This window comes from Hyaena hyaena, unplaced genomic scaffold (genome assembly GCF_003009895.1).
Source record: "Hyaena hyaena isolate Hyena2069 unplaced genomic scaffold, ASM300989v1 scaffold_477, whole genome shotgun sequence".
NCBI lineage: Eukaryota > Metazoa > Chordata > Mammalia > Carnivora > Hyaenidae > Hyaena > Hyaena hyaena.
The window spans coordinates 992,529-1,280,886 of NW_024081112.1; the positions used below are offsets into that span (position 1 = coordinate 992,529).

Here is a 288,358-nt window from a genome sequence, read left to right on the forward strand (position 1 = left end):
GTGCCACTTTCCTACTCACCATTTCCAGTGACCCTCCATTGCCTGTAAGGAGGAGACCCAAAGTCCTTGCCTTGCTCCAATCTGCTGGCAATGTCATATTCTTTTCAATGATAAACTTCTCGGATCCTTGATTTTTGTCCTTTGCATTTATTTCGTACATTTCCCCAATAAGCTAATTATTATCTGTGTCATGCAGTTGACAATTAACCCTGTGTATATTGTTCGTGGAATGTTGCATCTTAGGTAGGCAAGGGAAAAGCATGGACTTCCATATGCATCAATTATGTTTTGAGCATGAATGATGTGTCAGGCATGAGATGCTGGGAGGTAGGAATTGAAAAGGTAACAGGCAATTTTAGAAGAAAGTGTTGTTCCTTATTAGAAGAGAAGTAGAAAGGTAATTCAAGTGGTATTAATTTCTTATGGCTGCTGTGACAAATTACCACAAATACGGTGGCTTCATATGACAGAAGCTTTTTTTCCCCACAGTTCTGGAAGCCAAGCCCCAAATCACTATTCACCTTGAGCTAAAGTCAAGGTGTTGCCAAAGCCATGCTCGTATGGATACTCTAGGACAGACCTCATCCTTGTCTCTTCCAGCTTCTCATAGCTGCCAGCATTCATTGGCTAGTAGCCACATCATTCCAATCTTTGCCTGTGTCATCACCTTGCCATTTTGTCTTCTGTGCATGTCAAAGCTCATTCTGCTCTCTCTCTCTCTTCTAAGAACATTTGTAATCACATTTAGGGCTCACTCTGATCATCTAGTATAATCTCTCCATCTCAGGACCCTTAATTTAATCGCACATGCCAAGCACAGACTTCTTTTTTCTACGTGAGACAATATTTACAGGTTCCAGAAATTAGGAAGTGAGTATCTTTAGGGAACTGTTATTTAGTTTATTGTACAAGCGTGAGATTATAAGAGCTTTTAATTAAGTATAATTACTTAGTACTAAATAATAAGTTATCAGAATTTTAAAAATTTGGTCTGAATTTTCTCATAGTAGCTGTATCATTTAGAAATTGTATTTAGCTGCTTGTAACAGAGCATCACCCACTGACTACCTCTTTCAAAAAGAGATGACTTAAACAAGATAAAAGTTTATTTTTCTTTTATGTAAGACCATTCAGAATTAGGCAGCTGTAAGAAATTTGCAAAGACACAGTATGTTTCCCTCTTTATGCTCTGTCACACATGGATTCCATTCTTAGGGTCACCTCAAGTTTCAAGGTGGCTGCTGAAGTTCCAGGCATTACTTCCAGATGCTGGGCATCAGAAAGGCATAAAATTCTTTTTTTGTTTTGTTTAAATGAGTAAGCTTTATTTAATTAATTAATTAATTTATTTATTTATTTATTTTTACAAATAATTTATTGTCAAGTTGGTTTCCATATAACACCCAGTGCTCATCCTTACAAGTGCCTTCCTCCATGCCCATCTCCCCCTTCCCCCCCACACCCATCAGTCCTCAGTTTGTTCTCAGCATTCAAGAGTCTCTCATGGTTTGCCTCCCTCCCTCTCCCCCACTATTTCCCCCCTTCTTCTCCCCCATGGTCCTCCATTAAGTTCCTCCTAATCCTCCTCTATGTGCAAACATATGGTAGCTGTCCTTCTCTGCCTGACTTATTTCACCCAGCATAACACCCTCTACTTCCATCCATGTTGCTACAAATGGCCAGATTTCATTCTTTCTCATTGCCATGCAGTATTCCATCATATAGATAAACCACATCTTGATCCATTCGTCCGTTGATGGACACTTAGGCTCTTTCCATGTTTTGGCTATTGTTGAGAGTGCTGCTATGAACATTGGGGTACATGTGCTCAGAAAGGCATAAAATTCTGCTTACATCTTAATGTCTAAAACATACTAGATGCACTGAGATGCAAATTTGGAACATATAGTTTTCCTTCTGAGCATATTAGATACTTTTTTTTCCTAAGGGAGAAGGAGAGATGGATATTGGAAATTAATTAGCAATATTTTCACAGTAATAAACATTCTTAAAAACAAACATTTTTGAGCAACTTTTCTTTTTTCTTTTCTTTTTTGGTATATATTTAAAGCTTATAATGTAATGATATGATATACATATACATTGTGAAATGATTACCAATATCAAGATAATTAACATATACATTGTTTCACATAATTAACTCTCCCTCTTCTTCCTTCCTGCCTTGCCTGCTTGCTTGCTTTTCTTTCTTTCTTTCTTTCTTTCTTTCTTTCTTTCTTTCTTTCTTTCTTTCTTTCTTTCTTTCTTTCTTTCTTTCTTTCTTTCTTTCTTTTCCTGTGGTGAAATCCCATAAGATCTACTCTCAGCAAATTTTAAGTATACTATACCATATTATTAACTATAATCACCATGCTGTACATTGGATTTTCCAAACTTATTCATCTTACAACTAGAAGTTTGTGTCCTTTGACCTACATCTCCCACTTTTCCTTCACCACAGCCCTTGGCAACCATCACCCTGTTTCTATGAAATCACCTTTTCTTTTCTTTTTAAAAAATATTCCATATATAAGTGATACCATACAGTATTTGTCTTTCTCTGGTTTATTTCACTCTACATAATGTCCTCCAAGTTTATCCATGTTGTCTCAAATGGCAAGAACTCAATCTTTTTTATGGCTGAATAGTGTTCCATTATATATACATACATATACACCACATTTTCTTTATTCATTCATCTAGTGATGGGCACTTAGGTTATATCCATATTATGGCTACTGTAAATAATGTTGCAGTGAACATGGGAGTTCATATGTCTCTTCAACATAGTGCTTCTATTTCCTTTGGGTATGTTTTCAAGAACAGGATTGCTGAATCATATGGTAACTCTATTTATTAATTTTTTGAGGAACCCCCACAGCGTTTTCCATAATGGGAATTTACATTTCCAGCAACGGTGTACAAGGATTACCTTTTCTCTGCCTCCTTGGCAACATATGTTATGTCTTGTCTTTTTGATAATAGGTTTCTAGCAATGTGAGATGATATCTTATTGACATTTCAATTTTCATTTCCCTGATGATTAGTGATGTTAACTATCTTTTTCATGTACCTTTGGACATTTATATGTCTTTTTTGGAAAATAGCTATTCAGATCCTTTGACCATTTTTAATTGGATTATTTGTGGGTTTTTTTTGCTCTTGAGTTGTAGGAGTTTCTTATCTATATTGAATATTTACCCCAGATATACGGTTTGTAAATAAATATTTTTCCCATTCCATAGGCTGCCTTTTTAAAATATTGATTTATTTTTAAATTTATGTCCAAGTTAGCATATAGTGCAACAATGATTTCAGGAGTAGATTCCTTAACGCCCCTTCCCCATTTAGCCCACCCCCCTCCCACAACCCCTCCAGCAACCCTCTGTTTGTTCTCCATATTTAAGAGTCTCTTGTGTTTTGTCCCCCTCCCTGTTTTTATATCATTTTTGCTTCCCTTCCCTTAAGTTCATCTATTTTATATCTTAAAATCCTCATATGAGTGAAATCATAAGATATTTGTCTTTCTCTGACTGACTAATTTCGCTTAGCTAAATACCCTCTAGTTCCATCCACGTAGTTGCAAATGGCAAGATTTCATTCTTTTTGATTGCTGACTAATACTTCATTGTATATAAATACCACATCTTTATCCATTTATCTGTTGATGGACATTTGGGCTCTTTTCATACTTTAGCTATTGTCGATAGCACTGCCATAAACATTAGGGTGCATGTGCCCCTTTGAAACAGTATAGCTGTACCCCTTGGATAAATACCTAGTAGCGCAATTGCTGGGTTATAGGGTCATTCTATTTTTAATTTTTTGAGGAACCTCCATACTACTTTCCAGACGGGCTGCACCAGTTTGCATTCCCATCAGCAGTGCAAAAGAGGTTCTCTTTCTCTGAATCCTCACCAATATCTTTCATTGCTTGAGTTGTTAATACTAGCCATTCTGACAGGTGTGAGGTGGTATCTCATTGTGGTTTTGCTTTGTATCTACCTGATGATGAGTGATGAGCATTTTTTCCATTTGTCTGTTAGCCATCCTGATGTCTTCTTTGGAGAAGTGTCTATTCCTGTCTTTTGCCCATTTCTTCACTGGATTATTTGTTTTTGGGGTGTTGAGTTTAATAAGTTCTTTATAGATTTTGGATACTAACCCTTTAACTGATATGTCGTTTGCAAATATCTTCTCCCACTCCGTCGGTTGCCTTTAGTTTTGCTGATTGTTTCCTTCGCTGTGCAGAAGATTTTATTTTGATGAGGTCCCAATACTTCATGTTTGCTTTGTTTCCCTTGCCTCCAGAGATGTGTTGAGTAAGAGGTTTTGCCTGCTTTCTCTAGGATTTTGATGGCTTCCTGTCTTATGCTTAGGTCTTTCATCCATTTTGAGTTTATTTTTGTGTATGGTGTAAGACAGTGTTGCAGGATCATTTTTCTGCATGTCATTGTTCAGTCTTCCCAGCACCATTTGCTGAAGAGACTGTCCTTATTCTTTGCTTTGTCAAAGATTAGTTGGGCATACGTTTGTGGGTCCATTTCTGGGTTCTCTATTCTGTTCCATTGATCTGAGTATCTGTTTTTGTGCCAGGACTGTACTGTCTTGATGATTAAAGCTTTGTGATACAACTTGAAGTCCAGGATTGTGATGTCTCCAGCTTTGGTTTTCTTTTTCAAGATTGCTTTGGCTATTTCTGGTTCCCTACGAAGTTTAGGATTGTTTGTTCTAGCTCTGTAAAGAATGCTGGTGTTATTTTGATAGGGGCTGCAAACAACTTTTCTATGTAGAAGCAAGGTTTAGGCCTGGGGATACAAAGATGTATTACAATGATCTCTGGCCGCATGCAACTTACAATTTAGTTAGGGCAACAGAGTGCATAAATAAAGGATTAATATATATATGTATATATGTGTATGGGGTGCCTGGTGGCTCAGTCAGTTGAGCATGATTCCTGACTACAGCTCAGGTCATGATCTCAGTGTCATGGGATCAAGCCTTGCATCAGGCTCTGTTCTGAGCATAGAGCCTCCTTAAGATTCTCTCTCTCTCTCTCTCTCTCTCTCTCTCTCTCCATCTACCCCTCTCCCCTGATCCCTTGCTTGTGCACTCTCTTTCTAAAAACAAAAAAACTAGAAAAAATAAAATAAAAACGTGTACATGTATATAATATATATACACACTTTAGTAGCTAATGAGTGATATAGGCAGTAAGTGTATGTGATAGACTTTCTGGAAAATGTGGGGCAAGTAGGATTTAGATAAATCTAGTGAATGAAGGAGAAAATATTCCAACTGGGGTATATCATGACCAAAAATTAAAAGCATGAATGTTCATGAAGTGATCAATGAATATTGGGTAAACTGATATAGTTAGAGATGTGTATGGAGGAAAGTAGTTCCCCAAAGTAACCTGCTGTCATTCCCATAGAGAGGAAGGAAGGAGTCAGATTTGTGGATAATGATAGAAATAATAAGAATGGTTAACATGTTCAAGAAGTTGACTAAGTGCTTTATAAATATTTCAAATCCTTGTAACAAATTCTGCAAGGTATGGATAGTAGTAACTGTGTACATATGAATGCATGTATGTAAGTATATATGCATGTATGTATGAATGTATTGGTGATTAACATATCTTCTTTGCAGAATGGCCCCTTTTCCATGACAAATATCTGGATCTTGAGTAGAGACACATATGGATGGAATGAAATTATTGTCCCATTGACAGGTGGCAGCATCTGGAAAGAAGGTCTGTAAGTGGCCACTACTATGACCTTGGACCTTTGTTTTGTGGTAGTTCAGCCTATCCTTCAGTGTTGGATACTGCTAAGGTAGGTCATAGCCGGTTTCTATAACTACAACAGAAGAACTCCAACTTTATCAGTCTCTGGGAGTGTGTTGCAAGCGGCAGATTCTGAACTGAGGGGGTATTGGAATTGTTTTCCAGTTACAAAGTGGATAGAAGGCAGTTAGATTTCCATTCAGATTTCCAGACAGAAACTAACAGCCCATAAATACTCAGTGGTGAAATAGATCAACCAAATTAGCATTTGTGTTTTCTGTGATTGTATGTCCAAAACCACGAAGGTCTGGGGGAAGGTGAGTGCCCTAGACTTCAGGGAGAGAGAAATGTCAGGGCTCTGTTTTAGAAGACATAGGACAATTTTGATGCAAGGGATGGACATGCTCAAATATTTACAGTCTTTAAGGGATAGGATGAATCTCAAAGTATTTCTGTGACCATGATAAAATGATTACTTCCTGCTTGCAGTTGCAGAATGAGAGCCCTGAAATCAAATCCAACTTCTGAAAGTGCTGTCTCAGTTTTATTTTCATTTATTTTATGTTCAAGTTGTGACACAGAAGAGAAAAGAGTAGGGTCCCCATAACTGAAGTAGAAAATCTAGGAGTATGTAGGAGAGATGGAGAATTCCCGATTCTGAAATCCTTCTGAATTCCTCCTCTACCACTTTCCTTTTCTAAGGAAGCCATATTCCCTTTCAGAAGCTCATTAGTTGGGGATGAGCACTGGGTGTTATGTGGAAACTAATTTGACAATAAACTATTTGTAAAAAAAAAAAAGAAGAAGAAGAAGCTCATTAGCATTATTCCCATTACCCACCCTTGCAGTGTTTTCTACTGAAAACTGTTTTCATTGGTAACCCAACGTGGTCCCTGAGAGTAAACTGCAGAATCAGAGTGGAAGGAATTCAGCAGCTATAGTCAAAGGAGTCATGGGGATCAGCAAATTCTATAAAATGGGACAATGCTGGTGGGATTGAATTTTGAGGATATTTGATCAAGGAGGGCAAAACATGAATTTGGATCAGGCTAATTTGATCAATATGGATTTACTCGGCAGACATTCTGTATAAAGTGTATCGGCATAGGCATGATCCCAATACAAACTTGGGTTGCCCAAATATGCTGGCTCATGCTAAATGATGACAAAGGGTTAGAAGTCCCTTGGCATCGCATAGAATAAGGGACTGGAGACACAGAAATGCTGAATCTGATATATCAAATATGTCTTCAGTGGGGCTCAGAATCTTTCAAAAACAATTTACTAATCATTGCAATGGGTCTGAGTGCTGCTGACAGGAGGTTCCCCTGAAGTGGGCTTTCTGATCTCCGCAGGGCTGAGAGAAGTCTTAGATGGATGCCCTGGGTGGTAGTAATTCACTGCCAGGAACAAAGCTGGCATGATTGCGGTATTGGGCAGCAGTCCAAACATGATTAACAGATCTCAGGGAATGGCTAATTCACAGATAACCCTGGCTATGGTTTATAGTGGGGCTCCCAGGAGAGCAAGCAGTGGACATTCCACTAAGACATATCCTACCCTACTCAAATCCAAGTTTAACAAGCATAGACCTGAATCAAACCGCCATGCTAGATAGCCGCCACAGTCACAGACAGGAGTTAGTTGATACCATAGAGCTTCTTGATTACAGAGGAGGCTGGGTTCCTCAAGAAAGATGCTACAGTATTACCAAATATGGACGCTGTGCACCTTCCTTCTGGCCTTCCCTGTAACCTCTCCCCAAATAACTGTGTCCTGGAGATTGAGAAATATCCAAACTTTTTAGAGACTATTGGAAACTGGCTCTGACGGAAACGATAGCCTGTTGGAATGCCACTCTTATCTGCCAGAGCACAGGCTTATTGGGAATAGATGATGTGTGAGCTCATGTTTCTTTTTAAAAATATCATTTTATTTATCTTTATTTTATTATTTTTAATGTTTAAATATTTTTGAGAGAGAGAGAGAGCCACATGAGCTAGGGAAGGGAAGAGAAAGAAGGAGATAGAGGATCTGAAACAGGCTCTACACTGTCCGCACAGAGCCTGATGTGAGGCGTAAATTCAAGAACTGTGAGATCATGACCTGAGCTGAAGTCTGATGCCCAACTGACTGAGCCACCTAGATGCCCCTATTTATTTTTAAATGTTTATTCATTTTGAGAGAGAGGGAGAGAGAGAGAGCGAGAGCGAGAGCGAGCATGTGAGAGGGGAGAGGGGCAGAGAGAGAATCCCAATCAGGCTTCACACTATTGGTGCAGGGCCTGATGTGGGGATCAATCCCACAAACTGTGAGATCATGACCTGAGCTGATCATCAAGAGTTGGATGCTTAACTGAATGAGCCACCCAGGTGCCCCTGATGTGTGAGCTTCTGACTCCTGTTTGCCTCATGGTAGGCCCAGGGGACCCAAGCTCCTCCCGTGGATACTACTCCCATTCTGGAAAGTATTATTGGAATACATGACCCTAGTGAATTGTAGGGTCTGCATAATGGCTCCCTTCCCTGTGGAGTAATCATTACTAGAGTAGGAAAGACCAAGATGGGGCCACTAGTGTTTTTTCTCCCTAACAACAGTGTCAACATGGAATAAAACTGCTCTTCCAGTGGAACTATATCAAAGACCAAGAAGACACAGAGTTGGTGACTGCTGTCATATTCCCATTCTTTCCCTCATCATTTCCTATTATTTTTCCCATTAGAATGGAGAATGATGGTGAACTGTTGTAAAGTTAACAGGAGAAATATAGGAGCTTGCCATCATGAAATTCCAGAGGGGAGTTTAACAATATAGAAAAATGAAGGTTAAGTTCTTCGTCTTGAGCTCCCTATCACTAACAATGAGGCAAAATGTTTGATGAGTTTCTTTGGATTTTGGAGCCAATAGGTATTATATTTAGGTTGCTTTGCCCATTTACTAGGAAGCCTGAAAAGTAACCTGTGACCCCATGGTGTGTGTGTGTGTGTGTGTGTGTATGTGTGTGTGTGTGTGTTTGTTTTACTGTGTTTACAACAGGCTTTTCTACATGGAAACGGCAGTGGGCATGAGTAGGGGTGGTGTATACTGGCCTGAAAGGCAATATGCCTACCTATCTCTATGAGTAACTTATGAGTCAGGCTTCTGGAAGAACTGTAGTGAGTATTACACATCACAGAACCCTAAGAGGTGAACAGGGATCTCAGATTTCCCCTTATATTGAATAATAGCTGATCTCATCTTGACGTTAAGAATTGTTCAAGGAGTTTGGGGCGACTGGGTGGCTTGGTCGGTTAAGCGTCCGACTTTCGCTTAGGTCATGATCTCGTGGTTCATGGGTTCGAGCCCCGCGTCGGGCTCTGTGCTGACTGCCAGCTCAGAGCCTGGAGCCTGTTTCAGTCTGTGACTCCCTCTCTCTCTGACCCTCCCCTGCTCACGCTGCCTCTCTCTCTCTATCCTAGAAATAAATAAAATATTTAAAAAATATATTTAAAAAGAATTGTTCAAGGAGTTTGCTCATTCCAGTGTGAACCTACCTTTTAGTTATGCAAATTGTCCATAAGAAACCTGCTTAGTTTTATGTGGGTGGTGAAAGGGACAAACAGGTAAGAAAGAGGGCAGGTGGAAAACTAACGGATATAATCAGCGGTAGTATAAAAAGTTAACATTTCCCCTTATTTAAAAAAATGGATAGTTAATGTAAAACATTTAAATAACACAGAAAAGCACAATTTTTTTTTCACTTAGAGATAACTACCATTAACATATGGCCTATTCCAACATAATCTCTATTCTATGCTATGACTATATATGTTTGTATGTATTTAAACAGAATAATAGTGTATATGTTCATTTAGAACCTGTTCATGAATTTTGCATTACAGTGAACATTTTTCCATGTCAATGAATATTCTTATAACACATGACTTTTGATGGTTATATAGAATTTTCTTTTTTTAAATGTTTATTTATTTATTTATTTATTTATTAATGTTTTATTTATTTCTAGGAGAGAGAGAGAGAGAGACAGCATGAGCAGGGGAGGGTCAGAGAGAGAGGGAGTCACAGACCGAAACAGGCTCCAGGCTCTGAGCTGGCAGCCAGCACAGAGCCCGAAGCGGGCCTCGAACCCACGAACCGCGAGATCATGACCTAAGCGAAAGTCGGACGCTTAACAGACTAAGCCACCCAGGTGCCCCTAAATGTTTATTTATTTTTGATGGAGGGGAGGGGCAGAGATAGATGGAGACAGAGGATCCTAAGCAGGCTCTGTGCTGACAGGAGACAGCCCTATGCATGGGCTCAAACTCACGAATCACAAGAATCATGACCAGAACCAAAGCAGGATGCTTAACTGGCTGAGCTACCCAGGCGCCCCTATAGAATTTTCTTAAATGAAAAAAGTATTACATTTCTTAAGCAGTGACCTATTGTTTTTACACTTAATAGCCAGTGCTTCTTGTGGAGGCTAACTGCCACGATATTTTATAGATATGCCCCACAACAAGCTATCACCGTATATAGTTTTACTAGATCACTGCACATTATTGGAGGACATCTGAGGTCAAGAGCTATTCCATTAATTGAAATACTTAAGATATCTTTTTTCTCTGTAGATTTCTCCACTTCCCCCTTTTTGGCATTAGTCACAGTAACATTCATGGCATGTTTTAATGTAACCTATATGTTTCTGGGAACAGCATTTGTGAAACAATGTATTTTACATAAAAGACACAAAGCTGACTACAAAACATATCTATTACAATGTCACAGATGTGAGTCATTCACTTGGTAGATACTTATTGAGTGCCTAAAATAAACAGAGCAGTACCTTTCTGGGCGGGCAATATTCCACTGAGTTTCCTCAATGTGCAAGGATCCTAAGAAATAGAACTTCTTTCAAAGAGTGTATAATCTCTACAGATGGAAAAAATATGGAATGAAGACTAATTTAATAACAGTACAGAAGAAGTTTCATGGCAGTACGCAATGCTAGGCACGGGCAGGCAGTAGGGGCTGTCTGTATTTAAGGCAATCCCTGAGGGTTGGAGCAGTCAGAAAAGGCTTGGAAGGTTTGAGAAGATACAAACGAGAGCAGAGAGCTTTCAACCAAGGCTAGGAGACAAGTACATTTATCCCTGGGGACAATATAATGGAGCTCAACAGAAGAAGGTGTGGGAGTTAAGTCTGAGATAGTGCCAAAGAACAAGGTTCTTGAATACAAGGCCATGGGAAGCAGACTCACTGCCAAATGTCACACAAAGAGGCTTTTGAGCAGTAGAATGACATGGTGGACTGAATACTTACTTGATGGGACACAAGTTAGTTCTTAATCTTAGGTCCTTTGACATCTTTTCAGCAAGACTGTGAACTTATGTTGGAAGTGAACATTGTTTACCCATCACTTTATTCCTGCTCTTTAATCAAGATCTACATGCAGAAACTGGTCCATTAGTAAAACAGTCTGGTTGAACTTTGGGTAGGGGCAGTGTTGGAGGAAACGAGGTTTATATGAGGCGCCATTATTGCTAGTTGAAAACGCTTCTCAGTAAAACTCTGGTTATAAATTCATAATGTAGAATTTGCAAAATTAAGTTAAACAGTTCTGTAATTGATCCATGTTTTTTTCCTGAAATGGCATGATTAAGACATTGTCTTAATTCAGTGAAGTTTCTCTTTTTGTCTTGATACATTTTTATACTATAAAAAAGTAACATCTTTTGAAGACATTTTGAAAACAGAAACAAAATCGTATAACCAAATTGTAAACATAACTCTTTAAATTTTACATATCTTTCCAGTCTTGTCAAAATGTATGTTGGTTTTTACCCAGTTGCAATAACATTTTATGTAATGTAAGTATGTGAGGCTAATATACTACAAACGTGTTAACTGATTATTGAACTTAGAGTGTTTGTATAATTGAGTTTTAATTATTCTTTGTTTCTTTGTTTCTTTCTTTGTTTCTTTCTTTCTTTCCCTCCCTCCCTCCCTCTGTCCCTTCCTCCCTCTCTCTCTTTCTTTCTTTTTTTCTTTCTAATGCTTATTATTTTTGAGAGAGAGAGAGAGACACAGAGAGAGAGAGAGAGAGACACAGAGTGCAAGCGGGGGAGGGGCAGAGAGAGACAGGGACACAGAACCTGAAGCAGGTTCCAGGCTGTGAGCTGTCAGCACAGAGCCCGACATGGGGCTCGAATCCACGAACTGTGAGATCATGACCTGAGCCAAAGCTGGATGCTCCACCAAGTAAGCCACCCAGACGCCCCTAATTATTTTTAAAGTAATACTTGCACATAATAAAAATATAAAAAGTAGAGAAAGGTAAAGACTGGCATAGATTCTCTCTAATCATTGGCTTTGTGTTCCTCCTCATAGAGCCTGACCATTACTAGTTTCTTATGTAGTCTCCTAGAGACATCTTAAGGCCAAATACACACACACACAGTATGTGTGTGTGTATATATATATACACACACAAAATGTAGTCTCTGGATATATGTAAATAGAATATTTACCACAAGTGCAACTGCAAGGAAGGCCTGTGGTATTCAGGATGCACCAGAGTGACTTGCATGCAGTCTTTGCTTTTGCACACCTATTTGCACTTTGCTTTTTTTCTCTGGTAATGTGATTTGGAGATTGCTCCACATCAGCACACACCAAGTGCTTCCTTCATTTCAAGGTGCTGTGTTTTAACCGCTTCCCGCACATGGGTCTTTAGGCTGTTCGCATTTTTTTTTCTTTACAATGAACAATGCTCTAACAAATATCCTTACACAGTATGAAGTTATTTGTAGCATAAACGTCTAGATGAGGAATTGCTGGGGAAGCAGTATATGCATATAAAATTATGGTCGATAATATTACTGTTATTGTTTACTCCCATCAACAATGTATATGAGGCCTGTTTCCCAAACCTAGGCCAACTCAATATATCTTAATCAGCCTGAAGGGTGAAAAATGGTGGGGAAAAAAGTGAAAAAATTAAAAAAAAATGTAGGTCTTGAATGCTTTTGAATAAAGTTTTTCTCTGTAATAGACAAGCAAGCATCATCCATGAACCTGGATGTGAGGCGTGCTTGAGCCTTGCCTGACGGCATGAAAATTTAGAATAGCAGGGCAAGAGAGGGCTCATCTACCTGTTTCACGTCAAATTCCAGGTACCTTTCCTGTCTCCCAGCTGAACCTGCACATCTGCAGAATCAGGCAGAGTAACAGAAATAATGGGAGGGAGAAAAAAACCCGGATATTATTTAAAGACAATTTTATTTGGGAGAAGCTTATAGAAATCAGCATTTTAATTCACTATTTCTTGCTATTTCTGCTTTCCATTAATTGGCAGGAATTCCTGGGTACACCGTCCTTTACACTGGGTGTAGTTAGGGAAACTCAGCGGAACTGAACCTGTTTTAAAAATTTTTTTGGAGACCACGAGAGTATGCTGTGGGGCAAGCTAGTTCGCAAATGAGTCACCCCCACTTCATTATTTATTTTGAGGAACTGGACCTGCAAGACAGGAATGTGTGTGTCCGAATAAGATTCTCCAATCAGGCTACTCAATGTTTAACGCAGAAACCTCGAACAAATCACGAAAAATACGTTTCAAAGAGAAAAATATAAAGCCTCCCCGCGCCCCGAAAAAATCTTGATCCTCCTCTCCGTGCGTAGAAAAAAAAAATCTGTATTATTGCAAAAAATATATGTCTATCCTCACTGGGTCCTATTCTGTTCTCTTTCAGTAAGCTTTAGACGTTGGAAAAGTGAAGAACAAGGTTTAGTGAGGTTAACACCTAAGTGCAAAGCTCAAATTTCGATTTGGGCCCGGCGCTGTGCAATCCGGATTTGCACACCGAGTCCCACCCCCAGCAGGCAGGGGAAGTCCCCGCTATTATCTTCAGCTGTTTTTAAAGCAAGCGGTTGTTAAACCCCCAAATGCTGCTCTTTGTGTTAGCTGCTTCGGAGTTGCCCGTTCGCAACCTACGCATCTAGGGTAGAAAACACCTTGAGGAAGCCGTACCGCGGCCCGGCGGCGGGGGGAAGGGGAGGGGGAGGGGGTCCCCCCGCCAGCTTCCGGCTCCCGCGCCGGCGCCCCAGGGGCTCGTCCCCCACCCCGCCGCCCCCCGCCGCCTAGCGGGATCGGGGCGCAGGGCCCCTCTCCAGCGCCCCCTCCCCGGCGCGCTGCGGCTGGCGCTCCCCAGCGCCCCGCCTGACGCTGCAGCTGGGCCGGCGATTCGCCATTGGATTAAAAATAGCAGCGTCCCCCACCCTCCCCCCGCGCCAGCCCGCCCGCCCCAGGCCCCGGGTGCCCGTTCCCGCCCCGCGGCCCGCTCCGCCCGCCAGCCCCGGCTCGGCTCCGGTCGCCCGCGCAGCCCGCCGCCGCCGCCGCCGCCGCCGCCGCCGCCGGCGGACCCAGCGCTCCGGCCCGCCTCGGCTCGGCTCGGCTCGGGTGCGCGCCGCGGCCATGCAGCGCCGGGGCGCCCTGTTCGGCATGCCGGGCGGCAGCGGCAGCAGGAAGATGGCTGCGGGAGACATCGGCGAGCTGCTGGTGCCCCACATGCCCACGATCCGCGTGCCCAGGTCGGGGGACAGGGTGTACAAGAACGAATGCGCCTTCTCGTACGACTCCCCCGTAAGTGCGGCTCGGCGGCGCTCGCGGCGCCTCGGGGGAGGGTCGCGGTGCCAGCGGCCTGTGGCGGCCGCGAGCCGCGGAACCGGGCGGCACGTGAAGCCGGGGGAGAAGATGCGCAGTGGCAGCCGCGGGACCTCCTCCCGCGGCTGCGGAGTTGGCTCGGGGGCACTGCAGTTCGGCACACACTTAGTGAGCGCCTGCTGCGTGCCGGGCGCCTCTTTCCCCGAGGCTGCTGCGGCTGAGCACTGGGTCGCCGAGGCGTTTAGCTCCGCCAGCCCTTCTAGGCTGACAGGGCCCCACTTCCCAGCCGCCTGGCCACAGCCCCGCCACCGTTTGAAAGATAGATCCAATCGAAGAGTTCCCTGATCTCAACTGCACGTTGCGGAGGATTTGCGTCCTCCCCGGGGCAAGAGCGGAGGGCTGGCGGGTGGACCGCATCGATCCCCCCCCCCTCCCCGCCCCCCCCCCCCCCCCCCGCCCCCCCCCCCCCCCCGCCCCGGACACGCACAGCCCTTCTCTTTCTGAGACCGTTTGCTCTGCCCAGGGATTCCCACTCCTGGACGATTTTGATTTCCTCGCAGAGCTTTTCTTTCTGCACTTTGCATTGCTCCCCACTCCTTTCCTTCCCGTTAGACTGTCACAAGAAACCTTCGGATGCCTCCAATTCGGGTGCAGAAATAGGGGGTCTACTGGATTATTACGGTTCCTTTAAGCCTTTCCCCTTCCTCCTCTAACTGAGTCGCTTGGGCTGAGATGCATTAGTATAAATTATTAAAAGTTTAGTGGCGGATCGTGACCTGAGACTGGAGGGGGAGGTTACGACAGATCACCGCCTTCCACCCAGGGCGGTTGGTGGTGTTTTTTCACCAGGCGGTATGTATATGTGTGACAAGAAAAAGGAGGGTGAATGTCCCTTTCAAGAGTCAGATGGGCTTCAAAGTGACTCAGCTGTCTGGCGTTTATCATGTCTTTTTGAGGACCAGGTTATTTTTATCCACCCACTTTGGATCTCATGTGTCACCCAGCAGATCTCAATGCAACCGGGAGGTGCATTGGATTAGAGGGATTGAGGCAGGTTTCAAACAATAGTCCAACACATTTTATCCACATTATGTAGAGTCTCGTTGGAGGGGAAAAACAAATGAGAGGCCAGTTTTCCAAAGTTTCCTTTATTATGGGGTGGGTTGATATTGGCTGATGTCAAAGCATTTTTGTTGGTTATACATTGGGGTCCCAGAATTAATATCCTCTCTCTGTGGTATTTAATTTTTCTTTTATGCTAATTCCGGATCATTTGGGGGATAAAAAATTCACTTTTTGTTCATTACTTATTTATTTTCTTTCAAAAAGGCTTAAGTGGAATGAAATGGTTGTATATAATACTTAACGTATTGTGATCCCACTACTTAAAGTAACACCACTTTACTGACAGTATCATTAAATCCTCTTCACCAAGTATTTTAAAATGCCATTTTCAGATTTTGTGTCTAGTGATGGGCAGGTTCCTAAGGGTGGAAAGGGATGATGGTCTTCCCTAACTTAAGCAACTGACAACTTGTGAAGTCCAGGAAGAAGAAAGTGGCCTAGTCTTTCAGGATAGCACAACATGTAAAGTGAATAACGCTACTTTTACTGTATTTGATCCGGGTTGCTCTTCAAGTTCTTAAAACTTTGGTATTAAAAATCTTTACCATACTATATACATAGCATGTGGCAGGTTTGAAAAAAAGCTGATTATTTTAATTCAGTTCCACAAATAGTTATTGGGAGCTAACTGCCAAACACTATTCTAGAGGCATCATGTCCAGTGTAAAATGATGATTTCATTCATGTCACAGTAGTTCCTTGGGGAGACTGGCTTATTTACAAGGCTGATGAATCACTATATTTCATTATCTATGGAGGGTAGAGAAAGAAGGTTTTATAACAAGTTATGTTAAAACACTGTGTATGATAACGCAAGATCTTTCTCCATGGTACTGCTTCATCGTGAATCAAATAAGCGTTCTTGAGCACCTACTACGTGCCAACTCATACATGCTCGAGCGTAAGAACCATACAGAGTTAAATCCATTGGTGCCAAACATACCACAACAGGCTTTAATCTACAAGTGCCATGGGACTGTGGTAGGGGAAAGGCCAAAACCATGTGAGTGGAAAAAATTATCATCCTGGCACTGGATATTTTTGAAAATAGCCGTAGGTAAAGATGGATAGAAATAAAAAAGACCAACATCCAGGCAAGGTAAACCACACAGGCAGACACATAAAGTGTGAATATGTTCTTATTTCCTTGTAATGTATTGGGAAGAAAAAGATTGATTTAATAAGTAGGGAGGTCAGAACCAAGTAAGTAGAGAGTAGATGATGAGAGCCTTGAATATCTCTAACAGGATCTTGATTTTATATGGTCAGTTATGGAAAAGTATAAATTATGTGATTTAAAGTGGAGTTAGTGGGGGTGCCTGGGTGGCTCGGTCGGTTAAGCCTCCGACTTCAGCTCAGGTCATGATGTCACGGTTCAAGCCCCACGTCGGGCTCTGTGCTGACAGCTAGCTTGGAGCCTGGAGCCTACTTCAGATTCTGTGTCTCCCTCTCTCTCTGACCCTCCCCTGCTCGTGCTGTCTCTCTCTCACTCAGAAATAAATAAAATATTTAAAAAAAATAAAGTGGAGTTAGGGGAAGACTACATTGACCATTTTTTATTATGTATCTACTATGTCTCAGGCCTGGTGTGAACCACTTTGCTGTTCCTCACCTGTGTGGGTATGAGGATTGAGTTGGACTGTACGGTAACTCATTTCAGTGTTCCTCCCTCTTCTTCCTGCCTTCTAGGACTTTGCACATGGCAGATACCCAGTAACACTTCTGGAATGAGTGAGAATTTGTTTTTTTCACCTACCAGTTCTCCTAATTTCAGGCCCATCTTCTCACCTTAGCCTATAGGTTCACCTCTCTGTGACTTGGTTCATCTTGCAAGATATATAATGGGACCTTCCTGGAGAGGAAGGCCTTTGGGTTTTTATCCCCAGCTGCTGGCCCAGCATCTGGTATATGTATATACCAGGAACTCAACTAATGCCTAGGAAATGTATGAATTACATGTGGGTACAGGTTCTGAAAATGCTGAGGATACAACATATTAGAAACACTGTGAAAGGAATCATGTAGGATTATCATGTAGAACGTGGTGACTTTATTGACTATGGGACAGATGTGAGAGAGAACCAGACTGAACCCCAGCTCTATCTCCCAGCTGTAACTGGGACTGACACCATTTGTAAAATGGGGGTGATAATAGAACCTACCTCATGGAGTTGTTTTGTGGATTAAATAAATTAATATGTGAAGAATGCTTGGCCACTTAGTAATCACTATGGGAAGAAAAGAAAGAGATAAAGAGAGTCAGTCATGGGTTGTAAGCCCAAGTGTTTGATTGTCTGTAAGGTTACACTGAAAGGTTGGTGTGGTTAAGTGAACACATTGGTTCACACTTCTCTCACAAGCCTTCATGGACCACCATATAAACTCAGCCTATCTCCTTGTTTGTCGAACCCCTCATGCATCTGAATATACTGTGTCCTTCCTCCCCTCAGCTTCTAGGTTGCCAGCTCTGGGGAGGCAAGGCTCTGGGTCTCCAGTGGTTAAGACTCATATTTCCTTTTCTAGAACCACCTACCTGTCTTGATCATCTTTGGGAATCTTTCTCAGCCTTCCCTTTCTACCTGAGACTTCATCCCTTCCTCTGAAGCCCACTTTACTTAGAGTCTGTGTCATACAACAGAGCACTTAGTTACGGTCTGTCTTCCATAGTTTGTCATCACTTCATTCTCTTTTCACTCAACTGGAAGTTTTAAAATATCTGCTAGATGTGAAGCCTTCTGCCAAGCTTTAGGAACAGGAATGAGGAGCGCCACTCTTGTGCTTATGCTCCCTTCCCACCTGCCTGGATGTGGAGAGCTTATCGTTTGCCTTGTCTTAGCGAGGGTCAGCTGAAAGACTGAGACAAGAGCTTAGCATGGGCAGTTTATTTTGGAAAGATATCCCAGGGAACATAAGAGGAAGAACGTCCAAGGGAATAGTAACACAGGGAAAGAAGGAAAGCCAATCTAAGAGTGAGTTATGGAGCCGGCTGCCACAGTGGACCACCGGTGCTCAGTCCAGCCAGGGACTTCCTGGGGAACTGTTGAATGTGCCTCAATGTCCTCCACCTGGGACAATGGGAGTGTTTGTTTATCCACTGGCTCTGATGGTCTGTTGATCAAAGGTGCTGTGGGAGTCAAGTGCCCTCACTCTTCCAGGTTTGTATTTGTGCCAGAGGGGCCCAGCAGGCTTCCCGCCACCAGCAGCTGCTGAGAAGGGAGACATCTCAGGCCGCACCTGCTATGACAAGCAGCTGCACACCGAAAAGGTGGCCCGAGGGGATGTGAGAGTCCCTCATTCCTCTCCTTTCCTTCCAGCATCAGCATTATTTTGTCAAAGGGAGCTTGCTTCCCACTCTCTGAAGCTCTGAGGTCCCTTGGTGATGTCGAGATGTCACTGCTGGTTCTCTACATTCCTGAGAGTCTTTGTAAAACTCTGGGGAACAGGGGCCTCTTGGTAGGGGCTGGTTTACATGTCTGTTGGGAAAGGCTTTGAGATCCTTTACTTGTAGGGACGGTTCGTGTTGGGGGCTTGCTGCTACAGTGGCATGCGTGCTGCCTTCCAGGCAATGAGACTTGTCATCACGGTGGTTACTTGTAGGGGAAGAATAATTTAATTTGGGATCTGTGTGGAAAAATCCTCTTCCTGACGGATCAACAGATATAAGAGAGTAAAGCATTTACTATTTTTTCCCCTTTGAAGATATAAACTAATTCTAATCAGTTTTACATGTAAAAGTTCCTTTCCAAAAGCAGCTAATGAAAAGTTTTTTTTTTTTAAGTTTATTTATTTTTGAGAGAGAGAATCCCTAGCAGGCTCTGCACCAGCAGCGCTTAGTCCGAAGTGGGGCTTGAACTCACGAACCATGAGAACATGACCTGAACTGAACCCAAGAGTCAGACGCTTAACCTACTGAGCCACCCAGGCACCTCTAAACATTGTTTTATGGCAATGATTCTCAAGATTTTTGCCCCCTGCATACTCAGATATTTTCAAGGACCTCAAAGCGATTTTGTGTGGTTTGTGTTGATATTTAGCATATTAGAGATTAAGACTGAGAAAAATTTAAAACAACTTCCATTCTGTTAGTTATTAGATTGATGATGTCATCAAGTGTCGTATAGTCTCTGAAAAATGCCCCTGTACACTCAAGAGAAAGTAGGAGTGAAAAAAGGCAGATAGGTTCATGTCATGAAAATAGTTTTCACCTTGCACATCACCAAGGGTCTCAGGGGCATGACAGGTCATACTTTGAAAACCCAAGATCTCGAGTTTAGGTAAGAAAAGTACACCTGGCTGCTTTGGTGACACAATCTCACCTGCGTTGTGGCTTTTATGGGTTCTCATTTTCATATAATGGGGATTGAATAATTGATTGTTAATCTTAGCTCAACTATAGAAGTCATATGTGTCATGTACATTTTTTAAAAACTCATGTACCTTTTTTTGAAGCAAATTAAAATGTAGAGAATCTGACTCCTTTGGAAAAAAGTTGCAGCTACTTTGCTGGGAATTGTTGGCCTTTTTGGAGTTGAGAATTCCTTATTCGGTTGACTGTGAGCGTCACTGTAGTGTGATCTGGCTGGGCTGTTTCTCTGAGAACCTAAAATTTTAGCACCCTGAATTTTTTCCTTTGGCCACTGGTTGGGGGATTTTTGTCTTCTTTTGCTGGGAAAGGGAAGGTCTGTCCACCAGTATGTGGGGAGCAGGGAGAGTGGAGGAGAGCACCAGGGTGGTGTCAGCATATGGTTGTTGGATGCTGGCTGGATATGGTCTTCCGGTTCTCACCCCAGTCCCTGTGTTGTTAAGCCCTCTCCCCTGTTGTAGGGGCTGGGAACCTGGACACCACAGTTGCCAGATTCCTTTGACAGGAGGATTCTGATTCCGATTCTGCCAGTGAGAGTCTCAGAAGAAGCCGCTACAATGGCACATGCCAGATGTGGGATTTTCATCAGCTTCAGAGTATCTTTCTGGGACTCAGAGCCACCTCGGCTATGGGGGAGCTGGGATCATCTTTGCAATTTCTTATGATGCTTGTGCATCTTGATTTCCTGAACATGAGTGGTGGTTTCTTTGACCTTGACTCTCACAGCTCCAGCCATGATTATTATGTAAACCTCTAATTCCCTGTATTAAACCCCTTGCTGCCTGAAATACCTAGAATAGTTGGTATTTTCAGTCCACATCTGGACTGATACACATACATTACACATACATCTCTAAGTCTCTGTGTATTCAGAACGCAACTCCTACTCCTGACTGATCTCCTTGTCCCGCAGACTTGAGTGCTGTGTTTTTACCTGCTTTAGAGAAGAAATCTCCAGGGGTTTCCAGTGTGGGAGGCACCACTGGAAGTGGAGGAGGGGTTTGGGATTCTGACTGCTTACCTGGATGGATTTCCAAACCTTCCTTCTCTCTTACTTTTTTTTTAAATTTATTTTTCAGACAGCGCAAGCAGGGGAGGGGCAGAGAGAGGGGGACAGAGGATCTGAAGCAGGCTCCTGGGAGCCTGATGTGGGACATAAATGAAGTTGGATGCTCAACTGACAGAGGCACCCAGATGCCTCCAAACCTTCCTTCTTATTTTAGCCCTTATTTCACCCCAGCTTCCAGAGTTACCTGGGGCTGCCAGTTGTGGAGCCTCTTGGAAATTCAGGGGTAAGATGGGATCTTGGTTTTCTCTGTTGCAGGCCTATGATTCAGCTTTGTCAGCTTGTCTTAGTCTTCTAGTGCTTCTCCATATGCAATCCTGTTTCTATGGCTTATGTTTTTAAGAACATAATATTTTGGGAGGCGCCTAGGTGACTCAGTTGATTGAGTGAGTGTCTGACTTTGGCTCAGGCATTGATCTTACAGTGCGGGGGTTTGGGCCCCACATCGGGCTCAGCACTGAGAAAGCGCAGCCTGCTTGGGAGTCTCTCTCTCTGTCTCTCTCTGCCCCTCTCTGACTTGTGCTCTGTCTCTTTCAAAAATAAATACAGTTTAAAGAAAAGAGTATTTTTACAGTTATTTTCTTTGGGTTTGAGAAAGCAGTGAATTGATGTATTTGTGTCATTTGTCCCATGTACGTTAGAATCCCACTTTTCCAAACGAGTAATGAAGTCATTTCCCATGTCTTTTGGGCTGCCATTATCTTTCAAGTTGTATCATTTTTGGAGTTCAGTAATGTAAGAGACGATGCTGCTCCTGTCAGAGAACCTTTTGGGAAAGTTTGTGTCCTCAGTTGAATTGAGTCTGGACATCTGTGCAACTCTGAGCTCTCTTTCCACTCCCTTGCACGTTCTTCTGTGCACTGGAGCTCCGGTAAAGGTGCGACGCTTCATTTAGGGCCACAGGCTGGGAGATGTACAACATTATCAACTCTCCCTCTTTCTCTCTCCTTCTTTAAAGAGACTGTAATAGCATAGCATTTACCATCTTCACTATTTTTAAGTGTGCTGTTCAGTGGGCATTACGTAAGTAGGTTCACACTGTTGCAAAAGAATCACTACCGTCCACTTCTGGAGCTTTTCAACTTGCAAAACTGAAACTCTATCCCCGTTAAACAGTAACTCCCCATCCTCCCAGCCTCTGGCACCCCCCATTTTATTTTCCGTCTCTGTGAATTTGCCCGAGGTCCCTTGTATAAGCGAGATCACACAGTAGTTATCCTTTTGGACTGGCTTATTTCACTTACCATAGTGTTTTCAGGGTGTGTCCATGTTGTAGCCTATGTCAGACTTGCGTTACCTTTTAGAGCTACGTAATATTCTAATGTGTGTGTGTACCGCATCTTGTTTATCCGTTTACGCGCCGATGGACACTTGGGTTGTTCCCACTTTTTGCCTATTGTGAATAATGCTGCTGTGGACATGGGTGTGCTCCCTGTCTTTTATATCACATCCCATTAGAGACCAGGCTCTGGTATAGCCTCCTCTCTCCTTATCCACGGCCCAGGCTCAAGCCTGCATCTTCTCTTGCCTGGACCCTTGCACAAGAAGCTTCTTCACTGATTTCCTTGCCTCCCTTCCAGTCTGTCACGGTGCACTCAGTTTTTCTAAAACATGGGTCCTACCATGTCATTTCCCTGCCTAGATGTTTTAGAAGCATCTTTCAGACTTTGCTAACGCAGTTTACCAAGTTGATCCAACTTTCCCTGCCAGTGTTGTTACTTAGCACCCGCCCTCCACTTACAGCCCCTTGGACCCTAGGGACTTTGTCTTCTTCACACGCTCCATGATTTCAGCCCTCCATGTGTTGGCTCATGCTCTTCTTTGGGCCTGGAATGCCTTCTCCCAGCCTCTCCCCCTCCCCCTCCCGCCCCGCCCCGGGATAACCCCACTGATCTTAAAAACCAGCTCGGATGTTCTCTGTGAGGCCTTCACTACTACCCCCCTTCCTGCCCCCCTGCCGTGTTAGACACTTATTTTCCTGTGGTTTCAAAGCACTCTGTACATCTCTGTCATGGTTGGGATACTGCTTGTTGAGGACATGGAACAGTCTTAGAGAATTAAAGGGAAAAGAGAAGACAGAAGACTAGGCCGTTTGTGGACCTGTGCTAGTCAGGCTGCGGCTGTCCTTTTTTTTTTTTTCTGTTTTTTAAGACTCATGAGCATATCTTTTGGAATAAAAAATGTTATTAAAGGGGCGCCTGGGTGGCTAAGTCGGTTAAGCGTCAGACTTTCACTTAGGTCATGATCTCGCGGTTCGTGGGTTCGAGCCCCACGTAGGGCTCTGTGCTGACTGCCAGCTCAGAGCCTGGAGCCTGTTTCAGAGTCTGTAACTCCCTCTTTCTCTGACCCTCCCCTGCTCACGCTGTCTCTCTCTCTCTCCTAGAAATAAATAAAATACTAAAAAAATGTTATTAAAATTAACCAATACCATATACTTATCCTGTCATATTATAACCTAAAAAGTTGTAAGCTTGACCCTTGACAAGCTAGGGAAAATTGTCTTGGGTACTTGCTGAGTGTTTTGTGTGTTGGGATTCTAGGTGCCACAGGGATGTTGATGGCAGTGTTCACACATGGTGCCCCTCAGGGAGGGGACATCTGTGGATGTAGCCCAGGCCTCTGTGCTGCTGCTCATGTTCAGTATTGTGGACTGACTGCCCACATGGGACAGGACTCCCCTTGTCCTCATGCACAGGGAAGATGGGAACAAGAGCATCTATTCTTTGGGCTAGAACAGCAGGTCAATGCAGTAATGACAAGAATTGAATGAATGTGAACATGCCTGCAGACTAGAGATGTTGCTTGAGGTGCACAGTGGTATGTGCTTCCTCTGATGAGATTAAAAAGAATGTTTTCAGGGCGCCTGGGTGACTCAGTCGGTTAAGTGTCCGACTTTTGATTTCAGCTTAGGTCACGATTTCACGGTTCATGAGTTCGAGCCCCGAGTTGGGCCCTGCACTGACAGTGCAGAGCCTGCTTGGAATTCTCTGTCTCTGCCTCTCCTGCTTGTGTTCCCGGGTGTGCATGCTCTCCTCTTTCTCTCTCTCTCTCAAAATAAATAAATTAATTAAATAAAAGTTTTGTGTTAACTACCAAGTATTAATACTTACTTAGAACCTACTATGCACCCAGCACTGCCCTAAGACAGTTTTTTTTTTAAATGTTTTATTTATTTTTTTGAGAGAAAGAGACAGACAGCGTGAGCAGGGGAGGGTCAGAGAGAGAGGGAGACACAGGATCAGAAGCAGGCCCCAGTCTCTGAGCTAGCTGTCAGCACAGAGCCCGACACAGGGCTTGAACCCACGAACCATGAGGTCATGACCTGAGCTGACGTCGGACGCTCAACTGACTGAGCCACCCAGGCGCCCTGCCCTAGGAGTGTTTGAGTGTTTAGGAGGGAAACAGGACCATAGTAAAGATGAGTAAGACATGGATGTTTCTAGCATAGTGGAGTATGAGTGCCAATTTTGCGTGTCTGTTAGGAGTCAAACACGGTACTGGGTACTTTTGTATACATCCCATTTAATTACAGAATTAATTTGAAATTATACAATTATAAATGATATAGTATACTTGTAAATTATAATTAGTATTGTTACCCCATTTTACAGAAGAGGAAACAGTCACAGAGGTTAGGTAGCTTGTTCAGGGACTCGTTCAAAGGCTGGTATATAACAGTGAAGGGACTTAAGCCCCGATGTGTCAGGACTGTACACCCTGCCCCACTAAATAGGGAATTTAAGTTTTAACTAATTTTGCACTTGTATGGAGATTTCAGACACGAAAATGAATAATCAGTAAAATCTGGCAAAGTTACTGGTCTGGACACCTGGATGGGATCTGAAAAAGTGACATTTTGTGGGAGGAGGGGACAGAGGCCCGGAGCTAGGACCAAGAAAGAGGGGGAGACTGGAAAGCAGGGCTGAATCCTCTGTGGGTTGTAATGGTGGGTGTTGATAAAGTTGGGCCGGATGGGCTGGCCAGTCAGGAGCTAGGGAGCAGCATGAGGACAGTGGTTATTTGCTGTGGCTGTCCTGGAAGTGGAGTGAGGCTGGGAGGTGGGGAGAACTTGAATGGGAATCGAGCTAGGGCTCCTGTAATTTTGGGGGTGGGTGCTTTCATTGGGGTGATGACAGTGGGGCTACAGATGGCAGGGTGGCGGGAATAAACTCAGAGATTTTGATCAGCGTCACTTAGTGACCGAACATGCGGTGGGTGAAGGCCTGGAACGTGTTGGAGGTGACTTCAGGGCCTGGAGCCTGCCAGGAATGTATCAAGGGCTTATGTGAGGAAGGTGAGATGGTAAATCAGGTGAGGGAGTACTTGGTAGAGAAACTCAGGAGTCTGGGGTAGTAGTTCCTCCAGGACTTAGAAATTTGGACCGATAATTGCATTGCACAAGCAGTCATAGATGGAATACATGCAGACTTTACTGTTTTATGAAACAAAATCACTCTAGAGTAAATCTGCCCCATATTGTCTCCATGGGCAGCTGGCCCAGAGGCTAATGGCTCTTGTGAGTTGCAATTATGGAAACTTTCACCTAATCAAACCAAGCGATGCTTTTCTGGTCTGGGTTAACTTTTTGGGTGTGGCTATAAAGACATGACCAGGACACAGATCTCTGTCCCCAGCAGCTTTTAGAAATAGGCCTGGGGGTGCCTGAGTGGCTCAGTCAGTTTAAGGTCCAACTTCGGCTCAGGTCATGGCCTCACGGTTCAAGCGATGGAGCCCCGCATGGGGCTCTGCGCTGACAGTGCTGAGCCTGCTTGGGATTCTCTCTCTCTCTCCCCCTTCTCCACTCTCTCTCTCTCTCAAAAATAAATAAATGGTCTGTTAGTGGGATTCGTGGATTGACTGGCCAGGAGGAAAGAGGATTGGGCAGGGGTCAAGGGTGAAAGTAATTCACCTATTGTATCCTTTAGGTAGAGCTGTTGAATTGCCCGTTTGGATGTGCCATTTGGGCAGGTCCTGCCATTGAATCTCCAGCCTGAAGCTTTGGAGGAAGCCCCAGCTGGTGTGCACCATATTTCTAGGCCTGCAGCGGCCAAGCAGGATCACTGACAGATCCAGCCTAGTGGCTGGACATCAGTTGATGAGGGTAGGTGGGCCGTGGGGGCTGCCCAAGCCTGCAGCTGCTTCACCAATGTCTTGGAGCCCAACACCTTTGGTCTTGCCACTGTGTGGTCAGGGGGCTGTCAGGCTGGAGCAGCCAGCTTCCGGGGACCCTGGCTATTCTTCCGAGTTTGGGAAGTGGAGGTGGCAGGCCTGCCGAAGCCTCTCTCCTCCCCGCCAGGACAGCCTGGCCGAACACCTGGCACAAGCCACCTCCTCGTGTGCTCTCCTTTGCCTGCCCTGTCTGCTTTTCCTGGAATGAAACAGTTTTGGTAAAAAAAGAAGAAACTGCTCTTTTCTCCAAGCGCCCGCGATGGCGAGTGCTTACTGACAGCTGCCCACCTAGCTCCTGCCACCGCAACAGCAGCTGCTTCTCAGTTGTACCAGGCATTGCGTGGAGGGCCGGACTGGCCTGGCTTCCAGCCCCTCCCCCCCGCCCTGTTACTACTGAGAAGCAGTGTGACTTCAGCAGGTGCCTCAATTTCACTGAATTTTGCTGAGCCTTTGTTTTTTTTCCCTCTGTAGTACCTACCTCGCAGGGTGGTTATAACCATGGCTGCCCATGTAAGCTACTTAATGCTTTCCACCTCTTGATTGGGATTTGATGGGAGGGATCCTTCTGAGAAGAAGGTGAGATGGGATTTATAGGGTCTTGGGGTAAGGAGAGACATCCTGTATTTGGGGGTAATTCTGCCTGAGGCTCTGCCCTACAGCAGAAGCCTTGGACGTGAATGTGTGCTGGCTTCCTTGGGGGGAACTCTATTCAGGGCTGTTATACTCAAATCCAGCTCATAGTGATGAACTTTTATGGGTTCGCCTGGAAACCTAATCCTCACGTTTAATAGAGTTTGTCAGGGGAAATGCATCCTGAAGAACTGTCTCTTTTTAAAAATGAGAAGAAATGAATATAAAAGGTCTTTTACCTTCGACAAGGTGGTTTCACATTTTCTCTTTTTATGTGTCAGCTGGAAACTACTTAGGGGGATCATGGCTTCGGTTTAGCACTGCTTCAGATGCTCACCTCCATGTCTTCACTCTGACGATTTTTATTTCGCACACTTGTCCTGTGAGCATCATAGTAGCTGCTCCCCAGGCCTTGCCCAAACCCTTCCGCAGCTGTTTGGGTGACAGCATCCTCATTGCTCCAAATACCTAGAGCAAGGATTTGGTTTTATGCTGAGGAAAAAGGTTAGTCCATGACGCTTCCGTGGGACAGTAAATTTATGGTGTGTCAGAACGTAGCTGTTTGGACTCTGCCTTTAGCTGTCTGGGTTATTGTGTGGCTCCGAGGTGTCCGTGGAAGCCCTCTGCAGAAAGGAAAACATCAAAGTGGGAGCAAACTGGAAGAATCATTACTGCATCAACATTTCTAGCTCTCTTAACACTTTATGGCCACGAGTGTGATTTCTCGATGTTCAGCAGAGAGACCTACACTCTCTTGGGATTATATGCTTTTGGTTTTTTCTACTGAGTTTATTTGGATAATTAAAAATTTTTTTAAATGTTTTGCTTTTATTTTTTAGAGAGAGAAAGAGAGAGACAGAGTGCAGGCAGGGGAGGGGCACAGAGAGAGGGAGACACAGAATCCGAACCAGGTTCCAGGCTCTGAGCTGTCAGCACAGAGCCTGATGTGAGGCTCGAACTCACGAACCGTGAGATCATGACCTGAGCTGCAGTCGGATGCTTAACTGGCTGAGCCACCCGGGTGCCCTGCTGGTGAACTATTTTTTAAAATTTATTATTTATTTATTTTTTAATGTTTTTATTCACTTCTGAGAGAGAGAGATAGCATGAGCAGGGGAGGGTCAGAGAGAGGGAGACACAGAGTCCGAAGACAGGCTCCGGGCTCTGAGCTAGCTGTCAGCACAGAGCCTGACGTGGGGCTCGAACCCACGAACCACGAGATCATGACCTGAGCCAAAGTCAGATGCTCAACCGACTGAGCCACCCAGGTGCCCTGGTGAACTATTTTTTGATAGTGCTTTTTTCCCCATCACATTTCCCCTTTCTGTGGATTGCATGCTTGCTGTCCTTGATCTGGAACCTCGTTTTACTTTCTCCTTCTCCTCCTTCACTTCTTTAATATTTTGATATTTGTTTATTTTTGAGAGAGAGAGAGAGAAGGAGAGAGAAAGAGACAATGGACAGCAAGGGAGGTGCAGAGGGAGAGGGAGACAACACAATTTGAAGCAGGCTTCGGGCCCTGAGCTGGCAGCACAGAGCCTGATGTGGGGCTCAAACTCACGACCACGAGATCATGACCTGAGCCAAAGTTGGACGCTTAACCAACTGAGCTACCCGAGTGCTTCTCGTTTTACATTCTTGTTGCACATTTGTTTCCCATCTAGCTGTACTTAGTACTTAGTTTTTCATTTACAAACTCTTGTCTGTTTTGCTCTAAAAGCCAGAATGTACTGGGGATCTGTGCTCTGGTCATTGGAATATTTATACCTACCATTCAGATATGGAAGTACCTGGGGGGGGGGGGGACAGAATTAATAGGTGGTTGCTTGATGAAAGCAAGAGTTGAGCAGAGAGAGGTGGGTAATCTTATGAGTCTAATGAGTTAAAACAGGAGTTGTCCTTGATTCTGCTCTTTCCCACAAACCCTTACAATCTAATCCATCTTCTTTGCTTATGGGCTCTATCCTAAAATTATAGCCTGCATCTGCCAAAGTTTCCCCATCGTTCTGCTGAGTCCCTTTTCCTGAGCTCCTGCCACCTCCCCCAGGCTAAGCCACCATCTTGCCTTTCTTAGACAAGGGCTGTCTAAAAGAACTTTCTGTGATGATGATGATGATGATGATGATGGAGACACAGAATCTGAAGCGGGCTCCAGGCTCCAAGCTGTCAGTAGAGAGTCTGATGTGGGGCTCGAACTCACGAACTTCGGATCATGACCTGAACCGAAGGCAAATGCTTAACCAACTGAGCCACCCAGGTGCCCTGAATCAATTTTTTTTTTGGGAGATTGAGAGAGAGCATGTGCAGGGGAGGGGCAGGGGGAGAGGAGGGAGAGAATCTCAAGCAGAGTGTGGAGCCTGACATGGGGCTCGATCTCACAAACTGTGAGATCATGACCTGAGCTTAAATCAAGAGTCAGACACTTAACCAATGAACCACCCAGGCGCCCGAAAAAAAAAAAAAAGGAATCAATTTTTTGAAGAAAAATGAGAAAATGCCAAAAGCAATATGAGGAAAGCAATCCCATGTTATCTCTTCCTGCTGAACTAACATCACATGCCCTGCAATGCATGCATGTTGTGTATATTGTAACGTCACACAGGTTTGTTACCTACTTCTTTCACTCAGAAATACCATGTACAGCATTTCCTATCAGGAATTACTCATTACAAATCAATTTTAAATGACTGAGGAGTGTTACGTTTCATGAATGTACCATATACTTGGGCATTCAGGTTATTTCCTTTTACTGTTAGAAACGACTTGTCAGTTAATTTCTTTTTCTTTGCTTTTAAAAAAATCAGTGTTCTAGAAAATACTAGGTTCTTGTCCTTTTCATCTGCCTTTCACATGCGTGTGTGAGTCACAGTCTTCCCGAGTGTTAGTATGTAATTTGTCCTGGATGCGGATTTGTTGTGACTCCATCTACCTACATCATGTTTCTCTTTGCGGCAATGACCGCTTGTTTTCCACACTGTTCAGTGGTTATAAAAACAAGTGTTACGCAGCGACTCTGTTTCCTGAGTGCACTGCTCACACAGGCTCACGCTCCCTTCCTGTCTTCCAGCGGAGGCTGATCTCCAAGTCTCCAAGAACACACCATGGTAAACAAAGTTCTCTGAACACCTACTGATTGACAATGTGGTGTATTTTTATTTAAAATGAATGTCCACTTGCTATTCTGAAAACATGTAACCTTGACCTTTATATTCACCTCAGTTTTAATATTCTTTTAAACAGCAGCAGTATAAAAAAAGGTGACTTTGTCCTTAATGTTACTTGTGAATAATATGTAGGATAATACAATGTAAAGTAATAAATGAACAGCTATGTGTATGTCATATTTATATTGACATGCTTTGAAGCATGGGATTAAGCAATGTATGGGCTTCTAATGTTGCTCCTCTCTCTTGGTTTGATTGTGAGGTGGGAGAATTGTCAGGGGATCATTATAGAGCTTCAGAAAAGCCCTGAGTGGTATATCTTGACTTCCTTGTAAATTCAGGTTTCTAAATCAAATCTTACACGTTGGTCACATTTCTGTTTAGTGCATCACAAAAATGCTAATTGGATTCTTATTTAGTAAAAATCATGCAGAGAAGCACATATTGGTCATTCTGGGCTAGGTGGCTTCTGGAAGCAGGAGCCAGATAGGGTCCAGGGTGGGATAGTGTGTGGACGTGGCGGTCACAGTCCTGAAGAGCCAGTGAGGCTGGCTTGGTTACAGAAAATAGGAGAGCTGGGGTATTGGGGTTCAAGTGTCCAAGCTGCTAAGAGCTTGACTTTAACTGAACAAACCTGAAAAGCTGGTGTTCCTGCAGATGCCTGAGGCTGTTTTTCTATGCATGACTATTAGTTTTCTTTTGGTGATCCTCATTGTTTAGTGACTTGAGATGGGGCCTGTGCTCTGAAGTGTTTTAAATCCAGGTTGGAAGGGCACTGAGGCTCAGTCTGAGAGAGAGAGACTAAACTATGTAGCTGAATGAAGAGTAACTACACAAACTTTGCCACGCATTCCATATGTTTGTTCAGTTCTGCTCTGCACCAGAAAGTACTGTTGTTGGAGTTTAGTAATGAATGTGACATGATTTCCCTGCCCTTAAGGAGTGAACATGTGATTTAGTATCTGAACGTAGTGGCCTCAAATGAAGGAGACATGGGTTTTTCACAGCTGTAGATTTCAGTGAGTGAGATGCTAACAGTCCTGCAATAAAAGTGGATTTGAGAGTAAGGACTGGCAGCACTGGGTGAGGTGTCAGGAAATGTGGTCATGGGCACAGGCTGGCAGGTGGATGAGTGGATAGGCGTGGAATCTGAGGAGCTTATACGGTCATGAAGGCATCGTTGTGTGTAGCTAGTTTTGATGTGGGCTGCTCTGAAGGCTTGGGGTTTCCAAAGGTCCTTGAAGTCATGCTTTCTTCACCATGAGACATTCTTGGAACTACCCAGTTCTAAGTATGGGGTGTGAACATGGCAGCCACTAGCTCTAGACCAATGCTACTCAAGTGAGGTCAGCCGACTGATGCCAAGAGATAAGTACAAACATTGAGAGTAAGGATTTAGAAATTTCTATAGCACCTTGACCATTGTAGCCACATCCAACTGTGTGAGCAGTGGGGTAGTTTGTCTGAACAGCATATCGACCCATTCGGGTTTTGTGGGACTTAACACTTGGGAGTAAGTTCATATCTGGCTGGAGCCAGGGACTAGTCACATGCAGTAGGATCACATATCTTTCCTTAATGAACAGAAACAAAATGAAACACAACAGAAAACAACCTAGTCCTTCATGACAGTTGTTGGACAAACACCTCTTTAGATCAAGCACAAAGGTAACATGAAGTAAGGCTGTGAGCCCCAAGGTCAAGAACTTAAATATAAGACATTGATCACATTCCAGTTTCCTTTTGGGTCTTGGTCAGTGAACAGACTTCCCTTCTCTTCTCTTTCCTCCCTGTCATCAGCATGTATTTTTTCATGAACATTATTTTTCTGTGCATATTATATACAGTTCTACACTTATGTTCTATGAACATTACATATAATTCATAATATGTCATTTTAAATAACATAGCATTTTGTTGTGTTTATATGCCACATATTTTAGTTCCTATGTTCAGAAGCTCTTTTTCCTATTTTAAATAGTGTATCTATGAATATTTTGTGCAAATTAGTTTTCTTTTTCTTTGGGTTTCCTGAAGTCTGTACCCAAAGGAGAAGTACTATGTTAAAGGGTCACAGTTGGATTGCTGTCAAGAAAAATGAAACTGATTTAGACTGTGAGACTCCATATACAGGTTTTCTCTGTGGCTTTAGGCTTCGTAATTTTTAAACCTTTTGCTAGTTTAGTAGGCATATGCTTGCCCTGAGATTGTTTTAACATACTTGTTACTTCAGAAGGTAGTGACAATGTGATGATTTGATTTGAATGTTTTCTCACAGTTAAAACTAAACAATCTTAAAAGAAGAAATTACCTGAATGTTGACATTTTAATCAATTTTTACATAGCTTGGATATAAACTTATCTTCATAATACTTTACATCTTTCCTCATTCTGTGATGATTGGTTTTCTATTTGTTTTATTATATTTTGTTGTGTAAAACTTGTTCTTTAGTGTTTACATTTTTATACTTAGTGACACCATCTTTCTATCCTATATCTTCTCAGCCAGAAATTATTTTTCCCTTCATAAGTAGGATAAAATATCCTGTTCTGATCTTGCCTAGTTTTTTAAAATGCTTATCTCTTGGAGCTCTCTGAACCTTATTACATACAGTGTTTGGTGTAAGATGTGGATCTTATTTTGTATTTTATTGTATACTGATACCTAACTGCCCCAATAACTTTTATTAGTGATTTCCCCTTATTTTTATGTTTCTTGTGGTTTGACAGATATTGAGCAGTTACCATAGAATGAATGTATTTTTGGAATCTCTCTTCATATGCTATCATTTATTTAAAAAATTAGTGCAACATATCTGAAAGTCATTTGTAATCTGTTTTAATAAAGCAGTCTAACACCATAACTTGAGGAAAGTATTATTTGGTATTCTGCCCTCTTATTCTTTGAATTGTATTTCAGTGTCCCTTGGTAGTTTTCTAACCTGCATGATTTCTTTCTTTACACATTAAAAAAAATTTTTTTTCTAAAGGTATATTGCATCAAATCTTAAGACAAAGGGCACTAGACATTAAGAGAGAGGCCCACCCAGGTTTTACAGTCTAGTGCAGTTCCTTTTCTTCTTGCGTGTACTCTGCTAACATTATTACAAAAACCAAGATGTGATCATGGTGTCTGCAGTTTTGACACAGTGCTTAAACGAAAGAAGGTCCTGCCCGATTTCATGGCTGCACTTTTGGCCACAGGAAGGCAAGTGCTTTCTGGTATTTTCTGGGACAGTAATCTTAGTGGGGGGTGTGGCTGGTTAATGAGAGCATGAGTTTGAGGATTTGAAAACTAAGACTCCGTTAGCTCAGCTCTGATCCGAGGCTATAAAACTGTTCTCTGTGCTTTGGGAGAGAGAGACTTGTCAGCATTCACTTGCCATCGTTAATGAAGGAAGCTGTTCAGAGCACATGGCATAGAGTACTTTGCATGTGGAAGAAAGTGTCTTATAGGACCACTGTTTAGACATTAATAAGGCAGGAGAGAAGAAGACATAAACCGTTAGACTGAGGTGTGTGTTTGTTTTTTAAAAGGTGAGGTGGCTTTTAAGGGAATTTGTGTCTCACTGTGTCCTGAAGGTTTAGTTCTGCTGGCAAATCCTGTGGGCAGCGCCTCCATCTCCGAGCCCCGAGTGGAGGGGCATATACTGCTGCAGAGGCCAGCGTGTGTCACATGGAGGAGACCCATGGATGTCCGTAATAGAATCCTTTCCTGTGTGGGGCCATTTGCCTGTGAGTGCTGAACCGTTTTCCTCTCTGATTATCGACTTTGTGACAATATCAAGTGACTCCAGAAACTGAGAATGAATGTTTGGGCTATATTAAATTTTTATCAAATTTCCTAAGAAGTCAAGAAGTCTTGGCAATGAAATTAGCAAAGACCTTGTGATTATTTTAGAGATTACTTTATAAACTCTTGCATTATATAGCTATCGTATATTTTTCTCCAGAAAAATGCAGCACTTGAATGTTTTTCTTCTTTTGCTTGCTGGTTTCTTAGTTCTCCTGCTTGTTGCTTAACATGTTTTTCTGATACATTAATATTTGTTGCCCCCAACCTGTGTGGCTGACAGACTCACTGTTTCCTTCTTTGTTTCCCCCAATTATAAAATGATTGAGCTAGTAGGAGATATATGTAGCAGACAGCTCTGTAGCTCATAGTAAGTAATTGCTATGAATGCTTTATTGTACAGAATGCATCTCATCCTCTTTGAACTTGATGAAACCCTGTAAGGTGGGAATTATTGCTGCAGCCTTGCTTATAAAGGAGAATCCTGAAGCTCAGAGACTGAATGACAACCGGCCTTAGGCCACAGAGCTAATTAGTGGTAGTTCAGAATTCTCGTTACAAATCTCATATTTTCCCTGGTATATCTCCTAGTTTGAATTCTTTTTGATTGGGTTCCATTTTATTGGAAGAGAATGGAGGTGTTATTATTTTTTTAAATTACAATACGTGGTGCTCAATTTAATGGGCTTAATGAATAACTGGCCATTATAATGATACAAGTTTTTTTAAGGGTTGCGACTATGAAAAAAACACCTATTTTTATTTTTTAAAATTTAAAAAAATGTTTATTTGTGAGATAGACAGAGCAGGAGTGGGGAAGGGGCAGCGAAAGAGGGAGACACGGAATCTGAAGCAGGCTCCAGGCTCTGAGCTGTCAGCACAGAGCCCGACGTGGGGGGCTCGAACCCACAAACCGTGAGATCATGACCTGAGCTGAAGTCAGATGCTTAACCAACTGAGCCACCCAGGTGCCCCATAAAACACCTAGTTTTTAAAAAAATTTTTTGAAAGTATTTAATCTGATGATCAAGTGAATGTAACTTTTCTAGTTTTATTCAAATGATCTCTTTCAAAGGGAAAACATTATCCGGAAGCACAAGCTAAATAATTCTGAGTGTTCTGGATGCTATTTTGTAGTCAAATTTTAAAAATTTCATTTGCAAGTGTTTGTTGCCAGAGTGTAAAATTGAAATTGATTTTTGCCTATAAATCTGCATTCTATGACCTGGCTAAATTCACTTATTAGTTTTACTAGTTAGCAGTTTGTAGGTTTTTAAGGATTTTCCATGTAGACTATGATGTCATCAGCAAATTGAGACCAATTTACTTCTTTCTTTGTGATCTTTAGGCTTTTTTCCTTTTCTTGCCTTATGCGATGTATTTGCTACAATAATAGGCACATGTTTGAACTGATGCTGTTATAATATCCTCATTGTGATAAGACTCCTTTATGTCTGGCTTACAAGCTGGAGATACAGTGTTGGGGAATTTTATTAGAAATAAGAAAAATAACCGTGAGTTACTGGAACTTAAAAATTATTTTTCATATATTTGTAATGAACATCAATGCCTGTTTTGATGTTGAATTTGTGCTCTACTAAAATGTAAGGAATTTTGATAAGTGCTTACTATCAGTTCTGACAGATTTTTAAAAAAATTGTTTTTTAAAATTACTTGGCAAGATTAGATCAATAAGAGCTTAATAAGAATCCACTTTCATTGAGGAAAAGATGGTTAATTTTATAAGCAAAATTTATAGAGAAGCATGTTTAGCAAAGTGAGAGAAAAAGGAGAGATAAAATTGGCATGGAAAGTCAGGTATCTACAATATGAACAATATCCTTGACTGTTCATTGTGGCGGTGTGTCTATAATTAAATAATATTTGAAATGTGGCATAGAAGGATACAAAGAGATATAGAGGCAACTTAACTGACACTTCCATGCTGTGTGAACTTGGGCAAGTGACTGATCCTTAATTAAAAACATTTAAAAAATATTTAGATATTAAAAAAAAATTTTAATGTTTATTTTTGAGAGAGAGACAGAGCATTAGCAGGGGAGGGGCAGAGAGAGAGAGGGAGACACAGCATCTGAAACAGGCTCCAGGCTCTGAGCTGTCAGCACAGAGCCTGATGTGGGACTTGAACTCACAAACCATGAGATCATGACCTCAGGCAAAGTCGGATGCTTAACCGACTGAGCCACCCAGATGCCCCTTAATTCTTTTTTTAAACTGTAAAATGGAAATAATAATAAGCAGCTTGCAGTATTGTTAGGATTAGAAATAATACATGAAAAGCACCTGGCACTTATCAGCTCTGCAAAAATATGTAGCTAGGATTATTACAGCGCTCCATTCTTTATTATCTACTCATTGAGTTATTGATTTATTACATTACCCTAATTTATTAATGAGTACCATCAGATATGTCACTGAAGGAAGAGAAGAATATTTTTGAATCAAAGAACCCTGTCTTGCTAAAAGAATATAAAACTTTATGTTCCTGGAGACTTGCACTTATCAGGGAGGGAGAATGATGAGAAAGGATTGCAGTGGTGGTAGTTGGATCACTGGCTAAGCTCCTTCCTTCCCTTATTGTTTCATACCCCAGTTTGGACAGTCAGACAAGCATGTCTGGGCCTTCTGAGGCTCTTGCTCAACTGGGGGATTGTGAGCAGCTGTCCCAAGCACCTGGAATCCAGGGTTGGGGCAGACGCTGCTGCTGTGGGTGGCTGTGGAGCCTCGGAGGGTCATTTCAGGTGACTGCGATGGCCAGGTGGCCTTTTGCTGGGCTTTGTCTTCATCATTTGCCCTCCTTCCCTTCCCTTTTTCTTGCCTAAATGACTTGGCGAGTTATCCTTGGCTAATGTTGTGACCTGTCTCTTTCTTCTAGAATTCTGAAGGTGGACTCTATGTATGCATGAATACATTTTTGGCCTTTGGAAGGGAACACGTTGAAAGGCATTTTCGAAAAACTGGACAGAGTGTGTACATGCACCTGAAAAGACATGTGCGAGAGGTGAGCTGCACGTTTGGAGAACTGGCCCTGTGATGTTGTCGTAGTGTGGTTTATCACGTGGAGAGCTTATTGTGCCCACATGACTTCTGATTCCTTTTGAGGATGGGAAACAAAAATGGGACCCTTTGCAGAAATTCATAGATTTCCCCAAACCCTACCTTACCCAGTTTAATTTTCTCTTCCTCTAAATTTCTGATTGGTGTTAACAAGACATGGGTCAACTGAGTGAAAAACAAAATTAAGCAAAAAACCACAGACAAGTACACAAAATAATCCCAGAAATGCAAAAATCACAAATAAAAAATATTTGGATATTTTTGCTTCAGATTTTTTTTTTTTTTTTTTTTTTTTTGAGCGAGAGAAAGAGCTTTCCTGAAAGTTCAAGTCCCTTTTGTTTCCCTCGCTGGTAGTAACCATGGCTGCAAATTTGTTCTCATTCCTGTATATCTACGTATGGATAGTCATGAACAATATGTAGAATGACTTTGTGTTTTAAAGATGTAGATACATACTCTCGTACTGTTACTTATAATTCTTTATAGAGCTTTACTTTTTCACATTGCTTTCAGATCTATTCATGCTGCAATGAATCTGAATGTACTTAATTCATTTTATTATTTATTATTTCCTCTTATGAGTACCTTGTCATTTATTATTCTCTTGTTCTACTGATTAACATTTAGATTGTTTCCATTTTTTTGCTCCTACAAATAATGCAACAATTAATATTTTTATACACTTATCCTGGGGGTACATGTGTCATATTTATTTTGGAAATAAGTATATCTCAAAGTGGTAATGCTGCTTGTGGATGTACTTATTTTCATTTTTGCTAGGTATTGCCAAATCTTTCCCCGGAGTGGTTGCAACCAATTTCTTCTCCTGTCTGCATTGATTAGCAGTTCCTGTTTTCCCACACCCTCATCAACATTTGGTCAGACTTGATTTTTGCCAATCTAATGGCTACAAAGTGGCCAAATTTCTTATGGCCTATGGCTCATCTTTTTGCTTCATTTATGAATTCTTTTACACAGAAGTTTTGAATTCAATGTTAGGTTTATTAACCTTTTTTCTTATGAATTGTGCCATGTGTATCTTATCTACAAAATTATTTCCCAACTCAATGTCATAATGATATTTCTTTTAATACTTTTTTTTGAAGTGCATGTGTGTTGCATGAGTATATGTGTGTTTTAGCATTTTCGGATTTTAATCCATCTGTAGTTTATTGTATTTGTGTGAAGTATGGGAATCTGTTTTTTATTTTCCATACGGAAAATCAGTTGTCCTGCTATTATAAGCGTAGGGCAATCTTTCTAAATGATTTATAGTATCATCTTTTTGTATATTTTATTTTATTTTTTTCATTTTAAACTATTTTATTTATTTATTTTTTAATTATAATTTATTGTCAAATTGGCTAACATACAGTGTATACAGTGTGCTCTTGGTTTTTGGGGTATATTTCCGTGGCTCATTGCTTACATAAAACACCCAGTGCTCATCCCTACAAGTGCCCTCCTCAATGCCCATCACCCATTTCCCCCTCTCCACCACCCCCACATCCACCTTCAGTTTGTTCTCTGTATTTAAGAGTCTCTTATGGTTTGCCTCCCTCCCTCTCTGTTCGTAACTATTTTTCCCCCTTCCCTTTCCCCATGGTCTTCTGTTAAGTTTCTCAAGTTCCACTTCTGAATGAAAACATATGATATCTGTCCTTTCTTTTTGTGTATTTTAACTTGCCATTCATAGTTGGGTCTGCTTTGGGGTTCCTGGTTCTTTTCTGTTGATCTTATTTTTCTGAATCTGTATTGGTGTGGCCAGCCTTGATATCTGGTAGTGCAGGCACTTTTTCCAGAACTTTCTTGGGCTTAGAAATTTATTTTTCTATATAGATTTTAGAATCAGTTCATCTAGTTTAAAACATCCTGTTGAGATTTTGATCAGGATCACATTGAATTTGTAGATTATAATCTATAGCATTGGTTAAGCTTCACGAGGAGAGGCTTTTGTCTGTTTTCTTCAGTTCTGTGTCCTCAGCACTTAGCAGCCCCAACACATAGTAGATACTTCATAAATATTTATTGAATGAGTATTCAAAAAGACATAACTCTCTATTTATTCAGTTCTCTTTGTCTCCTTCAATCATATTTTGTATTTTAGTAAAAGAGCTTGTGTTTTGTAAGATTTTCTTAAATACTCTGTAATTTTTGTAACTATTTTTACTTCTTAATATATTTTAATTGGTTATTGATGATGTTTGGGGATGTTATTAATTTTCAAACATTGATTTAAAATTTTTTAAAATTTATTTCTAAGAGAGAGAGAGAGAGAGAGAGACAGCATGAGCAGGGGAGGGTCAGAGAGAGAGGGAGACACAGAATCTGAAACAGGCTGACTGAGCGGGCAGTCAGCACAGAGCCAGACGCGGGGCTCGAACCCATGGACTGCGAGATCATGACCTGAGCTGAAGTTGGATGCATAACCGACTGAGCCACCCAGGTGCCCCTCAAATGTTGATTTTTATACTTAGTGACACTATTCAGCTTTCAATTCAGTCCTAATAGCTTGTAGACTGTTGGAATTTCTAAAGAGTCAATGCTGATTTGAAGTTCATCTAATCATTCATGCTAGGCTACCTAATATGTTCTCTGTTTAAGTTCCAGACAAAGGAGAGATCCCAAAATTGGACAGTGGGCAGAGTAGGAGGAAGAGGAGGAAGAAAGGCCAGGAGGTCAGATAAGCCATCAACTCAATGATTAGTTTCAAAATAATCTAATGTTGGCCTGATATTACATGATTTACATTCACTGCTCCTGTTATGTGGGACATAGCAATTCTTATGAGGTCTGCTTTGTCCCGGACAGATGTCTTAGTATAAAACGATGAAATTTTAGGAAACTGAGGCGGGATGGGGAATGAAACTGAGGCCCAGAAACTTGAAATAATTTGCTCACTAAGCTTGTGGCAGAATTGCAGAATTCTGGTAATTTCACTTGGGTAGTTCTGCCTCTGAAGTCTTCAATTAAATATTTCACTCTCTGACCACAACCCTTTCTCAGTTTAGTCAGTCACTCATTTATTCTGATTTCATTCTGTTGTTCTCCCTCCTTGAGGTTTCCAGGCCCATGACGTGTCCAGGCGGCCACTCCTTCTGTTTGTTGAGACTGCTTCTCATGACATGAAACATTATCTTACCACCAATGCCCTCAAAGATTCTCTGCCCCTTGTCTTACCTAACTGTCGCCGGAGCTCCAGCCAGTCATGCAATCAGCATCATCATGGCTTCTGTGTGCATGCTGTGAACAATTCTGTATGACCGTGATCTGGGGCCATGTCAGACTCTTGGTCTTTCCCCTTCTGCTGGGTCTCCTCACTGCTCAACAAATTTGGCCTGTACCTTCTCCCACTCTAGACTCTGGATGCAGTCCTCAAGGTGCTATGACGTCCTCTCTCATCATCCTTAGAAAACAATTTGACTGGTACTTTACCGAGAAAACAGGGACCTTGGACAGGAACTTCCTGAACTCCTGCCTTGCTTCCTGGGAACTCATTGCATCTGGTTCCTCCATCCCAGCAAAAAGCTATGTCCTCTTTGTCCTCACAGCTGTTTCCTCCTCCTCGGAAACTCACTCCTTCCTTAACTCCCTTTCTTCAATGTCTCCCTCTTCTGGCTTTTTCCTCCCACCTTAAAACAACAACAACAACAACAACAACAACAACAACAAAAACCACACATCACTCTTAGGTAAAAGCTAAAGGAGTTTGTGACCACTAAACCAGCCCTGTAAGAAATGTTAAAGAGGACTCTTTGAGTGGGAAAGAAATACCAAGAGCAATAAACACTGGAAAGGAACAGAGAAAATCTCCAGGAACACCAACTTCACAGGTAATAACAATGGCACTAAATTAACATCTAACTGTAGTCACTCTGAATGTAAATGGACTAAATGTTCCAATCAAAAGACATAGGATGTCAGAATGGATAAAAAAATGAGACCCATCTACATGCTGCCTGCAAGAGACTCATTTTAGATCTAAAGACACCTGCAGATTGAAAGTGAGGGGATGGAGAACCATTTATCATGCTAATGGACCTCAAGAGAAAGCCAGATTAGTCATAGTTATATCAGACAAACTAGATTTTAAATCAAAGACTGTAACAAGAGATGAAGAAGGGCACTATATCATAATAAAAAGGTCTCTCCAATAAGATCTAACAATTGAAAATGTTTATGCCTCCAATGTGAAAGAACCCAGATATATAAATCAATTAATAACAAACATAAGGAAACTCAGTGATAACAGTATAAGAGTAGGCAACTTTAATACCCCACATGCAGCAATGGACAGATCATCTAACCAGAAAATCAACAAGGAAACAATGGCTTTGAATGACATTTGGACCAGATGGATTAACAGATACATTCAAAACATTTCATCGTAACTCAGCAGAATACATATTTTTTTTTTGAGTGCACATGAAACATTATCCAGAATAGATCACATGCTAGGTCACACATCAGCCCTCAACAAGTACAAAAAGATCAAGATTATACTATGCATATTTTCAGACCACAACACTAGGACACTTGAAGTCAATCACAAGAAAAAAATTAGAAAGACTACAAATAATTGGAGGTTAAAGAACATCCTACTAAAGAATGAATGAGTTGATCAGCATATTAAAGAAGAAATAAAAAAATACATGGAAGCAAATGCAAATGGAAACACAACCCTCTAAAACCTTTGGGATGCAGCAAAAGCAGTAATAAGAAGGAATTCTATAGCAATACAGGCCTGCCTCAAGTAACCAGAAAAGTCTCAGTATACAACCTGACCTTACATCTAAAGGAGCTAGGAAAGGAATAGCAAATAAAACCTAAACCCAGCAGAAGAAGGGAAATAATAAAGATTAGAGCAGAAATAAATGATGTGAAAACAAACAAACAGAAAATCCAGTAGAACAGATCAATGAAACTAAGAGCTGGTTTCTTGAAATAATTAATAAAATTGATAAACGTGTAGCCAGACTTTTAAAAAAGAAAAGAGAAAGGACCCAAATAAATCATGAATGAAAGAGGAGAGATTGCAATCAACACCATAGAAATATAAACATAAGAGAATGTAATGCAAAATTGTATGCCAAAAAATTGTGCAATCTGGAAGAAATGGATAAATTCTTAGAAACGTTTTAAACCACCTGAAGTAGGAAATTTGAACAGACTGATAACCAGCAAATAAATGGAATCAGTAATCAAAAATCTCCCAACAAATAAAAGTCCAGGCCAGGTGGTTTCCCAGGGGAATTCTATCAAACATTTAAAAAAGAGTTGACAACTATTCTTCTTAAACTGTTCCCAAAAATTAGAAATGGAAGGAACACTTCCAAACTCATTCTGTGAGACCAGCATTACTTTGATTCCAAAATGAGACAAAGATCCCATTAAAAAGAATTGCAGGCCAATATCCCTGATGAACATGGATGTAAAAATTCTTAACAAGGTACTAGCAAATTGAATTCAACAGTTCATTAAAAGAATTATTCACCATGATCAAGTAGAATTTATTCCTGGGCTGCAGGGGTGGTTCAATATTTACAAATCAATCAACGTGATACACCACATTAATAAGAGAAAGGATAAGAACCACATGATCCTCACAATAGATGCAGAAAAAGCATTTGACAAAATACACCATCCATTCTTGATAAAAACCCTTAACAAAGTAGGGATAGAGGAAACATACCTCAACATCATAAAGGCCATATATGAAAGACGCACAGCTAATATCATCCTCAGTGGGGAAAAGCTGAAAGCTTTCCTCTATGGTCGGGAACAACACTCTCATTATTGTTATTTAACATAGTACTGAAAGTTCTAGCCTCAGGAATCAGACAACAAAAAGAAAAAAAAGACATCCAAATCAGCAAGGAAGAAGTGAAACTTTCACTATTAGCAGACAACATGACACCCTATGTAGAAAACCTGAAAGACCACCAAAAAATTGCTAGAACTGATACACGAATTCAACAAAGTCACAGGATACAAAATCAGTGTACAGAAATATGTTGAGTTTCTATATACCAACAGTGAAGCAGCAGAAAGAGGAATTAAGGAATCAATTTCATTTATAATTGCACCAAAAACCATAAAATACCTAGGAATAGACCTAACCAAGGAGGTAAAAGATCTGTATGCAGAAAATTATACAGCACTTATGAAAGAAACTAAAGATGACACAAAGAAATTGAAAAACATTCCATGCTCATGAATTGTAAGAACAAATATTGTTAAAATGTCTATACTACTCAAAGCAATCTATGCATTTAATGCAACCCCTATCAGAGTACTACCAGCATTTGTCACAGAGCTAGAACAAACAATCCTAAAATGTGTATGGAATCACAAAATACCTGAATAGCCAAAGCAATTTTGAAAAAGGAAAGCAGAGTTAGAGGCATCACAATTCTGGACTTTAAGCTACATTTCAAAGCTGTAGTGATCAAGACAGTATGGTACAGGTGCAAAACCAGACACATAGGTCAATGGAACAGCATAGAAAACCCAGAAATAGACTCAACTATATGGTCAACTAATCTTTGATAAAATAGGAAAGAATAAGACAGTCTCTTCAACAAATGGTGTGGGAAAAACTGGACAGCAACATGCAGAAGAATGAAACAGTACCACTTAACAGCATTCACAAAAACAGATTCAAAATGGATGAAAGACCTACATGTGAGATAGGAAATCATCAAAATCCTAGAGGAGAACACAGGCAGTAACCTCTTTGACGTTAGCCACAGCAACTTCTTACTTGACATGTCTGGAGGCAAGGGAACAAAAGCAAACGTGAACTATTGGGACCTCATCAGTATAAAATGCTTCTGCACAGCAAAGGAAGTCAACAAAACCAAAAGGCAATCTGTGGAACTGGAGAAGATATTTGCAAATAACATCTCTGATAAAAGGTTAATATCCAAAATCTATGAAGAACTTGTCAAACTCAACACCCAACCCCCCCGCCCCCAAATAATCCAGTTAAGAAATGGGCAGAAGACACAAATAGACATTTTTCCAAAGAAGACATCCAAGTGGCCAACAGACAAATGAAAAGATGCTCAACATCACTCATCATCAGGGAAATACAGATCAAAACCATGATGAGATACCGCCTCATACCTGTTGGAATGGCTAACATTAACAACACAAGAAACTGCACATGGTGGCCAGCATGTGAAGAAAGGGGAACCCTCTTACACTGTTGGTGGGAATGCAAATTGGTGTGGCCACTCTGGAAAACAGTGTGGAGTTTCCTCAAGGAATTAAAAATAGAACTACTCTGCCATCTAGCAATTGTGCTGCTAAGTCTTTATCCAAAGGGTACAAAAATGCTGGTTTGAAGATACACATGCACCCCAATGTTTATAGCAGCATTATCAATGAAGCCAAACTATGAAAAGAGCTCAAATATCCAAAGACTGCTGAATGAATAAAGAAGATGTGGTGTGCACATATGTATACATTCCATAAATATGTATATATTCCATAAATATATATGGAATATTAGTCATCAAAAAGAATGAAATCTTGGGACACTTGGGTTGGCTCAGTCATTTAAGCCTCTGATTTCAGCTCAGGTCATGATCTCATGCTTTGTGAGTTTGAGCCCCCCATAAGGTTCTGTGCTGGCAGTGCAGAGACTGCTTCAGATTCTCTTTATCCCTGTCTCTCTACGCCTCACTTGCTCACATGCACAGCCTCTCTCTCTCTCAGAAATAAATAAACATTAAGAAAAGAATGAAATCTTGTCATTTGCAAGGACGTGGATAGAGCTAGAGAGTATTATGCCAAGTGAAACAAGTCAGTCAGAGAAAGGCAAATACCATATGATTTGACTTATTTATAGAATTTAAGAAATAAACAGGTGAAAAAAAAGAGGGAGGGAGGCAAACCATAAGTGACTCTTAATTATAGAGAACAGACTTATGGTTATCAGAGGGGAGATGGGTGGAGCATTGGGGAAATAGATGATGGATATTAAAGAGGGCCCTTGTGATGAGCACAGGGTGTTGTATGTAAGTGGTGAATCACTAAATTCTACTCCTGAAGCCAGTATTATACTCTATGTTAAGTAACTAGAATTTATATAAAAACTTGAAACAAACAAACAAAAAGAACACACCACAAACTATACTTTGTGTCCTCATTTGGTCATCCCATTCTTTAAAGTGTCCCTAAAACCTTTCCTGTTCTCATCATCTCTACTATGCCTCCCTGGAAGTTCAGCCTTGTCATCCGGTTGATCTTCCTGCTAATCCACTAAACTGCTAGGGCTGCAGTGATCGCTCATTTATCACGTGGTGGATATATTTCAGCCCTGATTTTACTTGGCCTTACAAGTATTTGAACTTGTTTTCCTCTTGGAACTTCTCTCCTGCTTTCTTTGGCCCCATTCTTTCCTGGCTTCCTGCTGTTTTTTAGGCAGCCGTTTCTGACTTTCTTTCACTAGCAGCTCTTCATTCATTAACTCTAATATCCAAACTTCCTAGGGTGCCTTTGGACTGTCTTTCTCTGAAGACTGCTCTTCCTCATTAGTGTTGTCCATTTCCTTGTTTAATCACTGTCTCTGAACTCATGACTTACTAATCAGTAGCTTTCCAGAGCCAGAGGTTGACCATCTGACTCTGAGTTGGTTTTTCCTCCTTGAACACTTCATAGGTACTTCAGGCTCAGTGTGTCCACACTCCATGAATAGTCCTTTTTCTCAGAGTGTCCTTTGTCTTGAATTCTAGAGACCTAGACATTTTGGATTCTGCTTTCATTCCATGGCTGGTTGGTGACCAAGTCTAGTAATCTGGGCCTCCCAAATGGCTCTGAAGTCCATCCTGTCTTCTCCATCCCTGCTGTTTTTGTCTGAGGGCTCATTATCCCCTAAAAGGACTAATGCGTTAGCTTCCTGACTAATCTCCTTTCCTTCAAACTTGCTGCCTTCCATCCCACTCCATCTGCATGCTACACCAAGAGTGATCTTTTCAAATGCATGTATTGGTAGCACTCTGAAGCTTAAATCTCTGCTATCTCCCTTTGTTGCAAGATGAAGTCCAAAATTCTTTTGTATTTGATTACAAGGCCTTCCATGATCTGGTCCCTATATGCTTTCTGACTCTTACTTTTATTATATCAGCTTTGTGCTCTAGACATATCTAACCACTTCTCCTTCCTGGAATACATTATGATTTCGTTGTACATGCTGTTTTTCCTCTCTGGGATGCCTCATTCCTCTTATACCTGTTGTATCCTTGTGGTTGGCATATCCATCTGTCTATCTATCATCCATCCATCCATCCATCCATCCATCCATCCATCCATCATCATCCACTCATACATTCATCGATCTCTCACCCATCCATCCATCCATCCATCCACCCATTCACCCATTTATACCTTCATCCATCTATCATTCTTCCATCCATCCAGTTACCAATCCATCCATTCATCTACCTGTCCACCCCCCATCCAGCCATCCAGCCAGCCATCTATCATCCATTCATCTGTTCATCCATCATCCATCTATCCATCATCCATCCATTTATCCATTGAATAAATATTTGCTGAGCAGCTGCTAAATGCCAGATCTGCTGCTCTTCTTACCTGACCAACCCTCCCTACAGCCTCCACACCAGAAGAATTGTCATTTGCTCCTTATAATCCTCCCTTTTTCACACTTCTCTTAATACTCACCAGAATCTATAGTGCTGTTTGTATATATGCTCTCCTTTTTTTTTAAATTAAAAAAAATTTTAATAAGGAGGGCACTTTGGGGATGAGCACTGAGTGTTATGTAGAAACTAATTTGACAATAAACTATTTGTAAAAAAAAAAAAATTTTAATAGTTTTTAAAATCTTTTTTTATTTTTTTATTTATTTCTGAGAGAGAGAGAGAGAGAGAGAGAGAGGCAGCATGAGCAGGGGAGGGTCAGAGAAAGAGGGAGATACAGAATCTGAAGCAGGCTCCAGGCGCTGAACTGTCAGCACAGAGCCCGACATGGGGCTCGACCCCACGAACTGTGAGATCATGACCTGAGCTGAAGTCAGATGTTTAACCAACTGAGCCACCCCATAATACTTTTTTAAAATTTATTTTTGAAACAGAGAGAGACAGAGCATGAGCTGGAGAGGGTCAGAGAGAGAGGGAGACACAGAATCTGAAACAGGCTCCAGGCCCTGAGCTGTCTGCACAGAACCCGATGCAGGGCTCGAACCCTCAAACTGCGAGATCATGACCTGAGCTGAAGTAGGATGCTTAACCGACTGAGCCACCCAGGCGCCCCTGTATATATGTTCTCCTACTGTGCCGGTGGGCGCATCAAGGGATGGAGCATGTCTTCATTCACTTTGCAGCTTCAGTGCCAGCCTAAAGCCTGAGCCCTGGGCACAGTCATGTTTGCTGACTGAGGAGTTCCTTTTTTTTCAGACTCTGTTAATTTCTAGTGGAGACTGAGGCAGGCCCAGAGATGATGGTTTTGGGAAGGAAGACTTAGTTTTGTTTTTGTTTTTCTTATAAGGAAGTGGATCTAATCCAAGTCTAAGGTGTGACTCTCACAAGGAGAGCCTCATATTCTAGCAGGTCTTCATGTAGTCCTTCTTCTTTTCTCCCTGTCTCATCCTGCCGGAGTGGAGGAGACAGGTTGGAAAAGTTAAAAGCATGCCAGAAACTTCTGTAGAGAGATTGCAAGTGACTGCTCAATGTGCCTTTGGTACAAGTTGTATTTCATCCCTTTTTTGATGTAGGCACGTGGGGGTGTGGGGAGAGCAACAGGGGCTCCGAGACCCTGGAGGAGAGGGGTTCTAAGAGAGGTGACGTGAATTTGGCATGAGTAGTTGGAGGGACAGGTTTTTGAGCCAACGTGTTCTACCATATTCACATGCTTAAGATGTGAACCATAAACTTATGGTAGTAGCTGTAAAACTTAATGTGAGAATCACAAAGATGAGTCAGCCTTCAATGCCAAATGATAAAATGTGGCAAAGGAGCCTGAAGACTGATAAGGGAACAAACTAAAGCAGCAGCAAGGCCTTGATGCTGCTGTAACATGTAGCCACTTGAAAAGATGCCAGGCTTTGACCGTTGCACCATGGTGTGCTGGAAATGTACTCTTTTCTAATAACTGAGACAACAAACTGTGGAAATGTGGTTCTGGCCATTTGAATAAAAAATTTATAATCCTGTTAGTAAAATTTTTGTAAAAGTAAAACCCTTTTGTCAGAAGGATAATGAATGGCTTCTTTTGCTTAACCCCTTGATGGGCATTTATTTCACTGCTGTCAGGTACTTCCACCAGAGGTAGAAAATACACAAAGCTTAACATGGCAACTAACCATTAGTTGGTGCCCCAATATTTTTAGGGAGGTTAGATTGAGATTTAATAGACCAGAATGTCAGAGGCTCTTTCAACAGTAATTTTGGTGCATGCCCAGGACAAAGCACAGGGACCCAGTGGGTAGCAGGGGAGCAAGAGCCTTCCCTCCGGGATCCACCACCATCTCTCCAGAGTCGCTCCATGGTTGGGCGTGGACTCCAGCCTCTTGGGATCATGTGCTGATTCAAAGTTGAAATGTCTAGTTCACCTTGATCCCCGGTTCCACATCCCTTTCCAGAAGTGGTCTTGATAATTTGATGAAAATAATCATGTGGAACAATAGCTTTGCCCTTCACCTACCTCCACTGACTTGGGTCAAGTTCTGGTTTGTCCTGGAATCTCTGGTCAGATTGAGTTATTTCCTCTTGGACTTTCGTTAACAACTGAGAACCTGTTCCCTCCTCATTCCCTCCCCCCATTGTGTCTTCTGCACACTGCATTTTAACAATCTCTTGTTTTCTTTTCAGAAGGTAAGAGGGGCATCTGGTGGAGCTTTACCAAAAAGGAGGAATTCCAAGATTTTTTTAGGTAATGTAAATAGTTATCAGTAGTGTGCCAAATTTTCTGTGTGTGTATGTATGTGCATGTGCATGTCTGGTTTGGAATACTAGGTTATTTATTGTTCTACAGTTTAAGGATAAGATGTACCAATTTAACTCGGGATGGTCTGCCTCCACTTTGTGTTTACATAGTGGCGAAGGATGCTTCTAATACTCTTAGTTGGGGTTAGTGGTTTGAAGCAATTATACTTACAGTGACTGTAGAGTAATTGTGATTCTGCCTCTGCTCTCTTTTTTCACTGTTCTGAGAGTAGAGACATTTTTTCTTTTTTTAATATTAGTCTAACTATAGACTTTGTATTCAGATTTCACCATTTTTTCCCATTAATGTCCTTTCTTTATTTTTCTCTTTTTTTTGGGGGGGGAGGGGATCCCATGTTGTATTTAATTGTCATCCTTCCTTAATCCTGTCTCATCTTTGATAGTTCCCCAGTCTTTTTTTTTTTTTTTTGTCTTTAATAACTCTGACAATTTTGAAGGGTACTGGCCAGTTACTTTTGTAGAATGTTCCTCAATTTGGGTTTGTCCATTTCGTCATAAGTCTAAAGTGTTGAGTTTTTGGCACGAGCACCACAGAGGTGATGTGCCTGCCTCAGTGCATGATACTGGGAGGCATGTGACACTGAGATGTCTTCATATGGATGCTGTTAACATTGATCCCTTGTTAAGGTTGTGTCTGCTGCGTGTCTCCACTGTGAAGATTCAGTGTAATTAATAAATAGCTTGGGAGTAATACTTTGAGGCTATGCTAATATCTTGTTTCTCTTCAAAGTTGTGCACACTAATTTTATCATCTGTCAGGGGATCTTGCCTGCCACAGTGGCTACTGTGGTGTGTGCCTAGCAGTGGTTTTCTTTTCCCTCATTTCGAAGAGACAGTTTTATTCATGTAAATGAGCATTGCTTTCTATATCCTATAATCATGATCATTTTTCATGTTAAGCTTCTGATATGCTTTTGCCAGGAGAAAAACTGGTTTGATCATTTTTGACCAAGCAAGTTTCTATCCCTCAATGCATAGGATTATTGTTTGAAAGAAATTTAAACATTGTTTGCATGTTATGATTTAATTTTGGCAAAAAAAGATATACACACACATATGCATGTATGTACGTATGTGTGTACATGTATGTATGCATGTGGGTATATGCATGTGTGCGCATATACATACATGTATACATATATAACTGAGAGTCCAGAAGAATCTGGCAAAATATATTCCAGATTGTTAATATTAGCTCTTTTCCAGTGGTGGGATTCAGGTGATTTTTATTTTCTTTTTTTTGCTTATCTGTATTTAAAGTTTTGCTGTAACAAACATGTGCTACCGTTATAATGAAGAGACACATTAATTGTTTGGGAAGGAAATCCGTTGGAGACAGTCATGGAACCAAGTGCCCTCCCAGCCTGGAGAAGGAGCCCACACTGGGCTTGTGTTTGAGGTCTTCTGTCCTGATGTTCAATAGTGGTTTTCCTTATGAGGCTTATCTGCTGGTGGCTTTTCCAGCCTGGCCAATCTTTCCCACCTCTCTGTGGTCTTTGGACCACAACCCAAATCAACCAACTAAACCCAGACCAGCTCAGAGTGGGCCCAAAGTTGAAATGATTGGATGCATTCTGATGCTTTGATTATTAGCTACAGGCTTCCTTCTACAAGTAGAGATAATGTGACTTCTGAATTAAATGACATCAGCATGGCATTCTTGGAGGTGGAAATAATTAAACATTTTTAATTACTGTTTTGTTTTTATTATTTTCTTTGGTTGATGAAGACATTAGCTGACCTCTTTTGTGTCTTTTGCCTGAAAGACCTTCCAGTTTGATTTCCCTAGTGATCATTTTGGTGGTAGAGGATATGGTAAAGTAGCTACTTGAAATTAAAAAATTTTTTAATGTTTTATTTATTTTGAGAGAGAGAGCGAGCTGTTAGCACAGAGCTTGATGTGGGGCTCGAACTTGGGAACAATGAGATCATGATCTAGGCTGAAGTTGGATGCTTAACCACCTGAGCCACCAGGTGTCCCTTAGCTATTTTAAGAATTAAGCCAAAAGTAAGCACTGAGATTTTGTGTTTCATACTGTGTCGACCTCTTCCCTTGCTTCCTGGGAATGCTAACCTACCATTTCATTTCAGCGGGTCCATTTCTACGGGTTGCTGTCTGTGTTTACTCAACATTCCATATCTTAGGAAACCACAGAAGGTACCTAAAACTCATAGTCCAGAAAAATATTCTATTTGGACTGTACAGGTTTAAAAAATTTTTTAATTTGAATTTCATTGTTACTTTGGGGCTTGCCCAAGGCCCTGTTTCTCTCTATTGTTTTTTACTCAGATGCTTCACAAATGAAATTAGTTACTTCATCCCAGTAAGAATTTGGTTTTGCAAGCCCACCTTTATGGCTCCCTTGATATGATGCTCCGTGTCCCCCAATACCAGTGACTTCTCTCTTGTCACACTGATCACAGCTGTTTTCAGGTTGATGTGGCCTGTGCATTAATTTCAGTGAAGGACCACATTAGGCTTCAATCTGGTATATGGAATAGAAAACTTAAAATATTGGTGACTTTATTTTTTTTTTTTAATGTTTTATTTATTTCTAGGAGAGAGAGAGAGACAGCGTGAGCAGGGGAGGGTCAGAGAGAGAGGGAGTCACAGACTGAAACAGGCTCCAGGCTCTGAGCTGGCTGTCAGCACAGAGCCCGACGCGGGGCTCGAACCCACGAACCACGAGATCATGACCTAAGCGAAAGTCGGACGCTTAACCGACTAAGCCACCCAGGCGCCCCATAATATTAGTGACTTTAAATAAAGTAGATGTTTATTCTTCTCTCACGTAGAGGATGTTGGGAAGCAGCAAGTCCAGGCTGATATGATGTCCTCAGGTTCATGAGGATCTAGACTCTTCCCATATTTCTGCTTCCCCCCCCACATCCTGGCCTGTGATTCTAATGTTATGGTCTCTCCATGGTCCAGAATAGCTGCTGGAACTCCAGCCATTACCTCCCCATCCCAGAAAGCATAGGTGAAGAGGGAAAGGACAAAAACAAAAACAAAAACAAAAACAAAAACAAAAACAAAAGTATATTCCCAGTGGAGTCAGCTTACTTTTGTCAGCCTTCTAACAGATCCCTAAGCAACACTTCAGTTTACACCTCTCTGGTCAGAACTTGGTCATGTGGCCATACCATGTGCTGTATAGGAGACTGGAAAGTACATAAAATTTATTAGCTGGCTTCATTGAGTAAAGTCTGTTACAAAGGAAGCAGGGTAGAGTGGCAGCTGGGAGGCAGCTTGTGGCCTGTGCCATAGACTCCTTACCTAAGAGGGATGTTGGGGTTGTCTCTTCTTGGAGAGGAAGAGATCTCAGAACTCTCTTATACAGTCTCTTTGTTTCTGTGACTGGAAAGCACATTTTCATTGCTATTGAAATGTCATCATGGTGTCCCTCTTCCCTTCATAAAATAGATGCAGCTGACTTACGCGTTCTCAGAGCTTCTTTTCCTCCAGTCACTTCATGACTTGGTGATCGATTCCTTTTCCACTGATTCAACAGTGACACTGTAATCATTCACTTATGACTTCAGATTTTATAAGGGAAACTGAGGCCATTAGCTGGTGCTGAATGGCTTATCCATGTCTCCTGAGCACCATCTTGCCCTTCAACATTCAAGTCAGTCTTCCTGATTACTTTGATGTCCATTCAGGTGAAGTCACAGTTAAGGATCCTTGCCACAGCTCTAGCTTTTGCTGATGTGTTTTTTTATTTTTTATAATCAACAGTGACAATTGTTGTTAATTTTCGAACCACTTAAATTTTTTACTTTTTATATTTAGGATTTAAAAAACATTTTTAGAACAATGTTTTTTGGACATCACTTAAAATTGAAAAGTTATGAGGGGCTCTATAATGAAACGTAAGTTATTCTTGCTTCTCTGTCTCTTAGCTCCTTGGTTACTCTCCCCAGAGACAAACAGTATTTCTGTTCATACATTTCTGTATATCTTGTATATTCCTCAATGGTGTAGACATATACCATGCTTTTAGACTTTTTTCCCTGTAGGCAGTTGGGAACCATTAACACTTAGTTTCCAAACTGTGCTCCAAGGCACCCTAGGGTGCTACAGTGAACTCACAGGTGTACTACAGGGTATTTTTAACTCTTCAAGGAAATAACAGTGGTACTTGAACATTGCATGAACTACACACATTACTTGTGTGTAGTTTTACTATTGGAGTATCCTCCTTCACTAAAGTATAGTCCTTTCAGTGACTTCACCTCTTTGGGAAGCTGATTTTTTTGGTGGTTTCTATGGTAAAAGGCAAGTGCCATATGAAAATAAATGTGGAACAGAAAATGAGGGAGGCGGTGTTAACATCTGACTCAAGGAGAAGTTGTGCAGTGCCCAACAGGTGCACACATAAGGGATTGTGGTTATTTAAGAGTGAAACAAAACGTTTCTTTCTTTCAATTTATGTATATTATCTTTCCAAATGGTTACTAAATCGTTAGAACATAAATATTTATTAAGTTGTTTGGACCTAACTACCGAGTAAACAGAGCCATTAGGCATTTCTTTTAGCTTAGGGCCTCAGTGCAAAAATTGTTGGGATGTTTAACGTTGCTGTGTATTGAGAAAGCGGGTAGCTCTGTGTAAATGTTTTTAAGCTAGAGAGGGATGCTATGAGATTGTCTTTCAAAAGATAACTTACAACACTATGGGATATTGTGAATTTTTGGACTAAGCTGATACTGTTTTATGAGATGAACGGAAAGAAGAGAAGAATATAAGGGAGTCCAGGATCCTCAAAGAAATACCCCAGGACTCATGATGTGGTTCTGGCCTCATCTTACATATTTTTTTTACAATCAAGCTACAAATGAGTATAGATGTAGAAATAGCTGCTAATGCATTTAGTGCATGTCTTTAGTATGTCACAAATAGTGTTAAATATTCACAATTTTATTGACTTCCCCTCCTTCCCACCACTTTCACATATAGGAGTAAATGAGTCAAGTTCTTCTGTGTCTGAAGTCTGGGACATTAAAGAACCATCTCCAAATCTCAGAGAGCTTAAATTTCCCCTTTTTTGGTTTAGCCCTAGCATTCATACTTGATGAGAAGTAGGTTGAAAACAAAGCATTTGTGGAAAGTTCTAGAAGTGGGCCTGTTCAGAAAACTCAACTGTACCTATAATGGCCAGAAGGCTCTAGTAAACTCCATTTTGCCATTTCCTTCCAAAGTAGGTCCCAGAACAGGATCTGTGTTCAAGGAGATTTCCTCCATCGTGCAGATTTCACAGCACTAGAGCATCCAAACTGCTCACCTGTAGGTACACACTAGTCAATCTGGTCAGGCTGGGAGAACTCTGAGCTGGGCGTCAGAGCCCTGATCTGATGCAGGGATCTTTTCCACGGTGCTACTTCGCAGTTTAGGAAAGTTACTTCTCGGAACTGGGTGTGTTCCAGCCACTTCTCCCAGGGATCTGAGAGGAACATTCAAGTAGAATTGGTAAAATATATTAAAAAAAATTTTTTTTAGAGGCACCTGAGTGGCTCAGTCAGTTAAACATCTGACTCTTGATTTCAGCCTTAAGTCATGATCTCGGGGTTTGTGAGATGGAGCCCTGTGTTGGGCTCTGGGCTGAGCGTGGAGCTCGCTTGGGATTTTCTCTCTTCTTCTCTCTCTGCCCCTTCTTGCTCATGAGCTCACGCGCACTCTCAAAATATAAACAAAATAAAGATGTTGGTTTGTTTGTTTGTTTGTTTATTTTTTAGATTTAGGAAAAAACCATTCAGGTGTTGCCAGTTAATAGCCATAGTGGAAAGTAGCTACTGGGAGAGGGGGGTCCTAGTTCTACTGGTCCTTAGGGTATAATTTCTCTGTAGGTTCCTCAACTAGCTGTTTTTGGGGTGGTAAGACTCTCATTAGAGAAATTTGGAAATTGTAGATTTATACTTAGGACTGTGGGGTCATATATTTTAGGAGAAACCTTAGATTTGTCCCTTAAAATCAGAGTGTAAGTTACTTCTGCCGACTTTCGCCTCATTTGGATAAAAATGTTTGGGAAAGATCATGGCCCCCCCTTCCATCCCATTGAATTAAAAATAAAAATAGGGGCCCCTGGGTGGCTCAGTCAGTTAAGTGTCTGACTTCAGCTCAGGACATGATCTCATGGTCTGTAAGTTCAAGCCCGCATCGGGCTCTGTGCTAACAGCTCAGAGCCTGGAGCCTGCTTCAGATTCTGTGTCTCCCTTTCTCTCTGCCCTGCCCATGCTCACACTCTGTCTGTCTCTCTCTCTCTCTCTCAAAAAATAAATAAAGGTTTTTAAAAATCAACAAAAAAAGCAATTATAAACTAAGTATAAAGAAGCTCAACACAGGGTTACTCGGGTGGCTCAGTTGGTTAAGTGTCGGACTTGATCTCAGCTCAGGTCTTGCTCTCTCAGGGTTCTGAGTTTAGGCTCTGCACTGGGTGTGAAGCCTACTTAAAAAAGGGGAAAAAAAGAACCCCAGTAAAGTTCTGCTTTTTTGCACAACAGCAGTTTTGCTTATTATTAAACACGTATCAGTTACTAATTTAAAAACCCACAACTACCCTTCTGATGCTCTTGCTTAGCTGCAGTCTGTAGCATTTTGGGGTCTTTAACTTCCTTCAGTCTCCTTTCACATTTACTGAGTGTGTGCTGTGTGCTGGATACTGTGTAGGGGTTCAGGATATGTAAAGGGAATATGACTGGTTTCCTGCTCTGACAGCATACAGTCTGGAAGCAAGGATCCCCATGTGATATCATGGCCTTTCTGAAACTTATTTCAGGATTGCTTTGGACTGGGATAATGAAGATGGGGGCTGCTATCCGTGGAGCCCCTGATACCTGCCAGATCCTATACTACATGCCTTAAAACCTTATCTTGTTTAATCTTCTCAACAATCTTGTGGGGTAGATAACATTCGTAGCTTACTCCTGAGGAAAAGGAATTTGGAAAGAGCTTGCCCAGGGTTCCATAGTTAGTAAATGACAGAGGAGGATTTTTTTAGACTTAGTTTATCATTGTGTTTGGCCAGGTAAGATTTGACTTAGCATTAAGTGAATGTGTTTTCCGTGGACAAGAGGTGCTGAGATAATATGTTATATGAGATGACTCTGTATACAAAATCAAAAAGGTTGTACTTCGGTTCCTTAAAATTGTCATAAAAGATATAATAAAGATTTAAGAATAGAAAAAAGCCCACCCACTCACTGTTTTCATTTTGTTCAAGTTTCCTTCTGTTGCTTGTCTATAGGCATAACTTTTACAAAGCTGTCTTTATAGTGAAGATGAATTTTGTATTAAAAAATTTTTTTAGCATTTATTCATTTTTGAGAGACAGAAAGACAGAGTGTGAGCAGGAGAGGGGCAGAGAGAGAGGGAAACACAGAATCTGAAGCAGACCCCAGGCTCTGAGCTGTCAACACAGAGCCTTATGTGGGGCTTGAACCTGTGAACCGTGAGATCATGACTTGAACCAAAGTCCGGCACTTAACTGACTGAGCCACCCAGGTGCCCTGAATTTTGTATTTTTAACATTGATATAGGGTAAATATTTCTGTGTTTCTACATTGTCTAACTTAATATCATTTAAATAATATTCTCTTGGATTCAACACCATTCTCATTGAACATTTAGGCTCTAATTTTAAAAATTATAGATATTGAGGCATCCGAATTTTTATACATGTAGAATGTCTTTGTGTGAATCAGTTCCTTTAAATAAATGCCTTTAGTGAGTTTTAAAAACAATTTGAAAATCTGTTTGCTTTTATTAAATGATTCATGAATTGGGCAGCATTCCATTTAGCAAATAACACCTTTAATGACTTGTTAAACTCTTAGAATCACCTTTGCCATTGTCAAACTGACCTCTTACAGCTATCTAATAATGTTGGTGATTTATTTTGATATTTCTGATTCTTAGTATTTGGAACCTTTTATTAAAAATTGTTAAGACTGTGTCTTGCTGTACCTCATTTTCCACTTAACACTGCCCTCCTTTTGAGAATTCGGGAGCAGCGCCATACACAAAAAGACATTAGGTTTGTGGTTGGAGACAAACAACAAGGTAATAACAGAACCTAGATCCTTCGGTTCTCAGGCGGCTACTTCGTCTGGGAAAAGAACTTTTTCCTGTCTACACACCCCTGTTTGTGTACCTGTTTATGTGTGGTGGGAGTGGAATATGGCTCAATAGCTTTTTGTCACCATAGTTCCAAACAGCCAAATATACAAACATGATCTGGGATCCTGGCATCCCTGTGAATGTAAGGCTGAAATGTCCATGTAAATATTGTGACAAGACATTTCCTTGAGCCTTCACCTAACCTTTACCAGAGATTAGCCAAGCAGATAGGTGATGACTTGGTAAATTACAGGCTAGAGGAGCTCAGTTTTCTTACTGATAATTCGCACAGCCTGAGGACAACAGGACTACTTATATTATGGAGTTCCCTTCCGCCGCCCCCCCCCCCACCACTTTACTATATGCAATATCTTAGTAACCCCTAGTGGGGGAAGGGGAGAGAGATCGGGACAGGGAGAGGGAGGTTGAGATTTTATTTTTAAATAATGGCCATCATTTATTGGATACCTGTTATGTGCCAGATCTCTTGTCTGCAATTTCTTATATATCCCTCCTATAAATTGTGGGAGGTAAGAGCTATTAACTACATTCTACACGGGAGGAAACTAAGGTTAGAGAGTTTGTGAGTTGCTCAAAGTTACATTAAATTTTGGAGCTAGAATTGAACCTTGGGTTATCACTTCTGAAACCCTGTGCTATCTTCCATCTTTCAGTGTTGTGAAAAACATTCCAATCCATTCTTATTCAGTCAGGGGCAGGTACCCTGCAAATCATAACTAACAATTTATTCCTTTAAAAATCCTTAAAGATTGAATATCTATCACATGTATCTATTTTAATTGGAAAGCTGTATGATAGGACTCAGTCTATACATCTGTCACTTATTAATAAGTATTCATAACTTAGGAAAGATGGTAGGCCTACATTTACTCCTGGTTTGGGACAGATGGATGGTTGTCAGAGGAGGGAATCATAAATGTAATGGCCTTTGTTTGTCATTGCTGTGGATTGCTGGCTTTCCCAGTGAGTGCTGGCTTGGTGTAGGATGTTCTCTCTTCACTTCTTGTTCTCTGTTTTTGTTTTCTCCTCAGATCTAGATACTGATGACGATTTAAATAGCGACGATTACGAATATGAAGACGAAGCCAAACTTGTTATATTCCCAGACCACTATGAAATAGCACTACCAAATATTGAGGAATTACCAGCCCTGGTCAGTGAGTGTGCACTGCTGCTAGCTAGATGCGCGTGACTCTCTGTGTCAGGTGTGTGTGCGTGTGCAGTGTGTGTGCACTTGGGGGGTGGGGAAGGTGGGTTGAGTGAGAGGAGTATGAGGAGGAACACGAGCGAATCACTTCTTTCTGTGAAAGGGTCTTGCAGAGGGAGGTCTCAGTAGTGTTGGGGCACATACCATCTCCTGTATTATTCCTGGTGTTGTGTGGGCCTTGGGCGGGCCTCTGTCAGGTGAGCTGGCTCCCCACCCCCTCTGTGAGCTGGTCCCCTGTCCCTCCATCAAGGTGGGCTGGCCTACATCAGGTGAGCTGGCTCCCCACCCCCTCTGTGAGCTGGCCCCCTGTCCCCCCACCAAGGTGGGCTGGCCTCCTGGGTGAGCTGGCTTCTTGCCGCTTATAGTTCGCAGTCTGTTGCTTAGATTTTCACACTGTGCCCCTGAGATATGCAGGGACTGCTGGAGAGGGGTGTCTTCTCATCAGAGGAATGGCTATATTTTTCCATCTTCGGCATTTTAGCCCTCTGTGAGATTTTGTTTGGGGAGAAATAAGGACTCCTCTGCCAAAACAACAGTAACACTATGCAGATAACCAAACATTTACAAATCACGAGTCTGCGGGAGCTCTGTGGTAATGTGAGACTCCCTGAAAGTTTTGTTCCGTGTGAGGAGTAAGTAAAACCTAATGCTAGGTTTTAACATTATATTTGATGCTGAATTTCCTTTCTCTTGCCTTCCCTTGTTTTTTCTGTGGAGTCACTTCCATCTTCCTGAGTAGTTTACAGCTGGGGTGGCAGTGGTGGTGTGAGGAAGCCGGGTTCTGGTTTAGTTTGAGGCTGTGAAGGGATGTGGAGCGCCTACCAGGACCCAGCTGTGTTTTCAGTTCTTTCCTTCTTTCCTGTGTAGTCCCTCACCCCACCCTTCTCTGCTTTGTTCTCTTCCCTTTCCTTTCCTCTTTTTCCTCTTTTCCATACCCTTTTCCATTCCTCTTTTCCGTGCATACCCTGACTTCTCAGAGCCTGGCCACCAGTAGCAGTTGGGTCAGGGTCAGTTGAGTTTAGACATGCTAGTGTTCCCCCCCACGCTCCAGAACAAAAGCCAGGTATTTACGTCCTGGAGTCTTCAGGACACTGTGTGACTGTGTCTACAGCCACCTGCTCCCTTGCGTCTGCCAGGAGGGGGAGGGTGTTTGTGCTTGGGGTTCCCGTGTCATTACGGACCAGGTTTCTACCATTCAACCTCTTTTGCCCCTGACCTACTTTCTCCCTAAATACAAGAACATAGAAATGAAAATGTTGTGTATTTAGCTATTGTAGTTCTTTCCTTTAATTATCATATGTGACCTATCCTTTTCAGTGCTAAGTGCACAGTGTTTAGCAGTGCACAGAGAATTAAATTACCTCTCCTTTCTCAAGTTGCCTGTGTTGACTCATGTGGCTGTTACCAAGGATAAAATATATGAGTGGGCAAAATGGTCTTACCTCGTCCCATTACCTGAAATTATATACTAACGGTTGTATCTCCATGATACTGAGAGTACTTACTGCCTGCCCTTGTTTAATATAACTCTTCTGTCTGCTGTCAGAAAAGAAATAAAAGAAGCACATTGTGAATAAATGTCATGAGAAATGATTTTTCTCTCACTCACTTATGAAGGAAAAGTCTGTGTGAAAAAAGTTGATAAAAGAGCCTTTAAGTGTTTTTAAATTATTCCTAGATTCACAATATAATTTGAAGTCTGAATACTTTTAGCTAAAATTGAAGTCTCATAGAAATATGAATCCAGCAATATATGTTATAATTTTTAATAGAGAGTCTTTTAGGATTAAGAAATACTTAAAATGAGTTTTTAAAAAGGAGGGAGCATTATTTGGAAGTTGGTGTGGAGAGATTGAAGGAAACACCAGGATTTATCTGATGGTAAATAATAGGATTTATTTATATGATAGGATTTATTTATTTAACAGGTGCTAGTTCCTGTATTTCCTTCTTATGCTTCTGTTGCATATTTGGTGTTTGATATTCTCTTTGTAAGCTTTTAAATGACAAAAATGATAGAGCTCAAAATCACCCAACCAGATGACTCTTCCTTCCTTTGAGCTTCTCAGCACAGAAAAAAATTGTGTTTCAGATAGGAACTACATGGATGGTCCCAGACAGTTAAACCACCCTTCAATGATGCGGAGTTCACAGAGACATAGCATTTGAAGCTCAGTAGGGATCTTACAGCCTGAAATCCAATGCCTCATGTTAGATATCAGGAACTCAAGCAGTGGTGTGCTTGTAAATATTTAGCAACCAGCTCCCTGGGGGAAAGCCCTGCTTTGTAGTGTTTGATGATTTCCATGGTGTAAATATTCCCATTATGGCTGATTTTCAGCCTCTGAAATGAAATGCAGTGTTGAAGAGAGAACATGCAGTAGCAAACCATTATATAGAATTTCCACCAGTGACGTAATGTAAGTAATGTCAGGTGCACACAGAAGATCCTAAGATAGAGTAGAACAGGAAGTGAAGAGTTTTGAATATTCGTTAACTTTTAAAAATGGATTTGACTTAATTGTAAGTTTTTATAATTTTATTTTTAATAATGACTGTGTTTAACAACCATCTTGCAGAATTTCTTAAAATTTAACAATTTTGTAAGCCAGTTTGAGTCAGTTTCAAAACACTATTGAATTTGAGGCTTATGGAACCCTGGGATGGAGCCAGGACTAGTACCATGTTCTTTCTCTTCACTCTGGACAACAAATCCAGGGAACCAGGGAAAGATAATTCATAGTGTAATTATAGGATAATAGATTTTGATCTTCAGCTGTGATCCATACAAAGGGCCACTAAGTGATTTCAGATGAAATTCTGAAAACACTAGATCAGCGTTTTAGAGTGGCCCAGTTCAAGGAAATTATGTTGAGCGTCACCAAGAAGTGTATTCATAGAAAAGAGAGAATATCAGGGTACCTGGGTGGCTCAGTTGGTTGAGTGTCTGACTTAAGCTCAGGTCATGATCTCGCAGTTCGTGGGTTTGAGCCCCACTTGAGGCTCTGTGCTGATGAGCTCAGAGCCTGTTCAGACTCTGTGTCTCCCTGTCTCTCTTTCTCCCTCCCTGGCTCATGCTCTGTCTCTCTCTCAAAAATAAATTAACATTAAAAAAATTAAAAAAAAGAGAGAGAATATTATAGTCAAACCTTGGTCAACATTAGTGTGCACTGCAAACCAGAACACTTTTAAAAGATCTAATGGGGCGGAGAAGATTCAGAGGAGAACAGGGAAGGGACTGAGGCAGTCAGTGAAGCAACAAAGCAATTGTAATAACAGATCAGACTAAAAAGATTTGGATGTTTAGTCAGAAGTGCTAAGGGAGCACAGAAGTGTTATGTTAAGGCAGCCCAAACCCCTAGAATTAGGAAGGTGTTATTGGTGACCTCAGTCCTGTTTTCTAGAGGCATTCCTGGAAGGAAGTGGGAGATAAATTTTGATAATTGAAAGGCTAATTGTATGTATAAAAGTGCTTGTTGTGAGAGCTGAATGGGAATGTCTCTTTAAAATTTTTTTAAATGTTTCTTTACTTTTGAGAGAGAAAGAGAGTAACAGAGCGTGAGCGAGGGAGCGGCAGAGAGAGGAGAGACACAGAATCCAAAATAGGTTCTAAGCTACAAGCTGTCAGCACAGAGCCCAATGCTGGGCTTGAACTCAGGAGCCATGAGATCATGACCTGAGCCGAAGTCAGGTGCTTAACCAATAGAGCCACCCAGGTGCCCCAGGAATATCTCTTTAATAGGTTTAGATATATTTAAAGCCTGATGTGTAATGGAGTATAAGCTTTTTTTTTAAAAAGTGTTTATTTACTTACTTTGAGAGAGAGACACAGAGAGAGAGAGTGCACATATGAGCTGGGGAGTGGCAGAGAGAGAGAGAGAGAGAGAGAGAGAGAGAGAATCCCAAGCAGGCTCCATGCTGTCAGTACTGAGTCCCACGTGAGGCTCAATCTCACCAACCATGAGATCATGACCTGAGTGGAAATCAAGAGTTGGACACTTAACCAACAGAGCTACCCAGGCGCCCAGAGTATGAGTTTTTTGAAGGCAGAGACCTCTTCCTTATTCCTGACTGTGCTGCGTTCAGTGTCATCACTTGGTAGTACCTTGCGGAGTTTTAAGCCGCAGAAGGATAGGATTTGATGTTCACAGCAGACCACTCTGGCTGCTGTGCAGAGGAGGGGCAGGTGTGGGAGAAAGGAAACTTAGGGAGGCTGCTGTGTAGCAGCATCTGGGTGAGCTGTTTTAGTAGCTTAGACAGGATGAGTGTGGTTGAAGTTGAGAAGACGAAGGTTCCAAACAGATATTGGATGTAGGAGTGATAGGAATTGCTCATGGGTTGGAAGGGGGTGGGATGGGTGGCAGCTGAGGGAACTTCCTTTCTTGCCTCTTACTGAGTTCTAGGGCTACCCAGGAGAACATACTCTGCATGAAGTTCAGCTAATTGTGTGGAATCTTAGTGATGTAGAATACAAACCTAAACTGAAAAAAAATTTTAAAACCATTCAGTGACTTTTATTATATTCAGAGTTGGGCATCCATCGCCACTATCTTGTTGTAGAATAGTTTTATTATCCCCAGCCATCTCTCCTCAACCTGCCATCCCTCCCAGCCTCTGGCAATCACTAATGTACCTTCTGTGTCTATGGAACTACCTGTTCTGGACATTTCATAAAAATAGAATAATACAGTGTACATAGTTCTTTGTGGCTGGCCTTTTTTTTTAACCCGACATATATCTTCGAGATTCATTTGTGTTGTAGGGTGTATCAGGGCTTCACTCTTTTTATTGTTGAATAACATTCCATTGTGTAGACATACGATATTTTATTTATCCATTTATCACTAATAGGCATTTGGGTTGCTTTTTGGATGTTATAAATAAAATGCTTCTGTGACGTGTATATAAGTCTTTGTATGGGCACATAGTTTCACTGATCTAGAATATATACCTAGGAGTTGAATTGCTAGGTTATCTGTGTAACCATCTGATGCCTAGGTATATTTAACCATTTGAGGAACTGCCGAACTGTTTGCCAGAGTGGCTGCACCACTTTATATCCCACTAGAATATGTTTTTAAAGACCGTTAGAGATAGTTTTTATAGCATTAGGTAAATGGCAACTGTGGTCATAGGCACACGTCCAGGATCAAAACAGTTTGGGAGAAAGCAGAGAATCTGCATCCCCTTCCCCTGTGGTCAGTTGGTACCAAGCTAGACATCACAGATTTGCTCATGATGTCGACTGATCTGGCACAGAGACACCTAGGCATGTCCCCGTCCAGGGTCACATTTGCACCAGATTAAGAAATGGAGCCATGCTGCTTGCATTCCATTCAAATGCCCTTGACCACATGCCATTGTGTGATGAGTTGAGGATATTGGATATCTGGGTGTATATTTGTTAGGAGGAAAACACACTGCCTGGGTAAATCCTAAGCATTCCTGTAGCTAATGTCACTCTTGTAAATTGTTCACCATATACTTTTCACTCGGCTTGCTAGGAAATTGTTAAATCTGACTCCTGTGCTTGGGTTTACAAACAGGGTTTGGTTTCTTGCTATCTTGTGTCATTACCAATAATATTGCACACTCCAGGTTAGGGATTAAACCTAGCTAGATTCATGGGAAAAGTGCTGGAATCAGCTAGCTAGGACCTTGCTTTTATGGTAACTGCTGTCTGAATTTTCTTGAATTAGCCTGTATTTATTAGTAAAGTTTTAAATTTGTTTTCTACAAGTTGCTCTTTTCTCCAACTGTTTTTACATATGACACCTGGGTTTGTCTTACAGGTAACAATTGCTTGTGATGCAGTTCTCAGCTCAAAATCTCCATATAGAAAGCAGGACCCAGACACATGGGAAAATGAATTGCCAGTATCCAAATATGCCAATAACCTTACCCAGTTGGACAATGGAGTAAGGATTCCTCCAAGGTGAGCATCAACTAGTGAAATGAACTTTACCCCTTAAAACTGGCCCAAGGAATATTTATTTTCTACCTTTTCTCTGAATTAGCATTTATACATATATTTACCAGATACCTTTGATTAAAAATAAGCTCAAAATCCTTTCTAAAAGCATCTTTACCTTTGTAGATGCTGCACATGTTGAGCCCATACCCCTGAGGCCATCCCCACCCCTAGGTTTCCAGTGGCAGGCACCTGCAACTCTTTGCTTGAGGGCTTTCTCTGGGTGCCTGAGGCTAGGTAGGCTGGCCACGGGTCAGTTAGAAATGCTACAGAGTTGGGGCGCCTGGGTGGCTCAGATGGTTAAGCGTCCAACATCACCTTAGGTCCCGATCTTGCGGTTTGTGAGTTTGAGCCCCGTGTTGGGCTCTGTGCTGACAGCTTGGAGCCTGGAGCCTGCTTTGGATTCTGTAACTCCCTCTCTCTCTGCCCCTTCCCTGCTCATGCTCATGCTCTGTCTCTCTCAAAAATAAACATTTTTAAAAAATTAAAAAATTAAAAAGAAATGCCACAGAGTTAATGCTCCCTCCTGTCCTCCCGGAACAGCCCTCAACCAGTGGCTGTGGCATGGATGGATAAATACCCTGGACGCTTTCCCCTTGAGAGGGGTGTCTCCTGGAGTTCCCCAGTTGGACTGAGCCCCAGTTGCCCATGATGGCCTTCTGTTTGTTGACATGCCTGGACTGGCTCCCTGACCTTTCCACTCTTACATTCCTACAGTGTTTCTTGGGATTGCCTCCTCAACAAGCTATTTAAGTTCGTATCTTTGTTTCAGAGTCTCTAGGGGAGCCCAACTTATAACAGTCTTTGGTTGTCTCCTTTTTGGCTGGAGTGTTCTTTGGACTCCATTAGCATTTCCTGTAAGGTCTGTTGTGTTTACAGAGGCAGGTACTCGAGACAAAGAGTGGATAGATTAGGAGGGTGTCTAGTCTTGTTGAATCCTGCCTACACTGCATTCCCATATTATGTGGTCTTAAGGGAAGGCAGGCTACTTCTGGGCCTCAGTTTCTCCCTTTGATAAGGGGGCTGGTAATACTGATTTGGAAGGGTGTTTATTAGAGTCTGATCAGACTTCTAGAAGGTGCCTGACACATACCCAACATTTAACGTTCAGTGAAGTTGACATTCTTTCTACTTAATACAGATTTGCTGTGTAGTAGCATTTTGTTTAAACTAGTTTTACTAAGTGTGTTAATGCTTTAGAACTTTACATGTCTGGGGCACCTGGGTGGCTTAGTTGGTTAAGCGTCCAACTTTCGCTTAGGTCATGATCTCGCAGTTTGTGGGTTCGAGCCCCGCGTTGGGCTCTGTGCTGACTGCCAGCTCAGAGCCTGGAGCCTGTTTCAGTCTGTGACTCCCTCTCTCTCTGACCCTCCCCTGCTCATGCTGTCTCTCTCTCTCTCCTAGAAATAAATAAAACATTAAAACAACAAAAAAAAGAACTTTACATGTTTATGTACATGGGATCCTTAGTGTCTTGGACTTATTTGAGCTCCAGTGTCCCTCATGTAGGAATTTCAAGGAAATGACTTCCCCTCCTAACCTCAGGTTCACTGCTTTTCAATGACTTTTTCAGTGGTTGGAAGTGTGCCAGGTGTGACCTGCGGGAAAACCTCTGGTTGAACCTGACTGATGGCTCTGTGCTGTGTGGGAAGTGGTTCTTTGACAGCTCTGGGGGCAATGGCCACGCCCTGGAGCATTACAGAGACATGGGCTACCCTCTGGCTGTGAAACTGGGAACCATCACTCCTGATGGGGCAGGTGAGTGTGCCTTTACTGACCTGGGGAACTTGCAGTGGCTCCCGCTTCATTTAACCAGTGCCTTCTTTCCTAGGGTGGAAAGTGGAGGCTCTGGACACAGCTCAGGTTTGAATCTTGATTCTGCTCACTTGCTGTGAGGCCTTGGGCAAGTTTTCAAATCCTTCTCAGCTTCAAGTTCCTCATCTTGAGGATACTCAGTGTATCTCTCTCATAGGTTTGTTAATAATATGTATAAAGCATTTAGCCCAGTGCATAGAGGAAGACTCCAATAAAAGTTAGTTGCTACTGTTCACTCTTATTATTATCTTCTGTATATCTCTTGGTTAAGAGGACAGGGGAGAAACCAGGACCTGTGAAGTGAACAAGGCTAATTAAATCCATAGTAGAGGGAAGCCCTAGAATTCATGAGGGGTTAGTATCATTTCAGGAACAAATGGATTCATAATGGAGAAGAGGGGTTTTAAAGGCTGTTCCGGGACATCAGCTGGCAGCAAAGGATTAGAATTGGTTCCTACTTGTACGGTCAGCTTCGGAGTTGGCTCTCTTTATGCTCTTACCCTGTATGCTCTCAAATGTTAGTTTTTGGCCACATTTGTGTAGTTAATTTCATCTACCATTTTGTGATGGAAAAGGGAAATCATGTCAGGAGCAATAACGAGAAACTTAAATACTGAGCAATGACCATATGAATCCATCATCTAGTCACTGAAAACGTTTACTAAGCATAGATCTGGACCAACACCTAGGTCAGTCTTCTTCATCTTTCTTCTTTATTTTAAGGTAAGGTAAGGTAAGGTGATTTTTTTAAAAGAGAATTACAAAGACATTTGTCTTTTCTTCTGTTCTCTTTCTAGGACTGAATTAGCCTGCTTCAAAGTTAATTGGCCAGGATGTTTTCACTAAATACAGCATACTTCTTGTCTAACGTGCCTTTTCCATCAAACAGGTTTTGTTTTTCATTTGTTTTATAACTGAGGGCTGACAGTTTGGTCATGTCAAGATTCTTTTGATTCACATTTTGGATAATTTTCCTGCTTCTAAAGTTAGTGGACTGATTTTAAACTCATTAGAGATAAGTGGCTGCAAAAGTCCCAGATCCTGGTGCCAACCCCCTCCCCTTCCCCCCGCCAAATAGATAGACCTCTCCACAAGCCAGGTTGACCCTAAGAGTTCTAGGATCTGAAGGGGAAATTCAGGACATGTAGTTGGGTTGAGGGTTACAGCAAGTTGCTTATATGTCTTCCCTTTGTTGAATGACTGCTGTATAAGGCAAACATCATTGTCCTTTTAGGGGGCTACACAGGGAAGGGCTTGTAATATAGGAGTTCTAATGGGTACAGTTGCGAAGGGAGAATAATTTGGATGTGTCTTCTTCCAGTGTTGTTTTTTGTAGTGCTTTGATAAGACCAGTTATTAGAAGTCCAGTTCTCAGAACAACCTAAGACTACAACTATTTGTATACATGGCTAAGTTCTCAAATTTCAGTCTTTGAGGTCAGAGCTATGTTTTACTCGTCTTTGGGCTCCCATACGAAATCTTACACATGGTAGGCCCAAATACTTTTGTTAAATAAGCCAGCTGTTGTGTAAGGAATTAAATAATTAGAATCTATTTAAATTTATGCTAATAATAAAGGCAAGGGGTAATTCTGTTCTCTGTGCATCTTTAATTTTCCAGAAGCCTTTTTTCTAGCATGACACTTATTTTCAAACTATGATTTAGAGTACATCTGAGGTTTTTTTCCTTTCAGCTTGAGGAAGGAATGTTTTATATTTGCCCCTTGATTAGACAAGGAACAGATATTTAGTGTAACTTATTTAGAAAACAGAAAAGCTTAGAGAATTAAATAAAAATCTCTAGTAATACCATTTGGCAAATCACTTCTAATAATTTAGGTATTTCCTTTCAGTTTTTTTTCTTGTTTTAAGGCCTTGGTCAAATCTTTTTTTTCTTAAATAATTTATTAACATTTTTAAAAAGTTTATTTTGAGAGAAAGCATGAATGCACAAGTGGGGGAGAGGCAGAGAGAGAGGGAGAGAGAGAGAATCCAAAGCAGGCTCAGCACTGTCAGTGCAGAGCCCGATGTGGGGCTTAATCCTATAACTGTGAGATCATGACTGGAGCCGAGATCAAGAGGTAGAAGCTTAACCGATTCAGCCACGCAGGTGCCCCAAGGCCTTGATCAGTTCTTATACAATATTCAACACCACCTCCCTGCCCCTGGCCCACATTTTTACAAAAATGGAATCATACTATATAAAATTTTATTCCTTATTTTCCTTTATTTAACATTAAATATATATATATTCCATGTCATTAAATATTCTTAAGTATCGACATGATAGTTCCATAAATCATTTCACTATTCTCCTATGCATTGCTATAATTTTTTTTACTATTCTGATGAGTGTCCTTACATATATGGAAATCTTTGGATGTTTTTCTAATGATATATTAAGGATAAATTCTTATGAACAAAGGATTGATACCTTGAAATTTTCAGTAGCTGAATTTCTTTTAAGCAGTCATAGTAATTTACATTTCCATCAGCAGTGTAAGAGAATACCCATTTTAGCAAATCTTTGACAACTTTGAGTATTCACAATTTGTTTTAAATGTTTATTTATTTTTGAGAGAGAGAGAGAGAGAGAGAAAGAGAGCAAGCAGAGGAGGGGCAGAGAGAGGGGGGACAGAGGATCCCAAGTAGGATCTGTGCTGACAGCAAAGAGCCTGTGGTGGGGCTTGAACTCACAAACCGTGAGATTATGACCTGAGCTGAAATCAGTCGCTTAACCAACTGAGCCACTGAGTATTCACATTTTTAAAAACCTTTGCTAATCTGGTATCTTGTTTTCTTTTGCATTACTAGTGAGGCTAAACATTTTTCATAGTATTTTTGGCCATTTGTAGTTCTATTTGTAAATTTCTTTGGTTGATTTTCTAGTAGGTGTATGTGTAGGTGTTCCTTCTTGGTTTCAAAAAAACTCTTTAGCTACTAAGAATATTAATTCATTATCTGCCATAGTTAAGTGCTTTTTTTTAAAATGTTTATTTGAGAGAGGGATTGAGAGAGTGTGCACCTGCATACCCAAGCCCAGGAGGGGCTGAGAGAGAGGGAAAGAAAATCCCAAGCAGGTTCTGTGCTGTCAGCACAGAGCCCTACTTGGGGCTCGGTTTCACCAACTGGGAGATTATGACATGAGCCCAAATCGAGTTACACACTTAACTAACTGAGCCACCCAGGCACCCTGTTTTTTAATTTTTTTGTTTTTAGAGGAGGGAGAACCTTCAGGGTTTTTTCTTATCATGTAATTGAGAACACATGAATAAATACTCCTGTTTCCATCATAGAAGGCATAAAACAACCAGCAATGCAGAGCATATAGCCTGTGATGAGGGTTTTGAATTGATTTATCTGTAGTAATGTTCACTTTTTGAAGAAAGATCAGGATTTGATTTCTTCTTGTCTTGTGCAGAGTTGCACAGTGATTATTTTCAGTCTAATTATCATGTTAGTTTATGGGATGTATCAATTTTATTTTAGTTTAAGTCTGTTTAATTCCTAGCCATAACTCGATTATTTTAAAGTCAAATAAGTTAATGAAAACGTGTCTGAAGTTTGCCTTAATGTCTGATGATGAGCCTGGTGGACCCTGAAGTCTAGGAGGGTGGGGTGCCCTCTGTCTAGGGGTAGCTGGCCACCTACTGGTGAAGGTACCACTGCTCATTTCCATATTTCCTGGGCTCACTAAGGTTAATTCAACTCACAAGAGAGAAAGTGTTTATTTTTTAGTTTATAGTGAGAACCACAACTGCCTGTAAGTGGGATGTTTATGTTGGCTTGACCAGTACATTCCTTCCCTGTGGGGAGCTGACTTATATTTAGAATATTGCTTAGTGGACATGGAATCCAAGCAGGTTGAGGACTCAACTATTTAATGGTAATGTGATCTGATCATCTGGTTTCCTTCTCCCCAATAAGGATATACCTGTTCAGTGAGAAACTCCTACTCACCTTGAGGTCACAACTTAGAATTAGTTCTTCCAAGAAGCCTTGACCGTGAAAGCTAGGCTATTGTGGTAGCATGGGTAATAAAAATGGGCCCCATATTAAATTCCATTCTGGGTCTCCATGGGTACAGTGACAAACCAAAAAACAGATCACTGTACAAACAAACAAACAGATAAAAAGTTTTCCTCTGTGGGAGGAGACATTGATTTGGCAAAGCAAGGATGAGGTTCTTGGTGGGAAGGGACTGAGGAGGGACAGAGGTGGCAGGGGGTGTTTTGTTTTGTTCTTCAGTCATGAAACTAGTTTCCCTGAGAAGAAGCTATAATGCCGTGGAGGCTGTAGGAGAAACTTCTGGAGATGCCCAGAGCAGCTGTGAAATCTCCTGTCCCGCCAACCCCACCACCAGCTCAGTACATCTCAGCGTGGTCTTTCCTGAGTCCATTTCACATTTTTTTCCTATGACTCCATGTCATGTATAAATTTCTTCATGATTGGGTATGGGGTTTTCTTTCGGGTCAATGACAATGTTTCAGAACTAGATAGAGGTTGTGGTTGTACAATATTGTAAATGTACTAAAATGTTCACATTAAAATGGTGAATTTTGTTAATGTGAACTGTGCTTCAATTAAAAATATACCAAGAAAAAAATAAATTCTTCATGATTGCCGAAAGGGTCACAGTTCCTTTTTATATTTCTTATATGTTACTCACTGAACTGTTTTTGTCATTGGGTTAAAAAATAACTGTTTTGTCTGACCAAATCATGTCACATCTTTGGAGTAGTTAATGACTGGAGGTAGGAAACATTAATTTCTCATGCCATCATGAGCCTAAGAAGAACTATGGAGTGCTGTGTGATGTTCACTTATTTCAAAATCCCAGGCCAATGCCAACAGTTCAGTTCTGGCCATTTTATCGTTTTCTAACAAATTTCAAATAATTAGAGTCTTAAACTCTTAAGTCTTCAAAACTGTTTCACTAGTTAATAATAACAACCAAAGTTAAAGTGCGTAGGGAATGTCATTTTCACCTCCCAGCTAGTATTTATTTGAGTGGTATTTTCCTTGTCACTTGCCATAGGTTAAAAAATGTTATTTATGTATTTGTTTCAATTATTAAAGATTTTTGTTGGTGTTTTTAGTATTTAAACTTTTGGAGAAGTTTCTCTTTTCCTTTTTTTTTTTTGAGGGAGGTGACTTTCTTGATTAGGCTGGAGATTTTGTCCTTTGTTTTTGCTTTTGAGAACACAGAGTTATACTAAAGAAATAATATAAGTGAAGACTGGCTACCTACAAGTTAAAATGAGTCCCTAGAGAAAGAGGGATAGCAGAGAAAGCTATACAACATTTAATCTATTAGTAATAGAAAGACAGACTTCTTTGGTGGCCATGAGTCTCCACATGGGTCAGAAGGTCACCATAGTGTGTGTGTGTGTGTGTGTGTGTGTGTATTTATTCTCCCTGTGATGTTCCAAAGAGGAGGAGACTCTTTGGACAGTCTATCTTTTCCTGTCCCAGAGAATGCTAGAGAATGCTATCTTTTTTTTTTTTTAATGTTTATTTATTTTTGAGATAGAGATCGAGCCTGTGTATGGGAGGGGCAGAGAGAGAGGGAGACACAGAATCTGAAGAAGGCTCCAGGTTCTGAGCTGTCAGTACAGAGCTCAGTGTGGGGCTCGAACCCATGAACTGTGAGATCATGACCTGATCCGAAATCAAACACTTCACAGACTGAGCCACCCAGATGCCCTAAGAAATTGTGGTTTTTGATTCTCCATTACTGTTAAGGGCTTGCAGTTGTGCTTCACCAAGTCTCTGTGTCTCCTGAGAGATTCAAGGAAGTAGTCTGGTGCAGAGGAAAAAGGACTGGGTGAGGGGGGTTAGGATAGCTGGGTTCTGGGCTGCCAGTGGGGTTTCAGGCCAATGATTTAACCCTGTGAGGCTCATTTCCTCACCTGCAAAATGGGCCTGAAGATATCTGTTCCCTCTCCCACATTGCACTGTGTGTCAGGACACTGAAGACAGTAGTTTGGATAGCTTTTGGAGGGATATGCCAAGAAGGCCAAGATGCTAATTCCTCAGGCCCTGGGGCCCAGGCGCCAGGCCTCGGGTGACTGGAACCTCCTGAGTTACCCTGCTGTGCACGTGCATCCTCATTTTCTGTGTGTGCTACGAGGTGGACACATTTGGGAAGTACTGAACAGTCTTCACTAAGTCCCTCACCAGCATGTGGGGTGTGGACGCTACCATTGGAGAGAAGGGATGAAGGGGAAGGCGGGAGGTGGAAGTTGGTGAGCTGGTAACGTCTGAGATTATAGAGGATTCCACAGGCAGAATTTTGTTTTGTCTTCGACTTAAAACCTCACCCGGGCCACTCAGCTGCTCCCGAGGGCCTGTGTGTTCCGTCTGTTCCCTCCCAGGCTCCCCCTGCTGTGGCAATCAATTGTGAGGCATTTACATCTGTCTCATTTCAATTATTTTAACTTTAGATGCCTTTTAAATTTTTTGTTTCAGGAATCCTTTTATAAGTTTATTATTTTTTATTAAATTTTTAAATGTTTATTTTTGAGAGAGAGACAAAGCATAAGTGGGGGAGGGGCAGAGAGAGAGAGAGGGAGACACAGAATCTGAAGCAGGCTCCAGGCTCTGAACTATCAGCACAGAGCCCGACACGGGGCTCGAACTCACTAACTGTGAGATCATGACCTGAGCCGAAGTCAGACTTAACTGACTGAGCCACCCAGGCGCCCCAGAAATCCTATGTTTTAAAAAATTACTTTCTGAAATGTCAAAAGACTTGATATATGAGTATAATTACAAAACATACCTCTTTATTATGTTTGTTGTTAATCACGTGTCTTTTCTTCACTTGAATGTAAACTCAGGAGAGGTTTCTGTTGGCTTTATTCATTGATGTGTCCCAAGCCTGGTGCATAGTGGGAGCTCAATAAATGTATGCTGAATACCGAACAACTGGGTTAAAGATCTCATTCCTTGTTTTCTCCTCACCCTCTAGATGTTTATTCTTTTCAAGAAGAGGAACCTGTTTTGGATCCTCATTTGGCCAAGCACTTAGCGCATTTTGGAATTGATATGCTTCATATGCATGGGGTAAGAAGGTCGACTTTGTCTCTTTTCCCTCCTTGTGGAGAGGGAGCCGTTTAGTTTATTTAATATGTAATTCCTGTAACAGGAATCTTACTTCTATAGGTTTTTGGTTTTAATGTTTGCATTTACTTCTTGAATTTAATTCATTAGCATTTTCTTTTTGTTACCAGCTTAAAATTTTTTTTAGTGTTATAATAAAATTGGCACCTCGTCAAGTACCGTTTGTTTTAGTTGGAGTTTACTTGCAAAATTTCTGTCTCCTTTGATGGAGAGTTGCATGAATCACTCCTTGTTCACTGGAGCGAGAAGGTACGGGAAGATGACCTTTAAAATGATCTGTGACCGACATCACTTTAATTAATTTCAGGAAGGGAAGCAGAGCTTGGGGGTGGAAAGAATAAGCAAACATATTGTTGATGGGAAAAGCTTTGCTTCATTTAATATTGTGTTTCCAAGCCGATATCATGCCTATGTAATGTTTGTCCCTATGGGGAGCTGTTTGAGCATGCGCACTCTGTTGTGGCCCCTCCCTCCCAGCTTGCCTCCCTGTCCTCGGGCTCTCCTGCCCTGTCTCCTCATCCTCACTCATGTCACCCTCTAATTTATGTTCTGTTCTCTTCCTTAAACCTCCCTCCTATTTCAAGGCACTCCCAAGGCCCATGATTTTCCTTCACTTTCCTCTCCAGCTGCCTTGCCTTTTTGTTTGCAGTATTGTGTTGTTTCTTCCCTTGAAACCACTACACTTGCTTCTTTCTTTCAGTTCCTATTTGTCTTTCTCCCTCCTCTTACCCCCTTTCCTCAGTCTCTTTCTCTTTCATTAAATTTTTTTTAAGTTTATTTATTTTTGAGAGAGAGAACATAAGCATGAATGGGGCAGGGACAGAGAGGGGGAGAGAGAGAATCCTAAGCAGGCTGTGCACTGTCAGCACAGAGCCTGATGTGGGGCTTGAACTCACAAACCGCGAGATTATGACCTGAGCTGAAATCACGAGTCAGACGTTTAACTGAGCCACTCAGGTGCCCCTCTGTTTCACTTTTTAATCCTTTAAATATGTGTTTCTTTTATACTGAGGGAAGACATACACAACACAAAATTTAACATTTTAACTGTTTTTAAGCATGCGGTTCTGTGGCATCGAGCACATTGACATTTTTGTGCAGCCATCACTACTTCAGTCTCTTTGATTAGGTTATTTTTCTGCTTAGCTGGGGGAATAAAGGGACAGAAACATCCACTGCTGTTAGAAATAATTGTTGGGACATGATCTTGGGGTGATAATTACAAGTAAGTTTGGTTTCCTTCATTGACTTTGCCCCAGACAGAGAACGGGCTTCGGGACAATGACATCAAGCCACGTGTCAGCGAGTGGGAAGTGATCCAGGAGACGGGGACGAAGCTGAAGCCCATGTATGGCCCTGGGTACACGGGTCTCAAGAACCTGGGCAACAGCTGCTATCTCAGTTCTGTCATGCAGGCCATCTTCAGCATCCCAGAATTCCAGAGAGCGTAAGTGTCCCCCTGCAGACCCGCACGCACATTCCACGTCCAGTCTGCTCAGCATGTGCCCGGGATCCCCTCTATCTCAGCTGCAGGACATTTCACCACATCCTCGTGGTGTGACTTCTTGCACTGAAGCTGGGTGAGAACACTTGTCAAGTGTGATGGGAATCAGGTGAGATTAGGAGAGCTTTGTAACTGAGAAACTCACAGGGGTTTGTCATATTAATAATGGCTTCCATTTTTAGACCATCAATCACCCTCTATGCCAAGAAAATATTAATCATCAATCTTCATGCAAGCCTGCCACATTCCTTCCTATAGATGCGCTAGGAGAGATTCAGTGATCGGTTTGGTCAGTGTTGCCCTCCTGGTGAGTGGAGTTTCTTAGCGGATTTAAGCTTTTCGTTTTTTGCTACTCAAAGTGTGGTTCACAGACTGGCACTGGTCCTTGGACTGCTGAATAGGGATCTGTGATAACTATGGAAATTGAGGGAGCCTTTAGAAATTTTTGTAGCAGTTTGACATTGTCATGCTTTATAAGTGGTGTTTCATTTTTTCTTTTATTGTATTTTTTAAGGAGTCACCTGTATGAGTTGAAATAAACAAAACAGCTGGCCCTTCACCATAGATAATTGGGAGGCACTGATGTGGGGCGCTTCCTGCGTGTGTACAGGGCTGCCTTCTTCCTCCTGCACGGAGGGGGAGAGCAGCTATGTCTGTGGCCCTTTTCTTCTCTAGGCTGGGCTTGGATGGGGAGCTGCATAGACTGGGACTGTGGCTGGTGCACTCGTGGGCAGCCACTGCCTACAATTTAGAAAGTTATCTCTCGGGCACCTGGGTGGCTCAGCTCATTAAGCATCTGACTTCAGCTCAGGTCATGATCTCATAGTTCGTGAGTTTGAGCCCCACAATGGGCTCTCAGCGTGCAGACCCTATTTTGGATCTTCTAGCACCCTCCCTCTCTCTGCCCCTCACCCCCCAAAGGAACAGCACAAAGGAACTCTACCCATGTAGAGTTGAATTGCTAATCGCTTTAACGATGGTTAATAAAAAATGTATCAAATATCCTTTTCTTTTCTCTCTTGGTATTTGAAGACTCATTCCTCTTGCTGTTTTCCGGCTTTGGAAATTTATATTTAGTTTGCGTGTCTAGTTTTCATTTTCTCATCCAGCCAGTGAGGAGTGGTTCTTCTCTGCGCAACAGTGTGCTGGGTGCGGGGGTTCAGTGGTAAACAAAAGGACATGGTGCCTGGCCTCACTTGGGGGAGCAGACAGGGAATAAATAAATGATCAGAAGAGCAGCTGCATGGTTATAAACATAGTAAGTTCCATGGAGGAAAAGGGGAACAGGTGATCAGGGAGGATCTCTTTGAAGAAAGGGCACGCAGAGGGCACACACCTTGACTGATACATAGGAGGAGTGGGGTGGAGGGTTTGGGCAGAGGAGGAGCAAGTCTGAAGCTCTGAGATGGAAAAACCTTTTCAAAGTTATGGATCACACCTCGTATTATTTTCATACATTTTTGCCATTGTCTCCTACTTGTATTGTTATTTGGTTGGGGGACAGTGTAATTTCATCTTCTGTGTCTCCATGGTCCAGGATTTTTTAAAAAAATATTGAAGGACACACTTTATGGTAGGTGTTGTATAATGACTATTTCTTTTAAACTAGAGTGGAGGAAACTTGTGCTCTTTGGTTACAAAACCCAACATTTTCAGTGCTTTATAGTCTACAGTTTTTGAATATGCTTTCTGCCCTCGAAAGTTTGATGAACAGTTTTATCTTTCTGAGTTTTTTTCTCTAATGAAGACAGTGTACCTCATGTCTGGGTTTGGATTTAAGATTCAAATCTCTCACCTCAGTGTCGTTTCAAGGGTTTTAGCATTTGATACTTACCGAATATTTAATATTCTATTTTCTAAACATTTACTGTAGATATTTGAACATGAGCACCCTACTGTTCGTACTTGTCCTCAGTCTGCTCATTCTTTTACCAAGTGTTACTTGATTGAAATACTTGCTCTTCAGAATCCCTTCTCCTCAGTGGGACTAGCTCAGTGGAGTTAGATTCAGGGGCAGTGACTCCATTTTGTAAGTAGAAGGAGTGACTAGCAGAGAGATTAAATGACTTATGTACAGCTACAGTGTAATTCGGAAATGTCAGCCTGACTCCTTGATACCCTTTCTGCCACCAGAACCCAGTTTAATTTCAGAATCCTTCTGATGAGGATCAAACCTAAGTAACCTAGTGTAGTGTACAAATCGAATGAGAGCCAAGGTGGATTATCAGATAGCAAAACTACATTTTTTCCTTTGAGAACTGTTAGATTGCAAACTGAAGGTATAATACCAATTTTAAAAAGCGTCCAGCATTACTTCTATGTTTTAACTTCATTTTGTTGTAATGAAGAATATTCCTCGTCGATTAGAAAATTAATATAAATTACTAGCAAAATGGACTTTTCTGACATCAAAGATTTACCACCTTTAATTTGTTATTATTCTCCACCAATCTTGCCTGAAAGCATAAGCCTTTTAACTAGTGTTCATCTTCCTTGTGAGATTTTTTTTTTTGTCTTCCAAAAAGGAAGACAGCTTTCAAGATATGATAATGATTGGTTTGTAGGAGAGCTGATGAGTTCATCATGTTGTGTATTAACAATTCCTCAGTGCCGTCTCTGGCTATGAACAGTTTTGTTCCAAAGTTCGGTTCATCTCTTATTTGGCTCTTGGTCGATTGAAAATTTCTAGATGGAATTATTGCCTTAGTGACACATCTAAAAACTATCTGAATGGGACTGCCTCAGAAAAGTGGGCTCTGTTAATTTTGGCATAAGTACATAATCTGGGGTTTGTAGACAGTAGGTGCCTACAACTGTCCAGTAGTTGAGGGATCCGATTAGAGGTCATTGCTGATTATTATTTGTCATGGTTCTCTGCTAGGGCTTTGTTGCAGTAATGCCTTTTCTGTTGGTTTATAGATAGTCAATTATGGAAACTGGTTATATGGTTACACAATATGAATGTATTTAACATTTTTTAAATGTTTTATTTATTTCTGAGAGAGAGAGACAGACAGACAGTGTGATCAGGGGAGGGTCAGAGAGAAAGGGAGATACAGAATCTGAAATAGGCTCCAGGCTCTGAGCTAGCTTGAACCCACAAACCGTGAGATCATGACCTGAGCTGAAGTTGGACACTTAACTGACTGAGTCACCCAGGCGCCCCAACATTTTTTTTTTAATTAATTTTTTTTTATTTGAGAGACAGAGTGTGAGCGAGGGAGAGGGGCAGGGAAAGGGAGAGAGAGAATCCTAAGGAGGTTCCATGCTGGGTGTGGAGCCTGATGCAGGGCTGGATCCCACAACCCTGGGATCACGACCTGAGCTAAAACCAAGAGTCAGATGCTCAACCAACTGAGCCACCCGGGCACCCCCCACAAATATTTTTTGAGTGCCTTTTACATGTCAGATGCTATTCTAGTGCTGGAGATGCAGTGATTCAGATCATGTATCTGCCTTCATGGAGATTATACTCTCGTATATAATCTCTAGAGAGAAAATAAACAAGGAGATAAATAAATTACAGAATTGCAAATACTGATGCATTCCAAGAAGTAAGTCAGCCAGGGTCAGGTGATGGGGAATTAGGAGGGGAGGGGAGGAGGGAGGTGCCTTTTAAACAGACTTGAGATGGAGCAAGGGTCTGTGGAGAGAACATTCCGGGAAAGAGACAGCAGATGGCACGACCTTGAAGCAGGTGTGAGCTTGGCATGTCCTGGCAAAGAAGGGCACGTGGCTGGTGTGTTGTGGGCTAAGGGAGAGGGGAGGGATGGGAATGAGGTCAGAGAAGTGGGCAGAGCAGAGCGCATGAGGTGCCAGTGGAAGGGATCTGCTTAGTGCCTTCTTTCTTGAGCTTTCACACTCAGAGAGTTAAAGCTTGAAAATGGAAAGATGAGCAGTACAGAACACAGGGAATGAAATAGGAAATGAACTTGAGAAGTGAAAGGAATGATTATACATTGAGATTAGAGGTGGGTAGTGGACACTGGCACTGCTCTGTCAAGGTAAACTGGTTAGAAGGAGGGGTTGGGGACTGCTCAAGGGAACATGGACAGGGCAGGTACTTCCGGCAAACTGGTTCAGAGCACAGGTTTGGAGCCAGGTTGCCTGGGTGCACTCTGGGCTTCATTACTCCTTCCTTGGGTGACTTTGGAAGCATCCTGATTTCTCCTCTCTCCAATGGGTAACAATAACTATCCCTTCCTCATATGATTTGAATGAAGACCCAACCAGGTTATATAGAGAGCCCTTAAGAAACAGTAGTTGTTATTCCTATTATCATCATTATTCATTTGGTATGATTGCAGTAATTCCTAGCCTTACCATTTGCTTTTGAGATGGCAGTTGTGATGGCATAAGCCGGTGGTTTTTGACTCTGGTTACATGTTAGAATCATTCGGGGGACTTTGAAAAGATTGCAAATCCCAGGCCTCAGTCTCAGGGAATGACATCAGAACATCTGAGGGTGACCTTGGCTTTGGTATTTTTTTGAGAAACTTTTTAGGTGATTCTAACTTCCACCCAGGGTGGAGACCCACTGATACAAGCACAAACATTCAGGAAAAGTTTTCTTTGGGTGGATGAGTTAACTCTGAGAAGGACAAGAAGGTCTTAGCATGGCAGCGTATTTTATTTCTGTTCATTCACTTCCTAGGTTTTGACTCTCCTTTCTCATTTTCTAGGTATGTGGGCAACCTTCCAAGAATATTTGACTATTCTCCTTTAGATCCAACACAGGATTTCAACACACAAATGTAAGTGCTGATTAAAAAGTATCTAAAATCTTTTTAGAAAAATTTTCTGTAAGTGTTCATAATGGTTATTGCTGGGTTGAAGAATTAAAGGCAACTCTCTTTTCTTTTTTATTTTCTGTATTTTTAAAAGTGTTCTAAAATGAGCATGTGTTACCTTTAGAAGAAGAAAGATATTAATAGTTATTTATAAAGTATTGAGTCTAGTTTAAAAATGGCATTACTATCAAGAAGAATCAAATAAGTTATTTTTATAAAGTTCTTAATATTATTTATTTTGAGAGAGTGTGAGCGGGGGAGGGGGAGCAGAAAGAGAGGGAGAGAGAGAGAATCCCAAGGAGGCTGTGTGCTGTCAGCGTGGAGCTGGACACAGGACTGGAACCCACGAACTGTGAGATCATGACCTGAGCCAAAATCAAGTCGGAAGCTCAACTGACTGAGCCACCCAGGTGGCCTTAAATAAGTTATTTTTGAGTAACCAAGATAAAATGTTCCAGCTAAAAACATTCATAGATAATGTTAATATCTCTATGGGGAAGCAACAATGACCTTTTTTGTTTTCCTTTGTCCCTCCTGTCCAGGACGAAGTTAGGACATGGCCTTCTCTCAGGCCAGTATTCAAAGCCTCCAGTGAAATCTGAACTCATTGAACAGGTGATGAAGGAAGAACACAAGGTATGTGTCCCAGCATTTGTCACGTTGATATGCAGGTAGGAGGGGACTTGACCAGCTAGAACGTGGATTTCCTATATTTGGGCAAATGGTGGCTGTGAATTCGGGAAGCTGTCAGAATAGCTGTTTCATTTTGGAGTCTGGGGTGTCTGTGGGCTCTTGAAAGTTGTGGTAAGAAATAGCTAGGGTTGGTGTTTCTAGTGACAGTTGCTTTATGGATTCTATGTGAGTGCTATCATCAGCAGTTTTCAGAACAGTGTTCTTCATAATATAGAGCTGAGATAGAAGCAATAAACTTTAAAAAAAATTTTTTTTTTATAAATAGTTTATTGTCAAATTAGTTTCCACATAACACTCAGTGCTCATCCCCACAAGTGCCCTCTTTCATGCCCACCCCCCCTCCCCCCCACATCCATCAGTCCTCAGTTTTTCTCAGCATTCAAGAGTCTCTCATGGTTTGCCTTTCTCCCTTATCCCCACCATTTCCTCCCTTCTTCTCCCCCTTGTTCCTCCGTCGAGTTCCTCCTAATCCTCCTATACGTGCAAACATATGATATTTGTCCTTCTCTGCCTGACTTATTTCGCTCAGCATAACACCCTCAAGGTCCATCCATGTTGCTACACATGGCCAGATTTCATTGTTTCTCATTGCCATGTAGTATTCCATGGTATAGATAAACCACATCTTCTTGATCCATTCATCTGTTGATGGACACTTAGGCTCTTTCCATGTTTTGGCTATTGTGGAGAGTGCTGCTATGAACATTGAGGTAGGAAGCAATAAACTTTATACAAATATACAAACATTTTCTCCTTGGGTAACATAATCTTGGCCCTTATAATGGCCCTTATAATGAGGCTTTCTCCTAAGCCTCAACTTTGTTTGCTAGGATTTCTCGAGAAGCTGGTTGTTCAAAAGCAACACACACATTCCTATTTCACCTCCATCTCTACCCTGCCCCCCACCTCCAGAGTTGGGGGTTCTGAATTTCTGGGGAGGGCTGGGTGGTCCTCATTTTTGGTAAGCTCCTAGCAGATTTGTAAACACACTCAGATAGGAGAAACTCAGTTGGCCATTCAGTCACTGTTTATTGATAGAATAAATGAAAGATGCACTCCGTCTCCTAATAGGGAGACTTGCATTTCCAGGTGCCTGCAGAATGGGCCACTGGCCCCTCCCTGGCTGGTTCTGTTGCACAACGCCAGAGGGCACTGCTTGCAACCTGGTCTTTTTGAGAGATGCCCTTGAAATTCTGCAGTGCACAGCTTACACAGCTGCGTTTGGCAGCCCGGCTCATGGTGCTGCATATGGTCTGAATGAAGGGCATGCCCCTTTTCCCCTACCACCTGCTCTGCCCTCAGAGTGCTCTGTCTGGATTTAGTGGGCAAATCTGTTTTCTCCAGTGTTGACCTCTGTGTTCCCACCTTAAGTCAGTCATCCTTAACCAGACTGACAGCAGGAATTGAAAGTGAATCAACTCTTGTTCATCACAGAATTGGCTAGTTGGGGAAGTGGAGAAATTAGAAGGGAGATTATGAAGGGAGCGTTTAGAGCTGGTGTTTGGGGAGAAGGAAGGGGTGAACAGGATGGAGAGGGAAATAGATACTCCAAATGGCTAGGCTGGGAGATCAGAGTGGTGTGGGGGCAGGGAGATGCATTGCTAGTCACCATGGCGAGATAGCAAGTCTTTCATCCATCCAAGACTGGAAGGCCTTCATCTGGAATACAGCTGAAGGGATGGTTTGGATGTGGGGCTGGGGTCTGGGGGTCATTTAGGCTTCTTTCACCTCTGAGCTCCCCTAAAGCTTTGAGGATATGATGGTGAAAACATCTGGGCCCAGCATTTTGTTTTCATCACATTTTATCCTGGGTTTTCATCCATGCTATGTCACTTCGTGGGACACTTTTGGGTCAGAGCCCATCTTCCTTGGTGGAGGATAAGGAGAGTGGATTGGGACTCGGGGACCCCGGCTTCCTTCCCTGGCTCTGCAAGGAGGCGTGAGACCATGGGCTAGTCACGTAAGCTTCCAGTCCCAGCGGCCAAATGGCAGAATTGGTGTGGGTGGTGGTTGTGACTGTTGCAGGTGTGAAGGTTCTGTCTCCAGTGTAAATAAAATCTGTGTGTATTATGTGCCTGGTGTTGTGCTTTTGGAGTCTCCTCATTTGAGAAAATATAGAATGAAAAATCATCAAGGTAGTGATGTTTGCAAGTAAGGTTTGGTTTGGTAAATATTACAGTATCCTTTTACTTTAGAAAAAAAGTAGTTCTTCTATGAGTAAGGCATTTTTTATTCATTCTGTGAACAGTGACTGCTTGGGGCCCTTGCCCCTTCCTCACTGTTGGGTTTAGTGACTGTGGTGCAGTAGCTCTGTGATCTCCAGGGTCTGAAGCCTGCAGGTGGGAACCCCTGCTTTGTCTGGCCCAACATGGGTCACCCAGCATTTGGGCCCTGTTTGGCTTGTGGGTGTGTTTCCTTGGCCCACACATAAACACCCGAATCTCCAGCTTCTCTTGAACATTCAGACCCTGTGGCACTTCCAGGCCCATGAGAGCAGATGGCTGGAGCTGAGTAGCAGCCCTCCCTTCAAACAGGACGCACAGTCCCCAGCTGGCTCAGTCCCTTTGTGATTCGTGACTTGGCCGGTATGCTGTTGCATTTAAGTGTGTGACCTTTAATCTAGATGATTTGTGAAATCCGTTCCTGCTCCAAGGTACCGTGAGCTAGTGATCTTAGAGAAAGGGTCTGGATGTGACCAAAAGTACAGTGTGCACCTTGGGAGTGGTGGGGAAGACCCGTCTAACCGGGTGGGATACACGTGAGTCTTTGGCTCAGGTATCAACAGGGTCTCTTGAACCTTCAAAATGAGCTTGAATTGACCATACAATTTGTGGCCCTGGAGGAGGAGTCAGTTTTAAGCTGTTATTTGAATAGACAAGTAATTCATAGTAAAATCTCCATTCCCCCCTCACAGTGGAGGGAATTGTTTTCTGAGGTATCAGGATTTTCACTGGAAGTTGGTTTCAAAGAAACCAGTTTGTGAGACTCTTTCTTCTCTCAGGGGTCAGGAGCCCTTTGGTGAGGTGGCCTTGTCCCAGGCCTGTGGCATTTGTGATTTGTAATGTGCCTGAAATGCCCAAAGAGAAGAAAGAAGGTGTGCTGAAGCAGAGAAAGGGATAGATTACAAGAGGAATGTGCTGTGGAAGGGAGAGAGCATGAGAAAGAAGTCAGAGCCACCGTGTGGTGGGAGTGCCTTTTTACAGGGCCGCCAACAGCAGCAGCAGTACTAATTGCTAAGACTGCATAGTGCTTATGAAAGGCCAGGCTCTTCTGTATGTTCGCCAATGCACAGAAACCTTGCATAGAGGTTACACAGCCAGTGAGTGGCAGAGCTGGGATTTACACCAGGCAGGCTGGCCCCTGAGTCTGTGTTTGACCCCTGCACTATCCTGCTTCCCCAACAGTTGTTCTGGCATTTACTTCAGGCTTCCCAGTGCTTCAACGTGTAGATGGTGTAGGTGGACAACAACAGGGGTCTTTAAAGTTTGCAGAATTACCAGGTGGCCCAGGAACATGTGTTTCTCAATGCCTCTGTCTTACATCTTGGGTCCTTTCTAGGCTACATGCTTCTTGGTATTAAATTGGTCTTCTGAAGACCAAGGTGAAATCTAGTTTTTATGTACGCATACTTAATGCACATTTTCATCTATAAAAAGATTTGCGGTATTTGTTTTGGGCACTGCCGTTTCTACATGAATTTGTTGAATTGATTGTTAAATTGCATCTGCTGTAGATAAAACCTCCTCACTTTTATAAAAGGACACTTTTTTCTTCTTCAAAAAATATATTCCTGACCTTATGTATTCTGAGGCCATGCTTTCACACATTTTAATGCTGAATAGCTCTGTAATTTATTTCTCCCTCCGAAGATACCATATTTTAAACAATTCTGTATTTCAAACAAATTGCATTTCTTACATGACAATTCATTTGATTTCTCCTCTAAAAAAATCCTTGACGCATGATTACCAGTCTTAGTTTTTGGTCAACATGAGATTACCAGGGTTCTACTTTGAGGTGATGTAATTTTACCCCCAAGCATAAGAACTTTATTTTCGCTAACCTCCATTTTCCTTGGTGGGGTACATGTAACATTTCTAACTCACTTTTTGAAATATCAAAAATAGCTTGGGGAATGCCCTCTGTTCCTTTTGCTTTAGAGATTTGGGGTTTGGATCTGGGTTACGAACTACTAGTCCAACGTTTATGGTTTAAGATGAGAAGTTTAAAGAACAGATTCTATACCCTTGTGTACTGGGGACAGGCTGAGATGCATCTACCTTTCTTTTTATTCCTGTGGTTTTACAATGTAAACATCCATACGGGTGTTGCTCTAATGTGATACAGAGCCCCACTCTTGCTGTGTGTTTATTAATTAAAGCATTAGGCTCGGAGGAATGTGAGTGGAGAGTATCTGGCTGCTTTCTTGGTGCAGAGTTAAACTGAAAGCCCTGTAAAAGCATGTGGGAAAGACTCTGAACACTGTAGTCCTCTCGCTAATTTTAGCTGATCTGTTTTGCAATTGCTGGTGGGGAAAGTAAGTACAGTATCCTATAAATATGACAGGTTCCTTAGGTGGTTGCTATTTTGGAGACTCCGGGGCTCCCTCTTAATAAAATTAGTTGTTGAGACTAGCGATTGCTTCAGGTGTTTAAGAGCTGGCTCACGGTGAGAGTGTGTGCTTCCTGAGGGCATGTCTGACTCTTGGTCAGGTCTGGTCACTCCCTCTCATCTCCTGTGGTGACAGACCCATAGGGGACACTGGGATGATGTCACTGATTCACTGCCAACCAGGAGACGTGGTTTCTTTGACTTAGTTCTTTGGTTCTTATTTTGGCTTTTTGGTTTCTTTCAGTAACTGCCTTATCCAGAGCCTGGTGTTAAATTTTTTTTTTTTAATTTGCAAATATGAACATAAGTAGTATTGTGTAGCTTTAGCAATCACCATTCTGCCAGTCTGGTTTCAGCAATCCCCCCTGAGCTGAACTTTTCCTCCCTGTTCTCTTCCTCTTTCCTCCTCTTCCTCTCCCTTCTTTTCCCCGCAGGATTTTAACACAAAATACAAGCATCCTCCTCTTCACCAGTACATGTTCCGTGTGCAACTGTGACTAGAATGCCTTCTTCCCACCCACCCCAACCCCCACACACATAAAAATCATGTTAAAAGTTGTTTAAAGTGTTAGAAGCACACCAACAAAATTCACAGCCATTTTCAGTATCATCTAATACGCAGTCCATGTCCGGATTTTCCCCTGCAGTATCAAAGATGACTTTTACAAGTTCCCTCCCTTTCTTTCTGCAAGCTATTGATTTATGGAAGGAGCTGAATCATCTGCCCAGGACTGCTTTAAAGATTGTTGCCTTGTTCAGATTGTGTCCCTGATAAGCCGGAAGCTAGATCTGGAGGACTTTTGACTCTGCTAGATGTGAAGAGAACATACTAATAGTCGAGTATGGGAATTAGTGTGACTTCCCTCTGAAATCAGATAGAAAAGGTATGGGGCATGGGCACAGGTAGACAGGCCAGCTGATGATCAAGACATTAACTGTGGAGTTCAGCTAGTTTGAACTAAGATGCTCAAACCCGGTGAAAGCTGGGAGCTGGTCTGCAGTGTGACATGGAGAGGGAGAGATAGCATCTCTCTGGTTAGGAAGCTTCTTCAAATAACTTTGCAGTGGACAACAAGCTATAGCTTGACAGAGGACTGAACAAAGGATTAAGAAAGGTCAGTTGAGGGGGGGAGGGGGGATGGGCATGGAGGAGGGCACTTGTGGGGATGAGCACTGAGTGTTATGTGGAAACTAATTTGACAATAAACTATTTGTAAAAAAAAAAAAAGAAAGGTCAGTTGAGAGAAAACAAAGAAATGAAATGGGCACAGAAAGAGAAGAGGTGTGGGGGTGGGAAATGGATGAGGCTGGGCCACGGCCCAGCGCGGGGCTGAGGTGCTGGGGTTTCCACACGGTCCCTGTTGGAACTTCTCCTGCCAGTCGTACGACCACACAGTGAGTGGCACAGAGCAGCATCCAGCCTTTCTGAATTTACTGACCTGTTGAACTTTCCAAGGCAGCTGCTTTGATGGGGACTGGCAGCCACATCGGGTCGAAGCGCAGCTCGCAGGAAGAAATGCCATCAGCAGCAGGCAGTGAGTGCGTGCGTACCTGAATGCCTAAAGGCAAATGCACAATGTGAAAAGATCTATTCCGTGAGGTGCCTCTTCACTGCTAAGAGTGGAGGAATAGTTGCTGGACTGGCCTGTAATGTTGGCTCTGGAGGCATGCAGGCTTGAAGAGGGCTCACTCAGAGCCCGAGGCGTACTGTTTTCCCTTTTCAGCGACTCATAAGGTGGACTCAGGGCCATCAGAGGTGAGAACTAGTATTATTACTAGCAGTATTAAGACATGGGATAGGGGCGCCTGGGTGGCTCAGTCTGTTAAGTTCCCGACTCTTGATCTTGGCTCAGGTCATGGTCTCATGGTTTCTGAGTTCGAGCGCCACATCAGGCTCTGTGCTGATGTCATGCAGAGGCTGCTTTGGATTCTGTCTCTCCTTCTCTCTGCCCCTCCTCTGCTTGTGTGCTCTCTACAAAACAAACAAACAAACAAACAAACAAACAAACAAAAAAACCACATGGGATAAGGAGAGAGACAGATAGACAGGCATAGGGAGACAGACCGTGAGAAAGTGAGATAGCAAGAGACTGACTTTTGTAGCTGTGTGATTCTGGGCCAGTTACTTAATACTTCTTTGCCTCAGTTTCCTCATCTGTCAAGTGGAGAAAATCATCGTCGTCATTATCATCACCTCATCAGGTTAGTTAAATTCAGCAAGATACACATATAAAGTACTCAGAACTATGCCTGGCATCTAGTAAGCATTCATCCAAGTACCTAGAACAATGGCTGACATGTTATACCACTCAGTAAATTTTTGTTAATTGAATGAATGATTGTTAGCCATGATGCAAAGTGAAGGCATTATGTTTGCGTTGCCTGATACCATATGGCAGATAGGCATCAGCAGTGTGAGTGAAGAGAGTTACAGTTGTTACATCGTCCTCGGGAGGTCTTTATACAGGTAGTAAAATGAATTATCAGGTGTAAATTGGTCTTCATCTAGCACTGGAAGCACATCTGAAGCCACGCCTGTGTGTAAGCTGGTCATTTATGTAGTTTCCAGGTCCTCAGATGCCCAAATGCTGCCACTGTGGGGAATTCCCCCTTTAAGAGCTGCTGTCACTGTTGTGAGTCTTCTGCAGTGTCCCTCAGCATGTTTTACAGATATGTGTGCTATCTCTCATTTACCTGTGGTCTCCCTGCTCTAGGAGGGCGGAATCCTCACTAGTGTTCTATGTGATGTTGGTGATTAGTAAATACTGGATGACAGGGTCAGGTCACACATGTATTCAACAAGATATGAAAAATCACCTGAGTTTTATTAGAAACATTGCTTTTAGAACATATGTATTGGGAAGATTTTGCATGTAGAGCTGCCACAGGGCTGCAGGGAGATGGATATGAGAGTTTTTCCATCCCTTGTTGTGTCCGATTGTGCGATCGTGCACACCTAACATGGTCTCTGGATCCTAGGCATTGACCTGGATGTCCAGGAGATCTCAAAGAAGTGTGAGATGTTGTGAGATTTGGGCTCCACCTGCCAAGGCCTGCAGTGAGGTCGAGGAGGTGGGCCAGAGCAGACCGAGAGTTCCAGGAAGTGGGAGGCACTCTGTGCTGTGTGCTCAGTGATGGCCTGCCCGGGAGCATGTTCCCTGAACTCCCAAGGGGAACGTGACCTGGAAGCTGAGCAAGTGGAGGTTTTGAGAAGTAGGTGTGCAGCAGCCACACAGTTTGCACAGTGTGTGAACTACTTCCTTTGCTTGATTGGCAAGCTGAGGGTTGTCTCACTGAAACCTACTGAGTGAGGTCTCAGCTCTATCATGAGCCCACCTCTGGCCTCAATGGTGATATGGACTCATCCTGCTCTGCTTCTTCAGAGCATCTCAGGCAGATTGCCTATATTTCCAGCGATTTCTTGCAGATCACCAGGATTAAAATGTCCAGTTCACATCAAAGGCAGTTGAAAGCTTCTCTCCCCTACCAGGCTCGGGAGTCATGGAAACCAGCAGTGCACAAGAGCTAGCTAGTACCAGCATCCTCTCTCTGGTAGCTTTTTGTCCTTGCTCCCTGTGGCCCTGGCCCCTCTAGAGTCAAGCAAGGATCATGGATGGAGATACTAGACAAGAGGCAGAGCCTCTCACTGAGCTAATGCATTTGGCTCCCTCTTGGCTGCCATATATATTCTGCCATGGTTAGCCTTTTTGTAGGTGCACATGAGTGGTTCCTTAGAGATGTCCCCCCTCCCTGCTTGTCCCCTCAGGGACCTCCAGAGGGATCTTTCCCTGATTTTCTGCTCAACTGACTTCTGTAACCCCTACCTTGGCTCCTGCCTCAAGTCTTCTCTGCCAGCCGACTTTCCATCATCTTACGCAGTGTCCTTTCTGAAGGAACCTGGCTACTATTTGTCTGGTCCCCAGAGAAGTTCACGTATCCTTATCTATCAGAGTTGTCCCTGCTACCCACTCTTCTGCACTCTGTCATCCTGGCAGCTGCTGTTAGCTTCCTCCAGCTTCTCCAGGCGAGAGGCAAGCCCCTGGAAACAACTCCTGCTCTGATCCAGAACCACTCAAGGGCCCACTCCTGAGCCTGAGCACCCCTGCAGTGGCCACTGGGGGCATGCTGTGCCATCTCCTTTTCTTGCAAATGCAGGTGTACCTCAGAGAGAATGTGGGTTTGGTTTCAGACCACCACAATAAAGGGAATATTGCAATCAAGGGAGCCAAATGAATTTTTTGGTCTCCTAGTGCATATAAAAGTTATGTTTACATGACACTGTGGCCTGTGTTTTTAAATTGTAATTTTTAATGTTCATTTATTTTTGAGAGAGAGAAAGAGAGACAGAGCACAAATAGGGGAGAATCAGAGAGAGAGGGAGACACAGAACCTGAAGCAAGCTCCAGGCTCTGAGCTGTCAGCACAGAGCCTCACGCAGGGCTTGAACTTGTGAATCGGGAGATGGTGACCTGAACTGAAGTCAGATGCTCAACCAACTGAGCCACCCGGGTGCCCCGACACTGTGGCCTGTTAAGTGTGCAGTAGCATTAAGTCTAAGACAAAACAAAACAATGTGCATACCTTAATTAAAAATATTATAGTGCCAAAAATGCCCATCATCATCTGACCTTTCAGTGAGTTATAAGTACTGATCACAGGTCACAATAACAAATATAACAATAATGAAAAAGTTTGAAATATTTTGAGAATTAACCAAAATTTGAAACACAGACACGAAATGAATGAATACTATTGGATAAATGGTGCCCATAGACTTGCTTGATGTGCGGCTGCCACATACCTTCAATTTGTAAAAAACACAGTATCATCCAGTCACAATAAAGCAAAGCGCGATAAAATGAGGGCTGCTGCTCCCCTGTGTCTGTGGGGGCTTCTCTCAGACTGTCTCACGGGGAGGGAAGGGAGTGCTGTAGAGCTCTGCTCCCCTTTGGCCTCCTTCAGAGGACCCCCATTCCTGCGTCTCTCGCCTGCCCTGAAGTGGGTGTAATGGCCCGTGGTGGAGCAAGTCCTGTGAGGATGGGCCAAGGAATGCCTTTCTTTAGAAAGAGGAGGTGTTTATCCTGTGTTTGGTTAGTGTGGTGCCTGCTGCACACTGTGCATCCAGTGGATGATGGCCGTCATCACTGTGTAGCTTCTGTGGGCTCTAGTCATCTCGTCTGCAAATCGGGGCTTATAGTCATCCCTACCCTTCTGGCCGCTCGGTGCTGTTAATGTATGAGAAATTATTGTGAGTTGGTTTAATTTTTACATCTCAGCCTCAACAGAATGGGATCTCTCCACGCATGTTTAAGGCCTTCATGAGCAAGAGCCACCCGGAATTCTCCTCTAATAGACAGCAGGATGCCCAGGAGTTCTTCTTGCACCTGGTGAATCTAGTAGAGGTGAGTAAGGCAGTCTTCCAGACTTGAAGGTCGTAAGAAGTGTGCCCAGTCCCCGGGTGCAGCCCACTGTGGCATGGCCAGGATGCCACTCCCATCCCCTCCCCCGAATCTCTCACGGTCCAAGCTGATGCCGCATCGGTGTGAGGCTTGCTCTGCCCAGCCCATCTGGCATAGAGTTGCTTCTCAGTCCCTGTTTTCTAGCACTTCTGGGTCTTCCTGTTCTCCCTTACTTTGTACTTCTAGGAGTGTTTGTCAATGGTTTCATTCACAGGTTTTCTGGTCTCCATGACAGAGCTCCTTAAGAAGCCAGTGTGGTATTTGGTGTCCTTGTACCACCACCCGGAGATGGGCACACTTTGCTCACAGCAGAGTCAAAGTATATTAAATCCTGTGGTTTTTCAAAGCTACTGAGAATTTGGGATTAAAGACTTTTTTCTCCTCTTAAAAACTACTTGTTTCCCTGATTACAAACATGTTCTTGTGGAAAACATAAAAAGGCAGAAAGAAAATAAAAATCACCTGTGAAAACAGCCCCTATAAACAACCAGGACTAACATTTTGGTGTCTGACCCACCAGTCACTTTCTGGGTGCATTTTTATTAAGACTTCACACCCACTGGGATGTGAGCTCACGACCCTGGGATCAAGACCTGAGCTGAGATCAAGAGTCGGATGCTTAATCAGCTGAGCCACCCAGGTGCCTCCCTGGGTGCACTTATTAATTCTCTCCATGCTGTTTTTATAAGCATTGTTTTCTTAAAAATTTTTTTAAATGTTTATTTATTTTTGAGAGAGACAGAGACAGGGCATCAACAGGGGAGGGGCAGAGAGAGAGAGGGAGACAGAATCTGAAGCAGGCTCTGAGCTGTCAGCACAGAGCCCCACGCAGGCTCAGACTCAAAAACTGTGAGATCATGACCTGAGCGGAAGTCAGATGCTGAACTGATTGAGCCACCCAGGCGCCCCTATAAGCATTGTTTTCCACTTAACCTGTTGTGAACATTTTGCCACATCGTTACATAGTTGGATGTAGCATAATTTCTTTTGTATTTGTATATAATTTACACAAAGGCATTTCCACGATCATATCGTATGCGCTTTAATTTTTCCAGGGCAATCCTTTATTCCCCCCTCCACTCTGGTCTTTAGTATGGCTCCCTCAGCCCCTTTCTTCTGATTCCATCTAGGTCAGTCCCTCTTTCATAACTGTTCATGGCTGCATAATTCAGCCATGATTTATTATTTGTTAATTTAGATGATGAATTACAGTTTATTTAACCAGTCCCCCATTTTTGGATGTTGGAGAAATGCCAGTGTTTTGTTATGAATGTCCTCTAGGTGAACTGTCTTGCTCAGAGGGAGTGCTTAGTAATGCCAGATCTTTACACCAGATTGATACTCAGTTTTATGCCAGTTTTTATTTATGGCTCAGTAGTCCTAAATTTACTAACCGGATATAATCTAATCTTCAGAGGAATCGCATTGGCTCAGAAAACCCAAGTGATGTTTTTCGGTTTTTGGTGGAAGAACGTATTCAGTGCTGTCAGACCCGGAAAGTCCGCTACACGGAGAGAGTGGATTACCTGATGCAGTTACCTGTGGCCATGGAGGCAGCAACCAACAAGGGTAATGGTTCCAAAGAGGGAGACTAGCAGTGTGCTTTCTTTTATGTGAAAACCCTCGAATTGGAGAGGAAGAATATGGTTTAGTCACTGCCAAGTTGCGTCAGGAGTAGACCCAGCTCAGATGGTGTCTGGTTTGCATGTCTCTTTTCCTCGTTTCCTCAGTCCCCATGTGATTTCTTGTGAGCAGAGTCTGATGCATCACAGGTTTTTGTTGGAGGGATTATGGATAGAACCTATTTTAGTGCCGATAAATTTGACCAACTGGTTGACTTGGAGTCAGCTTAATTTGGTGTAACATTATTTGTAATTACAAATGTGGAAAATTCTTTTAACATTAGCATACATGAATTGTGCTATTAGTTCTGAGGGAAATGATCAGAACTGCATTCTCTTTATTTATTTATTTATTTTGAGAGAGAGAGAGAGGGAGAGAGAGAGAGGGAGAAGTGGGCTCACCCAAAGTAGGGCTTGAGCTCACCCTATGTGGGACTCAAACTCATGAACCATGAGATTATGACCTGAGTTGAAGTCAGATGCTTAACCTACTGAGCCACTCAGGCGCTCCAGAACTACATTTTTTGATGTGAGACATTCTGCCAGAGATCTCTTGAAATAATTCAGCTTTGGCCTCTGAGTATTGAAGATGCCTCCTGTGGAAGGAGAAGTGGGGAGGGGCCCTTATAGGAGCGAGGCCCATTAGAAGGGTCTCTGGCCTTCAGAAGCAGGAAGAAGCTGGAGGAACCGTGGCCAGGCTGGGGTCTCAGAAGTTTCCTTCAGTCTGTCTATCTGGTTCTTTCCAGGCAGAATAGAGGAATGGTATTTCTTAGAATTAACATTTAAAAGCAGAAAAAGGCAAAATATCTACTATGTTACTTACATCCTATGAACTGGTCATTTCTGTGAAGGTCAACAACTCACTGGGTGGCCTTTTTTCCTTTTTTTGGGGGGGGTCAGTTTGTTGTGCTAATGAGGAGTATGATGATTTTAAGATGAAATGATTTCCATTTTCTATAAGCTCCTGCAACTTTGGACCAATTTGTAGACTCTTATCCATTACGTGAGGTAGGAATGGGGGCCGGGGGTCTGTGGTTTGTTTCTTTTTTAGAATAAGTCTTGATTGCTTTCTCTTGTTGGCCTTGGGGATATTCGCTCAGTTCTGTGATCCTCTGTAACTCACTGTGTATGATTTATGAGTAATAACTATTCTTTTTCATAAAGGAGATTTATAATTTAGTCTCTGGAAATTGATTGCTGGGAACACCTAATGCTGACATCCTAGATATAAGTACATCATAAACTGATTGTGGACTGGGCAATGAATTTTAAACCCATGCTCAGATGTGCTTAAGAAAACACACAGGTGCCTAAGGGTGCTTAAAAACTGATAATTCAGGAGTGATTTTTTTTTCATTAATGAAAGGAATTCCCAAAAAGGCCCTTTCAAAATTATATAAAATTTTGACTTTTAGGCAGTTTTCAAGAGCAGATCTGCTGACTCTTGGGAAGTTAATGATGTGCTGTTTTCTTTTTCCCTTGGGATTTTGATCATTTGAACAGGAATAGTGTAAAAGGCCTTCTAGGTTGGTGGCTCTGCTATCTGAGATGGTGGGTAACCTAAACCTGAAGTTGTCTGGGCAGTATTGGTTAGAATCACGGGCTGTGTGCAGTAGAGAATGGTGGTCCCTATAGTTCATCTTGCTCCTTGGTCCACACCCTCCATGACCTCTAATCAGAATGAAGAGATGACTCTTAGGTCTCTTTCAGTGTGAAATTCTCTGGTGTGAAGACTTTGTGATTGGAAGGTGGCATTTGGGTAATCCCAGCCTTGACCTCTGGACAAATGAAAGACCAGGTTCCTGCATCACTTACGTGATACGTTAGGGCAGAACCCCCGATCTGGGCTGGAGTTCACAGATCCCTCCTGTCAGTCTCAAAGAGGAGCAGGCAAAAAATTATGAATGGCTCATGTAGCCTATCAGTGCCATTTTAAAGATGGCTCGAGAATAGCCTTTCAGCAGGCTTTTCTGGATCTATGAAGGACAAGTAAGCAGTCTTGCCCCAGCCCAGAAGTCTTCAGGAAGATTGGCCAAAGGGGGTGTTTTTCACTTCAAGAAGATAAGTACAAGGTCATTTGTGTGCTCTTTTACTCAGATGAACTGATTGCCTATGAATTAACGAGAAGGGAAGCAGAAGCAAACAGAAGACCCCTTCCCGAGTTGGTTCGAGCTAAGATACCATTCAGTGCCTGCCTTCAGGCCTTTTCTGAACCAGAAAATGTAGATGACTTCTGGAGCAGCGCCCTACAAGCAAAGTCTGCGGGTGTGAAGTAAGTGTGTATGTGTGTGCACCTGTGTGTGTGTTCTTGTATGGTGGTAGTGGGGTGAGGGGCGGACCCTTGAGAGGTGGGGACTGGAGAGGGGAGAGGTACAGGGTACAGTATGAGTCTGTGGTGCTTGCTTGCATGTAGTGAGATGGGATTATGATTCATACAACCCTAATTATAGAGCTCACTTGTGTGAGACCTGTCCAATAAAACAGGCTCATAATTTATATTATGTGCTAGGGAGGGAATGCCTTTTTTTTTTTTTAAGGAAGTTTGTGGCTTATCCTCTATTAGGAATTTCTTTTTTCCAAGAGGATGTAGCCAAGAACCCCGAGAACCCCCTACGCCAACCCCGTGGCAAGAATGATATTAATGAAGAAATTATGGAAGTACTCATGACAGTCTTCAATATTTAAGCTCCACTATGATATATTTTAATTAATTAAAAATTTGGCTTAGAACTTGGTGACCAGGGCTCTCAGTGTATTTCAAAGTGGACATAGGACTCCTGCTCATTGTTCAAATGAGTTGCTCAGGACATAGAAGATGTTCAGTTCCCTCATTGTCAGGTACATAAGTTTTTTTTTTATTTCTGCACTTGACACCTTGATTGATTTTATACAGTCAAGTGTATAAAGTACTCATGGTCACATAAAATGAGGGGAGGTCTGGAAGTTTGGTTCTGTCAAGTTTACTCCTTCTAGATATTCTTTTTTTCAAGTTTATTTTATTTTATTTTTTAAATATTTTTATTTATTTCTAGGAGAGAGAGAGAGAGAGACAGCATGAGCAGGGGAGGGTCAGAGAGAGAGGGAGTCACAGACTGAAACAGGCTCCAGGCTCTGAGCCGGCAGTCAGCACAGAGCCCGACGCGGGGCTCGAACCCACGAACCACGAGATCATGACCTAAGTGAAAGTCGGATACTTAACCGACTAAGCCACGCAGGCGCCCCAAGTTTATTTTATTTTTAAGAGAAAGAGACAGATCTCAAGTGGGGGAGGGACAGAGAGAGAGGGAGAAACAGATCTGAAGCAGGCTCCAGTTTCTGAGTAGTTAGCAACAGAGCCCGATGTGGGGCTCAAACCCCATGAGCTGTGAGATCATGACCTCATGAGCCAAAGTCGGATGCTTACCTGATTGAGCCACCCAGGCACCCCCACTCCTTTTAGATATGCTTTGGCCATCTGTCCTCCTGACAAAACTTGAGCTCTGTCTAGTTGATGTAAAGGGGAGAGTGAAGGCTGAAGCGCTACTGCTGGATGTTTTATCACCTCAAGTAGCAGCAAACCTAAATCATTTATTCTCTGGAACAGCCAACCCTGGGATTCCTCTTTGTTTCAGATGATTGACTTCATATGTTAAAAATGGAAAAGCACAATAATTTATTTCAAAAAGTTAAGCAAAGCCATATTTTCTTAAAATATTTTTTAAATGTTGTTCATATCCAAATGAGCTTAATAATAGTCCATTCAATTATCAGCTATTCATTGTGAAGTAAGTTTTTATCCTAGTATTGCTCACCTCCAGGGTTTCTGTGTGGGGTGTGTGTGTGTGTGTGTGTGTGTGTGTGTGTGTCCTTGCAGAGAAGCATTGATGAGTTGGTCTGTTAAATGTGTGAAATTTACTTCATTGCAACTTGTAGACATCATTGGGCAGTTAGACATCTATACGTTATCTTAGTGGTATATCCAATTTCTTTAATTATTTTCCCCTCAGCTTTATTGAGACATATATTGATACATATTCAGATATAGTAACATTGTATACGTTTAAGGTATACAACATAATGATTTTATTTTATTTTTTGCTTTAATTATTGACATTAGGTGGAAGATTTCTCCAACAGTGATCCTTTTCTCTTTGTGCTTTAATTCTGTTTGTGTATGGAATATAGAAGTGATCATGGGACCTGGCCACCTAGAAAGTCCCCAGATCAGATGTAAGCTGCAGAGTTGTTCTTCATATACCTGTCTGCTTGGCTACCCTTTTCTTTTCTTCAGAAAAGTAGCCTTGAGTCTTAGAAGTGGAAGGCGTGTCATATTCTCTGGGCCTGTAGAAGAAGCCTTCTCATCACTTTGAAAGGCCCATTGTTAAAATGGAGTTGGGAGGCTTTAGCTTTCCAGAGACAGGCTCTCACCCCAGGGTGAGTGATCAGGAGATCTAGATCCTTCTCCTGTGTCCATTTCCTAGTTTATGTCCTATCCCAGGGCACAGTCACCATCCAATGTCCATCTTCCATCTGTAATGGAGGAATGATGCTTCCTTTCTGGTTTCTTCTCAAATGCTACAAAATATTTAGTTGTAGGCAGTGCTAACATAACTCTCTAGAGGAGGGGTTTCTGCTTTCTCTAATCCTTAACAGTAATATTAAACATGTTTTTCCCTTTTCTCTGTCTTTTACATACATACATGCTCTTGTTGTATTATGTGTAAGAAAAAAATTAATACTGGATGTGTCCAGTTAATAGTTGAAAACTGGTCTTTGTGGAAAAAGGGAAGACAATGTTTTAGGTTAATAAAGCAGCTACCGTTTTTTGCCCATTTATTATTCCAGGTCATGTGTTAAGCACTTACCATCAATTATCATTTAATCCTCTTGGTACTACTGTGAAGTAGGCGCTATTATTCTCCCCATTTTATGGATGAGGAGATAAAAGGAGAATTGGCCAGTAAGTGGCAGACCTGGAATTCATTCAGATCTATTGAGTTCAAAGTTTAAACTCTTAATCCGTCTGTTATATAGTATCCCATATCCCTTATCGTTATTGCTTATGCTTATATCCTTGTAACCCTTATATATAGCCTTGAATATTCCTTATTATGCCTTATCATGTTTCAAGTATTAGTTTTGGGGGAACGAGTTGGGTAGATTCCTAAAAGATTTTTTTTCCTTTTTCTTATTTCCAGCAATATAAACACGATTTCCCTTCTTATATTAATTTAAGGCCTTGAATTTTTCCTGTGTTAGACCTCAGAAAGGCCAGGAAGTTAGACCTGAAAGGCCAGGAAGAGGCAAAAAATGTCCTTTTTGTAGATCTTCGGTCAGGATAGGCCAGAATGAAGAGGCTTCCTTCAAATAGTCCTGAATGGAGAGTCCCTGGGAAGAATATTAGTGTTTGAACATTTCATTCACCTAGCAAGTATTATTGTTCACCTGGAATATTCTAGGCATTGAGTTGAACAAGACCTAGTTCCTGCCTTTAAGCATCTCACAGGTTAAGGGTCAATAGGGAGAGATTTTGTATGGACTTTTATCATTTATGAAGAGGAAAGCACAGTGTGGGGTTCCAGAGCACAAGCTTTGGATAGACAGGAAGTGTTTGAATCCACGTGAACTTGGCCAAGTGACCCCACCTCCCTAAGCTTGTGTTTCCTTATCTGTAAACCAGGATAATAATAATACTTTCTTCTTGGGGCTGAGGTGAAGGTTAAGGTGAGATAAACTATATAGAGTGCTTTGTATAGTGCCTCACATGCTATAATTGTTATTACCATTGTTTTTATCTTTCCTTTCTTTTTTTTTCTTGCCTCGAGTTATACAGTTTGTGGTTGATTGTTATATTTTTAACATATTTGATGGAAAGGATAGAACTGTATTTTTTTTAGTTGCTAGGTTTTCAATACAGTGGACAATCTTAATTTCATGGAGAGGGATAGCTTATATTTTTCCTATTAAGCTTTCATGGTGTTTTTGCCTCGATTATTATTAGCAAAAAATTTGTTTAAATGATGATAATAGGTTGTCAGTAGACCATACAACAGTGTTGTTGGGCACAATTCTAAGCACTTTGTGTCCTAAATGATTTAGTCTCCATAGCAGTTTTTTGAGCTAAATTTGCCGTGTGTCTACCTAGATCTTTTTGAATGATTTACAGTCTAATGGTCTTTATTGATTACACCTTTGCTAGATTTAACTAATAAATTTGATGTCCCAAACCTGCAATTATTGATTGCAAATTACTGATTTAAAAATAATTTTTTTAAATGTTTATTTTTGAGAGAGAGAGATACAGAGTGTGAGCAGGGGAGGGGGAGACACAGAATGTGAAGCAGGCTCCAGTCTCTGAGCGGTCAGCACAGAGCCCCACGTGAGGCTCCATCTCACAAACCATGAGATCATGACCTGAGCCAAAGTTGGACGCTCAACCGACTGAGCCACCCAGGCACCCCTCAAATTACTGATTTTGGGATCATTTTCAACAAATGTATTGAACAGTTACTATCTGCGTGATTAGCTGAGACCCTATAGAGGCTACAAAGATGAATATATAGCACGTTTACCTAACAGGGCAAATCTAACGTGGGCTCATCTAATCTGATTTCTGGTACTCTTAGGTTGGTAGTTACCCACAGCAAAGGGATGTGTATTACCACCCCTCCCCCACCACACCCCAGCCCCCATTCCCTGCACTGCCCATGGTATCACCAGCTAATTTACTCACCCAGATACTGACCCCAGAGCAATTCTAAGAGTCCTGGGGCATCGCAACCACATTTTGGAAATAACTGATTTGCTGATGACTTTTGACTGATCTCACTTTACATGTTTTCCAGCTTTTAAGTTGATGTGGTAAGAGGAGGAGGTTAAAAGGTGACATTTTTACATTAGTTGAAAATACTGGAGCTGGAGTTCATTGGATTTTGGTGAAATTAGGACTTGGCTATATTCAAGTAAGAATGATGTTTATTACTGCTTCTCAGAAGGTAGGGAAACCTAATTAGAGATATTATAATTTCTGGAGAATGAACCAGGATCACAATAGAGAAGTTCTTTAAGATGGTTAAGCTCCTGTTTTTTAAATAACTCCCTTACATTATTGCCTGTGCCCTTCTATCATCCTCGTGATGGAGAATTTGAGATACAGAGAGGTTAAGTGACTTGCCTGGGGCAAAACACAGGTCGGTGACAGACCAAGTCAGTGTTCAGTGCGTCATGGATTCTAGCTCTTTCATTACAAAATAATCATGCTAATTCCCTGGGTATACGTAATGTATGTTCTAGTGTGCCAAGGGCTTTCACATCATTTTATGAACATTGCATAGCCCTGGCAAGTAGAGATTATTCATAAATCTGTTCTGTAGATGTGAAAATGGAGCCTTAGGGAGGGTCAGTGATTTGTCCACATTGGAATGAATTAGGTAGCATATCCTAGACCCAAATCTGTGTCTTTTTGACCCCCCCCTTTTTTTTTTAGTGCTTTGTCCTTGTACTATGGCTTTTCTTCAACACTAGGGGGCAGCATTGCATTTGTATTTGCCTTCTGAATGCTGGGCCTGTGCATTCCAGGTAGAAGGCAATGACTTGGATATTAAAAGTAAGGTTTGTGGGGATGGTGTTCAAGAATCTTATTTTAAGACATACTTATAGTATCTGTCTACAGCTTATTTTCTTTTTTCTTTTTCTTTTTTTTTTTTAAATGTTTTATTTATTTATTTCTAGGAGAGAGAGAGACAGCATGAACAGGGGAGGGTCAGAGAGAGAGGGAGTGACAGACTCTGAAACAGGCTCCAGGCTCTGAGCTGGCAGTCAGCACAGAGCCCGACGCGGGGCTCGAACCCACGAACCGCGAGATCATGACCTGAGCGAAAGTCGGACGCTTAACCGACTAAGCCACCCGGGCGCCCCAGCTTATTTTCTTTTTTACATAACCTACTATATTGACATTGACACTCATATAGAAATGGCTGTTATAAATAAGATGATAATTGTGGAGAGAATTAGCTGGAACTGGGGCTCGAATTTGGTATAGTAGGTGAATAGTCTGCATGAAATTGTCAAACCAAAGTCCAGACAATTCCTGAAATTTTTAAGGGAAACTCAAGATATTGACCATATGCATTAATTTAAAATTTTAAGGTCAAATTTAGATATTTTAGATTCTTATCTCATTATGTATATATATATTTATGTACATACACATATATATGTGTGTATATCTTTTGGATCCATATGACTATGGATTTTAGATACAGTAGTATCTTAATGAGGCTTTGGCATTTCCAGTAGTCAACCTCAACCAAGGTTCCAATAAACCCTCCTTATGCCAACTTTGTGCTGTAAGATAGTGATTCTCTGTGGAAGCAGAGGTTGGGGTATGTCAGGATTGCTTGTGGAGCTTTTCTTTTTTTTAAAATATAATTTATTGTCCTGTTTTTCTTTTTAAATTTTTTAAAAATTTCATTTTTTTTGAAAGAGACAGAACCCCTCTGGAAAACAGTGTGGAGGTTCCTCAAAAAATTAACAATAGAACTCCCCTAGGACCCAACAATAGCACTGCTAGGAATTTACCCAAGGGATACAGGAGTGCTGATGCATAGGGGTACATGGACCCCAGTGTTCATAGCAGCACTTTCTTTTTTTTTTTTTAAATAGTTTATTGTCAAGTTGGATTCCATATAACACCCAGTGCTCATCCCAGCAAGTGCCCTTCTGCATGCCTATCACCCCCCTTCCCCTCCCTCCCACCCCATCTGCCCTCAGTTTGATCTTGGCATTCAAGAGTTTCTCATGGTTTGACTCCCTCCCTCTTCCCCACTATTTTTCCCCTTCTTCTCACCCATGGTCCTCCATTAAGTTCCTCCTACTCCTCCTATACGTGCAAACATATATTTGTCCTTCTCTGCCTGACTTATTTCGTTCAGCATAACACCCTCAAGGTCCATCCATGTTGCTACACATGGCCAGATTTCATTCTTTCTCATTGCCATGTAGTATACCATCGTATAGATAAACCACATCTTCTTGATCCATTGGTCAGTTGATGAACACTTAGGCTCTTTCCATGTTTTGGCTATTGTTGAAAGTGCTGCTATGAACATTGGGGTCCATGTGCCCCTATGCATCAGCACTCCTGTATCCCTTGGGTAAATTCCTAGCAGTGCTATTGCTGGGTCATAGGGGAGTTCTATTGTTAATTTTTTGAGGAACCTCCACACTGTTTTCCAGAGGGGCTGCACCAGTTTACATTCCCACCAACAGTGTAGGAGGGTGCCCATTTCTCGACATACTTGCCAGCATCTGGAGTCCTCTGATTTGCTCATTTTGGCCACTCTGACTGGCATGAGGTGGTATCTCAGTGTGGTTTTGATGTGTATTTCCCTGATGAGGAGGGATGCTGAGCATCGTTTCATGTGTCTGTTGGCCATCTGGATGTCCTCTTTGGAGAAGTATTCATTCATATCTTCTGCCCATTTCTTCACTGGATTGTTTGTTTTTCAGGTGTGGAGTTTGGTGAGTTCCTTATAGATTTTGGATATTAACCCTTTATCTGATATGTCATTTCCAACTATGTTTTCACATTCCGTTGGTTGCCTATTAGTTTTATGGATTATTTTCTTTGCCGTGCAGAAGCATAGCAGCACTTTCAACAATAGCCAAATCATGGAAAGAGCCCAAGTGTTCATCAACTGACCAATGGATCAAGAAGATATAGTTTATCTATACAATGGAATACTACATGGCAATGAGAAAGAATGAAATCTGGCCATGTGTAGCAACGTGGATAGAACTTGAGGGTGTTATGCTGAGAGAAATAAGTCAGGCAGAGAAGCACAGATACTATATGTTTGCATGTATAGGAGGATTAGGAGGAACTTAATGGAGGACCGTGGGTGAGAAGAAGGGGACAAATAGTGGGGGAGAGGGAGGGAAGCAAACCATGAGAGACTCTTGAATGTTGAGAACAAACTGAGGGCTGATGGGGGTGGGGCGGAGGGGTAGGGGGGTGATAGGCATGGAGGAGGGCACTTGTGGGGATGAGCACTGAGTATTATATGGAATCCAACTTGACAATAAACTATGAAAGAAAAAAGAAGCATCAGTAAAGAATAAATAAATCCAGGAAACACTGAAAATATATACTATGAAACTAAGAAAAAAAAAAGTTTCATTTTTTATTTTAAGAGACAGAGTGTGAGTTGGGGAGGGGCAGAGAGAGAGGGAGACAGAATCTGAAGCAGACTCCAGGCTTCTAGCTGTCAGCACAGAGCCTGACATGGGGCTTGAACCCAAGAACTGTGAGATCATGACCTGAGCCGAAGTCAGATGCTTAACCAGCTGAGCCACCCAGGTGCCCCAACTTGCAGAGCTTTTCAAACTCCACATACAAACACATAGTGCATGCATACCTGCACATTCCTGCAGATAATACACACACACACACACACACACACAGTGGGTCCTTGAACAACATGGGTTTGAACTGTGTGGGTCCAGTGGGTTTTTTACAGCACAATGCTATATTTCTCTAGCTTATTTATATGGTAAGAATACAGTATATAATACACATAACATAGAAATATGTTTAATTGACTCTGTTATTAGTAAGGCTTCTGGTCAACAGTAGACTATTAGTAAAGTTTTTTTGAAGTCAGAAGTTATATGTGGATTTTGACTGCATGGGGGCGTTCAGCACCCCTAACCTCTGCATTATTCAAGGGTGCTAAACTCTACTAAATTCTAGCAAGGGTTTTAGAAAAAAATGTCTATGGTTGAAAAGTACTTTTCAGCAATACAAAATGACACAGCAAAGTAAAAGTATAATTTTGCACCATGTCCAAATCACTCTCTAGGGACAACATTCTCCTCCATTAAACATTTTCTCCTTGGGAAAAGGCCAGGGCAAAGACTGGTTGCGGTGCGTGTGTGTCTGTGTCTGTTTGCGTGTCCCTCCTCCTCAGCACAGTCACTGAAACTGCCAGATGTGCCTCAGACAAAACTTTGATGCTTCATGAACTAAAATCATGATTCTTATTGCCTTGTGTCATTGATCTAATCCCCTTGTGTTTCCCAGAACATCTCGCTTTGCCTCATTCCCTGAATACTTGGTAGTGCAGATAAAGAAGTTCACTTTTGGTCTTGACTGGGTTCCCAAAAAATTTGGTAGGTATCTTTTGCATGCTTTTGCTTAAAACATCAATTAGCCATTAAAAAAATGGCGTGTGAAAGGGCCCATGTGGTTGGCTGTCAGAAATAGTTCCATTTCATTCTTTTTCCATCATCCTCACCTTTCTCTTTTGAGTCACAGTATATGATATGCACTCATAATAAAAATTATTGCATGCTACCCACCTCTCTAATGATGCATTCTGGAAAGACTGGATTCTAAGAGTGAAAATGGGATCTCCATATTATCAAATAAACAATGCTTTCCAAACTTGAACGTGCATACAAATTATCTGGGATCTTGGCAAAATGCAGGTGCTAATTCAGCAGGTCTGGGGTGGGACCTGGGATTCTTTATTTCTAACAAGCTCCCAGGTGATATGATGCTGCTGGTGCTGCTGGTCCAGAGACCACAGTTGGAGACGCAGGTAACTGAAGATACATGCTCTTCTTATTATTTCTCCTCTGCCTCCAAAGTAGGCAGGTGTGGCTGATGACAGTCACTTAAATCATACAAATTTTTATTAATAACAAAATGAGTATAGTCAGTTGCATTAAATAGTCAAAAAAGGGATTTGATTTTGCCTTACTTGGGCTTTTTCTTGCTAATTTCAAAAGCCTTTGTTAGAGGTTAGTTTTCCAGACAATGTACAAGAACATTTTCTCCATCATCATGATCCAACATCAGGGTATTACTAGGCGGTCCTCAGTGCCATGGAAGGATGGACAGTTTTACTCTTTGTCATTTCTCGAGCAGGTAGCTCAGACTGTTTGCCAGTCTTAAAGGTTTTATGATTTTGAGCGCTTAAAAAATACCTCATATCTTATACTGGTTAATTAAGCACTCGTCTGCTCATCTGAAGGGGGTAGGTAAAAAGAATGTAAAATCAGCAGGACTGATTTCCTAGGAGCTTTAGCACTCCGTTGACACGGCTCGTGCTTGCCACATGACATTATGCAGGGCTGTGACTGATTCTGCGGCAGATCTTCGATTTTCCTGGTGGAATAATTTTCTGGGCAGGATGTTTATCACTCAGCCTTTCCTCTGTGGACCTGAGAAGTACCTGAGACAGAAAACTGCTTTCTTCTAAAGGCTTTCAATTGCTTTGGAAACAGCTTTCATATTTTTCTTTGTCCTGGGAATTTCTGTAAAGGATAAAAAATTCAGATCAGATTTCATAGACTTGCAGAATTTGAAGGAGCCTCAAAGATCTAATGAATCTCAGTTTTTCTGTTGAGGAACAATTGTATTGACTTTGTTCGTCAGACATTATGTTTGTTTTTGCTGTCCCCTGAGATTGAAAAAAAATTTTTTTTACCTAAACCTTTTCTTTGGGTTGCTGTTTTAAAATAGGATTTATGTATGTATCTGACATCATAACTGAGGATAGTATTTTCAGGTTCTGTGTGCTAGCCTGAGAGACCCAACCCATGCCAACACTGGGGCCCATTTTTCATTATTATCACATCTGAATATAACACTAAATCTCAGCAGGCTGTTAGACTGATAAATTTTGTATTTGAGTAAGTCAGCACAATCACAACTGACCTGAGCAGTTAAAAAAAGTACCCCAAGCCTAATACACTTGAGATTCAACTTATTTCTTTATTTTTTTATTTTTTTTTTAATGTTTTATTTATTTTTAGGAGAGAGAGAGAGACAGCGCGAGTAGGGGAGGGTCAGAGAGAGAGGGAGTCCCAGACTGAAACAGGCTCCAGGCTCTGAGCTGGCAGTCAGCACAGAGCCCGACGCGGGGCTCGAACCCACGAACTGCGAGATCATGACCTAAGTGAAAGTCGGACACTTAACCGACTAAGCCACCCAGGCGCCCCTAAAACTTCACTCTTTATTATCTTGGTTAGAATGATCGCAGTGCCTGTCATAATCTGAGAAAAGGCATAATCTAGGGGCTGCAAACTCAAATGCCTAATAAGCACAGGGGATACTGTAAATGAAAGAAGTACATTGGATATAAGAAATGTGTAGCCTAGCTGTCTTGGTCTTTCTTGGGTATTTCCAGTTTGGATAAAGACATGGCTTAGAAAAACATTTCTTTACCAGAAGAGTCAGAATAGCACAAATCTGATGCTCAGGGTGAATAGGGAGCAGTGGGGTCTGTGAGAGGCTCTAGGGCACATTAGCCCCAGGCAGTTATTACCATTTGAGAATATGCTACAGCTTTCTGTTTTTCAAAATAAGCTGGAAATGTGGATATTTAAATGAGATCTTCTGATTTAAGAATTGGAATTTGTTGCCAACAGTGTAAAAACATTAAATAGACGGTGTCTGGACCACAAATGGCCTTTGGGCTCCCGGTTTGCAACCTCTGGCTTGTCCAGTGTGAAATGTTCTATACCTTCCCCCTCCTTCTCCATTAAATCTAACTAGTCTCAGTGAGTTTACTGGTCCAGTGATCTATTCCAGGGAACTGAAAAGCATCCCTTAGCTCTGTTTAGACACATTCACATAAGAGTTAGAGATGCTGGTTTTAGGGGGTGATTGTGGGTTTTTGGAGAGTTGGGGAATGTAATCTCTCTAATTTTGCAGATGTTTCCATTGATATGCCCGACCTACTTGACATCAACCATCTCAGAGCCAGGGGGTTACAGCCAGGAGAGGAGGAACTTCCGGACATCAGCCCTCCTATCGTCATTCCTGATGACTCAAAAGGTACCATCTTCTGCAGGAGGATGTTCTCTCGCTGTCTCCCTGCCTCACCCTGCAAGGAAGTCTCTTCGTTTCCACCACTCTTTTGTCCCTTGGCCACCTTCCTGTGTTGTAACCCAGCACAGACCTACAGTAGTGAGGCCTGGCTGCTACTGTAAACTTAAAGTAGACACGGGAGGAGGCACAGGCCCATCATGAGTAATTGAAATGGACCTGCAGAAATCACTGGCAACAGAGGGCAGCAAATCTCCAACCAGTTTTTAGGTTATTTTGCCTCTGGCTTCCCCTGCCTCTTCTTCCCTCAAATGGGCCTGTAGGGAAGAGAAGGAGTGTGTTTTCAGTAGGCTTTTAGTTTTGAGAAGCCGTGTCCTCGTGGGAGTACCTTTGGACACCAGAAGGGGAAATTCAATTGTGTGTGTTAGTTTAAAAACCTTGACCACATTTTACCTCCCCAGCTTTGTCACTGCTTCATTCGAGGGAGCAGTTGGCTCTGTGAAGGCTAGATTTTTATTTAGAATACTTAACTTTAAAAAAAATGTTTTGTAAATGTGTATTTATTATTGAGAGAGAGAGTGAGAGAGAGAGAGAGAGTGAGCACGTAAGCAGGGAAGGGGCAGAGAGAGAGAGAGGGAGACACAGAATCTGAAATAGGCCCTGGGCCCTGAGCTGTCAGCACAGAGCCTGACATGGGGCTCAAACTCACAAACCATGAGATCATGACCTGAGCCAAAGCTGGACACCAACTGACTGAGCCACCCAGGCACCCCTACAATACTTAACTTTTTAAGGGAAAAGGACATACAGAAAATAATTGTTTCACCTTTGTGAATCCAAGGACAGTGGCAAAAATTCTTAGTTTCACTGTTCGCTCGGTTGCTGATGAAATCAGTTTCATTTGCTCACCTATTTATTTACTCTTCACTTTTTAATCAGTTAATTAGGTGAATTAATAGTATTAGAGCACTCTGGGCCCCTCTACCAAAGGTTTTTCATTAGCTGAGCATTGAATATTATTGGTGACGAAGTTCAGGGTCAGGTGAATCCAGGAGGAGCAAGATCATATTCAAGATAGGCATCTCTGTTCCATCATTCTCTAATGCTACGTGAATTGCTGAACTGTAGAGTATGGAGAGTAGAGAAGGGACCTCTGTGTGGCACACTCTGGGTTATGTGGCACAGGTGGTCCATTCAAAGGGCCAGAGAGCAAAGATCAGTATGAGCATCAGAGAAGCACAAGATGGTTTAGTTCATTAGCTCTGCTCCTGCTTTCTCTGATGTTCCTAACAGAATCCTTAGTTTGTAATTATAGAGAGTTCTTAGAAATACAGGGAGATAAAGTATTTAGTTCATTAAGGTGCTAACCAAAGCATCATGTTTTATCTGATTGAAATGCCTGAAACCTGTTCATTTTCACTCCTTACTGTAATGATGTCCTGTTGTACAGGCTTGGCGGTGTGTGTTGGGGGGACCTGAGGGATTGAAAACAGTATGGGATCCCTAGGGGCTAGGGGTTAGAGTGCTCTGCGTGAACTCTTTCTTTCTCTAAAACTCTTTGCCATGCTTTGGTCTCATTTCTTCCCTCTCCTTTAATTTCCAGATCGCCTGATGAACCAACTGATAGACCGTATGTATCTTTCAAAATTTTTCTCAGTTGTCCCACAGTTGTTATGGGTCTGACGTTCATCTGTGGGAATTTGACAAAGGGGCATTATTCTCTACGTGTGTATGTGTGCAGCTTCTCCTGGGCGGGAATGATTCTTCATATGCAAGTTGAGTTACGAGCAAATGTAAAACAGTGATGGGTGATTCAAGGGCTCTGTAGCTCAGAATAGTAATCATCAGCATTAAAGCATGCCAGCCCTGGATTGGAAATCTGGCCCTGCCATTTATGACTGTGCAACCTTGAAAAATTTACTCAACTTCTCTGAGCCTCAGTCTTCTCAGGTGTGAAGGTGGGCTAATGATGCCATTTCTTCCCCCTCTGGCCGTGGGTAGGGCTCTAGAGCAGTGATGGCACTGTGGTCAGCCATTGTTTCCACTCCTCCTGCTGGATGGGACATGGCTGCATTAACTAATACTCTCAAGGTTATTAGTGTCATTGGATTGTGTTAATTTTGTAGACTTTTAGTTCCTTAATCCTGTGGGAGTTGATATTCTTGGTTTTCTGAAAAGAGCATAAAAACTATAATGAATAGAGATTAATTGGGAGGAAGAGGGAGTGTTTAACACTAAATACTCTGAATCTTTTTGTCTACAAAGCCCTTCTGGAGACAAACTATTGTTAACTTAGAAGTTTATGTATTTTGCAAATGATTGATCATGTGGCTTAGACCTCCACATTTCCTTTCCTTGCTCAATCACAATTTACTCTTTGATAAAAGAAGCTGTTAAGGTCAGCGAGGGTCTTGGGAAAGCCATTATCTCTGTGAGTAATTTAATGATAACAATAACAATGGCTGTTAATACTTTTGAATGGTTACCATGAATTATATTGCATTTATTACTTCATAAATTCTTTCAGTGATAAATAGTTTTGCTATTCATACAAGATCCAGGTTCTTATTTGATTTTCACAGTAAGAAGGGCAGGGCAGGTAACCTTTTACAGAGTATAAAATTAAGATCCAGGAAACTTCAGAGACCAAAGAGCTGGGACCAGAAACGGATGTAGGAATCAAATGTGCTTTTCATGCCACTTGACCTTTTCTGGAATGTGAAAGGTTTGCTGGTTGCTCCAGATCCTCCAGAGAGCTGGCCTCGCAAGGCTTTTTGCCCCAGGGAAGGTGATGGGTGGTTGGAACTGACTGTGCCAGAAGAGTCTGTCTCTGATTGGAAGCACTCAGCCATTTTCCAGTGTTAATGGTTTGGCCATTGATTTCCTCCTAGATCAGAGCCTGCTGTCTTATCAGCAATTACCTGTACTCAACAGGAGAAATAGAATGATCCTGGATTATTTAACATTTGTATCCTTCCTTTCTCAGATTTTTACAAAGAATAACTTTGATTATTTTCTTATTATGAGAGTAAAAAGATATTTACAAATTATGGATTAGCAGTAAGAGCCGTCTATGGTTTCATTGCCTATCTATAACCACTGTTAACTCTTGGCACACATCCTTCCCCTGTCCTTGACCTATGCCTGGTTCACTTTATTTTTCACAAACATGGAATCAAAAATGGAATTATACATTTTGATTCTAATTGTTATTATAGACATACATACACCATTTATTGAACTACGCTTCTTACACTGCCTTGTAGGGAACATTTGTTTTACAAGATGTTGAAAGGTGTTCTGGAGAGCTTCCTAGTTTCTTTACTGTAGGAGTCTTTAGTACAGCACTTTTTTTTTTATTTAAAATTTTTTTAATGTTTTATTTATTTCTGAGAGAGAGAGAGAGACAGCATGAGCAAGGGAGGGTCAGAGAGAGAGGGAGGCAGAACCTGAAACAGGCTCCAGGCTCTGAGCTAGCGGTTAGCACAGAGCCTGATGCGGGACTCGAACCCACAAACCGTGAGATCATGACCTGAGCCGAAGTCGGAAGCTTAACCGACTAAGCCATCCAGGTGCCCCTAGTACAGGACTTTTGAGTCTTCACTATGCTAATGCACCTCATGAATTTCTAGGGGGAGAATAGAAAATGTAGATTTTAAAACTTATTTGGCCATGGAAACCCCTTGTTTTGTGATTCAATAATGACCTCTCTCGGAATACCAGGCTACCATACAACACAACTTAGGGCCACTATTATCCTAAGTCATTGCTTTCTTATAATTTGGTCTTGATAGGATGTTCTTTGTATCTTCCTTGTAAGATAAACTCATTTGATAAGTGCATTTTGGATATAATTTTTATAGAAAAGATATCTCTCCTCAGTTCTACTACTACTACTACATTCTACTAATTACTGTCTTTGGCAGAATTTTCAGTTGAGACCTCATGACATGGAAAACATAAGAGCTATATTTTGTGCTCCTCTTCTGTGCTAGTTGTTGGATAATTTTAGAAGACTATGTAGGTGTATATGTGTGCACTTATGCACACATGTATGTGTGTACATATAACACACATATGTATATACTTGTACAAAAGTATTTACAAAAAACTTATAGGCCTATATACACGTATACATTATACATGCATGTATTATGTGTGTACGCAGATACACATACATATATGTATAGATACACATGCCTATAGGTTTGAATGCATATTTTTGTACATTATACATATACAGGCAGTGCTTCTGTGTATACACATGTAAATACACACACACATACATATACATATGCACACACATCTCCACCAACATCTTTATATTATTGTGAAAAGAAAAAAAACCAAAATGCTCTGTGTCCAAGCCCAAGTTAGGTTCGTAAAGCTATCTCTTTCAATATCTTAAATGTGTGCCATTACAGAACATATTCTCTTCTCTACTTAACGTTTGGGCTCTCCATTTCCCAGAGCTGATTATTTCCTTTGATTGCTGATATACCTAAAGGCCTGGTATAATTTCCTTTGGGATTTAAGGAATAGGCTTTTAGGCCTGTAGATAATTCTTTTCTCTTCAGATTTCAGTGATGGAAGAGCTGCTATAGGAAAGGTCTTGAGAATGATCTGAGAGGCTGAAATGGTTCTGGAAATATACTGAATCTCCCCTTATGAAATTAGGGAATTGTTTTTCTGTGCTTGGGTTGTCCAGGTAAAATTAACATGGTTCCTATTTAGGTCAGATATAAACTCAGCTCAAATAGCTGAATATTTAGATGAATTAAAATGAAACATAATTAAACCACCAAACAGAATAGCACTTTGTTTGGATAGCAGGTGGATGGTGGGGGAGGAGAAGCTAAGACAAGAAGAGAGTTTACATTTTTATACCAGAATATTCTGATGTGCCCCATAGCCTCGGACATTGATGAATCATCAGTGATGCAGCTGGCTGAGATGGGTTTCCCTCTAGAAGCGTGTCGGAAGGCTGTGTACTTTACTGGAAATATGGGAGCCGAAGTGGCCTTCAACTGGATCATTGTTCACATGGAAGAGCCAGGTGAGTGGTCGGAAAAGGGAATAACTTTGGAGTCTGATGGGAAGCCATGGACATGCTAACATGTCCTCTGAATATGTCCCACAAAGTGACTTTTTGTTCATGATTTAGTTTCTTAGCTCACTTTTTTCTGCCCCTCATAATTTAACTTTTTAGGTCACTTTTTTTTTTCCTGCTTCAGTGAGGTGGCACTTGCCTCTCTCTCTCTCTTTTTTTTTAAATAATAGCTTTATTGTTATGATTGTTTCTATTATAGCCATTCCAGTGGACGTGAAAGTGGTAGCTCATTCTGGTTTTGATGTGCATTTCCCTAATAACTAATGATGTAGAGCATCTTTTCATATCCTTGTGGGTAATTTAAATCTCTTTGGAGAAATGTCTATCCAATCTTTTGCCCATTTTATTTTTTGAGAGAGGGAGCACTTATGCAAGCGTGTGTGTGTGCAAGGGGGGAGGGGCAGAGGGAGACAGAGACTCTCAAGTGGGCTCCATGACATGAGGTTTGATCTTGATTGTGACCTGAGCCAAAAATCAAGAGTCTGACACTCAGCCAACTGAGCCACCCAGGAGGCCCATCTTTTGCCCATTTTTAATGAAGTTATTTGTCTTTTTATTGTTGAGTAGTAAGAGTTCTTTTCATATTCTGAATACAAGTACCTTATCAGATACATGATTTGTAAGTATATTCTCTCATTCTGTGAGTGTTTTCACTTTATTGATGGTATTTTTTGAAGCACAAAAGTTTGCAGTTTTGCTGAGGTCTAATTTATCTGTGGTTTTTCTTTGTCACTTGTGTTCTTGGTGTCAGAGCTAAGAACCCATTGCCTAACCCAAGATCTCTAACATTGAGGTCAGGGAGCCATTTTGAGTTAATCTTTGAATATGGCATGAGGTAGGGATCCAGCTTCATTCCCTTGCATGTGGATATGCAGTTGTTCCAGAACCATCTGTTGAGAAGCCTGCCCTTTCCCCATTGAGTGGTCATGATACCCTTATCAAAACTCAACTGACCATAAATCTACAGGTTGGTTTCTGGGCTCTCTGAATTTTATTCAGCTGATCTGTATGTTTAGCCTTAATGCTAGTACCAACTGTCCTGATTATTACAACTTCGTAGGTATTTTTCCTTCATAGCTCTGAAGTGTTGTTTATTTCAAGACCAATAAAAGGAAAAGGCCTGAGAATGATTATTTTCCCCAGATTTTGCCGAACCACTGACCATGCCTGGTTATGGAGGAGCGGCTTCCGCTGGGGCCTCTGTTTTTGGTGCTACTGGATTGGATAACCAACCTCCAGAGGAAATTGTAGCTATCATTACCTCCATGGGATTCCATCGGAATCAGGCTATTCAGGCACTACGAGCCACGGTAAGCATGAGAGATGGTGTGAGAATACCCTCCGCTTATTGGAGATCATGTGTATTTCTGCCAGTAGCCGTTGGGACTTTCCAACATCCTTTGATGGAAATCATGTTCATCTCACTCTGTACCCCACCATGGCCCACAGAGATGTATTTGAATATATTACACATACAGCTAAAATAAATGATTGGGGGAAATTATATGGACAGTTTAAGAATAGGGAGTAAAAAAATAGAGAGGTAGTGCAGCTGGGGCAAGATGACCAAACCTAAAGAAACTCTGTATCATCTTAGTATTTATTATTATCAGGGGTCCGAGATTTGACTTGGAGCTTCCTTGTGGCCTTAGAGCAGAGAGGGATGCATTAGATTCCTCATTCAATAAGGCACTTCTTTAAGAGAAATTTTGCTTTTCTGATACCAAGACTTTGGAGAAGTGTCTCTCAGAAGTCCTCACAGAGAAGACTGAATGGCTTCTGGAATTCTCCATTTCTGTTTCTCTCTGAGGAGAGAGAAGATGCTTCTGGTATGCATGAACTTCTGATGTTATCAGGAGAGAAGAGACCATGCAACTCAAGGGTACATAGAAGTCTTCCTCTTACAGTACAGATATCTGTTTAATACTGAGGGAAAGTACTTTTTTTAAACCCATTCTTCCTTGCCACACCATATCCATTTTTGACTGGATGTCTGCTACTAATTCCTTCTTAACCTATCCTGACTAGTTGCCTGCTGGGGTCCATTGTTGAGGTCATATAACAGCTCTCAACTGATACATGGGGTGTGGCTAGAGCAATCTGTTTCCCTTTAAAATGCTTAAAATATCTCAACCAGAGTTAGTTTTCATTTGGGGTACTTGCTTTGCACCCACTTATTTTACTTGCCTGACTGTTTCATTAGAGATTCTGATGATGTCAAAACAAATCCTGTAACCTGCCATTGATAACACAAATAGAGGAAAATGTTTTTATGGTCAGTTGGTTTGAGCTTAATGAAGTTAAGTGTAAAACAATTTAACCTAACCAACCAGTACTTTCATCATTAATCAAGGCATTAGTCTTGTCTCTACTGCCATTTCAACAATTCTGCTGACATTTAGGGAGAAGATGCGCTAACATGGTACTCACATTGGCATCCCCTCTACCTGGCATGGCTCTCTGCGGAAAACACAGTTGGCAGGGAATGTGGTGCATGCAGTTGGTGTGGCCTGAGAAAGGGCTGTACTTGGTACATGTATTGGTATTCTGTACCCCGTCAGTAGCATCAACCTGTGGAAACACTGAGCTAATAAGACTGATACAGATTTTGGGATGCTGATCTGCTGCTCAGAACTGTTTTCCGGTGAATCCAATTACAGACCTCAGCTGGGAGACTCAGAGAATGCCAGCTAAATGTGCATTTCATATGCAGGGTCAGAGCTTCTCACTCAGAGGCACTTAGGACTAATGAATTCAGGCCTCCTGTCTTGTCTGCTTGACATGCTGGCTCAAGTGGGCAGGATGTAATGAGGCCCTGGGACTGCATACATTGTAAAAATGTTTTATTTTATCAGAATAACAACCTGGAAAGAGCCCTGGATTGGATCTTTAGTCACCCCGAGTTTGAGGAGGACAGTGACTTTGTGATCGAGATGGAGAATAACGCCAATGCAAACATTATTTCTGAGGCCAAGCCTGAAGGACCTAGAGTCAAGGATGGATCTGGAAGTAAGTTCTTGCCTTAGGGATTATCTGATCAATCATGACCATCCATTTGGCTCATGGTCTCCCCACCCCCCAACTCATATTAAAACCTTTGCCATCATCCAAAAATTAGCACAGATCCCATCTTCTCGTAAATGGTGCATTTTGCCATTTTTGCATGGCCGGGGTGATCCGAACTAGTCTTGGACAAACTCAAGAGTCATATTGCCTAGAAGTGTGTGTGCTTAAGCTTAGTGCTCACTGTCAGTTTGTCACTCCTCTGAGACAAGTTTTTATCATGGACCATGGATGTTTTTGTCCAAACGAGAGCATTTATTTTCCTGGTAGTATTTTTTTGAATAATTGAAAAGCAGTTTTATACCCTTGACCCTGTCATTGCCCATACCAACTGCTCATAATTTTCTGAAGAGCCCTCAAGAGGAAGAGGCCAGTATTCTACCTTTTTAAAGTTTATTTATTTATTTGTTTTAGTAATCTCTACACCCAGTGTGGGGCTCGAATTCATGACTCCGAGATCAAGAGTTGCATAGTATTCAACCTTTTAATAGCAAACACATATGTGTCACTAGGTGCCAGGCACTGGTTCTAAGAACTTGGTATATAAACCTTTACATGTGAGAAAACAGAGGCACAGAGAGATTAGGTACCTTGCCCAAGGCACACAGCTCCTAAGAGATGGGGCCAGAATTCAAACCCAGAATCTCATGTTCTGCCCCAGTATGATGCCCTGCTTCTTGAGCTGTCATTGCCTCCAGAATAGTGTCCCGTCTTACTAGCCTGGTATTCCCCCTCCTCCAGTCAGATGCCAGTGCACCTCATCGCTCAGCGTTATTTCTTCTGCACCCCCACCCCAACCATGTATAGTTCAGCTGCCTGCTACTATAGCCACACCCCCAGCCTACTCAGGACATCAACCGTCTTCTCCCTACTTCTAGGCCTTTGCTCAGGTTAATCCTTAATTGTGAAATGCCCTCTTCTCCTATCACTACCCACTAAAATTCTTACCATTATTCAGAACTTGGCCACAGACTCCATTCCATGGGACCGCTTTCCCAGGATCCTTATAATTAGCGCTTCCTTAGCTTATGCTAGTAATAATTACACCGATACTAATGATACTTCCATTTGTGCCACGTTTAATCTGCACAGTAATCCTACGCAGTAGATATCATTATTATCTCCATTTGATAGATGAAGAAACTGAGGTAGAAGAGAAGGTTAAGTTTGTCAAGGTCACATAGCTAGCTTGTGATGGGGATAGAATCAGAATTCCAATCTGCCCCAGAGCCCGTGCCTGAAATCCCTATAACATAGTGTTTATTCTTTCCTTATTAGAAGTATCAAATTCATCTTGCAACATATAATTATTTATGCAAATATTTGCACCTCCTGTTTGGGGGCTTGTGGAGGGGAGAGGCTGTTTTACTTTTTAAAGCTCATGGTGACCAGCACATAGAAAGTACCAAGTGAAAAATAATTGGATTTAATTAATTTTGCATTAGCAGCATTTGCTCCCGTAATCATAAAGCTGTAGCTCTCATTAATGGTCCACACATTAGTGGTCTTACCAGACCTGTACTGTACACATTGATCTAACTCTAGAGACAGATGGTGGGAGGGAAACTTTCTTCTTTTATATAAGATAAGAATTTTTTCACTGAAACTGTTGTAATCCTGACTGGATAAGAAAAGGATGAGGTAGAGTTCCCCCAACTTCCATATTCTTCTAAGAGTCTTGCATTAACTCTTTGGAAATCGGTAACTTGCCTAAAATATTAAAAGCTGTAATGGATGTTACTCAATAATTCATGAGCAGAGTGTTGTTACATGTTACATATGTATTGGTCCACTGCTTCCTTGATTTTCTGTAATGGGCTTTTCTTTGCGGATGGTGAGTCCTCCTCACGGAAAGAATAAACCACAAGATGGGGTCGTTGTAAAGCTGCCAAGATATTTGGCTGCAGAAAGAGGGAGAGTTTGATCATTATGTTTTCCTGTTTTCTGATGGAGCATGGAAGGACCAGCCACTCTCTTGAAGATGGTGATAAATGGTCCAGAACAGCCACGTCACCTTCCTGGGCTTACTGACTTAGAGTGATGTGCAGGTACTCCTGGTGCTCCTGGGTTTTGAGTTGCATCCTTGAATGGGATGTCACGATGATGCTTTCACGGATCCTTAAATCAAAGGCACTCCTGGCCAGACTCTCTGGTCTTATTCTTCACTGCCCCCAAATTTAGGGCTCCTGTGGGTGAGGGCAGGGAAGGAGATAGTCATGCACTATGAGAAATCAGGTATAGGATGTACTGACTCTAAAAGCAGTAGGAGGTGAAAATTTTAATTATGAAAAACCAAAAAAGGCATAACCCACCCTAACTCACCCAATGCATTTTGTATCTGATTTTTAAGAAAAACAGATGTTTTTAAAGTAGCCTTTCCAGCAACATGCCTTGCCCATGGGAGGTGATCAGAAAAATGAATGATTGAATGAAGAATGAATGAATGTTGGAAGATCATGTTTTTGCTGCCTCCACTAAGTGCTGGATGGAGGAATTGGTAGTGCACCATTTTGTGTTAATCACATAAATCACAGGAAAGGAAAAAGATGATTTCTTTTTTTTTAATGTTTATTTGTTTTTGAGAGAGAGACAGAATGTGAGCTGGAGAGGAGCAGAGAAGGAGGGAGACATAGAACCTGAAGCAGGCTCCAGGTTCTGAGCTGTCAGCATAGAGCTTGACACAGGGCTTGAACTCACGGACTATGGGATCATGACCTGAGCTGAAGTCAGATGCTTAACTGACTGAGCCACCCCAGGCACCACAAAGATGATTTCTTATATTTTGCTGTATTAGCACCCCTGAAAAATATCAGTCACTTCTTTTTTTTAAATTATTAACATTTATATTATTTATTTTTCTTATAATTGAAAAGGGTATTTAATAATTTTAGCAACCTGAGAAAGTACAGATATAAGGAAAGAAGAAAATAAAAATGACCTATAATCCTACTTCCCAGTCATAACCACTATAAATATTTTGTGTGTGTTCTTTAGGCCCTTCTATGCAAATATATAAAAATGAATAGAAATATGTATATTTATGAAAATAGAACATTCATGGGACATCTGGGTGACTCATTCGGTTAAGCATCTGACTCTTGATTTCAGCTCAGGTCATGATACCACAGTTTGTGGGATTGAGCCCCGTGTTGGTGGCGGGGGTGGGAATGGTGTCAATGCAAAGCCTGCTTGGGATTCTCATTCTCTCTCTCTCTGTCCCTCCCCAACTTGTGTGCTCTGTCTCTTAAAATAAATAAAATAAAAAAAAAGAGAGAGAGGACATTTATTCTATACATGCTTTTTATAACCTGCTTTCCTCCTAGCTGAGGGTGTACATATATGTAAGTCTAGACCATTGAACGTATACTAATAATATCCCAGTGTACAGTAGTATAATTTATACACCTGATTTTAGGCCAACTAATTATTATTTAAATAAAAGGTGATTATAGAAAGAGTTTCAAATAATAAGGTTATTTTTACATCTAGGAGATGACAGCAATTATTTTTTATTTATTTTTTTGCCTTTTTATTTATTTTTTCTTTCATAATTTATTGTCAAGTTGGTTTCCATATAACACCCAGTGCTCATCCCAACAAGTGCCCTTCTCCATGTCCATCACCCCCCTACCCCTCTCCCCCACCCCCATCAGCCCTCAGCTTGTTCTCAGCAGTCAAGAGTATCTCATGGTTTGCCTCCCTCCCTCTCCCCAACTATTTTCCCCTTCTTCTCCCTCATGGTCCTCCGTTAAGTTTCTCCTAATCCACCTGTAAGTGAAAACATGGTATCTGTCTTTCTCTGTCTGATTTACTTTGCTCAGCATAACACCCTCGTGTTCCATCCACGTTGCTACACAAGGCCAGATTTCATTGTTTCTCATTGCCATGTAGTATTCCATGGCATAGATGAACCACATATTCTTGATCCATTCGTCTGTTGATGGACACTTAGGCTCTTTCCATGTTTTGGCTATTGTGGAGAGTGCTGCTATGAACATTGGGGTCCATGTGCCCCTATGCCTCAGCACTCCTGTATCCCTTGGGTAAATTCCTAGCAGTGATATTGACAGCAATTATTATTAATTTTAATAGTTTATTCTCAATGACAGCAATTATTTTTAAATAATAAATTTGTTAAAGGATGAAGTCTGTTTACAGAAGTACAACAAATACCTTCTTCAGTCACTATCCAGGTAGTAAACATTTGTTTCACATTTCAGTTTTTTTCTCTTCTACCCTCTATTCCTTTTTTCTCTATTAAAAATGATTTGATTATTTCCTTAGGGTAAATTTCCAGAAGTGAAATTTTTGAGTCAAAACTGCCTATTTTCGAGGTTTTAATGCAGATGATTACATTGCTGCCTCTCCTGCTCCCCCGTCCCTCCCACCAGTGCTATCAGGCTAAGTACTGCCCTTATTTTTCATATTTTATCGGCTGGTTGTTTTTCTTCTTGTGTTAATAATCACTTCCTCATTTCCTTTGGTCCATTTTCCCATTTTTTTATTGAGGTTTTCATCTTGTTTTTTTATTGATTTGTATGAGTTTCATATACTGCATATGAGCTTGGGAATACCTGGTAGCTCGACTATATTGAGTTTTTCTGGCCAGAAGCATGCTATTCTTTTTTTTTTTTTTTTTAAATTCATCTCTCCCTTTGCCTGCCTCTGCAAAGCTATATGGTTTTCTTCATAAACTTCCTGTATATTTTTGGTTTAGTTTATTCTCAGAATTACGTTTTCTGTGTTACTTATGGATATAATTTTTTGTATATCTTTTAATATAATTTTTTTCTCATTATGTTTTCTAAATTGTTACTGCTGGATTTTGGAAAGTTCCTGATCTTGTAATTGGCCATTCTGTAGGGATTTGGTTAGAATTACCTTAAATTCATAGGTTCACCTCAGTTGATGTGTATTCTGTGTGGTTAGGTTGTTTATATTCCGAAAACATTGCTCTGGACCTCATTTTGGGTTGGTGAATTGGTGTAGACATTTGACTTGGCGGTAATGAAGACAATTTAATGGTTTAGGCAATTGTTATTTAGGAGCAAAATGGACAGCCAAAACAGACAGGAAAACCAACAAACTGTGTTTTCAGGGTTCTGCTATAAACAGAAGGGAACTGAATCAAACTTATCTAAGCAAAAAGGGAAGTATTATATAATAAAATCTGGATGGCCCCAGGGAGACCTGACTCGAGGCCTGCTCTTGACTCTGGGACTGAACCCCCTTTTTTTAAAAAAACAATTTTGTTTTAGAGCACAGAGAGAATGTGCTAGTGTGAGCAGGAGAGAGGGGTGGGGGGAGGGTGGAGAGAGAGAGAAAGAGAATCTTAAGCAGGCTTCACACTCTGCGAGGAACCCAACATGGAGCTCGATCCCACAACCATGGGATCATGACTTACGCTGAAATCACAAGTCCAGATGCTTAACCGACTGAGCCACCCTGGCTTCCCTGGGACTGAAACCCTTTTATCTGTTTGTTCCCTTTGGCTCCACTTCCTCTGGGTTGGTGCCACTCTCAGACAGGCTTTCCCTAATGGCCCTGAGGTGGCTGCCGGTCCCTCCTACAATGTATGTCTCCAGGTTAAAATCCAGCAGAGTACCATCCTGGAGTTCTTAGCAAAGGTCCTGAGCATCTGAGTCTTGTGCTGCACAGCCCTCCCCTGATCACTGGCCCCACTCATGGAGCCTGAGGATGGAGACCTTCCTTCCTAGCTTGTGAGGAAAATCAGCATTGCCTGTGAACTGGTTAGAAATGCATCCTGTGAGGCCCCACTCTAGACCTATCAGATTAGGACCTTGGAGGTGGGTCCAGCAATCTAGGGGTCAGCAGGCCCTCCAGGTGGTTCTAATTCAGTGTAAATTTGAGAACCACCACCCTACAAGCCAGATTAGGTTACCATTGCCTTAAGAAGGAGGACAGTGGCTGCTGGGACATCACTATACCGTGTTAACGTGGAAAATAATGACAAGGTAGGTGTTTGAATTGGGAAAAAAGTGACTATTTAAGGACAGGGATTAAAGAAGCACTTGTATCGGGCACCTGGGTGGTTCAGTCTGTTAAGTGTCCGACTTCGACTCAGGGCATGATCTTGTGGTTCATGAGTTCGAGCCCCATGTCAGGGTCTATGGTGACAGCTCAGAGCTTGAGAGCCTACTTTGGATTTTGTCTCTGTCTGTCCATCCCCTGCTTGTGCACTGTCTCTATCTCTCTCTCAAATATAAACATTAACAAATTTTTTTAAAAAGCACTTGTATCAAATTCTTCCTTTAGGGACTATTTTAACTAAAAATCACTATTGCCTTTTTTTGAATGAGGAAATAATGTCATTGCATGAAACTTTTTTATTTAAATGTTCTCTACTTTGCTCAGAAGGGTCAGTGCTCAGGCACATGGGTGGCTCAGTTGGTTAAGTGTCCAATTTCACCTCAGGTCATGATCTCATGGTTTGTGAGTTTAAGCCCTGGGTTGGGCTCTGTGCTGATAGCTCGCAGCCTCTCTCTCTGCCCCTCCCTCACTACAACTTTGTCTCTCTCTCTCTCAAAAATAAACAGTAAAAAATTCTAAAAAGAAGGGTTAGTGCTAATAACACTGAGTGAAATAGTGTGTCCTTTATCGAATGCCTGCTAGACACCAGGCACTTTGTCGACAGCTTTCCTTCACTCCTCACAGTTTGGTTTTCAGATGAGGAAATTGGGACTTGACAAAGTTAGGTGATTTGGGGGTGGAAGAGCCAGCTTGGATTTCAGGTCTTTCTGATTCTGAAGCTTGTGTACCTCCTTCTTCATCTTACTGCAGATTTTCTAACTTGGAAGGGAAGCGGGAGTCTGTTTTCCAAAAGAGTCTATTTATCATCATATTCTTCACATTTTAGGCCTATCACCTAACCTTCTGTTGAGTTTTTAAATATTATAAAAAGTGGAAAAATCAGGCCTTTCAGTCTGACCTATCTGGGCTTCTGCCATTTGCAAAATTATTTCTGTTTCTGTGATGTCTTTAATGAGCGTTTAATTTTTCTTTCTTTCTTTCTTTCTTTTTTTACCTAAAGAACTCACTGATTGCCAATGTAATTAAAATGTGATTAGGCTGTGATTACTCAAAATCGCTCTGGCTCCTTCTGCTGCATCGCTGTAATGGCACAGACAGCTTCTACCGCAGCTGAGATTTTCCAGCAAGGGGAGCAGAGAGACACTTCATTTATATAATGGTGGGTCTCCCAAAGTGCCAGGCTCCCTGAGGGACGCAGCAGAAATAGGATCCACGGAGCAGGAGGCACAGCCACGCAGCGGAGCTAAGCACCAGTGGTCTTCGTCTTCTTTTTTTAAATGTTTTTATTTATTTCTGAGAGAGAGAGAGAGGCAGCGTGAGCAGGGGAGGGTCAGAGAGAGAGGGAGACACAGAATCTGAAGCAGCCTCCAGGCTCTGAGCTGTCAGCACAGAGCCCGATGCGGGGGCCTTAAACTGCGAGATCATGACCTGAGCTGAAGATGGACACTTAACTGACTGAGCCACCCAGGCGCCCCATCAGTGGCCTTCTTGAAAGCAACACACACTTAGTGCTCACCCACTTCAGCATCTATTTGTAATTCCTGTAGGCCTTTTTTTTAATGGCATTATTGGAAGTTAAGAGGAAGCCACTCTGAAATAAACTAATTTATACTAAAGTATGAATGACTGAGAACTATTAATCTTAGGAGAGAATTGTTTGCTCTTTGGAGTTTTAGCCAGTGTAAGAAAGAGAAGTCAAGGGGTTTTGGTAACTTTGAGCTGGTTGAGGTTGGGGAGCCAATTTGTAGGCCCTTTAAGTCTCTGTCTTTGTTGTCAGCTGCCTTAAGCTGTTCTTGACTTACCCAAATGCCCTTTTTGCTTTTTTTGGGAATTCTGAAGTTTTCTAAAAGCTCCAAATCCAAATCTACCCTGTTCTCTTCTCCCCCCACCCCACACCTCCCACTGTGTTCTTTTCTCAGAGCAGGGATGAGGGAAATCAAGCTGTTCTGGGTAGAGGTTGTTTGCAGATATAAGGTATTTGTGAGTCGAATGTTAATAAATCAGGAATGATATTCTCCCTCCCCCCCCCCCCCCCATTGTACAGAAGGAGTTAGAAGTGGGTAATGGAGCCAGTTCTTCCAGTTGGAAGACTCAGTTTGCATTTCTTGCCAGAAGGCCGTGGAGCCCCTGGGGTCTCGGTCATTTCAAGGGGTCTGTTGGCATTTGTGTATTCTGTGCACTCTCTGTAGCCTGACCAAATGTGTCACACCCTTACGAGATACCACTGCTTTCAGATATACAGAATATAGATGCTATAATGGCTTAACAAATATAAATTCATTGAACTGCACTCCTGACTCTAGAGTTGCTTTAGGTCATTATGTGTTGTTGAACTAAAATTTTTGAAAAGGTAAAATCATGATTCTCAGGTACATGTAAACTGAGCACATATCACAGATTTTCTTTGACTCATTCATTAATGAGGGGACCAGTTTGTTTTTATTACTGGTTCAAAGCATCTGAGAAGCTAGGATATTGAAAGATAATTTGATTGCCAAGTTAAATATAAAATTAGTGTCTCGGGGTCATAAATCCTTGAGGTTATACATTCTACTGGACAGAAATTTTTCGTATTTTTACCAAACAAAAATCTACAAGTTAATGAGTAACTTTACTAAGTCTGGGACCTTTAATCAGTAGTAAGCAGTGAGATGAACTTTCATTCCCCTAGACCGAGGCCAGCAAGCCTTTCCTCTAAAGGGCCAGATAGTGAATGTTTCAGACTTTGTGGGCCTTAGTCATGTCATCTGGTATTTTTGTCCCTTTCTTCCTTCCTTTCTCCTTGGTGGTACAAAAGTAGACTGTGGGCTGGATTTGGCTTATGAGTCATCGTAGTATGCCAGTCCCTACCCTAGACAACCCTTTGGTGGCCATTTCCCCACATGACAAGAAAGGGCAGGCTGCCTGGCTTCTGTTTCCCAGGTGCCACATTTATTTCCTGACACTCCTTTCTCAGAGAATAAAATCAGGGCACAATCACTGTTTTGTTGTGTGGGGGTGGTGGTGGTAAAATTTTGATATTAAAAAATTCTTCATATTAGGAAGGTTGGACATAATTTTCTAATGTTCAGAAAAGGACAAGTTTTGTTGGGAGAGGGAAGTGAGGGGGAAAGATGCTAGTTTCAGACACTGTTTAATTCTGCCTTTCTAGAGGGATATAGAAGTTTAGGCAATTTTGTCCAGCTCTTCTGGGTACTTTCAGAGTTTCTCTGTTGCAAGTCATTATTTAAAACATGATTTGCCTTCCCTCAAACTGCCTTTTCTGTCTTCGTGAAGGAGGGTCTGCATAATTTTTGGGAGTGTGTGCACTGATACTGGTTTTTTTTTTGATTGTTTATTTATTTTTGAGAGAGAGAGACACCAAGTGCAAGCAGGGGAGGGTCAGAGACAGAGGGAGACACAGAATCTGAAACAGGCTTCAGACTCTTAGCTGTCAGCACAGAGCTGGTCGCGGGGCTCAAACTCATGAACCGTGGGATTATGACCTGAGCCAAAGTCAGATGCTTAACCGGTGCCCTGATGCTGTTTTCTTAGAAGCAGGCCTCTGGGATCTTGGAGAAGAATCAGCAGTAGCTGCCCTGTTGGGTTTATTCACCTTCACTTTCTCTTTTGGAAGCAAGTATCAGTTGAGATTTCTTACCTGTTGAGTTTTTGCACATGTGTTGGGAGAGATGCTCTCTTTCGCAGAAGGTTCCAGCAGGAGATCTTGAATAATGCATGCGGTGGTTGCTTGTATTGATAAACATGGTTAATTTTAATTATAGGACTAAGATTTATGCTAATCTTTTTTTTCTTTAATTCATTTTTACAATTCTGAGTATACATTGAATTGTTTTTAACCAAAGAGAGGAGAAATGCCTTCGGGGGCTTGTTTGGGTATCTGGAATGTGTGGATCCATCCCTTTCCTTCTCTTGTCAGCCAGTTGGCTGTGTCGGTGTCTAAGCGATGTTTCATTATATGACCCGTGCTTAATGTGGGCAATGTTCATTAGAATCTCTGTTCCATTATTTAAGTCATTGTTTTGGGGATCAGTTCCATGGGAGGGGGGAAGCCTCAGTCAGGGTATCGTGTCCTCACTTTATTTCATGAAGACTCTAAGAGAGCAGCTTCATTTTGGGAGACCAGTGCTGTATCTCAAAGTGAAGAATTGAAATTTGATATAGAATTATTCCAAAGAGCTTTTAAAAAAATTTTTTAATGTTCTTTTTTGAGAGATAGTGTGAGGGGGGAGGGGCAAAGAGAGGGAGACGCAGAAACTGAAGCAGGCTCCAGGCTCCAAGCCATCCATGTGAGAGCTGGATGACAAGCCCCATGTGGGTCTTGAACCCATGGACTGTGAGATCATGACCTGAGCTCAAGTTGGATGCTTAACTGTTAGACCTCCCTTTCCAAAGGAGAATCACCAAGAAGAAAACCCACAAAACACAAAAGGAGTTGGTTATTCAGGTTTATTTCAGTCCAGTGGATGGCTCCTCCAAGCACCCAAAAAGTTCCCCATGGAGCCATAGCTCAGGGTTTATATAGAGAGAGGGCTGAAGCTGGGGCCCAGAAGCGAAAATTCTGCATTTAGAGGTGGGGGTTGCTTAACAGTTGCTTGAGGAACATGTTTGACCGTTCTAATCACAATATTCATCGAAGATTTACATCTCAGGGGTTTTCTGGAGCCAGAAGGAGCTAGGTTGCTCAACCCCTGACCTTTTACCAGAATAGAGTTTGAGATCAAACAATGGTTGGTATGTCCTCATTTGCAAGCCCCTCACCTTTTGGCCCAAGGGAGTTTTTACATAACCAACTGAGCCACCCTGGCGCCCCATCCCAAAGAGTTTTAAAAACCAACCAAGGTCAAGAAACATGAACCAGTTTCTGCCCACATCCTCCCTTGGTTACTGGGTAGGTTCTTAGTGTTGAGGGTCAAAGGAGAGGGAAGACCAAGAAGATAGGGTGCTTGGGTCACTATTTCAAAAACTAAGTGCCAGGCAAAATGATTGTCATTCATAATTGTATTTGTCTGGTTTCTGGTTTTAAACGTGGATTTTTTTTCATCAGTTGATATGACAGCTAACAACAAAAATTTAGTTAATTATGGGAACGCCCATCCCCTCTGAGCGATTTCTTTTTTAATATTTTTTAAAAGTTTATTTATTTATATTTAGAGAGAGAGAGAGAGGGAGGGAAGGACAGAGAGAGAGAGAGGCAGAGAATGAATTGTAAGCAGGCTCCTCACTGTCATCTTGGAGCCCGACGTGGGCCTCGAACGCACAAACCATAAGATCATGACCTGAGCCAAAATCAAGAGTCAGGTGCTTGACTGAGCCACACAGGCCCCCCTTTTTAATAATTATTTTACTAATTTACATTTTGATAGGTGGTTTATAAAATATATACAATATAAAATGATATAAAAACAAGTAAAGTAATGGGGTGAACAGAGTTGTTCTCTAATTCATACATTTATTTATATACTCAGCAAATACCTATGAAGTGTCTACTGCATGCTAAGCCACCATTCTCTGTGTCAGGAATATTTCAGTAAACATAACAGACTGACTTCTTGTCCTTATGGAGCAATATTCTAGCCTGAGATAAAAGGAGATAGATAATAAATAAATGCACAAGCATGTAAAATGACAGGAGTTACTTCATGCTATCTGGACAATAATAAAGACAGGTTGGGGTGAGCTTAGGAGTGAGGGTGGGGGCGGAAGGGAGAGCTGCCCTTTTATAAGGTCGTTCAGGAAGTCATCTCCGAGGTGATATTTCATCCATGACATCAGTGAAGTAAGGGGTGAGTCTTGTGACATCTGAAAGAATAGTTTCAGAGAGGGAACAATAAGGGTAGAGGCTTGAAGGCCTGAGCATGCTGGATGTGTTTGAGGAGTGGTCAGGAGGCTAGAGTAGCTGAGGTGGAGTGAGGGGGAGAGGGGGAAGAGATTGGCCTCATAGGTCATTGTGAGAGGAAGACTTTACTCTGAGATACAGGATGCCACTGGGAGGGTTTTGAATAGTAGTAATCACAGTTTGACTACTGTGATAGCCATACTGAAAATAGTCAGTAGAGGGCAAGGAAGGAAGCAGGGAGCCCAGGGCTGTTGTAAAAATTCGGAGAAGTGATGACAGTAACTAGGCTCAGGCATTACTAGTGGAGGTGGTAAGAAGTGGTTGGAATCTGGATATATATTGAAGGAAATGGCGACAGGATTTGCTGATGGATTGGATGTGTGTAAAGAGCATGAGAAAACCTGAAACTGATGTAACATTGTGTGTCAACTATATTAAAAAAAAAACAAAAAAAAGATGGGTATGAGAGAGAAGCCAAAATTTGTCCTGAATGGAAGAATGGAATCACCATTAACTGAGATGGATAAGGCCGAGGAGAGAATGCTCAACAAACTGGAAACGAAAGGGAGCTTTCTCAACCTGACAAAGAGCATCTCCAAAAACCCCGTAGCTCATATCATGCGTAATGGTGAAAGACTAAATGTTTTTCCCCTAAGATCAGGAACAAGACAGGGATGTCCACTGTTGCCATTTCTATTTAGAATTGTAATAGAATATTCCAGACAAGGGAATTAGGCAAGAAAAACAAATAAAAGGCATCCAAGTTAGCTAGGAAGAAGTATATCTTCTATCTATTTGTAAATGATATAATTTTGCATATAGAAAATCCAAGGAATTTACTAAAAACTTTTAGGACTAGTAAATGGATTTAATGAGATTGTAAGAAACAAGATCAGCATACAAAATTCAATTGTATTTCTGTGCATTATCAATGAACATTCCAGAAATTAAGAAAATAATTCCATTTAACTCCATGAGACGGGATGAGATCACCCAAAGAGAGAGAGAGTGTCAGGATGGAGAAAAGAAATATCTGAGGTCTGAGCTCCAGGTCACCAGTGTTTAAAGGTCAGGGAGGTGAGGAGGAGCCCTTGAGGCAGCTGGACAACCAAGAGACGGTTGTGTCCTTGGGGCAAATATTTGAGGAAGGAAGGGGTGATGAGCAGTGCGAGATGTGATGTGAAAGGGAAGTAAGGTCTGGACTTGGCGGGAGAGAGTAAGTGGATGAGCCTGAGTGAACAGCAAGGGAGAGAAGGAACGAGAGAGGGAGGGTTGAGGGAAAGAGTATGTCCAGAAACAATGCTTTGGAAAATGCAATAAAAATTGAGCCCTAGAAAAATGAATATGTAAGCCCATTTTTTTCCTTATTAGATTCGACAGACATTAAGTATTGTTCTGAAATTATTAGGAAAGTTTGTAAACACTCTGTCGTGGCCTGTAATAGTTTGCAGAGTATGCGGGTGCTAGTCCGTGGAGCCCACTCTGTGTTTTTAGATAGAGGTCTGGCCAGAGAAGCATGAACGGAGATTCATTCAGGATGAGTATGTACAGAATACTCTGCTAGATGGCAGGAGGTACTTATTAGAGGAAAAACATTGTTCTTACACTCTAAGGCTTTATATTTTCTTGTTCAGAAAGCATGCAGTCTGAATTTTGGTACCATATCATTGTGAGCAAGTCAGAAACCACAAGATGCCTACTGTGAAGCATTATCCTTTTCTATAAATGACAACGGCTATGTGCTGTCTTCCTCATAATCCTGACATTTGTATAGTATTTTAGTCTGAACTGCTCATTTATGCTTTATACAACCTTGTGAAGTGGGTGGATTTTTCATCACTGTGAAGAAATGGGCTCAGAGAAAGGAAACCACTCCTCCGCTCTCATGGTGCTTAAAAGTGAGAGAGCCAGGACTGCCCTGTTAGATTCATGAGCGTGCCACCAGACTCGGCTGTGGGATATTTAACCCCCTTCCAGATAGGAATCTAATGTCAGCTGCGCTTTGGTAGTTTATGCCCTGCATTGACGAATATGCCGGTTGAATTTGATGGTTGCTTTGGGTGGGTGTGTGGGTGTGTGTGTTCTCAGCATAGCAAAGTAAACAATCTTTGTCTTTCCATCTAAACAGTTGCTGGGGGTGCACTGTTGTTGGCTTTAAGTTTTAAGTTTACTTATTTATGAGAGATAGAGTCAGCAAGAGTGGGGGAAAGGCAGAGAGATAGGGAGACACAGGATCCGAAGCAGGCTCCAGGCTCTGAGCTGTCAGCACAGAGCCTGATGCGGGGCTCAGACTCACAACCCATGAGATCATGACCTGAGCTGAAATCGGGCGCTTAACCGACTGAGCTACGCAGGCACCCCCACTGTTGTTGACTTTAAATTCTTATCAGAAGCGCTTGTGGTTTCTGGTTAATGCTGCCCTGTAACAGCGTTGTTTCCTCTTTCGTAGTGTACGAATTATTTGCATTCATCAGTCACATGGGAACATCTACAATGAGTGGCCATTATGTTTGCCATATTAAAAAGGAAGGAAGGTAAGTCTTTTTTAGAAGGTAAATGATATCCATATTTTATTAAGCACCTAGTATATGCCAGGCACTCTACTAGGTGCTTTATATATTACCTCATTTGGTTCTCACAGTGGTTTTGTAGGGATATACTCTTAAAGCTGTTTGATACATCAAGACACCGAGGCTCAGAGAAGCTGAATAACTTGAACTTAGCCTGTAAGTAGCTGGTATTCAAAGCTGCTCTCAAACATCATACCAAAGTGACTTACCAAAATAAAGACAGATCCTGCAGCCGAATGTCTAGATATCTGGGACCTCCATAGGATTGTCAGTTTTAGCCAATAAAACAAGAAAACCGGATGCCCTGGAAATTTGGATTTCAGATAAACAAACATAACTTTTTAGTATAAACGTGTCTTAAGTATTAACCTTGGATGTATTTACACTAAAAAATTGTTTGTTGCTTATCTGCTGTTTAAATTTGACTAGGTATCCTGTGTTTTATCTGGCATCCCTAAGCACCCACCGTTTTGCCTTATTGTGGCTTTACAGTGGGCTTCTTGGCTTGTTAAGTAGAATTGCTATGTGTGTGGTGAAGAAGACATTTATGGCATGTGAGGCTGCTGCTCTCTTCAGAACCTTCTCCCTGGGCTGGATCCCCACACACCCCACTGGGTTGTCTTCCTTGAGCTCCCCTTGAGCCTTTGGGTCAGCCTTCTGCTTGAGGCAATGCTCAGACCCTGGGATGCTGGAGAAATGGAGCATTGCCCATCCTGGTGGGACGCTGATCTCTCATACAACACCATGCAACTGCAGGAGAGACCTGTTCCCTGCCCCTCCCCCCCGCCCCCCGCCCCAGGGACTTGGTTGTGCCCCTTTTTGATATGTCTTTAGTGTTGTCATCTTAATGTGATTAATGAAACAGTTGTGCACAGGCACTTGATTTATAGTGAATTTTTTTTATTACCAAGCAAAATATTCTTAAGAAAATGATCTTAATTATAATTTAAAAAGCAATACAATTTATGATAAGGAGTTTGCAAAATGCAAAAACATGCAAAGGATATGTCATTTGGAGGCCTAAAGATAATCATTGTTTATATTTGGATATGCTTCTCTTTGTTTTATTGTCTTCATTTGGAGAGGGTATATGTCTGTATACGCATGCTATATATAAATGTATATATGTATTTACAGCTTTCTAAAAGTTTAAAGTATGCACACAGCACGTACAATTTTTAACCTTCTTCTCCACTTCATACTGTATTGTACTAATTTTCCCACTTTACCAAATATTCCTTGAAGACATTTTAATAGTTGTACAGTAGTTCACTGTGTGGCTTTTCTTATTTTTACCTAGTTTTATGTCTCAGGCTAAAATTAGTGCTGTTGTACTAATTCTTTGACTTGATTTCTGAGGCCATCTGTGGATTTTACAAAAGGAATTATCAGTTCAAAGGGTTTAAAATGTTTGGAAGCCCCTTTAATGACTACTGTTTGAGCTCAAGAATAAAAAATAGCAGTAGTAAATTCCTGCCAGTGTCCTGTTCCTTTTTATACAACAGGCATGGGTTTGGTTATCTTAAAACGTCTTGACTATTATAAGGATGGTACAGTAACTTTTTTTCTGCTAAGCTTCCTGGGACTCACTGAAATCCATCGAATTCTTCTGTCTTCTGTTTTCAGATGGGTGATCTACAATGACCACAGAGTGTGTGCCTCAGAAAGGCCCCCTAAGGACCTGGGCTACATGTACTTTTACCACAGGGTACCACGCTGAGCCTCAGATGCGCCAGTCGGCCAGAGGAAGCCACACGCCTTTTTAATTTGCCAAAAAAAAAAAAAAAAAAAAAAAAAGCAGAAGTTGGGACAGCCAGACATGAAGGAATACACGGGGTATTTATAGTTTATTTAAAGAACATCATTTGACACCTTCTGAAATAGAACTGGGAAGGAATTTCTATTAGTGATGATACACTACTGTAGATAGTTTTTCTTTTTATAAATGTTCACGGAGAGGATGATTTAAAAAAAAGTATTTATATTGCTGGTGGGGGATCTGCCAGTGTCACACCAAAAGTGGGAATGTGCTACCAGCCCTCTGTTACACTTTGGGGGCCCGTGGTGTGGCCTCCCCCCCATATAAATGAAAAACCCATTTTTTGTTTCATATCAAAAGTCAGTAATGGGATGGGCTTTATTTGTGACATAGTTTTTTCATTACACACAATTTCTGACCCATCCATGTATAGAAGATTAGAGCATCTGCAAAGAGAGGTATTTTTAATTTAATCATATCAAAATTCATAATGTGATTGTGTGAATGTGTGAGGGTGAGACTGTTATCGTCAACCAGGAAATCTGTGACGGGCTAGTTTTTAAAGGTTAAAGCAGTTGGTCTTAAGCATAGTTGAGAAAAGCAAGTAACTATTTTAAAGAATCTATAACTCAGGAACAGTTTTAAAAATTGGTTCCCCACTTAAATTTTCAGGCATAAAAAGGGCTGAGTTGTCCCTTTAAAAAAGTGCTGTCCACCTGGGTTTGTGACATTTTGTGGGAGAACGCCAGATGTCCAGAGCAGCACAACATCGTTCTTTGCCAAATAAAAGTAGATGAATTCTGGTTCTTGGCAGCCCTTCCCCCTAAGGCATAGTATGTATTTTTGGTTAAAATAGCTAATCTTACCATAACATGTAACAGCTCCCTGGAATCACACTAAGTGCCCCCAATTTGTCTGTAATTTTCTTGTCCGTGAGCTGTTCACCTGCCTCCGTTTCTACATTTTTCTGGGGCTAGAGTCTCCTCTCTGCCCTTTCTGGGCTCATCACCTCCTGACTTGCCTTTGCTGCTTATTTGCTGTGACCAGCAGTGTGATCTTGGGTACCTTGAGGGCTGCAGATGCCAGGAAGCTTTATATGACATCATTTCCATTTTGGTATTTCAGTATTTTCCTTGTAACCTGGGATTAGATCAGAGTGTCCTATGTGATGAAAAAGTACAACCAGAGTGGTTTATAATCTTCCTGCAGCTCTGTACTGAATTCTAGAGTCTCTGGGGTTTCTATTTCAGATTATTCAGTCAGATGAAGAAGGATCTACTGCAGTCTGCTTAATATGCATTTGATCGGTGGAAAGGATCTTTCTAGAAACTGTAGGAAAATAAAGTAGAACCAGTTGGGTAAAATACCACATAAACAAGTGGATTATGACATGGTGAGTTGTGAAGAGTCAGGATTCTGGTTATGATCCGGGTTCCTCTCACGGGAGATCAGCTGCACTGTGTGTATGAGGAGCACGGAACCCGAGGCTGGGAGCCTGGAGACTTGGGTGCTGCCCCTAGCTGGGCAAGACCCTCATCCTCCCTGTGCCTCAGTTTCCTTATCTGCACAGTGACACTTGCTCTCTCTTTCCAGCTGTGCTTTGAGGATATGGTGAGGTTTGATACAGTGACCCTTGAAAGAGTAGCAGGCAGTGTGCCGTGTGGGTCCCAGTAGAGCGTGCTTTCTCCTTCTGTCGTCCGATGTTTTCTTCAACTTGGGAGCAAATGCAGTTGGCATGAGGAGGGAGCTCACGGTGCAGTAACTCTATGCGGTTGTGCCCACCAGTGCCATCTTTTAGTGTTGTTTTGGAGATCCTAAAGCAGCCCCGCTCTGTCACATGAGTCCTTGACTCCTATAGAAATTCCCACACGAAGCAGCCTTACAAAATCTGGTCTCCTTAGGACTGAGTGTCCTAGAATACTGACTCCAAACACACATGCAAAATGGCTCATTTTCAATGCTTTTACAAAGTGAAGCCCTTCTTCGGGGGTGGGGGGATAACTGGGGGTTTAGATTGAAATGTGGACAAAGATAGCATGTGTCTTTTGAACAAAATAAAAATTTTGTAACAAAACTTTGCAGAATGGTGTAAAATCAGTACAAGATTATAGGCTATCCATTATTTAATTTTGTCAAGTAGAAAAATAAACGTAGCCCTTTTGATGCCTAAACATATTGTAAGAGTATTACTATGGCTGCCTTTTTTTCCTGCCTCACAAAACAAAGGGCTATTTCTACAAGGCAAAGTTTTGTATATGTGCTATTCTTTATTTCAGAGTGAGAGTTGGGGAAAAACTGGAGAAAAGAATGGCTTTCTTTCTCGCTTAAAAGTGTGTCTGTATGTATACCTTAATATATACGAGACAGGTTTCCCTGGAATAAAAGTCTGGAACATACTGCTTAATTTTACCATGTATGTTGACGAGATTATTTGTGACTGAAAACTGGAATATTGTGTGGACTTTGTCAACTGATTATCAGCCTGTTAGGAGTCCTCTGTGTGAGGTGTGGTGGTGTAATTGTGAAATTCTCACTGTGTGTGGGTGTACGTGTGATAGAGTGCACTTTTTTTTCTGTAAATATCTTTTGATATCCATTTGTGTAAAAATCCCAATGAATGTGTCTTTGGAAAATGTATCAAGGTTTTTATTTTGTCAATTGATCTGAATGCCCATATAACTGATCAGAAATCTGGTTTTTGTTCAGATTGAGGGATTTTTTTTTAAAGGGTAAAAAGCATGCAGAAAGGACTGTTGGAAGAATCATGTTTTAATGCCATTTTACGTCAACATTGCTTCAGTATTTTGAATTGACACGGCTGTTTTCTTCCAACTATAAGAGAATGTGCCTGCCTTTCCCCCATGCTCACTTTGGGCTACAGGGAGCCCTGCACAAACAGCTTGAGCCTGTGACACCCAACATCATTTTTTCTGGTGACCTGAACTGGCTGAGCCTCACGTGCGCACCTGGGCTCGTGGCCGATGCCACCCCAGGTGCCATGGGCCTTTTACCTCTCTGGGCCGTTTTCTTTACAATGAGTGCGTTAGGCTGGATCAGCTCAGAAGTCCCCTCCTGCCCTAACATTCAATTCTATTTTTATTTTCCTATAGTTACTATGGGGGTTAGACATGCGGGACGCGGGATCACATAGAGGTTAGATGTAACGTGTTGGTTTGTTACGGCTTGTTCACCCCCGTTTATAATTTGCATCATTTTAATGTCCCCACTCTAACTTCTCTTCCCACTTTCTTTGGTAACTAGCCTCTTTTTCTCCCGTTCTTGAAACTCTCCACTTCTTAGTCTGCAAAATACATTGTTCCCATCCCCCTCAAAAATGAAAAATCGATTTAAAACACCTCCTGCAGGGGCGCCTGGGTGGCTCAGTCGGATAAGCGTCCGACTTCGGCTCAGGTCATGATCTCACGGTTCGTGGGTTCAAGCCCCACGTCAGGCTCTGTGCTGACAGCTAGCTCAAAGCCTGGAGCCTGCTTCAGATTCTGTGTCTTCCTCTCTCTGACCCTCCCCTGCTCACACTGTCTCTCTCTCTCTCAGAAAGAAATAAAATATTAAAAAAAAATAAATAAATAAAAAAAAAATAAAACACCTCCTGCAGTGAAAAAGCTCGGCACCACGTTCAGCTAATAAATCTGGAAGACGATTTTCTTACTCTAATTCAGCGATAGCTATGATCCCCAAGTAAGTGCTGAGAAAGTTGTCTGTCATAGAAAAGATGTCTTTTCCTCTTGTGGGCATCGCTGTTGCTAAATTACAGCATCTCTGTAATCTGTGGGGAGACGGCAGGTGCCGAGCAGGGCATGGGATTAGATGGAATGTAAGTCCACCTTTTGCCTTGGTCGGAAATCCTAGGTTACAGAGCAAGATTCTGTACGCTCAAGTTGGTGTATAAGACCACCTACCCAGTGCCATGAAGATTCCCTACTCCGTATATCATCTTGAAAGAGTTTGTATTAAAATGCTCTGGATCTGTGTTACTGGGTGCAGGGGTCAGTAGCCACATGTGGCTACTGACCTTTTGAAATTTGGCTTGTCCAAATCGAGATTGTGCTATTTACGTAAAACACACAGCAGATTTTGAAGGCTTGGTACCAAAAAGAAGGGAGTGTAAAATATTTCACCAGTATTTTATATTGATTACATGCTAACATGACAATATTTTAGATAAATAAGCTCTTATTAAAAATTTCACTTATATCATTTTCTCTTTTTTAATATGGCTACCAAAATTAAAATTAGACATGTGGCTGGCATTGTACTTGGACAGGTGCTGCTCTAGGCTGTAGATGGTGTGGAGTTGGCATTGAGATGCCACGTGTGGGAGGTAATTCTCCCAATAGACAGAAACAACACACATATTTTCACTGGAGTCAGCTCAGTGAGGCACCAAATGCCTTCCAGACAACAGAAGACTTTTCTATGTAAAAGCCAGTATGTATAAGACTCCAATTTAAAAAAAAAAAAAAAAAAAAAAACACAACTAAAGCAAATGAGCCCCAAACCTCATTCCTTCAGCTTTGCTTAGAAGCTGCTAACTTTGCACTTATATTTCAAGCTTCTTCCATGTGCCAAGGATGCTGGCTACATGGGGATGCTGGGCATATTTGCTTCACCTTAGGCAACATTCTCTTGTGGTCTCCCCTCCCTGAGTATTGTGTGGTCCGTTCAGAGCTGGGTGTGATGACGTATGGTGCAAATCTCGCCGCTCCTATCCGCCTGGGCAGAGGCTGAGCCTGCTGCCTGCGCCCACCTGCCCAGCAGGTTTCAATGTTGGCTCCTGAAAGAGTTTGTATTTATTTTATTTTGCACTAGTCATAGTTGCTGTTAAAATATCTCAATTGTTTTGGGAGAGCATTGCCTGTGATGGAAAGAGAGATGGATGATTTATTGCTTCAGTTGTTTTAAAATTAAAAGCTATTCTCACAATCTGAGGTTCCTTTATGGCTCTTTTTTCTTTTGCAAAATGCCAAGTAAACTGATTCTGCCCTTTGCAGGTTCTCATCTATCAGCGGAACAGGTAACCCGACATAGTGACTGGTTTTATTTCTCCTTAGGGTTTGTTCGTGTGGGCACCAAGGCTGCCTCGTTCCCATCAGTAGTGGAACGTCAGCAGTGGTGCAAGATGTTACTTCTGTGAAGGAGGGAGGGGCCGAGGCAGGGAAGAGGTTGAGGTCTTTTAGTTTTTCTCGAATGGATGTCCGGTCGAATACTGGAGTCAGTGGAGACCCTGCTGTGGTTCTGTGGCTCTCAGTTTGTTGGTAGCTTCCCTAGGTGCCAGTGCACGCAACACTGGTTGCCCCAAGGGATTTCAGCATTTCGTTGGCACTGTTTGTAGGGTGTGTGAATTTCCTATTGTTGCTGTAACAAAGAGTTATAAACTTGGTGGCTCAAGAGAGCACATTTATTAGGTGAAAAGTCTGAAAATGGGTCTTACAGGGAAGCTCTATGTGAGAATTCATTCCTTGCCTTTTCCATCTTCTAGAAATGTTCTGTTCTCATTCTTTGGCTTCTGGCCTCCTAACAACATGGACGTCACTCAGTGTCTGTGTCCTTTGTCATGTGGCCTCTGACCGGCTCTCCTGCTCTCTCTTATAAGGACCCTTATGATTACGTGGACCCACCCACATAGTCCAGAATAATCTTTCCGTCTCCAGATCCTTAAATTAATCACATCTGCAGTGTTCCTTTTTGCCATGTAAGGTAACACATTCACAGGTTTTGGGGATTAAGATATGGAAATCCTTGAGGAGACATTATTTTGCCCACCATCTAGGATATGCTTATTATTACTGAAAACATGTCCATTCAATACTTAAAATTTTTAAAAAATTTAAATATTTATTTATTTTTGAGAGACAGAGCATGAGCCGGGGAGGGGCAGAGAGGCAGACACAGAATCCAAAGCAGGCTCCAGGCTCTGAACTGTTAGCACAGAGTCCGACACGGGACTCAAACCCATGAACCGTGAGATCATGACCTGAGCCGAAGTCAATGCTTAACCAACTGAGCCACCCAGGTGCCCCTCGATACTTAAAAATTTTAAAATAACCTGTATATTTTTAAAAATCCGAGTAAAATGACCAGCATCAGTGTTGTGCCATAATGTTTTGGTGAGAAGAGGAGAAGGAAATGATTGGGATGGCAGATTTTTTTCATGACTCACGTTATAACGTTTGTAGGACAATGTTTGCAAGTCAGATGCTGCTTACATTCAGTTTGCTCTGCCCCACTGTGCCCCGTGGGAGAGTCTACCATGGTGTGTATGCACTGTTTAAACTTAAGGTCCCACTTTTCAAATGTGGTCAGTGACAAACCATTTGTAGTGAGGAAATTTAATAGGAAACAGTTATTCTCATTCTCATGCAACCAATTATTTAAAAATTTACTAGGAAAAGTCTTTCAGTGAGGTAGGGGGGCAGATATAATGGTGAGAATAGAGGCATAGAGACTTGCCTTCCTGAAACTCAGGCTTGTCATCTGTGCAGGGGGCATAATAATACATGAGATGAGATACATAAAACATTTCACAGTCTGGTGGCACAGGATATTTTTACTGTGCTGTTTTACATCATTATTTTAAGTAGCACTTTGACCCTGTGGAAGTTTCGACCCTTTATTTCAGTCTAGCAATTTTTTTTAAAGAAGCAGAATTATACCAACATTGATGACTTTTTTGTTTCAAAACATTTTTTTTGGAGATAATGTCATTAAGCTAATTCATTTTGTTAATGTACATAACATGGTTCATCATTCAATAAATACTGAACATCTCTGTACTGGGCATTGATATTTTTTAGAATATATCAGCAAATAAAGTAGACCAGACTCTTTGCCCTTGTTGAGTTTTTTTTCTAGCACGGAGTGCCAGATGCTAAACATAAGAAATAAGTAAATTATATAAAACTTTAAAAGGTATTATGTACTATGGAAAAAAGGAACAGCAGAATGGGGAGAGGTGTGGATTGTGGTACTAAATATGATACTCAGGGAAAGCATTGTTTGGAGGTGATATTCAAACCAAGACTTGAAGGAGGTGAAGGAGTCATCTAAATGGATATTTTGGGGGAAAGATATGCTTGGCAGAGGGACTCAACAAGAGCAGAGGCTCCAGGGTGGGGGCATATCAATTTTGTCAGAGAAGCAGCAAGGGGACCAGTGTGGTTTGAGAGAAGGGAATGGGGGGGAGAGGACTGGGGGAAGATGTTGGAGAGGGGCCAGATTGCCTGAGCCAGGAAGCCATTGGAAGGGCTGGACTCTAGAGTGTGATTGGGAGTCATTACAGGGTCTTAAGTAGAGTAATGATCTGATCTGACCAAACTTCCAGGAAGATTGTTGTCTAGATTAGATGCTAAGAGGCAAGGATAAAAGTAGGGGTTACTGTGGTAAACAACGTGAGCTAGGATGATGGTTCACATGGACAGCATGGTAGCCGTGGAGGTAGCAAGGACAGTCAGATTCTGGATATGTGTGAAAGTAAAGCCAGTAGGATTTCCTGATGGGCCGGATGTGGCATGTGAGGGAATGGGACCCCAAAGTTTTTCCTCTGAGCAACTGAAGAGTGTAGTTGCAATCAACAAAGATAGGGAAGGCTTGGTGGGATTGGGGAGTATTGATGGGAAAAGATGATCGCAAGTTTGGGATGTGTTGAATTTGAAATGATGCCTGTTAGATCTCTATGGTTGATGTTGAGTGCGAAGCTGGATATACAACTCTGGATGTTGAGGGAGAAGTCTGGACTGAAGATATAAAATTAAAGATGGCATTTAAACTGGGAACTGGGTGTGATCACCAATGGAGGAAGACAGGCGATGGAATTGGTCCAGGGACTGAACAAAGGCTCAATCTAAGTCCAGGAGAAGCTGAGCCAGCAAAGGAGACTCTGAGGGGAGTGAACACCAAGGTGGGCAAAAACCAAGAGAACAGTGTCTGGCAGTGGAAGGCAAGAGGAGAGGGTGTCTTACCGAGGCAACAGTTATCAGCTGTCAAATAGCGGTGAAAGGTTAAGTCAGGTGAGTTGACTACACGATTGATCAACTTAGAAGTCATGAGCTATCTCTATGGGGACAATTTGGGGGGGTGGGGAGGAACTGCAGAAGATGAATGCAAACCACTTTTTAGGGGAGTTTTGCCACAAAGGGAAGCAAAGAAGAGGTGGTGGCTGACAGGAAGTGGGTTGGGAACAAGAGAAGTTTTTGTTTTTAAATATGAGGAATAAGATGGTCAAATAGGAGGCATAATCCTGAGAATATAGTACAGAAAGGTGAGAATTGCTGTTTGTTGCCCTTGAGCAGGGACGAGGTGATGGGATCCCATGCCAGTTGGAGCTGACTTTAGGTACTGGCTGGGGAGACCGTCTGTGGGGACAGAAGGAAGGCAAAGACAGGAGCACCAGTGTGGCTGTGAGGAGTGCTCAGAGTCTGGGGATTCTGTCCTGCCTGCTTTAATTTGCTCAGGGAAGTAAGAAGTGAGATGCTCAGCATGGAGGGACCATGGGTGGGGGAGATTGGAGGTTTGAGGCAAGAGGAGGTGTGAAATAGTTATTCAGTTGAACTCTCTCCAAGCTTTTACATTTTCCTTTCTATTTTAATGCAATTAGTTTAATTGGTATCAATTCTGTAATTTTTTTTTTAAATGTTTTATTTATTTCTAGGAGAGAGAGAGAGAGACAGCGTGAGCAGGGGAGGGTTAGAGAGAGAGGGAGTCACAGACTGAAACAGGCTCCAGGCTCTGAGCTGGCAGTCAGCACAGAGCCCGACGCGGGGCTCGAACCCACGAACCGCGAGATCATGACCCGAGCGAAAGTCGGACGCTTAACCAACTACGCCACCCGGGCGCCCCTGTACATGCCATTTAAAAGGCAGTTCAAAATACGTATAGGAGGATTAGGAGGAACTTGACGGAGGACCAAGGGGGAGAAGAAGGGCGGAAATGGTGGGGGAAAGGGAGAGANGCACAGAGCCCGACGCGGGGCTCGAACCCACGAACCGCGAGATCATGACCCGAGCGAAAGTCGGACGCTTAACCAACTAGCCACCCGGGCGCCCCAATTCTGTAATTTTTTTAAAAGTTATTTATTTTGAGAGAGACAGAGACTGTACGAGTGGGGAAGGGCAGAGAGAGAGGAAGAGAGGGAGAATCCCAGCCAGGCTTTGCACAGTCAGTGCGGAGCCCAATGCGGGGCTTGAACTCATGAAACCCCAAGATTATAGCCTGAACTGAAACCAAGAGTCAGATGCCTAATTGACTGAGCCACCCAGGCGGCCCTCAGTTCTGTAAATTTTGTGAAGACAGTCTGAGTCATCTGCTTTTGGTCCTCATCACATTTTCCCTATTAGAACTGTTTCTATTGCAGAGTCCCTTTTGTGGCCATGATTTCCAGCGGGTCCAGCTTTACCAGGTCAAATTTTGCAAATCTAGATTTTGTCAAGATTTTGTTCTTTTGTCATTTTTTAAAAATCAATAGCCAATTTTCCTGTGAGCACTCTTAGCCATCATCTTCTCAAGCTTATTTTTTCTTGGGCCGGTTTTTGCAGAGGTTAGTAGTAGATGTGATCTTTAGTCCGTTCTTAATCTGTAAGATGCTTTTCCGACACCTGGCACAATTTTTACTATTATATTTTTTGCAGTAATATTAATTACAGACTGGATACATTATTAGTGGGGAAAAGCAGAGGACCTCAATGCCCTTTAATTAGGGTTAAAATGGTGTAGTAGAAACAATGGTGTTGAAATGTGGCACAGGGCAGGTTTCAGTAAGTGTTAGCTTCCTTTCTTTTTCCCTTTCATTTAAATAAAATTTTTAAAAATAGTTTATTTTTGATTTATTTTTGAGACAGAGAGAGACAGAGCATGAGCGGGGTTGGGGGTGGGTACAGAGAGAGGGAGACACAGAATCCGAAACAGGCACTTTTTTTTTTACAAATAGTTTATTGTCAAATTAGTTTCCACATAACACCCAGTGCTCATCCCCACAAGTGCCCTCCTCCATGCCCATCCTCCCCTCTCCACATCCATCAATCCTCAGTTTTTGTCAGCATTCAAGAGTCTCTCATGGTTTGCCTCTCTCCCTTTCCCCCACCATTTCCCCTTCTTCTCCCCCATGGTCCTCAGTTAAGTTCCTCCTAATCCTCCTATACGTGCAAACATATGATATTTGTCCTTCTCTGCCTGACTTATTTCGCTCAGCATAACACCCTCAAGGTCCATCCATGTTGCTACACATGGCCAGATCTCATTGTTTCTCATTGCCATGTAGTATTCCATGGTATAGATAAACCACATCTTCTTGATCCATTCGTCCACTGATGGACACTTAGGCTCTTTCCATGTTTTGGCTATTGTGGAGAGTGCTGCTATGAACATTGGGGTACATGTGCTCCTATGCCTCAGCATTTCTGTATCCCTTGGGTAAATTCCTAGCAGTGCTATTGCTGGGTCATAAGGGAGTTCTATTGTTAGTTTCCTGAGGAACCTCCACACTGTTTTCCAGAGGGGCTGCACCAGTTGACATTCCCACCAACAGTGTAGGAGGGTGCCCGTGTCTCCACATCCTCGCCAGCATCTAGAGTTCTCTGATTTGCTCCTTTTAGCCACTCTGACTGGCGTGAGGTGGTATCTCAGTGTGGTTTTGATTTGTATTTCCCTGATGAGGAGGGATGCTGAGCATCGCGAAACAGGCACTTTCAAAGACCTAGGGCTGGGAAGGGTGTACTGCTTGGCTTCCACCTTTCTAAACTCAGGTGAGCAAACTCAAGCAGGGGGCCTGCTAAGAATGAAATGGTTTAATTCCATAGAGCAAAATACTAAAATTTAATTATCAGTTTCCAAAGTTCTGATTCAGTAAGTTGATTACCAGGCAGCATTATTTATTATAAGGTGTATAAGTAAGGGAAAAAAATACATAGTCCTTGTGAGCCCTAAAGTACTGGACAGGTAAGGATTACTGTTAGGAGCCTTGTAAAGGAATGTGAAAAACACTTCAAACCTTGGTCTGCTTTTCATTTCACACACATGGAGTGAAGCAGCTGTTTGAGGAAATAGAATTCACCCTTAAAAAGGGGGTAAGAGACATAAAAAAGGTTTAAGAAATGCAAGGGGTTGGGAGAGGAGGCACAACTCAGCACTGGGTAGAATAACCGTGAAGTGGGAAAGGAGACACGGCTTGATTTGATAGAAGAGAAAATGAACTTCCAGCGGGTTAAGTGTTGGCTTATAGGAAGAGAACACAGTAGAGAGGGAGAAGGGGGTGCTCAGTCTCCCTGTGTAGCTCTCTTCAGACAAGCTATGGTTTCTGCATCGCCAGCCTGACCACTCAAGGACTTCATTAGTAAACATTCTGGAAACAGAAACTTCTGTCTCAGTGGCATCCTTTCTCTGCTTGAGGGCAAAGCCACCCTCTATGTGCTCTAGGAAGACCACCAACAATCTCCCGCTTTGTCAGGGCACCTCCTAAGGCCTCCCCAGCTCACAGTGCTCGCCATCCTGAGCTCCTTCCTCCTTGAACACACCAAGCTCATTCCTGCCTTGGTGTCTTGTGGTAGCTGTTGGCTCTGCTAAGATTGCTGTTCCCAAAGCCACCTGGTGGGCTTCTTGATGTTCAAAGTTCAGCCCAAACCTACGAGAAATCTTTCTTGACCATCTATACATAAAATGGAGTCCCTGGATTCTCTCATAATACCTTATTTGCCTTGTTCTTCTAGCACTTTTTGGCACATGACATTCTTATGTGTTAACATATTTGTTAATCCCTAACAGAAATCTAAGGTCTTCAAAGGCAAGTGTGATTTGCTTTACTTAACATTATCCTGCATTAGAACAGTACATGAGTGTAATAGAACCTCAAATATTTATTGGCTTATTAAAAAAAAAAAAAGAAAAAAACCCTAGAACTGAAACATGTTTTAATACTTTTATTCTAAAAAAAATCACAAAATCCAATTTCAGGTTAAATAATATTTTACTCTTAAAAAATTAACAAAGGAGGAAGATTTTAAAGTTTTGTTTTATATTTAAAAATGCATTCTTAATTTCCAGATAACTCATGCAACATCATATGTGGTGGTATTAATAAAAGACCTTTTTTACCCATAGTACAAATCAGATTATATATGATTTGAAGCAATTTTGATCCCCAAATCCCATTTTGAAAGATTTCTCAAAAGACCTTGAAGCCACAGACAAAGTTTATTGGAAAACATAGTTTAAAATTGCACAAATATAAATACAATTTAGTAATGTGAAAAAGGGAAGGCATGCTTCCAATAATAGTACAAAAATACTACCTTAATCTTGGTACTTTGCAAATTAGAAGCCAAAGAAGTAAATTAAACACATAGATATGATAAGAGGTTATTTTTATGGTAGTAGTTTTATTTCAAAGAGCAATGCAGGGAAATACTAAGATGAAGCCTTAATATCCAACAGAGTTGTGCTATGATACATAATATTTCACTAAATACGTAGATACATTATCACATAGTATGCCCATAACTTTTACACCCCCACCCCATTGCCATTAATTTACTATAGGTCACTTAACTTGGGTTGGTTTTAATTTAAAAACTCAATGTAAACATTTAAAGTTAAATTTTTGTTTGTTATCTGTCAGCTTAAAAATGAATCCCAAGATTTTAAACATTATTGAGGATAGAGAAGCATCACAGAAGAATTTGCCTCAGTACTTTTAGATTAGACTAGATATGCAATATTAGTAGATATACAAAATATGTAGAAATGTCTTTTCTAAATAGTTAATAAATGCTTGTTATAGTTTGTAAAAAGTTTACTAAGTTAATCAGGTTTTTTTTTTTTTTTTTAACCAATGTAAACAAATTTGGGCAATGAAAGTTGAAGAGAGTTTGAGTCAGGTGATAATGGGAGAAATTGAAAGGACCTTGGTAAAAATTTAGGTTTGCTTTATTTCCTTTAACTAGTGGCAACATTTCAATCGTGAACATTTCTCTCATTGCACAATTCTTTGTGGTATCTCTGCAAAATTTTTACACATTTCAGTGAAAATGCCAAACTACCTAGCTGAGTGTGTATGTATATCCCTTATTATTGTTTTGTCAGACCATTTTCCCTCTCCAAGATATTCAAAGAAAAGAAAGGACACACATTTTATTGTTGAGCGAAGAACTGTCCGCTGTTCCTGTTTTCATCTTCGCATCGTTTCTGAAAGTGTCTGGATGAGCCTGTGAGGGTTTGGCCTGCCCGCTCTGCAACACTGCAAGTTAGTTTTCTCTCATAGAGAAGGTCCTGAGAAGACAGTTCTGAGATTGGGGCACTGGCTTCTGGAGTGCGTTATTTTGGTATTTCTGCAGAGGTTGCAGGGAGCGGAAACTTTATTCAAGCCAAATTCCACATGTTAAACTTCCGTCTTTGAGCTTATGTGTGTGTTTGGCGTGTGTGAGATGGTGACAAAGCTGTTAGCAACATAAGACACCCCCCAACTTAGTCTTACTGAGCTTTGTTCCCCCCATTTCTGGTCTCCTTGCCCATATTTTTTCGTAAAGCAGGGGTTGCAGAAAAAGGCAGTGAGAAGACTTCCAAGTGTGTCCTGAGTGACCATGAAATCACCTCATTACCTCTGAATTTCAGTGTTTTTAGACATACTGACCAAGTCTAGTTTCTTAAGGGATGTGGGCCCAAGTAGCTCACTGACTTATATGAATAGGGCCATGTTGAGGACAAGGCTGTGACACCCCACACACTCCCTATGGAACATTTATGGAAATTAAGCCCCCATGTCCGCTTTGATGGTTTTCATGTGCCTGATATTACCCCAACTTCCCCACCTTATTTGGAAGGCCAGTATTTCTAATTTACTCCTAAATTTTAGAAAATATTTGAAATGCACTATTCAGAATTTTGAACCCAAAGCTACGTGGAGGCAGTCAACACAACTGCATTTAGTAGTGTTCAGACACATGGATTTTGTTTGAGTTTTGGATCTGTTGTGCCTCAACTGGTTTTCTAAAACTTGTTTAGATGTCTGAGTACCTGGATTCCTCAGTAGATTCATTTGGCACTGGCTGCAATGCTGCATAAGCCAGATGCGTGAGTATCTGTAAAGTTCAGTGTAGTGTGATAGCCTGGAAACAGTCTTGACAATAAGATATTAAAAGCAAATAGTAAAACTTTAACACATAGTTCATGAAAACGTTTCCTTGTTCAGAAGCAAGGAAAAATAAGCTACCCTATGAGATTAATCATGCACTGGGTAAATTTACATTCAGTACAGTTATCTTGCATGCTTTGGTTAATATTTGAGTAGGCAGATTTGAAAGTACTAATGCATGCGTTATTTTGTACCTGAGGTTATATGTTTTATTTTGTTAAAAATTGCCTTTTTACAAACCTTATGCCAGAGGTCATCTATGAACACTCTTTAAAAAAATATATATGTATCTACGTCTTAGTTCAAAACAGTTTAATTTCAACCAGTTCTATAAATACTGAGATGACAGGGAAACTGTGCAGTAAAATCTGGAGAGGGAATGAATTTGAAATTATTTTACAAAGTTGAAATCATGTGCGTGCATGTTTAATAATTTCTAAAAGATGAGGTCTAAAAAAAAATTGGTACACAAATTAAACCTTCAGAATACCCCCTTCATAGAATTCTTTCAGAATCATGTCAAGGTATAAAACAATAGCAACCACTAACTTAAAGTCCAGTCCAGTCCTGTGGGACTGATTCAGGGGCAAATGAAGAAGGGACTAAAAAATGACCATCTTGCTTTCTCTGTATTCCCAAAGAGCTCATGGATAAAGTATATGGGACAGATTTTGGGAGCTCCTGTTGTCTGTGGGACTAGCTATAGCTGTGTTGGAGTCTTGCTTGTATAGCAAGAATATACTAGAAAGATTTATCTAGTATGAGTATCTAGACATGGACCCAAGATTCAACATAATAGTTCTCTTTAAAGAAAAGGAGAAGAATGGCATAGGACTCAGAAGGTGAGTGTGTCCTGGACATTCCAACCCAGTGAAGTATCGCTAATCTGTCATTCTAGTTGAAATGCAGATTGGCTGAGAAAGCACAGCTCAGAGCTTTCTGTTAAAAGTTTCCTGGTGGACAAGATCTGCCTTTCTTTCAAGGTGTCATGGGGAATGACCGTAAGAGGAAACCTTATCCCTCTGCCTCATCCCCACTGTTAAGGAACAGTAGCACGTAGAAATAGCCCACTAGACATAGGTGTAACATATTTTGAAATTTAGCAGTGATCACTGCTTTCTCTGCATTTTCATCCAATCTACCAGTGAAATCAGTTCTTGAAAGAAACCCATGCAACTGAAGGGCCATTCTAGTAAAACAGTACCATCCTCTACGAGATCTTAGGCTTACTTACTTACTTAGTACTACTCTCAGAAAAAAGGAACTCAAAGCCTTCCCAGGGTGAGTCAGACAGGAACCAAGGACACCCTGACCTTTGAAACGGAAAGAATAATTTAAATGACAGTTTTATACCACCAGGGTAAGATACCAAAACCAGTTCTGCCTTAAAAAATGTATACAGTAAAGACTGAACTAAAATATTACTAAGTTTTAGTGGTGCTCTGATTTCTATAAACTTTCACTTATTTTTTAGTAACTGTTTTTACTTAATTTTACTTAAAAATATTATTGAAAAATGTCTTGGGCAATGATTCTGCACTTCCTGACAGGCAACAGGCTGAAAGTCTTGGTTCTGATGGACACTAGATACATTGAAGAAACGTCCTATTGAATGCTGTGCAAATTATCAAATTATGATGGGAATGGAAAATTGTCTACTCTCCTCTGAATTCACTTTGTATTCTGACAGCAAAATCAAACTTGGGCTGCAAAATTTGTCACCACTTAGCAACAATCAAATTAAATCAAAGTATCCTGCATTTACCCTACTGTCAGGCTTTAAACTATTAACTGATGTCATGCATGTAGTGCCAGCAAAGCTAAGAAAATAGCCTATTGTTATTATTGCAAATTCAGTTGCTGTTGAAAGTATAGAGTGACATCATAAACAGAAACCTGCAAAGCTGGCTTTGACTCCTGTATTCAGAGGCTCCTAATGAACTACGATGGATGCAAATCAGCTGGCCAGACAGTGAATGCATGGGAATTGGAAGGAGGAACATGCAGAGAATGGGTGTTCTTTATTGGGGATATTCAAGCAGGCAGCTGCCATGAACTTGGAGTCTGGCCCCGAGAGTCCTTCCTAGACTGGATTCTAGGATTCTAAAATTTTAGAGAATATTTCTTGAAAATATTGTTGAGCTTTATTTGCTGCTCAGACTGGAGGGAAGTAGGCAAAGACTGGGTTGCTACTGCTTCCCAATGGTGAATGCCTTAATGCTTCTGCCTCCTGCTGTCCAGCTCGGGGCATCACCTTTGCCCAAGTGAGTTTCAACAGTGAAGATGAAAGCCGGGCATACCACAGGGCTCTCAACTCTTTGTCCTTATAGACTCTTCAACTTTATAAACTCTCTGTTCTTATAACACATGTAAACCTTAAGGATTTGTGATTTCCTGTTTCCTCAAGACCCCTTCCTACCTGAGGAACTTCCAAGGTAATAGCAGAGAGGATTTCTATCTGCACCCCTGCCCCTCCCCCACCAGGAGAAGCTAACTCTCCAGTCAGTTAACCTGTCTTGACTCACATGCTGTTTGCTTGGTAACTATAATCGTGAGAGTAACCAGCAACCAAAGAACATGAAGAAAAAGTTGGGATCAGATTGCTTTGGGGAAGATTCTGGAGGAAGGAAGGAAGGAGAAAAGATAAAGAAGAATGGAACCACTTATTAGGATAACTTGCTAGAAATGGACATTGGTGATCTTACATTTTGGTTAGCATTTTGCAAATAATTTTTCTAATTCTTTAAAAAATGATGACAATCCAAATAATCACCAAGCCCCAACAGGCACAACACATCCTGAAGAAGTGAGTAGAATGTAATCAATGAAATAAAACATCACTACCGACAGAAGATTCCTGATACTTGATAATGTTCCAAATCAGAGCCAAAGGGGCATGCATCTTTCATATTAAACCGCTGACATTCAGTGAGATTCAGCTAGAAAATATTGATCTTCTATCACTTAGAATGCAAAAGGGTGAGCAATGCAGATTATTCTGGAACTAAGAAAACACTTAATTTTTAGGAAAAAATGTATTTATCATTCTTACGAAATACTATTTAAAATATTAACAGTTTAAAAGGAATATTGGTGTGCAGGGCAGGTAGAAAGCAAGTAAAGTATGACATTTAAGCAAGTTAATGTTAACTCTATAGAAATCCCATTATCATCAAAATTCCTCCCTGCAGAGAATGCATGAAGGGATGGTAGAATGTCTCTTGCTTAAGTTCATACGGTCCCAGAAAGTATGTGAAAGATCTGTGTCTGACATATTTACACCCTGTGTCATATCTGCTTTGAGAAAAACTCCTTCAAAACTCTACACTATGAAAAACTATTTTCAGGAATTTTTATTTGGTCCATTGATCTAACAAGGCCGAGTTCTCGAATCTTTCACCCCTAAGTTAAAAATTGGAGCAACGGAACAAAACTCCAGCAAGGCATAAATAAGATATTAAAGTGCATATATACAGTCCCAGAAAAGTTTTGATTGGGAACAGCAAAAATTTCTAGTGCAAAAACTGCTTTTGACAGCAAAGCTCCCTCTCTGGAGTCGAAGGGCTACAGTAAAAGTTAAAATCAGAACAGGTTTAAGCAATGCCTCTCTTTAGTCAAGGGTTAATACATGTGCATGCACCTTGGCCCAAACTACGTTGTAAAAGGGGGAATTGCAGGGGATAGTTCAGAAATAGTCAGAATTCCCTGATCAGAGGCAGTGCTTTCTCCAGGTGTCCCACGAGCAAGTTGCTTAGGTGTGTCATCAGCTGCAAAAGTGGGGACAGAAACCCCAAAGGACATGTTTTGAATATGCTTGCAGCTTGTGAAGAGTAATCACACACTTTATCTTGGTTTGTCTTTGTGCCTCTCAGTTCTTCTTTTGAACCCATCCTTGACTCTATATACAACATTTTGTGCTTTTGAATCTGAACAGAGACTGGGCATTGTCTGTAGGAACTCCCTGTGTCCTATCACCACGGCCTTTTGGACACCTGGTTTATCCTTTTTGGAATTCATAATAAAATAGTTCTGCATTTCTCAGTATAATTACACAGACAAGGATTTATCATTTTTAATTTTTTTTCTTTTCCTTCAAGGATCCAAGTTGAAAGCTCTTAGGAGGACATCCAGGTCACCGAGATTAGCCGCCTGAAAGAGTTCTGGTTGGTCCATCAGAGAAAGTGCGATTCTGAGGGCAGCCCAGATGTTCCCAGAGATCGCAGGATGAGGAACTTGCTGTTGATTCCTGCTCTTTCTTTGCAAACTGAGGGCAGTGAGAAAATTGCTGACCGCTTCTCTAAGAGGGTAGAAAAACAGACATTTAAAAATGCAACAAGTGTCAGAGTTAGCAACTTAAACATAAAAGGAAAATGGATTAATTTCTCTCAGTCCAGAACCCTAAATCACCTCTCTGTGGTGTTTTAGATCATCAGATGAACAACCTTCTGATTCTCTCATTATTCTTTTGTGAAAAATCATTGTTCAGTATAGTGAAACCAGAAAGAAAAAGGGGAGCACGTTTTATTTTAGGAATATCATGTGGGACAGAAAGAGTGATAGCAAAACTGCTGCTTACTCATTAATGCATTTGCTTTCCCCCTACTTCAGGGGTAATTTAAAGACTTAACCATTTGCAAATGTGATTTATATAACTAGGGTTGAAGAAGAAGCATCTGGCCCTACTCAGAAACAAGGTGGCTTAACTTATCCTATTAGTGATAGTAATATGGGAGGCAGCTGGGGCTGAGTTGATTTGTTCTCAGAACATCTGGGTTGGAATGCTAATTATTTAGCTTTAGGCAAATTTCTTATCTTTCCAAGCCTCAGTTTCCCCAACTGTATAATAGGGAGAATAGAACTAACTTTATTTTATTTATTTATTTTTTTCCTTTTAAACATATGCTTTTATTAATACCCCACCTTCTTCCAGAAGGGATTTGGGGTGTCAGCAAGTTACTTAATATCAGGGCTTCCGTTTCCTCATCTCCAAATGGACTAGATGGTCGAGGTTCATTCCAGTTCTCTCATTTTTTGACTCTGATTCTAGTAATTTGTTGGTTATCTCTACTTAGAAGTTCTGTTAACACTTCATATTTAGTGGCACGTGGGTGGCTCAGTTGGTTAAGCAGCCGACTTTGGCTCAGGTCATGATCTCACGGTTTGTGAGTTTGAGCCCTGTGTTGGGCTTTGTGCTGACAGCTCAGAGCCTGGAGTTTGCTTCAGAATCTGTGTCTTCTTCTCTCTCTGCCCTTCCCCTGCTCATGCTCTGTCTCTCCGTCTTTCAAAAATACATAAACATTAAAAACATTTAAAAACAAACCACTTCATATTTCGAATATGGAAAACAGGATGGGGGTGGGGGAAACCTACAACCGGTTCTCATGACACTGGTTTCTGTTCATGGCATCACCATCCAACCAGTGACCCAGCACCAGAACTTACTGCCATCTTCAACTATTCTGGCCCTTGTCCTGACATCTCCACCGAGCGACATGGAATCCATTTTGCAATGTCATTCCCTGACTTGGTCCTTTCCCATGGCCACATGTAGTTGAAGCCCTTGTTAGCTGTCTCTCTGTTCTGTTCTACTGAGAAGTCATTTTAAAGGTTGTTTATCTATCATCTATCTATATCTATCTATCTATCTATCTATCTATCATCTATCTATCTATCTATCTATCTATCTATCTATTTGAGAGAGAGACAGAGACAGAACGAGTCAGGGAGAGGCAAAGAGAGAGAGGGACAGAGGATCTGAAGTAGGCTCTGTGCTGACAGCAGTGAGCCCAATTCAGGGCTTGAAATCAAAAACGGTGAGATCATGACCTAAGCCAAAGTTAGATGCTTAACTGACTGAGCCACCCAGATGCCCCAGGAAGTCATTTTAAAACCTTGTTGTGTGCGGTTGGATCAATTTATGTGAAATCTTTTATTAAATCAGATCACTAGTTCTCCAAGTGTAGTCTGGGGAACTCTGTGATCAGTGAGGTCAAAATTATTTTTACAATAATTCTGAGATGTTATTTTACCTCATTCACACTTTCTCACAAGTGTACAATGGAATTGTACAGTGATTGCACGATGTGTAAAATCCCAGTAGATTGGAAGTGGAGGCAGATATGAGACTCTGTCTTCTATTAAGCAAGATATTAAAAAAATTTTTTAATGTGTATTTATTTTTGAGAGAGACACAGAGCATGAGTGGGGGAGGGGCAGAGAGAGAGGGAGACATAGAATTTGAAGCAGGCTCCAGTCTCCAAGCTGTCAGCCCAGAGTCTAATGCAGGTGTCAAACCCATGAACCATGAGATCAGGACCTGAGCTGAAGTGGGCGCTTAACTGACTGAGCCACCCAGGCGCCCCTAAGCAAGATATTTTTAAAAGTTACAAAAATGATAAAAGAATGCCACTCTTTTCGCTATGTATTTTTTGTTTTGGGGAATAATTATTTTTCATAAAATGTCTAATTTATGTTAACATGTAGTTAATTATTATTTTTAAATGAATCTTATAGATTTTCTCAGTTTAACTTCTAATGTGGTATTGGTAGATATAACCCACAGAAAAGCCCTTGGACGTTCTCGATAATTATTCAGAGTGTAAAGGGGTCCTGAGAACACCAACCCTGTGAACCTTCCAGCTCTTTCCATCCACAGCTGCTCTCTTGCTCGTGTACTCAGTGTGCCTGCTGGGTCTGTCCTCTCAGGACCACTGTCACTGGAAGCATGTATTCTGTATCAGACAAACTGGTCTTTGCGAAGAGTAAGGACACTGCTGTAATTTGTATCTGCTTTACTCTTCTTAAAAGCTTTTCACACAGTTCATCCCACTTAATCCTCCAAGGTCGTTGTTAAGCATCTGGTAAGAAGCTCTGAGGTGCGGCTGGACTTCTGATTCCAATGCACATGATCTCGGCATTGGCTCATCTGTATTGTTAGCTCTGCCTGGAAATAAAGGGCAAGTGGGAAGTGGTTGCACTGTGTGTGGTGACCAGGCCAATGGAAGGGAGTGGTGTTCTAATCATCCTCTCTTTTGGATGTTTAGTAATCAAGCAAGAGAGGAGGGTTTATAAACAGATGCACATGTGGGGTTAACTTTGGAGGCCCTTTCTGGCTTCCTTGTCACAGGATGGCAGCTCAGAAGACGAGGACTCCATTTCCTCTCCTCATCCTCGGCCCATAAGAGCTCTGGGGGAGGAAGAGCCCGGAATCCCCTCATGCACAGGCCTTGCCAGTCCCCCAGTGTGTGGCTGTGGTCTCTGAGGGACATGGAGAGTACCAGACTAGTCTACCTTGCTAACTTTGCCAGGCAACGTGAAGAGTGCCCCATGAGGATAGTCTAAATCTGTTCTCCAGCTTGGGAACACAGAGTCCTTTTGGGGGGCTCAGAAAATTGTACATATATATGTGTGAACAGTTTTTAAATGTTTTACCCATATAAGTATGAATAAGCTATTCATGTATGTCTTGACAAACAGAGTGCATTCATTTAAAAGCATTCCTCATTTTATAGTATCTTTTCCTCATTATATTAATACTAAAAATACTACCATCAAAGGGAATGTGATTTATGTTTTTCATTAAAAAGAGTCCTCGCGTTTGAAGATGTTAAGATCTTTGGTCTAAATTCTATTTTGGAGCTCCTACTGACAGAGGGGTGGCATTTTGAGCTACACCCACATTTCACGCCAACAATTTCCTTTCCTTATTTCAATTGCATACAAGACTGGGAAGGGCTTGCCTTTGACTCTTTACAGAACATGTGCAATGACAGGAGCGCCTGGATGGCTCAGTTGGTCGAGCATCCGACTCTTGATTTCAGCCCACGTCATGATCCCAGGGTTATGGAATCGAGCCTGTGTCAGGCTCTGCGCTGAGCAAGGAGCCTGCTTAATATTGTCTCTTTCTCTCCCCCTGTTCCTCTCCCCACTCATGCTTTCTCTCCCTCTTTCTCTAAAAAAAAAGAAAGAAAAGAAAATGTGCAATGACAAACAACAAGTGGTATAGCTACATACACGGACATCTGCAGTTCTTGAGGGAGAAGTTGAAAGACTCTGGTGGTTATGGAAGTATCTGAACCAGTTCGTGGTTTTTCTTCTGAGCCACGTCTCTACTGAGGGTTATTACTTCCTAACTATCTACTTATACCTCAAGTTAAACTTATTTTCAGAATTCATGTAAGGTTTATGTCTCACTTGGTGGTCTTCTTTTCTCAGGGGAAAAATGCAAAATATTTAGTACTTATCAAAATTTCTCACATCCAGCATGGCAATAAAAGACCCACAAAGCTTAGCTGAGATGTTTTGAAACTTTTAGGTAGCCATTTGATCAAGGTTGCCAGATTTGCCAAGTAAGAACACAAGATGCACATTAAAACTGAATATCAGATAGACAGTTAATAATTTTTAGTATGAGCATGTCCCATGCAATATTTGGGAAATCCTTATCCTAAAAACATATTTGCTGTTCATCTGAAATTAAAATTTAATTGGGCTTTCTGTATTTTATATGGCAACTCTGACTTACTCCTGTACAGGTGACGTTCTGCTTGAGGATTAAAAATCTACTCTCAGTAGAGTTGCCCATTTCTACTTCATGGACCTTCAAGGCCTCCTGAGAGCCGGTGCCCTACTGAGGCTTACACATTTGAGTGCTAAGAAAGTATTTGACTCGCCTCTCAAGTACTGTTTTCTACACTGTAACGAGGAGTTATAGTTAAGAAATACTCAATCAGAAGCTTTATAAAAGCCTCCTCCAGCTGAATTGAATATGACTACATGTACATACATATTTATTTACAACTCTCCTTGTTCCAAGCAAAGGACCTAGGGTATCTTATAAAATACATCTATATGGCATAGTTAGAAAGTAAGTGACTAAAGGGAGTAGAGATAAAATCGGGTTAGGAAAATCAGACGAGACCAGAGTGAACTTCGTATACAAAATAGACATCGGCAGGCATTTGACAGCTGATGTGCGAGGGGGCAGCAGAGATTCTCCGTGGCCCCCCGCAGAGCTGATGTAAGGAGGGCCCCTGTGGTCACACTCCACAGCGTCCATGAAATAAAGCAAACCAGTCACTCCAGAATCACTCAGCTATTACTGGTTTTAACCTGAGCAAGGTCCTCCTGGAGGACGGGTGAAATCCAGTGACTAATGTTCTTCTTTCTAAGATTCTTTTAGTATAAATGTAGCAACCAGTTTCTGAAACCTCAATATTTGCCAGTGGCACAGTCCCCAAAGCAGTTCAGAAACAGCAATTCTTTGGATGTCAAAAGGATGCAATCCAGTTATGTAGCTCTCTGATGACTTCTCTGAATAGACAACACTAAGGATACTGATGATGACGGCAATGATCATAATCATAATAATAAATGCTTACTACTGCTCTGTGCTAGGCAATTACATTTAACCTGCACAGTAATCCTTTGAGATAAATATTACCACTTTTTTAAGCAGGTGAAGAAATTGAGGCTCACAGTTATGTGCCCAGAATTACAAAACCAGTAAATGGCAGAGCTGTGATTTGAATCCAAGCTTGTCTGATTCTAAAAGCCTGGCTCTTTCTGAGAATGAGGAAGGGTTTACTTTTCTTGTGGGATTTAAAACTAACACTTCTCTTTTTCCCAATTATGAAAATAATATTTATTTAGAAAGTTGGAAAAGTAGAAAAATAAAGAAGGAAAAATTACCTATACTTTTATTACCTAAAAGAAATAAAGGTCATTTATGGGCCCTGTAGATGAGGAAAAATAGGATATAGGATAAAGACCTGATGACGAGGAATCATGACAGAACAAGAAAGACATTTTAAACCATAAACTCGCCATTTAAAAATTTCTCTTAAAAAAACTTTTAACCGGGGCGCCTGGGTGGCTTAGTCGGTTAAGCGTCCGACTTTCGCTTAGTTCATGATCTCGCGGTTCGTGGGTTCGAGCCCCACGTCGGGCTCTGTGCTGACTGCCAGCTCAGAGCCTGGAGCCTGTTTCAGAGTCTGTGACTCCCTCTCTCTCTGACTCTCACCTGCTCACTCTGTCTCTCTCTCTCTCTCCTAGAAATAAAAAAACATTAAAAAAAATTAAAAAAAATTTTTTAACCGTCTTTACTGGCAAAGTAGTTTTAGAAAACCTGGTTTTGTTGTGGTTGGCCAAAAACTGACCCTGGACCTTTTTCCTCTTCTCTTTTTTTTTAAAAATTTATTTCTAGGAGAGAGAGAGACAGCATGAACAGGGGAGGGTCAGAGAGAGAGGGAGACACAGACTCTGAAACAGGCTCCAGGCTCTGAGCTGGCAGTCAGCACAGAGCCCAACGCGGGGCTCGAACCCACGAACCGCGAGATCATGACCCAAGCGAAAGTCGGACGCTCAACCGACCAAGCCACCCAGGCACCCCGACCCTGGACCTTCTTAAATCATTTGTTGGTTTCCTGTCCCCTTGCCGAAAGGTTCTCTTTTTTCCTTACGTGGGAAGCGAAGGGTTGGACTGTTCAAGTTTCTCAAACAGTTGTCCTTGGAGGTGTCAATAACTTGTCCCAACCCAGGCTGACTGAACTGAAATCTCTGGGGGAGGAGCCTGGGGATCTACATTTCACAAGATGCCTCCACGGGCTGAGAAACCCTGAGGCACAATGTTCCTGCAGCCACAGGCCTCAGGACCTGATGGTTCCAACTTTCCCTTAACAAGAGGAGGAGGGTTACGCCTACAAAAGGAGGCATTTTCACCGGGAAACAATCTTTCAGGTGGGTTATTCCACCTCAGCCCTGAGGGTGTCTCCTGGTTCTCAGCCTGTGACCATACTTCACCTGTAGGCGCCCAGATTGATGCAGCTTATTCCCAGATTGTATCTAGATCGGATGAAGCCGGGCTGGATCTCCAGGGCTCGTGTGTAGGCCTCCACGGCTTCCTCACTGCGGTCTCCATTTGCCAAGGTTGCCCCGAGACGGTTCCATAATGAATAGTCCTGATGACAAAATTAGAGCTAACCACCAGTACAAGCCACAGTGATGGAGTATTCTCCTATTTCTTGCAGAAGGATAGTGGCTAAAAATTTATCCAGTGCTCATGGATAGGGACCATGACAGTGGTGAATTACTCAAACAATTTTATGGACAGCTTTGTGAAATGACTTTCATTCATCAAAGAGCAGCTACCATTTGATGCTGTCAGGCAATTCGTGTTTCTATTTTAGGTACTCAAGTATTAACAGCCACAGTAGCATATCATTAGTACTCATCATTTTAAATGATTGGGTGCAGGGAAATAAGGTGTAGTAGAAATGTGCAAAGTGTAGCCTGTGACAACTTATTTTTTAACAGAGAACCTTATGGTTTCTTGTGCACTTACCTCTGGCCGAACAGTTAAGGCAGCGTTAAAGGCATCTATCGCTCTATTAAATTCTCCGCTCAGGTGGAACAGTACTCCCAGACCTGTCTGTAGGTCTGGGTCAATCATATCTCCATTTTGGTGGGCAGCTTCCAGATATAATTCCTTAACTCCTTCCAAAACAGAGCTACAAGGGGAAAAATGAAATTTGTAATCCAAATAGTCTGAACATATATTATTTACTATTATGTCCACTGTTCCAAGAGAACATTACAGACTGGAAAAATCTTGCTTGAAATATCTTTGCTTAATGAGAGGACTATTAATACTGCATATTAAAAAATACCTGCTGATTTTCATGAAATATTTTGTCATACAAAGAGACAAGACTGTGCTAAGTAAGGTCTTCACAAGGAGAGTTTCACTGACCCTGTGAGTGCCAATGTAGAAAACCCCAGGGCTCTATGAGAAAGAATTTAACATCATGATTTATTGCTGAGAGAAACAAAACCCCTAGAAGAAAGGACTTCCGTTTCTACTCATATCTAATTCTCAGGCTTTATGAAATGTGATACATTTTGTAATTTATTTTAGGTTAATTATGTGTCCACAGCATTTTGCCTTAAATTATGGTGCTCAGTGAATGACTACAATGTGGATCATGCGTCCGATTGTTTGCTGGTTCTGGTCTCAGCACCAATCTTTTTAATCGGAGATGCTCTTCTAGCAGGATGTTGTCCTACAATCATTCTGGTGAATTGAGCTGGTGGTGGTGGAGAGGCTTGTTAATTACCCTTAAGGTGACTAACTGTGTATATGAGTGTTTACTGCCCACTGTCAGTTAGAAGGATACCTATCAACTGGAGACTTGGACATCCTCCGAGTAAGGCCTGGAGATCCTTTCTTGCTCTTCACAAGGTATTTGTACTTTGGATTTTGCTTAATCCAGTTCTTTAGAGCTTCACAGGCATCCTGCTGATGGCCGGTGTTAGTGTAACTTACAGCCAGAGCCATCAAAGCTTTCAAGTTGTTGGGCTGTAATTCTAAGCACCTGCATAATAAATAAGTAAGTAAATAAATAATAATAAATAAGTAAATAAACAAAAAGCTAATTTCACATTTTTTTCAGAGACAGAGTCTAACAGTTCTTTGGGAGATTTGAAGTCTTTACTAATTAAAGTAAAGCATGGAGAAGTTTATATTAAGCCCCTGGAAAATACCATATTTATTTATGTCAAAATTGGGACCTCAGTATACTTGTAAGAAAGTTAAAACTCATCTTGATGAGTGCTAGATCTGGTAATTTAATAAATGTTTTTTAAAAATGTTTATTTATTTTGAGAGAGAAAGAGAGAGAAATAGAGTGTGTGAGCCGGGGAGGGAGAGAGAGAATCCACACGCTCAGCACAGAGCCCGACATGGGGCTTGATATCACAACTGTGAGATCATGACTTGAACTGAAGTCAAGAGTTGGACATTTAATGGACTGAGGCGCCCCTAAATGGTTTTAAAAACTATAGAAAAGGTGGCTAATCCTTGCACAAAATTTCTTAGGACTTTATCTCACGAGGCAGGAATATCACTGTTTTAGCACTGCTCTACTATTAATATAGTAAATGTATCTTATCCACAAAGCAAACTGATTTGAGCTAACTTCGGATATCCAAAGATGAAACGCTGTCCAGCATCTTTTAAAGACGAGGGAGAATTTCGTGTTTCTAGACAAGTGATGTGGGTTTGCAGGAGGCACAGGTTAGAGCTGCTCCTCTCACCCTATTCCACTGGCCTCTAGCAGAGGCTTTTCAAGCTTTCATGTACATGAGAATCATCTGGGGAGCTGGTAAAAGGCAGATTATGTAATACAGTGGGCCTGGAGTGGGCCCAAGCCTGAGCAGGTCTGACAAACTCCCAGGTGATAATGAAGCTGGTAGTCCCTGGAGAAGACTTTGAGTAGAAACCCCTAGACAGCAGTACCTACACCAGTGCTCAGGGAGAGATTATATGAGGAGAGGGGGATGTATTAAGTAGGGAAAGGGAAAGTCTATTTGGTAGTGCTATCTTTCCAGGGTTTAAATAGGGGCTCTAATCAGGTAAAGTGTGATGCTACGTCCATCCAAAGTAATCTAGACCTTTAGTCAGGGGCTCAGTAGTGATATTTCAGGTCACTGAAACTATCCTTGGGAGATTCTCTGTAGACACGAGGAGCTAAAATTACACTGAGATAATTTTGAGTGTACTTTCTCCTGAGGAAAACCTTCAAATGCTTCAGAAGGCTAGAAAGTTAAGAGGAACTATATACTTAATGAGTTTATTTTATGACTGCTTTTGACATGGACACTTGTGCCAGTGACGGTCAACTGATTTGCAGGTGACAAAACATTGTGATTTAGGAACACCATTTCTTCATAAATCCTTGTTTCCTACAGCTAAGTGTAATACGTGGCATCTCAGCACTTATGCTGGCCAAATTCTTTACAATGTACCTAAGGGTCAAAAGAGAAATCTGAAACAACAGAAGTCCATTAACAAGTGTCCACCAGGCCCGTGAGTTTGCACTTAGCTTCATGTACCTCTGGAGGGCGACAATAGCTGCTTGTTCATTTTCATTCTCTGCCTGGGTTATCCCGAGGAACTGCCATGCCTACAAAAAACAACTGAGGTCAACATTGCAAGAGGAATCAGATTCACTCCTGTGCTTTAGATTCCTCAATGCAGAGCAACCTGTCTCAGGCGCAAGAGTCTTGGAAAAGGGAAAAATGTCACCTGCATTTTTTTATTCAAAGACTCTTCTGACACCTGGGTCAAGATCCTCTGTCTTTATTCTCCTGTGACCCATGGAAACATTTGAATATCCGAGATTTCATGATATTAGATGTCTTAAAACCAAAAGATAAACATATAAAATTATGCATTTGTGAAGAAACAGAGTGGAAAAATAACCCAGAAATGTAGCTGAAGAGTCTAAAGTTTATAGTAAGGAATCTCAAGATGTACAAAATCAAATCAGCTTGAATAAATGCAAGTCACACTGTTATTATAAAAGGTAACAGGGAATTTAGGAACTAGAGAAAATAAAACAAAACAAAATCCTCCATTCCAATGTGTTCACTGCCGTAATATCACTGTTAAAATGCATAAGGCACATATAAAATGCAATATAATATAGACATAACTTTATAGCCTACACTTATACTTTATCGTGCATCATAAACACTTTTAATGGTTTTATAAAATCGTGATACTTAGAATTTTCCATTCAAATTTTGTTGAGTGGATATTCCATTGTTTACTTAACCAATTCCCTACTGCTGTAAGGTTGCTCCCAACCCTTTGCTATTGTCAACAATGGGACAAATGTCTTCAAGCAGGTAACATTTTTCATACCTGAAATGAAAGTTTTAATATATAACAAAATTTAATATAACAAAATTCTCCCTATATACTTATAAGAACAATAATCCCATACCATTACAAGAGCATTCTACATGAGCCAAACCTCTAATTGCCTACACTGTCCTCAAGTTTGCTGGGGATGGGGATGTGTCAGAGTCTTAGGGATTTACAAAGGTTTGGGGAGTGCATAGCTCTCCCACCTACAGACATTTTAAAGCAAATGTATATGAAAATACTTAGAGTCATCCCAAAGTGCTGTAAGAATTATGTTGTTTTTTCCCATCATGGGTTATTATTACCCATACCATATTACCCAACTCATAAAAAATACTGGTTACTCCTCCCCACCCCCCAAATATCCACACTTCTCTTTAATCTTTCAGACATATACAGAGCAGCCCCTATTTTGAGCTCATCTTCCATACATTTTAGATTGATGAAACAGTTCTTCTGGGGAGGCTTCTTGCTAGCCTTTGAGCATGGTGTCATTTTCACTGTTCACAAATTGTTCATTATCTTAATTTAGAGGTCTCCAAGATTCAGAGACCCTGGGTCCTTGGTTGGGATCCATTAGTTAATCAGTGCCCTAATCTTCTGACTTATGAATCTGAGTAATAGTGTATATACATCTTTTTTTAATCTTCCAGGGTTCCAACATTTTGGTTCACAATTCCAACTCTCATTTCAATCTCATTTCACTGTCAACGTTTTGACTAAAAAGATACCAGGGCTTTAACCTAGTGATTGGTTTACTCATCCTTCCTATACAAACTTTAAGTACAGCCAATACTAACAATGAAGGCTAACTACTGATACGTCAGGCACTGAACTAAGCACTTCATTTTTATGAGCTAATTTGCTCCTCACAACACCCAGTGAGATAGTTATTGTAATCGTGGTTTCCATCTTACATATGAGGAAATGGAGGCTGAGATGGTTTACATGACTTGTCCCAGATCACATGGCTAATGGCTCATGAGTGGTAGAGCAGGGATTTGAACCTACACAGTCAGGCCAGCAGAGCCTAGAAGCTTAACCACTATTCTATGCTGCAGTCCCAGTGCCGTGTATACCCCTCCCTAAAATTTCTGTGAATTTCTTATGAGGAAGATTCCTTATATGACAATTCCTGAAAATTACTCATGAACTAAAAAAGAAGACTTAACATCTGCCACTATCTAATTATAGGCCTTTGTAGGTTTGGAAACATGTGAACCAAAATAGGATGATGGAAGCCACCCTGGGTGGTCTTCTGGCCTCAGTCTCCAGCACCTTCCACACCTCAGAGAAAGGGGGTTTTCAGTTCAAATATGCAAATCTGATTATATTCCTTTGCTGAGTAGAGTCCTCTGCTTTCATGAAGTTCAGACTCTTACCCACCTCTTCCTGCCTCCTCTCCTGCCCTTATCTCCGCTCCTCTACCTCCTGACACAATGTTTCATGCCCCACTGCCCACTCACAAACCACTGCGTCTTAACACCTCGGCTCTCCTGCTGTCTTTAATCCCTCTCCTTCAAAACTCAGTTTTGGATTTAACCGTGGGGGAAGACTGGCTTAGGATCCTTGCTCTCTGCTCCCCCGCCATCCTGTGCGTGCTCTAACACTGCATTTCTTACACCGCACTGATTTAATTCCTTGTCTCTCCACACAGAACATAAGTGTATCTTTTCCATTTTTCCAGCTCCTCAATATTTGAAGCCAGTGCCTGGCACAGTTCTTGGGACATAGTATGTGCTCAACAAGCGTTGAATGAGTAAATCAAGAGCGACATAGGATATGACTCTAGTCCTAGACGAAACTATACCCTGCCCCCTGAAAACTATTGCCGAGCCTCTAGGTTGGCAGTTTTGGTTTTTTCATTTCTTGTCCCCATCCTTGTATGCTGGGCACTGGAGACACTGCGGATTTGGTTAGAGAACAGGTGCTTATTTGTAAATCTCAAACCCACAGCACAGTAAACCAGGTTAACTCCTTTGGGAACCTTTAACTGAAGAAAATGCAACCGTGTAGAGCTCTGTGGCATCCTCTTCCCTCATTTACATGCAGTCACTTTGTGAGCCTGGCAAGATGAAGGGGATACCTCAGCATCTCCGGGGTCCTGAAGAATTGCTGCCTCCATGAACAGGATGGTGACAGGCAGGTCCCCCTCCTTCAGTCGTTTTAAGCCTTCTTCAAATGCTCCTGGCCAATCCTTGAAGGGATTTTCAGTATGAAAGTAATATCCCTACAATGCAGAGAAGAGCCAATACAAGATCCATCGATTTCTCTCTTTATTCTCATGTTCAGTAAGCACCTTTTGAATTTGACTTTAATGTTTTTATTCTAATTATTTAATTTAAATTACTGTTTTTTTCCCCTTCTATGAATGTAGCACATTCTCATTGTATACAGTTTAGATGATATTGTTTTGTTATTGAATAATATAAAAAGAAACAAAGTTATCCATAATGCCACAACCGAAATATCACTGCTGATATTTTGGAGTTTGTTTTCTCTCTGTTACTCTTTTGTTCTTTTTGTTTCAATCATTTCTCCCCAAGATTAACAAAATACAGAGTTTTGGACATATTTTTGCTAAGTGCTACTATCCCTTCCCCTGAAATATTAATGCCACACACTGTACATCTATGTATATGCTGTGACCCTTTGGAGGTCTACGAACCATTCTAATATCTGAGATTCTTTTATCTTCTTGCTCCTTGAACCAGTTTTTGCCCCATGGGGGGGCCATTCTGCCCTATTGAAAATGCATCTTTTAAAACTGTACATCATTTATCTCAAAAATTTAAATAATACAGAATTTATGAATAATGTAATATTTTAAAAATATGGGATTTATAAATAATCTAATATTTTTGTGAATATGTAAATAAATAAATATACATATGCAGTTTTATAGCTTATGCCCCATTTAGTTTTTAAAATTATCTACCTGTGCACAAACTTACTTAATCAAGCTCCTACTGATGGGCATCAGGCTACTTTCAATTTTTTTATTTTCAAGGTTATAAGGTTGCACGAAGACCTCATACTCAAATCTTTGTCTGCATATGATTATTACCTTAGGATGGACTTCTAGAGGGCTTCATTAGATTGAAGGCTATGAACTCTTTTGGAGCTCTTGAATTATATAACCATTTTTGAGAAAGTTTGTTCCAAGTTAAACTCTCATTGGAAATCTCTGAAAGAAATGATTTGTTGCAACTCTACCAGCATAAATTACCATAATATCTTCCAATTTGATAGATACAAATAAGCTAGTTTGTTGATGATGCCGTTAAGATTTTAAAATACATTAAATGGAGACCTTCATTCTCCACTGGCACTGAGAAAGACAACCCCCTTATCAGAGCCGCAGGGTACAACCAGTTTATGTAGTGGTGTAACAGATATGGGGTCCCAGGGGTGAGGAGCTCAGGGCCCAGCCGTGCCTCAGGTGCATGAATTGTAGCCTAGAGTCTGACAATCTGTGTCAATGTTTTATCTTTTTGCTTAGTTTTGATTTCATTGTGGAAAAGAGTTATTTTTAAAAGATAGTTGTTCGGATTTTGTGAGATTGCCTGGCCTATGGAGGGACAGAGAATAGTGGGGTAAGGAAGACATTTTAATGACTTTGTAGGTTGAAAATCCCCTAAGACTGGAGACTATTCATCAGCATATCCACTACAAGGTAGGCATTCAATAAATATCTGTTCGATTGAACAAATGGAAGTTATCCAGAAATGAATACTATTGAGACTTCCTCTACCATAAAAAGTCCATATGCAAACATATATATGTATATTATGTGTATTGTTTCCTCTTGAGTAAGAAAATTCTGTATTTTTTTCTATTTTTTAAATCATTTCAATTTATTTTCAGAAGTGTTTTTAAAAGCATAAATCCAAGGGTAACTGGGATATCATGGGTATTTTGGCTGGTTGTTCACTGAACTCTCACATTTGCTGGGGCTCCTATCAGGGGAATATCTTTGAAGAATTCCCTTGGGTCTTGACCTGACTGTGTGAAGGGTACCTTTTCCATGATTTTGTGAGCTGTGTGAGGACCATCTGTGAAATACAGTCCTAAGTCCCCACTTTACTCCCCTGTCCATTGATATCATCTGTTAGCTCATCCACATGGCTCATATGAATGACTGACAAAAAGCATGGTGGGGTGAGCCAGTTTTTGTTCCAACCCACCCTCAATGTCAGTCAGTTCGGTAAGGCAGTCAGGATCCAAGCTCTTGTTGACTACCAAACTGTATTAACATTGATAAAAATAAAGATATTCCATGCCAGCTTTGCTGTCTTCACACATTGGATGATTTTATTGTTTTCATCTGCCATAATTTCTTCTAGGTCAGATTGACATTAAATTGTCTGTTTCATTCTTAACATTTTCACAAAATAGTTGTAAACTGATTTATAAAAATATGATGCAAGAGGTTGAGAAAACTGGTCAGCATAGATAAGAACAGAATTGATTACCTTTTCACTAGCTGAGATTGTAACTTGGTTCTGAGCTTCTTGGTTCTCAGATATCCAGTTCCTCCGGGCCATTTCTTCCCATTCTGCTTGCATCTTATCCCAAAACTCTGTATCTGACTAGGAGATAGGAAAAATGAAGAGAGATGGATTTAAGAACATACTATGTCACTTGGGTTATTTCTAGGAAGATAGTTTTCCTCATATATCAAAAGGAGTTCTGAGGAGAAATAAAATATTCAAACTGGTCACATCCAATGATACTCATGGTTGAAGAGCTTCTGGAGGGTACTTAGTGGTCAAAGTGTTAAACTGGATTAGTTGTGACTTTCTCCAGCAGGAAAATAGTTACCATCTGAAGGACCAGGATCATATACACCAAATTCAACTAAAAATCCATTACTTGAGCAGTTTCAAGTGTGGATGGCAGGTACACATTTTAGGAAGGATGATCTTTCTTAGAGTCGCTCTCAGGATATGAGGAATTAGAGCAATGGTTTTGGGACTGGAGGGACAGTGACTTGGGGAGGCAACTGGCCATGAGCAAGGAAAAATAACATTAATTAACCCTATTCTGTGCCAAGCACTGTGCTAGGAGAAAACTGAGCCTAGAGGATGACGGTCATAAAGCTAGGATTGCATAGGATCAGAGTCTCAGTCTGGCTTCTAAGCCCATGTGCATCACCTTATGGCAAACATGGCCTCCTAGTGCTAAAGAATGAAAGAGATTGTCTTTTGGTGTGAACTTAATGAGTCCTCTCAGTAAGGGTCTTATCTATGGCAGGATTTTTTGAAAAATATTACTTTGTATTTTTCTCTTTATAATTTCCTTCATGTCTTTCAAAAGGGAAACCAAAAAAAAAAAAAAGAAACCAAAAAAAAAAAAAAAACCAAAAACAAAAGGGAAACCAGGCCATTTGCTCTCCTTTACTTCAGGGGAGGATTGGAGCAGAAATTTTCTGCAAGGTCTGTCCCTGGTTGGCTTCTATTTTGTTAAGCCTGAAGAGAGTACTTTGGGTGTCCTGGTGTAAGGGAAAAGGGGCAATTATTTTATTTTATTTATTTTACTTTTTAAAAAATTTTTAAATGTTTTATTTATTCCTGAGAGAGAGAGAGAGAGAGAGAGAGAGAGACAGCATGAGCAGGGGAGGGTCAGAGAGAGAGGGAGACACAGAATCTGAAATAGGCTCCAGGCTCTGAGCTGGCTGTCAGCACAGAGCCCAATGCAGGGCTTGAACCCATGAACCGTGAGATCATGACCTGAGCTGAAGTTGGATGCTTAGCCGACTGAGCCACCCAGGCGCCCCAAGAGGCAACTATTTTAAAGAACTTAAGAGAAGAAGGGGAAATTTTCAGGGGCAGGAAAAGAGAAGGAAGGTGGTGGATTCTGAGGTGAATGGGAGACTGGTGCAAACTGGTCTGACCTCCAAGAGTGTGCCAGAGGGTATGACTGGGGGCCTGACTTGAACTCTGATTCCCACATGGCAGGGACATAGAGAGAAACTGGATTTCAAGGAGCCACTTGGGGCTTGTCGGCTGTTAGCTGTCAGCATGACAGATGGAGTATGGAAAATCTGCCCTTGATTTCTGACACCACATCATCCTTCCATATTTGGTGCTCGCGTCAACTTTCCAGTTGGTAAGGGCGATGCTTCAATACCACTTAATTTTCTTTAAAGAAAACAAGGGATGTTTTTCCTTCAACATCTGAGTGTGGGACTGAGATGCATACTCTTTACCTGCAAATCTCACTTTCTATGATTCTAAATTCTGTGACTTGCTGACACCATCAGGGTTGCACTTCACCTTTCAGTCCTTCTATCTTACCATCTTCTCTACCCTCATGCTTGGTAGTGGTTGTTCTCTGCTGGGAACTCTTCAAAGTTGCTCTGAATGATAATTCTTAGCTTATTTCTTCAGAGGTAAACGTTCAGGGATTAAGGGCCAGCCCAATGTGATTAATCCAAGGCTGTATGCTTCTTTATTATGTCTACAGTACACCTTCCTACCACATGAATGGGTCCTGTCCCTTCAGCAGAGGCCTCCCCTTGACGAAGGCTCAGGGCAGCAGACACTGGGACAATCTGTGTCTGAGATGCTAGAAGCACATGGAATGGCCACCACTTATCCAGGTTAAGGTTAGGAATAAAATCCAACATTTCTTTTTTAACAAGTCCTTTTAGTAGAATTCCAAAGTGTGCCAACAGAATTATCTCCAATATACAAAAGCAAAGGCTTGATAATAAACTAAAAGGAGATACACTGCTGTGTTAAGAGTAATCTGTCTTTGGATGAAGGGATGATGGGTGACTTTTTCCTGCTTCATACTTTTCCACACTTTCTGAATTTTCTAAGTATGCATTGCTGTTATAAGTTTTTTAAGGTTCAAAACAACAATAAAGAAGAACAACTATCTGACCTTTGTAAATACCATAAACCCGAATTATTTAGGTACTGAGGAATTTGAAAAAAGAATTGGAGACCTGGGGGCCTGGGTTGCTCAGTTGGTTAAGCATTTGACTCTTGATTTCAGCTCAGGTCATGATCTTGCAGTTTGTGGGATTGAGCCCCACATCGGGTTCTTGGCTGACAGCATGGAGCCTGCGTGGGATCCTCTCTCTCTCTCTCTGTCCCTCCATTACTCATCCTTTCTTTCTCTCAAAATAAATAGGCTTAAAAAACATTTGGAGACTCATTTTTCAAAAATGTACGTTCAGCGTCTCTTCATAGAAACAAAGATAAATCTATCAAGTGTATTTTATAATGTTTACTGACTTTCCCAAGTCTTCTGAATGAAAGAAGAAGATTTTATAATGGGTACCCCTGGATTATAAAAGGATGCATCACCTTTCCTGAAGTTTCAAATTACAGTCGTGGATGTAGAAATCAGACTACTGTAGGAAACTGAACCTCAGTTAAGGTGAGGCCGCCAGGCTCTTATTTAATGAGATACTCCAGGACTTACTGCTACCACTTAGAATAAGTTATGCTGACTAATTAAAGTGCACAGCATAGTTTCATTTAATTACAGACGACTACTTTTAGCACAATCAATTTTCATCCAGTCTCAGAATCCAGACTTCATTCATGTAACTGCAATTAACACTGCTTCTTTTTTCTATTTCTAATCAATTTTAGAGAAACCTGAAACATATTTGAATTTTAACCATTGTAGATAGGACTGAAGGGATTTTATGTATTGATGACTTTCTTAGCTGTTCCGGGATTTTGGTAGGTTGTTTTTTATACTCTACAGGTAATAAGTTATGTGCTTGCACCAGAAATGAGCTATTTGCAATCTATTTTCATTTTTAAAAATAGCTTTCTGATTATAAAAGTGGTTGATATTCATGAAAAGCTTGGGATATGTGGTATAGTGGTGGAGAAGGGCAGCTCCCTTCTCAGATGGAACTGGGAAAAAGTGTGGCTCCATCACTAACCTTCTGCAAGACCCTTAACACCACTAGATCTCATTTTCCTTATTTTTTTAAAAAATGTTTTATTTATTTCTAGGAGAGAGAGAGAGAGAGAGTGAGTGAGCAGGGGAGGGTCAGAGGGCAAGGGAGACACAGACTCTGAAATAGGCTCCAGCCTTCTTCAGCACAGAGCCCGACGCGGGCCTCGAACCCACCAACCGCAAGATCATGACCTAAGAGAAAGTCGGACGCTTAACTGACTAAGCCACCCAGGTGCCCTTCATTTTCCTTATTTTTAAAGTGAACATATAACAGTGATCTTGGTTAGTCATTGTGAGGATTAAATGAGAAAATATATCTGTGGCATGAAGTACATGGTAAATGTTCAATAAGCGTAGGTGTGCTTATTAGTGTTTTTGCATCACTGAGAAAAATACAAAAAATAAAACAAAGATCTCACCTATGACCTCAAAGCCCAAATATACATCTATGAGTATCTTGGTGTGTTAATTTGCTGTAAATACATTTCCTCTTCTAAATACTTTTCCTTTCTTTATTTAAATCTTTCCCTTCTAATTAATAATTCAAAAATAGGAAAAAGTTAAGGGATTATGTAAAAAAAACTGTTACGTAGTAATTAAAATGGTATTTATGGAGAGTTATTACAACATGGAGCAGGCCTCGGGTTACTATGATCATAATGATAGAAAACATCAACAAATAATGTGTTGGGGAAAAAAAATTGTAGAGAAATGCATCAAAACTACTACTTTCATGGTTATGAGTAATTTGTCCCATCACCTTTCTTTGTATGTTATAGCATTTCCAAAATTTTCTATTGCTAGCATGTCACTTATTTTTATTTATTTTATTTTAAAAAACAGGTTTTTAATGTTTGGTTATTTTTGAGAGAGAAGGAGAGACAGAGCATGAGAAGGAGAGGGGCAGAGAGTGAGGGAGACAGAATCTGAAGTAAGCTCCAACCTCTGAGCTGTAAGAGATCATGACCTGGGCTGAAGTCAGATGCTTAACCAACTGAGACAGCCAGGCACCCCTATTTTTTTTAATTTAAAGTTTATATATTTATTTTTGAGAGAGAGCAAGCAAGCAGAGGAAGGGCAGAAAGAGAAGGAAACAGAGAATCCCAAGCAGGCTCTGTGCTGAGTGTAAAGCCTAATGTGGGGCTTGAACTCACAAATCTGTGAGATCATGACCTGAACTGAAACCAAGAGTCAGATGCTTAACCTACTGAGCCACCCTGGTGCCCTGCTAGCATGTTATTTTTGTGAAAGTAAGATTTGGTTAAAAAATACTTCTTTTCAATTTCAATTCCTCCATGATGTTTCTCCAAAAGACCCTACACTAGAGGCACCTCTTGTTTCTCTGAATTCCTTTGAACTAACATTCTGTATCAGTGATTAGGAAGAAGAGAGGTGTGTGCTTCTATTAACCCTGTAAACGTGAACAAGTCATTTAAACTCATCTGTACATTGTTTTTTTTGTCATTTGTAAGGTAAGAAGTCTGAATTGATTAGACAATCACTCAGGTTTCTTTGTTTACATAGATTGACTCAAAAGATCAGAACAAAAGGTCTGGGAAGCAGGCTTCTAGCTTGTTAACTGATCTCTAAAAATTATACATTAAAACATTTCCCCAAGAATAAAGCTGACATGTTCCCTTTACTTTTTGATTGTAAAACTAGAAAATAAAAATTTCTGTAAGAACCATGACAAAATTAAATATTAATGACATTAAAATAAGAAGAATAAAAAAATAAGCAATTTAACTTAGAACCAGGGAATTTTAAGGAAGAACAGCATATTGCCAGTTCCCATTCACCAGTCTATTTTGGTTATCCTTGAGTTAAAATAGAGATAGTTTCACTTTCGTGGTCAAATATAATTGTTGATTACAAGGATCTTGGGGTTGTGCTGTGAAAGAACTCTCTGATGTAAGATTGAATGCCCATTGTTCCTGGGAGGAGTCTGACTTTCTTTTTGGTTCTTTAGACAACCATTGGTTAACTGTCACTGGATCAAAACTGTCACTGGATCAAAAGAGGTAGGGCAAGGCATGAAAATCACTGTGCAAGCTTGGGTAAAATATTTTCCACAAATAGGTTTTTTTTTAATTTCTTTATTTTACTTAAAAATTTTTTTTAATGTTTTATTTATTTCTGAGAGAGAGAGAGAGAGCATGAGCATGGGAGGGTCAGAGAGAGAGGGAGACACAGAATCTGAAGCAGGCTCCAGGCTCTGAGCTGGCAGTCAGCACAGAGCCTGACACAGGGCTCGAACCCACGAACCGTGAGATCATGACCTGAACTGAAGTTGGACGCTCAACCGACTGAGCCACAGTTTTTGCTAACGTGAAATTATGTGTGGATCAGTTAGAGACCTTATTGCCCTGGGATCCAGTAGCCCAGGCTAGCAAAAGTGGCCCAAACATCCCTACTCATGAATCTTATTGACTAAATGCTGATATTAGCCAATGATTCAAAAAACATATTCAACCTGGGGCTGTAAGAATAGATGGTCAGCACCCTGATGGAGGATGGGATAGAATCTTGATTGTCCAGAATTAGCTTGAACTCTGGATGTGGTCTTGGGGGCCGGTATAGTGAGGGGCATTGGCAAACTGGAGTCTATTCAAGCAAGAGTAAAGGAGCAGCAAGAGTAACCTGGTTACAATTCACTGGTAAAGCAAGGTTCAGACGGTGATGGAGTTGAGTTAGTAGGCTTAGCCTTGTCTTGAAGACAGAAGGACTAGGGTGAATGAATAGCTGTTCTTGGGGGACAGATTTTAATCAAATGTCCCAAAATGTAAAGGGCTGCTTCCTCCTCAGAAAGATGGGTTCCCCAACATTAGAAGTCTTTAAACAGAAGAAGAATGTGTGCTGTAAAGACGGTTCACAGATTAGACTGACCCAATGAATTCTATGGTCTCTTATGACCCTGAGTGTCTGACTGCAAGATTATTAATGAATTGACAAATTGAGTCAAACAGAAAGGCTCAAAATTTAAATCTCTATGAGATAAGAAAAGGGTCAGGCATGCCCCTTTCTCAACCTAAATGGCATAGGGAAGAAAACCCATGGGTTTCAGCATCAAGCTAACCAGGCTGCCATACTGGCTATGTCCCATGTCAAGAGACCTTTGGCAATTTAGCTGACCTCTTTAACTCAGTTTCTCATTTGTAAAATGTAAAAAGTCTCCTGGAGTGGTTGTGCAGAATAAGTGAAACAATGTATGTAAAGTGCTTAAAACCAGTTATATTAAGAACAAAGGAATCAGTAGTTAATGTAATTTTATATTCATAAATGAAAAAATTATTTCTCAGGATATAGAGGGTGCAATATCATAACCTGTAAACTGTGTGGTTCAGAAGTGTTGAAAAACAAAAATATTGGTACTAGCACTCAACATGGATTTTCTGATTGCCTCTGGGTTAGACACGGTTCCTTGCTTAATGAAATCGGCCATCACTGCAGAAGTTGGCAGGCACCTGGGCAAATAGCCTGAGGCTTTCACCAAACAATGTGGTGGCAGGTTGGCTGCAGAAACATGGGGAGAAAAAATTGGAAATGATGGGAAGGAGAGGAAAGAGCACAGGAGGCTGGAAATAATTTAATACAAGGCTTGAGCAGGATGTCAGCATCTAAGATACTTTCCTGTTCTTTCTAGTCTTCCTCCCAGGGCAAGCAGCAAAGAGGAATGGAGTATTAAAGCACAATGAGCAATACTTGTCCAAATGTGTAGGGTAGGTTTTGAAAGAGCTTTTAGCATATCTATTAGCATGAATGCCTTTGGGGAGCCAAAGTTCGACAAGATTATATCAGTTTGTAGCTCCATTTGGTATCTGTATTCACAGCAAAGAACTATTCTTTTTTTTTTTTTTTTTTTAAGCAAAGAACTACTCTTAAGGTGCACTGGACCTGGAGGTTTGCAGACCAAACCCGGGGCTTGCTGCAGCTTTGGAAATAAGGTTCTGGGGGACCAATTTCTCAGCAGGCATCCTGGTGGCTCTTTGGGCAGCTAGTGACAGAGGACAATAGGGCCACTTTCCGATGGGCATAAGGCCCTGGAGTTTGAGCCTTGCCTCACGTCCACATGGTAATGAGTCACGTGTTAAAGGAAGTGGCAAGTGGGTGGATAGTTGTAGTGTAAGCCCTGACCTTTAGCCTTCTTTTTGTAATGCAAATGAATGACTTAAGTTTTGATTGATGAGGCATCCACTCCAAACTCGGCTATCTTGAAAAGACACCTTGTGCCGCTAGATAAGGAGCCAGGTCATTCATGGGCGCCCTCCCCTCCTCCCCCCAAGGCTACTTTGTTTTAGAGAGCTTGGTTGATTTCAGTAAGGGATCATTTGGGCTGGTTGTTTTTTCTCTTCCCAGGCTTTAAATTCCTGCACTTATGTTTTAAAGGAGTGAATTGTTTTAAATCAATAAAGATGAACCCTCAAAACCCTAGGTTCTCCCCCCGCCAACCCCAATAAAAGCAGAATCCTGGGCCTGCTCTTTCTCTCTACTCATGACCTCACTGTGTGGCTCCAGGTGGGCCATGTAATTTTCTGAACTTAAATGAAACGTTTTCTCTTTCAAAATTTCCTGGTGGTTATTGCTGAGAGCATCTTGAAATGATAACCGCAAGGGCTGGTCCAGCCACAACACTGGTTATTGACAGTCCGAGACCAACACAGAACAATAATGAACTACAGGCAGTATGATTCAGTTCCAGAGGGGATTTCTTCTCCTTCAGCCATGTCCACAAGTGGTGAAGTTACTGAGAAGCTCCCTAATAGCTTTAATAAAATAAGGTATTAGAAATACTTAGTAAGCCCAAAATACATGTCCGTGCTTTGCATTACAGCAGTATTAACGATAAAACAGGGGTGCCTGGGTGGCTCAGTCGGTTAAGCCACTGACTCTTGATTTAGGCTCAGGTCATGAACTCACGGTTTCGTGAGTTTGAGCCCTGCATTAGGCTCCGTGCTGACAGTGCAGAGCCTGCTTGGGATTCTTTCTCTCCCTCTCTCTCTGCCCCTCTCTCACTTGTGCTGTCTCTGTATCTCTCAAAATAAATAAACAAATTTTAAAAAAAGAATAAAAGAAAACAAAAAACCTAGATATGCGTGCTACTCTCAAGGTGCTTAGTATCTAACGATGAAGTAAAAGTAGAGGCAACTGTAATGCAGGATAGAGTAAACAAATGGTGCAAAAAGAGATGAAATTACTTGGTAATAAAAGAGCCAGAATTCAAGTTCTTTCTTTCATTCATTCATTCATTCATGTGTATTTTTTGTTTGTTTGGAGAGAAAAAGAGAGAGAGAGAGCGCAAGCATGTGCAAGTGGGGGAGGTGCAGAGAGAGAGGAGAGAGAATCTCAAGCAGGCTCCACATCCAGCATGAAGCCCGGCATGTGGAGCCGGATGCTGGAGCCAGATGCCGCGTTCAATCTCAGGACTGTGAATTCCTGACTTGAGCTGAAATCAAGAGTTAGATGCTTAACAGACTGAGCCACCCAGGCGCCCCTCATTCTTTCCTTTTATGGAAGATTGCATCTTCCAAAATGGCTAAAATGGTATTTCTGGTCCCCCATCTTCTTCTGAACCTTGCCACACTCCTTTAGGAGGTGGGGTCACTTGTCTGTCTTTGAACACTTTCATTGACAAATAGAATGTAATGGAAATGACGTGCTGTGACTTTTGGGACTAGATCCTCCAAGGTGATACAGTTTCTGCCTGCCTCTCCCTCTTACTCTTGAGCAAGGAAAGGATCCACATTAGGCAGGGATATAGATAAGGGACATTGGGGAAGCAGGCTGTGGCTGCAAGTGGGAGGCTGAAGCTCTGGCCAGGTTTGGGGAAAAAAAAAAAAAAAAAGATAAACGTATTCCAGACCTGCCTGGGCTGGGTGCATGAGTGGAGGCTCACAAACTTTCTGATAAGGTCCCAATAAAAAGTCAAAGACAAAAATCCTTGGCGGCTACCTAGCTGGAGCCCTCTCACTCTAGAGAGCTTTGTACTTTCCCTCAATAAACTCTATTGTTTCGCTCACTCTGTTGTCTGTGAGACTGATTCTTAGACTCTGTGAGACAAGGACTCGCGCCTCTCCCACCCTCTTGTAACCCTCCAGGACACTCACTCCGGGAATCTAGCTATCTAGATGGCTGTCTATCTAGCAAGGAAGCCCAGGCCTCAAAAGAAGGTCACATGTAGGTGTTCCAGCCATTGCAGCTTAAGGTGTCAAGTGACTACTGGCATAAGCCATCTGACATCTGAGTGAGAATGCCTTTGTTTGTTTCTTTGTTTGTTTAAAGGATTTTATTTTTAAGCAATCTCTACAAGTAACTTGGGGCTTGAACCCACAACCCCAAGATCAAGAGTTGCATGCTCTACTGACTAGGCCAGCCAGGTGCCCCGAGAATGCCTTTGGATGAATCCCACCCCTCCCCATTTCCATGAGGCTTTGAGCCACACTGACATGTAGTGGAATAAAGATGAACCATGCTCTCTGAGCCCTACCCAAATTACAAATTTTCAGCAAAGTAAATATTGCTTTTTTTTTAAGCCACAAGTAGAGGAGTAATTTATTAAACAGAGTAACTGGAACATACTTTAAGTTGGAAGACTGGAGCATGAGAGGAAGGCTAGATGTAGAGAAGTGACCTTGAAGGGTTGGCAGGATAATGAAATGTAGTAGCATTTCGCCAAAGAGTATTCCAGAAACAAAGAGTTCTGTGGTCAAATGATCTTGAGAAATCTTAGGTTAAACCAGATGCGGCCAATTGGTGGCCTAGGGGCCCAATCTAGCCAAGAGTCAACTTTTTCCCCCTTCACAACTGGATGTTAAATTCTACATCAAAACCCAGATTTCAGTCATCTTATGAAGATAGGTAAATATTAGGCCCACATGGACCAGAAGCAGCACCTGTCAGTTGGTACATGTGGTCTCTGCCTCATCACAACCATGTCACTATCTTTACCTGCCTGGCTCCTAGAAGTAGCTTGTTTGCAACTTCTGGACAAAAGTGAACATGTTCTTTACTGCATGACTTCCCAGGATCTTCAGATGCTAATATATATTTTAAATCTCTAAGCGGGTTGTAAATAGTAGTCCTTGACTATATTACCTTGACACTCTAAGTGTGCATCTGTCATTAGGATTCTCTAGAATACAGCTTGGAAAATGCTGATATAGAGACTCAGAGCATCTGAAGTTCCACAAAAAAGAACTCTTTGGTCGGATAAATTCGGTATATCCTGAGAAGCTATCAGGGATAGGAATTTACCACATATAGTTTGTTTTCATGTGATTGTTTCCCGTGAAACTCATCTCCAATTAGCCAGCAGGTTCTCTAATCCTCACATCTGCTGTGTGAATCAGAATTCTTCAAGAATCTGTTGTTGTTATTGTTCCAGAAGAGGAAATGAAACCCAGAATGTGGAGGGAAGAATTAAAATACTTTTTGTCTGTTTTTAAGATGACAAGTCATTTGATGAACTTATCATTTCAATACTAGCTAGTCATTTAAAATGGCTTTGAAAATACATATAATTACATATGCAGATTGGGCAAAGCCTGGAAGATATATGAAAACAGCTAATTTATTAATGTCATGGGAATTCTGAGGAGTTCTTAGCCTTTCCTCCCCCAACTTTCTAATTTGTTGATGCTTTTAAAACAACTTAAATAAGAGGAAATCTTTGATAAAAGAATTATTTTCTGGTGACCAACAACATTTAAGTTCTATGATTCAGAGTCTGCAAAACATGCAAATATTTTTAGTATTAGAAATAGTGATGACGAGCAGAGTTTTGGAGTTAGACCCAGTCAGAATTCCATTCCTGACAATGTGGTGTGATCTTGAGTAAGTTACAAAATCTAAGTCTCAGTTTTTCCACATTAAAATAATGCTGCTGGAGGAGGTCATTGAGAGGATGTGACTGCCAGTTGATCCTTGAGCTAAACCTGGGTAATCAGAGGCTCCTCACATGCTCCTCCATCCTTTGAGTGTACGATGTGCCTACTGTTCCCCCAGTGAAAGCTGTTCTAAGGATGCAGCCTTGAGAGACGAAGGTGTTGTTGAGACCATCTGGATGGTATGTGACTGAATCCAGTGAAGGCCTCTATACAAACTTTTTAAGATTATGGTGGGCAGGTGTGCAGATCTCATCTTGCAGCCATGTAAGATAAGCCTTGTATGCAAGTTTCCTTGCTTATTAAATCTGCCACCTACCAATTTAGAGTTGTCACCGCTTTCTTAGGTCTCTCCTTGCCTTCTGTGTATGGGCCTAGTTTAGCAATTGATAGCTGGTGAGCCAGCTAGGAGACCAAAGAAATGGCCTTGGGAAAGAGGCATTCACGGTGGGAAATCTTTCAGTGGCCACCAATCTCATATGTTAGATGCTGGTGGACCACCCTGTGAGTCTCAGGACACCTTAAAAATGCTAGCAGTTTTGATATACGTGTTTGAGAAACTACACATAGCACACTGCAGCAAAGAAGGGAAATGAGTGGCTGCCACAGCAGGCTGGCCTCTCATGTGGGCAGCTCGGCTGGCCATTGATGCCCAACTAGAGGCTGAAACTTGACTTGGAAAGCTGGAAGAGATGAGGCTATAGAGGGACAAGCAGTTGTCCCTACTCTGCTAGCTTTGGGGCTGGCAGAAAACGTGGGAGAGGAGGATAATAAGTTGGAGATTTGGTGGTCAGTTTTGTAAGGCTAAAAGAGTAAGATGCCTTGGGTTAAGATCCAAGAGCTTGTGACAAAGCCTAACTGGGATACTAAGAGGAGAAATCTCTAGGAAAGTGAAGACAGCCAAGAGCAAAGAGGAGGATGTTACAGTGATTGACAATGACAACTGACAGCCTCATGAGGTTTGGCCCCTAACACAAAGAGAAAATTTAAATAGTAACTAGTCTAGATTTGCCATAATGAAGAAATATACCCCCAAAACTCCCAGGAGAAACTTGCATTCTTTCTCTGTCTCTTGAAGTTGTAAGTCTTATCATGCCGTTGAAATATAAATACTGCAGGAGACAACTAAAACCCTGCCCAAGGTTGCCTGGGACTGAGGGGAAAAAAGGGGGAAAGAGGCTTTTTAAAATACAGTTAGCTATAGAAGTTCCCTTGCCCAAAATCAAGTCCACAGCCTCCAAAAGATTACTATTAAAGGGCACATACAAATCTTTTTTTTTTTTTAAGGGCAAATATAAATCTTAAAAGTCTTTTCTACAAATAGTAATAAGAAGCTTTAGCCACGTGAGGGGTAACCTTTACTTGTTTCATTGGCCAGAGACACATTTGGATTTAACTGCTTCATAAAGTAGTGAATTTTATACTGTACTGATTTCACGGCTAGAGCTTTGGAAGGAAAGCAATGGAATCTCTTTTTGTGTTTGTCTGTCTGTTATGTATGTCCATGGATATATATTACATATGTGATGTTTTTCTTCTTCTGGAAAGTATTACCAAAATTAAGTTGCAAAAGAGCTCTATTTAATTGGCTTCAAGAAAAGTAGGCTTTAGCATCAATGGTATATCTATGTAAAACTGAGAACTTATCTTCTTTCATCTGCTAAAAAGAGTTTTCTTGGACTATTGGTTTGTTCTTGATGAGTTTATGAAAGGTTTACCTTTATCTTTTAAGTAATCTGTCTAGCAAACAAAGATTCTATGTTTTATCAAAATAATTTCTTTTTGTGTCATACTGTCTTTATCAGGTCTTTGATTACTTATGAAAAACTGAGTCTTCTCCATTAATAGAGCTAAGGTTTTTTTTTAATGGATATTTTTTTAAAGTTTATATTTTTATTAAAAAATTTTTTTAATGTTTTTTATTTATTTCTGAGAGAGAGAGAGAGACACGGCGTGAGCAGGAGAGGGTCAGAGAGAGAGAGGGAGACACAGAATCTGAAGCAGGCTCCAGGCTCTGACCTAGCCGTCAGCACAGAGCCTGACGCAGGGCTTGAACCCACAAACCGTGAGATCGTGACCTGAGCCAAAGTCAGACACTTAGCCGACTGAGCCACCCAGGCATTCTCTAAAGTTTATTTTTGAGAGAGAGTGTGTGTGAGTGCACGCGGGTGGGAGAGGAACAGAGAGAAAGGGAGGCAGAGGATCCCAAGCAGGCTCTGTGCTCTCAGTGCAGAGTCCAGTGTGGGGCTCCAACCCATGAACCATGAGATCATGACCTGAGCCAAAACCAAGAGTTGGATGCTTAACTGACTGAACCATCCTGGCTCCCTGAGCTAAGTTTTTTTTTTTTTTTTTTTTTTTTACAACTTTATGACTTCCTGTATTTGCCTTTGAAATCTTTGTCACTTAGGTTAAAATGATAATTAAGTATTGTTTCATGGTGACTTATGACCCATTTTAATCAACTGTTTTAAATCTTTTGATAGTTTTGACAAACTTCACCAAATCAAATTTAAATTAAGCCTTGTTTACCTTGTCCTAACTTTGGGATTTTTCAGATCCCTGGAACATCTCAAAAAATGTGTTTTCTCTCCTTATAAAAGGGAGAGATTAAGCTAATTAGGCTTATTTGATATGTTAAATTAAAAAGGATGTGTTATCAGATAAACTTTCCTTAGGGTATGTTTATGTGGAATTCCTAAAAATCTGATATGTCCTGGTACAAAATGTTGTCAGGCACAATTTTAAAATGTATGTCATGGAAATAAGCAAATCTCCTTGTCAATTGCACTATAATGAACTCTCATCAGATCTTTAAGTACGGCCATTTTTAAAGTCTTTTGTCATTTATAGACAGTTATTAATTTACTCTGATGCTTTTGCAAAAATATTCCCGCAAAAAGTGCTTCATCTTCAAAGATATCCATGGAAAAGCTCTGGCAAGTACAGGTTTCTAATAACCAAGATCAATTTGCCTTCATGTGGGAGAAAATAATGGACCTTTCAAGTGCTTCCCTAAGGCTACATGCAAAGCTTCATATTATGTCATGGGATGGTAACCCAATACAATGGGCCCATCCCATTGATGATATAATGGTAACATGAAGATTTGCTGGACACTCTGTAGGCTTTGCTAAGCAATAAACCCCAAAAGATTCAAGGCCCACGTGCTACCATGAAGTTTTTGGAAGTTGTTTGGCTGGATAAGACACACATCATCCCCAAAGCTATGATTGACATGATGCAAGCCTATCCCCTCCCACAAAACATGAGAGAGATGAAAATCTTTGTGGGAAATTGGGGGTTTAGAAGGGCTTTTATTCCCATCTGGCACAGTGTCTCTGCCTTTTAAAGCACCTGGTAAGAAAAAGGGTACATGTGGACCTGGGGGGTCAAAACAAGAACTCACTTTTGAGAAGGAAAAACACTAGGAAAGCAGATTAAAGCTCTGGACATTCCTCACAGAGGGCTAACATTTAAATCAGATGTGTCTGTGACTCCAGAAGGTACGGCTTGGGCACTAAGGCAGGGGCAACAGAAGGAGAGACCTCTAAAATTTCTGTCCCCGCTCTGGAAGGAGAGAGAAACGTGAAGTACCCCACAGAGCAACAGCTGCTAGCAGTGTACACAGTGTTCCTCTAGGTAGAGCCTCTCACAAAGGAACAGTGCATCGTGATAAGAACTTCCCTTCCTATCAAGGGGTGAATTAAAAATATGTTTCACTGATCTATCTCTGACATGGCTCAGACTCCCACTTTGGCCAAATGGTATGCCTATTTACAACAGAGGAGCACCCTGTCGGCCAGCCCACCATCTCTGGAAATGCAGGTGCTCCTAGGCCCTGTAGGATATGTAGATCCTATAAATATCCTGCCCCTATTCCTATGGGACCCTTGTGGCCTGTAAAAAGAGACTGGGGGAAATTCTCACTGAAGCCTAGTATACAGATGCCTAGAAATAAGCATGAATCACAGCAGTCAGTGGGCAGAACTCTGAGCATTTTGGCTGTGATCACTCAGAAGGTCTGGCTGTTAACCCTTTAGAGACAGTGGGGCTGTTCTAAAGGGGTTAACCCTATGGCTTAGACAATGGGAAGCCTGAGGATGGATGACTATGAATGCCTTTGTGTGGTCAAGATGTATGGAAACACATTCAGTTTCATCTGTAAGAACCTAAGGAAGTACTCACTATTTTCCATGCCTTAAATAATGAGGCACTGATCCTTTCTGGCAATCAGGAAGCTGATGCCTTAGGTTGGGTGCAAGTGCTAGCAATCGCTCTTCAGTAGATACAAAAGATTGGATGCATAGGAATAAAATGCCACTAGCTCCCAGGTGAGATGACGTATTGCCAAGGATGCAGGACTGCCCTGGAAATACATTGACTTGGTTAATGCAATAAGAGCTCATCTTGTATGTTCTAAAGAATGCCCAAGGCAGTTGCTAGAGAAGTCTGGGGCCATCCATGGGAGTTCCCAACCTGTCAAAGATTGGCAAATTGATTCTATTAGCTCCTCCTTCAGATCAAAGGTTCTAAATATGCCTTGATTTATGGGGGCACTGCATCTGGCTTAACCCAAGTTTTCCCATCACTGTGCAAACCAGGCTGCTACTATTAAGGAATTAGAAAATCTGAGTACCATGTACAGATACCCTTGTCAAAAAGACAGTGATCAGGGGTCACATTTCAAAAGTGATAATATGCAAGACTGGGCAAAAGAACATACCATTGAATAGAGGTTCCATGTCCCCTATAACTCACAAGTAGTAGGGTTAATGGAAAAGAAAAAATAAAATATTGAAGCAAAAGATTAAATTACTAACAGGTAAAACTACCCTGGATGGATACATTAAAGTACTGTCCCAGGCTTTAATTCATTTGAATAATCAACCAGTAGGTCCTATTATCCTTTGTGCCAAACTGGGGACTGCGGCTGAGACACTTGACATTGTAAAGATAAAAAAGTCATGGTAAAGAGCCATCGCTCAGCTCTCACCATGAATCATTGTGATGTGCTGATGAGAACACCAAACCCCATCATGCTTGGGAAAGATGGCACCTACTAGAATTAGCAATAACATGTCCCTCTGGAATGGGTAAATTACTTTGCACTCCTAAGTGTCAGGGAACTACTCAATCTCCACTGGGATTCCACTGTCCTACCATAAGCTGAACCTGTTGAAATGCACTACACATGGAATGGAACATGTGTCATCAAGAGAGGGGAAAAAAGTGGGGGTTCTGGTCTAGTATCTCCCTCCACCAATGTATCTCCTCATGCCTGACAGCGCTGTCTCCCTTGGCCAACATGGATGGTATGTACAACTGGGTCAAGTTCCTAAAGCTGCCAACCTCCCTCTCCTCAAGGCCATGTGGGTATGTTCTGTTTTCCACTGATAAAATCACTTGGCCTCCTTCTTTGCTCTCTCCATTGGACTGGAGGATGTTATGGCACACACAGAAGCTCTTACTAAATTCACCCAACAAGCCTTACTGATAGCCAGCAAAGCCTGTCCTTAACAAATACTGAAATGTCTCTAATGAAAAAAAGCTGTCCTCCAAAATAGGATAGACTTGGGCATTATTTTTGCTTTGTGGGGAGGCACCCACATTAAACAAAGAGAATGTTATGTGTTCGTACCTGATGAGTCTAATTTGTATCATCTATTTTAATCATATAAAAACATAAATGAAGGCCCTGAGTGATCCAAACCCCAGTCTAGGGGACTTAGTAAATCAAGGGTTCGGATAATGGGGTTCTTGATGAAGAAAACTGTTAGTTATTTTGGGACTCATCTTAATTTTTTTTCTTTTACATTTGCCTGTATTGTTCCTGTAGTATCTGCCTCCAGTGCAGTCAGACAACCAACAAACAAGCCACCTCCATGTTATTAACACGCTTGCTGACCACTCAGGGCACATTGCAGAAGAGGAAGACATATAAGATTCTAAGAGCCAATCAGGAGAGGTAAAACATTAGAAGAGGTCATTAAGAGGAAGTGACTGCTGGTTGATTCTTCAACTGGACCCTGGCATTTGGAGGCTCCTCACTCCTTCCCTTGTCCCTGGCATGTGCATTCTGTCTACAGTTCCCACCGTTGGAGCCATTTTTAAGGATGTAGACTTTAGATAGTGCAGTTTTATTGCAACCTTGTGCAGTGAATTATGTGACTGAACCCAATTTAAGGTCTCTAGGTAAATTTTTAAGATTTGGCAGGTGGCTGTGGAGATCCACGCATCTTGTTGCCCAACAGAAGCCCTGTAACTAAGTTCCCTTGCTTATCAAATCTGCCTCCTACCAATCTGGAGTGGACTGCCTCTTTCTTCAGTCTCTCCTTGCCCTCCATGTGCAGAGGTCAGTTTGCGAACTGACAAATGGGAGTAATGCTCACCCGATAGGGCTGCCATGAGCACTGCGTGAGATGATGAATGGGTTTAGGACAGAGAGCCCACCAGGGGTAGCATTTATTGGTACAACTAAAGCAACCTTGGACCGTCTGAGCATGGAAACAGGTTCTTTCCTCCTCCCCTTTCCTTAGCTTTTCCCTTAGCTGCAGGGAAGGCCTCCAGAGGCACTGGTTTCAAAGCAGTTCCTCTGTAACATTTTTTCCTGGTGATAAAGAATTTAAGTTATTACATCTAATAACCATGTAGGCACTGCCTTCCACTGTGAAAATCTTCCTCCTCCCACACTTTAGGGGTATTTAAGGAAAAAATATTGGGTCAGTTGTTTTGGCAAAGTGAGATTAAAAAATTGCCAGTGTCATATTGATCATACTGTACTGCTATTTTGATTTTTTCCCTTTTTCTTTTTGACTACTTGGTTGTTACAATGGTTGACCAAGTGTGAAGATAGTCTAGATCCTGTTTGTTATCTTATGAGAGTATTGGGAAAAAGGGGTTAAAGTTGTTTTCTTTGGCACTGGAATCAAACTAGCTGACTCAGTGGTCAGGCAAAGATTCTGAAAAGCTGCAGGAGCGCCCCTGCCCTGGGTCGGTGGGGTATCACAGGGGAAGGGGAATGTGCTCATGCTGCTTTGAGCTAATATCTAGATGCTCATAGCTACTGTGGAGCTAGGTAGCTTCTGCTATGACCACCAATGCCTTAGAAAAATTCCAGATGGTCAAAATCATCACACATTCTCTTTGTGTATTGATTTATTGGCCTGTGAGGATTAATTTGGATAGAACTGGAGAAATATTTTCTCTGCCAAAGATACTAGGCATTGAATCTGGCTTCTTGGCAGTGGCTGCCACATTCTCAGTATCAAAACACAGAAGAGAAGACCAATATAATGGTGAGGCTAGAGACTCCATCAGCCCAGGAAAAAAACCCACCATTGGAGCACTCTTTTCTACAGAACCTAACAAAAAATGGAAAAGAGGTTCTGGATGGATTGACATTCTTCTGTTTTCAATTATTAGATTGTACTGGCAAAATTTGCTTTTACAAATGACATATACCTATATTGGTATTTGGAGCTATGTTATAATTAGAAACACATTTTGAGAGGCCAGATGCAATACTTTTAAAAAGAAATACTTAGATATACAAGATAGTAGTGGTTTTCTTTTCTTTTTTTTTTTTTTAATGTTTTTTATTTATTTCTAGGAGAGAGAGAGAGAGCGTGAGCAGGGGAGGGTCAGAGAGAGAGGGAGTGACAGACTGAAACAGGCTCCAGGCTCTGAGCTGGCAGTCAGCACAGAGCCCGACGCGGGGCACGAACCCACGAACCGCGAGATCATGACCTAAGCGAAAGTCGGACGCTTAACCGACTAAGCCACCCAGGCGCCCCGATAGTAGTGGTTTTCTAATGTCTTTATAAAGTGGATTTTTTTCCCGTACAGAACCTTTTTTTAATTATTAAAGTATTTCATAAAATTTGAAGGGTAGTATCTTCTCAAAATAGTTTATTCTATATATTTACACACGGTGCACTCATTTAGCAGAATTATTAACAAGTCTACTATGTAGTGGGCAATGTTCTGCATAAATAAGGTATACAGGGTATAACATAAATAAGACAGATGCTGATCCTGCCACTGGAGTGTGCAGTGTGCTGGGGCACAGTTGATTACAATCCGAGCCTGTAAGAGAAGGGAATAAATGGTGCTCTGGGAGCAAAGAAGAGGGGAACTCAACCTAGACTTGGGAGTTCAGGGATCCGGATGCAGTGAAAGCTAACTGAGACTCTAAGGGTGAATAGAAGTTAGCCAGGTAATGGGGTGAGGAAAGAACATTTCTGACGGGAGGAGTGGCATGTGCAAAGGCTAGGAGGAAGATTATATGATCTATTCTGGGAACTGATGACTTATTATGATGCCAATATAGACATCAAGGTGGGGAGTCAGAGCTGCAGATGTAGAGGCAAGAATGGTCCAGATCACAAAGGACCTTGTAAGGCTAGGTCAGTGAGTTTGGACTTTATTCTAAGGATAAGTGGGAAGTCATCACTCAGATCTGTGCCTCAGAAAGATTACTCCGATTGAAATGAAAAGAATGGAGTAAGTAGGGCATTCTATTCACTCTAGAGGCAGCAAGACAAGCTACGCGGCTGTTGGAGTTGTCTGTGTAAGAGATGATGGTGCCCGGAGTAGAGTGCTGCATTTGAGAGATGTAACAGAAAAGGTGATGTAGGGTTATGGTGAAGACCTCAGATCTGGATATGTTCAGTTTGAGGTGCTTTCGGTGTATGTTTGAGCACAGATATTGAATAAGGTATTGGGCTACCTGGGTTTGGTCTCAAGAAGAAAATGACAGCCAGAGCTGTGGATTTTCTGATTGCAGTGGTGACTGGAATCATAGGAAGGGATTTGTTGAACAAGTGAGAGTGCATCAGGAGGGAGAGCCGACTGTCCAGTGTTGCGCTCTGGGGAACATCAGCAGTAAGCGATAGGCAGAGGAGGAAGAACTCACTGGAGAGAAAATCCAGTGTAAGGGAATCTTTAAGTGGAAGAAGTATTTACCAGTATGGAGGGCTGTGCTGCAGCACATCTATGAGCATAAACAACCATGGAGATGTGATGATTTTGTCCAGAGCAACACTAGTGGAATAGAGGTAGAAGCCAGATTGCCATGGATTGAGGGCAAATGAGAGTAAAAAGACACTGTCATACATTGTAATAGTAAATACAACCATCTTTGGAGTGTTTGTGGAGGTACTGAAACTATGAAGTATCTGAAAAATTCTAATCTTCATTTAACTGGTGTTTCCCTCTCCAATTTCATGCTTAAAATTTTAAAAAAGTTTATTTCTGAGAGAGAGAGAGAGTGAGCGAGCAGGGGAGGGGCAGAGAGAGGAAGACACAGAATCTGAACCAGACTCCAGGTTCTAAACTGTCAGCACAGAGCCTGACACGGGGCTCGAACCCACGAACCGTGAGATCATGACCTGAGCTGAAGTGGGATGCTTGGCCGACTGAGTCACCCAGAGGCCCTTCCAATTTCATTTTTATACCCACCCACCCATTTACCAATCTACTTATCTATCTATCTATCTATCTATCTATCTATCTATCTATCTATCATCTCATCTTTAACTGATGAGCCAAATGCCTCATGTGAATCTTAGCCAAGGCTACAGATGTGAGTGGGCTAGGGAAAGGAACGGCCATGTTTTCTTTTCCTGTTCTTTGTCTCAAAGAATCTGAACATCGCATCAGGAAGGAAGAGGTCTTAGGAGCATCTAGCTCAACCCCTTCCTGTGGGGATGAATTGTAGGGGTAGGGCAGAAAAGAGATAAATTAGGAGGCTATTGCAATAATCTCGGTCGAGACCAGGGTGATTGCAACAAAAGCAAAGAGGGAGGAGTGAATCAGAGATTTTCTAGAAGAAATAAGAAGATTTAGTGACAAAACTGCATTGCTTCTTATTAACATCAATAATATTGTCATCTTGAATATATATAATTTTTAAAGAGCTTTCAAGTGCATTAGCTTATTTGACCTTCATAAGTGAACTTTCCAAGGTCACTAGATAGTCAGTAGGTGAACCAGGTCCAGGCCCACACCTTCTAATTCCTACTCCTATACGCTTTTTGTTAATGCAGTCTTGTTTCCCTCATCCTACTCTGCAGCTCTAACCTATCCTTAGCTTTAAGAAATCAATCAGTGTTTTTACTTGGCAAATATTATCTTGGTAGGAGGAAAGAGCAGAACAAAGCCCTTCTGCTTGTCTCTTGTCATTTAATTTTCTGAGACAAACCAAGTTCATTTGGTTTAGAAATACAAGGTCATTGATACTGCTCTCAGCTTCTTTTCTATCAGGAATGGAGGCAACTACAGTGGAATGTTAAAATGGGAGCCTTTCAGTTCAAGTGTTGGCTGCTCTTCCAAAAAAAGGAAAAAGGAAAGAAAAAAGGATGAACAATAGGTGCCTGACTACATGTATAGGATTTGTTAAAAGAATGGTATATATGTATATACATGTATTTCCAACATTTTGCCTACATTCCTTATCAAAGAGCTAATACTGAAGGCACCAGAGGAGGGCATTTCTAGGCAGTGGTCAAGGATGTATGTATCTCATTACCAGGTTTGAGCCACCAAGGGCTGAGCTACCCTGGAGCTATCTGGAATTCTACCCCAGAGGACTTCTTGGAAGGGTGGGGATTGATGACCTCACTGGAGCTGAAGTGAGATATTTCCAGCAAGAATCTCTGAGAGACCCACGAAAGCAGAACATGAGAGAATATGCTCATGTTACACATCCCACTGAGCCCAGAGAGTGTTTATGCCATGCTGTGACTGTACCTGCCACATAGGTCTGGGTTCCTTCCTAGCCTTCACTGCTCTGGTCCCATCCCGGAGGGCTCTGAAGCTGTGACTAGTGAACAGAGTGCTAGGATGTGTAGCCAGGAGACAGAAGGTCTACCTGGTAGCTTCCCAACCACAGAGGATTGGGCCTAATGGTGTTTCTAGCTTGCGGGGGGTCGCTGGGGGTGGGGGGTGGGGGAGGGAGGGTGGTATGAGAAGTTCTATGCTGTGAATATGGAAGGAGTACTGTAATTATTATAAAGGACTGTAGTCCTTAGTTACTGAAACAACACTGCTTTTGGGGTTGAAAGTGTCTGGAGGACTTTTTATTATCTTCAAGTGACTGGAAAACCTATAGGCTGAATTGTGTTTTCCCAAAAGATAGGATAAGGTCCTAACCTGTGGTATCTTACTTGAATGTGATCTTATTTGAAAACAGGGTCTCTGCAAATGTAATCAAGTCCAGATGAGGTTCTTCTGGTGAGTCCCATTCCAACGCCACTGGTGTCCTTATAAAAAGAAGGAAACTTGTCCACAGGTGCACACACAGTGGAGAACACCATGTGAAGGCACAGACACAGAGGGAAGACAGCCATGTGAGGGCTGAGGCAGAGGCTGGCAATGCCTGGGGTGACCGGAAACTGGAGGAGGCGAGGAAGGATCCTTCCCTAGAGGGCTGGGAGAGAGCAGGGCCCTGCCAACAGCTTGACTTCAGAGTTCTAGCCTCCGGAGCTGAGATGACAAATTTCTGTGATTTTAAGCCGCCCTATTGGTGGTGTTTTGTTACAACAGCCATGGGAAATGAGTACAAAGGACCAATCCATGATTTCAGTCAGAAACTAGGATTGTGTCCAGTCACAAATGGGGTTTGAATGGGCAGAAGATAACAAAATTTTCTCAAACGAGCTTATGTGCATTATTTCCATTTTTATAAATGATGAAGTCGATGTTACAGAAATCAAATAACTTGTCAAAGGAAAATGGTGTACAATGCAGAACTGGGATTTGAACATAGGTCTTCCTGACTCCAGTAAGCGGTACTTCACTCCACTATCAGATTAGTCCAGAAAGAACTGGGTAGATGTCCCATGACGTGTGCCTTCTTATAGTTCATGTTCAGACAACCATGCCTCACTTGAAAAGGTTTCTTGGGATCAGAATGCAAGAATCAATTTTCTTGGCAATTTTGGTTCTTAAAACGACTACTTGAAAAGTCTATAGGAAGACATGCAGAGAATAGATTGTGTGGCTCAAATCAACATGGATTGAAACCTAGACTTTAAGTCTGTGTTATGTTCCTGGACTATGAGGCTGAAAAAGGCAGTTTTTGACCTCAAGTAGCTCACAGTCGCCTGGAAGGAATTTTCAGGGGTGTTGAAAACTATTCTGGAGTAGAAGTTAGAAGATGGAAACTTGGGGCATCTGGGTGGCTTAGTCTGTTAAGCGTCCGACTTTCGCTTAGGTCATGATCTCGCGGTTCGTGGGTTCGAGCCCCGCATCGGGCTCTGTGCTGACTGTCAGCTCAGAGCCTGGAGCCTGTTTCAGTCTGTGACTCCCCCTCTCTCTGACCCTCCCCTGCTCATGCTGTCTCTCTCTCTCTCTCCTAGAAATAAATTAAAAAAAAAAAAAAGAAGAAGAAGAAGCCGGAAACTTTAGTCCTGGTACCACCACTCCCCACGAATGTGATTGCAGCCGTATCACATAACCTTTGTTAAAATTTCCAAGTATTTGGTAACTTTTTCTGTAAACTGTGAAGAGTTACACTAGAATCAGGTGGTGGTATTGTTTTTATAAAAACACTTTTCTGGTATGATTTAAGTGTCCAAAGATGTGCTACACAATGTATCAGTCAGTATAATGAAGGGGCTAACTAGCCAAGCACAAACAATCCTGTTTAAGTTCTGTGAGGACAAAACCACATTAGGAGGTTCCCCCCACCCCCCTTGGAGTCAGAGCTTGTGATTTATTTTTTAAAATGATATTTAGAATCTGAAGAACACTGCTGACTCAAGAGAAATGTAAAGGTCAATTGTTGCATCTAAGCTATGCTGTCATGACATTTGAATAATTAAAAGGCTGTTTTCAGAGATAATTGTGGTCCCACATTTTAACTAAGTATTTAATGACAATAAGCTATAAACATGCTCTGTTTTCATCTGGTGAACTCTCCTGAGCCTATTAACTGTCCAGATGGCAGAGAATAGAAGGATTAAAACAGATTTAAATTAGGGATCACCTAAATCTTTCAAAGTAGACTTCAGTGAGTGTTAGGAGTGTGTTTGTAGACATCTATTAAACTCATTCAAAATTTCAGAGGACAGGCCTTTTGTTTCACTTAGGTATTTGTATTTGGGTTGATAGTTTTTGATAAAATACCTTAAAAATAAAAAAAAAGTCTTCCTTGTAGACAAAAAATGGATGAATAAAAAGAAAAATAATCTTATTAAATTTACTACTTAGATATAATAACCGGGAGTTTTTTTGGTATATCTTATTTTAGGCTTTCCCCCTGTGTATACTTATAAAAACAATTGCACATGAACTGAGTGTCAGGCCAATTACTTCCTTCTCTGAGTTCCAGTTTTCTCATTTATAAAAAGAAGTTAGGGGTGCCTAGGTGACTCAGTCGGTCGAGCATCTGACTCTTGGTTTCTGCTCAGTTCATGGTCTCATGGTCTGTGGGATTGAGTCTCTTGTCGGGCTCTGTGCTGACAGCATGGAGCCTGCTTGGGATTCTCTCTCTCTTTCTCTCTGTCTCTGCCTTTCCCCCACCAAAGCTCAAAAATAAATAAATATTTTCTCTCTCAAAAATAAATAAATATTAAAAAAAAAAGAAGTTAAAGCACTTACTTCAAAGGACAGTTGTGAGAGACAGATTTTATAATACTTAGAAAATACATAGCAGAGGAGAACATGATAAATGCTCAATAAGCATTAGCAAGTATATTATTATTTAATGGTGGAAATGAAACCTTCCTATACATGTGGCTGTGTAACCTTTTATTATGAACATATTTATTTACATGTCATTAAATACACAGCTATTGCATCATTTTAATGGCCCTGTAGTATCCCATTATATCAATTTATCTTAATACATTTCACCTTACCTGTTGTAAAAATTTGCACCAAATATCCTTGGGCATGTATCTTTATTGCACATAAGCAACTATTTCTCAAAGATTATTCTCAAAGGACTTGCTGGGTCAAAGGCACAAACATTTTGAAGCTTTAGCTATGTATTGTGAAGTTGTGGTTCAGGAATATCGTACAAGCATTCTTCTGCCAGCACTGAGCATTATCATTGAAAACAGTTCTTTCCAACAAGGGTAATTAATAAAGCTGAGCATTTTCTCCCTCTACATATGGATTCCTGGTAGATAATTCGTAAAACCTGCTCTGGCTGATGGGAAGATTTTTTAATGATTCAATTTATTTAAGGTACATAAGACTATTTGGGTTGCATATCTCTTCTTGAGTCAGTACTGGTAAATTGTATTCTACTAAGAATTATTCTATGTCTCTAAATTTTTTAACTTTTAACTTTTTTCTTTACTACCTTTAAGTGTATGTCATCTTTAGATATAGCTCTCTTTTTACTTCTAATAGTATCTATATGTGCCTTTTCTTTTTTTTATTAAAAATTAAAAAAATCTTTATGTATTTTTGAGAGAGAAAGAGACAGTGTGAGCATGGGAGGGGCAGGGAGGGAGGGAGAGAATCCGAAGCAGGCTCCAGGCTCTGAGCTGTCAGCACAGAGCCCAATGCACGGCTCAAACTCACAAAACATGAGATCATGACCTGAGCTGAAGTCAGATGCTCTACCGACTGAATCACCCAGGCACTCCTATGTGCCTTTTCTTTTTTTTAAAAAATCAACAATATCAGAAATTTATCAATTTTATTAGTCTTAGAAGAAAGCTCCTAAGCTTTAGCTTTGTTGCTCATCTCTATTATATCTTTGTTTTCTAGTTTATTAATATATGCTAATGTTATTGTTTTGTTTTTCCTACTTTCTTTGAATTAATTGTTCTTGCTCTAACTTTTTAGATGTCTTAAGTTGATGCTTAATCTACAATATTTAGTCCTTTTTGTCTAATGTAAATATTTAAGAGTATCTAGGGGCACCTGGGTGACCGTCAGTGTCCAACTCTTGTTCAGCTCAGGTCATGATCTCACAGTTTGTGAGTTCTCCCCCTGCATTGGGCTCCATGCTGACAGGGTGGAGCCTCATTGGGATTCTCTCTCTTCCTTTCTCTCTACCCCTGCCCTGCTCGCTCTGTCTCTCTCTCAAAAAAGTTACGAAAAAATTTTAAGAGCATTTAGTACTTCTGAAGTATTGCTTTATCTACGTTTTACAAGTTTCATTTTGTAGTATTTCAGTATGACTCAGTTGTAAGAATTTATTAATTTCCCCATCATAATTTCTTTTGAGACTATGAGTTATTTTACTCTAAAGTGTGTTTTTAAATGACTAAATATATGGAGTTTTGCATTGTGGTCAGAAAACAAGATTTACATGAAACTAATCCTTTGGAATGTGTTGAGACTTGCTATATGGCATGAGTGAATTTGGTAACTGTTCCAAGTGTACTTGGAAAGTGTATATTTTTCACTTTTTGTACATAGCATTTTATATATATCTATTAGATTAAATCTTCAAATTTCTATTGCTCTCTTTCTGCTCGATACCAATTTCCATCATGATGACAAATTTATTCATTTTGCCTTATAATTTTGTCCATTTTTCCTTTATATATTTTGAATACATCTTTTAGTTGTACACAAGTTTGGAATGGTTTTATCTTTCTGCAAATTGAATCTTTTATATTACTTAGAAATCCTTTTTGCTTTAAGTTTTTTTGTTTTGTTTTGTTTTGTTTTTATTTTTATTTTTTTTACCTGATACCAATAGCTATTCCAGCTTACTTTTCGTTTGCATGGCATATTTTCCATAATTTTTCTTTTAGCTTTTTGTGTTTCTATGTTTTAGGTGTGTTTTTGTAAATAAATTTAACACACTTATTTAACAAAAGTCTAAAGTTAATAAATATATTTATTTTCCCCCTGAATAATACAAAACTTAGACTCCAATTACAATTTTTATATTTTTTCTGAAAGTCTATTTTTCCAAATTTGCCTAGTTACTTTTATTAGTTATTTGTCTTTACTCATACTTTCAATTCCCTCTTTTATTTATTTAAATATATTAAACATTTTCTTTTATATTCTATGTCTGATATATCTGAAATCTTTGAGATCTGATCTTTCTGTTTGTTGTTTCTGCTGACTTTCACTCATGGTTTTCTTTCTTATGTGCTTTGAAATATCTGATCTTGAACTTATATATTTTTGGAAGTTCATCTGTGAAAAATAGCTTGGTTTAAGAAGTGTTCCTTTAAGGAGAATGTGTGTGTGTGTTTATGCATATATGTGTTTATGCATATATGTGTGTTGATGTCTATATATGTGTTTATGTGTGTGTGTGTGCATGTGTATGTATATGTGTGTTTAGCAGGCAGCTGTAGGTACTACCATGAGGTAGTACTTCAATTCACTTCAAATTGAATTCTTGGCTTGACATTTTTAGGACCATGCTTGTTGTATGAATTATAGCTTAACTTGGATGAAGACTGCTCATTGTTCCAAATTATCTTAGACTACTTCTTGACTAACCCTATATATATTTTTAGAATTCCTCAAAGTTTTGGGTCTATTAATGCATCATGATCTATTATTAATAACATACACATTTCCCCCTCTTCATTGAAGTATGGCCTTTTAAGGCTTCTGGATTTTTAAAACTTTACTCCCTACTTCTTTTGGGCTCAGTATTTTGTCAGTCATCACCATGTGACTGTTAAAATCCACAGCTGTAGGTAAAAGGAATTAGCAGATAATTTAAGGTAGCTGCTAGTATCAGTGCTTGTTAATACTTTGAATTTGTGTTTCTACTTCATAGTTTTGGATTCTAAGGATTTCTCTTATTCTCTTTCAAGTTAGTTCTCTTATTCCTATTCATTTAAAAAGATGATTTTAATATTTAATATCTGTATTTATATATGAATCTTAAATATTTATAGAAGCACCACAGGGTATATGTTCTACTATAATGCAGAACTTTCTTTCTTTTTTTTTTTATATTTTTATTTTATTTATTTCTAGGAGAGAGAGAGAGATAGCGTGAGCAGGGGAGGGTCAGAGAGAGAGGGAGATACAGACTCTGAAATAGGGTCCAGGCTCTGAGCTGGCAGTCAGCACAGAGCCCGACGCGGGGCTCGAACCCACGAACCGCGAGATCATGACCTAAGCGAAAGTCGGACGCTTAACCGACTAAGCCACCCAGGCGCCCCTAATGCAGAACTTTCATTGTACTTCTATCTTTGTATTTCCTATTATATCTTCAATGTAAAATTTACCTTTAATCAATATAATATGTCTTTTATCATCCATTTAATCCTTTTTGGTTTGTATTCTACTTTAACTGGTAGTATGTCTAGTATAGCTTTGCCCATCTCAGTATTATGAATTTTCCTGTATAAAATTTTGTTTGTGTTTCTTTTGAAAACACTTAATTAAAAAAAATTTTAACACTGTGAGAGTATCTTTGTTTTCTAACAGAAGACTTTAGCTCATTTATATTTATTGTGAAAATGGACATAAGAGGACCTTTGCTCTTTCCCCTTATCATCTGCCATATTGATAAGCTTTTTTCCTCCTTTTTTGTCTGTTATTAATTTGAAAGTATTACATAATTTTTATTGTATTCATAGTTACCACTCAGTTAAAAACAGCTTTGATCTTTTATTTATCTATTGATTAAAAAATAAATATTATATTGAATTTTTTATTTAAGGGGAGAGATTTGTTATCCTTTTTACTCCTTTCTACTTCTACTTTGTCCTCCTGTGTTTGCTGAAAAATCAAGGTTTTATTTATTTATGTTTTTGAAAAATCAAGTTTTCAGAACTAGATTTTAATAAAGACAATACGTGTTTTCTTTTAAGAATAGTCTGAAAATATTTCTAGAAATTCTTCAAAGTTTTTGGCATTTTAGTGGCATTCATTTCTATTATACAGTACTTTTCAGAGAGTTTTTTCCACTTGTGGTTTGCTTTTTTGATTATTTCAATATAGTTTGAGACCAGGTAATTAAGTAGGTTAACAAGAGAGAAATAAAATTCAGAATTCAGAAAATTAAATTTCCCTAAAATTGCATTTAATTTGGATGCTTGCATCAGGGCTGCCTCTACGTATTGATATATCCTTAAAAGACATGAATCCAACTTCAACTGTATTAAAAAATAATGGAGATCGTTGCTATAGCTTTTCTTGAGGAAGTGTTAACAATCCTTTTTCTTGAAGCCATAAATTCATTTGCTTCTGAAAAGTTGTATAAAATTCCCTGGGAATTAAAATATTCAGATTCTAGGTTCACTTCTGTTATTAAACTTGGGTAATTTTGCTCAAAATTTCTAGAGAAGGCAACATTACTGTCCTTGGTGCCACATGGCTTGGATGTGAATCTTGACTGTTGCTATTTACTAATGTATTAATGTGTGCCTTTAGGTAATTCATTCATTTGCAAATAGATTATTACTATTTAACTCTTAGGATTATTTTGATGATTAAGTGAGATAGCATATGTGCAAAACTTAATACAAAATTGACAAATAATAGATGCTTAATAAGTTATAGTATGGTAGGATAACAACAAATAAAGATATCTCAGAATAAAGGATTTGAAAAACAAATGATTTAATGAATAAAGGATTTGAAAAACAAATGATTTAATCAATATATGTATTTTTTTCACTAAGAAGAAAACACCTTATATATATTTAAAAAATATTATTTTCTTCCCTCAGTGTTCTAATGTAGCTTGCTCTCTAATGACAGGCTTTTAAGGAGAAAACAGTTTCCAACACTGGCTATTAATATTGGTTGTTATGGAGACCATAGTCTCCTGACTATTCAGCAAAGCTAGAATCTGATAATCCTGTTGAAGGAGAGGCTTTCTCCTTTGAGAAGAGAAAAATCTACTCTTTCTGGTAGAAGAAGTGGGGATTAATCCTGGCAGGTGGCATATTATGATGTAATACTACTGATTTTCCTTTCTCTTTTGCCTTATGGTAAGGAAACATAAGTATTTGACTCCAAAATTCTAAATTCAGAAAAAATTCTAGTTTCAAGAAGATCATTCAAATTTGTTTACAAAACCAGGTATAAATTAAAAAGCAATTGACATATATTTCTGAGTAAAGACTTAATTGTTCTTAGGCCTTTGTAATTTTTTCTTTGAATATACGGTAATTCAGCATCATGTTTTTCAAATGGTGACAAACAATACTGGCTGTGTTCTTCATATAAAAATTACATTGAAAAAAATAAGTGAGGCACCCCCTCAGTCAAACTTTTGCAAAATCATAAACATTGCCACTTGATCAACTTTTCCTAAAGAAAATAGAGCAGAAATGTACAAATGAGTGCTAGACTATTCAATTATGCTCTTGTACTAATGTCTTATATTGAAGAGAATAAATAGGATTTTCTGGGTACATTGAATAGAAGGTTGAATTCTATTTTCGAGTGCCATATAAACTCATATAACTATGAGTACTGGGTACTTTTCCTTCATTTGCAATCACAGTTTGTGATTATATATCTGTGTGCCATTATAGGGAATAGAGATACAGTAAACAAGATAAAGTCTTTATTCTCAGGGAGTTTACAGTCTGGTGAAGGGATTACGAACTAATTAAATACATAATATAATTTTGGATCGTTATTAGCACTTCGAGAAATGGTTACATAGGACAATTATGGAAGATTTGTTTTACAAAAGGTGATGAATGCAAACACCTCAAAGGAGGTGACCTATGAGCTGAGACCTAAACAGTCTGGATGAGAGCATTCTAGCAGAGAATATGGAGATGGAAATGAGTTTGGAGGCATGAAAGATCAGAAAAGCCAGTGTGGCTGGAATGTCCTATTGTGTGGGGAGGAGGGGTAAGAAGGAATGATACCAGACGCTGATTATGTCCTTGAGCCATAAATAAAAACTTTGTATCTCATTTTATTTTGGCGTATTTTAACTGCCAGTATTGGCAGGAAAATAATAGGATCAGATGTATCCCTTGAGAAGAGAATACGTGGTTCCTTAGGAGAGTTAAGACTGGAAGCTGGGAGACAAGGTAGGAGGCTATGGCTGTAGTTTGAGCCAGGGATGCTGTTGGTGTGAAGGAAGGTTTGAGCAGGGGAGATAATAGATGTGATTTCTTTAGTCTGGAGGTTGCTTCATCAGGACCTCCTGCTGAATTAGCTGTGGAGTGACAGGGAAAGGAAGAACATTTTCCAGGATTTCGGTGTTAACAGACTGTGGTGCTATTACTGCATTGGGATAAGGAGTGGTTTGGAATGGGAAATCGAGAGTTCAGTTGTAGGCATGTTAAGTGTATAATGGATACTAGAACCCAAGTGGTAGTGTTAGTAAGCAATTAGATATTCAATTTTGATTCTCTGGGGAGAGGTCAAAGGTGAAAAATTGGATGAGAGCCATCAGATTATAGGTGGTATTTAAATCCATGGGATGGAAAGAGATGGTGAAAGAGAAAATGTAGATGGAGAAGAGAGGAGGAACAAAGGCTGTGTTCTGGGCTCTGTACTATCAGAAGAAAGACACAAATGGATAAACCAGAAAGGCAGACGGGAAGGCATGGCCTGTGGGGCAGGAGAAAACCAGCATCTAGCTAGTACAAAGCATCGCTTGGCACACAGTACATAGTCCATAAAATCTGCTGAAGGAAAGCACAAATGACTGATCTGCTTTCTGTTTCCTCTGCTTGCCCCTTCATCTCATCTCCCATCCACGCCTGCATCCCATCCTCCATTCTAAGCAAACTGAGTAACACCTGCAGGACCTCAATACACCAGACACTCATCCGCGCATTTGCATGTTTTCTTCCCCCTGCTTTGAATCCCTTCTTCCTTCTACTCCCAGTCTCTGTTCCAACTGTGAGTGACATGCCTGCTCTTGGGAAACCTCCTCTGTCCCTGCCATGCAAGGTAAACCTCCCTTCTATATGCCCTTAGAGGACCAGGGGCTTATGTGTATCATAGTACTTATTACACCATATTAGACTTCTCGGTTATTTTTATCTTCCACCAGATTTTGAGCAAGTTGAGGGCAGGGATTGTATCTCCCATTTTGATATCTCTAACTACTGCCTAACATAGGGTCTGACAATAATAGTCACTTTTTAAACAAACAAATAAATAAAGTAATGCTTTTTAAACAAATAAATGAATGTCTGATTCAATTTGTGGGGATCAATTCAACTTCCTAATGACTTGAAGTTCTCTCTCGCTTATGTATTACCCCCAGCTTCCATGGGCAGGATTATGTTAGCTTATCAAACCCTCAGAACAAGGGGGCACAACACGCTCAGAGCTCTCTACATGTGCTTATTGTATTGAAACAGAGGATGCCTTCCATTCTGTACATATCACACCCGCATTTTATAGGAGAGAAACCTTCTCTGACTAGACTTTAGAAACCTCACCATTGCATCCCAGAAACAACTTAGATATTACTGGTGTAGAGGAGATAAAAAGCATGCAGCGTGGCTAAAGTCGTATCATAAAGTTTCCTTAGCAGTCAGCATTGTTAAGTGGATTTATGTAAAATGCTCCTGTTTTTTCGAAGATATTTCAAAGATCCTGTAAAAATCGTGAAGAAGTCCAATGAATTGGAAAAATTGTACTGGATTGCAATGCTGCTCACTCTCATATTTAACAATGAGGCAATATTACACACGCACCATCAACTTTTCAGAGGCATTGCATCTTGCCTGCTGCTAAAACACAGATGTGACACAGCTGTGAGGTGGAGCCAAACGCTTCCATGTGGTACGGGTTTCACTGGGACTCTGAGACCAGAGTTCTGTAACCAGGACAGGGAACTATTTCTAGTGTCATTCACAAATGAATAGGCATGGCAAGACGTAAGAAAGGTTCACATTGAATGGTCATAAATATATAAAGAACAAAGTTAGCTTTGGAGCTGGTGTTAAGAGCTAAAACAGGAACCTATTTTTAAAAAATTTAAAAAGAGGGCTCATGTTCATGTCATTCATCCTTCTTGAATTCTGGTACAACTGTAAAAGAGCATCAAACTATTTTTTTCAGTGTGGGATAAAATTATTTTGTAAATGGCACAGTATTTTTAGCCATTTAGTTGAACCTTGAGCATTTGCCCAGAATGTGTCTTGTGATGTGTCCCTTGTAATTAGTTTTTTTGAAATGTATTAACTTCAATAAGTATACTAATAAGGGGGAGAGAAATACTGAAGAGTGATAGAGAAAATCTGGGAAGAAGGCTAAAAAAGGCAATAAGAAACGTTAAAGGAATATTCAACCAAAAATAAAATATATTAAAATAAAATATAAAAATATGATAAAATATATAGTTCAGTGGCCAATTAAGATGATAAAGAAGGCCAGATAGAGATGGGAAGAAACTGAAAAGACAGATATAGATATAGTAGGTAAGGAAGCAGATGATTATTTCTTAAAAAAAATGCTTCAATCCTAGTGATATATTATCTTTGAAATTATTATTCCCAGATTTAAAAAATAACATTAAAGGATTGAAAATATACTGTCCCTAAGAACTTCACAGCAACGTAGATCTAGAAATGGTTTTGGCAGAAATTGGAAAATATAGCCTGGGAATATAGCAGTAGGTAAACTTGCTTTTCTCTCTATTAGTACCTTGACAAGGAACTTGTTAGATAAAGATTTGGTAATGAGAGAACTTAGCAGTGACAATGACCCAAGCTGGTAATGTCAGTTCATGCAAGGAATTCAACAACAAATCCAACATCATAACTAGATGTTCTCTTTTCCTGTCATGGCTTAAGTTGTTGCAGTGGGAGTTTAGATTAGACACAAGGAAAATATATTCTGACTGACACTGTTGCAAGACATCAAAATGGGTCACCTAGGGAAGTTTTGGAATATTCTTTCTTTCTTGGCAATTGCTAAAAAATAGAACTGATGCTCAGGGATAGCCCTAGGCAAAAGTAGAGAACCAGAAACTCCAAGACCATCTCAGCAGAAGAAAGACTTAGAAATCTTGGTATCCAGAGATTCCCAAACTTGTTTTGCCCACTGAGTCACCTGGGAATCTTTTCAAAAACCCCAGGCCGCAGCCAGGGCCAAGGAAATCACAGTCTCTGGGGGTGGGACACAGGCATCAGGATTTTTGAAATCTTTCCAGGTAGTCCCAATGGGCAGCCAGATTATGGGGCCATAGATCTAATCTCATGGTCTCATGTTACAAAAGTAACAACTGAGGCCCAGAGGGAAACGGACTTTTCCAAGCCTGTCAGGGCAGCTAGGGGCAGAGGAGAATTACAACCAAAGTTTCTTGACCCTAATCTGATACAAAAACAGCCTTTTGTATGTGTATAAAATCAAAACATCACTATAGATAACTTGAAAAAACGTTGAAATGGCCAATGAAAGTCAATAATCTCTCAACCTTACCATCCAGAGACAAATCATTAATCACTGTTGATACCTTTGCATTTCCTTCTGTTATGTTCTCAAAGTTCATATATACTTTTAAACTTTTGTAAAAGTTAGGATTACTTTTCTGAGAATAGCAGTAGGCTTTCTGGAAAGGCCAGGGCTAGACGTACAGATTGTGTTGGGGGAAACTGAGCTATATCCCTGCTATTTTTCTCCCCCTCCCTCAGGGGACACATAGCTTGAGGCCCCATCTTTCCTGACACTTGTGTCTAGCCTGAGGACCAAATGGATTCAGGACAGACCATGTAAGCTCTTCCTGAGTAATGATGCGAAACCCAAGTATAAGAAGAGTGCCTTGTGGAGGCGGTGTTACCACCAGCTGCACCCCTGTGTTAGGGACTCCGGGGCTAGAGGAAGCTAAACTGAGAAACTGCACCTGCTTTTGCTCATGTGGCCGTTTCAGTTCCATTATTCTTGGGGTCCTGGACTGAACAAATCAGGACCTCTACCTAAATTTACAGTGGTGTGTGTGTGTGTGTGTGTGTGTGCGTGTGTGTGTGCGTGCGCGCATAAATGCACATGTATTTGTTCTCAAATCCCAGGCAACCTGAAGGAAGCAAAAATATTATTTTGAATAAGGTATATTCTTACTAATAATCGAAATAATCACTGTGATTTGGGGGATCCATAACATCAAACTTCTCTAATAAAAAATACAATACTAATTTTGAAGACCATACTGTATTATTGCCACTTGGCCAGTTAAAGCTGAAACCTAATATGACATTACTTTTAAATCTGATGCTCACAATCCAATATCTGTTTACTATAAGAGAATGAATGCTTTAGTATCCTAAAACAGCTCATTTTGAAAAGGAAGACAATCCTTTGAAGACAAGTGAATCTTAAGAAACGATTTAGAAAAGGAAGCAGTTGTGAGAAGTAAGATGATTCATTTTCAGAAATACTAAATAAAAGAAAAGTTGTGCTGTCTGGTTAAAATAGGTTTACAACCTATTGGAAATATGTTTGAACGACAACCCTCCTCCCAAAATGGAGTGCCATACCCTTAGACACTTTACTTCCTGATTCTTCTTCCCCTCTCCATTTCCTGAGCTTTGCAATGGGCATGTGCCAAAAAACTGAAGTCTCTGTGTCACCTCAAGGAATGTACTTTCTGCCTTATATGGGCATTGGTGACTTCCAGGTAAGGCTGTAACCTCTGTAGTATTCAGCCAATGAGAAATCAGGGGAGGGACTTGCATGCTAGGAGATAAATTGCCTGCTGTAACTGCCCCACTGTGTGCCTGTTCATCAGAGACACCCACTCTTGCAAGAATGTTGATTAAAGACTCACTTCACTGTGCTCTGAGTCTCTGCGTTCCTCCTTTGATTGGGTCAGTGGGTTTATTTCTCACAGTGGTTAACTTAAATGTAATTTTCTCAAGCCCTCTTTACTTTGGGAACTGCATAAATGGCTTAAATAAACATCCCATTTCTATCACAGAAACACACTTGAGTTTAAGTGGGGGAAACACTTTCTGATTGGTTTTACTTATTCTATGAAAATGAAATCTTTTTTCACATTTAGATTTAAGGATAGAGTGATCTACTTATTTCCCTTCTGTCATCAGATCAGGTAGTTAGTCTATATTGCATTATGTCTGCATTTGCACTTCAGAAACATGGAGGGCATAGAAATAGAATACTCGACCACTTATTCCTCTACTATGATTATCCAAGCTTTCTGATGTAGGACATAACTGGTGTTTAATAATCATGACATTCTGATTTGAGGGCTTGACTTAGGGTTATTTATTTGTCATTTTTACTCTTTGGTGCAAAGTAACTAAGAATTCCCTGTAAGCCTTTTATTCTCAGATTTCATCATGCAATTCAGCATTTCATAGGAAATCTAATTCATCTTGAATAATTTGGATGTGGCTCATGTGGGTATTGATAATTTCCAGCAATGTTTTAACACCTTTCTGCCTTTTACTTACTCTCTGTCCATGTCTCTAGCTTTCTTCTGTTAAAGGTGGCTGCCCTTGTCAGGGACTGATGTTTAACAAGTAGTTTTAATATAAATTAAAATCACCATATTAATAAAAGAAATCTGATGTAAGGAAAAAATACATCCCCAAACCAAATTTCAAGTTCAATTAATTTTTAATATTACTATCTGAATTCAGAATTTCCGATGGGGAACCAGGGTGGCTCAGTGGGTTAAGTGTCCGGCTTCGGCTCAGGTCTAGATCTCATAGTTCGTGGGTTTGAGCCCCGCATCAGGCTCTGTGCTGACAGCTAGCTCAGAGCCTGGAGGCTGCTTCAGATTCTGTGTCTCCTCCCTCTCTCTCTGACTGTCCCCTGCTCACACTCACGTGCACTCTCTCTTTCTCTCTCAGAAATAAATAAAAACATTAATTCAGAATTTCCTTCTTCTATCAATAGCTCCCAGGCCAGGAAAAAAAATAGCTCCAAAGGAATGTGTAAATGTTGGTCCTAGTTCTGCCTGCCAGTAATCAGCAGTGCGTGTTTGGGCAGGTCCCTTAGCATCCCTGAATTTCAGCCCCTTTCTCTACAGTGATGGAGAGGGCTCTATAAATCCTTGGTATAAATCCATCCTCTAACATGGCCTGTGACATCTCTCAGGACAATGACCTCTCACAAAGAAGACGGGGGACATCTGGGACCATTATTAAGATCTTGAGGCTTAAGTTTATGTGTTAACTTGACTGGGTCATGGGGTGCCCCAAAACTTGGTTAAACATTATTTCTGGGTGTGTCTGTGAAAGCAGTTCTAGATGATATTAGCATTTGAATTGGAAGACTAAATAAAGCAGAGGGCTGTCTTTTACAAGGGTAGGCATCATCTAATCTGTTGAGGGTCTGAACAGAACAAAAGGGCAGAGGAAGGGAGAATTCCTCCTCCCTGCCCACCTGAAAGAGTTGGGACATTGGTCTTCTCCTATCCTCAGACTGGGTCTCACCCCATCAGCTCTCTAGTGCTTAGGTCTTTGGATTTGTACTGAAAGGACACTACCAGATTTCCTGTGTCTCCAGCTTGCAGATAGCAGATTGTGGGACTTCTCTTCCTCCATAACTGTATGAGTCAAATCTTTATCATAAATCACTGTCTCTCTTCCTGTCTTTATATAGCCTACTGAGTCTATTTCTTTGGAGAATCCTAATATAAGATCTAAGAGACTTAAGATTGATCACCTGGGAAGAAGAGATAGAACTGGCTACCTTCATGGAAAAGGACTGTTTTCTTAATCAATAGGAAATATTTATTTACTGAACTCAACTATATATCCAGCATTACATGATATATCATATGCCTTAGTCAAATGAATAAAGGAAATTCAAGATGACACTTTGCCCACAGAGAGCTTACTGATTCTCCACTTAATTCTGTATGGTTGTGTGTTTGATGCTCTATTTATCAAACCAATGTGCAGCTTAAGTGTCATTAGAAAATAAATTTCTCTCATCATTCAGTATTTTGATTTTATTTTATAAAAAACCTTTCAAAGCCAAAATGGGCAGATAGTGCTACTGACTTAAATATAGAACTAAAGACTAGACCTATTTTAATCCCTGACTTCTGTTATTTGACAAAAATAAGACATTTAACCTACAGATCTTATTTTTATTTCTTTGCAATCAACTAGGAATAATAATATTCAACATTACAGGAAATTTTTATAGAATATTAATGATTGGTTTATATGGGGCAGCATTGTTATTCAAGAGATGGAGTTTTGAATATTCCAGAGAAATAGAATTACATTATTCTTCCTATAGACATAAAGTTCTTAGAGAGTTATTTAATAACTGCTCCTAAAACTAAAAGAAATCCAGAGGAGAGAGAGGGAAGGAGGGAGAGGGTGGGAGGAAGATAGACAGAGAGAGGAAAATGACAAAGAGAAGAGGGAGAGGCGTTCTAATTTTCCTACAAATATCAGAATGGGAAGGTACCTGTGGCAGAGACTGCTAGCTGTCAGTCAAAATATCCTCTCCTTTCTTCTGTGGTGATAGCACTGTGGCCATTTTCCTGTAGCATTTGGGGAATGGGTGGTGGTGGTGATGTGATGTTCTTGACTAAGCTCCAGCTAATAGAGTGTGAGCAGATGAGATCTGGGGTAGAACTTTTAGGAAGGTGGGCTTGCCTCCTCCAATGTCTCTTTCCCCTGGTGGGGGTTGCAACTTAGCTTTGACCATGCAAGTGAGCATAACACCCTAAGGAACTGGGGAGAATCAAGTTGCAAGGGACCAGGGATGTGAATTTTGGCATGGAGCAGAGATGCCTGCTAGTCTGGCACTTTTATTTATTTATTTATTTATTTTTTAAATTTTTTAAAATGTTTTTTTATTTATTTCTAGGAGAGAGGACAGCGTGAGCAGGGGAGGGGCAGAGAGAGAGGGAGTCACAGACTGAAACAGGCTCCAGGCTCTGAGCTGGCAGCCAGCACAGAGCCCGACGCGGGGCTCGAACCTACGGACCACGAGATCATGACCCAAGCGAAAGTTGGACGCTCAACCGACTAAGCCACCTAGACGCCCCCTGGCACTTTTATTTTTAACAGAAGAAATAAACTATTTTGTTTGGGCAATTGTATTTTGGGGAATATTATATAGCCGCTAGTGTTACTCTGACTAATACTGGACCTCACAATCGTCAATCCCAATGTTTCTGTAACTCGAGTCATTTGATCCTAACTACAATTTGTCATTTCCATATTCTATCATTATTTACTTATGTATCTTGTAATTGTTACAGTTCTTTTACTTAAATAGGTGAAGTCTACTCTAGCCTTGCCTAAATTATGTCCATCAGTTTGAAGTTCTAGTTATATTTTTCTCATATATATTAAAATAAATGCACAATTATTAAAATGCAAATCCATTTTCCACTTAATCTTATAGACCAAGTACGTAAAACAATCTAATTCAAACCTTTCATTTTACTGATGAGAAAGCTAAGGCCCAAATGGTAAGATACTGGCATGGTTAGAACCAGGATCCATGTCTAATTTGAGAGTTTTCCCACATACATTACATGCTATCTCACCTTTTCCAGGTAAGTGTAACATGTGATTCCTATGTAGAGAATCTTCCAACAAATGGTTTAAATTACTTACAACTATAGTCTCACTGATCTTTCAAGAATCTCTTTGAAGAGGAAGGGATAAAAATTATTGTCCAGGTTTTGTCAATGCACAGAGTACAGAACAGCCTGTAAACACTCAAGGCTGGCTCAGATGGAGTTTTTATCTTTTCAAGTTCACCTTCTTTTACACTGATTTGCTCAGTACATGTCTGTTGATGAGATCATGTCCAGAATGCAGATCCTGTATTTCTCTGATTTGGAGTTAAGGTCTTTTTTGGTCCAGAGCTTGTAATCAAACTATGTTTTGGTCTGGAGATTGTATACAAATATGATGATCTAGAAGACCAATCCATGGATAACTGAGGTTTTGTTAGAATGGGTCAAGTTAAAGATTTTATTACTTTAGCATTTACACAGTGGATATCAAGGAACAGTAGAAGAATATGGTAACTATCCATAGCACTGACTTTAAAAAATTAGAGGCAGACTCTAAATAACCTTCTTCCTTTAAATAGATCATCTGCCTATAAATTTATTTAAGACCATCTTACACCTCTTTATACTTTCATCCATATCACCTATGAGGGTTTATCACAAGTTATTCTATAATAATTCTTCTCTATGCTTCATATTGTTTTGGAAATCAATTTTTGTTTGTGTAAAATAAAAGGAAATTGAATCAGTATGAGAAAAAAAGGAACTTTTGCCAGTTTCCCAATGCACAGTATCCCAAGTTTGCAGAATACACCGAATCTTTATGTAACCTATCTACAAGTGGACATGGGAAGCATGTTCACTAACATGGCATTATAAGCTTTAGAGGACTTGTATCCTGGCCGTTAATCTCAAGATTCCTTCAATAATGCCCAAAGAATGCTTTCAGATATTTTCAAAAGCTTCTTCTTTTTTGGATATTGGATCTAAGTCAGAATAATTTAGATAATGTTTAATCCATGAATTTCTTCCACATTCTTCAAAGAGGTGTCAGTGTCATAGAAAGCAAAAGGAAATATGAGGGGGTGATAAAGGCAGATAATTGTCATGGTGGGAGGGCACCTAAGTCAGCAGTGTTTTACATAATCCTATATTAATCAAAACAGTTCAAAGATGGTCGCCAATTTCCTTTAATCTTTTACTATTTCTGAGGTTCCTGTGAGACCCGTGGTAGAAATGCACAGAATAACTTCAGGTGAAAACAAAATTTCCAGATGGAAATAACTTTTTAGCTTATGTCACTAGAACTGGATTTAAACTAATTACCAATTTGCTTGTGATTTCTCATAAAGCTCTACTAGAAGGAAAATTAGCCTGAAGCCTGAAGAGAAGTTATCTTGAGGGCTGTGTGCTTTGTGATAGGACATAGAAATGGAAAAATGAAGACTTGTCATGAAGAGAGGTGTAGACACTGTGAAGAAGAAAAGGCAAGACCCTTACCAGATCCTTGGTGAAGGGATGAATATGCCCCTAAGGAATGTGGGCTATCATTAAAAGGTCTTTGTTCATACTCCCTTGGAGATCAGAGAAGCTAAATTGAGAACCACAAGAAATGGGAGGGGGCAGTTTGGAAGACTACATTCTAGGGTGAGTTAACACCTCCTTTCTATGCTACAAGGGTAATCTTTCCATTTTTGAAGTACTGAAATGCACTGGGAATGGAGATGAGGAAGAGTATGAAATAGAATAGGGCTTGGAGGAGTAGAACAACACAATAATTATTTGCTTAGCAAATTAACTCAACACATAGCAACTTAAACAAACAAACACTTACTGTGTCATATGGCTTCTAAGGGCGTCAGGAATTTGGGAGTAGCTTAGCTGGGTGATTCTTACTTGCAGTCTCTCCTGAGGTTGGAATTAAGCTGTTGGCTGGGACTGCAGTCATCTAAAAGCTTAATGGGGTTTGGGGGGATCCACTTAAAAGATGACTCACACATGTGGCTGTTGACAGGAGGCCTCAGGTCCTCCCTGGCTTTTGGTAGAATGCTTGGCTTCTCACCTGCTAAGGGTTCTAATGACATGGCAGCTGGATCTCCTCCAGAGAGAGAAAGAGAGAGAGAGAGAAGGAGGAGGAGAAGGAGAGGAAGGAGGAGGAGGAGTCTATAGTAGCTTTTATGACCTAATCTTTAAAGTCACATGTCATGATTTCCACTTTATTCTATTTATTAAAAGTGAATCACTAAGTCCAGCCCACACTCAAGGGAAGGAGAATGAAGCTCCATGTTTTGAAGGGAATATCAAAAAATGTGTGGACATTTTAAACTACCACATGCAATATCACAAATGAGCCTCAAAGGGAAGAGAATTGGGCCTGAGAAGAAATCAGAGCTCTAGAACTTAAAGGTTTTAGTAGAATTTAATAGACTCAATTAGTTAGCCAAGAGGACTTAAAGTTACACTTTGTTTTTCTTGCTTCTGACCACTGTACTTCCCATTGTCTGCATTTTTCATTATTCCTTTTTAACATTTGCTCACAAGGATCCCTCCCTTGGAATAAAATTAGAGCTCTGGAAACACTGATTAAAACATGTACAATAAGCATTATAATAGTACTGGGGCCAAGTGAAACATGACTTTGATTCCAGGGACATAAAGTTCATCTTCTGTTAATAAGTTTGTGATATTTCTTAAGCATTCATTAAAGAAGACATGCTTTGATGAAATAGATGCATTTGAGGGATCAATTGCTAATTTGTTCCTTTACGTATCCAGCAAACATTTGTGGGACCTTGCTCTGCACCAGACTCTCTGAAAGGTGCTGAGGACATAAAGAAGGATGCAACATGGTCCTGCCTAGAAGACGTCAAAGTTTAGTGTACTATGGCCATAGTAAAAATATCACATGATAAGCTATACTTGAGGGATCCCCTGAGTTGTGTGCATATGCCTGTGATTCTTCTAGCTCTTTAAGGGCAAAGGCTGTCTTACTCAATTTTCTATTCCTACCACCCAGCACAGGGCCTGGCCCATAGAGGGAGCTTAAACATGTCTGATGAATTTGTTGCTAAATCCAGTTAATTTGAAGGCTGAGGCACCCAGAGAGACTAACTAGCGAAATACAATACTACCAGATGCTGGCTCTTTCCTTCCACACTAACAGGGATAAAGGATGTATTTTTCTTGTGTGGTTGCAAGTGTGCTGGATGCTCATGTGACCTTCTCTCTCCTCCACAGATGCAACGCAGTTCTCTCTAGGGATCTCCGTTCCTGGGAGGCAGCTTCAGGCCTCATTGAGCTCCCAGGGCTCCTTCCCTGCTTCTCACTTCTGAGACTCCTTGTGCATCTTTCCCAGGGACCCACTGTAGCTGACAGAGTGTTAGCCAAATGCTGGCTAGAAAGAAAATCCAAGAGGAAGCACAGAGTAAGCTATTTTCCTTTCTTGTTCAGGGAAGATTTTTCTCTTAAAGCCTAGAATAGGAATATTTGGTTCTTTGTCCTAAAATTACAATACTTTGAGCAGAGATTAAGTTTTGGTGATTTTTCAATAAAATGGAAGATATAGAGGCAAAAGTCCCCCCCCCCATACGAAGCCTTACTAATTTAACAGTTCAGCTTGAGCCTAAGCAATGTCAGCCTTTGCACATAAACAGGTTCCCAGCTCAGTTCAGATATGCAATAAATGTGCATGTGGCATTAGTTGTCTCTTCTCTAGTAGGAATACTAGAAAATACAGAGACTGTATTTTCGGGCATTTTGGCTCAAACATTAGTTGAGTTATATATTGTCATGTATTATGTAGTGGAAGTAAGAACTAATTCGTACCATGTAAAATATAAAACATGCCTAACATTACTCGTGGCAAGGACTGGTTGGTGCTCCCTGCATTGTTATAAATGTGTCTCACTGACTGATGTTGAGACTAAGTCAACCACACAGGACACTTCCACATCACCTCTGGCAGAAATCTACATGCCATAGACAGAATTGTCTCCATCACCATGAAAATATAAATACTACATTATATTAGGAGGTGATATGGTACTTTATATGCAACAACAGAGAGAAGGAAGTGCTGTCCACATTAGGTGATTAACAATCAGCCATCCATCCATTAATTTTCGAGTATTTACTGAATACTTACTAGGTACCAAATAGTGTTCTAGACACTGAGGTAGAGTGGTAAATAAGAGATGAGGCCCCCCTTCTCATGGAGGTTACATTTTAAAGTAAAAAGATAGTCAACAAACAGACAGAAACAAACCAGAAAAGATCGAGTGATAAATATAAGGATGAAAAACTAAACTCTATGTTCTGTGATAGCAACTGGGTGGTCAGGTTCAGCTTTTCTGAGGTGTTGGTACCCAAGCTAAAATCTGGATGACAAGAAGCAGGCTGCCACATGAAGATCTGAGGGGTGTGTCCCCACAGAAGGCAGAGCAGGGACAGTGGGTAATGAGGTTGTCGTGTGAGAGGTACAGAGGGAATCACAGTGGCCCCTGGGGATCATCAAAGGACTGAAGAACAGAAGGAGATGGAAAAGGCATTGGTATCTGGTCAAGAGGCAGGATGGTGACAAAAATATAGGGTTTAAAGATGGAATAAAATGTGAAATAGAAGGAATATTGGAATCAGATGATATAAAAATGTAAGATGAGACTTCAGAAAAATTCAGCTTGCTCCAGGCATGAGATTCTCCTCTGGGTCTTCCTAGTGTGAGAACTGTCTCCACTAAATCTGATCCACAGCACCTTTCTTTATTTGTCTTGAAATGAAGAACGAGGCACTTTTCATTCTTTTAAGAATCTCATATCCCTCTACAGTGTCTACAACTTATCAGTTTTCCCTTGATTACCAACATAATACATGTTTATGATGGAACATTTGGAAAATACAGATAAGCTAATGGAAGAAATATCACTCCAAATCCAGCCAGCCAATACAACAGCTGTTAACAGATTCTCTTTATGCTTATAAAGTGCAGTAATTCAGAATACGGGCCCTGGAGTAGGGGTGAAAAGCATGGCTTAGAAACTTGCTAAATGAGTGCAACTCATTTTTCAATTGATCATAATTGCTTATAAAATGCCATAGAACTGTCTGAAATCTCTTTAAACCTCAGTTTTCTCATCTACAAAATGGGAATAGTAATATTACCTTCTTCATAAAACTACTAGGAGGATTAAATGAGATCATCCATATAATGCTCCTAACTGGCACACCGTATGTACTTTAACATGTTAGGTATTATGCCATTTTTATTTTACTAAGTTGGGATCATATTGTAAAACTGTCAGTAAAATACACTATTAGTCCAATCATCAGTAGACATTTTTACATGATCTTAAATAGTTTTCCATAATGTAGTCTTTAATGGTTATACAGCATTTTACTATAGAGCTATAATTTAGCTAATTCTCTATTCTGGGATGCTTAAGCTGTTTCCAAATTTTCACTATTTAAAAAAATTATTGTAAACTTTCATGCTTATTTCTCTAGGATAAATTCTAAGGAGTGGCTGGGTCAAAGGGTATGTATACTTTGATGCATTTCATCATATCTTCTCCATGAATTAAATTATACCCTTGGATAAGAATAATGTTGGGAGGTGAATAGTCCACATACATGTGAAGTTTCGTAGGTCTGATTTGCCATCAGCTTAGTGAAATAGTCCCTTCTACCCTCTGCCTTTTTTCTCCACAGCTGTTCATACCTTCTGGTCAGCAACATCCTCCATCATTCCCTAAGGAAGCTTCTCAGTTCCAGGCTTCCAGATGAGCCAATCTGGTTACAATTTTCTGATTTGCTGAGGATGCTGTACTTACAAGTTCATTTTACTTGAAGCCATAAACTCATAGGGTTTTAGTATATTAGAAGTCCAAGCCCCTCATTTTGTAGATTAGGAAACTAAAATAGACAGAGCAAGTGATTTGTCCAAGTTGGTCTATGCTATTAGACAGCTAGTCAGGGTTGCCTCATTTCTTTATCTCTAGTACCTAGTTCAGCAGTCAGCACATGCAGACAGCCTGTATCATTTGGTGAGTGAACGACTACTTGAAGTAACTTACAGGCTCCAAGGATTCTAAGATGGAAAGGAAGATAGAAGTGTGGAAACTGAAGCTTATACTGGTTAATGAATGTATGTTGTCATTTAGCTATTAGTAGTAAGTTAGAATAACACATTGGTCTCTCAATTCCCTGGAGAGATAAGCAGAAGACAAGGCTTTGTGGGGTGGGATGGGCATCATGCAGAGAAGGGATTAAACGAATTCTGCCTTGTTCCAGAAAGCAAAGCCAAGACAAAGAAAACTGGAAGTTTCTGGTAGGCCAATTTCAGCATCATACAGGGAAGCGTTTTTAATAGTTAGTACTGTCTAAAAATGGAAACAGATTTTCTTGAAAAGAAGTTGCCCCTAATTTGAAGTATTCAAACAAAAACAGGGTATGTTTGAATATATAATTTGTTAAGTGTGTTTGAAAAGAAAACAAATTTTGATTTGTGTGCCTGGTTGAGATAGATGACTACTAGACCTTCCCAAAACTTAGATGAAATGACTTTATGAATATATGTACACACACAGATGGATAAACGAATAATTTTTTGCTTATTGATATGTTACTTTTGTAATTAGGTCTCTTGAATTTGAACCCATTGTGTTTCTCATTATAAATGGAACCAGATAAATTCTAATGTCTTTACTGACCCAAGATTCTATGGTTCTAAATCATCTTTTTAGTGATAATTCAGTGTGCTACACATAGTAGGAATTCAAAAGATCAATTTAAATTAGCTCTTAAGTCTGGAAAAATCTACACTTAAGATAAATTGAGTTACAGGCTCATGCAGTTGAACAATTTGAACTCAGATGGTCTCAATCAAATATATCAGTTGATCACATTCAAGAACACTAATGCATTAACATTTTTAAACTAAAAAAAGGATAAAATTAAAAGAAGAAATTTGGTGGATTGTATTGTGATGAGCTAAAGTTCTCTTATCGGATTGCTGAATGATATTAAATTATGGCTAGAATTATTTTCTAGACTATAAAGAACCTTTCAATATGAAACTGAAAATATGATTTAATTGCACTTCAAGTATGGAGTTACTGAAAGATTGCTCATAGTATAATAATGCATCCAAATCCTAGTGGTAAGACAGCCACGTGAATGAACCATATCACAGGAATACTTTCAATTTTCAAGATTTCATATCAGTAATGGAAATAGAGGTCCTAATGAATTCATACTTGGGTTTGGTTAAAAGCTCCACTCTTACATGGCAATCTAGCAAAGCTCTGATGAGTATCATAGATGGGGTCTGTGATGTACTCTTTGTGATTCCAACCAGGGAGGAAATTGATAAAAAGACAGCAAAGTTTGCTTCTTTGGTGGCCTCCCTTCCTCCTTTCCTTTTTTCTTCCTCTTTCTCTCTATGTTTTTCTCACTAGAAGGCTAATAAAAAGGGGGGGTGCCTGGGTGGTTCAGTTGGTTAAATGTCCAACTTCAGCTCAGATCATGCTCTCACGGTTCATGAGTTCAAGCCCTGTGTCAAGCTCTGAGCTGTCAGCACAGCTGACAGAATCTGGAGCCTGCTTCAGATTCTGTGTCTCCCTCTCTCTCTGTCCCTTCCCTGTTTGCACTCTGTCTCTCTCTTTCTCTCAAAAATAAACATTAAAAAAAATAAAAAAAGAAATTAATATTCAAATTAAGCATTTCATTTGATTTATCAACATTGTCATTGTTTTGGACAATCTTAACAGTAAAAATTGATGATTTGAGTCAATATGGGATATCCACTGGCTAGAATATCTCGTAGACTATCTCAGCCATGCTTTTTATCTCACCCAGTTAGAAAAATGTTTATTTCAGGAGGAGCATGACCTTCTCTGTCTTTCAGACATCGTGCTAGATGCTAGAGAGACAAAAATACCTGGCATGAAACTTGGAGTCATAGCAAATTCATAGAAAAATATTAGGCATGAAACTCACAGAGACATAGCAAATTCATAGCACAGGGTCATCATGGAACACAGACAAGGCTCAGAGATCTTTCTGAGTCAGGCCTCCAGACAGATTGCTAATCTGTCCCAGAATTGACACAGGAATTGGCATTTATTAGCCACCCAGGTCAGAAGTTCTCTGGTAACAGATCTCATTCTAACATTCATTATCATGGTTATTTCATGTCTATAAAGGAAGACTCATTTCATATGTATCCTGCTGAAGTTTGAGTTTTTGAATTCCACTCCCAGCAACATGAAGCAGAAAAAATAATTGAAAAAGAAAATTACCTCCACTGCTGCTTTTGCCCTTTCAAATTCTTCTTCTAAGGAGTGGTTTCTGGAAAGTAACGCACTTCCCCAGCGCTGTTCTTTGGTTAGTCGAGCCTGAAATAAACCAAACACATGGTGTTATACTACTGGAATTACTGAATACGAAGATATAAATATTTTTCCTTTTCTCATATTTCCCTAGAGTTTAAAAAGCACCCACAAAGGATGCTATTTTTGGAGTACTTTGCAAGCATGACGTTACCCGAACTGGGATGGTACAAGAATGTGTATAAACATGCATGCATGGTTCTTCTAAGAGTGGGTCTCAGCCCTGGTCGTGTTAAAACCAAAGCCCAGGTCCAGCTTCCCAAAGATCTTCCTTTAATTGGTCATGGTTCCAGGAATTGATATTTTAGTAGCCTCCCCATAAGATGGAGCATCTAAGATGAAGAATCTCCATTAGAAGCCAAGACCTAGAAACTGATATTCAGGCTTCCAGCTCATTAGGAGGACAAGCTTCAGGTAAAACTGTAAGCTGCAGAGATAAAAGGTGCTGTGAGGCCTTTTTTCCTTATATAAACAGCAGATCCTCATGCTGACTTCTCTTTCCTTTGCTTTCGCTCTATTGACACGCATCTGCCTCATGTCCCATTTCCTCAGGACATTGCTCTATTAAATGGTAATCACTTAGATAAGATTATGTTTGTTAATGCCAAGTGGTTTGTCACAATTAACAGGCAATGTGAAAGACATCTTCACTTAGCTAAATGCAAATATTCAGAAGACCATCCTCCAGCCCCCTAAAGATCTGCTGGAATTTTTAAAATGTTATTAATTTTTAATTTCACAAAAACTAAATACATTCTTTTTGAAGAAATTAATCATGGGAAAGAAGAGATATACCTCTAGAACTTCTTTTTGTTTGCATATATATTTATGTACCTTAGATAGTAATGTGTTTCAAGATTTTTTGAGACGTCAATGGTATGCTATTCTGTAGCTTACTTTTCCCCATTCAACAATATATCTTGAAGAGTGTCCATATTTAGTATTTATAGACCCACTCCATTCTTTCCCAGGGATTTCCTAGTAATGTTTACACTGTGGTTTGTTCAGGCCTTTTCTCATGAGCACTCAGGGTGTGACTTTTTTCCACGTAATTGCTTATTTCCTTGTCTATCTTTCTGCTACACTGTGTGATCCATGAGGGTAGGATTTTTCTGGTAATTTTTGTTCTCCCCTGTACCTAGCGTAGGGCCTGACCAGTGATATGGGCCCTAAGGATGCCTACAGACTGCTGGATGAGGGACTGCACTGGTAAGGCAGCTAGACCTTGGGGACCAGGAGGAGGGATGCTTGTGGAGTGAAGCCCCCCAGCGCTCTTTTATTGCCTTTTATCCATGTGTTTGATTACTCTTCTTTAGAGATGCTCAACCTTGGCTTCTATGGAATTACTTGAACAGGCCTGGGCCCCACCCTAGACCAGTTAAAGAGTTTCTGGGGGTAGGGCCTGGGCATTAAATGTTTAAAAGCTCTTTTGGTGATTTTGCAAAGCAGTCATGTGTGAAAACCACTGTTCCACAGCAAAATTTTGCCCTTCACTGAGCACTTACCATCTATATAGCTTAGCTGCTTTTCATGTTTTTCTTCGCCATCGCTGGTCCTCAAGAGGACCCCCACCCCCTTATTATTACACAGTAGTAATACCAGAGCTCACTACATGCCAGATGCTGCTTCAAGTCCTTTAGATACTATGACTCACTTTGTCTTTTCAATAACTCGTGAAGTAGGTATTGTCATCAACTCCACGAAATCGGAGCACAGAAAGCGAATTGGCTTGCCTGACATCACACAGCTAGTAAGAGGTAGGGCTGAAGCTCTGAGCCTTGTTCATAACCACTGCACTATGCTGCCTCTCATAGGAAGCTATGCGCAACTGGCCATTTTGGGAAGATGCAAAATACAGAAAACTTTCTCAGACGTTCATGCATGGTTGAGGGAATCAACCAAGAAGCCCTCAAGAATATTGTGGGCTGAAAATAATAATGATGTAATTGTTATGCACAAATAAAATTGTTATGCAGAAATAACAGTCTTAGACTGTGTTTTGCATTAATGAACAAGGAAGGTTAATTTATTGAAACCTTAATTTATGTTTTCTCCTCCTTGATATATTCACTGCTGTGTCCCTTGTATTTTCTACAAACAGTAGCTGTTCCATAAAGCAGTCAGTAAATATTTGTTGAAAATATGCTGTTGGAGAATATATGAATAAATTCACTAAAGGCATTTCTCTTCCCTACTCCCAGAAGGTAGCTATGTATTCTCAGTCAAGGTTTCTTGGTCAATCCAGGAGGCTAAGGGGGATTTGTAGGAAATTGAGAGGGGATTTATTTTTGGTCCTGCACCTGGAGTGGCGGAGGTCTGGTTAGCAAGGCCCTACGCCCTGGTTCTGTGCGTGGGGAATGGCTGCAGGGTGCCTTAGCGGAATGCCTGTTAGCAACACAGGGGTGAGGCCTTTGGAATGGCGTCTGTGGTCAGAAGAGGCAGGATAATGAAGACACATCCAAGTCTGCATGGGCATCAGCGCCTCATTCTCAGGTGGGCCAGGCTCAGTGACCACCGTGAACAAGCAACTTCTCTTAGTCTCTGGGCCTGTGAAAGCTACAACTTTCTCTCAACCCAGATAACTGAGGTGGGGTTGTGGGGAGAGAGCCCCAAAAAAGTAAGTGGGATTGACTATCACAGGTTCCAGAGATTAGAATGCAGAGGTAGCTCTTTTTGGGGGCCACTGTATATCCCACTACAACCCTTAGCTGACACTCTTGGGTCACAATACATTTGGGTCACTTTACAAATATAAAGGTGCAGATGGTTTACAAAGTTTTAAAATTGATAAGTTGTTAGGATGTTATAGCCTGGTAACAAAGTTAACACCAAAGATGTTATGATCTTATTGTCTTGTAGAAAGTTAACCAATCTTATATCAAATGTGGCAATCTTACTCTGGCATTTCTTTCCCAACCACCTCCATAGATCTCTGTTCCGTTACTTTGGAACTGACTCTTGTCTTCCTGCTGGTTCCCTCATTAATGAAATAAATAAATAAATTTAAAAAATGTGGACACATGGTGAGAAATAAGCTGTGCATTTATATAATAATGTTATAAATGACCCATGAATGCCATGAGAAGAAAGAGAAAGCACTAATATTTTTGTCCCAAGGCACCTCCTTTTATTAGAGGAACTTTTTACCAGTGAAATATGATCTGTCTTGACTATGAAGCCTGACCTAACAGAACTCCATTACTGTCACCGGCTTCCCTTCATCAATGTTTCACGACCCAAGTGGATTATGAATCACAGGATGCAAAGAGCACCATATATCAGGAAGAAGAGGCAAATCTCTCTCTCAGGATTCTACACTTACAGTTCATATCCTCTTTGCCACTTAAAACAGCAAGTGTAAACAGAATCCTACCGTGCAAATGAAATTTTATTTTGGTACGACAGTTACTATTTAGGTAGTGCTATTTTCCACATAGTTAGAAAGACCACATAGAAAATGCATCTACCTCACATTTTAAAGGCATTTATTTTATCCAAGGAAGCTAAGCTAAATGTTATAAAATATAGAAAAACACTGAATGTAAACAAAGGCAGTTTTCAAGCCAAGAGTAATATACAACTTAGAAGATTCTGAAACTTTTCAGCCCCCAGACATACTGGTTTAGGATTGACAGTGAAATGCGGATTCTAACACATAAAATCAGCCTTTCTTTCAACCAAGACTTTAAAAAAAATTATTATCTAATTTCATTATAGGCAAAAACTGTCATCTGGGGAAACAGCTAAGCAATGCTGGTAACTGCAGATATTGCTCAGTACTTAACTGGAGGAATGGTCAGCAAAAACAGTTACAGTCATACATTTGAGTTATGGCTGTTTTGGTATCACAGTGGCTGTATTAGTTAGTTCTCAAGCTTGAGTGGGCATCCGAATCCTTTGGAAATCTTGTCCAAACACAGATTGCTGGGCCCCACAACCAGGATTTCTGCTTCGGTACCTGTGGGTGTGGGAGTGGGGGTCCAGAATCTGCATTTCTAACAGGGTCCCAGATGAGGCTGATACTGCTGACATAGGGCCCTCACGATGAGAACTCCTGATTAGATGCTGACATTCTGTGTATGCAAGTGGAACTCTGGAGTTTACAAACGTACTCTGATGTCGGCATTTCTTTGCTTCGTTGCACGATTTTGAAAAATGCTCCACAATTACAACAACCTCCTAGAAGTGCCTTGGCTTTAAACATAGTATTTTAATTGGTTTAAGCTAATTGGATTTTAGGGTATTACACTCTCTACAGGAAAAGGATTTTGTTCTCCCGGCTGCTGATTGTTCTGAATGATAAGCATTAGGTGAAGGATAAGAAGAATTAAAGAACTCTTTAAGAATATGGTTTTATTCTCTTTATTCAAATTATGATTTGAAAACTACTGTATTTGTGGGTGTAGTTTACCTAGCATGATAACCGTTGGCTGACCTCTCTGTCGGTCTTTCATACCTCCTTACACAACTGTCTTTACATTACTGCTAGAGATCGCCCAGCAAAACCCAGTTTTAAAAAGCTCAATATCTTTTCAAAAGAGATTGATGGAGAAAAGGAGCTGCTTAACTGTAGAAAAGAAAAAATATAACAACTAGCAGACTTTGGGTAACAGTGTAACACAGTACTTAAAAGTATAATCTTTGGAGTCATACTGTCTGGGGCCAAATCCTGGTTGGATTTAATAGTAACTGGTGACCTTGGACAAATTACTCAATCTCTATAATCCTCAGTATTCTTACCTGCAAAGTGTATATTCACTTATAGAATCTGTACAAGAACTGAGTACAATAACTCATGTAACTGCACATACAAAATGCTCAGTACATACTAAGTGCTATAAAACTTGGCTTTTGTTATGATCTTTCTGGTTAGTGCTTGTCAGGTGTGACTTCAGAAATTCATTTAAAATTTTTGTTTAGTGGTTAATAGAGACTAGTTGGATTCTTTTTTTTTTAAGTTTAAAATATTTGTTTATTTGTTTTGAGAGAGAGCGTGTGTGTGTGTGTGTGTGTGTGCATGCGTGCGCACACACACACACACACACGCACACAAGAGCAAAGGAGGGACAGAGAGAGGGAGACAGAATCCCAAGCAGGCTCGAAACTATCAGCACAGAGCCCAATGTGGGGCTCAAACTCACAAACTGTGAGATCATGACCTGAGCTAAAATCAAGAGTTGGTTGCTTAACTGACTGAGCGATCCAGGTGCCCCGAGACTAGTTGGATCCTTACACAGACTCTTGCCTGATTGAGATGGTCAGTTTTTTTTTTCTTAATCAGTCAACATATATTATTGTTGAAGGTACACACAAAAAAGTTGTACCTTATGTGTCAGAGACAATTCCTAGAGCTCTGAGCAAGGCAGGCAGCATATGGTTCCCATCTCCATCGCATTATGAAATTCTATGTTATAGAACACTGAAGCAAATCAGTGCTGAGTTTGAAGAGAGATGGACAGTCTATTATCATGAATAACTAAAAATTATTTTTGAAACTAGCTTCCAAAATGATAAAAGAATAAATTTTTTGTCACATTATTTTTATTTTTATCTGCCCTTCAGTTACCCATTAATTAGCCACTACTTTTGAATTGTTAAATTTGACAAGTATTGTTCTTTCTCTTCTTTGTTAGTATTCTCTTATTTTTCCCCTTCAAAAAGTATTTGTTGATAAGTCAGGCAGAGAAGGACAAATATCATATGTTTGCACGTATAGGAGGATTAGGAGGAACTTGACGGAGGAACAAGGGGGAGAAGAAGGGCGGAAATGGTGGGGGAAAGGGAGAGAGGCAAACCATGAGAGACTCTTGAATGCTGACAAAAACTGAGGACTGATGGATGTGGGGGGGAGGGGGGATGGGCATGGAGGAGGGCACTTTGGGGATGAGCACTGAGTGTTATGTAGAAACTAATTTGACAATAAACTATTTGTAAAAAAAAAAAAAAAAAGTATTTGTTGAGTACCTACTATGTGTAGATTTCCTACTATGCTGGAAGGGGTCTTTCAGATTTCTTTCCTTCTTTCTTGCCTTCCCGCTGTTCTTGCCCTTCTGCCTTTTCTGTGCTCCTTCCTTCTATCTTTGCTTGCTTCCTTCCTCACTGGTAGCTCACTGTGTGCTGTCAAGAGGGGAAAGGGATGTTGATGTGTTTCCTGAACTATCTTCCAACAAGGAAACCTATATAGTGTCCCATCTAATTGTTTCTAGTAGACATAGAGGTCTTGAAACTTCTTACAATTGATCTTCTTTTTCTAATTTTTTTCACTGCTTCACTTATGGCTTTCAGATGGGTAGACATTCGATCACATTTGCTGAACTGAAATGGGATTATATGCATGCCATTAGTATTGCAAAGAGTAAGAGGTTCAGAATTTGGGAGGGAGGCACAAAATTGTGCATGGCCTCAGATCCAATGACAATCCTAATTTATCTCACAAAGCTTCTGGAAGAAAATGATAAATATTCTTTAAAATCCCTTAACTTATCTTAATCCTAGAAATGTAAGTAATAATCAGGGCCTGCAATGAGAAGGGAAATAGATGGTTTGTGAGTTCTTGCAGGTGAATAAGCTTGGTATCGTTGATGTGAAATGGCTTGTGGGTAAGAACAAGGGCTTTAGAAGCTGATGGGTGTGATCTGAAGGCTGGCTCTTCCTTCCTTTAGCTACTTCTCTTTAAGGTGAATTTCTCATGTGCAGAATGGGGATATTAATTCCCAAGATTATTGTAAGAATTTCAAATAACATGTTTGAAATACCTCATTTATACACATGAAGTGTATAATAGGACAGCTATTAGAATGCATTCTCATTTGCATTGCTCCTTTAAGAATTTAGAAAACATATCTGCACTTGTATCTTAAAGCTGCAATTGTTCTGGTTTGGGATACTGCCAACTTGATGGAATTACCACTATATGGAAGGAAGAATTGGCTACCCGGAAGTCAGCAAAATCAGAGAGCAGCATGACTATGACTAAGCACTAGAGAGCCCGGTTCCTGCACCTCATTAAGTCCAACTTCAGTTGGCAAGAGCCTGTCTTGGAGCTATCCTTCCAGTGTCCAGACTTCACAAAGAAATGCTTGAACTGTCACTTTCCAGCAAAAGCTGGGTTCATTTTCTTTTGCTTCACCTCTATCTCACAACCCATTTATAGAAAAATTTTATATCATTACCTGTGTTTTTCCTCAACTCTTCAGGTGTTTTCTAATTTATCAGATTGTATGATTTCTTTAAACAATTAACTCCAGGGAATACTAATTACATAGTTGCGTGTCAAGAAACTTTATTCTTTTGGTTTTTAAAAAATTTTTAAATGTTTATTTCTTTTTGAGAGAGAGACAGAGAGACAGAGAGACAGAGAAAGGCTGACAGACAGCATAAACGGGGGAGGGCAGAGAGAGATGAAGACATAGAATCCAAAGCAGTCTATAGGCTCTGAGCTGTTAGCACAGAGCCCAACTTGGGGTTCGAACCCATGAACCATGAGATCATGACCTGAGCCAAAGTCCGATGCTTAACTGCCTGAGCCACCCAGGTGCCTTGAAACTTTATTCTTAAATATATAGAGTTTATATAATTTAGCATAATTCCCTGCTACTCTGATTAGTGTATTCAAACACTATTTGAAAGAGACTACATTTTTCCTTTTCTCCATTTTGAAAAGAAAAGGGGCTAACATAAGAATTCTCTATTTTCTTTGTGATTCTGAAATACATTTTTTGGTAATATGATTAAATATTTTTTAAATGTTTATTTATTTTTGAGAGAGAGAGAGAAAGAGAGCACAAGCAAGGGAGGGGCAGAGGGAGAAGGAGACACAGAATCCAAAGCAGGCTCCAGGCTCTGAGCTGTCAGCACAGAGGCTGATATGGGGCTCAAACCCACAAACTGTAAGATCATGACCTGAGCCAAAGTTGGACGCTTAACCGACTGAGCCACTCAGGTGCCCTTGAAATATGATTTTTAAATGAAGCTTTCAAATAGCTCTTCACCTGTTACCTGTTGAACCTAAGATACTTTATGTTGGTTTGAGAGAGAAGAAAACATTTCCTTGATTTTTCCATGAGCTATTATGTGGGGGAGGTGCCTGGGTGGCTCAGTTGGTTGAATGTCCAACTTTGGCTCAGGTTATGATCTCACTGTTCGTGAGTTCAAGCCCTGCATTGGGCTCTGTGCTGACAGCTTGGAGCCTGGAGACTGCTTTGGATTCTGTGTCTCCCTCTCTCTCTCTGCCCCACCCCTCCTTGCGTTCTGTCCCTCAAAAATGAATAAAAATTAAGGGATACATTCTTTACATATAGTTAGTGAGCCTGCAAAGGATTCACTACAATATATCTAGACAGAGAACTGTCACAGTGCATTTTGAATTATGTTTTGGAGGACAATATCGGGAATCCCACACAAGTTTTCCAAAGCACATTGTGTTTGCTTAAAGGCACACCAGTGGGCAAGAGGAAGGACACTATGGTGGGATGAAATCAGACAACCAGCAGGAGAGGAGCAGTCATTGGAATAACAAGATAAATGCATTGTGGGTCTCCATGGCAACCGAGGACCCCAGCTGATCCTCTGCCCCCTCCAGTGATGGGTAGAACACAGCCCACCTGTGCCAAATCTTCCCCTCTACAGAAACAAATGTTCTATTGCTACATTAAATTGTTCCAAGGATTTCAGGTTATGAAACAGTACCAATTACTTTAGCTGAATCTAAATCTCTAATGCACTTAACAAGAAATGTTTCTCTAATAAATGTTATCAATTTTAAAATAGATACATTTAGAATGAACACAGAGGATGGAAATACATTTTTATGCTACATTTACAATTCATTACGTTTCCCAGGTATGTTTTTTCTGGAAGTAAGCTGACTTGTTTTCCAGCAGAGTCCTAGAAGCACTAATGCCTACTCCTCTCTAGTGAATGTTAGAAGTGGGGAGAAGAGGCAGTTCTCTTAGTGGTTGATTCCAGAGGCCTTCCATTTCCTTAACACTTCTTACCCATGCCCTCCTGTTCTAGGACACTTACTAGTTCTGAGTGTATAGACAATTTTCCTAATCTCTCTGTGTCTTAGTTTCCCATCTATAAATAAAGGTAATAAATAAACTTACCTCATATAGCCATTTGTCAGGATCAAATGAGCTAACATATATTGGAAGACTTTATCATAACAATCAGTAATATTTGCTATTATCATAATTATCCCATTACTTCACCTCAAGGTATCTCCTCTTTTAGTTTCAATATCTGATCTATAAATTCAAGAAGACATCTCTGGCTTACTCCATCTCACTTATTTTCAACTAGATTGCAGAATATATGAATGTGGACACATTTCTTAAGAGATCTTTATGGTTTTAGATCAAGACTGCATCCTTAGAGACTATTTGAGCTAATGAAAAGATCGATGCTGACTTTGGCCTTCTTCAAAGTCTTACCTAAAGGAGAGAACTAGTTAGAGACAAGCCAGTCACACTGGAGTTGAGGGTCAGGTAGTGGACAGATAGATCTGGGTCATACCATAGTTCTGTCAGTGACTAGCTGGGTGCCTCAGAAAAAGGATTGTGACTTTACCAAGACTCTTTAAAGGATCCTTAGGGGTGCCTGGGTGGCTTAGTCGGTTAAGCGTCCGACTTTCGCTTAGGTCATGATCTCGCGGTTCGTGGGCTCGAACCCCGTGTCGGGCTCTGTGCTGACTGCCAGCTCAGAGCCTGGAGCCTATTTCAGAGTCTGTGTCTCCCTCTCTCTCTGACCCTCCCCTGCTCACGATCTCTCTCTCTCTCCTAGAAATAAATAAAAATATTAAAAAAAAAAGGATCCTTAAAATGAGGCTAAAAGTAATTCACAGGATTATTTGAGTATTGGATGTAACGTATGAAAAGCACATAGTAAAGTTCCTTATACTTAGTGGGTATCCACAAGTGGTATCTTACTATTGTAATTACTAGTAATACTATAATTATTATTTATTTTTTAACATGAAATTTACTTTAATATGACAGTCAGGATCCTGATATGTAAATACCTTGGTTCACAGGGCATACATGTAAATGAAGAGTCAATATGTAAGTTCTTCTTCTTTGTGTTCCGTTATATAAATATTGCTAATACTGGAGTAGAAGACATTTTGTATTGCAAAATGATGGGAAAGTAAATGGTAGAACAAAGAAAAAGTGCTAAATGTATAATAAATTCGTTGAGACATGTTCCAACCAAATAGATACATATATCATTATTTGTCTCAAGCTTTGAGACAGATTACGGAGGAAGCATATGAAATACAGAATACAGAAGAAAGATACTTCAAACGTTTTTGGTGAACATGTAATTAAAAATTTATGATATAAATTATCTATTAGAAAAGGTGGGTGGATTAAAGACTCAGTTTTTTTTTTTTGTGACCTGTGTTGGAGGCACTAATTCCAATTCTGAAGCTGACTCAGAGTTCAGGGCGCTTTTCCCACCACTTAGTTCTGGTTGAGATCTGTGCTCTGAGGACCTAGAGGGGATGAAAAAGGGAGATTAATATACATCAAGAAACGAATTCAACTAGAAAGCCAGTCAAGAAATCTAGTTAATTTGGATCATTGAGAGTCATGGTAACAAAGCTCTCAACAGAATTTTGATGAAAAAGAGAACTTTTATATCATTTTACATGACCACGTTTGAAATTTAAGTGGCTGCAATGTGCTAGTCATAATCTAAATCTGATTGATTTAGAATTCAGTTCAATTATGTACAAAAGGTAAATAAATGCAATCCCATTTTTCTTACAAACAGTTCTGCTTTATTAAAAGTATTTTAGGAGGGGAGTGTCTGACAGTGACCCAGGTGTGATTTGATCTTTACACAGAATTTGAGGTGTCACCATAAGCGGAGATGTGCAAGAGGCAACAGGAGACTGAAACATGTTGCCCTGAAGGAAGTTTTGAAAACATGGTAAAATTCAGGTGGCCAATTTTTCTCATGAGCATCCACAGATTATTCTTAATTAGCATATTATCTGACAGTGATGATTAAGATGGTCAGAAAAGAGTACCTGTGTAACCAGAAACATTTAACTGCCATTCATGTGATATATTGAATATGCACACATATGTACATACATGCATAAACCTATTTTTATTGATGGGCTCAGTTACACATTTGGAAAATTATCAACAAATATTGAACAAATATTGAATACTGGTTATGAATTTACCACACTCATTATTGGTTGAACTTTTGACAATTCAGATTTAATACTTAGTTTTAGAAGCCATGGTAACTGACATTGATATATACGGGGTCATACATGGTACCAAGTACTTGGATTGCCTTAATTCATTGGCTATTTCGGTACATGGGAGAAATACCCATACAGTTACATATTAATAGCTATTTTATAATATTACAATATCTTACCATAAAAGTTCTTTTGATCCAGTTCTAGATGAACATGACTTTCTTTCTGTCATTGGATGCCCCTTGCTATTTCGATCTCCATGAAACTTAACATCATCCCATTTTTCCAGTTGTGTTTGAATGTCTATGAAGGCGATGGGAAAAGGGTAAAAGGACAGTGGAATATGAGGTGTAGAGAGAAGAAGAGAGATGAAGATAAAGGAGTTTTATACAAGTGAACTTCACTCAACTGATGCTCCTAAACCCAAGACCAGCTTTTTAAGATTGCATGGAAATTAATTAAAACATGTGCAGCTAAATAAAAATGAGACCCATTCAGAAACATTGGTTTACTTTCAGTTAAACAATCAAGTTGTTTTACTTGAATTTGTTTTAAGAGCTGTTTGTATTCTGAATTCTGTGTATGAGTCCATGGAATCCTCATGGAATGAACATGTGGAGTACTATCTTATCTGCCTCAAGCTAAAGAGGTGACTTTGAAGCACTTCTGGCATGTTTCTAAAAAGAAATTCTGCTTATGCCATCCCTATCAAAATAACACCAGCATTCTTCACAGATCTAGAACAAACAATCCTAAAATTTGTATGGAACCAGAAAAGACCCTGAATAGCCAAAGCAATCTTAAAAAAGAAAACCAAAGCTGGAAGCATCACAATCCTGGACTTCAAGATGTGTTACAAAGCTGTAATCATCAAAACTGTATGGTACTGGCACAAAAACAGACACTCAGATCAATGGAACAGAATAGAGAACCCAGAAATGGACCCACAAACATATAGCCAACTAATCTTTGACAAAGCAGGAAGGAATATCCAATGGAATAAAGGTAGTCTCTTCAGCAAGTGGTGCTGGGAAAACTGGACAGTGACATGCAGAAAAATAAACCGGGACCACTTTCTTACACCATACACAAAAATAAAACTCAAAATGGATGAAAGACCTAACTGTAAGACAGGAAGCCATCAAAATCCTTGAGGAGAAAGCAGGCAAAAACTTCTTACTCAACATGTCTCCAGAGGCAAGGGAAGCAAAAGCAAAAATGAACTATTGGGACTTCATCAAAACAAATAGCTTTTGCACAGCGAAGGAAACAATCAGCAAAACTAAAAGGCAACTGACGGAATGGGAGAAGATATTTGCAAATGACATATCAGATAAAGGGTTAGTATCCAAAATCTATAAAGAACTTATCAAACTCAATGCCCCAAAACAAATAATTCAGCGCAAAAGACATAAATAGACACTTTTCCAAAGAAGACATCCAGATGGCCAACCGACACATAAAAAAAATGCTCAACATCACTCATCATCAGGGAAATACAAATCAAAACCACAATGAGATACCACCTCACACCTGTCAGAATGGCTAACATTAACAACTCAGGCAACAACAGATGTTGGCTAGGAGGCAGAGAAAGAGGATCTCTTTTTACTGCTGGTGGGGATGCAAACTGGTGCAGCCACTCCGGAAAACAGTATGGAGGTTCTTCAAAAAATCAGAGCTATCTTCTGACTCAGCAATTGCACGACTAGGTATTTATCCAAGGGATACATGTGTGCTGTTTCGAAGGGGCATATGCACCCCAATGTTTATAGCAGCACTATCAACAATAGCCAAAACATGGAAAGAGCCCAAGTGTCCACTGACTGATGAATGGATAAATAAGATGTAATATATATATATATATATATATATATATATATATATACATACATACAACGGAGTATTAGTTGGCAATTAAAGAGTGAAATCTTGCCATTCGCAACTACGTGGATGGAACTCAAGGGTACTATGCTAAGTGAAATTAGTCAGAGAAAGACAAATATATGACTTCATATGAGGACTTTAAGATACAAAACAGATGAACATTAGGGAAGGGAAGCAAAAATAATATAAAAACAGCGAGGGGGACAAAACATAAGAGACTCTTAAATATGGAGAAAACAGAGGGTTGCTGGAGGGGCTGTGGGAGGGGGGATGGGCTAAATGGGTAAAGGGCATTAAGGAACCTACTCCTGAAATCATTGTTGCACTATATGCTAACTAACTTGGATGTAAATTAAAAAAAAGAAAAAAAGGAAATTCTGTTTAAAGAGATGAGCCTCACTGTTAAAAGGAGGTGAGAAGAAAGTGGAACACTTCTCACAGGTTTTGTATAAACTGCTTAATTTTTCATCAAAGGGAGGAATTAACAATGGGAATAGAAAGAAAGGATGCAATGGAGGAAGCCAAGAGAATGCTAAAACTATTTTTTCCCTGTGGTTTAATCTTACAGATAAAGAACTTGGCTGGCTTCGTTCTCTTTAATAGGTGTGTGACTGTAAATAAATCACTTAAACAACCTTCGGGTCCAGTTTATTTATTTATAGAAAGATAGGTTTGCAGTCAATGTCCTCCAAAATTCTTTAAGTATTTTTATGACTTCTTCACAGAACATTTTCTCAAAAGCAGAGATATAAAAGTTTCATTTTTAAGTTTATTGTGTTATATTGTAATGCACTTAACATATCCTTAAATAAGTGTGTAAATTTCATTTATTCATTTGTAGAACTGAATAAACTTAGAACATACTGATAGTGAGGAAGTATTGGAGAGAGTTATAAAGTTTTCCTCCAAAGAGAAAGGTGTCAGAGAGGGACGTGGCAGGGAAGAGGGGACGTGTTCTGAAACACTTGCCATTTTTCTTTCTCCTGAGAAAGGAGACCTTAATTTGACTGGTTGCATGAGATGAAGTTAAGTTTTCCTTTCTCAGGAAGATGTATAGTAGAAAAAAGGATAGGCTTTAAAGTTAATCAAAACTAGGCTTAAATTCTAGCTTTTTTTTTTTTTTTTACAGTAATGGAGATATTGGACAAATTATTTAAATTTAAAAACCTGGTTCCTCACTTATTTCAGAATTATGAGGAATTAATGGGCTAATATATGTAAATCATGCAGCATAGTCCTGGATATTAGAAGCCATCAATAAATGGTAGCTGTTATTATTGTATCAGATACATCCCCATGCGTGTTCCATGTTCTGGCTGGCTGTTCCTGAACTTTGTGTTAAAGTTGTTTTTTCTTCTCTCTCAACTGACTATCTCCCAATCTAGATGAAATGCTCCTAGAGAGTAAGAGTCATGTCTTATTCTTACTTGTAATTCCAATGCCTAATATGGCACCTGCCATTTGTCAAGAATTCAACACATGTGGGTTGGATAAATAAACAAATGAATCCACATCATGCAAAATTGAATGGCCCAACTGCTATTTAATCCAAGCACAAAAGAAGTGTGTGCTGCCCGTTTCCTACTTGGAATTAATCTCTTCTATTCCTTTCCCATGGTTTTAATGTCATTTGTGGAATTTCTTTGTTGTACGAAGGCAAGGGCAAGCAGCAGACGACACATGCTATTACCTTACCTAAATCTAAGGATGATGTCTCTGGCCCTCGGAGAGGCTGGCCTCTCTGCTCAGCATCTGCACTGATGAGATCAGATCCATCAGCCTTTTTCTTGAGGGATGAGGTTTTCGATGAGGCCTCTAACTTCTTGGCTTTGGTTTGGGTTTGAGAGACGGGTTCACTCAGGTCAAGGAGATCTAAGCCTGTGGTCAATACTATCAAAGATGGAAGAGGTTAAGATAAGCCCACTCACTGCTCTGAAATTATTTTTAAAAAATAGGATTTGGTTGGGTGCAGAAGGATTTTGTGGTTATAGTATAGGTTAGAAGTATGAAATTAAGTTAGATCACCGTTGATTTGTAAAGATGATCTGTAATTAGAGTGGAAAGTTTACTGTGTGTTCTCCTTTATTTGGTACAGTACAAACACACAAAATAGGACTTAGACCTGCTTCACCAGGAATGAAAGTTCAGATAAAATTAAAATGATAAAATTGAGTCTGAATTCAAGTTCTTACTTTACTGCTGTGCTTTATTTATAGAGAGGTGTACTTTACAGTGCAGTTTTTCCAGAAGAGTCTATCATATTCAGAGATATGTTTACAAAACAGTTATGAGGAAGATTTGGAAAACTTTCTAAATGTCTTTGGTTTTAAATTTCAAACCACTAAAGATATAGGATATAAAGAAATGCTATTAATTACTTTTTATTTAATTAAGCAGTTCAATCAGAGACCAGCTTGCTGTTTGGGCTCACACTAGAGAAGTATCTTATAATCCATAGTTGATGAATAGGTACACATGTTAATGCCTTTGCTGTTTACTATGCAAATTTAAATTTCAACGTAACAAACCATAAAAGGGCTACACTTTAACTTTGCAGCAGGTTGATTACATTGTATTAAATACTCTAATGAAGACAGAAATAATAATTTGTTCAGATGCAAACTAGGCAAATGAGAACTAAAAAGGCAAGCTTTGTAACTCTTCATCCTTCTTTCTCCTACAGTCCAAGTAACCAGGGTTTGAGTAGGTCATTGTGAGAAACAGAAAATTGCAATTAGGGAAGGTCCCTCCAGTCTTGCCTGTCTACCAGCTCAAGTACCTGACAGGCTGGCTTCTGGACTGACCTGGTGTCACTGGCTGGGAATCACTTCACCGCCAGCTAGTTTAGGAAACTCATCAAAGTGAAGAGAAATCCTTGTGTTAACCCTTTCTGGCACCACCTAAAACTATGACTGAACCACTCCTCCTCTTTGATCTCCCAGGGTGTCCTCTGATAAGGAATGGATTTTTGCTGATATCTCAACACTCTTCCATCTGCTCCCCCCTTGCACTCAAGGTGGGGTCAGACCTCGGTTGAACTCACACCCTGGATTTCTTTAGTACCACAATGTCCTCATGAGCTAACCACTCCTATAGGATCCTTAGAATAGTTTGTCAGGCTGTATTCTCAGTAATCTTGTTTTCTGATTTCAATTACAAATCACAGTGGTTGGATGTTAATGGTGAAGTGGAAAGACCTGATTCTACCTCTGCTTAGCTGTGTGACTTGGAGTAAGTTTCTTGACTTCTCTGAGTTTCCGTTTTCTCCTCTGAAAAATGAAGAATTAGTAAGTCTATCTTTTAGGTATGATGTGAAGATTAACTTATCTAATTTTTATATTGAATGTGTAAAGTGCTAGGCATACAATAGGTACTCAATAAATGTTACTTCCATTCTTTGGTGGCCAATTTGTGATGCTTTTCTTTTCATTGATCTCTTATTTTCCCTGCTTTTTTTTTTTTCCATTTTGGGCAAGAAGCAGATCCATACATTGACAGAAAGGGGGAACATCACTGGGAGTAAGGCAGAGACTGAGACAAAGATACTGGTTACAAGGGCTGCTCTGAAGTACATTTATCATAAAATGGCCTGAAAGTGTCAGCTTATCTCCTCTGAGTCTTCCTGAGGAGATGAGAGCCCCTTTCGAATGCTAAGATGCTCTGAGATAGAGCAGTTTTGTGGCTAGCAAGCACCTCATCGTGAGGGGAAAGAAGTGGATTTTAGAGCTAGGCTGCCTGGCTAGGTGTCTCAAATTTAAACATGGCAAGCAGCCAACACAGATTAGGATGTAACACATTTCATATTTGAATATTTAAACAGAAATTTCCAGGCCACTATTATGTTGGCAGAGATTCTAGGCCCACCAAGATTTCCTTATAATAGAAGGAAGGAAGTGGATAACAGTCTCTGGAATGCCATATATGTCTTTTTACATGTTTATATGTGTTTTTACAAACAATTAGGAATTAGTCACTTGCTCCTACACTTCTGTTAGAGGTAAATTATATAGGATTTGTCTACTTGTATATAGGAAGTATATTTATTATGGAATAATAACTGGTGAGTATTAATTTAGTTCTATATCTGCCTCTCACCATTCAGAACAAATGAATTACTAAAAGAGTGAACTGCAAATTCAAACTTGGCTCAGTAACATTCTTTCCCTCTTCAAACTGGGCACTTCCTGTGTTGGTTATGAGCTCTGTGTTCCTTTGTTCTTTTCCCAGCAAATGTGAAACAAATGCTTGGCATACAAAGAGCCTTATTTGTTACCCATTGATGAAGGGGGTGGCTTGGAGGTTGAATGGTAAGCTTTGAAGCTGAGAGAGTCCCTGGGGACTACAATTTCAAAGCATACAAGGATAGGTGTAGCCTTTTACTTTCTGGAGGAAGACAAATTGCATTTTAGCAAGTGTGTGCGTGTGTGTGTGCGCTCGCACGTGTGCATGTATGTGTGTGTGTGTTGTGTGCATGTGCACTTTAGTTAAGACATAGAAATAAAGGGACTCACTGTTCCATCTGGGCTTTAACGGAGGCATACCTTGTCATGGAAGGGTGTATTCTGCTGATTTTCTTAACTGGATTTTAAAGATTCTTTTAGACATGTGAGAGCTTGGGTTCCAGAATCTGTGTGTCTTAATTTAATTTATCTTAATTTAGATAATTACCTCTTACAGTGGATGTGAAAATGTGTGTATGTGTGTGTGTGTGTGTGTGTGAGAGAGAGAGAGAGAGAGAGAGAGAGAGAGAGGCACTAATAGACTTAAAAATGCTATGTTCCTGGCTTTGGAGATGGATGAAGTGGCCACAAGGCAAGGAATTCCAGGTGCTCCTCAAAGCTGGAAAAGCCAGGGAGACAAATTCTCCTTTAAAGCCTCGAGAAGAAATGCGGCTCTGCCAACACCTTGATTTTAGGACTGCTCACTTACAGAATTATAGGACAATGAACTTGTGTTGTTTTAAGCAACTGAATTTGTGGTAATTTGTTACAGCAGCAATAGGAAGCTAATACAGCTTGTAGACCAGTGTCCATACCAGGATGAAAACACAGGCCCTGTCACTCCCAAGCATGTGTTTGTTACCACTCCTCACTAGACTTTATCTGAACCTGGAGGAAATGTGCTAACTCCATTGGTGTGGCTTTATTTTTTTGGTTAGTTCCCAAATTGACAGTTTGGGTAGTCTGAGGCAGAATTTAAATAGTTGGTAATCTCAAAAACTTTTTTTTAAATCACCTAAATTCACTGGGTGGAATTTCCTGAAGATGTAAGATGCTATGTAAGTACTTGTTTCTATTTATCTCAAGGACAACTAATTGAAGATCACTACATATTGAAATGCAAGGCTCCTACAGGGCCCTGAAGATGTTTATGCATGCTAGATTACTTGGGCTGTGGGAGATGAGACTGCTTAAAACAGTTAGAATAAAATAGCACCTATAATGAAGTTCTGATTTGATACACTGATGGTAAGCACAATGGTATTTACACTCCTACAGTATAATGAGGCTCAGATTTTAGGTGAATTTCTCTTAAGGAATAAATCAACATGGAGTGGGTAGAGAGGGCAGATCATGAAACAACCCTGACTGGCGCAGTCACAGAATGTGCCACAAGGAGCTGATGGAATCTCTGTTCTGTTTTGTAAGCTACTCTGTTATTCTAGAAACATGGTATTCTTTAATATAGTGGCTACAAAGCAAAACCCCTTAGGAAGAATTTTGCCAGTGATGTCAACTAGATAAGTTGGACTTAAATAATTCAACAAATTTTTGCTTATTTTATTGGAATATGTAATTAGAGCTACTTCCCACATTTCTAAGTTGTCTCAAGAGGCATGCCATTGGATTCATGGCTACTTGGGCTTCATAGAAATGTATTTTGTAAATATTACACTAATTTTGCAATTAAAATATTCAATTAGGTGGCTGTGACATGACTGTGAACTTTATTAAGGGTGCTCTTCCCTTATATATATGGGTCTCTTATATAGGTACACAGGTCCCATATTAAGGAGTGAAATTATTATTTTTTTTAATCATGAAAAATGTTTCTCCTATAGTAACCAACTAATGGTTCAAGTTTGGGGATAAAATTCTTTTAGATTATACACATTGATAAATGCAAACCAAGGACCTCCTGTTTTTCTTGGTTTTTAAAAAAGAATCTCTCCTGCACTTTGACATATGTTACATTTTTTGGAAGATTATAGACCAACAAGTTATTTTTGCAAATTTTAGTAAATAGTTGGCCTATAATATAATCATGATCTTAATCATGATCCATTGTCTAGTTACTTTCTGAACATTTGATATTTGCATCTGTGATAATGTATATTTATTTGCCATCTTATTTTATTTTATTATTTTTTTATTTGCCATTTTAAAATCAAAGATATTAGCAATGATCTTACTTTACCAACCATTAGAGATACAGTTTGAAAGGGCCAAGAAATTAGATACCATCTAGATTACAGATGAATTAAAGATAATTTAGGGTATTAATGACAAAAAAATTAAAAACGTCTTTATTTGATCAGCTTCATATCATTATCAGTTGACAAGAAGTTAATCCTAAAGTAGAAATAAGCAGAAAGTAAAAAAGATAATTCAATACTTTAGAAAAAGATTATAACTTAGAACTTCTATGAAGCAGAAGATAGATATGTTCTTTTAAGGCTATAGAGGAAAAAAATCCTATCATTTGAGTCACACTTGGAAGAGATAAATATTTCCTATATTGTTTATTTTGTGCTAATTTATATAAGAAATATGTTCCTTAAATACTTAAGTAAATGTCAAGGTGGTAGCACACTAGTTTTATATTTTTATTGGAAGAAAATGCCAAGTATAAATGACTCTCTTAGTCTTCTTGATTGACTTGGTACAAACAGGAAGAAGGTTTTCTTCCATATTTTACTCCAAGGTTGTTTAATATCCATTCCTTATGTGTAAAGATATATATAATACCTGGGGTATAACATACAATGTTCACAGACTGTCCAGATTTCTCAGTGTACTTTCATAGTACTCTATAAAATAACAGTGCTCTATTTCAAATTATTTTCTATTAAAAATTTGGACAGAAGATAATAACTATATCTTTTCCCCAGAAATATTAGCTATAAAATTATTGGACCAGATTGGAATTCTTTCCAAAGTGTTTGTATGTTAAAAATTTTCCTTTTAAAAGATGTATAATAATGTTTCATATCGAGATACCAATAGTGGGTTCTATAATATTTAAGAATAAAGTGTATTTCTTAGGCATTAAAAAATACAGTGTTTCTGTCTTGAGATATACTTTTAAGATAAAAAAACACACTATCAAACAAGAGTATTCCTTCAGGATAAAAATCTGTGTGACCCAGATGCACTGAGTGCTGAGAACAAGAAAAGAAAACCTCACAGCCTCAAAATACCATTATTTTTGAACCCCTACTTTGGAGGATGCCATGGATTGAACAGTTTATCCCTCCAAAATCTCATGTGTTGAAGTCTTAACCCCTAATGCCTTGTAATGTGACTATTTGGAAATAGGGTTGTTGGAAATATAATTAGTTAAGATGAGTCATATTGGAGTAGAAGAGGTGCCGAATCCAATATGGCTGATGTCCTTATGTAAAAGGGAAATTTCGATACAAAGACAGACACAAACACAGGAAGACATGCACACAGGAAGAATGTCATGTGAAGATTGGACTTATTATGCCACAAGCCAAAGAACTACCAGCAAAGGAAAGTTTCTTCCTTTTTGTCCTTCCTAGCCCAGTTTCTTCCTGAGCACATTTAGAGAGAGAATGGATACCTTAATTTCGGTCTTCTAGCTCCCAGAATTATGAAAGACAATAAATTTCTGTTATTTAATCTACTCAGTTTGTGTTATTTTGTCATGAAAGCCTAGAAAACAAATACAGAAGGCAATACTGTAGTATTGCAATCATAAGAAATTACATATGAATTTTTTCTCTAATATTTCATAGACCTCTTTTATATGTTGGAAAAATCAAGGTGAAAGTGGCTTTTGAATAAAATATTATGTTGCTCTCTCTGGTGGGCCCTTTCTAAGTGACTTAGTTTTAATATTAGCAGGAATTGGATTTAACATTAGCAGGAATTGGAAAGTGCAGACAGTACTGGAATCAAGACCTGAAAATTCTATCCTTTGCAGATTTTTTTTAGAAGAGTGGGACCTTCTCAGTGCATGCAATTCTCATGGATTTTTCTGAAACGAGAGACATAAGTCTCCTTTGTATTCTTCTAGAGGTAGCTCTCCAGTTTTGGAGGGATGAGCTCTAGTTTTATAGATGAGGATAGATTTGATCTGGTAAAATCTGAACTTAATTAATTTCCTGCTTAAATGTAGCAAGTATAATTTTATTTGCTTGATTACTCAAAGTGATAGTTGAATTTAGAAAATGATTGCTTTGGTGTGATATAAAGAAAGTTAATGCATTTGAAAAGGGAAGCGTCGGGTATGCTGTTTTTCTAACCTAATATTTAACAGTAATGGTAAAACTTGTTAGAGCTTACATGGTGTTAGGCTCTTACATAGATTGCTTCATTTAATATTCCCAAGTAATCTATGAGATATAGATGTTACCATTATAGATGGTAACAGAGGAAACAGACTTAGTTAAGCAACTTGCCCAAGGACAAGAGCTGCTAAGTGGCACAGCCGGGGTTTGACATTGTGAACTGAGACCCCAGATACTGTAGACTACACTCTTGCATAAAGTGCCTCTATCTTGTGTTACTTTTGCTGTTGTAATTTTTAGCATTTAAAAACCCTCACAATTTCCTTCACTCATGATTTTCTTCACTTAAAAGTATAGTTAAAATATAGCAGGCAACAGCAAGCTGAGGACATGATGGGGAAATGGAATGCATTTAATAAGACAATATGTAATTGTTCTCCCCTTTCTCCATTAAATTCTTTCCTGCAATCTAACATAGCCTTTGTTCTTTGATTCTAAACATCATTTTTTCATCCTTATTTGAATAAGATGCCTTTGAACATGAACGGTGACTGAATAAAATCAATGCAGAAAGGCTGCCTCTGATACAGAAGGTCACTTTTGCATCCCATCTTATGTAGCTCCCTGGGAGTGGGCCCTAACTAAGTGACTTAGTTTTAGCATTAGTGAGAATTGGCAAATGCAGAGGGTAATAGAGGAGATGTGATTCATACCGGTGGGATCCTGCATCCACTCATTGGATGAATACTTATTTGTGCCTATATTCATGTGCCTATACGGATGATAGTTCACTGTTTGGGTGTGTTTAATTCCAGAAGAATATTCAAAGAAATCGTTGTAAGAGGAAACAAGTAACACATTCATATGACAGAAAAAATGAAATTGGGCTCTTCATTATTTCAAGTATCTAGGACTTTTAATTGTGTCATTTCAATCCACTTGAAGGGGTTGCCTACATTTTATTTATTATTTATTTATTTATTGGACCTTTGCCATACAAAATATTTCCAGCCACAACTTTAAAAAACCTTACTCTGAAATAGATGTTTTTGTTTTAAAGATTCCTCGTAATGTGACTTGAGATGCAAGGATGTAAATCTGCATAGAAAAATGGTTTATTGCTAATAGTGGTATGCTAATGTTCAGCAAAATTGGTTGGGTAATATACATTACAGTTTCTTTCATATTACAGAGTGATTTATTATTTTATGTTGAATAATATAGATCTGAACTTTCATTGGTTGCAAACATTACTCAGAATGCATTATAGAAAGAAAATATGCATTTCACTAGAGTGACAATTAGCTCTACTTGAGGATCAGTTAAAAGTGAAAGAATTACCGGCTGTGTTGGACGTTACTGGCCTTGCTATTGCTTCCGATTTGGTTTCACAGAGAAAGTCATCGATGGAGGGACTCAAGAGGGGTCTGCTTTCTTGCTGTTCATTCACCAGCTGAGAACAGATGAACACAGGTATCAAAGGGCTTTGTTACACCGCAGAATCAGATGAATTAAATGCAGCCTTGCAACAAAATGAGAATAGCAAGCCTATAAATAAATAAATAAATAAATAAATAAATAAATAAATAAATGGGTAAGGGCAAGAAAAAAAGATACTAAGGGATGGGGAATGAGCTTTTTAGCACTGTCAACATATTTTGGATGCAGCCAACTTCAGTTTTTAAAGCTCAAGCCTTTTTTTTCTCCTAGTACTGTTTTAGAATTATTTTCCAATTTCAATATATAGAAAATGACACCTATTGAATCACAGTGTCTTAGGGCTGATCCCACTCTTCACTTGGACAAAACACAACTGGCCTCTGACTTTGAGGTGGCACACTGTTTAGGGTGGGCAGTCAGCATTATGTGATAAACACACAGAGATCTGTATGTGTGTGGATAAAGTTCTCCTTTTCTCTCTCTCTTAAAAAACTCAAGTCATCTATGGGCACATATCCTTCTTACATTTCCTTGGGTTGCTTTTGTAGTGCATAACAAACATTATTTTGGAAGAATAGAAAATATTGTTATATTAACTATACATGTATCTTGTAGATATGTTTCTGAAAATCTGTATGTAAAATAGATTTCTGTCAGTTCAGTTGTATTTTCCCATTGGCTTGTTCTCTAATTTTAGAAATCCTTCAGTTTAATTTTTAGTTGGTCTCAAATTAGCAGTGGTGGCCAATTATTAACTTTCAGTTATTCTGCACATCTTAGAATCCAGACTTCCTTAAGTTTTGCTTCCATGGTTAAGGGAAGAAGTGTAATCATGATATGTAAGTGGTCAATTCCTAAATTAACTGTCTTAGTTTTTCAGGAGTTTTTATATTGACCTATCTTAAAATGGACAAAGCCATCTAGTTTTCTACTTCTTTTAAGAAAAAGATGGGCCTAAAAACCTCTAGATTTTTAAATACTGATTTGCAAGGCTGAATTTTCAGAGACACATAAAATAAAGATGAAGTTTTATTTTCTTTATTTTTTTTCTTCATTTTGGATATAATTAAATTCTTTTGTAAAAAGCAGGGACTAATAATAATTCCTATATCACAGCTCTGTGAGTAAATGTATGGAATGGGCCTAAATTAACTATGGTTTTAGAAGACCAGGGTGTTAGATTTCTGTAGATAACTTTTATATGTAAACATTCTAAATTATAACCTGAACTTGATACAAATATTTCTAGAAAAGCTTTTGTCCACATAAATATCTAAATGGAAAAACAAAGGAAAAGGCAGTTGTTCTTTTAGGTAAGCCTATTTATCAAAGGTAATAAGATTTTTTTGGAGCCTCTTAGTCATGAAACTTCAGACTTATTTTCTAGAGAAAGCACTTCTAGCGTTCTCAGATTTTCTCAGCATAGGAAGAAAGAATACCAAAGAGGAGGTTGTTCAGAGAGACCCTATGGTGTCCAGGACTGAGGTATGGCTTCTCCTCTGCCTCGTAAGGTCTCGTAAGGTGTTTCTTCCACACCTACTGTCTTATTTCTGAGCACACATCACACCCAGACTGATGGAGTTGTTACATCTGCCTAATTCCCATAACTGAGTTGTTTCTGTGGTTTTCTTGCATAGATACAAATCAAAGAGGAAATAACAAACTACTTTCTGAGTCTGTGTTTTTCAAAATGGAGCACAGTGTAACTGTTGGGAAATTCTGGGGAGGAGTGGGGGATGGTGGCAGTTCTCTGGGGTGAAGAGGATAAGTGGCCAGACTTCAGCTATCAGGGGAAGGTAATTTGGGAACTGAAAGCTTTTAGTTTTGATGTAGATAGGGAAGATGAAATAAGAAATATCATGAAATCTTTTCTTATAAGCTCTGAAGTCAGAGGCCATGTCTTACTCATACTTATATCCTTCACAACTTCTAACAGAATGTTTTCATATACGAGGGGATCAATAAATGCCTACCAAATGGGACAGTGACTTTGCAGAAAGTGAGGATGTAAAAACATCTACCTTTTGAACTGTGTCTTCAGTTGGATGAATTTGGGAATCATTATTTTAGCCATACTAAGTCCCATTGTATTTGTATTTGTATGTATAAATAAGAATAGCTTCTCGTATGTCCTCCTCTTCATTTTCAAACAAATTTATGGTTTTCCTATGGTGACCTGAGAATAAGTACATCTTTTTGGTCATACAGGAAACTTGCAAAATGAACTGAATCTCCCAAAGAGTTCCTCTCAACTTGCTTCCAAATTATGCTAATTTGTTTGCAGGATATTCGTTGGGAGGATATGACATATTGACTTTCTCTTAGACTTACTTCTTTCAATTGGAAAATACTTTATGAACTTACCTCATTTCATCCTTTGAGTACAGAGTATATTGATGTTATAAAAATAATAGAAAGTGAGTTAAAAGGTTTTCATTTTTTAAAATAATTGAGTTAGAACAATTGTAATTTGGATTAATCAGATTATCAGATCTAAGTTAAAATGGCCCACTACATTAGTTTTTAGGGCCTTTATTTTCTTACTTTGTTTACATTTGATATTTTAATTTCTTATTCTCCTTTGTTCCTCTTCTCAATATTTAAAACAGTCCAATGCCTTTCTAATGGCCACAGATTCTTACTTCTCTTTTAAGACCCCATTACTGGCACATTGTCTGGGAACCTTCTTCAGCAGTAGGCAGTGAGTGTCTTCTTAGAGAATCTCCATGTTGTCATGTTTTACCCAGTCTTATAACTTTGGTTTCACCTGTTTTTTCCTCTACTAGACTGTGACCTCTTTGAGGGTAGAGATCTTATGCAAGTAACTTTTGTATCTCATAGCAGCAGTTTAATAAATATTGACTGATTTACAGTCTCACTGAATGGTGAATTGTATAAAAGAATGATTACATGGGCATCCGAATTTCATACTGGGTTTGATCAACTCATAGACAGGCCAGTGGTTCTCAGAAATGTTACCAAGTTCCTAGCAGGCTTTAAACAATGAATCTAAGTCCATTTTACCCTACCATCACATCATTTAAATGTTTGGAAACTTAGAGTTATCTAAAGGCTCATTCCAAATGCAACGCTTTTACCAAACAATCAAGAATGCAAAGATTGAATGCCTAATGAGAAAAATAAGGGCATAGGCCTGCTCCATGTCATCCTTGGAAGAAGGACATGGCCCAATGCAAATGTGAGGCCAGTGATACTTCAAGAAAACACTACTACCTCACTCAGGAATTTATTTTAATTTAATTTATTTTATTTTACCTTATCTTATTTTATTTTATTATTTTGTTTTGTTTTGTTTTATTTTGTTTATTTTTTGAGAGAGAGAGAGAGAAAACAGGGGAGGGGTAGAGGGAGAGCGAGAATCTAAAGCAGGCTCCACCCAGGAAGCCGGACGCAGGGCTTGATCTCATAGTTGTGAGATCATAATCTGAGCCTAAATCAAGAGTCGGACCCTTAAACCAACTGAGCTACCAAGGTGCCCCTCACTCAGGGATTTTAAATCAGAGACTCAAATTTGAAGATTTTGAGGGAGAACCTTACATGGTCAATGGGCATGGAAACAAAAGGAAATAGCAGAAGTAAGAAGACAGCTGAGCACTTGCATGTAGGGGTTTCTTTGTCACCCAGGATTCAAAAAGACTATTGAACATTTATAGTTTCCTTGTAATCATAGGTTGTGAATGAAATATTCAGTCAAATGCCTTCAATTTACTTATGACTTAGACTGGTCAGTTGATGTGGCTACTATTAAGTACCACAGGATCAAATTGGTTCTTATTTTATATCCATACTGTGTTTAGTATTGCACGGGATGCAGACAATAATATCAGCTTTAATAAATTGTCTGTTTGAAAACTTTATCTAAAAATGCATTTGCCTTAGTTCAACTTGAATTTCTTTAATTGCAGTGTTAAAAAATAAGTTATTATGTAATCGAAGGTACAGGGGAATATTTAAGCAAGATGAAAGTAGAATATTTTGCTTTTAACTACTGCCTGTTACTTAAGCTCCAGTATATGTTTATATTGTTTGCTTTGTAACTTAAACCTAAGTTTATTTATCTTTAAACAATATATTGCTTAGGCGGTTCAATAAAAACACAGAGCTAAAGAATGGTTTGTAATAACATATCACTAAGAATTAACACCAAACCAAAATACATTTTACATGATGAAACAAGATCTTTAAAGGATAATAATCCATTATTCCGTAATTTTTACACTTCAGATTGTTGATCTCAAACTGTTGTTTTAATTTGAAGTAAAATATTCTGTTTTTATTTTTTAAACTCTTTAGTACTTAATTTTAAAAGTTCAAACATTAAAGCTAGTAAGTAAAAAACAGTTGACAAGTATCTCATATTTGAATTTAATTTAAAAAGTAATTTAAAAAGTTTGTAATAATATACCACGTGTCTTACCTCATCTAAATAAAGTTTTACAATTTAAGATTGTTTTGTTTCTATATAAAAATATAAATGGTTTTAGTAGGTATATCTTTATGCATTTTGAAAATTCCTTTATTATTTGTGACATTGTTGATGCGAAACATGTTATTTTTAAAGCAGGTTTTCTTGATCAAAATTTTGTAATTAAACTACTTGTTTATGGCTTTACTAGTCCTTGGCGAGTTTAGAAATCTGTGCGATGACCATCAAAATAGTGACCATGTCAAAACTAAGTTAACTGACTCAATCCACTGAGAAGACAAGACAACTAACTAAATCATTAGGAGTCATCCTTTAAATATTTAGACTTTGAGAGTTTTGTCATTGTGACTCTGACACCTGATGGAAGTAATTTTTTGTGAGCTAGTAATAGTAATAATAACTAATTCTGCTCTGTCCCATCCCCCCTGCCCCCCACCCCAGTAAAGGATAACCATGTGATAACTTTCAATTCTTTGACTTGATCTAAATGTCAACCAACTGACTATAACTATTTTCCTGACAGGATAGTTAGACTTCAAAAATGAGAATCTGTTTATGGGAGAAATGAATAGATGTTACTGTTCACAGCTTGGGTCGTATTAACACTGAGGCAGCAGGAGCACATAAAGCAATTGTTTCAAGTTGGTCATAGAAACCCAAACAAGGCAACAAGGCTATATTTAGCAGCCTTGAGAATGTTTTCCATTCAAGGAAATTATTCTTTTTATGTTTATCAGACACAAAAATAATATCAGTATCTAGGTATAAGGGGTGGGGACTGATAGAAAAACAAAGTCTGAGTTTGCTAAAAAGAAAAGAAAGAAAGAAAGAAAGAAAGAAAGAAAGAAAGAAAGAAAGAAAGAAAGAAATTCCCTCGGTAAGAAGAGATCTGAAACACACTGTTCAGATATTGTACTCTATAGATATCTTGCTAAAAAAAAGTGCTACAGGATGTGTTTAAATGGAAATTTCTGATGGCTCCTTATGAGAAAAAATATTTGCTAACATAATTTCATTCTCATAAAGAATAATAATTTTTTTTATGAAATAAGCAATCTTTTGGCACCTAGTTGTTCCTTCTATCCTCAAATTGGATTAATTTATACTATTAAAGTCTAGAGGAGTGCTGTGCAATAGAAATACAATGAGAACTTGTTAATTAAATGTTTTTTGGTAGCTGCTTTTAAAACACTGAAAGTAAACAGAAAATAATGTTAATAATACATTTTGTTTAACCCAATGTATCCAATCTCAACAAGTAATCAATATAAACATTATTAATGTGACAGTTTATATTACTTTTCTTTGGACAGAATCTTTAAAATCTGGCATGTATTTTATACTTTTAGCACATCTCAATTATGGGTAGTCTCAAAGCACTCAATAACCACGCATGGCTAGTGGCTACTGTATTGGACAGCACAGGTCTAGAGAAACTTTTCCCCTCAAAGACTTGAGGACGTACTATTTTTCCTTCAAACCTTTCATCAATGCACACTTGTTTACATACTGCTTTGCTTCAAGTGTTAGTCTAGGACAGCATGAATCTGAGCTTCTATGAAGTGTTTGACATATTGTTTGCTAATACAGAATTAATAATGAAAGTAAACACAAAGAAATTCTCAGGGGGCCCAGCAATTTCTGAATTCAGGTCACCTGGCTAACTCTTCTGTTTTAGTTCAATTTGTTCAGTGTACTATAAATGACTTTACTGCAGTATGTTTGGCTAAATCCCTCTAAAAGTAACTGTAATAATCAATAATACAATAATACAAAAAACGCTTCAATATAAACCATTCTACACTTACAACCTGCTGACTGAACAGTTAGTAAACAAGTTAGGACTCAGTGTTTCAAGAACTTATTTTGTACTTTATCAATTATGATCGTCCTAAGGACATTATTGAGAGAGCAGCAATTAGCTTCAGACATATCTGGAATCTATGGATGGGCAGCTGGCATCGACATACCAGTGATGAAGATGAGTCAATGTAGTCAGTAGTATGTGGCACTGTGTCATAAGGGGCTTTATAGGAGATGTTTGGACAGACATATTTCAAGACACTAATACATTCACACAGGATAACAAGTAAGAATGTGGTATGGTACACGGATTGGATGCTATGGTTGCTATGAGAAGTACTCACTTTTTCAGATCATTCTGCTGCTTTTTGGCTTGTGCACGCCACTGGTGCATAGCAGGGAAGAAGCCACTTGTGTATAGTGGAAAAAGTATGTCAACTAATAAAGCTGCATTTGACTGAGAAATAATTGTATCACAGCTGTCACTGAATCAATTCCATAAAATCATCAACACAACAGGTGCATTACATTTTATGAATCAGAACTGTCTGCTGATTCATAAGCTAGCCAGTATGCAATAAGAATATGATGCATCAAAGAAAGCATTACATAATCTTCATGCAGTAAAACTGTAACTAGTACCTCAAAAACAGTTAATGCAACATTAGACAGGGATTAAAGAAGGAACTTGCTACACACAAATGTTCTGAATATGAAAAAAATGGTAGTAGTCACAATTCCTTTTCTAAATTAAAAAAAATAAAAAATGTATTTTGTGTTAAATTTTAAATTCAAGTGTAGGTTATAATGGTAATTTTGGACCTTGAAAGGGATTACTGGAAAGCACATAGCAATGCATGGGTTGGAGGAAAGAATTTTAGGTCCTGGAGCCTGTCCTAACTTGTGATAATCTGAAATGATGTTGTAGTACAATATGCCAATGGCAAATCGGGATAGGTTTTCTACTGATGAATATGGCTCTGTCATTAGCCAAGAACTCCCAACTAGTTCTCAGCTCACTTAGCATTTACCTGAGGAACTCTGAGCTGCATATTTTGGACATCGGATCGTACAAAGGGTAGGAGATCAATATAAAACTGTATATGTTCTACTATGTAAATTATGTAAAGGAGACCTTGGTAAATATAAAGCATATTTCTTTGTAACTACTGCTATGTGTGATTGGGAAGAAGCATCTCTTCTTTATGGGTAAAAGCTTGCAATATAAAATTTATGTCAAAGACCTAGGAATCTTTAATAACTTTTTTTTATTATTCAATTTTGATTGTTGTATGTTATGATTTTCATTACTTACAACATAGTGTTTAGAATAAACTAAAACCACACATGTTGGCAGCAGCTGGGGATGTGATCTGATGATATTCTAAAAATAAATTGCCATAATTTAGCTTTTGATATAAATGCCTTTCATGAGGACTGTAAATGGACATGTTTCTAATTCTAGACATGTTCATATAATTGGAACTGAATCACTGCATTTACTATTGCATTACAGAAAAAAGAAATGTTTAAGATAACAATCTAATCTAAATTATAAGAGAAATGCAAGTAAAAATATTTTTCCTTTAAGAATTTAAAACTGATAGTTCCACAGAGTGGTGATGAGTATATTATACATATTTATGTGGATTTTACAGGGTGTTTCATAAGTCCCTGAGGACATACAGGATTCACAGTCTCAGCGTGTCTTTGCATACAAATGCAAACTTTTTTCTATACTTGTAATAATAAATGCTGAAAATGGCTCTCATGCGCTTATAATAGAGATGATATTTTTGTTGTGAAGGTCACTAAGTATAAGAAGGGTCACAAATGCCATTTTCTGCATGGGGACTCAGGGACTTCTGGCTCATTCCTGTAAATTAGGTATCCACATAAATATGTATAGACATATATGTAGTATGCAGAGTCACAACATAAATATATTTAACATTAAGAAAATTTAGATATTCTACCGGTAAACTGACATATGTATACAATAGAACTTGTATTTATTCACAGGAATTTGATTTTTTTTTTGGTTGTTGTTCAAATGTACCATTAGCTTAATTGTTATTTCTTTCTCAAAGTTGTTAACAAGATTCCTCTATAAAGAAGCAACATGGTTTACTTGCACATACATTTTTTTAAAACTAAAGTTGAGTAATGAAAATTAATATCCACAAATAACTAAATTATGGAATTTTCCTTTTTTAGCAATTTTGGTTTTCATTTTATATTGTATAATTGTTTCATTGAAACTGTGTTTTTAAAAATTGGTTCAAGTTAATGTTTTTTTTTTCTTTTTGCTAGTTAAAAATCACAATGTCTGATAGATTAACATATGTCAGCTTCCTACAGGAACCCTATGGGTCTGCCCACCTGTGATGTCATAGTAAGGAGGGGCTTTTCTTCAGCAGACTCCTCCCTCGGTATCTCCTTCATCACCATGGCAACAGCCTTATCTGCCGCCCTAGAGCCTTTTCCCTATAACAGTGAAATCAACAATGACTTGTGTCAGGAGAAATCTTTAACTTATTATTACAAGATATTCTAATGTTTAAAGAGCAATCCAACATAAATGAAGAGGTAGGCTGCTGCAAGTGAATCTTGAGGCTTTTGGCTGAGGAGAAAACACACAAAATCTGAAAAAAGATTATTTGTGAACTTTTAGTTACCTACTTTTTCACCTTTAGAGCTGACATATTTAATTTTAACATAGTATTTTATATGTATAATATGTTTTAAGGCAATTTACATGACATGAACATAATTTTTATAGTATTGATTAAAAAACCCTATGGATTGCCTTTTATGCTCATTTACAAATTGTTCCTATAACATTCTTAAATGTTTTGAATGACAGAGTCCATGTCTGAGATAGGGATTAGAATCAGTATCTGACTCCCACAGAGGGATTTTGCTGGGTGGTCCCTGGAGTCTGTCATTTTTGATTGGATTAGGCATAAAAAGAGTAAAAAGTGTTATAAAACTTCTAAAAATTCTTCAGTGGCTTAACATCACAGAAATTCACCCAGCTTGTGTATTTTGTGGAGATAGTATGACCTTGGTGAAAAAAGTCTGCAACTCTCACTGTTTTTGAGATTGAAGAATTTTAATAGAATTTTAGAAATGTCTTTTAATTGGAGAATCTCATAAATCGAGGTGTAAATAAAGGACGGTTAATAACTGAGGCACTGACATATATATATATATATCCCCACATTTTTTGTCTCCTACAAGCAGAATTTTGGACTGTAAAGGGGTATGTTGGCTTTCTATCATTTTAGTTTACCAGATTATTAAGTTTTTGTGAGTAGATATGGCATAATGGAAAAAACAAAATAAAATATCACCTTCTCAACCCAATTAGAAACATCTTATACTATGTAAAAATTAAATAATCTCTAAACATTTTAAAAACAAAACATCCATTTTCTCAGGTCTCTGGGCAAAGCCTCCCTAGAGAAAATAATTTTTTACTAAGAGCACATATTAATTATCTGTGCTGTAAATCTACTTAAAATACAAATGTAGCATATAGAGATATCATAGGCAAAGATACAAAAATGAACATATGGGGGTTTGTTATCTGAAAGATAATTAAGAACTAGGGTCAATAATAACTCCAGGGGTTGATAAATCTTGATAATTTCCATGCATCAAAAAAGGATGGAAGTGCATTATTATCTTGGGCTTGCAGGGGGCTTTTAAAGTATTTATAGGGAAGTTTTACTCTAGGAAGCAAAACTGTCTATTTTCTCAGGCATTGCTTTTCTAAAATGTAATGAGTGGCAGCTTTTATTTATGAAAGCAAAGAAAAACTTTCTCTATAGTTACTAGATTTTAACATGTGTGAATCTCTTTACAAGGCAGAAAGTTTCTTTGGTGTGTTTTGACTTAACTAGCATTACTGAATGATAATGTGTTATCTCCATGATAGAATAAAAGCTACTAGAGATTTTATTTAGCACATATAACAGTAGTAATTTCCATACGTGTTCTGGAAAGTTTATATGGCTACAATCCTTAGAATAACTGACTTCTGGAAAAATAAAGAAAAACAAGATTTACTGCATAACAAATTGGGATGCATAATGATCCCAGGTTTTTTCTTTATGAAGCAATGTGAACTTCCTAAAACAGAGATGCATACAATTCTGAATTCTGGGAAAATATTTATTATGGCACTATTAAACTATATAACATTTTTTCCAAATATAAACCTTATTTGGATGAAACATTACGTACTATAAAGTGATATAGCTTTAAAAGACTAAATATAGTTTAACAAATATATTTAAAGCTTATTTTTTTAAAAGAGCAAAATCATTTGTGAAGAATTCTTTCCATGCTCCAAGAAGTTCCAATAATATAGCGATAAACAAAGTGGCATGCTTATTTTTAGATTCCTAATATATTTAAAAGAACAAGGTATAATTTTAAAATATTAATAATTCAGAATCTGCTCTTGGGCTAAGAAAAAGATGTCAATTGATAAGCATCTCAAAAAATTTCAGGTCAATATTCCAACGTACCATTTATTTGAAATGCTACCAATCATAAACTATATACAGATATTTTTCACATGTGCAACTATTATAACTAGAATTAGCAACGGACATGCCATTTCACTAAAACAAAAAACAAAACAAAACAAAAATTAGTCCTTTCATGCTGAACTCTAGAACAAAGCAGTGGTCAGCTAGAAAGGATGTATAATAAACACATGCGGTGCTTTTTATTTCTTGCAGAAAAACCCACCAAAGCCAGGGTCAGGTCACTTTTTTGAAGACAGTGCCACTTTTTCTTCAAGGTTACACCTACTACCTGAAAAGAGTCATGACACCCATGTTAGTGCCTGCTAGCAACTTTTTTTCTTTATACCTTTTGGCTTTTGAGTTATTACCCCACGAGCCTCACTGTTTTACGAGTGTGGTACCGTCAGAGAACAGAATGGGAAGGTCCGCCACAATGACATCTCCATGGTTCCAGACAGAATCTACAACCACTGCCAAACCAAATGAATACGCTCATATATCAAAGCAAAATTTCCCCCAGACCATATTGCCACCTCCACCTGGTATCTTCAAATCAAGCTGTGTTATTTCTGACATGTCCATTTATCTTGTGGGGGAGACACATCTAGAATTCAGAACCTGTCTGATAATGGATTTGGCAATTCAGGGAATGGTACTACTCTGCTTATCAGCAGCTCTGCAGGGCTGACAGTGATACACCCATACAAGTCTTTTCGTTTTTGAAGTCAGTGGATTATAACATTGTAAGAACTATGTATGCATAACTATCCAGACTTCAAGCTCAATTTTCTAAATATAACCACACCGAAGACTCAGTATTAGTCTATTATATGAAACAACACAGAGAGAGCAAAAATGGAATATACGCTCAAGCATATAAGTGGATTTAGATTACATTAAGCCTGTATGCTTCTGTGTAATTCTTAGCAACAACAGAAAAGAATAGCGCAATGTTACAAGTTGATCAGCACACTGGGACACCTTCCAGCAATTTATTTCAGCCTATTTCTTTTTGAATAATACTTCAAAATCACCTTTCCCCACTTCCTTATTGAATTTCTTGAGATGGTTTAGACTGGAAAACATCACCATATGGAGAAATTTCTATTTTTATTGGCAATTTGCTATAGAAAATTCTTCAGTATGTTTTCATTTCTTTTATCATTTCGTTTCCTCACCGGTGATATATATATAAAGTGACTGTTTTTCTAACAAATAATAATTCTTGAGAACAATCTTTTTGTTGACTTCTATTATAAGACCAGGCATACATGAATGAAATGCAAGCAGTATAGCAAGTGACACTGACATTTATTAAGAAAATCCAATTTTGGCTCACTTCTCTCTGTTAACATAGTATATAAACAACAGAGTACAAAGTACTGAAATCCCAGGATCTTCACAGGCTGAATACCAGGCTGTGAAGCTGCCAGACATCTTTGGATGAGGAGATATTGGCTACAGGCTGGTCACATAGGGATGAGAACTAAATTATTTGGAGAAGCTGCTATGTGCTAGGCACTCTGCTAGGTGTTTTACCCATTTTTATTTATATGATCACATGAAAGCTCTGTGGGGCACAAACTGTCTTTGCCAGGTAGATGGTGAGGTTCAGAGATGGTGTGATTTGGCCAAAAGCCTCAAAGGCAGCCACCTCCCAGGCTGTGTGCTTCCTTCTCTCCTACGTCCTCCTCACTGATTGCTATAAATGCAAGTTGTTCATATATCTTAAGAAGCAGCCACTTCTCTGTATAATCGCAGAATGTAGGTCTAAGGAAATATTTTTGAAAAATGTTTTCTTCAGTGGGCAATGGTCAGTAAGAATCAGCCGTCCATAACTTCACTCATGAGTATATTGTGAATGAAAGGTTTTTGTTTCTCTTATCCTCATGGAAAACTAACCTACAGATTTCATGTACATGCACTTCTTTTTATTCTGTAGATCTTATCAGGCATATAAGCTTTAGCATCACTTTAATTCTTATTAAATGTTAGCTCAATGCTATTAAATGCCATCTTTACTAGGATTTTCCCGATTTTAGGTACACAAAATATTTCAAGTATACAATTCCACAGTTACATGGACCGTTCATAAGCAATTTAGTTGCAAATTCTATTACTGCTACTATGAAGATTGTAGTTTAAAAATAATTTTTATTATTCTTACTGTATAAACAATAATCCAGACAGAGTGCCTTCAACAGAGATACTCAAAAGTAGAAACGGAAGAGTACATGGGTGGCTCAGTTGGTTGAGCGTCCGACTTCAGCTCAGGTCATGATCTCACGGTTTATGGGTTTGAGCCCCGCGCTGGGCTCTGGGCTGACAACTCAGAGCCTGGAGCCTGTTTTGGATTCTGTGTCTCCCTCTATCTCTGCACTCCCCCCCCCCCCCCATGCTGTGTTTCTCTCTGTCTCAATAATAATAAACATTAAAAAAAATTCTTTTAAAAAGTAGAAATGGAGAAATAGTGTTAGGAGAAAAGTAAAAGACTACAATACTAAACATCACTGCTAACCCCAAAGTATCTGATACATGAATTTAAAAAAATAGACTTTCTTTTGTTCTAAGTATAAAAATTAATACACGCTGTTGACAAAAATTAAGAAAAAGCACTAATAAAAAGATACAAATAACACTGTGACATTTTCATGCATTTCCCCAAAGTTTCATATTTACAATATTGGAGATTAAACAGTTTTTTAGGATCAATGTCTTAAGAATAGGCAAACTACCATCAACTTTACAAGTTTGAGTGTATTCAATATATTTCTTAATATATACATATATGCAAGCAAATACCTGCCATCGATATTAGTTTAGCAACATTATTTTAAATGAAATCATATCTGTTTTGCATATGCTGAAAATTATATATCTCATAAATTCTGGACCCTGGACTTAAACGCACCTGTAAGAAACTGTCTACAAAAAAGCTAATTTCTGATGGTTGTCTTGTCTCCAATGCGCAGAGTCAGGATAACCTTTTTTTTTTAACTCGGGAAGGTAAATGTCATGGTGAGTGTCATTTCCCAAAATGGGAAAATGTCAGAGCAATGCTACCCAGTATCCTCTGAATGCTGGTGGTACCTGCCTAGCATCTTGTGTCCTTTCTCATTTTGTGTGTTCCTATAGCTTGCTTCAAACATAGGGGAGGGTTCAGACTGTGCTGGTTCCATCACAGTTACAGTTCACTCAATGCCACCTCCTCCTCCAACAGAATGTTTTATAAATTTTAAAAGTCGTACAAATAGAACTAAATCTGGGTCTACTGGTCAATCCTTCTTTCTAATCATATAGAAGAAAGCACAGATCTAGATGTAAACAATTAGGACGCATGGACAGAGATTCTTAAGTAGAGATTCATTTGTGGAATTCACAAATCATAATGATTCACTATCAGTTCAGTGATCTGTTTGTAGCTAGAAATAATGTGATTTCCCATTCCTTACTAAGCAGAGTCAAGTTGCAGTGAAGGAATTGCCTCTCTGTTTAAAATAATGAATGACACAGGACATTTAAAACGAGGACTTCCAATCAAATCTCCATATAATTCTTCTTTACTATCCTGTTTTTCTTCCACAGCATTGTTTTTCCAGATGAGAGGTGCACTCTGATCCAAGCCAGCACCTATTTAGGAACTCTAGGAATAGTCTTTCATTTCTCCTATGTAACTATTGTGCCCCTGGTGTGTGTGATGTGTTTAACAGGCACTTTCTGTTGTGCCCTTCTAGACTCTGAAGGTGGTGGGGCTATGGGGTGAGTGGGTAGGAGAATGTCATGGATAACAATCTCTATGCTCATTAACTCTAAACCTACGCCCACAAAAGTCATCAGAATTCTGAGCCCCCCACATGCACATTCATTCTCCTTGGCCTGAGTGATTGGTATAGAGGGATATTATGACTTTCATGGGGCCCTAGCACTTTTGCCTTCATGGGTCCCTTCCTCTATTAAAAAAAAAAAGTCAAAAATCATCTCTTATGACTGTGTTGGTATAAAGACAAATGTAATCCAGGCTGGATTTATTACTACACATTCATTATTATAACGGTCATTTTGGGGGCTCCGATTTTAAGAGAGATTAAAACATTCTTGTGGGCCCTTTAATGGATCTTGGGCCCTATGTACTGTACTGGGTCCACAGTGCCTAATGCCTACATTGAGCCTGGGTTGTGTCTTTTTAAGAGTCAGTGTGGCATCCCAGGTCTGCTGTGCTGTCATCTCTGGGGGCTCTATTTTGGCAGTGGCTGTTGCCACCCTAATAGGCCCTTTGGCTGTGGCGGCTGCTCTCACTACTTCGTTAGGATTCAGGGAGTCTCCCCTAACAGTACTGACAAACCTTATTGGGTGCCCAATCAGTAGCTTTTATCTTATAGCTCTTAAAACACACTCAGAAAATCTGGAACATTTAGGCCGGAGGCAGAAAACACTGGCGTGTAAAATTGATGTGATTCTTAAAATGTAATCTCTCCAGTAGACAGCAAGGCTAAGCACTTCATTCTCTCCTGCCTCAGGGTGTGATCCTGACCATCCAGGAGCACTTCTGAGGAAGTTGAGTCACCCCGTGTCTCTACTTTTATTAAAAAAACAGCCCTCAATGACTGGAGTCACCAACTAGTTCCAAGGTTCTTCATTTTTTTTTTTTTTTTCAATTTCTGTTCCTCAAACAAGGAACAGACTGCCTCGTACTCCAAATTCCTGAGTTGTGCGTGAAGATTAAGCTCCTACCAGGGACCTGGTTATAATCCTTTATTTGTAAAATAGTTTTTGATTGTGTGTCATCAATAAACTGCTTTTAGTGGATGGAGATTTCTTTTGAACCATTTTGCATGATTAGGTATAAAATAGACACTCAAGTTTACTTAATAAATATTAGTATTAAATGCTGGTTTCAAATTATTTAAAATACTGAAATCACATAATATGGCCAACTTTGACCGGAAGTGAATTCTGACTTAGATAAAAAGTCTTTTTTTTTTTCTTATGTTTTCTCTTTATTTTTAGTATTAGATAAAAAGTCTTAAAGACATTTAAATAAATAAGTTTCAAGCATCTACCTAAAACTTCATGAATATTAATAAAATGTTGCCAAGTAAATATGGTTAAAATTTGCTCTGAAGGACAGATAAGACTTATTTTTAATTAACAAGATCCATTTGTCCACAATTTACCATTTGTTTGTTCTGTTGAGAAGGTTAAACATTCTTCCATCTCTCTGTCACCGTGTCCCTGAGGTTTATTTACCTTGTGTGCTTAGCAAGCTCTCTTGACAAATGGTCGAGGTAATAGCACTCAGTTCTCATTCACCTATAACCAGTGATGAATTAGTGAAGTTTACTAACAGGTTTACTCTGACTAATGTGGCTCTAAATTACTTAGCACCTATTTTATCTCAATATTGAGCTTTTCTATCATACACCAACAAGCAACTTTTTGCTACTTACAGTGATGTGGCTTAAGAAAATGGTTTTCTTTTGACCTTGTTTCACCTTATACTGAGGAAGACATAAATAATATAAATTTGATAATTAAAAATTAAATGTAGAATAAGATATAGTTTTCTTGTTTTGAATGATAAACCTAAAATTTCCTATTTAAATTAGGTTTTTATAATGTATTTATATTTGAGAGGCTTTTAATGATTATGTGAAATATGTAACCAAAAATGTAATCTTAATTAAAGGTTATCCTTGTTATTTTTAGTTGCTTGTTAAATAGCTCAGATGATTTGCAAAACAAGGTACTTTTCTGAGGTTATTTATAAGAAAAAGGAAAACAACTAAAAACACAAAGTCCTAAAGATTACTTTGTTATTATTTTCTTTTTGAAAAATGTCTCCCCTTAATATAAGTACTCGAGACTGCTTGAATCTTACTTGCACAAATGGATGGGTGTCCCAACAGTCAAGAGAAGTTATGATAACTATTCATCACCAGTGTGGGTGCTTAGACTAGCTGCTTCAACTAGTCTGAATCAATGGTGCTTTGAGCATAAGAAAGTTGAGACCTGGCCTCTTTCTTGGAAGAATGAGGAGAAGAGATCTTGAGGTCTGGTTTCTACGTGTATGCAATAGCCAAGTTGGTGCAGTATATAAGATCTCAGATTGTTGAAGGTAAGTGGGAAGGAAACTTTGGAGGAACTATGTCACAAAAATAAAATATGGTTTCTTTACCATTCCTGTCTTTTCCAGATTTTCTAAGATTGGAAAATTTTCCAAAATAAATATGATAAATAAGAATCCCTGTAGGTAAATATGTGGTCAAGACTATGAAACAGTTTTTGTGAAACTTACTTATCAATGATTAGATGCATCCCCCAACTTCTTGCCCCTACGCAGTAATATATTTATATATATACCAAGTCAAAAACAAGTCACAAGAAAGAATTTCATCTCCCTACTAAATTGGAGACCTTTAAATGTTGACAGTTGTAATCTTAGGGCAAAGAGACTGAATCCTCACATCCCTTTTATTTTTATTTTATTTTATTTTTTTTTAATATTTTATTTATTTCTAGGAGAGAGAGAGAGAGAGACAGCGTGAGCAGGGGAGGGTCAGAGAGAGAGGGAGTCACAGACTCTGAAACAGACTCCAGGCTCTGAACTGGCAGTCAGCACAGAGCCCGATGCGGGGCTCGAACCCACAAACCGCAAGATCATGACCCAAGCGAAAGTCAGATGCTTAACCGACTAAGCCATCCAGGCGCCCCACCTCACATCCCTTTTAAAATAATTGGAAAAGCCACATATTAATATATTGTTACCAAATTATTGACCTTGAGACAGCAAATTTATCCAGATGTCACAAGGTAGAATTATACTGCATCTGTTTTCATCCTAGAGGAGGGATATTAGCTAGTGAAGTGGAATTTGTCCCCTTTACTAATGTTTCAGGTATATTCTATTACTAATTTTTAACAAGAGTTGAGGACTTGGAGCCTGAGCACCCAGTAGCCTTCTTTGTGGATTTCCTCATTTTTGGCAGGTGCAAGTGTTTTTACCAGCATGTTCCCCAGTCACCAAATGCCCCAATTTTGTTGACATAACTTAAGAAAATTAAATTAAGAAACTAGTCCAATTCTAGCCAAGAAAGTCTCAGCTAAGGTATTCCATCTGTCCGACTTCCCTGAAACAGCTCTAAGAGAAAAGCTGAGCCTTTGGGAATTCCTATTCTAAAATTCTGGATCAAACTCTGGCATCTCTGCTTACCTAGGCAATCCTCTGGGAGTCATTGGTAATGTGTGGTTTGACTCCTCCCTAATGCCTCCCTGGCCCTTGAAAGGGAATGAATAATCTCTCTCACCTTGTGGATAAGAGTTAGGGAAAGAACGGAGAGACCTTGGAGCTGTGGACTCTAGTGAGTATGCGGCCAGGTGTGGTTGAAACAATTACCAGTTAATTGACCCCATGCAGCCTCCATGGTCAGTGGAAGAGAAAGAGTGATGGCCATGTGGTATGTTGGCACCAATACTGGGACTGAAGTCAGAAGACAGGAGTTTTAATCCCAGTTCTGCCTTTTATTCATTATTCTCTCTAAACCTTCATTTTACTTTCTGAAAATAAGATAGAAGCACTATCTATCTACTTTATAACTTTGTGAGAATAAATAAGACTGTCTATGAAAGCACTTGCACAATGTCTGTTACATGGTAGGTATTCAATAAATATTAATCAACTATGAACTGTTATTGCTGAGCTAATGGGCTCCATTGTCTAATTGTCCTTATGAGATGGGTGGCAAAAGATGCAATATTATGTTTGTGAGATTCATCCATGGAGTAAGTGTTAATGAATTCTCACCACTGCGTGGTATTCCATCATCTGAATATACCACAATTCATCCATTCAACCATTGATGAACATTTGGGTTGCTTCTGGTTTTTGGCTAATGTAGAAAACACTGTAATGAATTTAAGTTTGGAAGCCACAGAGAACATAAGAGGACCAAACAACTGAAAAATAGAGGTCTAAAGAGTAAACAGATGTCCATAGCAGCAACAGAGATAGAGAATAGTCACAGTATGTGTAAGAGGTCTTATCCATGAGCAAACAAAGTCTGAATCTCTGCAGCCAATAATCAAAGATCAGGGTTGGGATGACCTAAACCTTTTTAGGACTAATAAGGCACAGAAATCAAGGATCAGAAAGCAAGACTGGGACATTGAATCTAGCAACCAGTAGATAATGACAAACCTGTTTCTAATGAGCTGGGATTAATAAGTGTTATGGGGTGAGTTATGTCCTCCCACAAACTCATATGTTGAAGGCCTATCTCCTAGTACCTCAGATGTGACTATATTTAGAGATATGGTTTTAAAATGAGGTATTAGTGTGGGCTCTAATCCAATATGAGTGGTATTCTTTTAAGAAGAGGAAAACAGGACACAAAAGAAAGACCATGTGAAGACAGAGAGAAGACAGCCATCTAGAAGCCAAGGAGAGGGGGCGCTTGGGTGGCTCAGTCAGTTAAGTATCTGACTTCAGCTCAGGTCATGATCTCCCAGTTCATGGGTTTGAGCCTTGCATCGGGTTCTGTGTAGGCAGCTCAGAGCTTGGAGCCTGTTTCAGATTCTGTGTCTCCCTCCCTCTCTGCCCCTCCTCTGCTCATGCTCTGTCTCTCTCTGCTTCAAAAATAAATAAAAACTATAAAAAAATTTAGAAGCCAAGGAGAGAGGCTTCAGATGAAGCCAACTCTGCCAACACCGTGATCTTACACTCCTGGCCTCCAGAACTGTGAGAAAATAGATTTTTATTGGTTAAGCTATGCAGCCTGTGGTACCTGTTATGGAAACCCTAGTAAACTAATAGAGTAAGTAAACAACTACTGATGAAAGATTACAAAGTGGTCTTCCTTTGGTACCTCAGTAGACTGTTTAGAAATATCCAAAGACAATCAGTATGTAATGGGGTTATTTTTAAGCCTTCTCAGCTAATTCCTTTTGTTACTTCTAATCTGCTCAAAGGGACTTCTAGATACTGCAAACTAGACATTCTGAACGCAGGTGGCCACAATTGGCCACTATGGTAGTGTCCTGTCGGGGACTATGACCTACTTGTCAGGGAGAATCGCCTAAAAGAAATTCAGATGAAGACCGTGCCCGGAGTGGTCAGCCTGTGCCAGCAGGAGCTGTGTTTCTCAAACTGAACTGAGGTTTCTGCCACATGACCTCAAATTACAGTTTGGAGCATCTTGAAAAGAATTTTCTTGTGAAAAAACATTTCACTTTTAATTTCAAAATCTGACTTGTCCAAGAAAGTTATTTATTTCCAACCAGAAGTTTATTAAATTATATACATCTTAGAGACTTAAATTAGTTAATATGTACATCAGTTAAAATAATTGATATGTACATAAACATAGAACAATTGAAAAAAATAGAATAATTGGGAAGTAATCCTGTGTAACAGGTAGTTTTTCTTTTATTTTTCATAAGTTCTTGTTAATATCTCTACAGTTTATTTTGTGGCAGAGTTTGTGGCTTGTGTCTGGCCATCAGATAGATATAGCCTGGACTGTTCTGTATGAAGACATCAGCTTGTGACTTAAAAAGATCAGGATTTCTGGAGTGCCTGAATGTTTTTAACGAAGCCAGTTTTCCTCTTTCTACTCACCATAAATCTGTAACTCACATTTCTATTATTATGCAGGTAATGTAACAGTTCATTTTACTCTTCTGTCGAACTTCCTGGCTAAAATCACAGTCCTGGTTAATTCCAAATGTAGGACACTTTTATAAATATCAATAGATGAATGAAATTTGCTCTTGAAGTTATCATTTAAGGGCCTATTAAAAAGAAAAAAACAATTCTCAACGGTCTCCCCTACCTTGGTATTGACACCCATGAACACGAAAGGCTGTGTTAAGAGGACAACCAGGTGGACCATTCAGCTAGTCAGTATTCTTGTGGCTTTGAAGGCAGTGTCTGTATTGTGTCTAGACCCATGTCCTACTCTCTATATTACATGTTGCCTTTTTTGGAGGTTCTCCTTCAAATGACAAACCAGAAAGGGAAGGAAATGGTTCAATCTTCTATCTTTCCTTTGGTATTATTCCATTTGCTTATCTATCATCTCCAAGCTGCCAAAGGATACTTTAACCTAGTGGTGTGTGGCAACATGGCTTTATATACATGTGGTTACTGAGGCTAATTAGTTGGGGTCTGTGTTCACAGAGCATGGGACATGAAGTTGGAAACCCAGGGTTTAACACTCAGAAACCACACTCTCTATTCTTATGTGACCTAAGGCAGAGAACTTTGTTTTCTCTAGGTTAAGAGTGGGAATGGTTCTAAAAACTGCTTCACTGACTCTGCAGGGTTTTTGTGACAATCAAATAGGTGATATGTAAAAGTGAGCATTCAGTCGGTTCTAACAATTCTATAAATCAGCCAAATCCCATTTGTTAAGTAAATTATTTTCCATATGTATTTGAGAGTCTATAGTATCTGAAAGAACTATTTATTATTTTGAAAGAGTAATTTGATCATGCCACTCTATAATGAGATGAAAAAGTTTAATGAACCTGCCCTAATAATAGAAATCCAAAGCAAGTCTAGATCTGGCCAATTCAAGCAACAACTGCAAAACTCCAAGATACCATTAAATTGCTAATGAATTCAGAGTGTTTTATGTGCTCTAGGATTGACAAATATAGAGCCATATTAGGAAATGTATTCAACCAAAGTTATATAATCACAATAACAAAGATGACTTTCAACTTTCAAAGTCTAAGAAAGGATTCAGTGTAGAGAACTTGAGATTACTGAAATGTTTCAAGCAATTTTAAAAGTATATATTTCTACTAATTAGTTCATTGGTTTGTCTGATGAATTATAAATAGGCACGATATTCATATCTTGTTTCTAATTCTGAAGAACTAGAACAGTTTGGTGGACCATTTAGTTCATGGAAGTATTGGGTCATTTTTACATTCTGCTTCAGGCAGACTGTGTGTCTCCTATACTGGAAATATGTTCATAATCTGTGTCCCAAGTCACTATAAATAGGCAGAAGAGTAATTTGACAATGTTAATTTTAAGCTGCCAATGAAGTTTTTCTGAATCTCCTAAAAATAGATTCTCTGCTATCCTCTACATTTTCTTCCTCCAAACTCCAAGATATATATCAAAATAGATTAAATTAACATTTAAAAGATTTGGCCTAAACTCATTTCATCCTGCTAAATAATGCATCATGGTCTTTCAGGTTCAAAGATAAAAAAGCAATTACATGGTACAGATATTTCATTAGACTGATTGAAATTAACACTAACTGAAGGTTGATGTTATATGTACAGAAAAAAGTTAATTACCTAACATGAAGATCCTAGTTCCCCTATCAATATATGCCAAATTTTATAAAGCTTTTAAAAAGTTCCCAGAAAGTGTAAGACGTCTTAGATTCTCTACCTAAGCTCTTCCTTTTATGAAAATGTTTTATTTATTCATTTTGAGGGGGCAGGGCATGAGTGGAGGAGGGACAGAGAGAGGGAGAGAGAGAATCCCAAGCAGGCTCTGCACTGACAGAGGCAGGGCTTGAACCCACAAACTGTGACATCATGACCTGAGGTGAAATCAGGAGTTGGATGCTTAACCAACTCAGCCACCCAGGGGTTGCTCTACTTAAACTATTCCTATAAACACCGAATTGAGGAAAGCTCCAAATGGTTTAAACACCTACCCAAATCAATTGGTCCGAACGTTTACAGCTACTCCTCCTTTCCCCCTCAACATTAATAATACCACAGTATCTCCTTCTAGCCAATTAATCTGTTCAGGCACAGTAAAACAAAACCAATTAACCAGCATTCTCAATTAATTTTGCCAGAAAATTTAATGTTTTCAGAATAAAAATTAACTTATAAGCAAATAAGCTCATTTGAAAGACTCTGAAGATTCCAAGTTATGTCCCACAGTCAGTCTATATTCTGCCCATCTCTGACACGTGGGGACTATTTGGTCAGGAAAGATGCACCAGAGTAATAGCCCTGAGGCCTGTAATATCCCCATTCTTCAGAGAAAGATTTTGGTATAGTATATCGTACTTAGTGATGTAGAAAGAAGCAGGAATACATTTTAGAAACATTTGCCACTTAAAAAAATTTTCTTTCTCCTTTAGTCAATCTTGATGTGATGAAAAATTTCAATTAATTATGACACTCAAAGGCTGTGAGTGTTTTGGTTAATTGAAATTTTATGGTATTTCACCAGATTAAAAACACAAAGACTTCTTTTTAATTTCTTATAGTTAAACACAGTTTTTCCTTAAATGTTACCATCAAGATCAGTTATTTTATTTATTTATTTTTTAAATGTTTATTTTTATTTTTGAGAGAAAGAGAGCACAAGCAGGGGAGGAGAGAGAGAGAGAGAGACAGAAAGATACACAGAGAGGGAGGATCTAAAGTGGGCTCTGTGCTGACAGCAGACAGCCTGATGTGGGGCCCGGGCTCACAAACTGTGAGATCATGACCTGAGCCAAAGTCAGATGCTCAACCAACTGAGCCACCCAGGTGCCCTAAGAAGATCAATTATTTTAAAGGTCTACTTCCTGTTTTTCCCCTTAGTCCATTACAGATCATGGTTACTTTTATGTATAACACATATATATTCCGTCATACTTAAATGTATGTATTGTATATCTATCCATTTTATACCTATGTCCATATGCAAATCATGGCCAATTTAATGTGACAGTGTAAAAACTTGAGATTCATTTACTAGTGTTATTTCCATTTACAATAAGTTTTGTATAGGCCTCATTGCAAATATGCTTTAAGAGATTTTAAATTTCAGTAAAAATATAATGTACTCTATTGTAGAACTTTCCATGTTAAAGTCATCAAGATTTAGAAATTCCAGAAATATGTTTTTTCTGCCTGACCTTTCCAACAACTTAAAAAACAGTTATTTTAGTAGGCTTGGAGTCACTCTGACCTTTTCTTTGAAAAGGAAAAATGAGTTGTTTGCATTTTTCCCCTCATTAAAAAAAATGCTTGTTGTCTTAGAGAAGACTTAATTGGAAATAGGAATGTATTTCTTGTCTTTGCATATTTTAATATCACAGTGATTTCAGGTACAGCAGTGACACAAACTACGACCCTGTAAAAGAAAGTGACTGACAGTTTTTATAAGAATTTAACTTGGACTCATCCATTATGGAGCTCATTGTCCATTTAAGTCTCTCTTAATTAGTACTGTAGAATTTTACTCATCTGTTTTCAGTTTAAATTCTGTGAGGTCTATAGTTTTATTTCAAAATCATATAGTACCATATTAATATTCTTATCTCTTTCCTCTTCTCCAAAATGAACAATGAAATTAGGTACTTCAGGACCCTAGGATCTTTTATGAATAATATTTCTCTCCATGTGATAGCAAGGGTTTACAAAGATATACAAACTGGATTTTGCCTTTGATTAACCTGGCTTTCAGAAATTTGATGTCTCATTAAGTGCACACATGGCTTTTCAAAAGTCAGTCTCCCTTAGGGCATCAAACTTCCACAGAGGACAGTCCAAACAAGTAGGAGTTGCCTGGCATCAAAGAATATTCTTGAGGGAAGGGGCGCTTTGTGCCTGTATCTCTACCTACATCTGCAGGACCCTTTTCCATCACTTCTGTCCTGTAGTGCCTCACTTGCTAGCTTTTCTGCACCACTCACTATGCTAGCTAAGACTGTCTGGTCTCTGCAGAAACTGTTCCCTTCATTTGGAATTCCCATCTCCTTATCTCTTCCTGTTGAATTCTATGTATTCTTCCAGATCCAGCTCAATCACCATTCTTTGTTAAAGTCTAGACTGTGATCTCTTTGAAGTTGGAAGCTGAGTGTCATATTCTGTTTTGTGTTCCCACAAGCACAGTGCCTTGTGAGTATAGGGGTGTTAAGTGAAAAGCTTGTTGAATGAATGAAGGCATGAATGGATGAATAGATGATAGGTAGTCCTGCCTACCTAAGACTTCTTGAGGTTTCTTCCAAACCACCTTCTCCCCAAACCCTTCCACCAACATCCCAGGCAGACTAGGAATGGCTCCCGGCTAAGAACTTAATGGAGTTCTTAGCAGTAATAATTTAAAACCTTTTGAGCTTATTTTAGTAGCCAGGGGAAAGGCTATTATGAGTTTATGGCTCATCCATGGGCTTTTCATATTTTCTGCAAAGCCATTTGTGGGGGTGGTGGAAATAACACTTACTTTGGATTAAAATATAGTAGCAATTTGGAAGAGGGAGAAAGGAGAGAAAGAAAGAAGATTGGCTTTAAAAAATTGCATAATAAGGGGCATCTGGCTGGCTTAGTTTGAAGAGCCTGTGACTATTGATCTTGAGGTCATGAGCTGGGTCCCCACATTGGGTGTAGAGATTGCTAAAAAAATAATAAAATAAAAAAACCTGCATAATTGAAACAAATTTTTGATGGTAAGTTAGTCCTCTCTTCAACCTCCCTCCCCTTCCAGTTAGATCCCCAAACCTTCAGGGATATCTGTTTGGAGATACAAACACCTTCTGTAAGATGTAGCCTTTTGCTCTTAATTGAGGAATAGAGCCAAATTCCACATCCAAATTGACAAGTTGTGGAAGAAGGAGAGAAAACAGAGAAGTGACTGTATGTTTTGTTCGGTGATGTATCTGAGGAACCTGAAGAGTAACTGACATGGAATGGGTGCTTCAATATTTGTTGAGTGAATTTTAAAAACCCACAAATCTAACACTGATAAAACAGAAGCAGGAGCTTAGAGCCAGAGAATTTAGCAACCCCCAAATTTGCAGAAGTCTTGTGAAATGGTGTTGGGATGGAGAAGTGCTGAATTTCACAGTGCATAAGAGCCTTGAGTCAATCTTCTCTTGATCTTGAGATTTAGGGAGACCCAGCTGACACAGAGGTTAAATAAAACACAAGAGATGAAACTGTAACTTGAATCAAAGATGTCTTAAGGAAGGACTGGTACATGTTCAGTGATTTTGAAACCAACACGAATTAATATAGTGCTGAGAGATTTGTGGAGAAGTCACTGAATTTTGGAAGATTATTGGAAAAAGTTGAAAATTGCAGTGATGTATTATGTGGAAATCTAGGGGTTATGTGTTCTGCCTGGAGGAAGGCAAGAGAGCATTTTCTGACTTTCTGAGTTAAACAATTTCCTGAGCAATGTGAGACTGAAGGGGGCACAGGGACAGTGTTATAGAGCCACCCCTGAAGAAGATGGTTCTGTGCATTTGATGTACTCTTCATTTTAAAGCCGCTAAGAATAAAACAGTTCTTTACTTGGCATATAACAATGAACACAGCAATTTCTATCTCTGAGGAAATTACTCAGAACTGTAAACTTATCTGAAGAGTGTCATGGTCCAAAGAAGAAATGAACATCGGAGCATCTAGCTAATAAAAATAACACCAAAATGGTACTAAGCCAGCTACAAAGTTTCCAAGTGAATTGTCACGAACACTTCTTGAAGTGGATATGATTATATCCTCATTTTACAAAAAAGGTACTTGAAGCTCAGAGAGAATAACTTGCCCAAATACAGGTATCTAGTAATAGCAGTAGTAGTAATGAGCAGTAATTACTTACCGAGCATCTAAAATGTACCAGGTATTGTGCTGAATACTGTACATATATTTCAACAGCACCGAGGTCACAACAACTCCTCAGGGTGCATACTTTTTTTTTTTTTAATAACCATTTATAGGTGAAGAAACTGAGTCAGAGAGAGTCAGTGGGAGAACTAGTTAGTGTCAGAGCTGGGAAAAAAGTCTGGAATCTGTTTTTCTGACTGCTGTGTTTAATTCTCTACTAGAAAGCCATGATTAGAAGTCAAGCCTGTCTGTCATGGGAGTCCACACTGTGAGCCATGCCTTTCTACTACCACCATGTTCTACTCAGTGATATTTCAGAATTTCTATTGCAGTTTATGTCTTCCTCAGATAAAAACACTGGATACCAAGTAGCCATGTGTGGATAAGTTCCTGTTGTTTCATATACATAGGTCACGTAGCTGGAGGGTGTGGTCAGAGCCAAGATTTGGGCACAGACATATTCAACCCCAAGTGCATGCTCTTTCATTTGTACTGCGCTAGGTGCCTTTTGTGAAAAGCCCTGAAGACACCATGGCAAACCAGCTTTTTCAGTGTCATTGAAGTGGATAGTTACTGAGCTTCTTTTCTACCTCTCTCTGGACAGAGAGGCAGAAAGTCTAAGTTTAAATGCCAGCACTCCCACTTATAAGGATGCAAATTTGGGTAAAGTGGCCTTTCTGAGCTTTTCCGTTCTCAGAATGGGAATAATTATAACAACTTTACAGAGCTGTGTGAAATGATTCAGTAAAGGGAGTGAACGCTGTAGGCACTTGATAGGCAGTAGTTTCTTCTCTCTTCTTTCCTTGCTCCTTTTTCTCTCATCTCTTTCTTCTCCTGGACAAGGCAAAAGTTATCACCATTTTTAAATGCATAAGCACTGTGCCAACTAGTGTATATTTGTGTGTACTGAGGAGACTTATCCACAGACAGTAGAGAAGAAAAGGGGTCCTATGGAATGAAAACATTTGAGAATTTTTTCAGGGACTTCAACTTCAAGCCCTACTGAATTCTCTAATGTACTTTATATTTCAGGCCAGCTCAAGGCCAGTTGTGGATTTGGAAGCACATTCCACACATCAAGTATCATCTCATTCTATGTGCTCACGGCTTCACATCTATAAATCCTGGATTGTCTTTTGTGTACACCACAGTTACCAGCACAAAAAGACAGGCAAGGTCAGGGAAGTAACAAGACACTCTGCCGAATTCTTTATGTCAGAAATCAAATAGAATCCTTAAAACACTCCAGCAAAGTAGGTCCCCATACTTCCTTTCATAATGCTGAGGGTTAAGGTGGCAGTTGTAGGATTTAATCTAGGTTGTTTAACTCTGAAGCTGAAGATCTTCCCACGACTATAGCAGGCTGCTTTCCTTTAGGTACTGTATAAAGCACCAACTAACTGGAGATAGTTTTTAGGCTTGTGAAAAGCTTTCCAGCCAGAACTACTTCTTGTTTCCTATTTTGGTGAATGATTATGGGAATCTTTCACAGGCACCTTAAGTCACATTTGACTGAACTCGGGCTCCATGCTCTCACATGTAGAAGTTACAGGGTCAGCATTTAGGAAAATGTTTCTTTCCTCTTGAGTAATTTGTCTGCGAACAGAATAAGCTACCACTAGGTGAGTAGTGGCTGTGCCTGGAGCAGGGGGTCACAGTTGGGACATCTGTGTTCTGTGCACATCCCTGTGATGAATGAGAAGGCAAGCTTAGTGGGGGCTTTCACCCGACTCTCTTTGAAGTGAAAAAAGAAAAAAAATCAAACAACAAATAACTTTCTTAAAATAGCGAAGAGTAATTTCCTATTTAATATAGCTATATGTTGAAGTGCTTGCCTTTCTTAGCTGTCTAGAGAGAGACCTGACAAAATGTCCATCAGAGAAAAAAAAAAAAAAAAGGAACTGCTTCTCTAGGTTCCCTGCTCCAAATTTATTTCATGGAGGCAAAATACAATGGATAGGAAAAAGGGAGCCCTCAGCTTCTGATCTGGGTGGATGCTCTATAATGTCTGTCTTTTGTCTCTCCTAATCAGAACCAGCTCTTTCTCCTTCCCATGGGATCTTCTTTCTTAATCTTTTTCTTTTAGAGGGAAACTCACTTACACTCCCCCTTCCCATCTTAACCTCTTTATGTTTTAAGTTGGGTCTTTAATAAAACGAAACTGGTATTTAAGCATTCACTCCCTTAGCTTTAACAGAGAAACTGAAATGTCCATTTTTCTGAAGCAGAAGTGGTTAAACTAGAAGCATTTAAACTGAACTTATCATGGTTTTTTAAAGTTTATTCATTTATTTTGAAAGAGAGAGAGAGAGAGAGAGAGAGAGAGAGAGAGAGAGAGAGAGAGAGATTGAGAGCACACCAGAGGGAGGGGGCAGAGAGAGGGAGAGAAAGAATCCCACGCAGGCTTGGCAGCTGTCTGCGCAGAGCCCAACACAGGACTCAGCCTCACAAACTGTGAGATCAGGACCTGAACCAAAATCAAGAGTCTGAGGCTTAACAGGCTGAGCCACCCAGGTGCCCCATACTACGGTTTTAATTGGGAAAAGCGAAAGGCATTAATGGAGAACCTGTTACATGACAGGCACACAATATGTGTTAGATGTAATTTAATCCTTACAAAAATCTTACAGAATCAAGGTTTTATTCTGCCCAAGCCTAATAAAAAGAAGATAGCCTCAAAGAGGATAATTTGCCCAAGAGCACTGAGAGAGAAAATATCTATTTTCTAGACACGCCTTAATAAACTTTTCATGTTTTCACAAACATTAGTTCCCTCAGTACAGATAGGAACCACATCAGTTTTGTTTATGTGGAATCCTCATCAACTAGGAGAGTCCTTCATACTTAATAGATGCTCAAAAAGTATTTTTGAATGAACTTTTTTGCACCGTGATACATAAATGGATATATTAGCTTTCAAAATTAATAAAATAGAGAAAGAAAACACTCGAGAAAAACAATGGTAGCAATCTATAAAGCCATAAGTACTAAAAGAGATACCGTGAGTTCTATTTCTGTTTTTTCTTTTTTTAAAGATTTTTTTAATGTTTATTTATTTTTGAGAGAGACAGAGACAGAGTGGGAGCGAGAGAGGGGCAGAGAGAGAGGGAGACACAGAATCTAAAGCAGGTTCTAGGCTCTGAGCTGTCAGCACAGAGCCCGATGCAGGGCTTGAACCCATGAACTGTGGGATCATGACCTGAGCTGACGTCGAAGGCTTAACTGACTGAGCCACCCAGGCACCCCAAGTTCCATTTTCTAAGATACTCATTTCTAACTAGGAATGTCAAATTCTAATCAGTTTCACATTTCTAGTTTCTTTAAGGCAGGAAACATGTATAGCTCTTCTAAAAGGAAATTTTCTCCTTCCTAGGGAATTCTGTCCTAAGAGAGGGCACTGGAAAATATAATGAATAATGTTCTAAAAATTATCTTTAAGGTAGATATGACAATGAATGCACTCTATTAGGCTGTTTTTCACTGTGTTTGTCCACATTGGCCAGTAGCATCACACTAGAGCAGAGTCCAATAAACATCATCATGTTTATGATGAGCTTTAAGCTCAAGTACGAGCTTAAAAAACTAGCAGAATGAGGAGCTTCTGGGTGGCTCAGTTGGTTAAGCGTTCAACTTTGGCCCAGGTCATGATTTCATGGTTCATGAGTTCGAGCCTGGCATCGGGCTCTCTGTTGTCAATGAAGAGCCTGGAACCTGCTTTGGATTCTGTGTCTTCCTCTCTCTCTGCTCCTCTCCCACTCGTGCTTTGTCTCTCTTCCTCTCTCAAAAATAAATAAACATTAAAAAAAACTAGCAGAATGAAGACTTTTACTTAAGTCTCAGTTTGCACAGATGGTACTTATTTCTCTGATGCTGGCAACCCATATTCGAACTAAATTACAAATGTATTCTGTTTAATTATTTGCTTGGAGTCCACCCAAAGTTTTTAATATCTATCCCCTCAGTCTTTATGATTGATTATTCTAGTACTTTGCAACTCACCAAGTATCATCACAACTATAATGAGAGTGAAGAGAGACAGACATGATCCAAGAATCTGAGGGAGATGACTCAGTCAGCATCCTCTCCCTTGGTGTACAAGGGACTGTTACTGTGTCATCTGGAGCATGACAATCAGAACACAGTCACTGGTTTTTCCTGATATAGCTTGTAATCCATCTGGGACTCTAGACATTCATTCTCATTCACATTCATGCACATCCCCTATTACTCCAACTCCTACACCTTTTGGCAGGAAATATCCACACAGCTGGACTGGATTCATAGGATGTTTTTATTTTTTGCCTCATTAAACTGTAGCTTTCCTCAAGCAATGTGTTTTCTTTATATTCCAGCCCAGAAATCATTTAACAGGAAGAAGTCATCTCAGAGAAGCGCTTCAGGAAAAGGCTCAGGAACGGGCAACAAAATCATGTTTCTTCTGTTTTATGGAGTATTCACACAATTCTTCCTCCTCGACTCTCTACACTAGACAAGTATTTATTGCATATTTTGTAAAAAGTCCTCTCTGGTGCTAGCTAGGCAGGTCTATAACTGTGTGGTTATTATTTGTTGCCTATAAGATTATGGATTAGAGAGCAATAAGTCAGCCAGTCAACAAATATTGCCAGGAACTATAACAGGCTGTGGAGAAAGTGGTAAACAGACAGACAGATGTGATTTTTACAATTTGGAAGGGCTGAGTGACATTACACAAATATTTTCAAGTGTGATAAGTGCCAACAAGGAGTAGCACAGGGTATTATGGGAAGAAACAATAGCAGGATGTAAGACAAATACCTCTTTATTTAGATGCACCAGGAAAATATCTCCTTCTCTCGATTATCCAGTGCTAACTTTTAGAATTTGAGAGCTTCTCCACTTTGTTTAAAGTATTTTTAATTAACATACAGTGTTATCAGTTTCAAGTGTATAATGCAATGATTAAACAATTCTATACATCACTCTAGTGCTCATCACAGTAAGTGTACTCTTAATCCCCTTCACTTATTTCACCCATCCTCCACCTACCTCCCCTGTGGTAACCATCAGTTTGTTCTCTATGGTTAAGACTGGGTGTTTTGTGTGTGTGTGTGTGTGTGTGTGTGTGTGTGTGTCTTTTTTTCTTTTTTGTTGTTTGTTTTGTTTTTTAAACTCCACATGTAAGTGAAATCATATGGTGTTTGTTGAGAGCTTCCCTGTTTTGACTTCTCATATCATAGTCCTGTTTGAAGGATAAAATATTCACTGAAACTATCATAAGCTGGTTATTAGAATGCTATTCAACTAATTTAAATATCTTCATAATTCATGCAGAATGATCAACCTTGCCCTTAATGAAGAATTCCATATTCATTTCATAGGAAATGAATTATTAAATTAGGAAATTTAACATATTGGCTATTTGCTTTACATTCTCCGTGAGTCAGTCTATTCAAAGACTTCAAGTGAATTCTTGATTATTCCAATAAAGAGAAAGTTGGCCTAAGTATTTATCCAGTGAGATTGGATTCAAGTTCCTCCAAAGGACAGTGAGAAAGCTATCATTGGTATCAGTGTAGTGGATTGCAGTGGTTCTCAAAATGCAGCGCTTGCATCAGCATCAGTGGCATCACCTGGGATCTTGTTAGAAATGCAAATTCTTGGCCCCCATTTTCAATCCACTAAATCAGAAACTCTAGGGGTGAAGGCATCATAATGTGTTTTAACAAGCTCTTTGAGTGATTCTGAAGCATGCTAAAGTTGGAAAACCCCTAGCATAAATGCTTAACGTCATGGGTTTGGAATCGGACAGATCCAGATCCAGCTTCACCTCTCTACCCCTTCATAGCTATGTGACTATAGGTAACAATCTCTTTACGCTTCCATTTCTTCAGAGTAGAAATATTGGTAGTAATGTTAGACACAGTAATAATAGTGTCTAACTTTTAAGTTTGATATGAGGGTTAAAAGAAGCAATGCTTGTAAAGTAAGGTAAGCATAGTATTTAAAAAGTGCTGGCAGCTATTTTTAAGGGAGTGTTAGCTGTTTTCATTTATGGTATTGGACTAATGGGTTATTGATTTTTGTTTACTTGCAGGACAAAGTGGGGCTATGTTTATTTCTAATCTGGTGACAACAGCTCAAGAGGGCAGGGAATATCAAAACTGTCATTAGAGTTATCAATGTATTTCAAAGACACAGAAAAAACCTCCAAGCTAACATATATAGTCAAGAGGTATCCTCCATGGAGAGCATTGGGTAGAGAAGCCTCTCTCAGACTAGGAGGCTTTCACAGGCTTTAATTCTGTCTGGGGTAGGTCTGTCCCAGACCATACCAGGATGATCTCTGCCTGGGGCTATGGGATGAAGTCTTCCTTGTTGCCTTGCCAGCTCAGCTGATATCTCTCTTTAGAACTCTTTCTCTGAGCCTCTACAAAGACACTGATCACTTATGCCATGTATTACAGTTGTTTATGACCATGCCATTACTGGCCAACTAGATCACCTTCTTGAGACGGGGCACAAATCTGAGTTATCTTCATACCTCCCTCTGCTCCTAGCATCATGGGATGGTATCAGCCTATGGCATGGGATCAGTGTCTTTGGAATGAATGAATGAGTCAATGAAGGAGTGAATGAATGTTTTCGAACCTAAGTGCAAAGCTGAAATAATGTACTTCATACTCTTACCCAGTAGATAAGCACTCACTGTAAGAAAAGAAACAAGCTATCTTACCTTCCCCCAAAGTCAAATTTGATTCCCATTATCACCTAGGAAAGAAATGGGATCAAGTGGATTTTGCTTCCTAGACCCAACTGACAAATGCATATCTTGTTCTTGTTAAGTACTTAATCTCTTCGGACCATGGAAATATCCACAGCTGCAAAGAGGATGGCATTTCCTTGCCACATTACACTTTACATATATTAAGAGAATCAATGAGAAATTAGATTAATCTGTGTATTTTAGGATATAGTGTGGTACACTGCATATAGAAGATTCTCAATCAATATTTGTTGAATAAATGAATGAAAGAAGGGCTGTAAAGTGCTTACCTTGGCAGTATAAGAAGAAAGCAATCAGGCAAGTACAATAAAATGACTTATCAGTTTCGTTTTAGAAGCCAGACATTCTGGCTCTTTTTAAACTCAAATTGGAAGGCTACGTGCAAACCTGAGAGAATAGGATGGGAAAGTCCAGTAGATGGAATTTCACATTAGAGATTCATCTTCCCCTTCCCCAGAGAAGATGTTCAGAGGCTAGAGGAAGTGCCTTGCTTTAAAAGATTTTCATTGGCAGCAGTGTGTTTTCAGTCATTTCATTACTGGCCATTCTTCTAACTCAGCCTAATGTTATATTTCTTTTTTGTTAATTTAATTTTTTGTATAGATGTTACACGCCTCAAAAAGAAAAAATTAAGGTGTCCAGTGGCAAATCTTCCTCATACCCCAATCCCTGATTTCCCTGATTTATCCATCCATAGTACCCTAACCTACATAACCACTGTGAGTAGTTTCTTACATATCCCTCCAAAGTTTCTTTCTTCTTATACAAGCAAACACAGATATTACATATATTTTCATTTTCTTGCCCTCTTAATGACAAGAGGTAACATACTATACTAATTATTCTGTACTTTGCTTTTACTACTTAATACATCCTAAAGATTTTTCTATATTAGTACACAGAGAATTACTTCAGTTTTATTAAATCTATATGATATTCAGTTGTAAAGGTATACCTTAGTTTACTTATCTGGTATCTTATTAATGACTAGGTTATTTCTTATTTTTTTTTTTTGCCATTAAAATCATTGCTATAATAAATAACCTTGAACATAGTGCTATATATTTTCCAGGAGCAATAGTAACTCACTGTCTACAAATTTAGAAAAATTATCTTGATTTTGGGCCAGACAGAAGAAAAACAAAATCTATACCAATATTTATAAGAGTGTTAATGCTTCAGTTACTTGGATATACTGAAAGCTCTTTTCTGTGGTCTATATTGTGCATTATTTACTGCACATATTGCTCTACTCTTGATTTTAAGCCAATCCCTGTCCTCCAAAGACCCCTCTTAAGTCTTCTAAAATTCTTCTTTTGGGCACTAGTTTTCACTCAGTTGCTCAGATCAAAATCCTCTCTCTCATCTCCAACATCCAATCCTACAGCAAGTTTTCTCAGCTCTCCCTTCAGAATAAATCCTGAGCACCATCTATCTCAATACCATTTTCGATACTGCCTTGCTCTCATTTTTCACCTGGACTGCTCCTCACTGATTTCCTGCCTGCCTCCATAGTATTCTCCTTAAAAAATCAGGATGGTATTTTGAAAAGGCAAATCAGATCATGATATTGTCTTCAGGCCCCCATTTACCCTCCAACCCTGAGGTCAACCCCCTCCTGTTCATTCACTGTGCTTTGCCACACTTCCTGGTCTTGGAACAGAGCTAGACTTGTTTCCACACTCACAGCTTTGTACGCGCTATCCCTCTTGCCTTCCACCAGACCCTTATGGCTCCTTTTCATTTTTATGTTCAGGTCTCAACTCAAGTGTCATCTTCTCAGAGTGGCCCCTGATCATATCATAAAAAATAATACCTCCATCACTCTCTATCCTTTTATCTTGCGCTTGTTCTTTTCATAGACCTGATTACCAATCATGGGTGTTTTTCTTTTTTCTTTTTAAAAATTTTAACGTTTATTCATTTTTGAGAGACAGAGAGAGACAGAGTGCGACCAGGAAGGAGCGGAGAGAGAGAGGAAGACAATCTGAAGCAGGATCTATGCTTATAACTAGAGCCTGACACAGGGCTCGAATTCATGAACCACGGGATCACGACATCAGCTGGAGTCGGACACTTAACCGACTGAGCCACTCAGGTGCCCCTCATGGGTATTTTTCTAAGTGTTAGCTTCTGTCTTTCCCACTATACTGAGACTATATGCAGCAGAGCCTGGGCTTTCTCATTTGCTGCTACATCTACAGCACTTAGAGCTGTGCACATGATAGGTGTTCGGTAAACATCTGTAGAATGAATAGGTGGATTATAAAACAAAATTTGTTCAACTGTGCATTTTTGGAAATGGGGTAATATTGAAAACTAGTCTTCAATTCATAGAAATGCTATCATCCAAAACAGCTTTCATAATGTCTGTGTAATGTCTCATTTTAGTATGGGTCATAAAAAAGCAGTGGTGCGGAAGTTGGCAGATCTATTTATTTAAATAAATATACATATCTTTGAAAATTTAGGGCAAATCTCTTCATCTCTCTGCAGTTCAGTTTTCTCCTTTGTAAAATGGGGATTTGAATGATATGAACTCAAGTTATATTTTAATTATTAATTGAATAAGTATTTTCAACTAGTATGTTCCAGCCATCATGCTAGGCACTGAGATCATTGGTGAACAAGACTGATGACAGCACTCCATTTGTGAAGCTTACAGCTGAGTGGGTGAATCACATTTTTCCAAATGGTGATAAGTGAGATAAGGAGAGACACGTGGTACAAGGGCACAGAACAGGGGCCCTGACCAGGTCTAGGATGTCCGGATAGGCAGAGACACGTGACTTAAGATCTGAATGATGTTTCTAATTGTTCTAATTAGGTGCAAAGGGGTTGGGGAGAGGGGACAATACTCCAGTGCAGGAAAGTGGCACATTTAGAAGGGGAAGCCGACCAGTGTGGCTGCCTGCAGAATGACAGGGAGAAGAAGGGGCTACACTGTGTTACTCAGTGGGCTGTGCAGACTTGTGAACTGTTTCCACTGCTTATTACCACACTGCAATAAGTATAAACATTGAAAGTATGCGTTTCGACATTTTTATAGCAATTTCACAAAGTAAGTTTTTGTTTGTTGACTCTAATAATAAAAAGTTGGGCTTGAATTTTGCATGACTTCTTGTTTTTGTTTCATTTACCTGAGTAATTAGCCTTTAGCACATTTACAAAAGCATGGGTCCACCACAGAGTGGATGTTAAAAAACAAAACAAAACAAAGCTGGCCCTTCAGGAAAAATAGTTTGTACTGGGCTGAACTTTATGAGCTAAGTTAAAGTTTTGGTCTTCATCTTGCAAGAAATAGGTATAAAGTGCAGCAAATGCTCATGTTGCTGGCATACTAATGCACAGTTTGAATGGGAGGAAAAACTCTCAGGTAACAATTTCTTTTACTTCAGTAATAACTGAGTAAAACTGACCTACATGCACTTATAAGAAACGAGAGTGTGAGCCTTTAGATGGGTCTTATTTGTTCCTGTGTCTCCAGAGCCTTTCTGAATTACAGAGAGAAGTTCAATAATATTTGCTGAATTAAATTATAACTATAATTCAGAATAGTCATTCTCAAAGTTTTCAGCCTGTGGCCCAACTGGGCGCTCCTGTATCACTCCCTTCAGACCCCTGGTTTGTCCAAGGCTCACTGTTGCTGAGGAGGGAACCTGCAAATGAGGAAGGGCTAGAGCCTCATGGGGACACATACCCTCCCCATCCTAAACTTCAGAAACTATGTGTAGAGTGGCCTCCAAAGCAATTAAGAACAAGTGGTGGTGGGGAAGGGGTGGAATTTAAACAGTTATGTATCCGAGTTACAGTCTAAACTTTCCAATTGATTCTGGATAGAATTTTAAGCACTCCCGTCATTTCCCGCAAGCAACCATCAGTTACCACCAGGAGCACATAGTTCTTTCTGTGTTAAATCTAAAGCTCAGTGATTCTTATAAAAACCCAGCAGTCTCTTTTGGTATTACAGAGAAGAATTGAGAGCAAAGGACTGAAGCTGGCTTACACTCATTCAGTTTTATCACATGGAGAACAAAACCACCAGAGTACAAACCCCAGTTTTTGTTGAAGGTAATTAAATGCAAACTCCCTCCAGCAAAATCACCAAGATCCAGGCTCGAAGCCCCTTTATTCTGTTACCTTTCACTACATCCTCTTTAGCCTGATGACTGAAATCTGTAAGCAGTTGTCCCTGTCTTTAGTGTGAGTTATTGAGAGTCCAACTGTAATTCTACCATCTTTACTGACTCTGGGTTAGGTCCCAAAGGGAAATATGTCAGGCTAGTAGGGATCACATAATAATGACTTAACCCGTCAAGTCTTAATAATCTTATAATGAAGAAAAGCAGGGACAAGGATTATTTGAAACAAGGGATAATCCTGAGTGACACTAAGAAATTCTGAATTTTTTTTATAAAATAGCTCTAGCCTCCTAAATACAGTTAAAATCAGGGTGCTTCCCCACCTGACAGCAGGGGGCAGCAGATCAGAGTTGGGTCTGGCTCCGAAAGTAGTTTAAGGATGAAAAATTTGTGGTAGAAAAATCCTCAAAGTGCTTAAATCTAAATGTGGTCAATCCAAAAGTTGATTCATCATTTTAAGTATATATTTTTTAATGGCTAAGTTAAGTATAAAGAATTTTGCATTTATTTTCAGTTCATATTCCAGTTTATAATAGGTTGAATCTCATGAAATTGCTGTGTGTGTGTGTGTGTGTGTGTGTGTGTGTGAGAGAGAGAGAGAGAGAGAGACAGAGAGAGACAGAGACAGAGACAGCCAAAAGCTATTAAATATTGGCAATTTCTAAGTGTTAAATATAATACTTTGGGGCAGAATTTAGATATAGATTCTCGCACTCTCAAGGGAGAGCGATGAATCCTTGTGGAAATCTACCTCTGCCTCTCCTTGCTCTCCAAAACTGGGATCATGGGTACTCCTCAACACCCGGTCTGTTCCAGAACCAAGTACCTCTTCAACTTTGGGTCACACTGCCCTTGCCCACTTTGTTATTCATTCTCCATAGCCAGCGAACACTCACCTTGCTATCACAGTCACCTGCTCATCAGATCAGGATATAGCTGTGGCTAAAAATCACAAGCTCCAGAGTACACCCTTATTTTCAGAGCCCACAATGGGAAATAGAGTATCTATGCCTGAGTTGCTGAGCCTTGAGTTAGTTCTTCTTGGTCCGCTCTTGTGTTGGCCACATTTAGATTTAAGGGAACTTGTTGCAAAAGCAAATCCTTGGCCTACTCAAACCTGCTGAATCTGAAATTCTGGGGGTGGGGTCCAGCAATCTGAGTTTTATCAAGTCCTTCAGGTGATTCTGATGCACGCTGAAGTCTGAGAACTACTGGATTAGGTCATAAAACTGAATTTTTCCTTTGATCTTTTGCTGTTGTCAATGACCTTTTATAAGCTTTTTTTCCTAGCCAGTATCTAATTTCCTTTATTTCAGCTTAAAATCCCAGGCTTTGTATGTAGGCCCTTGTTATGCATGGAATGACTTCTGGTTGCCAAATGCCACCCTCTTGGGATGCTCATATCACTCACTCTGGGTTCTGATATGTTAGCTTCTGCCTACATATTGGAACTCCAGGAAGCTAGCCATTAGTGTCAACTACAACTGGAATTCTTGGTTGTAGAGCACCAACTTTGGTGCTTTGCCTAACCATATGAGTTTCCTATGGATGGGGTCTGCCTTCATACCTGTCTTGCCTTAGTGGGCAGGTCCTGTACTACATCTGGTCCTTTTCTAACTGATGAGGACTAAAAAACCAATTTTGGATTTCAGGTATGGTAAATGCTTTCTATGTTGTTTATATTTCAGTGGTTTAAATAAGAGGAAGTATTAGGATATGTCATTCAAGTGGATAACTTAGGGCCATGTGGGTGGCTCAGTTGGTTGAGCATCCAACTCTTGATTTTCGGCTCATATCATAATCTTGTGGTTTGTGGGATCGAGCCCTGGGTCAGGCTCTGTGCTAACAGCATGGAGCCTGCTTGAATTCTCTCTCCCTTTGTCTCTGCCCCTCCTCAAATCACAGGCATGCTCTCTCTCTCAAAATAAATAAATAAACTTAAAAGACAAATTGGATAACTTAACCCCCAAAATGGCCTGCATTTTCCCTTTTTCTCCCCAAGAGCCATTTCATGTTTGCTCAAACCTTTCATCATTTTTATCTGGGTAGTGAATGAAGGAAAAGGGAAATGTCATCTCATAAAAATGTGATTTTTGAGAAAGAAATGGTATTATTTAAGCATAACTTCAACATTTCTTTCAGACAATACCTGTTTGCTTATTTGTCCACTTCCTCACTAGATATTGAGCTTCTTAAGGAAGGAAATCTTTGTCTTATTCATTCTTGTAGTCTAGCACTAGTTTGTAAGGCAGTAAGTAGTTGTTCAAGGAATGTTTGAGAAGTAACACACACATATACACATAACACACATTCATATGCAAAAACAAAAAGTATATTTCTCTGAATTATCTCACTTAATGTTACCACAATAAAAACGGATTATGTGGATTTGACCAATATTTAAGCTCAGTATCTATTGTCATGTTCAGGATGGAGGCATAGACATAAATTAGTGCTAGGGTTGGATAAATGTCAGTAAAGACCTGGAAAAGCTACTATCCTTAGAATGCAGGTCATTATCATATCTTAGGCTGTAAAGATTTCAAAGGACTATTCAGCACCTTTCATTTTTTTAGAGGAGGAAACTGAGGCTATAGAGGTGAAGTCAATTTTATAAGGTCACCAGACTGGTTGATGGCAAATGTATAACAGAACCCAGACTTCCTATCAATTTTTCTCAGTCTGCATTTGAAATCACATTTGACAATTATTTATAATGATAGAATCACATTGGAAAGGATGACTTTTCCCCAAATACTTTTTTCAAGATTAAAAATATCTTAGAAAATGACGAGATGCCTAAAGCCGTATGCTCTGATGTATTTAAATTATTCTTATCGGTTTCTTCTAAAAGAAACTTGCTATGTGTTTTTCTCCAAAGAGTTTCAAAGAAGTGTCACTTCCAAGTTTATAAATAAAAAATTCCTTGGATATAGCAGGGTCCCATGAACTCAAATGCTAATCAGAGGGGTCCTGAAATATTCAGTTAAGTTCACATATATCTTAAATTCAATTTTCTTTAATTTCACTTGTAATGAAAGAAATAGAGATAAAAATGAGATGTCAATTTTTGTATATAAGTCTGGCAAAGATTTAAGATGAGTGACACTCTTGGAGCACCTGAGTGGCTCAGTAAGTTAAGCGTTCGACTTGGTTTCTGAGTTCGTGTTCTGTGTCCAGCTCTGTGCTGACAGCTCAGAGCCTGGAGTCTGCCTTGGATTCTGTGTCTCCCCCTCTCTCTGCCCCTCCCCTGCTTGTCCTCTCTCTCTCTCTCAAAAAAAGTAAACATTAAAAAAAAAAGAGTGGGGGCACCTGGGTAGCTCAGTGGGTTGAGCGCCTGACTGGCTCAGGTCATGATCTCAAGGTTTCTGGGTTCGAGCCCCATTTCAGGCTCTGTGCTGACAGCTCAGAGCCTGGAGTCTGCTTTAGATTCTGCGTCTCCCTCTCTCTCTGCCCCTCCCCTGCTCACACTCTGTCTCTCCCTCTCAAAAATAAATAAACATAAAAAATTTAAAAAGAGTGACATTCTTTTGGCTGGTGTATAGGGAAATAATATTCATTCCCTGTCAAGGGGAGGGAAATTAACATAGTCTTTTTGGGGGTCAGATTGTTGATGGAATCAACTTTTAACTTTTTTTATTTTTTGGAATCAAATTTTTAAATGCCTAGTCTTCATTTAATAATTTTGCTTTGAGTTATTTACATTAATGATATGACCTACATAGTATAAATATGCCCATATACATGAATGTTCATCCCAATATTATTTAAAATTATAGAAAAATGAAAATTACCCAAAGTCCATGAATATTATGCTAACCCATAAAACAAAATTCTATGGAGTTGTTAAAAATACAAATCACTTATATTTACCAAGATCTAAAGAATTCTAGAACATGAGGAAGTGGGGAAAAATGAGGTTCAACATCTCAAATATATTACGATCATATTTATGTAAAAATGTGGTGTGTGTGTGTGTGTGTGTGTGTGTGTGGTTATAGGGAGGCATGTATAACAATAGCCCCCAGAATGTTGAAAATGATTACCCTAGGATGGTGAACCTAGGAGCTGCCTTTTTTTATTTTCGCTCTTTATGTCTGCATGGATTTTATACATGAACAGGTATAAGCTTTATAACTAGAAAAAACACCAAAGATATATCTTCGTATTTTAAAAGAAATGAAACTGAATAGGTTTTGGTTTTGCTTTGTGATATTCTGAAGAATGTACACTACGCAAAAGACATTTAAGAAGTTGCAAAGCCACAAGTGACAGGGTTTCAAATATAATTTGATTTAACTCTTATTCCAAATTGGAAAAATAAAAGTTCATTTAAGCTTCCTTTGTGGCCTTAACTTTTTTATAAGGATGCTTTTGATGACATAATTCATGACCCCATACTTTTATCCACATATATCTTGTATGGTTTCCATCAGTGATGGCTGTTCTGGACCATGTGTATTTTTCCTGCTCACGTAATCAGTGACTCTTGCTAGGAGGAAATCTACAGCAAGTCATGGAAATGACCATGGCCACCTGCTGCTTAACTGCTCTGTGCACATGTGCCTTCCACGTGGGAGCTGTCACCCACCGCACCAGCCAATGCTGCTGATGCTGGCACTTCAGGGAGCTCATCCTAGATGAAGTGACTGGAGGCAGTTGAACAATGTACAATCCCCTCTTTTGAGAAAACTAATTTCAACACCAGCAAAATGTCTATTACTAAAAAGCAAGCACTCCAAATGGATTTTTAACTGAAATTGGAAAACAGTCTGGAATTCGGAATAAGAAATGTTGATAAAACAGGTAGAATTTTAACAGTTCTAATTAGTTATGTTGAAGTCTTTTTTTCCTATATCAAGGTACAGCAAGGAGGCCTGTGTTCTGGTGTCAAGTGCGCAAGGGGGAGAGTGGCAGATGTTTAAAAAATATTCCTGAATGAATGTAGTGCAACTTCATAATAAACTTCCATGAGCACCAGAGTCCCTGAAGAGCCCCATCCTCAGAGATTGTGATTCAGCAAGTCTGCATGGCTGATGGGCAACCTTGAGTAGCATTGCTTCAGATTATAGTCTGTTCCCTACATTTTCTGACACTGAGTTTGAATTGTGGCCCATTCCCATGCCTGATGGAAGAAGATCACTTCTCTATCTGGGAAGTCTGTTCCCGTATTCAGAAGAACCTAATGAGACACAAAAGAAGGGAATATCCTGCCCAGCTAGGCAGATCTGCCAAATCCAGCCTGGCAATTGATGAGCATAGCAGATGCCCTGGCCAGCTTGCTTTCACATCCAGTATGCACCAACCCTCTCCAGACTGAGCCGGCTGGCATACAATTTGTGCACATGAATAGCTGCTACTCTGGAAGTTATCCTATATGTACTTGCATTGAGTAAAATTTGCATTTCTATATAGCATATTTCTGTGCAGGTGGATATGGCGAGATATATATATTATGTTATGTAATGTTATATTATGTTATGTTATATTATATTATATTATCTTTATTATATATAATTAGAAAAGTGTCTACCAAACCAGGGATTACGCTAAATGTCTGTTGGGTAAACCAGGTTATTTAGGGAGAAGGAAGGGCAGTGAGAATTGGCATTTATGAGGCTTCTGTTATCTATCATGCACTGTTAAGGACCTCCAAACAAAGTGTCTCAATTAATGATTAGCACCAATAACACAGTGAGATGGGCCCTATGACGCTTGCTTGGTGAATGAGTTCTCAGAGTCAGAGGTAGACAACTTGCCCAGAAAAATGAAATTACTGAATGGTAGATCGGGAATTTGAATTCAGTTACATCTGATTTCAAAGTCTATATTGTCTTTATTCTCATCAACACAGCATGGAACAAATAAAAATTATTTAATTAGAAAATAGTGTTATGCGTATAGGAGGATTAGGAGGAACTTAACTGAGGAACAAGGGGGAGAAGAAGGGGGGAAATGGTGGGGGAAAGGGAGACAGGCAAACCATGAGAGACTCTTGAATGCTGACAAAAGCTGAGGACTGATGGATGTAGGGGGGGAGGGGGGGATGAGCATGGAGGAGGGCACTTGTGGGGATGAGCACTGGGTGTTATGTGGAAACTAATTTGACAATAAACTATTTGTAAAAAAAAAAAAAAAAAAGAATATGCTTAGTGAATCCAGCAATAAATCCATCACTGGTCTTAACAAAAAAAAAGAAAAGAAAATAGTGTTATGAATGTAATATCAATTTGTATTCTGCAAACCATTTACTACTGTGACTGTGTGCCTTTTTGCTGAGTACACAAAGGATCAATACTGATGCTCTAATTGCTTGGAAACTACCATCTCTAAAATATTGTCTTATGTGGTAGCATTTGACTGAATTAAAGTCTTTTTAAAACATTATTTTATTACTAGTGCAATCTTGTAAATTAAAGAGACATTATGTTTGTGTGTTCTCCACATTACAAATGGTCAGATGTCAATTTTAAAGCATTCTGAATAGCAAAGTACCAGATTTTGGCAGAAGTAATCTGGCTGTGAATCAAACTCAGAAGAGAAACCAAGCTTCTTAAAAGTCCTATGTGATTTTATTATTATATGAGCATTATTTTCTTAAAAGCATTGTGTATGCAGAGACAGGGGAGCTGGGGGTAGGCTATTAAAGTGAAAGACTTATGCCTTAAATTACATTCTTAAATATACTACTGTTCTTTTTTTAAAAAATGGTACTTTTGAAGAATTTATAACACTGGAAAATGATAATGTATAATGTGTGAACAAAAAGCAGAATCAAAGTGTATATGCAATACGATTAAGGAAAACTATATATACACGGAAAAAAGACATGGAGAAATTGCAACAAAACAGTAGTAATGGATACCCTTGGGATGTGCTTACAGTCATTTTTGTTTTCATTAAACCTGTTCATATTTTTTTGTTATTCATTCCTACCATAACGATATATTACTTTAATAAGAAGAAATGCATCATCTTTTATAAAAAAGTTAACCTGCTGATTCTTCCCCTATCACAGTTTAAAGCAGGCCATACAAATTTTGTTAAAAGCTATAGTGGTAGCTCATTTTCTACCATGTGTGCATCTGTGCATGTGTATGTATGAGAGAGAGAGAGAGAGAGAGAGAGGCAGAGAGAGAATGAGAGGGATGGGAATTGGGAAGTGAGGGTGGTAGGGTCAGGCAAAATAGTTTCTGAATGCTGATACTTTTCTTCTGCCATTATTTTCAGAGTTTTGGAATTAGGTTCGCACACTGACAAAGTACATTATCATCATTCAGTATGAAAGGTGCGAATACATGTCAGATGGGACTCATCTACTAATTTGAACATGTGGAGTAAGAAGGAGATGAAGAAGATTTTGTATGTGTAACAGAGAGCCTATTTCTTGTGTTCCTAAGGATAGAGTGAGTTAGTGAACCTCTTAGTACAATGCTTGACATTTAGGAAATGTTAGTCATTATTATAGAGTCAAATGGAGTTACTTTAAGTTTCTAATTTAAGCTTTGACTCTAATGATTTTCCCCTTTTGGTCCCTTCTAGGTAGCCTAAGTTTGCTCTGTTAACTTTCCTTTCCTTGCAAAGGAAGTTTGACTACCAAAAAATTAGGCTATTGCTAGGAGGGCTGGACATAGTTAACATGTAGGTGCTCCTGATAGGAGAAGGGACAGGGTGTCATGTACCTCTCTGGAGTCTAGTCAAAAGGAGAAAGATCAGGATGAACGGTGATTTATAGGATCCTTGACCTACCAACCTTTCTCTCTTGTGCTGTCTCTAAGATTGCCTCGAGCCTGGGTGGCTCAGTCGGTTGAGTGTCCGACTTCAGCTCAGGTCATGATCTCAAGGTTTGTGGGTCTGAGCCCTGCGTTGGGCTCTGTGCTGACAGCTAGCTCAGAGCTTGGAGCCTGTTTCAGAGTCTGTGTCTCCCTCTCTCTCTGACCCTCCCCTGCTCATGCTGTCTCTCTCTCAGAAATAAATTACAAACATTAAAAAAAAATAAGATTGCCTTGAAAGGCTTAACCCACATGCCATGGCTATAAGCACTGCCGTCAGCACTAAGATATGCCCTGGGCTGGGCTTTCTAAAAATAAAGTTTAAGTGGAGAACACTGGACAGCTTGTATGACAGTTTGAGTTTCCCTACTTACTCAGTTAAATTCCAGGTGTATAAAATGATCACTGGACTGAGTGCATTACTGTGTACTAAAATGGAATTAATGGGATATTACAGTCCTTTGATCAGCCAACACACGCTTTACTGTGCCCCTAGTACATACTAGGTGCTAAAAATATAAATAAATGCATAAAAGTAGATCCTATCCTCAGGAGCTTCAAGCTCCTGTGATGGTGTTTACCCTGCTGCAATTATAAAAAGCCCATATTGTTCTACTTTTAGGGAAATACTAATAAAATCCAAATAAAGTGTGGAATCTAGTTAATAGTAATGTACCAAAGAACCAATGTTTCATTAGTTGTGACAAATCTACCAGAGTAATGTAAGTTGCTAACAACAGAGGAAGTAAATGGGGACTCTATTATCTTAGTAGTTTTCTGTAAATCTAAAGCTATTCTAAAAGAGAAAGTTTATTTAAAAAAAAATCAAATACCATTTATTAAACACTCAGTTTTGCCTTCAAGCACACTTAAAATCTGTCAATTCTGGCTTTTTATGTAACCACCTTATAACAATTGCCTCAGTTTTATTTTCTCCGGGAAAGCCCAATGTGCCCCCCAGTTTTAGCTGCAAGTCCCAGGTGCACAGAATCTGGCTTTGGGGGTGCCTTTACAGTGGGTATAAGGCAGTTATAACTGGATGAGGTGGAAATAAGGCCAGCCCTTTGGCTTGGGAGAAGCAGGGTGTCCTTAGTGTTTCTGAATGCCTGATTCTAAGGATTTGGTCATTCTGGAATCTTAGTTTGGGGGTGTTAGCATCATTTCTCAAGGTCATCCAACATCCACCAGGTTTTGTGCATTTGAAACAGGAAGGGGGCAGGAAGAGAAGGCTTCTCTTGTGTGAAATGATAATTCTGTCTCCTCATTGGGCTTCAGTTTCTTCATCTGAAAGCCAAGGTGACGTCCAGCAGTTCAAGTATGGCTTGGTTCCTCTTGACCATATCCAGACTGAGTGAAAGCACCAGCACCACCAGCCCTACCACCTCTAACACTGCCTCTGCTACCACCCCCACCTCCCCACCTCCTCCACCTCCACTTCTACTACCTCCATCACCGGCATACTTCTACTGCCTCTATTTACCACCTCATCACCTCGACCTGCATCTCCACTTCTATTGCCCCACCACCTCCACCTCTACCTCCACCATCGCCATCACTGCCCCCTTCCCTCTACCAGCTCCAACATTACTTTCACCACCACCACCACCACCACCACATAATTATGGCATCAGAACACTTCACATCAGGAAGATTGACTCTAAAGAGGCAAAAATCTTTGGGATAAAGTCTGCAAAGGTGAATACAAAAATGGGGATGAACCCTCTCAAAGTAAAGGTCCATAGAGATGAAAGAGCTTATGACAATCAGGGAAGAAATCCCACCTTTCACGTATTAAAATGTGGGCTAGCAGATCACCCTATTTCTCATTAGGTTCCATGGAGTAGAGATGCCAGAGAAGGCACCCTGCTCATTCCTAACTTGGACGGAGAAGTTAGAAGATACTCCGTCTGCTTCAGGATTGTGCATCTGCACAAATCTTCAAATCTGGTTACTCCGGAGATTCAACCGGAGCTGTCTAGTATAATTAGATCAGTGTGATGAATTCAAACTTCTAAACCAGCATTCAACACTTTGGTGGGTAAGGGAAACTGTGTTTAATAAAACTGTATCCATTGAGATTGATACCATAAGGTTCATGAACACATCTCCACAAAATAAGATTTTAAGGGGAAAATACCACAGAGAAATACAATGAAAAGGTAAATACTTTAAGTGGGGAAAGGAGATTTCAAGGTAGAGATGCCTCAAGGAAGACACGCAGGGATAGGCTAAAAGCTCAAATTTCTTTCTTAGAGTGTTTCAAATTTAAAGGAGACATTGTTCCATTTCAGAAACTGATCTGCAGGCACAGCTGCATCTTGTAAATGCTCTGGGACCTGCAGCAGCTGTCTCCCTGCAGGCTATGAAACCAAGGCTGGCCTGCCTTAAGCCATTAGACCCCAGTCTTAAATCTCTCTAGTTCAATGTACAGTCACCTATTGGATTAGCGGTTAAGTTCTGATGCAGCAATGGTCAGAAGTGTTTTATTCATGGGGATCCTAAGACTGGAGCTCTGATCGGATGGCCTCGTCTAGTGAATGAATGGCTCATGGACTAAGGAAAATGCTGCTTTGTACTATTGGAATTCTGCCCCATGATGCGATGCCATTTTAATTTCTCTGGGAAATTCACTGCATCTAAGAACTATATTTCAGTTTCCTTGTCCTGAAATTATGTTTCCTACGTGGCCTCCTTTTTATGAGACTGGATGTTTAGGTTTGGGGAAATTATAGCTTCAGAGAAAGTCTGAAGAAAGTGAAGGCTGGGCATTAGGTTCTAATACATGTGCCTTTCTGTGTTAACTAGACACAGGCTTTTAGGCCTGGAATAGGTTTTAGAACATACAACCCAATTAGGCCCTTCATTTATTTGAGCGCAGAGAAGTCCAATGAGTCGACAATTTACATTCCTAGACTTCGTTCATCACCTAGAGTCCAGCAAACAGCCCAACTAACATGCTCATGAGCCATGAAGGGGTTACAGCTGGACCAGGGGCTGCTGCCTTTGATCTCTGCCAAGTGACCAGACAGGTCTGGGGCACAGGCAAGGTCTGTAACCAGCTGAGTCTCCTCGGAGAGTGGTCTGGGAAGAGCAGGGTCTGATGGTGCACAGCTGAAAAAGCTGGAACGCACTTACCCAGGGAAAGGATGTGTTTATATAATTTATCAACTTATCATCCTATAAAATGAGGGTGGATAAAAAAAGAAAATGAAAGTGGTATGATCATAGCCCCATTCATTCTCCAGCAGTGCAGTCCAGAAATGGTTGGCACTGAGGCTCTTTGGCATTTCATAGGGTGCAGGATTTTAAACTTATTCACTGAATTCCAGGGAGGGAGATGGGACACATGCCAATTCTTGGTGGGTTCTAGTCAGAGCAGGGGACCTGACCGTGCTTCCCAGGGACTATCACAGAGGGGACGGTCACATCCTAGGAGGCTGGATTTTGGGCATGGATGAGCAGAGATGGGTGAGAACAAAGTATGGAGGAGGGGATGGGCAGGCAGGAAGGGCGGGAGGGAGAGAGGGACAGAAGAGGGGGATTGATGTTAGCAGCTCCTGCTAGTGGAAAAGTTTAATGAGAGGGAACGAGATGCACAGAAGGCTTTTGGGAGGCTTTCTGTGTGAGGTGCTATGGGACTCCTCATTCGCCACTTCCAGGAAACTTCATTAATGATCTAGAGTATTCTCTGAAGCTACGACACCTGGGCATTGTTTCTTTGAAATGACATGGCATATTGATTGGACCATGTGGGGCCCCAGTTATATTCAGGTAAGATAAACTCTACTTAGTATTCATCTCCCTCTAAAGGAACAGCAACCTTAAGCTCCATTTTTGTTCTGCCTGTATTTTTAAAGCCAAATATAACTCCTTAACAACAACATGGATTCAATCCACAGAGACCCAATTTAGAGAGATTTCCCCCTCATTTATTAAAGATTAAAAAACCTAATACATTTGTACAGTAGTGTGAGCTCATTACTTTAGTCCAAATAAAGATCTTCTAACACCCAAGAGAAGTGAAGTGACCTACGACTGGGTTTAGATGCTTTAAGATGTAAAAGATAGGAGGGAAGGGGCACTTAGCAACTTTCTCTCTTCCTCCAAAGTGCTTACCATGTGGCAGACACTGTGGAGACAGGAAAGATGAATAAGACATAATCAGCGGTCCTTTACATTCAGGGAAATTGAAATATAACAGTAGTGACAGACACAGTGGATAAAATACAACATGAAACATGGCATAAAAGACATATACAAAGGGTGGGACACAGGATTAGAAGTACCATTTATTACTCATTGTTTGTGAAGTACTACTGTAAACATTGAAAAAAAATTACTTATTTTATTATGGTAAAGTACACATAACACAAAATGCACCAGTTTAGCCATTTTTAAGTGTATCGTTCAGTGGCATTAAGTACATTTACATTGATGAGCAACCATCAGCATTATCTACCTCCACAACTTTTTCATCTTCCCAAACTGAACTCCATACCCTGAAATACTAACTCCTCATTGTCCACTCCCTAAGTCGCTGGCAACCACCATTCTTCTCTCTATCTTTGTGAATTTGACCACTCTAGGTGTTTCATACATATGGAATCATACATTATTTAAAAATTTTTTTAATGTTTTTATTTTATTTTTGAGAGAGAGAGAGAGCAAGTAGGTAAGGGGCAGGGAGAGAGACACACACACAGAATCTGAAGCAGGCTCCAGGCTCTGGACTGTCCGCACAGAGCCTGATATGGGGCTCAAACCCACAAACCGTGAGAGCATGACCTGAGCCGAAATCAGACACTCAACTGACTGAGCCACCCAGGCACCCCTCACTATTAGTTCTTTTATGTCTGGCTTGTTTCACTGAGTCTAACATCACAGTAAGCATTTAGCATGCAGTCTTCATGTAACTTTCTCAACAATTCTGCCATTTTCGTAGCATATCCCCCACTTTACAGATGAAGTAATTGATGATCAGAGAAGTTATTTCGTCAAAAATCAGTTAATGAGTAGCATAGCCTGGATTTAAACCTTGGTCACGCGTGCTAAAGCTCAAGCTCTTTCTATAACACTAATTAATCTAGTAGGAAAGGGTGGGGAGTCAGGGTAGCTACGAAAACTTAAAGAACTAAAACCCAAACCCTTTTGATATAATTTATACAGCTGTAGGAATAGGACATCTCTCCCTAGGAAAGTAAAAAGATCATTAACCAGTTATTTCAAAAAGAAAGTTGATGGGTAGAAGAGGATGTACATCTAAGGTTCATGCTGCCTTTTTACAACAAACTGTAGCCATAAATACATCTATTACTCTATGAAATCCTCCCAGGAAGTGGCTGCCAGACTGAAAATAATTGTGACCGCCTTTTCTGTATCACTCCAACCAAGCAAAGGACACATTTTCCCTTTGAGTACTCTTTTCTGTGGCCAATATTTCTGATGTTTTGACTGTTTAAGAGCACTTTACACGTGGAGTCTGAGGAGGGCTACTCCTCAATGCGGTGGACATCGTGAGGCTGTTTGGGACAGGGCTATGTCTACAGAGGCCAGAATGATGGTGGCACTCTGGGATCAAGTGATCATCTGGCTGGAGCTTCTGCCCACTCTATCTCTCATGCCCAAGGCTCCTTTGCGAGCAGTGCAATCTCCCCCTTTTTGTATCTTCTGGCCCTCAGCTACATCCAGGTTCTCCCTCCCTGCTCAGGCCTGCGCGATGGGTAGCTTCTCCCAAGCTCCTGCCTTCTCTGGGGCATATACATGGAAGATGATATGCAGGGAAAAGGCTCACCTCTCAACTCACCCTCCCAGATACCTCACCCTGGTTTAGCCCTTTGAAGCAGGCTGCTTTTTGTGATAGCAGCTAAAACAACCAAAGGCCAGAGCTTTCAGGTTGACCTCTCATTTTCTCCTTTAATGTTAATTAAAGCAGATACAGTGGAAGGAGTGTAACATTATGGCCTCAGGAGGCCTAGGTTCCAGTCCTGACTCTACCACTTAAAAGCTGTGTGTCCTTCAGCAATGTGCTAGTGTCACCTGAACTTTGATTTTCTCATCAGTCAAGTGGGGATAATAGTAATACTGACATCCAAGGTTGTTGCATTACAATCAAATGATACCTACCGAAGCCCTTGCAAAAATGAAGTACTATACAAGGGTTGGTTTTTTTTTTAAAACTGTATTTTCTTTTGGAACCATGCTTATTTTCTATTTATGGTACATGAAGTTTGCCCTGGATTTAAAGCACTATCTTTATATTAAGTTATCTCCACCATCAGCATTTGTACTGCAAGAGCACTCATTGTATGCCCAGTGGTCAACTTGACGGGGGGTGGGGGTGGGGGAAACAAATCTTCCCATCTTTTAGCATAGAGAAAGCCAAGCCAATACTTACTCCTTGCATAAATGAGTGCATTGCTCATTTGATGCAAAATGAATTACATCTACTTCCTCACTTCCTAAAATGAAATCATCTAATAAGCTGGATGAATGAAGATGAAAATTGGCTTTTAATTCATTTATTCAAAGCATTTAAAAGTGTAACAATTAGCCTGCAGTAAATTATTGTGAGAAGAACAGAAACTCCTTTTCGATTAATCACATTCTTTGCTATTGCATTTAGATATGGAAACTCAGTTTCTGCTCACTGGAAACTAATTCTTTGGGCAGCTGAATGCAATCTGAATTCTGTGAGCAAGGTTTCTTTAACCACATGAAAAATCATGAAAAGACAGACGAGGTGGTGCATGCAAAGCATGTGACATCTGTGGCCCACTGCTGTCATTATCTATGAGAAGGAAAAACAAGGCTTGAATTCTTAGATGCTTAAGTCAGACAAAGGTCTCTTGAAGGGCTCAGTCACAATTCTCAACACAATGCTTGATTCTACCAATTCCACTCCATCTCCTTTTTCCTTTCTATTTCAACTATTCAAATTCCTGGGCAGAGCAGAAGGAACCAGGACCAAATAAAGCTTCCTGGTAAAATTGGGTAATACAAAAATTAGAGCAAGAGATGCTTAATTTCCATGGGAATCTCTCAAAAAATTTCCAGAAAAATATATCTCCTCCCCCAAAGAAACTACAGTGATAGAAAAAGTTTGTCAACTTACAGCCACTGAAATTACAATGAGGACCATTTACGGATGCACAGACTACTTTTCCATACAAAAAATGTATATCAATATCTTTCATCAGAAGTTATTCCAAATCTTAGAGAGTAGAGAGAATATATCAGACATTTTAGAAATACATGTCCACAGGAATTTCTGTTGGAAGAGTAACCATTAACTCAGATGATAGCAGATTGCTGGCTTCAGAGATGAAAGGTTTATACTCAACCCAGCCTCCTGAGAAGAAACTTTTGTTCAACAAGAATCAAAAGACTCTCTGGTCCCTGACAGAAGAGCTCAGACAGTCTGGCAACTTCAGCTCAAATCCAGTCTTGGGTATTCAGGCAATTTTCTTAACCTCTCAGTCTTAGGGTTCATCATTTGTGAAAATCAGATAAAACCACTGATCTCACAGTGCTATTGTGAGGATGAAATGAACTGTCTGGAAAGGTCTAGCATGGCCTGGCATGTACAAGGAGCTTAATAAATGTCAGTTTCCCTTTCCCTTCTCCTCTTCTTCCTCCAGCTCAATAGATATGTTTTACAAAACTAATTATGCTCTTTAAAATGGCCATATCACCTATTACTATTATACTGAGTTTGTCAACCAGTTTTTGTAAACCTTGTAAGATTTCAGTTTATGCCCATTTTAAGGCACTTTTAGCAGTTTTTCTATCATTGTTTCAGGAAGGAACACAAACACGGAATGGAGCAATGTGTTTCCCCACAACAATCTGCAAGCCTCATTTATCTACATGCAAAAACAGAAGCTCAGTGAAATCAAGTGAAATGAAAGAGTACAAACTAGTAAGTGGCCAAATCAAGACTTAACTCAGGTCTCCTAAGCCTTCTATGTCCACTTCACAAAGCAAGATTGATTGCCTCTCCACACGTTTATTTCTTGCTATTTCGTTGTAATGCTAACCTCAAAGTCACATTTAAACTGAGACAAGCTGTGCTGTGCTTGCACTCAGAGAATCTCCTGTCTTACCGTCTGCTTCAGATACGGCAGAGTAAAACATTTAAGATAATTTGCAACTGCTTCCCTTGTGATCTGACTGGATGGAACCATGTTAACTGCAGTCCCTGTATCATGCCCCCTGAAACCAGAAAGAGGCTGGTGGATGGGGGTTCTCAGGTTGCTGCTTCTTGATATGATTTAGACAGTGTGCAATGGGCTACAGCTTGAGCTGACTCAGGATTCCAAGCTGGTGTCCCCACTGAGGGTGAGCATATTTGGCACAGTCATTAAGAGCACAGACTTCTAATCCCCGTTAAAGTCCTCTCTCTGTCACTTACTATCTTGTGTCCTTGAACAACTTCCTCAATCTCTGTTTTTTAATGGGGGTTAATGGGACCTGCTTCTCAAGGTTATGATAAAGGTAAAAGAAAGAAGGTATATAAACTTCTTAGTGTGATGTTGGGCTAGCTAGGACTGCAGATTTCATGATGGTTCTGCATCTGGACCAGCACATACTAGAGGCTCAGTAAATGTTTAACAGAAGTATACCTTCCATCCATGGGAAGAAACTTTTCCTTAGGAGTGCTGTGGGATTTATTTAGCTCAGTGCCCTGTTCTCCTGGTGCAAAGCTTGCTGCTTCACAGCAGCCACTTCCTCTGCTGGGCAGTTCTGATGGGAGGGCTATAACACAGTCCAGATCAGAACCCTCCTCCCTCTATGCACACTCATTCATCTCTGCTATTCCACTCAAGGCCTGCCCGATATATTTTCTGCCTCTTTTACGTGGTTGCACAGTAGAATTGTAGGACTGTGGTAGTTTCCAAAATTGGAAGAGAAAAAAAAGTTTTAATGCTTATGGCCTACAAGTAGCCAAAATTCAGTGTATATTTAGATATGTCTTATTAGGG

At 40.1% G+C, this 288,358-nt stretch overlaps 2 protein-coding genes and 2 non-coding genes across 8 annotated transcripts in view; 1 reads left to right on the forward strand and 3 right to left on the reverse strand.

The window, feature by feature from the left end:
* The first annotated feature begins 14,171 nt into the window (after positions 1–14,171).
* USP13 (ubiquitin specific peptidase 13) lies at positions 14,172–129,974 on the forward strand. Of its 2 annotated transcripts, none has more exons than XM_039254333.1 (21): positions 14,172–14,414; positions 36,642–36,767; positions 48,661–48,721; positions 57,964–58,085; positions 63,932–64,074; positions 65,684–65,868; positions 72,898–72,992; positions 74,309–74,496; positions 79,236–79,307; positions 79,886–79,979; positions 89,924–90,049; positions 91,522–91,675; positions 93,826–94,000; positions 102,791–102,879; positions 105,431–105,553; positions 107,148–107,174; positions 110,457–110,600; positions 111,798–111,964; positions 113,510–113,663; positions 128,057–128,141; positions 129,804–129,974. In XM_039254333.1, the coding sequence occupies exons 1-21, from the start codon at positions 14,247–14,249 to the stop codon at positions 129,895–129,897; spliced, it is 2,592 nt and encodes an 863-aa protein (XP_039110264.1). In that variant the 5' UTR covers positions 14,172–14,246; the 3' UTR covers positions 129,898–129,974. The 2 variants fall into 2 exon arrangements, with proteins under 2 accessions (XP_039110264.1, XP_039110265.1); XM_039254334.1 differs by lacking the exon at positions 14,172–14,414 and adding an exon at positions 29,823–29,892.
* On the reverse strand, positions 27,974–28,058 carry TRNAQ-UUG. The gene has a single exon. It is a non-coding gene; the product is annotated as a tRNA-Gln (tRNA).
* On the reverse strand, positions 32,943–33,121 carry LOC120246703. Its single transcript, XR_005532109.1, has one exon. It is a non-coding gene; the product is annotated as a small nucleolar RNA SNORA81 (small nucleolar RNA).
* A 12,775-nt stretch (positions 129,975–142,749) lies between the features above and the next one.
* The window catches only part of PEX5L (peroxisomal biogenesis factor 5 like), a 227,821-nt gene continuing 82,212 nt past the window's right edge, over positions 142,750–288,358 (reverse strand). For 2 of the 4 annotated variants that reach the window (XM_039254335.1, XM_039254338.1), the window contains 12 exons: positions 234,232–234,343; positions 226,110–226,304; positions 222,707–222,830; positions 221,705–221,801; positions 211,217–211,312; positions 163,253–163,369; positions 160,864–161,007; positions 157,961–158,031; positions 156,244–156,441; positions 155,412–155,577; positions 154,871–155,028; positions 142,750–148,367 (listed from right to left, as the gene is read on the reverse strand). In XM_039254335.1, the coding sequence (XP_039110266.1) occupies positions 148,163–148,367; positions 154,871–155,028; positions 155,412–155,577; positions 156,244–156,441; positions 157,961–158,031; positions 160,864–161,007; positions 163,253–163,369; positions 211,217–211,312; positions 221,705–221,801; positions 222,707–222,830; positions 226,110–226,304; positions 234,232–234,343 (1,683 nt within the window). In that variant the 3' untranslated portion in view covers positions 142,750–148,162. Of the gene's footprint in view, positions 148,368–154,870; positions 155,029–155,411; positions 155,578–156,243; positions 156,442–157,960; positions 158,032–160,863; positions 161,008–163,252; positions 163,370–211,216; positions 211,313–221,704; positions 221,802–222,706; positions 222,831–226,109; positions 226,305–234,231; positions 234,344–242,962; positions 243,068–245,344; positions 245,411–288,358 lie in introns of all 4 variants that reach the window. The other 2 variants (XM_039254337.1, XM_039254336.1) reach the window with 2 other exon arrangements.

Bases quoted from the DNA above. Each gene is read 5' to 3' on its own strand.
- USP13 (XM_039254333.1), top strand. From the start codon at position 14,247: ATGCAGCGCCGGGGCGCCCTGTTCGGCATGCCGGGCGGCAGCGGCAGC. The intron at 48,722-57,963 runs GTAATGTAAATA...TTTTCTCCTCAG, and splicing joins GAATTCCAAGATTTTTTTAG to ATCTAGATACTGATGACGAT. The intron at 91,676-93,825 runs GTAATGGTTCCA...TCTTTTACTCAG, and splicing joins GGAGGCAGCAACCAACAAGG to ATGAACTGATTGCCTATGAA.